Source organism: Myotis yumanensis, unplaced genomic scaffold, assembly GCF_028538775.1.
Source record: "Myotis yumanensis isolate MYYU_CA2020_CCGP unplaced genomic scaffold, mMyoYum1.0.hap1 SCAF_3, whole genome shotgun sequence".
NCBI lineage: Eukaryota > Metazoa > Chordata > Mammalia > Chiroptera > Vespertilionidae > Myotis > Myotis yumanensis.
The window spans coordinates 41,714,650-42,003,007 of NW_027223754.1; the positions used below are offsets into that span (position 1 = coordinate 41,714,650).

The 288,358-nt window shown below is 40.3% G+C and overlaps 1 protein-coding gene across 6 annotated transcripts; it reads right to left on the reverse strand.

The window, feature by feature from the left end:
* Positions 1-31,316: 31,316 nt before the first annotated feature.
* Positions 31,317-203,606, reverse strand: MBNL2 (muscleblind like splicing regulator 2). Of its 6 annotated transcripts, XM_070408721.1 has the most exons (10): positions 203,383-203,606; positions 143,304-144,080; positions 84,943-85,107; positions 76,777-76,977; positions 73,546-73,809; positions 68,707-68,760; positions 67,923-68,076; positions 58,896-58,931; positions 57,506-57,600; positions 33,978-34,086 (listed from the first exon to the last, which is right to left on the reverse strand). In XM_070408721.1, the coding sequence occupies exons 2-10, from the start codon at positions 143,475-143,477 to the stop codon at positions 34,072-34,074; spliced, it is 1,158 nt and encodes a 385-aa protein (XP_070264822.1). In that variant the 5' UTR covers positions 143,478-144,080; positions 203,383-203,606; the 3' UTR covers positions 33,978-34,071. The 6 variants fall into 6 exon arrangements, with proteins under 6 accessions (XP_070264821.1, XP_070264825.1, XP_070264823.1 ...); XM_070408720.1 differs by lacking the exon at positions 57,506-57,600 and having other exon boundaries at positions 31,317-34,086; XM_070408723.1 differs by lacking the exon at positions 58,896-58,931.
* Between the last annotated feature and the right edge of the window lie 84,752 nt (positions 203,607-288,358).

Consider the following 288,358-nt stretch of genomic DNA (forward strand, 5'->3'; position numbering starts at 1 on the left):
TGGCACCAAAGAAGAAGAATTAAATACTCATATCTTTTATGCCCCCTGCCCCATAACTCCTAGTTACCTGAAGAACTTTAATTTCCCAAATCACAAGGTGATAAGTAGATTTTAGAAAAGTGAAGAAAACTGTAGGTATAGAGTTCACTTTTTGAGGGATCTAGATATTTAATTAAGAAAGACTCTAGATAAGAACAGATCAAGAATCCTCGATGTGTACACCAGTTACAATTAGGTCGTGGTTAGTTAAAATGCATATATAGGACATCCTAAATTAAGAGTTAATGAAATTTGTCATTCATTTTTACTGCTGTAAAAGGGTAACCACATAACTCCATTCTTGGGTGTGTTCTCTTGGTTACTTACATGAATTATTTATCTTATGTCTGGAAATTTAATACATACCATAGAGCTGCAAATTACACAATCCATCTTGGGTTCTGTACTTTGCTGTCGCAATGGATAATCAATCTCAGCTATTAGTTTTATTTATTAAACCCAGCTTAAGAAGTAGAGGTTTGACCCCATTTTACATTATGTTAAAAACAGAGATATAGTTGGTCCAAGATGTTGGATGCAGTGAAAGCAAAAAAGAAAACCAATTTAAGTGAAAGGTAAATTAATAAATGCTGTGCCAATCCTACATGTCAGGACTGTGGGAAGAGATTAATGTATTGCCTCTGCCAAGGCAGAAATCAGAGCACACCGGCCAGTAGATAAAAACATTGAATGAAATAATGGCTTCAAATGTCATTCTGAATTAGTGAAACAAACTGAAAATTTCAAGAAGTGAACTTTCAGATGTGCATAACCCACCAACTTTCTCTTACCTGATAATTTTAAAAATTAATGTTAGTTTCTACCCCAGGATCCTCAAGCAAAATGTATGGGAATCTTATATTTGCTTAGTCAGTAAGTCCAATGACAGACTGCCCTGAAAAACAGATAATGAAATCCTGAGTTGGTTTTTGTACGACTGCCTTTTATTTGAAAGGAAAAGTGCAGAATAAAGTAAGGGAAGGCTTAGACTCTGAGCTCAGGGAGAGGGAGGAGGATGAACCTACAAATCAAACAAACGAAAACTGAATTCAAAATTTCAGGACACACTCAGGCATTCCCACCTTGTTTTCCCCTACTTCATATTATGACTTATTTTTATCACCCAACTTCTTAAAACTGGTCAACAATTTTAAGCTTACTAATCTTCTAAGTAATTAACTCTTATTAAATTGGACATTATGTAGAATTCCAAGAATTTGGCCACTAAAAAGTATTACAGATAGAGGTTGGTGTGTTGTAGTCACAATGATTGGCTTTTGAGGCTGTTTTTTCCTTAATGTTGATAAACCTCTTTTCTCAGGCAGCAAGGCCTTTGTGTGCTCTGTTTCGCTCTACCTAGACTATTCCTTCCTGCTGTTAGGTCTGATCAAATAATTGAATCAATGCCCCCTCCCCTGGGAACTGACCTTTAGACCACTTCACAACCGACATTCCACTTGCTAAGACCACATTCCACTTGCTAAGACCATTATCTTTGCCCCCGGGACTTGCCCAGGATTCCACATGCCCAGAGAGTTCCCCCGCTGAAAAAGCCCACCTAGAGGCCTTTAAAACCTCAGACTCCCCATCCTGGGTGCTGGTGCCATTTGGGGGCTCAGCCTATCAGATGACCTAATAAATTTATAACTCTTCATCACTTTTGGCCTCGTGCATTCCTCCTTCGGCAGCCCTAACACCTGCACCCTTCCTATTTAGCTCGTACTCAACCTTCAAATCTCAGTGTACAATCCTTTTCTAGGGAAACTTTGATAATTTGCCAGACTAAGTCGGGTTCTTTTGTTACACACTCCCATATACATTTCACAAGACCTTCTTTTCATAATAGTAAAATTTATATTTATCATGAAATTATTTTATTGGTCTCTGTCTCTATTAAGGGAAAGTAAGCTCTATCAGGTCAGGGGCCATGATTTGTCATCATTTTGCCTCTAGTTCTTAGCATAATTCTTAGCTTGGAGCATAGCAAGAACTCAATGAATATTTGTCAAACAAATGACTGAAAAGCAAGAGCAATTTTGCTTTTGAATTGGTGAGAAAAGGAACACAAAACATAACTCCTGTGCCTTTAAAACCATTATGGGATCCGTCCTCTTGTGAACAAAATGGAAGGACAAGTTCTTCATAATATTTTAGCTTAGGGATGACTGTGTAAATGAATGAACAGCAACTTCACAGTAAGACTATCTGGGTAATTTGGAAATAACAATGAAAGATACTTGGATGGTTGATACATTATTGTGCAACAAATACATAACTGGCTTAATTATTAATTATTCTTTTAAAATATATTTTTATTTTAGAGAGGAAGGAAGAGGGAAAGAGAAATGGAAACATCAATGATGAGAAGAGTCATTGATCGGCTGCCTCCTGCACGCGCCACACTGGGGATCGAGCCCACAACCAGGCATGCGCCCTGACTGGAATCAAACCATGACCTCCTGGTTCATGGTCAACCACTGAACCATGCTGGCCGAGCCATAACTGTCTTTAAAATTAACTATAATTTTTTGTCATTTGGTTAGAAGAAAAGAGGAGAAAATAGAAATGGACCCACTGGCTACTTATAAACATACCACTCATGCTCTTTCTATCATTGTAACATCTGCTGATATTCCAAGACATTTAATTGCTCTAATGCAACAGTAGAGATTAGCAATTTGACCAGCTTGTGGAGATTAGAAAATGGGATTTCCTTTTGTTGCATGACCCCAACCATGCCTCCCCCACCGTTTTCTGGCCTTTGTTTCCTCTTTCCTTTATCAGGGAAGGTGTCACGTATGGATATCCACTTCAAAACTGCAAAGGAAATTCAAGATTTAGTTCCTTTTCAGCTTGTTGCTTGGCTTAGTGACAAAACCCAGCTATTGTTTTAAAGATAAATAGAAAGTTGAGTAGTAAAAATGAGATCTGAGTGAGAAGCTCTCTCTCTCAGTGGTTCCCTTTCATCGCATCTTCAATTAATTCAATACATGTTTGTTGCACATCTTTGATAGAGAAGACACTATAATATGTGTTAGTATAAACAAGATTCACAGTCTAATGGAAAAAGTAGAGTTTTAGTTATCAATTTAAGGCAGACAGAGATAAGCATTAAAATGGAAGTACACGCTTCCAAGCTCATTCTATGAAGCCAGCATCACCCTAATACCAAAACCAGGTAAAGACATCACAATGAAAGAGAATTACAGGCCAATATCCCTCATGAACATAGATGCCAAAATCCTCAACAAAATCTTAGCAAATCGGATCCAGCAGTACATCAGAAGGATCATACACCATGACCAAGTAGGATTCATCCCAGAGATGCAAGGATGGTACAACATCCGTAAATCAATAAATGTGATACATCACATAAACAAATTGAAAGAAAAAAACCACATGGTCATATCAATTGATGCAGAAAAAGCATTCGACAAAATCCAACACCCATTTTTGATAAAAACTCTCAGAAAGGTGGGAATAGAAGGATCATACCTCAACATAATAAAAGCCATATATGACAGGCCCACTGCCAACATCATACTCAATGGACAAAAACTAACACCATTTCCCCTAAGAACAGGAACAAGACAGGGATGCCCACTCTCACCACTCCTGTTCAACATAGTACTGGAAGTATTAGCCATTGCAATTAGGCAAGAAGAAGGAATAAAAGGCATCCAAATTGGAAAAGAGGAAGTAAAACTGTCCTTATTTGCAGATGACATGATATTATACATACAAAACCCTAGAGACTCCATCAAAAAGCTACTAGACTTAATACATGAATTTGGCAATGTAGCAGGATACAAAATTAACCCCAAGAAATCTGAGGCATTTCTATACACCAACAGTGAACTTTCAGAAAGGGAGATCAGAAAAACAATCCCATTTACCATCGCACCAAAAAAATTAAGATACCTAGGAATAAACTTAACTAAAGAGGTTAAAGACCTCTACTCAGAAAACTACAGGACGTTGAAAAAAGAGATAGAGGAAGACATAAACAGATGGAAGAACATACCATGTTCTTGGATTGGTAGAATCAACATCATTAAAATGTCCATACTACCCAAAGCAATCTATACATTCAACGCACTTCCCATTAAAATACCAATGGCCTTCTTCAAAGATCTAGAACGAACTCTCCAAAAATTCATCTGGAATAAAAAAAGACCCCGAATAGCTGCAACGATCCTGAGAAAGAACAAAGTAGGTGGGATCTCAATGCCAGATATCAAGCTGTATTACAAAGCCACTGTTCTCAAAACTGCCTGGTACTGGCACAAGAACAGACATATAGATCAGTGGAATAGAATAGAGAGTCCAGAAATTAGCCCGAACCAATATGCTCAATTAATTTTTGACAAAGGAGGCATGAACATACAATGGAGCCAAGATAGTCTCTTCAATAAATGGTGTTGGGAAAATTGGACAGACATATGCAAGAAAATGAAACTAGACCACCAACTTACACCATACACAAGAATAAACTCAAAATGGATAAAGGACTTAAATGTACGACAGGAAACCATAAAAATTCTAGAAGAATACAAAGGCAACAAAATCTCAGACATATGCCAAAACAATTTCTTCACTGATACAGCTCCTAGGGCAGTTGAAACTAAAGAGAAACTGAACAAATGGGACTACATCAAAATAAAAAGCTTCTGCACAGCAAAAGAAACCATCAACAAAACAACAAGAAAACCCACCTCGTGGGAAAACATATTTGCCAACGTCATATCGGATAAGGGCTTAATCTCCAAAATTTATAGGGAACTCATACAACTTAACAAAAAGAAGATAAACAATCCAATCAAAAAATGGGCAAAGGATCTAAATAGACACCTTTCAAAAGAGGACATTCAGAAAGCCAAGAGACATATGAAAACATGCTCAAAGTCACTAATCATCCGAGAGATGCAAATCAAAACAACAATGAGGTACCATCTCACACCTGTCAGAATGGCCATCATCAACAAATCAACAAACGACAAGTGCTGGAGAGGATGTGGAGAAAAAGGAACACTTGTGCACTGCTGGTGGGAATGCAGACTGGTGCAGCCACTATGGAAGGCAGTATGGAGGTTCCTCAAAAAATTGGAAATGGAACTCCCATTTGACCCTGTGATCCCACTACTAGGAATATATCCCAAGAAACCAGAAACACCTATCAGAAAGGATATATGCACCCAGATGTTCATAGCAGCACAATTCACCATAGCTAAGATCTGGAAACAGCCTAAGTGCCCATCAGTAGATGAATGGATTAGAAAACTGTGGTACATCTACACGATGGAATACTATGCTGCTGTTAAAAAGAAGGAACTCCTACCATTTGCAACATCATGGATGGAACTGGAGAGCATTATGCTAAGTGAAACAAGCCAGTCAATGAAGGAAAAATACCACATGATCTCACTCATTCATGGATAATAAAGACCATTACAAACTTTTGAACAATAATAGATACAGAGGCAGAGCTGCCTCAAACTGATTGTCAAACTGCAGTGGGAAGGCCAGAGAGAGTTGGGGGGCAGGAGGGAGGGGAGTAAGAGATCAACCGAAGGACTTGTATGCATGCATATAAGCATAACTAATGGACATAAGACACTGGGGGGTAAGGGAGGGTAGTGGTTTGTCAAGGGCGGGGGGGGGAAAAAGGATACTTATGTAATACCCTTTGTAATACTTTAAGAGGAAAATAAAAAAAAAAAAAAAAAAAAAAAAAAAAAAAAAAAAAAAAAAAAAAATTAAAACCTACAATAATTTTAGTAAATTCGCTATCAAGTAACATACAAACAGCGATAAATATCTCTCATGACCTTAAAAAAAAAAAAAAAAAAAAAAAAAAAAAAAAAAAATGGAAGTACAAAGACAATGCTATGGGAGCACAGGGAGGAAGGGATTAATTCTAATCTAGGGATTTTGAAAGACTTTGTGAAGGATTTGGATCTTGAAGATGGATCTTTAATAATGGCAAAGGCTGCAGTGAGCTTAAAGGTGAAGATAAAGAAGAGGGTCTTTTAGGCAGAAGGAACAAGGGAAACCTAGACAAGAAGGTAGAAGAGCACATGAATGTTTTAGAAAAATATAATAATACTGTGAAGCTGGGGTTCCCAGTGTTTGGCAATATAATGAGAAATAAGATTATAACTGTAGTTGAATCTACAGATATGCCTTGAATGCAATACAAGACAATTGGGACTTATTTTGTAGATAGGATCTGTTCAGGAAAAGTTTTAGCAAGTTTAGTTGAATATGGTTTAGTAAATATAGATGGAATTCTATTCTCATGAGGTATTGAGAGCTATGCAGGAGAGCTAGCCCAGTTTCTAATGTCCGTTTAAAAAATTTTTTATTGATTGCAGAGACGAAGGGAGAGGGAGAGATAGAAACATCAATGATGAGAGAATCATTGATCAGCTGCTTCCTGAACGCCCCACACTGGGAATTGAGCGGGCAACCTGGGCATGTGCCCTGACTGGGAATCAAACTATGACCTCCTGGATATTTTGAGAGAGGAAGAGCATGCAGATTTGAAAAAAGTATACAAATATTTTAAGCAGTGAAAGACATTGTCATTAAAATAAAAATCAGGAACTAGATTAAACACAAGAGTGGATGCAGATGAAGAGAAAATTAGCGAATTATCAAATGTACCTAATGAAACCACATAGGGTGCAGAACAGAGAGATATAGAGAAGGGAAATATGAAAAAATAAATAAAGAGACATAAAGGGTAAAATGAGAAGCTTCAATATACAGCTAATAAAAGTTCCAGAAGGAAGAAGTAAAGAGCATGGTGAAGAAGCGATATTTAAAAAGAATTATTTAAAAATGTATTAGAGTTAGACAAAAAAGAATCTAAGTTTGAAAACACACCCAGACATCAAGCAAGATAAATACAACAAATCTGCATCTAGAAGCATATATGAAAATTATAGACCATCAAAGATAAAGAGGAAAAAATATAAAGCACAAGAGGTAAGACAGATAATGTAAAAAGGAACAAAATTTACAGTTGACTTCTCATGTATGATCTCTGTGATCACAGAAGGTAATGAAATATCTTCAAAATGCTTGGGGGCAATTACATTGTTCATCCACTTAAGTATCATTCAAGAAAAGGCAAATATTTTTATACATTTCTAAGGAAGATTACTACCCATCAACTCTTCTTTGTTGCTGTTAATCCTCACCTGAGGATATTTTCCATTGATTTTCAGAGAGAGTATAAGGGAGGGGGAGAGACAGAGAGAAACATTGATGTGAGAGAGACATATCGATTGGCTGCCTCCCACATGTGCCCTGACTGGGGCCAGAGATTAAGCCTGCAATCAAACCCAGGACCCTTCAGTCCATGGGCCGACACTCTACCCACTGAGCCAAACTGGCTAGGGCCCCACTAACTCTTCTAGCAGGAATTGCTAAGGAGTTTACTTCACTTACCCAGCAGGAAGGAGTAGGAAGTTCACACTTACATAGAAAATTGATTTATGTCTGAGTGAGTACTGCAGACCAATGGGAAAAAGATATACAACTCAATAAATGACGCTAGGGCATTCCATTCTTCTCAAGAGAAAAACAAAATGAAATTGGGCCTCTACTACACTGCATGTAGAAAAATCAATTCTCAGTGGAATAATTTGAAAGGCAAAATTATTATAGAAGGAAATGTAAGAAGGTATCTTTATGACTTTAGAGGAAGGAGGAATTTATTAAACCATAAAGAAAAGGCTTGATAAATTTGACTGTATTAAAAATGAAAGAAACTTCCCACACTCAAAACAAAGATTGGTATGTAGAACAATTTTCAGAAAACTCAAGTGTCCAGAAAGGGGGTTAACTCTAAGAAAGGGGCTTAACTGTACTAGTAATTGGAGAAATGCAATTAGAACACAATGTGATAGCAGACTGGCAAAACTGTAAAATGACAATATCAAAAGTAGAGGATTTGGCATAAAAAATGGAGACAACGAATGTTTATCTACAGTAGTGAATGGATATTTATATTGTTCACTAAATCAGGACATAAATTATTATTATTTAATATTTTTATTGATTTTTAACAGAGAGGAAGGGAAAGGGTGAGAGAGAGAGAAGCATCAATGTGAGCAGGAAACATTGATCGGCTGCCTCCTTCATGTCCCCTTACCAGGGACTGAGCCCACAGCGTGGGCATGTGCCTTGACCAGGAATCAAACTGGCAACTCTTTGGTGCACAGGACAACACCCAACCAGCTGAGCCATACCAGCCAGTGTAGGACATGAATTATAGTATATTTATACAGTAGAATGCTGTATAGCAGTGAAAATGAGTTAACATAAACAGTGTATATGTGCATACATACTTGTCATATCCTATATAATAAAATCCTAATATGCAATTCAACCGGACTGCAGAATGACTGGTCGCTATGATGTACACTGACCATTGGGGAACAGACGCTCAATGCAGGAGCTGCCCCTGATGGTCAGTGCGCTCCCACAGGAGGACTGCCACTCAGCCAGAAGCCGGGCTCACAGCTGGCGAGCGCAGTGGCAGTGGTGGGAGCCTCTCCTACTTCCGCAGCAGCACTAAGGAGCAGCGAGCTGAGCAGTAAGGAACAGTGAGCAGGCAGGTGGTAAGGAGCGAGGGGTCCCAGACTGCGAGTAGGATCCTGGACTGCAAGAGGGATGTCTGCCTGCCAGCTTAGGCCCGATTCCCCCGGGGGTCCCAGACTGTGAGAGGGTGCAGGCCCAGCCGAGGGACCCACCCCTCCTCCCCCCAGTGCACGAATTTCATGCACTGGGCTTCTAGTATAATGATGAATGAGTAAAGCAAGTTTCAGAAGAACACATACTCTATGACATCATTTGCATGAAGTTAAAAAAATCAAAAGAATGTTACATGTGGTTTAAGGATACATACCTGAGAAAATGGTGGAGATGTATGAGAATGGTATATAGTTTGAATTCAGGGGGGAGAGATATGTGATCTAGGAGGGTTCTTGGGGATTTAACCTGTGTTGTAAACATGTTATTCATTAGGCTGAGAGATAGGTACATGGTCATTGTTTTATTCTGTATACTTTTTTTTAATACCTTGAATATTCCATAATGCTTTTTTAAAATGAAAAGAGTAAGTCAGAGATAAGAATATGAAGATGGCAGTCAAGGACCACTCTTTCCACCCTTTTTTAATTGGGTAGGGAAGAAGTAAAGAGAATGTATTCTGTTGACACCAAATGATATGGAGGAATTCAAAAGTTTGTGCAATTTTGTAGGTAAACTGATATGTGAAACTGCAGAATTGTGAGCTCAAAATTCAATATATTCAACTTTGTGAAGTCATTTTTATTATTTGAATGGTATCAGGTACAGTGTCTAAATTATGATGTGCATAATTTGGAATTATGTTGAATTAAATAATTAGGAAGCAAAAAGCTTTAAATTATTTTTCTTTATATTCTTTCTTATTTTCTAATATAGCTTTTTGAAAAGAACCAATCATATATATGTACAACAATGATCAAAATGGAAAATATTGAATTATTGAAAATATTTAGGAAGAACATTCCTCCAAAGAAGCTGAAATTGGATGATATGAAAGTCTCTCATAACTTGTGGTCTAACCCGGCCGACGTGGCTCAGTGGTTGAGCATCAACCTATGAACCAGGAGGTCTCAGTTCAATTCCTGGTCAGGGCACAAGCCCGAGTTGTGGGCTAGATCCCCAGTGTGGGGCGTGCAGGAGGCAGCAGATCAATGATTCTCTCTCATCATTGATATTTCTTCTCTCTCTCTCTCTCTCTCTCTCTCTCTCTCTCTCTCCCTCTCCTGCTCTGAAATGAATAAAAATATATTTAAAACAAAAACAAAACCTGTGGTCCAAATGTAGATTGTTTGTGATTAAATTTCTTTGTTTATTGTTTTCAAATCCAGAGACTAAGCTAGGTATCTTTACATATTTATTTATGGTAGAGCTTTTAAAAATCAAGGAACTGACCAAAAACATCCATAGCTCTTTAGTGGTAGATATGGGTAGATAATTTTAAATGTGTGTTAAAAATTAGATGCTTTACAAAATAGAGAAAACCTCATAGATAAAGACCAGGCAGACAGCTCTGGCACAGAAGTTGGGAGAGTGGTGGAGTAAAAAAGAAAAAAGAAAAAAGAGAGAACTCATGGACATGGACAACAGTGTGGTGATTTCAGGGGTGGAGGGGGGTGGATGGAGATGGAAGAAAGCATAGAGGGGAAAAGTAGTGATGGGAAAAATAAAATTAAATCAAATTTAAAAAATTTGATGCTTTAATTGTCTCTCCCTAAAACCTAAATCAGTCATTTTCTGAGGAGGGTACAGTGTGTTCTGTACTAAAGGAAAATCCCTGCTTGGAACATAGGATTTGCCAGAGACCGTTATTTCAAAGGCAGAATTTCATTTCACAGAAAATGTGAATCTGAAAGTATTTTATTAGTAACTAGCTTTTAAAATAGCAGCAACTACATTTATGGTTAGAAACTGAACATGAAATTTGAGGGTCTTTTTTTTACTTAAATGAAATTATTAGGAAAATGCTATACTCTAGCTAAGAAACAAAGATATACCAAACATCACTTAAGACAGTACCGACAGAATAGTCTTGAGAAAACAGTAAACCCAGAAGATAAGTAGAAGCACAATTTACCATAGCTAAGATTTGGAAACAGCCTAAGTGCCCATCAGCAGATGAGTAGATTAGAAAACTGTGGTACATCTACACAATGGAATACTACCCTGCTATAAAAAGAAGGAACTTTTACCATTTGCAACAGCATGGATGGAACTGGAGAGCATTATACTAAGCGAAATAAGGCAGCTGGAGAAAGGTAAATATCACATGACCTCACTCATTTGTAGAATATAATGAACAACATAAACTGATGAACAAAAACAGATCCAGAGAAGCATCGACCAAACCGTCAAACCTCAGAGGGAAAGTAGGGGAGGGTGGGGGTGAGGGGAAGAGATCAACCAAAGGACTTGTATGCATGCATATAAGCCTAACCAATGGACACAGACACCAGGGGGATGAGGCCATGAGTGGGGGGTTGGGGGATAAGGTCACATATGTAATACCTTAATCAATAAAGAAAAAAAGAAAAACACAAAACAAAAACAAACAAACAAACAAAAAACCACTCTTAAGTATTCTCAGCAGGTGCTGCCCCAATCTGTGCCACTCCCCTCCCCTTACACTTTCATTCTCATCTCCAATGAAATTTTAAAAGAATTGGTAATTATAATAGCACTCACTAAATGTTCAGTCTTACTGTCCTCACTTAGAGATGGTAAAACTGAGACACAGAGAGGTTAAGGGTCTTGCAAAGGCCCACAATTAATAAGTAGCTAGAGGGAGCTTTAAACCCAGGCAGTCTGATCTCAAAGCAACTAACTTAATAGCCATGCTACAGCACTTGCTATGTTTGAAGACATTAAATCAAGGCATTGGTGTGAGTTACTGACATAGACAGATTTCATCAGTTATCACCCCTGGCTGCTGTTATCACTGGTACATCAGGGCTCAGATCCTCAATCCCAGCCTTTCCCCCATGCACATATTCTATTAGGTAAAGCCAAATAGTTTGCCATAATAATACCAATATAACTCCCAATAACATCATTTGAGATACCACTTATTCTATGTTAATTTTTTTTTTTTTTTTTTTGCTGTTGTGATAAGTGTGAAATTATATCTCGTGTTTTTAAATTACATTTCCCCAATTATTAATGTAGTGGATAGTTTTTCACATGTTTTGGGCCATTTGTATTTCCTTTTTTATGAAATGTCTGTTCCTGTGTTTTGCCCATTTTTATATTGGGTTATTTGTCTTTTTTTTTTTTTTTTTACTTTTTATAGATTTGTAGGAGTCCTTTACATATTTCAGATATTATTAATATTTTACCTCTTATATGTGTATCCAATATCTTCTCTTAGTTTCCACCTTCTTATTGATCCTCTCAATATATTAAATTCTTAATTTTAAAGGAGTTAAATTTATTGATATATTTTCTTTATGATTTTGAGCTTTTGTAATCTTGGTCTATCCTTAAGATGGTAAAGATATTCTTTATTTATTTATTGGATAGCCAAATGTCCAAGTATCATTTATTGCATGGTTTCCTTGCTCCTGGTGGTTTTCCATGTCCTTCTGTCACTCTGTTACACATCGTTTTCTTATAACTCAGACTGTTTCTGGCCTTTCCATTTCATTTCATTGGTCGACCTTGTTTAAGCCTACATCAGTTCCACACTGTCTTGCTATAGTTTCATTAGTTCCCACGTTGAGTGGAAAATCTTTTCCCATAGTTTCCTTCAGCTGTGTTGTGGCATTTTTAGTTCTTTGCATCCCCATATACATTTTGCAATCAGTTTGTCAGGTACCATAAACAACTTTGTTATTAATTGATTAAATTTCATGTAAGCTATAGATTAATGTGGGAAGAAGTGACAACTTATATTTTAGTTGCTAGTCATTGGTATCTTGTTTATTATTATTTTTTATTTTTTTAATTTTTATTTTTTAATATATATTTTATTGATTTTTTACAGAGAAGAAGGGAAAGGGATAGAGAGTTGGAAACATCGATCAGCTGCCTCCTGCACACCCACTACTGGGGATGTGCCCGCAACCAAGGTACATGCCCTTGACTGGAATCGAACCCAGGACCCTTCAGTCCGCAGGCCGTCGCCCTATCCACTGAGCCAAACTGGTCAGGGCTACTATTATTTTTTAACTAGGGGCCCAGTGCACGAATTCATGCACCTTGAAAGGAGCTGAGGGCCAGGAGGCTGTGGCGGGCACAGGGGTGGGTCTCGGCCCATCCTCTGTACCCCCGCCTGGCTCCTCCTGCTGTGGCCCGGGTGCCAGCAGGGGTTCAAATGATGGCTCCGGTGCTGGTAGTGGGTGCAAGTGGGGCTGGCACCTACAGCAGGTGCGAGTGCTGGACAGGACTGCAGTTTATGGGAGCAAAGAAGTTTTAGTAACCACCAGAGGCTTGCCCCGATGACAGCGACCGGCATCCCACCTTGGTCTGGTGCCCCCACTTACCAGCTCCACCATTCCACCATGGCTGACGCCTGCCATGTTCCGCACTCTGCCACCTGCTGCCAACACCCGCCATGTTCAGCACACACCCCCTGGAGGTCAGCGCACGTCATAATGACCAGTTGTTTGGTTGTTCAGTTGTTCAATTATTCTGCCATTTGGTCTATGCATATTAGGGTTTTATATATATAGATAGTTCCTTCTTTTTCTTAAAAAAGTACTTTTATTGATTTGAGAGGAGAGAGAGATAGAAGCATCAATGTGAGAGAGAATCACTGATCAGCTGCCTCCTGCACACCCCACACTGTGCCCTGACTAGGAATTGAACCGTGATCTCCTGGTTTATTGGTTGATGCTCAACCACTGAGCATGCTGGCCAGGCAGTATGTTGTTTAAAAACCACCTTTTAAACTGCTGTTGGGTAATTATACAATTTTTATTTGTCATGCGACAGAGACAAACCTGTTTTTCATTAAAGATGTTCCCCTTTCTTCCTGTACCTACATTTTCTTCTTGGTTTTCTTTCCAATTAGGTGTGGTCATGGGACTGACTTCTGACAAATGGAATGTGGGCCACTGTGATGTTCCCCATAAAAACCTCCTCTACAGCCACCCAAACCCATTCTCTGTAAGTTACTGGATGTTGATGCCAGGAAGACTTTGGAAGCCACATATTGAATAGGGTGCTTCTCAATCAGCTGTGTCCCCAAGTGACTGGGTGGAATGGAGCCCCATCTCTCACCTGCTCCCATTGAATTATCAGCAGCAGGAGGCCATCATCTTAGCACCGCATTCTCTTCCCCCGACATCTTCTGCACATTCTCTCTCCACCCAATAAAGTTAACACGGTTAGGAAGTGAAGTTTCTTTGGAAATTATAGGCACTAATGGGAAAAAGCTTCTTAGGACAGCAGGGTGCCCTTCAACAGCTGGCTTCAAACCCCTGTTCTCCTGTCTATGTGCTCATTCTCACATCTGAAGTTAAGCTGTTTGTTCAACAAGACAGTGGCTTTCTGTTCACATTAATGACACTGAAGGAAAAGAATCCTTGAATGCATTCTTCTAAAAATTATTATGCCATGTTCAAGAGTTTAATCAGGTGTGTACTTTTTGTTTTTTCATTTTTCAGAACAAAGCCTGGTAGACTTGCAATTGCCTTTTTGGGGGGTATTGGATTGGTGGGGGTTACATGGTGAGAAACAAGTTTTAATTTTGTTAATCCACTGAGATGTATCTATTACAACAAATAAGATTATCTTAATTAAAGCATATTAATTCTAATTGCAGCAACTAGATAAGCACATTTATTAATCTAAGTATTTACCTGTTGAAGTAGTGTTTTCTGCATAAAAATCACATTATTTGAAAATATATAGTCTTTGCTAGTCTTCTTCACCCCCCCCCCCCCTTTTTTTTTTTACAGATTTCACTTCTTTTTCTTGTACTACGGTAGTAACTAGGAAGTTAGGGCCTATTGTACAATGTTGAATAAAAGAGCTACAATGGTTTGCAAGTTGCCTTGCTCCTGATATTAAAGGGAGTTCTTTTAACATTGCACCATTAATTGCTGTGTCTGGTGTAATGTTGTATATGTCTTTTATCAGGATATTGAAATTTGTTTCTTATTATTAATTTTTCAATAGATTTAAAAAATCATAAATGGATATCTTATTTAGTGATGTATTTGCATCTTTGAGATCATATTGTTTTCTCCATTGAACTTATAATGTACTGAAATATCTATTTTCATGAGTGACATTCCCATAAGATGAGCTTTATTTTGCTGTCCTTTCCTGTAATGTCCATACCTTTAATATTAACATGAGATTGGGCATGCTTCTATTTTTTCTGTCACCTAAACGAATTTGTATGAAACTGGATTCTCTGTTTCTTGAACATTTGGTAAAAATTATTATAAAATTGGCTGTACTGTTTGTGTGTGTGTGTGTGTGTGTGTGTATGTGTGTTTGTACATGTGCATAAGTGATTAATTTAACCCTTGATTCAATTAGTTTGATTGATTAGTAGAATCTACTTTTGTTTTCTATTTCTTTTTTAAAAAGATTCATTTTTTCAATTACAGTTGACATTCAATATTTATTAGTTTTAGCTGTACAGCACAGTGATTAGACATTTATGTAACTTGCAAAGTGATTACCCCAATAAGTCTTGCACCCACCTGACACCATGTATAGTTATAACAATATTATTGACTATGTTCCCTAAGTTGGCCTTTACATCCCCATAATGACTTTGCATTTTTGGAGTAGTTTGGTAACTTGTACTTTCTTGAGATTGTGTTGACATGTATTGTGCATAATTTCCTTTTCTTATTTTTTTATTCTGTACTGCGTCTTTAGTTATGTCATTTTGCATCCATTGCATTCTTTATTTATGCCTTCTTTCTTTGTTTGCTTGATCAATCTTGTCAAAGGTTTGTCTGTTTGCATTACTTTTCTTCGGTAACACATTTCACTTTCTTGATTCTCTACATTATATGTTTTTCTAATTTATGGAAAAGTTCTCTTACATTCATTTTTCTCTTCTTTATACTTTTATTGGGACTTACACTGCTCTTTTTCTAACTTCTTAATTTGGATGTTGATTTATTAATTGTGAGCCTTTCTTTGCTATGTAAACATTTAAGGCTATATATACATTTTCCTTTATCATTTTATTTACATCTTTGAAATGATATATATAATTCATTATAGTTCAGTTCAATGTTTCTAATTTCCTTTATGCTTTCATTCAGGAGACTTAAAATTACTAAGCAGGTGGAGTTTATAGTTATTTTATCACTAACTTCTAAAATTTCCATTTTTTAACAGAAAAATGTGACTGGGCAGGCAGTGTTCGCAATTTGTTACTGAGGCCTGCATTAATGGCCTGGCACAGGGTGAATTTTTGTTAATGTTTCCTATGTGCAAGAAAATAATGCATATTTGAATTCTATGTTCATTAGGTCAAATTTGTTGTTGATTGTATTACATTTCCTGCTATGATGAGAATCTCTCACAGTTCTATCAATTTTGCTCATGTCTATTGCATTTATTATTATGTGCATACCAATACAGAGTTGACTTTCCTGGTGCATGGCTATTTGATCATAGACAGTGGCCTTTTAAAATGTCTTAGTATTGAATGCTCTTGGCTTTAACATTTTTATTTTATTTGATTCTAATATGGTTAGAGCAGCTTTCTTTTGGTTAGTTTTTCCTAGTTTCTCCTCTCTGACTTTTAAACTTTCTGTGTACTTATGTTTTAGATATGCTTGCTGTAAGATATCCATTTATGCTTTAAAAATCCAGTCTGGAAATAATATATTAGAGAGTTTAGTCTGTTTATATTTATTGTCATTAATGAGGTTTGGACTTCTTTCTACTACCTTATTTTTATGATTTCTGTGTATTTATTTATTTATTTATTTGTTTGTTTGTTTTCACTTTCTCTCTTTTTATTTCCCTTTCTCACCTTCTTTTTCCCTTTTTCCAAATGGAAGTTACATCCGCCATGTTTGTAGTGAACCTGGACCAGTGTCTTTCAGTGTGAGGCTTGTGAAATCAATCCTATGGCTATTGACCAGGATTTAAAAAATTTATATAGAAGAAAATAGTAAATAGAATAGTAAATGACTAATTAGGAAAAATATTTTGTAAATGTTAAACATATATGTATGGCTTAGAACAGGACTTATTATTACTGCCTCTCAGCTCACTGATTTTCATTTCAATCATTCAAACAGCCAGATTGCAGCCTCCCTCATGTAGAGCCATATTGGAACTTGAAGCAAAAGGAAAAAATGTGTGCATTTTTCAAAATATCCTCTCATATACAAAAATATATACACTTTTCAAAATATCCTCTTATATTATGATCAAGTAAAAAATGTTAATAAAAGCTTAACATTAAAAAACATCCTATATAATAAAAGAGAAACATGCAAATTAACTGTCCATCCGCTACGCTCAAGCCACATCTGCAAGCCATGCCCACCAGCCAATCAGGAGTGAGTATGCAAATTAACCCACTAAGTTGGTGGTGGCCATGGAACTGGAGCAAGCAGGAGGCTTGGGTTGCTCCCGCCGATGGGGGAAGCCAAGCTTCCCGCCTGCCTTGGCTGGCCCTGGGCTCCACTCAAGGCTACAAAGTTTCAATGATAGAAGATAAATAAATCCCTGAAAAAAAAAAAAAGAAGAAAAGGAGAGGCTGGGAGCTTGGGTCGCCAAGGGGCGTGGCTAGCCTAAAAATGGCCCTCAGCCTCTCACCCAGGCTGGCCAGGCACCCCAGTAGGGACCCCCACCCTGAAGGGGCTGTGGCCAGCCTGCAAACAGCCATCAGCCCCTCACCCAGGCTGGCCAGGCACTGCAGCGGGGACCTCCACCCTGAAGGGGGTGTGGCCAGCCTGAAAACGGCCCTCAGCCCCTCACCCAGGTTGGCCAGGCACACCAGCAGGACCCCCACCCTGATCCGGGACACCCTTCAGGGCAAACCAGCCAGCCCCCAACCATGCAACAGGCCTCTATCCTATATAATAAAAGGGTAATATGCAAATTGAACCTAACAGCAGAATGACTGGGAATGACTGCTCAATATGACCAGGGGGGTAGACGCTCAATGCAGGAGCTGACCCCTGGTGGTCAGTGTGCTCCCACAGGGGGAGTTCTGCTCAGCCACAAGCCAGGCTGATGGTTACCAGCACAGCGGTGGTGGCGGGAGCCTCTCCCGCCTCCTCAGCAGTGCTAAGGATGTCCGACTGCAGCTTAGGCCTGCTCCCTGCTGGAAAGTGGACATCCCCCGAGGGCTCCTGGGCTTCCAGAGGGATGTCTGACTGCCAGTTTAGGCCTATCCCCCCTGGAGCGGGCCTAAGCCAGCAGGTGGACAGCCCTCGAGGGGTCCAGACTGTGAGAGGGCACAGGCTGGGCTGAGGAACCCCGCCCCCTGAGTGCACAAATTTTTGTTCACTGGGCCTCTAGTAACTATGTATGAAGCCCTGTGTTGCCCAGTCTGTTGCCAGGCCAATGTCTACCCTCATCAGCCCACCCTGTAAGGGATGTGTGTGCCTATGGAAAGTTCTGGTGCTCAGTGACACAGAGTGGCAAGTCAAACACATGACAACAGCTGGTCTTTGCTCACAGTTTTGTTTCTTCTTAAATATTTTTTTTATTGATTTCAGAGAGGAAGAGAGAGAGAGAGAGAGAGAGAGAGAGAGAGACGTCAATGATGAGAGAGAATCATTGATCTGTTTCCTCATGCATGCCCCACACTAGAGATCGAGCCTGCAATCCAGGTATGTGCCCTGACTGGAATTGAACCATCATCTCCTGGTTCAAAGGTCGATGCTCAACCACTGAGCCACGCCAGCCAGGCTTTGTTCACAGTTTTGATACTTTGCTCATCATGGACTTTTTCCTATTAGTTTTGATTTAAAAAACATTGCATTAACAATATTCTTTATCTTGATTACTGGATTTTTTGGTGCCTGAGGCAGGTGAGTGAACACTAATCTGGCCCTGCTGACAATGGAGGCCTTTGTGGCTCCAGGCTCAGCCCACCTCTGCTAGTCTTGCTTTTGGTCTCTTGTGCCATGAGAGACTCCAATGTACTGGAGTCAAGCACAGGCCACCAGGCAAAGAGTAGATTTGGTGTTAGCTCATGTTAAAGTATTACCCCCCCCCTTTTTTTTCAGCCTCTCTACTTTCTTGATAGTTCCCCAGTGCATTTAAAGAGATGTTTTTAATATTTTATCCAGCTGTCTTTGTTATTTTCCTCCAGAGACTCATTCATTGCATCCACTCTATCATGCCCCCAGAAATGGCAATCTGGAGGGTTCATTACTGAGAGATCTAAAAAGATGAGTTATCTGCTGAGCTCAGACAGTGTCTGGTGACTGGCCCCGGGTTTACCTAATTCCACTGTGAGGCAACCAGACTATCCAGTTAACCTTGGAGAAATGAGACACATAAAGAAACTCCTTTCAGATGGCAAACATTTAAAGTTCAATTTGTCTTTCAAACATAGCCAACGTTTTTATGTTCCAGGCACAGTCCTAACAGTTTTGTGAATGTCAAGTCACTTAATTCTCACCACCTTATGTGGTAGGTACTGTTATCAGCTCATTTTCACAGGAAAGGAAAATAGGACTAGAAGTTCACCCACTTGCCTATGGCCACACGGAAAGTGGAGCGCCAGGATTCGAACACAGCTAGCTTGGCTACCCATGCCATGCTCTTAACCAGTATGCTATACTGTCTCTTAGTGTTGCAGAATGAAGTGTGTTAGTGTTAGCCGAGACCAATGATCAGCAAAGGGCTGCCATATTGACACAGTTTTCCATCTCCTGTGGGTAGAATATATGAAAGTTATAGTCTCTGTATCCTCAGTTTGTCATTAGTTCATGCACTAAATATGTTAATTGACCACTGTAAAGACTTTTTCCAGAGCAAAACCACCCAATATGTGGTTTTTATTCAAAACATATTGATGACTCTTGGAGGGGTTGGAATAATCTCAACATTGATTACTTGTATGCTTTCTTAATTACTCCTTGCTATTCTAATGGAGGCTTTTTACCAATAGTGCATATAAACTGCTTCAATTCCCAAGTGTGACTCACTTCAACTTGCAGGTACTATGAACGATATAGGAGAACCACTGCAGTTAGCTTCGAAAGGGCTTTGATGCATTGATAAGGCTACATTCTGGAGTTTGGAACTCTTTGTGCTCTGCAGCCAGGCTTGTCCCCAGGATTGTGTTTACCAAATGCAAACTTAATACACTTTGTTTTAACCTTATATAAAGATACCTGGTCTCCATGAGAATGAATATGATCATTTTTCTAGTTTCTTTTCAAAGAATTATTGACATAGGGCTCAGGAATATAAAAAGAGTAAGTAAAGATTTGAACAGAATGAAAAGTGACACACTAGTGCCTTTTAAAAATAAAAATTATATTTTCCCCTAAAGTATGTGAAAATTTGCCATTTTTGGAATCTATAGTAAAAAAGTACTTTATTTTAAAATCTTAATAAAATATATTTTTTTCCAGAGACAAAGAAGCATCAAGCCTCAGAGGGAAGGTAGGGGAGGGTGGGCGAGATCAACCAAAGGACTTGTATGCATGCATATAAGCCCAATCAATGAACACAGACACCAGGGGGTGAGGGCCTGAGTGGGAGGGTGAGGGGGCAATGGGGGGATAAGGTCACATATGTAATACCTTAATCAATAAAGAAAAATAAAAAAGTATTAAGTATTAAAATCTACACTAATAAAAGAGAAACATGGTAATTGGCGTACGACCGCTACCCTTCCCATTGGCTAATCAGCGTATCCTTATGCAAATTAACTGTCAGCCAAGATGGCGGCCGGCAGCCATGCACTGAAGCGAGCAGGGAGGCTTGCTTCCTCCAGGGACTGCAGACTCCAACGTTCCCCGCCTCACTTGCCGGCCTCTCAACTGCAACTCTAAGCAACTATTACTATGTTGCAAATAAGAAGCTAAACAAAACCGGCTTTCAGTAGCCCTGGACCGCAACATTGTATCCATGTTTTCAGCAGCAAGGCCTCAGAGCTAAAGCTGGCCCAGAATAAAAAAAAAAGAAAACAAGGAGCAGTTGGGAGCTTTTAGTCAACTGCCAGCGGGAAAACAGCCCTCAGCCCCTCAGCCAGCCTGGCCAGGCACCCCAGTGGGGACCCCCACCCTGATCCAGGACACCCTTCAGGGCAAACCAGCCGGCCCCGACCCATGCACCAGGCCTCTATTCTATATAGTAAAAGGGTAATATGCCTCCCAGCACCGGGATCAGCGGAGCAGCGAGGCTCCCGGCACCGGGATCAGAGTGACAGGGGGCAGCGCCCAAACCTCCTGATCAGCCCTGCTCTGTGCCTGATAGGGGGGGAAGTCCCCAATCCCCCGATTGCCCTGCAGCTCTGTGTGTGACAGGGTGCAGCGCACCAACCCCCTGATCGGCCCTGCTCTGTGTGTGACAGGGTAGAACCATAACCTCTCCATCGGCCCTGCCCTGAGTGTGACAGTGGTGGCGCCCCAACCCCCTGATCGGCCCTATTCTGTGGGTAATAGAGGGTGGCGCCCCAATCCCCCTCCACGGGCCTTGCTCTGTGGGTGACAGGGTAGAGCCATAACCTCCCCATTGGCCCTGCCCTGAGTGTGACAGGGTGCAGCGCCCCAACCCCCTGATCCGCCCTGCTCTGTGTGTGACAGGGGGCGGTGTCCCAGCTCCCCTATCGGCCCTATTCCGTGAGTGACAGCGGGGAGCTCCTCAACCCCCTGATGGGCCCTGCTCTGTGAGTGACAGGGGGCAGCGCCTCAACCCCCTGATCGGCCCTGCTCTGTGCCTGACAGGGGGTGGCGCTGCAACCTCCCCATTGACCCTGCCTTGAGTGTAACAGGGGGCGGTGCCCCAACCCCCCAATCAGTCTATCCTGAGTGTGACTGAGGGTGGCACTGCAACCTCCCGATCCGCCCTGCTCTGTGCATGATGGGGCGGCACCCCAACTCCCCAATCGGCCCTGCTCTGAGCCTGACCAGGGGCTGCACCTAGGGATTGGGCCTGCCCTCTGCCACCCGGGAGCAGGCCTAAGCCAGCAGGTCGTTATCTCCCGAGGGGTCCCAGACTGTGAGAGGGCACAGGCCGGGCTGGGGGACCCCCCCCCCCCCCCGAGTGCACAAATTTTTGTGCACCGGGCCTCTAGTATTTAATAATACTTATTATTAAATATTAAAATACTAGAGGCCTGTTGCACGAAGAGATTAGTGCAATAGGCCTTCCCTTCTCCTGGCTGCGGGCACTGGTTTTCCTCTGGCACCCGGGACCCAGGCCTTCGCTCTGGCTAGAGCCGCCTTCCGTCCTCCATCTTCGTGGCCCTGCAGAGCCGCCTTCAGTCTTCGCTGCTCTGGCTTGCCTTCAGTCTTTGCTCAGCCACTTGGAGCCTACGTATGCAAATTAACCGCCATCTTTGTTGGTGGTTCATTTGCATATCATGCTGATTAGCCAATGGGAGGCGTAGCGAAGGTATGGTCAATTGCCCTGTTTGTCTATTATTAGATAGGATTATTTTTAATGTTTTTTAAAATGGATTTCAGAGAGGTAGGGAGAGGGAGAGAGAGATAGAAACATCCTATCTAATAAAAGAGAAACATGGTAATTAGTGTACGACCGCTACCCTTCCCATTGGCTAATCAGGGCGATATGCAAATTAACTGCCAGCCAAGATGGTGGTTAACCGCCAACAAAGATGGCGGCTAATTTGCATATTGAAGGCAGGGTAGGACAGCGTAAGCCACCATCCAGGCCCCCCGTTTGCCGTGGGGGCTGCCAGGGGCTGGGGCCAAGGCAAGCGGTGCTAATCACTGCACCGGAGCCCTCCCCCACGCACCCCCGTGTGCGATCTGGGTCGGGTTGGGGCTGGGGCCAAGGCAAGTGGTGCCAATCGCTTAGCCCGCCTACCAGAGACAAGACACAACACCGGGCCGGTGGGGGCTGGGGCGAAGGCAAGCGGTGCTGATCGCCTAGCTGGAGCCCTGCCTGCCCACTGCAGACATGTCCCAATGCAATCCAGGGGGTGGGCAGGGGCTGGGGCAATGCAATCTGTGCAGGTGCCTCGCCCGAACCCTCGCCTGCCCACCGGAAACACATCCCAATGCTATCTGGGGGTGGGCGGGGGCTGGGGCAAGGCAAGCAGTGCCCATTGCCTCACCAGAGCCCTTGCCCGCCCACCAGAGACACGTGCCAATGCGCGTGGGCTGGGGCGAAGGCAAGCAGTGCGGATCGCCTCGCCGGAGCCCTCACCTGCCCACCGGAGTCATGTCCCAATGCGATCAGGGGGCGGGCGGGGCCTGGGGCAAATGCAAGCGGTGCAGATTGCCTCGCCGGAGCCCTCACCCACCCACCGGAGACATGAGGCCCACTCTGAGAGAGAGAGAGAGAGAGAGAGAGAGAGAGGCGGAATTTTGCATCCCGCATCCCTCCCTGATTGACCACTGTGATTCCAAGCCAGTAAGGGCTGCCTTCAGGCCGCAGCTCCACGTCCCTCACCCCCACCCCAGGCCTGAGAGCAGTGCTGGGCAGGGGCACCCAGGGGTTTGGGAATGCAGTACGAGGGGCTGGCACAAAGTGGGGGTGAGCTGTGTTTACACCGCCAAGTTCCCCACTCCTACCCTGGCCGGGCATGCCTCCTCCTTCCCCTCAGAGGCCCAGCTCCTGCCTACATGCTTGCTGGGCAGGCCCAACTGCACTGGGGAGTGAGCCATGGTGATCAGGATGGCCACTTCCTGGGATGGGACGGCCGGACCACGGTGATTCATGAAGGCGATGAGGCCCGTGGGGCATGTGCAGGGGTGGCCGGCCAATCCGAGACTGGCTTCAGTGGGGCCAGTGGGAGCCCACTGAGGCCACCCCAACCCCCACAGGTCTCAGGTGGATGGTGGCCCAGTGGAGAGCGGTTTCTCCATGCATGGTGCCCTGGGATGGCTGTGAGCTGCTGCAACCCCGCCCCACACTTCAGGGTCGGGGAGAAGGCTCGCAGCCACCAGCACCCTAGGCTGCACCTCCTGTGCCTCAGCCTGCCAGGTTGGCAGGGTCCAGAGCAGGTGAGCTGCTCCCTTCCCCCAGTGGTAGAACAGGGAGGAGAGCGCTGGGTGCAGGGAGGGGACCTCAACTGGGATCCTCCTGGTGTGGGAAAGGGGTCCAGCCTGGGCCCAGTGGGGAGCTTAGGAAGTCTGGCTAAGCAGGTGCTGGTTCATACGAACTCTTACTCTGCCATCTTCCTCCAGCTCTTCAAGCTAGCCCCCCTGCCCCACCTGTCTGGGGCAACAGGCTCTGGGTGACCTCCCAGAGCTCAGATTGTGGACCCAGGGACCTCAAGGAAGAGTGCAGGGGCCGGTGCAGAAGTACCAGGGCAGAGTTGCTTCGGTGTCTCGGTGAAGTTTGCAACTGACCCATGGTGGAAGCCCCAGAGGGGAAAGGCCAGGAGGCATGAATTTCCAGCACTTTAGCCACTTGAAAACAGCTCCACTTGGAATGTGAGGCAGTTATATGTTCAGCTGAGAAGTGAGAGGGCTGAACTCCACCATCGCTGGGCTCCTGTCAGTCCGAGGCCCAAGCGTCCACCATGACAAGGAAAGAACAGAGTGAGGCCTGGAGGAAGGGAGGACAATTGAAGAAATCCATGTCTAGACTTTCCCCAGCCCTCTCCTTCTTTCTGCTGCCTACAAGAGCCCCAGGCCCGGCCACAGTTCTGTCTCCACCTTTTAGTCCCCTATTCTCCAACCACAGAGGAAAGAAATAAGGAAGGAGTCTGTGCTGCCTTCAGAAAGTACCTATATACCTGATCGGCCAGTTGCCTTCCACAGAGGGAGGCCAGACTGTGGCTTAGGCCCACTCCCCACAGGGACATCAGTAGGACATCCTGTGAGGGCTCCCAGACTGTTAGAGGGGGCAGGCTGGGCTGAGGGATGCCCCCCGAGTGCACAAATTTTTGTGCACCGGGCCACTAGTTAATGATAAAAGAGAATCAATGATTGGCTGCCTCCTCATGCCTCACACTGGAAATCGAGCCCGCAACCCGGGCATGTGCCCTGACCAGGATCAAACCATGACCTCCAGGTTCATAGGTCGATGCTCAACCACTGAACAACATGGTCTGGGCTGTTTTGCTATTTATTTATTTGTTTGTTTGTTTGTTTGTTTATTTATTTATTTAATTTATTTTTAAAAAATGGTACAAATGGCCTTTATTGATTGCAATGGGAAATGGAAAAGGAGGGAATATGACAGTTCTGGATCCTGTGGTGGTTACAGACTCTGTGACCATCCTCAGAAAAGCTGTTTTGCTTTTTAAAACAGGGGACAGAGGTAGAAGCTAATAAACTTTACACTTTAGGACCTCTCACTTATGTGAGTCCTTCAAGGACCTGGGCAGCACCCTAGCAATGTGTTCACATGGTCATGGTTTTATAAAATTTGCAATTGTTTGAGAACACTAGTTCCACAGTAAACTTCCCTTCTATCACACTCCCTTTTGTGGGGTGGCTTCAGAGTGGCCATGGTTATTTGGAGATCTAGCTCTGAAAAAGTTGAGTGGGAATACTTTCATCTTGGGTTTTGTGAAAGATAATTATATGGCTTATACCCGTTTCTGTGTATGGTGATGTCATTGCTAACCATCTTGATATAGGTACCAGCTCAGATGGTATAACGACATGAAAGTGCAGGGGAAGAGATTTGCTTTACAGGGTGAGATGTCCTGCAACACCTAGCCTTGGAAGTAAGCAGGCGGTAGAAGAGAAAAAGAGATTTGAAGTATGTGTGGTGAAAGCTAGTTTGTAAAAAATTCTAAGGAAAGTATCTGGCCTTTATTGGTGCTTATCTGTCAGGATAATTGTAAATGCCCAATAATATTTCTTCTTTTTAGATTGGAATTATGAAAATAGAACTTATTAAAATTCTTATTAAAATTCTTATGTTTGTTGGGTACAAATCTGTAAGAGTACAATAAGCAGTGTGTGTGTGTATGTATGTTTACGCAGTTGCATATTAAATTGTCAATAAAATATATTGACACTAAAATTGTTTTAGCCAACTATGCAAGAAGATTGAATTACCTATATATATGTTTCCTATATAGAAAATGATATTACCAAAATGTTATCATATGAGGATGTAATCAAAGGGAATATAGTAAAACATTTAAACAAAACATATTATAGAAGTGTGTCAAATGGTTAATTCATAAAAATGACATGTTGTTTTCTGTATATTTATTTTCATACTAGAGGCCCAGTGCACGGATTCATGCACAGGTGGGGTCCCTTGGCCTGGCCTGTGGGAATTGGGTTGACACCGGCTCTCCAACACCCCCCAAGGGGTCCTGGGTTGCAAGAGGGTGGTTCTTGGGTGACGCACCCCAGAATCGGGCTCCCTCCTTTCTGGTTCCGGGTGCGTCACCCGAGAGAACTGCAGCTGCCAAGTCACTGCAGCTCAGCAGCTCCTGCATTGAGCATCTGCCCGCTGGGTGGTCAGTGCACATCATAGTTACCAGTCAGAGCATCTGCCCTCTGGTGGTCATTGGGCATCATAGCTACCGGTCGGGTGGTTGAATGGTTGGATAGTCGCTTAGGCTTTTATATATATACTAGAGGCCTGGTGCACAAAAATTTGTGCACTCAGTGGGGTCCCTCAGCCTGGCTTATGCCCTCTTGCAGTCTGGCACCCCTCGGAGGATGTCCACCTGCTGGATTAGGCCCTCTGTGAATGTGCCCTTATTTGGAAAAAGGGTCTTTGCAAATATAATCAAGTAAAGATGAGGTTATTAGGATGGGCCTTGATCCCATATAACTGGTGACCTTGCAAGAAGGTAGTGTGAAGGCAGGCACAAAGGGAGAAAGCCGTGTAATGATGGAGGCAGAAAGCAGAGTGAAACAGTTGTGGGCTGATGGGCACCAAGGACTGATGGCCACCTAGGAAGCCAGGAAGAGGCATGGCAGGGTCCTGCCAAGTTTCAGAGGGAGCATGGCCCTGATGGCACCTTGCTTTCATACTTCTGGCCTCCAGACTTGTGAGAGAACACATTTTTGATGTTGTAAGCCGCTGCATTTGTGGTGCTTTGTGATGGCAGCTCTAGGAAGCAAATACAGTACTCTTCATCATTTCTCCATTTTTCCCAGGTTTATGTTTCCTCTTCTGCCACGTAGAAAGCTGTTTGAGGGGAGGGACTGGACTTTACTCATGTTCACATCCCTTGAATAGCTTAGCAGTGCCTAGCCAGGACTCACAGAGCATTTGTTGAATTGAAGTAATTGCAGGCTTCCACAGAAATAATATAGCTTATTATTTGTTATTATAAATTCCCTATAATTTCTGTCAGCTATTGACATTAATTGTCATTGAGAAAATAGAAGTGGTGCCTCTTAGTTGCCAAGAAATTTTTGGACAGAATGTGGAAATAAATACTGATAGGGAAACTCAAGAGCTTATTTAAAATTTTTAAAAATAAATCTTTATTGTTGAAAGTATTACATATATCTTTTTAAAAATTTTATTTTAAGAACAGCAACTAATATTCACCAACAGCTCACTCAGTGTTGTACATGGTCAGTATATATTCTATCACTTAATCCTCATAATGTCATGATGAGGTAGACCTTATTTTTGGACCCGATTTACTGATGAACAAACATTGAAGTTTTGCCCTAGCTGGTTTGGCTCAGTGGCTAGAGCTTCGGCCCATGGGTTTGATTCCAATTAAGGGTACCTACCTAGGCTGCAGGCTCAATTCTGGCCCCCATTGGGGGCAGGGGCAGGAATCAACCAATCAATGTGTCTCTCACATGGATGTTTCTCTCTCTCTCTCTCTGTCTCTCCCCGTCCCTTCCACTATCTCTAAAAATCAATGGAAAAATATCCTCGATTGAGGAGTAACAACAATAACAACAACAAGAGCACAGAAAACATTGAAGTTTCGAAGCTGTGAAAAGCAGAGCTCAGAGTCACACTTGGGCAGTATGGCCGCTAGACTATTGTGAAATGCAAACACTGATCTTTCCTTTCCACGGAACTGAAAACTCCTTAACTTTTTGTTTATGGATGAGAATGTGCTTAGGTTACTTTCCATATACATATGTATGTGGGTGCTGAATATCTGTTCATTCTGTAGTATATTTGTTACTTCTGTGTATATCAAATCAATTTACCGAGGCATAGAGCTTACGAGCCAGGTTTTCCTAAGCTGTTGTGCTACTTTGAAATAGCTTTCTTCCTCTGTGAAGCCACAGGTTTTATATTTGAGTGAGGGGGTTTCCATCTCTGGGCTGCAGAGCTAACAAGAGGCGCATCTCAAGAATGGAGAGTCCCCTGCCACTAGAGCACTTGGCTACTGTTTTGCTTGTGTGCTTTTGTGGGATGACCTTTTGTTTGAAGGAAGGGTTCTCTAGTAAAAGAAAGGTTAGAGTCCCTGAATTTAGATCATTTTAGTTTATACATGAGGACAGATAAAAAAAAACAACAAAAAAACTTCTTCGTTTGTTTATATTAGGCAAAGTCCCAGAAAGATCCATAGCAAAGTTATTAGAAAAAAGAACAACGAACCAAATTTCTCAGACTCTGGACATAATTGGATTTTAGGGAGGCATGATCCATGTATGACCTTTATCCAGAAATTCATCTCTCTGCTATATGTGATATGTTACATCTTTTCAGGGATGCTTCATCATGGCTTAATGACATATCCTTATTGGGAAAATGCAATGGCTTTTGCTATTTTTTATTTCAATAGAACCCTATAGAAGCTTGATTAAAAGAAACAACAACACAAAAGACCTCTGTAACACTGGAAAGATGGTGCAATGTAACATTCCTGCCAGTTGCCTCTGGTCCTAATAAAGAATTAGGCTCTGTCCCAAATCTAGAAAAGCACTTTGTAGTCCATAGTTTCAAAATATTCCATCAATCATATATATTTTAGCAATAGGGAAGAAAACCTATTCATGTAACCTAGTAAAGGATTCTCATCCTAGCTTCATCTTAGTGCTTTCTAGATAGATGCTTTACTCTGAATTCTTAAATGAATTTTTGACCTGAAAGATGCCACAAATGAAGGTCATATTGACATGATTGTAGAGTTAAGATGAGCCAGGGCTCGAGAGTTATGCTGTTCTATGTGATCTTGAAAAGTTACTTGATTTTATGAGTCTTGATTTCTCATTTACACCATGGGTATAGTAGCTCTTTCATAATGTTAACGATTATGTAAAATGTATGTGAGCAAAACAAAGTTACTTTCTGGTTGTACACTATTTCATGAAAATAGCTATATGATTTTCATCTAATTTGGTGGGGTTGTCTGAAATAGTACGGTTAAAATATAGGCTCAGTAGCACAGAGGACATTTACATGGGGGCAGGGTAAAGGGACACCTCAAATGGGTAGGCTGTCATTTTTCAAAGTAGCTGAACCAGAGGGAGGAAGTGAGGCCACATGGCCGTTGGTCATGCACTTGAAGTCTCCCTAGGTGTTCAGCATCCCAAGGGCAGACACTGAAAGGCAGTGCTGATCTGGAATCAAGCTACTTCTCACAGAAGAATCTCTTACGTACCTTGAGTAAGAATTTGGGTAGCAGTTAGAATGTGCCTATTAGTTATGAGTAGTTCTCTTCAATGAAAGAATAGACTATTAGAAACCTATTTAGACAATTCAGCATAGAGCTTGGCATATAAGTAGATCCCTGGTGAACATTCTCAAGTCCACTCCATCTTTATTCCTGCCATCTTCCATCCCCACTGAGAGCGTGGAGAGAAGTCATTATTATGTTTCAATTGGTATGAATCATATTTATTCATAGTTACTAGTTATTTTTGTGGAGTTACAAGTAGCCCAACAGCAATGATGGCCTAGTATTTTAGAGACACTAGGATATTTGGGGCGGGGGGATGGGGGGGAGCGGAAATCATTCTTGAGCAAGCCAGTATTTTTCTCTCACAAATGTCAGAATAGTAAACTGCATGTTGGTTTACTGGCTGCTTCTAAAATTTTTTTAAGTGTTGCAAAAGAACTTTGGTTAATAGTAAAGAGCATATTTCTGGATTTGCAACATTGGTTTTAGTTTGGGCCTCCCAAAATTGAAATAACACTTTTCTATTGGAAGCTAATTATAGAACTATTGATACTTTATATTTAACTATTTTCTATGCTGAAGAGATAAACTAGTTTTGTTCTTGAAGGTTATGGTTTTGCTTTTGATTGTGAGGTAGCACCATAAAAAGTCAGTCTAGAGATAAAAGCTGCACTTCCTAAAACCAGGTGTGAAAAATTTTAAGTACTATTTGTCTTAGGTTTTTCACTTAACTTAGTCTCTGAAGTCAGCAGCTTCAACTTACTATTAACAGAGAATGTTTTCTTGTGAGGAGCAACTGATAGGATAGCAACTTTTCTTCTGCATTACAGTAGAAAATTGTTCACCTAAACATATAGCCAGTTTTTCAAATATGCACAAATGTGGGAAAGTACTTTTACCCTTGGAAATCCTGATGACATAGTTTAAAAATACAAGTTCCTTTATTTCTTTATTTATATATGCCTGATCTGTTGAATGTTTGTGTTTTCTACTCTCCTTAGGGATATCAAAACCACTCACAAGGCCTGAAGCTTTACACCTGCCTTGGAGAAAACCTTCTCCCCCCCCCCCCCCCCCCCCCCCCCAGGAGGCAAGTCCTGCCAACCCTTGCATGACAAGGCACGTTCCCACCCCAAACTAATACCACCTTCCTTGAGAAATACCAGAGCCCCAAGGGGCTGAGGAAGAAGAAGTCTGAGAAGGTGCATTCTCTTTGTTGAACACCTTCCTTCGGGTACGATGCTCAGCTCTTGTTCTCTCCTTGGTCCACCTGGCTAGGGTGCCTACACAGAACAGGACTCCCCATTCTGGCTCGTTCTGCAGCCTCAGGTCTAAGCTGTGTTGTCTGATCAGGCTCTTGTGGGAAGCCTGTCATCTGGATTATTGGGCACTTCCTTGTCTGTTAATGAAACTGATAGATATTTTTCCTTTTGGTTGAATTTATTGAACTGACACTGATTACGTTATATAGATTTTAGGTGCAAATTCTACAACACATCATCTGTACACTGTATTGTGTGTTCACCACCTCAAGTCAAGTCTCTGTCCATCACCGTTTATCCCCCACACCCTCCTCCACCTCTCTTCACTCCCTCCCCCCGCCCCCCGCCTCCCCCAGGCAATCACCACATCGCTGTCTGTGTCCATGAGTTTTTTCTCTTTTTTGCTCAATCCCTCTATACACCCCAACCCCCCACCCCCAAACCTGACAGCTGTCAGCCTGCTCTCTATCTATGAGTCTGTAACTGATATTTTGTTCCCCATTTGGTTATTGATGTTCACACGTCTTCATATTCAGGCAGAATCCTGTAGAAGAGGGCTGAGTGGTAGGATTTATTTTTACTTCTAATTTCAAAGAATACTAAATATACTTCTAAAACGACCCTTTTAAGTTGCTTTTCTTATTTGTAAAAAGCCAAAAGCAAAAGCGAAAACTATCAGTCTCCCATTTGATGACCAGAGCTTGCTCTCCTTTGAAGTTACCAATTGTTATCTCTGTGAATGTCAAAACCACTTCGTTTGGCTAATTATCCATCTGTCTCAACACAAAACGGAGGAAGATTAGAAATCCTTTTAAATGCTTCTTTTATTTCATTGGTTGTACATTGGGTGAGTGAACTGAATATTACAACCAAAACATAGAATTGATACAAATTAGACTCCTGTTTACACTGTAAGGTAATGAATGAGGAAATTCTTTAAGTGTTACAGAAAGGTTTAGTAGAAATGTTTACCAGTGGTATGGCTAAAAGAATATTTCGGTGAAGTGCTTTTATATCCTGAAAACCAAGAGTGAAATGTAGTTCCCATACAAGTGGTGAGTTCATCTCTTAACTACATTATTTGTTGAATTGCTATCTTCATGTCTTGGATATAGGTGATTTTGTTTTTGTAATTAAACAAAGCATTTAAGATTTATTCATCATATCAGACTTCTGAATATAAACAAACTTTTGGCAAATAATATTTATACAGAAAAATAGTTTTAGATCCTCTCAAATCCCAGAATTATTCTATAAAATTACATTATAAATAAATAAAAAGCAAAATCTGTTGTACATATATTTGTACATCTATGCATTTGCCTTGCCTCCTCCTTATCGTCAATGGCATATTTATGACTCTTTGCATATTATAATCACAATTCTGGAAAATGGATATCATAGTAAAAATACAGTCCTCTATATTTGCTTGGGGATACAGGTGATGTTGTTGATACTCATTAAAGGGCTGAAAATAGTTGTGTGCTAATGATTTTTAACATCAAAATCATGAAATAAAAGAAAAACAATAAAGACAATGTTACAACAATTAGTCTACAAAAATATTTCAGTGATTCACATAATTTACCTTTAGTAATGGATACTATGTATTCAATGAGTTTAAGTGAATTAACAAAGAAAAAAAGAAAAAAGAAGATAAGTTTGAATGTTTTAGGCAACTTGTAGCATAACTACATTGGTATAGTTGAGAAAATTACAAATATCAATAATACATAAAGATGAAACTACCAAAGAAATACAAGTTAGATACAATACTTTCCCACAAATTAAAACAAATGTAACAATACAAGCACTATGTAAGATTACACTTAGAATGTGATTTTTTTATAGGGTTATCAAATCTATAATATAAGATAGTCATTAGACTTTGATCAACATTAATTAAAATGGTGAATTTCTTTTTTTTTTTCTAAAAAAAATGATATGGTTGGTGCATACAGTTTTCAGAACAGGCTGTGAGGCCAAAATTTAAAATATTTTACATTCAATCTCAAAAGTCAAAATACTTCAATCACTAATATGTTCACAAAAAATGGATGTTTTAAACAATTACACATAATATTCATTTTAACAGCTGTTTCATTTTTTAAACAATAATTTAAAAACTACGTAGGTACTGTATAGCTATGTGCAACATATAAAATGTGAAATATGAAATATTTGGTACGATAGTGCTTAAAATAAACTTTAAAACAAACCTTCTGAACAAAATTTAATTATATCGCTATTACCTTGAAGAACAACCAAGTATTAAAAAAGTAAACAACATTAAAATATGTTTCATCCATATAGTATATATGTGTATGTGTATATATAATATGTATGTATGTACTTGTATTAAAGTTTTTATACTTTTGAGACATAAAATATGCTTTAAGGTGAAAGAATTAAAAGAACTATTTTTTTTCCATGCTGTAGTCATTTACAACCCTTTAATCCAACTTTTTGAAATGCAGAACAGTAATGGATTTTTTATAAAGTGAAACTACCTACTTTTTGTTTACATAGTAATTTAGATTAAAGTCACAGTCGAATTTTCAGTGACTAAACTCAAACTTACTTAAATTAGAATATTATACAGATCTCCTCACCTACAGCTTCCTTATTTGACTAGGTTTTTAGTTTAGAAGAGTTATTCTGTAACAGGCAAACGGATGGTGAGTTTGAAAGACTAATCCATTAGATTAGACTCTTGACATGGGCCTCTCATTCTTGTCAAGCTGGATGAAGTCTGGCAAAATCTAGGCACTTCTACAAAGTCTCTCTTATAAAACAACTTTAAAAATATACTTGTAAAATAATACCTTCAAGACTTTGTTTGGTGGGGTATGAAGCTCATACCGTGCAAAGTTTCTCTTGCAATCTAGTTAATGTTATTCTAGAATCACATGATTCAATACGGCATCTCCAGGCAAACAAAATACCACACTTTGATGTGTCCCCAGTACTTGTGCTTGAATTTCCATTCAAATTTTAGACCTGCAGGGCAGGTATCAGTTTTTTACTTCACTTCTCATCTTTGCTGCAGCATTTGTGTCAAGAAGTGAAACATACCCTTTAATCCAGTGGGAAAATGAAATGACAGTAATTGGAGTTGGAATTGAACCTGCCCTTGGAATAGGTTTTAAACTACTGCTATTTGTTTATTGCTAACTTCGAAATATTCTGAGTCGAAATGAGTAAATTGGTTGGACTTTCTGCATCAGCTATAGTTATGGAGATAAGACAATATTCCTAGGACAGAAACTATGTTTAGAAACCCTTTCAAAGTAAACTTGATCCTTTATGTCTTTAAACATCACAGCTGGTCTCAGGTAGTTAACTATCTTAGGTTGGAATATACTAAGCATACCATATTTAATACTCATATATGATATAGCAGCACTAGCTCCTTAGAGTTGTGGTCTGTCCAGAAGAACTAAATCTTTATTTAGCATGCAGTTTGTGGCAATTCTATTGAGGAGGAAACAGGATAGTATGTACAGTAACAATGTTTAGTTATTCTCAATGCAGATTCTTGGCATTCCATTCCATTTCTGCTGATTATTTCAGAATTATCTGTTAAAGAAAAAGATACATGCGATTTAGACATTCTTCTGTGAAGGAAAAGAATGAGTTTAAGTTCTACTCTTTGAAAATAGACATTTAAAAATAGGAATTTTCTTCAGCTTTTCATTGTTTTGATGCAATTATAGTTTTGCCCAGGCCCCACCCTTCATGGTGAAATTTTTATACTTAAGCACTTCTGCTGTGTGGCCACTGTACCAGTAAATGATGATTCAAATGCACAGTGTTTTCTGTAAAACTGTGACAACATGTATGTGGACATACAATGTGTTTAGATCCTAATTTCCTTTTTTTATTTTCATTTCATATCTTTTTATTGTATGCTCATATTATCCTTCAATTAATATTTGCTAAGATGATCAAGGAATTAGTCTGTACATAAAAAGTTGTTTAGTAAATTTTAAATATTTAAAAATGTATAATCAATTATGTACTATTTATTAACTTACATTTATAATTCAAAGATGTGTTCCCATAAAAAATAACTTTGTTCCCAAGATATAACAACAGCAAGTTTCAAATTCAGGGAATGTTCAAATGTCCCATATTAAAGAGAAAAAGAGATAATATTCCAATAAAGCTGTTATAACATTCTTAATAATCTAAAAGCACAAATACAACTAAACTATCAAATTCAAAAGATGGTCCGTAGAGTTTGATCCTTAAGTTCATTTCCAACTCCATACCCTTGCAAAGGACAGGGAGTTTGCCCTGTGTGACCCAGTCCATAAATGCCAAGCTTAGAAGCGAAACTTTTAACACATTCTAACAAAAACACTTATTCTTTGTGCAATGCCTTGACCAAATTTTGTGCAATGAATAAAGAAAATGTTTGTTTACTAAACAGTCAAGGGTCTTTGTTTAGGAAATAACCAGTAAAACTTAGTTATGGTCAAGGTCAGCTAATATTCCTGCACTCTGGGATCCACTTCTCAATACAAGCCTCATTTCTATAAGTATAATTTTGTGTACCCTCATGTTAGAATTCACACATGTGGATATTTTCACTTTTAGTGGCTGCTCCTTCAGGTTATATAAAAGTTTTAGTATAAACACTCAATTAGTTTCTCCCATGAAGTAAAAGCATCCTTTATTTTATTGGAATGTACAGATGTGCACAGAATTGATAAAAATAGAACTGATTTATATTAAACTAAACTAGAGGCCTGATGCACGAAGATTTGTGCAAGAATGGGCCTTCCTTCACCTGGCTGCCAGCACCACCTTTGCTCCGGCCCAGAGCCGCCTTTCCACCTTCCCACACTGCCCAGAGGCCTGGAGCTGCTGGGATGGTGCAGAAAGCCTGTGTTGTCGCCATGGCAATGGCGCAAGTGTCCTGCCCCGCCCCCGGCCACTTGGCGCCTGCATAAGCAAATTAACTTGCCATCTTTGTTGGGTTAATTTGTATACTAACACCTGACTGGCTGGTGGGCGTCCTGAAGATATGGTCAATTTGCATCTTTCTAGTGTAGATATTTATACTAAATGGAAACTCAGAACTTCAGAAATGATTATTCTTTGTTTTTCTTAAAAATTTCTAGAATTTAAAATTGATTGGGGAAAAATAGCATTCCTTGTCTCATATACTGATAGACAAAAATAATAAGATATGATTTATATATAAATATCAGTATTCTTGAATAGTCATTACAAATAGCTAATATTCAAATACTTCACTATTATATTTAGATTTGATGATTAAATAGGAATTATTCTATTTTATCCCGTCGCTTCAATGATGCCTGTAAGGTTCCCACATAAAAATGTGCCTCAGGATATCAAATCATGTCCTGTTCTTCTTTCTTCTTTCCTTTTACTTTAGCAAGAGTCTTTCTAAAATAGTGGGGAAAAAATCTTGTCAAGTCTTGAATGGATATGCAGTAATATATGTTTTAGAATATAGTCACATTAAGGCTTATTAACTGAAACTAAAATTCCATATAGAATGACATTTCTAACCATTTAGAACAAACAGTATTCACCAGAGCGTCCAGCAATGAACAAATGTATATTACAGATATTAGTGAGAACACTGCTTTGGACCTGTATCTGGCAAAGAGACATGTGCGGCCACCCACGTTTAATTGAACTGTAAATCAGCCTTGAAGTTAACTGAAAGCATCAACTGGACTTACCCAGACTGCTTTTCCCCTCTGCCCCAGGCTACACACGATCCATTATACAGATAAAGACATAAATAAAAATGACTGCTACTACTATTGAACTCTTAGCAGTTACTACTGCATCACGTCTTGACTAGAAAACTCTACCATACCCTGGTCTGTGTCTTTGGCTATCGGGTGGGTTCTATTTGTGATATTAAAAAAAATGAGTCATGCTCCTCACAGCTGTGAGCATCAAGAAATTCAAGAGCTTTGCTCTTAGAAGATAGGAAAGGTTTGAGTGTTTATTTTGGTGGTAGGATTTTTCTTGAAAATATAACTTGATTATTATTTTTTTTCTGAGAAATGTATGTAGCTTGTTCACACAGTCTGAGTTAAGTGTACCCTGGGGCGAATCACATTCTGGAAATATAGACAGAACAGGAATCCAGATGAGGAGCAGTTACCAACGAAGTGCCTCTGATATAACTATTGCATGTTTGATTTCTACTTCTGATGTTGGAAGACATGACAGGACAGGCACTGAGGCCCACTGGGAGGGCAGGACAATTCCCAGCTGGGAGGATACCTCTGGAAGAAAGACAAGCGCTAAGTGTGTATGCCGAGTGGAAGAGTGTGGAGAAGCCATTTTGAGGAAAAGAGAGATCTTCTGTATAGTTTTTAATACAGCTTTTCTTTAGTCAGATTATATTTTTAATTCGCACCAAAAACATATAATTTAAAATAAAATGAGCAGATCTATTTTGTGTGTTTCCTGTAGTTTCTCTTCAGATATTCCTCCATACTAGTTCTCTATGGACATATAAAACATGTTTTTTACATAAAAACTTCTTCAATTTCCATTGCAATGTTAATGGTCAAAAGGATCGAAAGCTTCAGAAGGTACCTGAGTATTTGAATGTAGATATAAGAGATAATTCCTAAAAGAACAGGTTTATAAATGGCCCAGGAACATGGGCTACGCGTCTGACTTTGACAAACTCAAATTCTGAGCTTGTCCATTTAAAAAAATAAAACATGTCCTTGATAGTGTGGCTGTCAGTGGTGTCTTTCCTGCCCTGTGCTTGGCAAAGCTGAGGCTGATAGTCAAAGTTCCTTCCTCAACCTCCAGGCACTGTGGCCCATGTTTTCCTGGAAGGGGCACTTGAAAGTTCTCCTGGGGTATGTACAAGTCAGAGAAATAGCCACCATGCGGGGTCCACTAAGAGTCCCCTCTCTGAAGCATCATTAATGTCTGTTTTAATTTTAATGGACTGCTTTTCCAGGGGCACTGAGAAATTTTTACCAGAGCCTTAGGAGCTAGGGAAGTGCTGCCAATCTTATTTTGCGGACATGGAAAAGACAGCACAAACAGTTTTAACTGGCTTCCACGATGTACCAAGTGCTTGTACAGGCCAGCATGAGTGTAGAGATGTTAGCTCACTCTGCTTGCTGGCGTGGGAGTCCCCTCCAGGGTGTAGTGACAGTCTGAGATGGGACTAGGGGAAACAGTGATTCCAAAGAGCATGTCTGTACCTCTTACAGTGCCAATGGAGGTGGGTGTTTAGACCTTCCCTGAGAGCTTGGGAATCAAGGAAAGGGTAGACAATAGTGTGGGGCCTAGAGCAAAGGGAGCCCGGAGCACTGATGGGACTGTCTGGAGGAACAAGAGGGAGAGAAATTGCTGAGGGACTTGTCGGGGCTGTTGGGCCACTCCACAGGGCATCCTTGCCTGGGTGGCCGGCCACATCCTCTCCCAGGCCTCCTCCAGATGAGTGCTGCAAACGTGTCTGCTCACAGCAGCAGAAGCTCCTACCCAAACATAGGGCTGCTGCTCATGTTAATTTCAATTTATCTCCCTGATGAACTAGACCCTCAAATAAGTATTATTTTGTATAACAGAACCACGACAAAGAAGGGAGTTGAAATATTAAATAGGACCGGCCAATCTAATGTGGTAAATCAAAATCTTGAACTGGAAGCATTATTTTCTACTAAAAGGAGGACACACAAAAATGGGAATAGCTGATGCCCACAAAATCGGCGATTCTATTTTTAAAACAAAGGCACATTTGATTTAAATTATGAGTGCTTTCGTAAATCTTCAGAGGACTATCTATTGTAACAAGAGTATCTGTGATGCAAATATGAGTTGGCTGCAATAGTGTCTACTTATCAACAAGCATCTCCTCCAGGTGGTTGGATTTAAGAATCTGATGATTCTGCTTAATTCACATCCATAAATTACTTCCATATGACCCAATGCACACTTAGTCTTATTTTTGTTTACTGAAGACAAAACATGGATGGCTCCAAAGAACATCAAATGGGTTGTTCTCCCATCAAATGTGTTATGAGCAACCATTTAATACTCCCTGCATCCTCAGTGAAGTTCCTACCATTGACTCATAGTGCAATGGCAGTCAAGCTTATTAAAAGAGGGCTGGGTTAGGTAATGCCTAAATCCTAAGCCTCTGGGACCAGGCAGGAAAGGGACATAAGTGAGTGGGTCAGGTAGGGAGTGTGGCAGATGGAAGGGCCTATGTTTAGAAGGAATGGAGTAGCATCTATGAAGCTCTAGCCAACTGCTACCTGCAGAAACCTGGGCTCTACATTGCTTGACCTTTCCATTTTACAACTAAAGCTGGAAATTCAGCAACTAATTCATATTATGGGAAACAAGTCTGTGTGGGTCAACTCTCTGGGCTGAATGCAGCTCTGAGCTGCTGGTTTGTGTTCTTTCTGAGCCTTACTTTCTTGGAGGAGTTTTCCACCAAGCCTGGATTACTAACTTCCTGAGCCAGGCAGCAGCCAAGGTGGTAGGCAACATACAGGGAGGCAGCAGTCACCACTGCTGGGCAGGATCAGGAGAGTAGGTATCATGGGAAGGTAATCCTGCAACTTTTCAGATATTGAATAGGTTACTTGACCGAGAGGCACCTTCTAGCTAAGAAGAAACTACTAGATATGAAATATGCATGTTGCCTTGTCTCTTCCAAGGTAATGATGCATTTAGGCAGAGCCATCCATATGCCCTGACCCTTGGTGGGCACTTGAAAAGACCCAACCAGAGTGGGAAATGCCCTTGGTTGGAAGCAAAGTAGTCTGCAGAGGCTGAAACACTGAACTTGAGCACATCAGCATTATAAACTTAACCGCTGAACTGACTACCTCACATGCAACAGGATGCAAAAGAAGACAAACCAATATAGAATTTCCTCAGTGCTCCTGAGGTACCAATGTTAATACTTTATGAATTTTCCTCCTTGTGGTTGATCTCCAGGAACTGAACATATGAGTACTTTTGAAATGTGGGAGCTTCTAGATGACTTCTAGAAATGTTCACACTTCTTATATAAACCTGTTCATTACCAAGATTCAGGGACATCAAATGAGTTATCTTTTAACATGTTAGCTAAGTATGAACTCCGGTAAGAACTCTTACTGCTTGGTGTAATTGATAGTAAAAACATTTCCGTGAAAAGACAAACTGTTCCTATGGATCCAAACAATGAGAGAAGAGGAATCATGGATGTTTTAGTTAAATCCTCCCATGAAAAGCCATCCACTAATGTCTCTGTAATGTTGAGTTTGAAGAGGTAAATAATATATACCTTGTGAAATGTTTGCGTGGCCTTGCTGGCATCTGAAGGAATCACAGTGGACCGGGATACCACTAGCATGGGAACTCAAATAGACACTTCCAAGCAGGGCTGCTGCATTAACTGGGTCCACAGCAAATCTGAATTTTGTAAGCACCGGGAAATGTCCCATTCATATTTTTATCCCTAGTGTCTAGGACAGGGCTGGGTATGTAGGAGGCACTTAGTAACTGCTGGTTTGCACAGAGGCTGAATCAGTATTTACCGAGCACACAACGCCACAATGTTGGCATCAACAGAAAACTAGTGGACCACTCACAAGTGAGATGTAGCCATGGAGGCAGGAGAAGAACCTTTTAGATAGTCTATACATAAAAATCCCTTCCCGTTCCTCCACTCTTGTTATATATAGATAAAAGGAAAAATATTCTAGGCTGGGGGCAGAGTCACTCACAGGGGGTAGAAACATGGCAGATAAACAAAAATGCCACCGGAAGAAAACTTCTGGTTGATTTCTTAGAAATATTTTCTCATGGCTACAAGGTCCCGTTCCCTCAGGAAATAATCAAAGAAAGGATGTTTCACTATTATATATATATATATATATATATATATATATATATTGATTTCAGAGAGGAAGGGAGAGGGAGAGAAAGATAGAAACATCAATGATGAGAGAGAATCATTGATCTGTTGCCTCCTGAACACCCCACACTGGGAATCGAGCCCGTAGTCGAGGCATATGCCCTTGATTCCACAGACTGATGCTCTATCCACTGAGCCAAACTGGCTAGGGCTCACTGTCTTTTTAAACAAAACTTACTACTGGTTTAAAAATAGAAAACTGAAAGGAATTCCTAAAATTATGGCCCAGCTAAGGAGGCTTGCCTGTTGCTCACCATCCCGATATCTTTTTATTTATTCAGTTTTCTTATTCTGTCACACATGTTCCTCTTCACTATGCTCCATTGGTATTCCTCCCTCCTGCAGTTTCTCCATGTTTAATGTTCTCTCTGTCTTTTCCCCAGGACTCCACACATCTTCTCCATGGCAGCCACCACTGTCTAAAATGCCCTGATTTTGTCTGAGAGGCAAAACTTGTGAAGTATTTTGTTTGAAGCAAATTGTACAAAGGCAGAGGGACATTTGTACCATTTTTGGCTGCAAAATAAATCTGTACTTAATCATAGTATCGGTTACTAAAGTCAAATGCAAGTATCTTTGATTGGTTGATGGACATAGTTATCAGAGCAATTCTAATGATATGTATTAATAAATGAACAATTTCAAGAACTTTGGCCAATTTCAAGGCTATTCGTAAACTTTAATTGTATAAAATGTTCAAAGATAATTAGTGGTACATAAAAGACACTTTGAAAAAATACTCATATTTATTACTTAGGGGGAATATTTTCCTGAGGCAGTATTTGACCTGTTTTCAAAAGGGATTTTTATTTATGTAGAAAAGGCAAAAACTGGGGTTGTGGGAGAAAATTCTTAAATATGACAATCAATGTCACTCTTGAGAAGATCAATCTAAAGTTGGTTGGAATGTCCACAATGTGTAGCAGACCTTAAAGATATATAATAACTTAATCAATAAAGAAATTTAAAAAAAGATTATGTAGTCAGGATTACTGTTTTGCCCTCTGTCATGAATAGAAGGTTTACATTCAAAGCTCTAATGCCTCTGTTTTAAATGACATATCATTCTGTGGATGACTCATTTCTATCTAATATTTCCCATTCTGTAATATTTGGACAGAAAGAATTTTCAGACATACTTTCTAATATATGAAAATTATCATTTAAAATATTAATAATTGAGTTTTTGCACAAAAGGCAATAACCTGACCTCAATGAAGATACTGACCAGGGTCCACATTGATAGTATCTGGATAAAATACATATACTTTACAAATTCTTGATTTAAGTAAGATCCTGTTCCTTGCATGAGTCCATGTCACATGTGGAAACATCTAGACTCTTGTGAGTATTTTAGTGAGGCCTTGATATGATTCTCTTCTCCACCCCAAACCCAGCCCCTCACAATCTCAACTCTCCTGAGAGAATTCTGAGGATCATTTCTGTTGCTTTCATGGTGAGATGGTGAGATGGGAATCTAGTCCTCAGATCATATGGATGGTATGTTATCCAAGGGCGATTTTCACCTATCCTATATAATAAAGCGTACTATGCTAAGTGTCTGACTGACCAGTTGATCTTTTGGTTGACTGGTCAACCAGTCACTATGATGCACACTGACCACTAGGGGGCAGACACTCCGACCGGTAGGTTAGCTTGCTGCTGAGGTCTGGCTAATCAGGATTGGGCAAGAGGGCCAGACACACTGTGGAGCCCTCCCGTGGTCCCTCCCCGGCCAGCTAGCCCTGATCGACCTCAACTGGGACTGTGTGAGAAGGTCCCGATTTCTCTGATTGCCAGCCAGGCCAAGGGACCCCACCTATGAACAAATTTGTGCACCGGGCTCTAGTAGGATATAAATGAGGAAGAAGGTAAAGCATATAAGAGGAGATTCATTTCTTGTACTTTCCCCTGATGCTATAGAAGTGTTTCAAACAAAAACACATTCAGGAGTCTTGTGTAATTGTTCAGGAAGAGAGTAACTACTGAGACCATGTTTGGACTACAGGGGCCAGAGGCCCAAACAAAACAAAACCCCAGACCGGAAGGGCCACATGACAGCCAGGGACAGAGAAGTAGGCAGATGAAGCCACAGCATCCAAGGACAACGAGAAAGAGGGTGGGGTGAGTGCATCTGATGGTCACCCAGAAACAGGTCCCAGCTTTTTTCTTCTTATTCATCACTTGACATTTTTGTTTTCACACTATACATTACAAACACATTCCTACTCCATAAACCTTCTCCAATGAACATTCCAATCACAGAATTCACCATATTATCATGGCTCTGATACCACCAGCAGATGGAGAAGGTAAAAGTCTTTCCTATCACACACCTGTCTGGGGGCTTGAGTTACGAATATGCTTTTGGCATCTTTCTTGAATCTTTCAGATAGAGCAACCTCTGTGAACATGGTTTTTGGTCAGCTTCATGCTGTTAGCACAGTATTATCCATGAGCAATGTCATGAGTTAAACTATTGCAGACCAGTATAGAGGCTTAATCATCAAGTCCGTCACTGTCACTATAGGAAAATTATTTAAGGTCTAAACCAGGTAATAAAGGAAATTTTGAACAAGCAAACTTTTTAAAAATTAGGGACTGTCTGCATATAAAAGAAGGCTACATTCCTCTACTAAATCAAGAAACAATATATACTATTGGGGCCACACTATTTAATACAATATTCTAAGCACTATAGAAAATATTATAAAACCTTTTTATAAAATATTATATTTAGACTATTTAGAGTGAGATGATTTACAGCAAGATTCATAGTGAGTGAAGCTACCTGGGATTAAAAAGGCTGCCCAGGTCTGAGACTATCTCACTGAAGGGGACCTCTGGACATGAAGGTAGAATCTAAGAAAACTTTTTTATACTGTTGAAAAACCGCTTGTATAGCAACTGAAAAGAAATTCCCAAAGTATTCATTTATACCTGCTTTTTTCAATATCGGTTTTGCTCCCGGTAATACATTGAAGATTCAGGCCAAGAAAAATCACAGAAAGAGGTCCTGTTGGATTCAACATAGAATCCTCAGTTCAGTTCAATGCCCTGCCTTTGTACCCACTACCATTATGTTAGACTTAAGATCCTGGGCACATTTTGGCTGTATTATTCATTTTAACATTGGAGCAGAATGTATAATTCAGCCTGCTAAGAATTGGCTTTTAAGACACTACAGGCAGAAAAGTAACCAAATTCTAAGATGCAGTAAAAGGAATGGTAAAATTAATGTTATGTACAAGATATGAAATATGTCTCTTAATCATCTTGCACATTTCTTGAACTGGTGGGATGACAGAGCCACCTAACAAAATTTCCAATGAAACTTGTTTTGTTTTTAGTTCTTTGCCTCTGTGTTTGCATATGAGAGTAGGTTAACAAAACCACTCAATTATGTGTAAAATCATGATGGGAAGGAAAAATCAAAAGGAATCCTGGGGTGGAATTTCAGGAGGTTTCTCTGTGCCACCGACCAGCTTTGTGACCCTTCTGAGCCGTAGTTTTGACTCTGCTTGTACCACATTGGCACCTCTGTCGCATGGTGGGGTAATTAAACCAGGTTACCATCTGTCCTCCCTAATAACTCCCCACGAAGTGCCAAAATATCCTAGTATAACAGGTAGCAAAATGGAAACCAAAGGAAGAAAATATATAAAGAATGAAAGCTCCCACATTCTTTTATTTCTTTTTTACTAATTGTCCTCCCTCAAAGCTCAGTGGGCTCTTAATAAACATCTACTCAGAAAAAAATGTGAAAATGTGTTGCCATCGAGTCAACAGTGGGCATCTGTATGGCATGACATCTTAGAAATATTTTTTAAATGTTATCTTTATTGTTGAAAGTATTATGCTAGTAGATGTCCCTCCCTTTTTCCCCATTAACCCCAGCCACACTCTGGTCTGTATGGCATGATATCTCAGTATAGTCCCAGCTTCTAACAGACATACTTCACTGAGGAAAAATTTGCATTTGCTCTCAGTTACCTGCTTTATGAAAACAGAACTCTTAAGGGGAAAACACGACAGCAATAAAGAATTTTTAACGTGAAAAGAGTAATTTTATATCATGGATTTAATAAAACAAAAACTCAAGTATAGTTAGACATCTTTCTTCCCAATCCTAACCTCTTCTTCTTTGGAGAAACATCTATTCAGATCTGTTGCCCAATGTAAAACCTTGTGGTAAAATAGGCATAACATAAAATTTGCAATTTTAACCATTTTTAAGTGCATAGTTCATGAAAGTGGCATTAGGTGCACTCACATTGTTGGGCAACCCTCACCACTCTCCATCTCCAGAAGTTTTCATCATTCCACACTGTAGCCTTGCAATTATTGAACAATAACTTTCTATTCCCTTTTCTTACCAATACTTAGTTCCTTCTCTACCCACTTCTCCTGCCCTTCTTTACATCCTTCTCATTTGTGGCTTCCAAATGGTTTACCTGGCTCTTCCTGTGTGCTCACCTGAATCCCTGGGCTTGCTCTCTAATCTAGCTCCATGGTTTTACTTAAACTAAATTAACCTTCCAGTGGCTCCTTTCACAGTTCCCTCCACCAGGCTGCCCAAAACATTCATTCTTAATGAGTGATGTTTCGTTAACCTGAGATTGGTAAGTAAGGCTCTGTGGAAATAGTGGGAAAAATAAAACCTCCATTTTTAAATTATTGTTGTTTAAGAAATGGAAGTCCTGGATGAGGGACTCCTCTTGGTAGACTCTTTCTAGCCAGAAATTACTTCCCAGTTTGCCACCCAGGAAGGGTGAGATGGCGCCTTGTCCATCTGCTTCTTCTACAGCTCTTGATTACTGGGCTGAAATGAGAATTTCCTTGTTGGTCTCATCAACCAACAATATTCTCCAAACACTTCTGAGACTTCACTTGGATATTAAAAAGTTCTACTAGAATGTTCTTCTTAAATTGTTAAAATTTTAAAAAGCAATAGTTAAAACTCAGTAGTTAGAAGATTTTAAGGGAATCATACAAAGAGATTAATCCCAATGTATACTGGCCCTAATAATCTGTACTCAAATTCAAATATGGTGGACACATAAGAGAACAGGATTTGGAGGCAGGCAAATCTTACTTCTAAGACTGTCCAGCCACTTCCTACTTCTTTAACCTTAAGTAAATTATTTCATTAAGATTTGCTCTCCTATGGAAAATGAATATGACACTTCACAGAGTCCTGTTGAGTATTAAATGAAACAATGCATATGAAATCTCTGAAGTGTAAGAGTGGCTTTTGATGAATGTTGGTTTCCTTTCTTTAGTCAATTTATTTTAAGATTCATAAACCTAAATAAAATTTGGTTTCAACTCTATTTAAATAGGCATTCAAATAATAATACTGCCTGATTTTACATTTAAATATTACATGATTTATATGGGCACTCTAATAAACTTGATTTTTAATGAGACAAAGATTTTTAAAAATGTCAAATACACTTACTTCCTGTTCTGTATATGTATATCCTGACCTGTCATTGACAACTTAATATAGGCTGAATTTCTCTATTTATTTATGAAAATCCCAACTGTCACTCATATTAATCATTTCAAACTAAAATCTTTTATTAAAAGACATTAAAAGCCAGCAGTGTTTGCTGATCAGAGTCAAGGAGTACAAAGTTAACATCTCATAAGAGGCAGGATCCCCATTCTTTAAAGTTAGTCCTGGTTCAAACCAGCTTCTAGGCCTAATAGATATGTTACCATGAGTAAATAACTCAACCTCTTTTATTCTTATTATTCCTCATACCTTTAATAGGAATTAAACAGTGTCCCTAACTCATGAGTTGTTGTGAAGATTAGATAACGTATTTAATGGGCGCCTGGTGGGAGTAAGCACATAATGCTACTGTTATCATATAGTAATATTTCACCTATTTTAAGTTCCTAGGCTAAGCCACAGAACATGGATATTTTGACAAGGTATAGCAATTACTAATAAATCTGAGGTCACTGTGCTTAGAGCAAACCACTATTTATGGACACTCTGCACACCTAGTCTTGTCTAATAAACATCTATACTTTAATTTTCAAGCCTTCACCTCTTCTCATACAGGTACCCCCTCCACAGCAGAACGAACAAGGGAACTTATAGGTTGATGTTTTTGTTTTTGTTTTAAAAAGCAACTCTAGAATACCCTTTTCCAAGGCAAAGGAATACAAAAGGATTTTCTTCTCATTCTCCATACACTCCTTAGATTTCCCTATTTTAACTCCTTTTCTTGTTCAAGGCCACCCTTGATGTTGCAGTTGTCAGAGAAGAGCAAAGAAAAGAAGATGAACAATAATAATTGATTTAAGCAATTCCTTTTCTCCTAAAAGTAAATCCTCATAACTAAAGTGGTTCTCTGGCCCTTTCAAATATTTCAGTGTAACAATGACAAATATTGAAAGAATGACTAATGGAAGGGCTATGACATTATTACTGGAAAAAGTATTTGAAGAACAAGAAGGAATCGAGTTTAACATCCCTGGGTATCTTTTTGATTTCTCAAAAACCTTTCTAAATTCTAAGGAGGAAGCAAAGCTATTGATTGTCAAAAAAACCCAAAAACGTTGAGCTGCATATTCGTGATGGATTGTGGTTTGACGGTGGGAGAGGACAAAGCATGTTGTTAGGAGATGACTTTTTAACTCTCGTGTAATTTTGAGTGAATCATTTAACCATTCTAATTCCTTCTTCTCATTGTAAAATGGAAGGCTAAAAGCTTGGGGAAAGTTCTAAATCTGGTTTTGCTACTTTAATAGATGATCTTAGGCAAGTGTTTCAGCTTCTTGAAATTGCAATTTCCTCATCTATATATTGGGGATAAGAGTAGACCCTTACAGAGTCATTGTGGGCTTTAATAAGATAATTCATATACTAGTAAAAGGCTTAGGACAATGTCTGGTATTTGGTGAGTGCTTAGTAAAGGAGAGCTGTTGAGGGATTAGTTAAAGGACATATATGCATACTTCCTGGACACAGACAATAGTCTGGTGAAGGCCAAGGGAGGGGGGTGGCACTGGTGGGAGAAGGTGGGCAAAGGGTGGGGAAAAGGGGGACACCTGCAATTATGTCAACATTAAAAAATTTTAATAAAGCCCAGCTGGCATGGTTTAGTGATTGAACCAGAAGATCATGGTTCGATTCCTGGTCAGGGCACATGCCTGAGTTGCAGGCTCAATCCTCAGTGTGTGGTGTGCAGGATGCAGCTGATTGATAATTTTCTTTCATCATTGATGTTTCTTTCTTTCTCTCTCTCTCTCCCCCTTCCTCTCTGAAATCAATAAAAAAATATAAAATTTTTAAAATAAATAAAAGAATAAAAAAGAGAGCTCTTGAGTTATCTTTGTGCTGTCTGTTTATGCATACAGAGTGAGGCAAAGTAGGTTTACAGTTGTTTGTATGAAAAATAATACAATAATTAATAAACAAACAATACTAAAATAAACTGTGTTTCGAGTACTCACCACTATAAACCTACTTTTGCCCCACCCTGTATGGTACTTTGGGGCTCTGTAAATGATCATTCAAAGCAGTTTCTCAGGAAGGCGCAGAAAGGGAAAGAGCACTACTCTAGGCGGATACAGATAAGTGGGTTCTAGTTCTGATTCTCTTACTGTTTATGTAACTTGGGTAGGCCACCTTGCTGATGTGAGCTCTTGTTCCAATTTATAATGTAACCTGCATCATCATTCTCCTTTTATGTGTTATTGTAGAAATAATGCCCGATTGTGGTAAGTTTGCTGTTAAAACTTACTGTCTTTCATTACTTTGTTGTAGTTGATACAGATCTTGGGTCACTCCTGCAAGGCCTGATGTCACTGGTACTGAGGGCAAATGGGTGACATTTTACAATGACTGACCAGTTTAATGATGCCACTTCTGGAAATGCATTGTGGTGAGTAGTGAAGAGTGTCTGAATTTGCTTACAGAAAGCTCAGCGACATCAACTCTGAGATCTTTGAAAACTCCAGAGCAAGGGGAGTGATGATAAGAATAATATAATTTGATTACCCAAAGCAAAACAGACCAAAAGCTCTAGTCTGTTACACCTAATGCTGAAGGGTGATGGATTCTAAATGCTAGAACAGCTATAGTTTTTCATAAACCAATGTCAGAAAATACCAGTCAACACATGTGTCCTTTATAGTGCAAATGAAAGTGGAGATGTGTCAACAAGAACTATTCTTTTTATCTAAGCCACAGGGACACTGTCTGTAGAGGGCAGGAGGAGAAGTCAGTGAAGTCCACACATGCGATGGACCTGGAGAAAAGCCACTGGGAGAGCAAAGGGTCAGAATGCCTCCTGAATTGTCCTGACTCTTGATTACTTATCAGCCTCATGTGCTGAATTTCAACAACATTCATCAATGAAGAGCTTCCTCACCAGTTAACCTGCACTCACCCTATCCCAGCTTATATTTACCCACTTATTTCCAGTAGACTAGTATTTCCAAGTCTTTCATTTAACATTTGTCCTGCTCTCATCCTGCCATTCCAGGCCCTCAGTAACCTAACTTATCCTCACCGACTCCACTGAATTTTCTAGCACTGCCCAAACTCACTGTCCCCTTTACTCTCCCACTCACTGCAGCATGGCCTGGAACACATCCTTTAGCCCAGATCTGATGTAGTAATAGCTGTTCCATCTGTCTCTGTTGTGGGACAAAGTCCTAGACCGCTTCTGAAACGACTGTCTGAACCTCATAGGCTATGGGGAACAATGTGGTTTAAGGGTGAGAGAGCATTGACTTCAGGGTCATATAGAATTGAGGTCAAATGCTGGCTGTACTATGGATTAGAGCTGTGGCCAAATCTGAGCCTCGATTTTGTCACATGCACCAGATGGAGAATGATTTGGTTAAATGTGAACACATGTTAAGCATAATGCTGGTACATTTATAATGCCAGTTCTCTTTTGCCCTTACCCCACCCCCACACTCGCCCCTTAACTTTCACACTACTCAGGAGCAACCTCACCTGTTCATTATCTGTCTAATTCCCTCACTTCCCTCAAGATCTATCTCCCCACTCTAGGGATAAAGCCCTACCATGGAGCTTCCTTCCCACGCAGTAGTATTTGAGTATATGACTATGTGACATTGTCTGATTGCTTCACAACTCTTTGCCTAGGCAATAAACTCCTAGGTATCTTTGGCACCTCCCTGCACTGGTAGCTTCTAGAATGATCAGCAGACTCAGATCTTGGAAACCAAGATCTGCTTAGAGGGAATGCAAGAAGGGGCTGGGAGGCCGGACCCAATTTGTCTTTGACACACAATGGTGTCATATCTGGTTAAGTGGAGCGACAGCCAGGTTAGCTTGCTGTTCTTATGGGGAAGCACTAAAGATCTCTCCTCTCCATTCACTGAAAGACTGGCAACTTCCCCAGACACACAGGCGCCAGTGCGAGAAGGCAGGCAGGAGTGGCAGAACTTGGGGAGGAAAATGCGCATGAACCAAAATTTCACTCTGTTTGCGCAACTCTGAAATGGGACCCCTTTCATCTTTCACCTCTTGGCAGTGGGTCTGAATTCCTGCATGGCAGCGAGTCTCTCTAGAGCTGGAAATAAACACACACATATACAATGAGCTATATATTCCTTCTGCTCAAAAGAGGAAACATCAAACTAGAAAACCTGAGCCTGATTTCACTACCATCAACAAAAGTCAAAATACTATAGGGAATACGACTTTTCAATCTCAAGATTCCCCCAAATTCCATCAAAATGCAAAAGAGGATGGGATTTGAAGTGCACTAAGTAGGACAATCCACTAGGCAGTGCAGCTCCACATAAGGACCCTTGACATTTTCTCTTCAGCTGCACGAAATTGGAACTGATATTGTCTTTAGGTGCTATATACAAAAGAATTCTACCCAAGTGTCTCACCAGGAGGTGTAAATTATTCATGGGAAATGAAAATGTACTAGATTACAACACTTATATAACTTAGCCTTCCCTTAGAGAATCTGCAAATACAGTTATTAATTTAACCTCATGGCAGACCTGCAAAGCAGCTGCTTCTGAGGCAGGAAAATAAAAGGTCTATTGTCTTCTTATTTTCTGCTTTCTTGAAGAGAAAAAGTAACCTGCCTCTATAGGGCTCTCATAGAGCCCAGTTCACCTAAGACGGAGTCCCCCTCCCACCTCTCCTCTAAAAAATTTTGAGCACATTAGCAAGTCTGTCTGGATTCCAGTGCCCTAGCCACACAGCACCATGGAATTTAGACTCAAATTGCCAAGAAGCTTGAACTAATAACTGAATGCAAATACTGTAATTTTTATAGTTTTCTTTTTACTTGAAGAGACACAGCAGGCTTCTCTCTCTCTCTCTCTCTCTCTCCTTCTACACACACACACACACACACACACACACACACACATGCACACACACACTCAATTCTACCTCTCTCCACAAAATATTTCATGTGGCAATTCTGCCTCATTTAAAGCAACCAGATCCATCACTGAAACAGAACCCCTTCTATAGTTGGAATATCAGCAAAATGTTACATTACAGGTGGCTAAACAGCTGTAGCAGTGGGATGCTGAGATAGCTGTCTCAGCTGAGGCCAATTCATAAGGGTTGGATCTGACACTTGCTGTCTGGGCCTTTTTGGAGTGTGACATACTTGGGGCCCAGCCACTTTCTATAATCTGTTTCCAGGAACCAGCAAACCAAGAAAGGAGTCTTCAGTTTGATCATCCACACACAGAGGCCAGCCACGTTACTGAGTATTTCAGGAGAGGTACCTGACAGGAGTCTACTCCTCCCACATGGGGGCTTTGCAGAACCATGATTTTTCTTGTGAAGAAACAGGCTCCAAATTGGTCAAATGGTGGGTATGGGAGTGTTTAATGCCTCCTACATTTGTCTGAATATAGTCCCGACAGATGGCTTTGAATAATGGATGTTTTATACAACTCTTTGAGATGAGAGTTTGGGTGAAACATGACCTTACCTTCTAGATTTCTTGGTTGGTATAGGCTAACTTACAACCCCAAGAATCTGTATACACAAATAGCTTTGAAGTTGTATTCACATTTATATGTGAGAAATAAGTAAAATCTCATGATTTGCTTTCCTCTTCCCTGTCTAGTTATTTGTAACAGGTGAGACAAAGCATGATATATGAATCTGGTTGCATGTAATTATTTCACATTTCTGATAAGATATTGTTGAAACGGATTATAGTGAATTTATATCAGGCATGTCTGGAAAATGGGATTTTCTGACTTGTCAAATATTCCAAGAAATAAAGGGTTGTGGGTATATGATATATTATTAACAAATTTTCACTAAGCTCTTCCTAAGGCCAACTTTCTGTTAAATGGATTTAATCTTTGGGGGAGGGTTCAGAAGATGTGACCTTCAGGTCATCATTTTAAAGAGGAATTGTCACTTTTTGAAGATGTGATTGTTGGTTAACATATTGCCAGAAATATAATTTGATCTCACCAGCTTTAAAGGTAGTGATGGAGTAATGCATAAAAAAAAATCCTAATATGCAATGTGTAAGAATTTTTCTTCGTAGCATGAACTCATGACCCAGAATGAATCAGATGGATAGTTGCCCCCGCTGTCCACATAGCTCTAACATGGGCAATATATATTTGCACCAAATCTGAAGGGACTCCTCCTTTTGCGCAAAGGCCTGGCGGTCTTTGAGCTTCTGGGGCTCTGAAGTCGCATTTAGGCAGGGGGATGGGAGCCACACGTTAGGGTAAGCACACTGGAGGCATTTGACCACTGAGTCCACCCAGCTGCTGTTTTTGAAGGCATTCAGTTCAGGTCCTTCCTGTGGTTAATCTTTCATGTCAGCCTACATTTCTTTTTCTGTCGTGTGACATTTGTTTGCACAGGTTTTAGCATAGTATGAAATAGTTTTTCTGTTTCTCTGTGGCTAAAAGTAACTCTCCCTATGTCATGGGCAAAGGCAAGACAAAGTAGGTCACCTTCCAGCTGCCCCAGTTCCAGTTTAGGCTCTTGTTAAAACCTCTCAATGGTCTCCGCAGACTCTCCCGCCTAGAAACCATCTTCTCATTCGTCCTAGAGTCCTATCCTGTTTGAAAACTCTTCAGGGGCCAAATAAGAGCCAAACCCTTTAACCTGACATTTAATCCTGCACACTCTGAATCAAACCTACATTGTAGGCATTCACTCCTGCAAACTGAAGCTCTGCCCAATCTATTGTTAGTTTGCTGGGGGCCAGCCCCAGCGGTCCAGGGGTTCTCAAAGGTGTGGACGGGAGTCAGCGAAGAATGTTTTACATGGAGACACTGTTCAGAACTCTCTAGCTTTCCTTAGTCTCCGTGGATCTTCCCTGTGCCTGGCTGAGGCCACAGAGAGAGATCCTGAGGCAAGCTGAGCCTTTATTTTTATAGTCAGAGATAAACAAGGTAGTGGTTACCAAAGTTACACTGTTCTTGTGAGTTTCACTTGTTTACACTGTTCTTGTGAGTTTCACTTGTTTTTGTTCTTGTTGCACTTCCCTCAGCCCATTAGCTTCCCAGGTAAGATCTAGGGAGCGTTATAAGGTCAAGCCTAATTATGCTAAGAGGACTGTGCCTTCTAGGCTGGGAATTGTTTGTGACTTTGCCCACAGGTCAGTCTGAGGCTTAACCCTGTATCAGCTTCCCACATTAGTTCTTCTCTGCTAAACTTTACACTTTCACACCTTTGTGCTGGTCATTATTTCTATCTAGTGATGATGCTTTAAGGATCATGCAGGCAAGGTCTTTGATTAATTCAGAGGAATTACATCTAGTACATTCAGGAAAAGTACATTTAGTTGCCGGGGTTCAGGGAAAGACCCAGAATATAAATTGTATTTTAATTGGGCATTCCAGGATGTGATTCAGTAAACGGAATAATCCTGTGTATAGATAAAGAAATTAAGACTTAACATATATTTATTTGGAAATTCATCTTTTGAAGTAAATTGTAGCTTTGAAATAAAAATAATAAAGCAATGACAGCATAGGGTACTATAATAATTCAAGTTCTAGGAATTCAAATCTATACTCTCATTTTATTAAATAAAATGTTTTAGAATATGAAAAACTAGGTAATCCAGTTGCTAAGCTGTTTATCTCTACCTCTTTTAGTGTATACTCTGAGATTAAATTTGTTTCAATATAGGCATCTATAGAGTTGTACATTCGGACCATCTGCTAGTAGCTTAAATTGGCCGATTTAAATGGTATTCTCATTTTCAGTTCTGATTTCCCTTGTTACCAAGCTATTTATGAGATGATTGGCAGAAACCAGGAGTAAAGTCTAGGACAATGATTCACAAAATATGCCTATGAACTTGGTTTCACTAAGACAAATGACTAATTTTTTTTTACTTTGTATTTTATTTTTTACTTATCTTATTTGTATAGAAATTATTTATAATTTCTAGTCTACTCACTGGTTCTAGTATTACACAGAATATTACTAAATGGCTATCTATTATAGTTAATATATATCTGCTATATGGTTTTTAAATATGACCTGGCTATTACATAACTATCTTGAAGCTATGCTCAAATTCAGTTCATCTCCTAGTTTAGGATTCATCTTTATTTGAGCTGCATTAGCAAGACTCCTTCCCTTTTCTCCTATAGCAACTGCTATTGGGTCTCATTCAAAAAATAGTTTTACTTGTGGGAGAAGTGACTTCTGTGTATTTAAAATTATAGAGAGAGGCAGCGGAGCATGGTGGTTAACAGCAAGCCCTCAGGAGACAAACTGCCTGGGACTAAATTCCAAGACCATTTATAAGCTGTTTATCTTTGTCTAAGGTAGTTAAACTTTGATTCAGTTTTACCACCTACAAAATGGGGATGATGATAACCATACTTATAAGACTGTTATAAGAATGGAGTGTATCTATAAATAAGTATCCTCTCTCATTTAATATGAAACATATGATATGACATATCATATATATGAAATGAGAGACCATTTAGAATATCTTTTACATAATAAGTAGTTTGTAAATAATAATAATAATACTGTTATTTTTATTATTGTTATTATTATTATTATTAGCTATAATTCGTATATGAAGGCCCAAAGACCTTAATTTACTAATAGGAAATAGCTGTTAGTAAATTTGTTTACTGTATTTTTGTTTACATACCTACTGGCAGGTAAATAACCAAAAAAATTACTTTATATTTCCCAAAAGTATTTGGATTTTGTCTTCATATCATTTCAAACTACAAGTCTAAGTTCAATTAAAACTTTCATCGCTGGCACTTTGATGAAGCCCTGAGGATAGAGTCTATAGATTTGTCGCTTGTTCCTCTTGACTCACCAGGGGTAACATGTAAAGAAACACTGAACTGGAGGATCTGCCATGGGATGTTTTGGTCTATCTTCTTTCTTCTGCGAACAACTTGTGTCTAATTACAAATACCTATGAGATTTGAACTATTTGAACTGACCGTCTAAATTGATCAAATGAATTGAAAAACTGTCAAAACCCTTCCACATTTTGTGTTAAAGACAGATCTCTCAATGAAGGAAAAGAAGGCAGAAGGCTTATCATCCACTGAACTCTGAGTCAGTACTACTTTCTGTTCTGGTTGTGTCTACCTTGATAATCTCCTACTTTGGGCCTAGCATGACAGCTAGGGAACCGTAGGTTTATTCAATCTTAGAGCTGGAAGGGGTTTCAAGGAGATCTAGTTCTAATCTTCTTTTCACAAATGAGGGAACTGAGATTCATTTCATTTAAATCACATATCATTCACATGGATATGATTCATTTAGAGTTTAAAGGGTGAAATATCAAGGAGATAAACTTGTCACTTCACTGTCATCAACAATCTCTGAATTCTGAATTCTTGGGCACTAAACAGAATTTTCAAGTTCTTTGGTAGCTGCTTGTTTCTTTGAAACTTGTTGAAAATACAAATAGAATATCATATCTGAAAGTTTATGTTTACTATGATTTCTTTTCTGTGGTTTCCATGTGCAAGCAGAACTTCATCAAGAGCTGCTACAGGATTTCCCATCATCACTGAAGTGCAATCCAGCAACTATTACATTCAACACTACAAAACACAGACTCTGAGATTTTTGAAGCTACTGTCAGGTACTCTTTGAATCATATTTCTTTTGATGTAATTGAAATTAAACTTGTTAGTTTCTTTCCCAATTACACTCTGCTGTGAAATGATATATTTTAGCTTCTGAATATTTCATACTTTTTACCCCATCTCCCTACACACATAAATAAACCTACATATATGTATATAATCACTCAATGGAGCCAAAGAAATTAATTGGCTGAAAAAATATTTATGATATATGATCAAGTATTTATCATAATAAAGTAATTTATCCTAAAACTCAAAATTATTTCTTTATCTTGACTTCCTTTCCATTCCTAAAAAAGATCTTTCTGTATTAGAGGTGCATAACTTACCATAAAGTGTAGGTAAAATTCCATACTACTCTGATAACCAATGATACTCTATTATACTTCAAACTTGTTTTCATAGGAAGGGACTTTGTAAAAAAAATTGTATACAAACTCACAAAAACATGATTCAAGAAGGCAGGGCTTACACATAAAAGAAACTGGTATCCAGCTCTCCTATTAAGAATGAGCAAGTGAAAAGAGATGCTCTGAACCTAATAATGAAAACTGCCTCTCCTGGCTCCTATCCTATCAACTTTAAAAAATCTTCCCAGCTAAGAAACTTATTTATTTCTCTTTGTTATATCTGTTTTGAAGCTGATTTAAAATTCTTTAGAGGTCAGTTGGCATTTTTGAGGCGGTGAGTAAAGAGATGAAGAACTGTCAATAGTTTCTATTAGCCTCCAAGTGCCCACATGGCCTCTACTCCCTCTCTCATTCTTTCCTGTTCTGTCGCAATGTGTAGGGCACAGTTAGAGCTGTCATGGGATTTTATTTTTATTCCTTCATTGAAGTGCATTCACACCTATCCTTTTAGTGATGAAACTTACAGCACTGGAATCGCTTATTCACTTGAACCCGGAAAGAGTGTGAATCAGCCCTTCCCACCTGCAGAATGCATTTTGAAATCTGCCATTTATGCCCTGACACTAGTTTTTCTCATTTGCTTGAACCTCCCCCGCAGCCTACTCCTAGATCTCTTTTCATTTTTTGTTACTACGTTGATTTTATCTTAAAAAAACCACAATAAACCAAAAAACAAAACAAAACTAAAACCAAAACCAAAATGCTCTTCTGTGAAGGGCGGACATGCAAAGTAAAGTGTTTTTTTAGGCCAGGTAAGAGTTTATGCTGACTCATCCTCATGTGCATCCCCAAACCGGGAGCACTTGTTTGCTGTGGTCAGGATTGCAGGCAACCTGTGACTAGGGAGTGGGAGGTAGCCAACTGGCCCTCACTGAAAAATACTACATCCATGTCTTATTGGCACATGCATTAAACCAACAGAGTTAAACGTCCCTAAACAGTTATATCCAGCCTTTGTGAACTCAGTGCCTCTGAGTCCTCTTCTTCCAATAGTTTGGCTCTTATGCTGGTATCTGAACAGATTGTAACGTGGGAACCAAGTAAGTTTGGAAGCACATATGGCCAAGGTGGAATGTTAACAAGAATCATTCAGACCTCAAATTTGAAAGTACAGAAAAAGGGGAGACTTTTCTAAGAGGAGAATTGTTTTCCTCCATAACAGACGGGTAGGGTCTGAATTGAACGGAATCAAAATTAGCCAGTTTTGAAGCACCTGTGGGAGAGCTTTTGTAATTTCTCTGTGGCGATTCACAAACCACTGGATACATAATGCTGTACTAAAAGGAATTTAAGCCTGTCAGGTTAATTACACAATATTAGGTACGAAAACAAACAGTGCAACACAAAACATAGCTACATCATTATTTGCAGTAAATGTTAACTCTAAATAAGTGCAACCTGTCCATAAATGCTTGCTATAAACTAATTAAAAAAATAAAATTTGATGGATAAACATGAAAAAAAAATTCTCACCGAGAATTTTTTTTTTAAATATCAGCACTCATTTAGAGTTTGGGATTTGTGAAAGAAAGCTTTAAAAGGAGCAAACCTGATTGGCTGTGGCTGTTGCTGCGAAGGGGACACTTGTTGCAGGAGTTGTTGCTGCAGAGACAGTGGCTGACGTAGCGCTGTGCATCATGGGTACTTTCAGGAGGGGAACCATGGGAGCAATGAACAGGAGGGTGTAGCATTATGGTAATAGAAGTGGTATTTTGGCATGGTGAATATCAGAGCAGCAAGCCATCATGGGTTAAACCAGCAGATGGCATGCAATCACAATGCAAAGCAAGGAAGCATGGGAGAGAAATAAAAAAGGGAAAATAGCTTATTACAAGTACAATTAAAGGAAGTTTTAAAACATAATCAGTGATTCCCAGAAAGGCCAAAGCAGATTACTTTGGTTGATGTATTTACAAACATTTTACTTCTAACAATAGATCATTCCCAATTCAGAGTCTATAGTGTTTGTAATAAAGGTTGCTTCTAAACACGTGAAATGTAATGTCCAATTAAGTAAGAGTATATGATAGTCATTGTTAATCATACTTCCAAAATATCAAAGATATAATATGTAGGCCTAATTTGGGATATGATATTCTTCAGAATTTGTGACTAAGTTGAAAAAAATTGTTTTTTGGTCAATTTGGGGCTACTTGTTTGAACTGAAATGACCAGGGATTGTGGTTTATATGAGTCAATAAACTATAGAGCAAACATCATGGCCTTGATGTAAATTTTAACACAGTTACTGCGAAATAGCCAGACAAGTTTTGCCAAGGCTTACTTTCCTTTACTCTAAATGGAACTGATTCATTATCCTAAAGACAGGCTTTTGCACCAAGGCGCTGGGATGTATGGGGATAACTATATACTATTAAGGTTAATATACCAAGGGGATGCTAATGTGCAAATATTCATTGCAAATAAATCAACACTTAAAATTAAAAAGAATAATAAGCAAGGAAGGCCAGATATTTGTTTTCAAAATACATCCACTTATAATTTTTGTAAAATAAATACTTCTGGGAAACTCTGATAATTCTAACACACAGCAAAGAGGAGATAAAGGCACACCACCATGAAACTTTAAAACATTGATGAAATCAGCCTGCCTCTCTGATTAAGCTTTTTTTTTCTTTTGCTAAACCATATAAGCTATAAAGAAAAACAAAATACAGATCATTTAAAAACAGACTCATACTTGTGGTTTTATGTTTTGTAGTGGTTGTCCTAGCACAGTGGTTGTTCTAATCACATCAAAACAGTCATTTTCTTAAATAGACAAGTACATTTAACAAACCTATACATTAACTCTAAAGCCAAATAAGCCTTCAGATCTACCATTTCCTAAAGCATTTCTGCCATCTCTGAAATAAATTTCAAGCAAGTGAAGTATTATACATAATATAAAAGACAAATAAAAAAAGGTTGAAACCTACCAATACTGGTAGCGGGTGTCATGCACAAAACTGACCCTGCATGGCATGCAATGGTAGGTGGAAAAAGTGAATAAAGGGAAAGAAACAGGTTAGCGGTTTAGAGTTAACATTCAAAGTGAGATTGAAGCACAACCAGAAATAAGTAGGGTTAGTTAACACAGTCTTTTAGCGTCATTCACATTTTCAGCACTGACACAACAATATCTGATTTATTTTAAGCCAATATTACTCAAAGCTCACTCCTTAGACTACTGTTCACACTTTCTATTTATATACATTGACATAATTCTAATAAGAATGACATGTGATAATGCTGCAGTGTCCTTCCTCAAAGACCTCAAAGTACTTTACAGATATCATCAAATTAATCCTCTAAGGTAGGAAGTAGATATTTTACAGATGAAAAATCTGAGGCATGGTAACTCCTCCAAGTCATGCATAGTGTGAGTCAAGGGTAAGGCTAGAAATAGAATCCTATTCCTGAATCCAGTTCAGGTTTTGTACTCACAGAGTTATGCTGACCTTGTTGCATTATAGTTTGCTGGTTTGGTCGCAAAGTGTTTTGTGTCAATAACAATATGATAATAAAAACAGTCAAAAATTAAAGACTCTGGATCCTCCAAATCAAAGGCTTGTAGGTAAGGTGAATTTTAGATTACTGCTCAAAAGCCATACAATGTAGGAAGAAGGTTCCTATGGCAGAATCACCTGGATATGTATGGGATCTATTTTCTGCTACCACATTCATTATGACAAAAGAGTGGTGCCTAGCAATAAATCTAAACACTGTAGAGGCAAAAGAATGCAGAATTGGGGCGGAGTAGAGCCAGGGTTAGGAATCTTTGTCATAGCTTGCTATTAGGTGATCCCTGATGGGGACTTTTGGCAAAATTCTTAGGAAATGTCAAGTTGATGTCTAAGTGGGTAAGTGGGAGGTGGGGAGGGAGGATTTTAGCCCTTCCTTGGGAATAATTGCCTTGGCTGTGGATGGTCTTATTAATGTTCTTCAATCAGAAAAATAGGACCACAAATACTAGTGTATACTGTGGAGGACTGAAAAAAACAACCCCAAAGTGTATTAAAATAACTGTGTCCTCTGGTTCAGTTCCTTAGGATGAAAATCAAAGTAATACAAGGATTTAGGTAACTGAAGATTGGGTATCATATGGGTGCCAAAGAATTAGTTTTTAATGAATGTAGGTGTACCCACTTAGGTTTAGAACTGCCTTCTGAGATACAGTGGGGCCTTGACTTACGAGTTTAATTCGTTTCGAGACCGAGCTCGTTAAGGAGCTTGTTAACTCAAATTACTCTATCAACTCAATGCAAAAAATCAGCGGAGAAACAGCTGGTATCTCAAAAAACTCGTTAGTTGGGACACTCGCAAGTCAAGGCCCCACTGTACTAGATGCAGAAGCTGAGATATTTAGGTCTTTATTCTCTCTGCTGAACTGTTTACACCTGAGGCAGACTTTTTGCCTGGTCTGCATTTTGATCAGGCTAATATTAACTGGTCAGGAAAAGAGGCTATTTAACTGGACTAGTACTGAATTCTTTAGCAAACATGCCAATATATCCAATTATAAATACACACATAGCTCAGCTGGCATGGCTCAGTAGTTGAACATCAACCTGTGAACCAGGAGGTCATGGTTCAATTCCCTATGAACCAGGAGGTCACAGTTTGATTCCTGGTCAGGGCAGGGTACATGCCGGGTTGCAGGCTTGATCCCCAGTGTGGGGCATGCAAGAGGCAGATGATCAATGACTCTCATCATTGATGTTTTTATCTCTCCCCCTCTCCATTCCTCTCTGAAATGAATAAAAATATATTTAAAAAAATAAAAATAACATACACACAGATGAAAAATCTGAGGCATGGTAACTCCTCCAAGGTCATTTTTCATCTGTAGATTACTGTAGGAAGACTGAGGTTCCTATGGCAGAATCACCTGGATGTGTATGGGATCTATTTTCTGCTACCACATTCATGATGACAAAGGAGTGGTGCCTAGCAATAAATCAACACCTCAAAATCCTGTTCCTGACATTTCTGATTTTTCTCCAGCCTTATCTTTCTAATCTTCTTTACAATCAAATTTTTCAAAAGTCACCTACACAAATTTTCACTTCATTGTCCCCAGTTATTCTTCCATCCTCTCCAATTTGGCTTTCATTTTGACCTCTCTATTCAAACTGCTAATGCCACCAAAGATTTCCGTATTTCAGCAACCAGTAAGAGCTCTTTCATCTTCACCTAACTTTCTGACCTCAGTAACATTTAGCACTTGGCCACTCCGTCCATAGAAAACTACTTTTTTCTTACATTTTCTAATCTCTCTCTCTCTCTCTCTCTCTCTCTCTCTCTATATATATATATATATATATACATACACACACACACACACACACTGAGTGGCCAGATTATTATAAACACCTGACGTTTGTAGGCAAATTAGCTATAATTTCGCTCTGAAGTTGCTAGAGGGCCAGACCATTATAAATAGGGAAACAGGTTGTTTACCACGACAGTAGAAGTGATTTTTTCTGAAAATATGGGTAAACAACACGATTTAACAGCCTTTGAACGTGGGATATATTTGAACGTGAGTGGCCAGATTATTATGGCCACCCCATCAGTACTTCATTGGGCCACCTTTTGCCTTCAATACTGTGGCAATTCCTCTTGGCATTGACTCCACGAGATGTTGAAAGGTGATGCAAGGAATCTGACACCATGCCTGATGAATAGCACTGTCCAGTTCTTTGAGATTTGATGGTTGTGGAACCAGCTGCCTGATGGCTCTTATAACTTTGTCCCACAAATGCTCAATTGGATTGAGATCTGGTGATTGTGGGGGCCACCTAAGCAAGGTAAAGTCTCCCTCATGTTTTTGAAAGCACTCCTGCACAATACGAGCACCGTGGCATGGTGCATTGTCTTGTTGGAAGAAGCTATCTCCATTGGGATACGCCATCACCATGATAGGATGAACTTGATCAGCAACTATACTTAGGTATGTTGTGCTTTCAGACGTTGTTCCACACGAATTAAAGGGCCCAAATCATGCCAGGAAAACGTGCCCCAAACCATAACACTGCCCCCACCAGCTTGAAGGGTTGTACTCATGCATGTGGGGTGCATGCTTTCATGCTGTTTCTGCCAAATTCTCACTCTGCCATCTGCATGATGCAACTGGAAACATGATTCATCGGACCACATGACTTTTTTCCAATGCTCAACTGTCCAATCCTTGTGTTCCTGTGCGAATTGGAGATGTTTTTATCTTGGTAACTGCAGACAGCAAAGGTGTTCGAACAGGCCTTCGGCTTCCATATTCCATATGATGCAGTGTATGGCTAATTTGCCTACAAATGTCAGGTGGTCATAATGATCTGGCCACTCAGTGTGTGTGTGTGTGTGTGTGTGTGTGTGTGTGTAGATATATATATCCCACATTTAAAGGCTGTTAAATTGTGTTGTTTACTCATATCTTCAGAAAAAAATCACTTCTACTGTCGTGGTAAACAACCTGTTTTCCTATTTATAATGGTCTGGCCCTCTAGCAACTTCAGCGCAAAATTATAGCTAACTTGCTACAAACGTCAGGTGGTCATAATAATCTGGCCACTCAATATATATATATACTCAGTTCTAGTTCTTTTTCATCTACTCTACTTTTCCCTGGTATATCATTCAATTCATAATATTATTCAATCCAGGATCTAAATACTATCTATGAGATCAAGCTACCAGATTTATCTATCCTTCCCAGTTCTTTCCTTTAAGCTCCAGGTCTTTTTATCTACCTGCTCACCAGGCCTTTCAACTTGGATGTCTGACAAGTGTCTTGAATTTCTCATGTCCAAACATTGATCTTTCCCACAGAATGTTTCTCCGCCTCAGGAAATGCTAGATGGACATCACCATCTATGTAGTAACTCTAGCTTAAAAGGAAAGCTATGCCTGATGCCACTTCCCCTTGTGAAACTTCCTGGTCCAACTCACCTTTAAGTCAAAGCTACCTTGCTTCTAAAATGTGCCTTGTATTTGTCTGTTTGTCCATCTCTACTGCCATTTCTCAAGTTTTGATCACCATTGGTTCTAGGCTCAGCTATGCAATAACAGCCTAAGTGGTCTTCCTGCTTCCCTCCTTGTCTTTGGCTTAGTCCATTCTCCACTCTGCTGGCAGAGTGAACCTTTCTGAATACAGCTCAGTTCACTTCTCTGCTGGAAACGACTCACTGCCTTCGCATTGCTTTTAGGATAAAGGCCACCTATGGTCCTGTCCTGACTGCCTCCCCAGTTTGTCCTATACCCTAGTCCCCCTAGAATCATGACCCAGACAGTTTAGCCTTTCATTTCTTTCTTTTTTCTTTTAGGGAACAGATTGAAGTTTATTGATTTTCGATTGATGAAACAGCCTTTCATTTCTTTGAACTAAACACAGCACGTCTTTGTCCTACTTTTGAGATTCCCGCAAGCTGTCCCTTCTGACTAGAATAATCTTTACCCCATTCTTTTCATCTTCCAGGTTTAATGGTACATGTCACTTCTTTAGAAAATCGTTCAATTGTTCTTTTACCTACCTCCATACGCCGTTTAAATCAGCTTTCTATTTTAAATCTTACTGAACTCTTTACTTTTTCATTCATAGTACTCATAACAATTTTTAATTATATATTCCTATGGGTATTTCTTGAATATCCATCTTGTCCTCTGGGAGAACAGGGTTTGTTTATGTCTGTCTAGGTGTATCTACACAGTAGATAGACAATTGGTTGAATGAATGTTCTCAGCCATTCGTGAAAGTGTGATGGGAGCAATTTTTATTTAAAGTACCTAGTTTGTGAATGACTTCATTTTAAATCAACCGTGGCTGGATTCAAAGTTATCCCTAAAAAATTCCATGTTATGCTTCTGCATTCTAATAAGGAGGGGCTTTCTTGGAGGGCTTTCCCGTGTCGTGCATGTGAATGTCATTGGTTTGCAAACCGTCAGCACCAGCTCCTGCCACCATACTGGGCTAGGATTGGACACATCACATTGGTTCCAGGTCAGGCTGTGGATGGAATGCTCAGCCACATTAATTTGATGAGCCGCGGTCTCCACGTGGCCTAAAAGTGATATGAATATTGGAAACACATCTGGTCCTGGTCTTGCTTCCTAGCCCCATCTCTGCCTTTTCATTCTACTCTGATCTCCCCACCCATCCACAGTCCCTTATGTACTTTACGTTGTAGCTACAGGGGACCACCTGCTATTCTCAATACATTCTGCCCAACCCATGCTGTACCCCCTATCAGGGATGCTCTTCCCTCATTAGTTAAATCTTCCTTATAAAGTGCTAAGCAAAGTTCTGCTATGGAAAGTCTTTCTTTCTCCTCATCCTTTGTCAACCAGTCACAGCACATGCCTTTTTCTCCTACACTCTCAAATAGCTTTGCTCACATCCCAATGAAGCCCATGCTTTGCCTTATATTTGTTTTTTTTTTCTAGTTCTGAACTCATTTGTATTCTCATTATTGGTTCTGGAACCCAGAGCACATTACATGTTCAATAACTGTTTCCCAACTTGAATAGGATATATAAATTTTGCTGTGGTTTTATATAGATATAGTTTCTGCTACACACTGACAAATCTTTCATGAAGATATGTGATAACCTTATGTAACATGGTTTCTGATCACTAGGCAACATTTGTGCTAGCACTGTTCCATGTTCTACTTATTCCATATTTCCAATTAATGAAATAAGTCAAGGAGGGGGTCAGTGGGTCATCTTTGTTCTCATTGGCTGAAGAATTTCGCAAAGGCACTAATTCTCACCAATAAAGCCTCAAATGTTTTCTGCTTCCATTGCACAAATATTTCAACTCTAGAATCTGTGAGTCAGAATTATCTGGATAATTACACTAATTATATATTACCCTTTGCAGCATAGACATAGCCTCAGTTTTTCCATCTGCAAAATGCAAATAATTATGCCTGGCACTGGCAGAACTATCTTGAAGAATAATGTGACAATGTCTATAAGAACACTTACAGTAACTGAGAATAAACCTGTCAGAGAAATGCCAAGAACTATTATGCTGCTATTTTTGTAAATGTGTGTGGTTTTTGCCACTTTCCTAACATAGCAAAGAAAAAGTATAACTACTAGGTTAAAATAATCTCTATCAAAAAAAGGAAAAAAAAAGCAAAAAATAAAGGAAAACTCCCACCCACTGAAAATGTGCTAGGGCATCAACCAGGGTGATAATTATATTAGCAGGGTTGGGAGAAGAATCCCATATTTTACATAACATTTTATGTTAATATCTCCAAAGACTGAAGGCAGAATTTCTGAAATCCAAATTCACATTGTGTCAATGGGAGAATTTTAGTAGCACATCAAAAACTTCACTTATGAATGACCTGTCAATAAAGGGCAACCTCCGGGAGAACATAAAATGCTTTTTGTTTCATATTTATGACAATTGTTAAAGTGTTTATTGAAAAATCAAAATGTGTCAGTTTAAAAATAATGGGCCTACCACCTACTAAGTCGCAAAAAAATACTTTTGAACACCATCACTTAATTTGCAGAGATTTCAAACTAATGATTAACAATGAAAATTATCATTATCATTTAAAAATTAGGCTGAAAATGTGATTTGTGAGGAAGAAAGCCTAAAATAAAAACTAGAGGCAAAGTAAACACTGACATGTATGCTATGGATTTAAGTGGGGGGGGGGGAGATTATGCTAATTCCTTTGTGATAAAATTATTTTATCTTTCATCGTTTAAGAGAAACATGTGAAAACTTCTTAGAAGTTGAAATGCCATTTCAGAAAATGAGATCTACATGTTTGTTCACTATGATATTAATATAGTGTTATAGTTGGAAACATGTATAATTCACAGAATTAAGTGAACTTGGCTTCCAAAAGTCCACTCAATTGAGGGTTGCTGGACACACTTGAACAGTTCTTAAAGAATCCAGCAGAGGGCAGAAGTGCACAACCATAGCAGCCAGTTCAGCCTATTGGTCCTCAATGCAACCCATTTCATCAATAATAATCAAGTCATTGCATAAGGGATGATATTCATTCTTGCTTTGGAAGTCTTTAAATGGTTTCCAGGTGAACCGTTTTAAAATGAGCATTCTTTCAGTGCTTTAGCAAATCAATCATTATTGGATTGAAGTGTTAAATATGAATTAGAGGGCTCCAGTCTTTTGCATGGCTTAGCTCCAGGATTTATATAGACATGCCCAGGAAATGGTAGTGGCATTATCATCCGGTCTTCAGAAACAGACTTGTCTTTTTATGTTTCCCCCCTCAGTATATTCTTCCTTATTTTTTTTCTCCTAAAATATCTAGTGATGGGGTCTATAAAATAAGACATTTGTAGAAATCACACAGGACCCTGAGGTAAGTTTTTATCTTCTACTAATTATTTTACAAACATGTCATATCCAATGGATTGCATGTACAGATACTGCTGTGCTATAACTGCACAGAAGTAGCACTAATTAAGATTGTAATAGAACAAAAGTGAAGTCCTAATAAGTAGTGACTTAGAGACTGACTCTACAGGTCTATGAACATTTTTTAAGAGTAGAGCAGAACTAAAATAAGGAAACTAAATACTAAGAACCATTTTACTTGTAATTTATATTTTTACTATAAAATATATTGTTATAACAGGTTGTAATTTATTTCAAAGTATAGACTTTATACAAAGAATACATAGAAATATTTATTCAACTCCCTCCTATGTTAACTATTGATATACTATGAGATTTAAGCGAATAGATAATAAACCTGAAAAGTCCAACCACCTGGATTAGGATCAACAGACTCTTTTTGATAAAATTGTTACTCATTTACATTTACCTTTAAGTTACTATCATGGAATGAAAATTTTGACTTTGAAACTAAGAACACAACAGACAGTCTTCTCACTAAGGCCTAAGTCACTCTCTGGTTTGTGTTTTTAGACACTCTAGAAAATATTATGAGACGATTATTCCTGCTTCTGATTCTAACACAGACTAAAGGTCAAAACCACAGTCAATTTATGGTGGCTCCTTGTGTTTGTGTATGGTGTATGTAAGTCTGTGGTCGGGGAGGTGGATAAGAAATGGAGGAGGGTTGACATGCATTGTACTTTTGTTCCTTCACTTATATTTGGTGGTTTATACCAAGTTTGAAAGGAGAACTCTGTGGTCTCCACACATGGAGACCCAGGGAATGTCTTGTCATGTAAATTGAACTGATCATAGGAAAACTAGGTTTTAGGTCTTTTTTTTTTCATTAGTTGTGCCATCTTGGCAAGTCACTTCACATTTGGGCAGGGGCCACCTCAGTTTTCTCATCTGTAAAACAATCAGCTGGATGAGGAGGTCACTAATAATCTTTTCACTTCAAGATTCTATGATTAAAATGATTCATCTTTTAGTGGAATGATAGAGTTAATGCATCTTAGTATCTAATATTATCAGGCATTGGCTCTCTATATTGTAAACTTGGTGGGAGTTGAGAAGAATGGTGAAAGAGATAGAATGGATGTAAAAATATGAGTGGAGGATTGCTTTAATTTGAATAGCCTCATTTTTTAGTGCTCTGAATAGGAGTAGAAAAGAAAAGGTTAGTATTTATAGGAATTGCTTTTTTTAAAAGTCATTCAGGGTTAATGACAAATTTCAATTGTCACACATAGAAGGTCTTATTTACATAAACAATTTTACACAACATGTGTAAATACAAGAAACCAAAAGGCTTAGGCTATTTGCTTCTTACGGGTTTAATCTGTCACTTGACTATATAAAATATTTGGCTTTAGAATCCTAACAGTCCATAGCTATCATTCCAAGCAAGGTAAATATATATAGATAGCTAGGACAATGATGAGTTTCAGGCTGTATTTATTGTACCTTTAAAAGCAAATTAGATGCCACCAAACAGCTTAAAGGAATGAGAAGAAAGCACATGACCAGAAGGGCACACAGACACAGGACTTGGAATGTTCAGGGCACATACCTGTCGGAATAAACGCCGTGTGTTGCTGCAACTGTGCACTGGTTAGAGCCTGCTGGTAGTGCAAGACGCTGGGATTAAAGACCGTGCTGGCACCGTTGCTTTTTTCAAGTGCTTGTCTCTTTGGTAAAGGATGAAGAGCACCAGGTGGAAAGGCCTATAAGTGAAGAATCGGATATGATATGTATAACTCAAAGTAAATACAACTTCAGTGTCCATAGAGATCATCAATTGCAACATTTTTTTAAAAAAATGACAGCTAAGGAGATGCCTGTGCCATGCACCTTAATTTAAACAGCGGCAATGTCGAATGAGTGAGAATTCGTTATTGAGAGCGAAAGCATGATTTCTGTAATCCAAAACAGTAGCATCTCAACTAAGGAAAAGAAAAACTATCAAGCAACAACAACAAAAAATGGCTCCAGCTTTTTAAATGAGTTAAACTATTCTAAGGAAGGAAAGAAGCATTTGTGTTATCATTAATTCTATTTTTTACTTTAACTAAATGATCATTTCTTGAATTTAAATGTTAATAAGAATTATAATAAGCATCTTCTGAGCCAAGTAATTTAAATTTGCTTTACTCTTTTGGAAAAGGTATTAACATTTGTTAGGATTAATTTATTTTACATATTACATATGAAAATGAGATGGCTAAACACCTTATTGAATTTTTCATTAATTAATAATAATGATTTTTTTGCAACCAATATTTTACAAGTAATACAAATCTCAGATGGTTCTCTGAAAGGCTACATGCAAAGCGAAAGGTGAAAGGTCAAAGTACCAGGTCTACAGATGCTTCGAGAGGTCGCTTCATTGCTTTGGCAGTCGACTGAGTCTTTTAATAACAGGCAGCGAGCACATGATGGCAGTGGGCCAATGGGATTCAAGCGAATTAACATACAGGTAAACAGCAAGCAGAGGTGCATCATGGGAACGGCATTGCATTGTGGATAGGTGAGAAGGAAAAAAATATTCTGAATGCAATATACAACGTACAAAACACTAGGCATGCACAACAACAAAAATGTTCTCTAAAGAAATGAATATTACACCTTAAATTAGTATTGAAGCAAAAATGCATCTACTATACCTTAGTTAAAAGCATATAAGAGAGTAAAATATAGATGTTTGAAATTCAGGAAAGTTAATCAAAACAGCAGCTTGCATACACACCATAAGCATTTTTTATATTGCTTCAGAAAAAAAAAAGCAAAACTTTTAAGGGTCATAGGATTGAAGAACTTCTGATAAGTTAGTTTTCAAATATGAAATAATCAATGTGCAAAATATATAGGACCCAAGTAAAAAAATATAATATCTTAAATTGCATAAAAATAATTTTTAATGAAGATCTAGCCTAACAAAATGAAGTGGCAAACTGAGACAAAAAAATTCAGGCAAAAAAATATTCAAACACAAGATTATTTAGGCAAAACTGTTTGGGTTTGGATCTTAATTTTTTGTCTGAATCATGTGGATAATTGTCTCAATTCTTCTCTTCACTCTGCTAGCATGGATTGGAATAAGGTTCCAAATTTAACAAATTTTGAATTTGAATAGTAAGTTTCTCAAATTTCTCTCTTTTATTCCATTGTACTGTTTCTAATGACTAACTTATCATCCATTCTAAGTTTTCTACTATATTTGAAATTAGAATTCAATTTATCTCAAACAACTTACCGGATTATACTAATAAAATACCTTTTAAAAAGGTATTTAGTGTTTTCAGGTATCAAAATAATTTATATTTAATAGTTCTACTTGTACAGTTAACTACAATTAGCGACCAACCCAGTTAATGAGATGTGGAACTCTAGAATAAATACAATAGCTAAAAATAACAAACAGCTAAAAATGGCAAAGTACTGCTTGAAATAATAGAAGTGAAATAGTATCTATAATCATACTTTTGGGCAGACAGTTTCATTTAAACAGTTGAAATAACAACAAATATTGATTGATTTAGACCACAATGAAAATTTTTTCTATTCCTTGGTAATTGTAAAAAATCTAAAAATTTGATGATGAAATTCTGTGAAAATAAACAAATTTAAAAGAATAACTCCAATGCAAATAAAAAATGAAGTACCCATTTTTAATGGTTAGCACAATAAGTAAATCCCTAAGGTTTGTATAACAAATATAAATGTTATGTTCTAAAGTTCTGAATTCGAACTATGACATTTGAAATAAGTTGAAATAGTACTAAACTCTCAAAGTAGGAAACAGTAAATGATATTTTCCTTGGAAAATAAAGGGTTGTTTATCATCATTTGATGATTCAGGATTAAAAGTATAGAAATGATAGGAAGTCATTTTATAGAAGAGGTATGGGGTGGGGAAAGAGCTAGAAATAAAGTGGAAAGGACTATAGGTTAGAAGAGGTTTAGAATGGCCAACGGAGAAAATGTTTTGGATGGCAGTCTCAATAGAGGCCATCAAATATTATGAAATCATTGTTCTAAAAGTAAAATTGTGAATGTTTTTATAAACCAATAAGCTCTATAATAAGAAAGCTTCTTTATACTGAATATTCTTTCCTCAAATGTAAATTCTCCATTATGTGGCTTCCATGACACCACTTTTATTTAAACTCTTTCATGCCTGTATAGTTTTATATTGCTAAATGATGCATTTTCTTTAGCTTAAATTAGTCTGTGCTAATTATATAAGGTTACATAGCCTGTTCCCCAAGTGCACTGAGAACATTAACTGGATGGTAAACTCAAGGTCATTTTGACCTCAATTCTTCCCTTCACTTTTTCATTCCTTCGGGAGTTACAGAACACACCCACTGTTGGGTTGATCTTTATGCTAACTAGATATGTTAACTAGAAGAATATTGATGAACAACATTTTGATATAAGAAAGAATCATTTAATGAAGTCTCTAAGTAGAAAAGGAAATATTAAATATTTCTCTGGGGAGGTACATGTTTTCTTTTTTTCTGATACATAATTTTCATAGAAATTATAATAATCTAGAAACGTAAAGAAACGCAGAACTCTAAACTGAGCTGGATAATGAGCATCTTCTTTTCTACCACTCCATATTGTAGGTTATCTTTGCTAGATGCAAGCAGCTTGTCTTCTGGGAGAATCAAGCATACATAGTAATATCTCACACAGCTCACACTTTGAGGCACATGAGTAGATTGCATTTAGAAATCTGTATGGATGAATAATCATGTTATAACACAGCATTATAGGACACAGATGTTCTGATGTAGAGGATATTATTTGACTGATATTATTTACTATTTTTGAAATATCTTTAGTATTAGAACAGACTTTAGAGATCACCAAACCCAATACATCTTGGGAGCTTCCTTAGTCACCTATGCAGAGAAAGGTTCTCTTTAATTGAGCTCCTACTATGTGCCAGACACGTGGCATTCATTCTTGCTGGCCTTACCATTTATATGCTCTGCCCCCTCTGGGCCTTCTCCAGCTTGTGCACATGCAGCCAGGTTTTACTTTGACTGGATCAAGAAACCATCCAACTATGGGTTGAGGCAAGCGAACTAAGGGCCCATGTCAGGCATCACAGGCCAGAAGCAGATCTGAGGAGTCAGGAAACCCTGACAACAATAATGAGAGCTGCCACTTTAACATGGAACAAAAGGAAGTGGACAAGCAGGGTGGAATTCAAAGTTCCGGTACATGTTTTACAAAACAGGTATCTCCCCGAGTAGCCCCATTTTTGTGTGTAAAGCAAGACTGCTTTCTTGAAGATCAGATACCCTTCGTGTTACCAAAGAAAAGCTCTGTCTGGCTTATCTTCACAGTTTGAAAGTTCTAGAGTAAGAATGCTTTGACTTTATCCAAGTGCACCTAGGCTGGTTTCTAATGAGTCTCTCACGTCACTAAAAAGATATGACAGATTCAGTCATTTCCATGTCATTATCAGAAAGAAGCTGGCTTTTGATCTAAAACTACATTCCTTTGGGTTGTCTTTGATGCTGCTGCAAGATTCCCTGAAATGATGGAATTCCAAATTTGGGCACAATGTAACAATCCAGGAAACTATGGTAACTAAACATACCGACATTCACTCCATTAACGTCTATGCGTCTTGATGAGTATGACAGGAGAATGCGCAGGAAGGCACAATAATACAGTCTTGATTTAAAGATAACAGGCTGAAGAATGACCTTTTTGTGTAAGTGGCCATTTCTTCTTTTATCCCCATTAACCCAGGTCATCTACCATTTATATATAGTAGGTACACTGTTCCTTCAGAGATGTAAGGTGTGCAAACCATGGTCAGCATTGTATAGAGAAACTGGTCTTAGAGAATGGAGCTGATATACCAAGAGAAGCATGTATTCAAGCAGACTTCTGAGCAGCCAGAGATCTCACATGAACACAGATTTATTAGAACCTTCTACAACTTTGTCCAGTGGTTCTTAAACTTTGCTGCACATCAGAATCAGTTATTAAAAAAGGCCACTGCCCAGGCCACGTCCAGACCAGTTAAATAACTTTGGTGGAAGCGACTGATGTTTGAACTTCTCAAGACTCCTCAGGTAATTTCAAAATATAGCCAAGTTTGAGAATCAGTGGTCTAGCCCATGGTCGGCAAACTGTGGCTCGTGAGCCACATGCGGCTCTTAGGCCCCTTGAGTGTGGCTCTTCCTAAGCCTTAGGAGTACCCTAATTAAGTTAATAACAATGTACTTACCTATATAGTTTAAGTTTAAAAAATTTGGCTCTCAAAAGAAATTTCAGTCGTTGTACTGTTGATATTTGGCTCTGTTGACTAATGAGTTTGCCGACCACTGGGACTCTAGACAGGTGTTCCTCAGATGTTAATGTGCATACAAAACACCTAACATTTGAATTTTAAAATCTGGGGTGGGGCCCAGGGGTCTAGGGCTGTGACAGGCCCCCAAGTGCTGATAATGAGGTGCCTGTTGGTCTCTAAGGGACAGGAAAGTGACTCAAGTTCTGGATGCTAGGTTACAGGCCTTTATTTATTTATGTATGTATGTATGTATTTATTTATTTTTATTTTATTTAATTACTCATTTATTTTTTTAAGAACCAGCCAGTACAGCTCCATTTTCATCTCTCTCATGACTTGGTGTTCTGTGTAAAATTTCACTTAGGGAGAGAAAGTTTGCAGCAAATCCCTTGGCGCCCGTGATGACTAAACGAAAAGAGGAAACCAATGGGAATAGGAAAGCGTCAGTCATTGACCGGTCACCTGTTGTTACTTCTCTGCTCCAGGGTCTGCTCTCCGAAGATGCGAAGATGCGGTCTATTTATTGCTCAGCTTCCCACTCTCTTAAGCGCCAGTGCCCACCGTCCTGTTCAGCAGGAGGCCCTGGAGCCCCTCTCCCAGGAAGAACCCCAGTCTGTGACCACAGAACTGGCCCCGGGGAGGGCGCTGGCACCTGCCCTTGGTTACCTGACCCTGAGGGATATACTTATTGTGCTGAAGAAGGGAGGGAGGGGGAAACAAAACAAAGAGGGAGAACAACAGAACTTAGGCAGCGGAGCAGCAGGAATAGCAGCCTTCCCTGTTCCCAGCGGGTGTGGAGAGCGGCAGGACCCAGGCGCCTGGAGCCCGCGGGCTCCTGGGGGGAGGAAGGTGCGCGGCGGGCGCACCCACTTACCATGACTGTGGCCGCGGCCGCAGCTGCCTGGGCGGCCACCGCGGCTTGGTTGGCTTGGTGCTGCGCGGCTTTGATTTTGGCCTGCAAGTGTGCAGGAGGGTGAAAATATTTGCATTTCTCCCTCATGCAACGCCCCTTTATGTAATCCATACAAACGGTTACGGTGTTGTCGTTTGTGTCGATCATCGTGCTGTCGGCGGGGTGTGCGAAGCGGCAGTCGGTCTCGCCCCGGGCACAGTTTCCTCGCTGGAACTCCCTGCAGACCTAGGACACAGGGGGCGAGAGCAGACAATGCAGCACGGGGCCTGGTCGCTGCCTCTGCACGTGCAGCCGTGTGTGTGTGTGTGTGTGTGTGTGTGTGTGTGTGTGTGTGTTTTAATTGAATTAATTCCTTTCGTTTCTCTGAAGGGTGGCTTTTGTGCCATTTACAATGCAAGTTTGATTATCAAGAACACAAGTAACCAGAATCCCTAATAAAAACGATTTTGAGTTTTGCTTTGCCTTCTTTTCTAGGTTGAGAGTGAGTGGATATTGAGAAAATAAGTCAAAATCTGCAGTTTGGGGAAAATAACAAAGAGAAATCAATAAGGCCTCCACTGCTTCTGGAATATATAAATATATATAATAATTTGGAGAATATATATATATATATATACATATACACACACACACACACAAATCTTCTCCTACTCTGAACAACTCTGGAATGCTATAGGTTTTTTGCATGGAGAGATAATTTCACCATAGTTTAAGCCACCAGGCCATAGCTGTACAACTCCAAAAAGAGTAGGGGGAAATGACAAACTCGTTCCTCCTCTCTGAGAATGGGAAATGGGCGGAGGGGGGGGGCGTGAATACTCCAGTTTCCCCCTAGGTCTCCCCTGCTCTACAAAGATAGCATGATAATAAATCTGAAGAATTATGATATCAAAGCCACCAAAAACTTTCATTTAAGGTCACCATATTACTATTTTTTTAAAAAATATATTTTATTGATTTTTTACAGAGAGAAAGGGAGAGGGATAGAGAGTTAGAAACATTGATGAGAGAGAAACATCGATCAGCTGCCTCCTGCACACCCCCCACTGGGTATGTGCCTGCAACCAAGGTACATGCCCTTGACTGGAATCGAACCTGGGACTTTTGCATCCACAGGCCAACGCTCCATCCACTGAGCCAAACTGGTCAGGGCGATATTACTATTTTTGACAGCACAGAAAAATGATAAACATATTTTAAAAGGACAAAAAAGAGAGAAATGTGGGAAGAGGTAAAGGGAGGGGAAGAAATGAAGGGAAGTAGAATAGAGTTTGAAATGTTGTGTGTTGTTTCTTTTTTATTCCTTAATCCTTAGTTACCCTGAAACCTCAAGTAACTAGAATGCTCCATGCTCTGAAAATTCTGGTGAATCAAGAGTTTACTGTATAAAGGTTTTTTTTTTGTTTGTTTTTTAGAATTTAAAGAGTATCCTTAATTCTGCCCTGAATATTAGAACATGAAATAACATAAATAACATATACATAATTCTTAGATTTATAAATATCATTAGCAGGGAAGAATTACTAGTAAAATGTTAAGTTATTTTTTTCTTTAGGCTCCAACCCCAAAGTGGGCATATTTAAGTGGTGGTTCACATCCGGATCATCAGTGATGTTATATGAAGGGTCAACTGATATGACGGTCAAGCCTTGTGACAGTCAAACGTACTGGGGAACTACAGTGTCACTCCCCAGTCACCAAGCAAGTTTGAAGAGTAAACAGATAAGTCACAAAATTGTCAACTGTTTCTTCCTACTTTGAATATTAGCCAACATTCCATCCTTAGTTCATGAAATGTGCACAATAAGAATTACTAAGATGTTCCCACAGATTCTGAGTAAGCCTTCCTCTGTAAATGGAATGATTCCAGTCTGAGACTGCATCAGAGGTATGGGCCAGCCAGTAAGCATTTACCAAGGGTCTCTGTGTGTGGCCAATTCATTCCTGGTTTGAAGTGGGAACTGAAAGCTGCTCTGATAAAGTCATGGTGAGTCATTTTTACACATATCTTTGCCCATCAGTACTGTTGGGAACGACAGTTTGTTCCCAACTCAGCTGATCTAATCTGTTTTCTAAAACCACACAGTCACGTACTGAACACTAAAGCTTCATGGGTCCAGCAGGTGGAGCCCAAAACACTTATCTAGTCCCATGAAAGGTCTGTTCAGCATTCACAGGGACAGGCTAGATCAAAACAGTAGTGATTAGAATTCGCAGTCTTTTCATGTGGAGATCCATATACTCTGGATTGAAACTGACGTTAGGCAGCAACATTTTGCCGCCCTCAAGATTTATTGGGTGGATATTTAAACAAATGTATGTTTGAAAGAACATTCTCGAAGGATCCAACATAAAGCTCAGGGTACATCCTAACCATACATATATCACCTAACAACTTTAATTGGTAGTGGAATTAAAGGAGCTCTTTGAAAAATCCATTAAAATCTTTACACACCCATATAAAATGCTCTATTAAATATCACAGGATACAGTAGTTAAGATAAATGGATGAATCCTCTAACTCTGATTAAAGAGAAATATTACCCAGTAAAGTACAGATGGGTTGGCTTGACTCACGACTTAAGAATTATGTTTTATAAATATATGTATTTGTTTTCTTGGCTTTTATAGAACACTTAAGTGTAAGTTGAAGAAACGGTCCCAATCAACAAATTTGCCCAGTTTGCAATTCCCCCTGTTTACCAACAACACACCGAGGGCTGATATCTTGGAACGTTGTAGTACAGCCATACTAGTTCCTAAAATAATGAGATATGATCATCCCAACTGGTCAACAGTAATAATCCGACTTATTCCCACCCTTGCCCCTGAGTGTCCCCCACTGCTCTGGCTTCTGGGCTCCTGACTTGCCCCCTGGAGACCAATCCAGAATCCAGCAAAGGTGAAAGCCTAGCCCAGCTGGAGGCCTTCAGGAGCCATCACTATGGCTGCCATAGTGATTGATTCAGTGTTCCACTGGTTGCTAATATTTTGCAGCTGACTTTTTGTGTGTTAAACATACTCTTTTCCCACAGACTAATTTCCTTTATACTTGGCTTCAAATTCAAACCAAAGAATCATGAATGCACGGCTTTTAGATGAATGTGTGTGCAATATCTTACAAGCGTTTACCTACATAGAAGTACACTTCTACCACAAATGCATTTCAAACCACAAATAAAATGGAAGTACCTCCAGCTTGTCAGTCCTGAGAAGTTTCTGAGTTGTAGTTGAGCCCGGGACAGTGACAGGTGGACTTCCGGGAACAATAACAGGTGTGGTGGGTAGAATTTCTGTTGGGACTAACCCAACTCCAGGGGTTACAGGTGCTAAGTAAGGAGCAAAGCTAATCGCCGTATTTGTCCCTATTGTGGGACCTACAGGAAAAGTGGGCTGTTAAAGAAAGATAACAGAGGATAAAGATATCTTTAGAATAAAACTTTAAAAAATCACCATCATGTCATTTGAGCAAAATTTATTCATCTTGTACAAGACTCTGTGTTAGTTGCATAAATCTATTCTGAACTATGTAAGTTCATTAAACTTCCCTGTTTGGTTTTGCTTAATAAAAATTAAATCCATATAGACCCTCTCTTCTCAAAACCATACAAAAACATTGGAGAACATCATAGGAACCTAATTACAGGGAACAGGTTAAACCTTTGCTTTTATTACAGGTTAAACTTTTATTTCTATGAAAGTGTCCTCAACAAAATATATTCACTCTAATTGCTCATCATTCCAAAGTATTAAATTTCCTAACACTGCAGTAGTAAAACCTATAGAATACTGATTCATAGTCTTTGATTCCTCCTACATGTCTCTCAAAGGGAGAGGAATAAAGAAAAAAAACCTTGATTATAGCCTGACCAAGTTTATACATTCTTAAAAAGTGGACATTACTAGGGATTTTATTTTTTCATACTTACCAGTATGTTTCCATATTCACTAGCATGAATATTTTTAAAATTCATCTGCAGTTTCAATATAGACCTACTATTTCCTCCTCTAGCTTAAGTATGTCTTGAACTAACCTTTCTTTCTTAAAAGAGTGAATGAAAAGCTTGAACTTTTCAAGTGGCCAATTTTTCAATTGACTGTTGAAAGTTGGTTTGGTTTCCTAGGCCACATAAATCAACGCAGCAGTGATAAAGGCATAAAGTACCTTATTAAACTTCCTTATCACTGTACTCCTTGTCCAGGGATAAGAAGAAATAGGTTGATGGGATGATTATTTTTTAAAGCTCCACCTACAAATATGCCTTTCAGAAAGGAAATAATATGCATTTAAGAGAACAAGAAACTTCACTTCACTTTTTAAAGAGCCAATGTTAAAAATTTAAGATGCTAGATAAAGATTTTTCTTAGACTAAATTTCACATTGAATTGGACCTGAATGGTTGTTGTTGGCTTGTCTGTTTTTCAGTTATTGGATGAGTTTTAATCTGTTTATTTTTAGGAGCAATTTTCAGATATTTGCAGTGACATGTTAATGCAGTGTTCTAATGCGGAACTGTGCTGTTGGCCATGTCATGGTACGTCTCTATTTATACATTGTGGGTAACATTCTTGTTGTCTATTTATGGCTCTGAATGAGCTGTTGAACATATGGGGAAAATAACAATCTATGTTTATTAAACAAATTTTTTTGTTGACAGCAATAACTGAAAAATATCTCTTACAAATGATCATGTTAGAAAACAGTAAATTAGTGATAGTTTGTGCAGGGAGTTCTTGGAGAGGCTGAAAGTCTTCGCTGAGTGGCTGGGGCTGGAAGAGGTGACTCGAAAGGTCTTAGAGGGCTGGGGCTACAGCACTCCCACGAGCGGTTCTCAGATCTTTATGGTTTAGACATAAAATTCACTTTGGAAGAATGTTGCAACATGAGGTCTCAACATGGGAAATAGCTGGAAGTTGGGATTTTTTTCTTCCTTGACTTTCTACAAAATTTCATATGTGTATGTTTTCCATTTTCAACCCGTTTGAGTCAGAATTATAGAAAGTTGTGGTTTTCAGGAACTATAACGTTTATAATTTAGTACTATTGAAACAAAGCCAAGTGATTAAAATGGTACAAGGGCTATCTAATGTTAGGATTTTAAAAAGTGAATCCTGAGAGGTCATAAATCATAACAGATCAGTGACACAAAGAACCAGCTATATCAGAAGTACCTGGGGGTGGGGGGCGGGGCGGTCATAAACAGAGACATCACAAATTCTGGCTCAACAGGTCTAGGCAGGGGCCTTGACATTTGCATTTAAAATGTTTGCTACAGGATCTGTTGTGTGGCCCAGTTTGGGGACCACTGTCATAGATGAGGAGGGAAAATAAGTATTAAAAAAGAAACTTGTACTAAATGTGTCATTTAGCCCAGAGACTATTTATCAAAATAAATATTTAGAGAAAAGAGCCCTCCCCCACACCTCCATTTTTGACTTTCTACAGAAGCAAATCCCCAACCCTCTCTCCATGGATTTTGTGAAGCCAGGGTCAGTGTGGTGACACAAACACAAGGGCACACCTTGACAGTCAGTAGGATATCAGAACCTCAAAACTCATCTCCCAAAACCTTTTTGGATATCAATAAATCTATTGTAATTAGCTAATGTTGCTTTCCAAAATATGTTACTTGTTCATCTAATTTAATAATCTTAAATGGATGTTTTAGTTTGTTTATTGCTAATAATTGTAACATGGTTCATAAAAAGTATTATTCAAAAGTAAAAACATTTGAGCATTTTTTCATATGTCTCCTGGCCATTTGTATGTCCTCTTTGGAGAAATGTCTATTCAGGTGTCCTGCCCATTTTTTAATTGGATTGTTTGTCTTAGTATACATTTGCTTTACTGTGTGGCTACTGTGCTGTTATGTTGGTAGCTTGTTTCTTTCTTCTTTTTTTAACTTATTTTTATTGCTTACCCTAATACATATGTCCCCATCCCCCCTCTTTGCTCATCTGCTCCCACCCCTTAGCACCTTTTTCCTCTGGCCTTCGGCACACTGTTGTCTGTGTCTATGGGTTATGCATATATGTTCTTTGGCTAATCCCTCCTTACACACATTGTCTTCTTTAATCTTGTCAGTATCCGTGAGAAGCAAGTGTGGTAGCGAGAACTGCAGTCTCATAGGTGAAAGCAATTTAGTGTAGAGACTAAAGGATTACCCAAGGTCATTGCTGCTGAGGCAGAGGCAGGACAAAATAGCCAGGACTCTTGGCTCCAAGACTGGGGCTATTTCCATTCTTCTGCACTCACTAGATTTTGTTGGTAATGTCTTAAAACCAAAGAAGAAAAAACACTAGCTGCTCTTATGTTTTTGGAGCGTAAAGAGAGTGAGTGTTGGCGGGGAACTGTGGCCCACATTCATCCAGGGCCTCCTACAGATGAGAGATGTAGGGCTGCTCTGAACAGCTGTGTGGGATGCTGCTGCCTTGGGAAATGGGTTCTCAGATTCCAAATTCAAATTAAACTTCCAGAGGCAGAGTCCAGGCTGACAACACATCATGGTGTCTCAATTCAGTTCTTAGCTGGCAGCTGGGAAAGGAGAAGGACAGCACCTCCAAATGATTCTGTTCCTGGAAGCGTACCAGCGAGAGCTTGGGCGAACTGGCTCATGGTTTCTGCAGAAGGGCTGTTGCCAGGCTGTCTGAGACGGGATCCATGTGGTCCTTGTCATCTCTCAGCACTAGCTGCAGCTGGAGAGGTCAGAGGACAAGAGCCACAGAAAGTCTTCTGGAAGAAAATAGTTTCTGCAATGCTGGTCTTGCTATTTTTTCCCTCGTTACTTCACTCCACATTTCCGGATTTCTCTCCCCAGAACTCTCCACTCTTCTTTCGCACAGTACGTTATATCAGTAGTTCCAGGTTCAAAGATTTAACGCACACACACACACATCCACATGTTCTTTGGTATTTTGTAGTGGCAAGGAAGGGCTGGTACTGAGGAGTAATAGCTGAGTGGCCTGGGATATTTATGGCTCTAAAATTTCATCAACTGACTTTAAAACAAGAGTGTGAGAGTTCATGCATTTAGAAAGCTTTGACTTCAAAGGGTACGTATTTGGCACTTAAACGGAAAGGCTTAATACATGGTGTCCCTTAAACCTCCTTCCTTTACTCCAGAAGCATCACTGAAGGGCAGAATTCTCAATGTCAGACCTTGTCCCCAAGGACTGTATTGTATAGGTTCTTAAATCTCTGTTCTACTAAAGGCTACCCACCTGCTTCTTCATCTTGAGTGAACATATGAAGACTGTGTGTGTGATGGGGTGAAAATGAAAAGAAGAATTACTGTTATATTCTATCAGAAATGGGGAGCGAAAGACTGCTAGAAGGAACAAAAGAGCAGGGAATTTTTAAATATAGTGAATTTGAGATAGAAGAATTATGATAGGAAGGAATGAATTGTATTTTCATTCACTTAATAAATACTTATTGGTATAGACACAGTGCCAAAATACTGTATGTACATTTATTAAACTTAAACTCTAATGGGCAAGAACAAGCAAAATTACAATTCATGTTTATGGGTAAGTAGAAATGAGGAGGCTTCATTGATCGTGATGGAGATGGGTGGTAAATCGCAGGGAATAGATTTAGAGTCCTTCTGAATGAGATGAAGTTAACACGTGAAGGATAATAGGATACTTCCAGCAAGAGCAGAGACCATGAGGCAAGCAAGAGCTTTGCGTGTTCACAGAATGTGTTCACAGAACTGAAGGTGTGGTTTGGTCTCAGTGGATTCAGGGTGAGGTAGTTAGCTGGGTGAGGACCAGATCACAGATAAGGCTATATGTTTAGGCTTTCTCCCTGTGAAATGGGAAAGCATTGAAATATTTTAAGCAAGGGAGTGATATGATTTCATTTATATGTTTAAAAAGTTCCTATGGTTGCTATATGCAGGATACATTGAAATAAAACAAACCGAGAGATTAGAAAGGAAATGCCCACAATGTATTTTGAAAAATAGGTTTATGGTAGCTCAACAAGGGTGCTGGGACTTGAAGGCAGATATATTAGGACTTACTGATGAAATAGACATGAAAAAGTATGCAAGAGAGAGTCTGCTTGGTTTCGGTTTGAAACTGCTGGTTGCATTTACTGAGATGGAAATGTAGTGGAATAAATAATTTGATCTTTAACATGTTGAGATTCTGTGAGAAATTTAAAAGTGAGTCCAATAGGAAGTTGGATACAGGAGCCTGAGGCTCAGACAAGTTTGGACTGGAAGCATACATTTGGGATTGTTCTTAGCCTGTAGATGATTTACAGTCATAGGAATGGATGAGACCAGGAAGGAGAGGGTAGATGAGAGAGATGTCCAGTGCTGGGAACCTCAATTAGTAATTTCAACACATAGAGAAATATGGTAGAGAAAGAGGAGGAAGGAGTGATTAGAGAGGAAGGAGTGCTCTACAAAGAAGAGATTGATTATACAAGCCGAATATTACTAAGAGGTCAAACAAATATAGTGAAGACAAAAGTGACCCTCAGTTTAGAAATATGAAGATCACTGGTAGAAGATTTAAGGGTGGATGGGAGCTAGAGGGAGTAGAAAAATATAGAGAAGTTTAACTTCAAAGAAATCTAAAAATGGAGTGGTACTTGTTTCTCTATTTTATCTTAAACAATTTCTGCATATTTCTTGTGGCTGATCAAACAAATTCCCACAAACTTGGTGGCTTAAAACAACACAATTTATCCTTTCATAGTCCTGGAATCATGAAATCAGTTTCACTGGGTCAAAATCAAGTTGTTGGCAAGACCGCACTCACTCTGGAGTCTCTAGGAAGGATTCCTTATCTCTTCCATCTTCTGGTGGCTGCTGGCATTCCTTGGTTTGTGACCACATCGCTCCATTTTTGACCTCTGTGGGCACATTGCCTTTATCCTCGTTGTCTGTGTCAACTCTCCCTTTGTATCTCTCTTATAAGGATAGTTGCAATTGCATTTATTTATTGATTTAGTAGGTAAATATTGGCTACTTTATTATGTATGCTGCCATCCAGGAGAATGGGTAACTAATGCTCAAAAGTCTGAACTTTCCAATGGCATGTAGATTACAGATTATATAGGGCAAAATCACAAGCCATCATAGGTTAGGGGTTCAGGGTCTTGCTGGAAGCTGATTGGTCAGAGGTGAGTAAGGATAATGAATCATTTCTGCAGGTCTCGAGGACAGCTCTGAGGCCTATTCTTGTGATCTTTTGCCCTGGTTTCATGGGAAAGTAGCCAGGGGGTGGTTGCACCTTAGAGCTCAGGAACTTACATATAACTTAGGTTAAGATATTATCTTTAGCCTGCCAGGGGTCCAGACACTGTGACCATTAGTCAGATCCCGGCTACTGTCTTCTGCTGCCTCTGGGGTTGCTGATTATCCAGAGAAAAAGCTAGGTCTTTGGGTGACATAGACAGAGAGAGAGGTGATTCCATTTCATCCTGGAGGATTTCCTCAGCTCAAGATACCCAGCTTAATCACATCTGCAAAGACCCTGTTTCCATTTAAGGTAACATTTACAGGTTCCAGGTACTTTTGAGAGTCACTATTTGGCCTACTACACTGTACTAGGTCACCGATTAATTCCTGAGACTCTGAAGTCATTTGCTTGTAGCGTTGATGAGTAAGGTTATCACACTTTATTCTAATACTTCTTGTAATTTAACAATCTCTATTAAAATATTTAAATGTACTATACCTTTTTCATAATCATGGTTATTAACATCTAACTAATATTTGAGATTATACATAATTTTCAAAAAAAGTTCAACTAATAGCAACAGGAATGGAGTTTTCTTATTGACATTGCCATTATTGAGTACCAGGGTCAATCCTTATTAATTATAAATAAATAAGAAGCGAATGATTAAAATGAGTGAGATATATACTACAGTGTTACCATGCTGACCTTGGTTGTTCTAAATCTATTCCCATAGACATTATTTAATGTCATTTAACTAAACTATTTTAGCATTTAGAGAATTTAAAAAATAACTTATATCCATGCATCAATAAAGAGGACCATAAATTATACATGTGTGTGGTTTTAAATAGGTCTACTTAAATGCCTATTTTTGGTGTTAAAGGTGTTTAGAACGCTACTTGTGTTTTCCTTACATCAAGGCTAACTTCTACTCATTCTTTAGGACGCACTTATTTGGGACCTCTTCCAAGCAACCTTTCCTGCCTATCCAAAGTCACAGTTCCCTGTGCCTGAACCTTACTTTGCCCTTTCCCTGAATCTGTCTATCCCCAAAAGACTATATCCTATTTATCTTGGAGCCACCTGTGCCTGGCACTTGTTTTTGTGTTTTTTCCTCTGGGTAGAGCTTGTTCCTGGCTACTTTGTGCCATCATTCTTGACCTTGAGATAAGCAGATTCTTGACCTTGAGATAAGCAGATTAGTCCCCCAGATTCCCCCCCCTCATCCCCACACCCACCCTCCCCATCTCATCTCACAGACACACAGTACAAAAATTCAACTCACTGGTAGCTATCCCTTTTAATTTAGCAGCTTTCAATAAGAATTTTCATACAATAAAGGCTGATTTTTAAACAATAGTCTTTTGTGTACGTACGTTTTTTTTCTTTTAAAAAAGGCAAATTTCGCTCACTTCACTGGCTTTGTTTTTTTAAAAAACAGTTAGATTGTTTTTGACAAATAATTCACAAATATAAATGAAATCTGCTGAAGCCAAATGCACTCCTTTCCTCCAGGACCTCATTTCTAAAACAATTTTCAGACCGCCAAGGAAGGCTTTGAAATGCCGTGAAATCAGAGAGAAAATATTAGACAACACAATACATTTAACCTTGTGGTCCTTGCCGAGGCTGCCACGCCCAGCCTTGGAGAGACAGGAGGTGTAGGTGACTAAGACATCATCCTTTTGGGCTGGTGTCAGGCTCCAGGTGGGGCAGACTGGTCAATTTAACACCTCTGGTTTCTCACTCCTCATTCTTAAAATGATGCCATTGAACTAAATTATCTGTCAACTATCTTGCTAAAAAAAAGTTTAGTCATCAAAACCTCTTTTTCACAGAGATCATCAATTCATACTCCAGATGAAAATGTAGAACTATTAGCATTCTAAGATGGTTCAAACACAGAGTTTACTGGTGAGAAAGAGCTGGAGTGGCATCCAGATATTGAGTTGAAATTGTCTTTGCCTACTGTTTCCACACACATGTTCCCATGTAAATAATTTTAAAAACTCTATTTTCAGCATCCCTTTAGCGTCAAAGCTTTTTGCTTTAATTGTAGCCAGAGACAAAGTAGAGGGAGGCCATCCGAGGTCAATGTGGCATCGCCCACACCAACACTTTAATCATCCAGCCCTTCATTAGATGCGATGTACTCACCACTGGATGAAGTGGGGTTCCTGGAAACATAAATTGCATCTGCTGGGCAAGCATTGCTGCTGCAGTTTTTTGCTGGATCAAATTGTTCCTCCCATTAATTTCTAGTTGAGTTTTTAAATGTGTTGGAGGGTGAAGATACTTGCAGTTCTCTCTTGAACAACGGCCCTGTAAAATGAACGTTTTGGTTTAGGACTGTTATTGGTAGCTTTCAACTCTATTGTCAACCATTTCACAATCACTCTGTATATACAAAGGTAAGGATCCCATGTGTGTATGTATGTTTGTGCATGCACGCATGTGTTGGAACATAGAACACAGTTGGAACATATAAGGGGTGATTCAGGCATTAGGCAATTATCAAACTTGCTCAAACCTGTTGAGTAGAGAAGCTGCCTGAGATCGATTGTTGTTTTTAATGGATTCTATCTCTGACAATAGACTCTAAAGAAATGTGACTGCTGAGAGTAAAGATACATGCTTCTCCTAGGCCAGTGATGGCGAACCTATGACACCCATGTCAGAGGTGACATGTGAACTCATTATTTTGGTTGATTTTTCTTTGTTAAATGGCATTTAAATATATAAAATAAATATCAAAAATGTAAGTCTTTGTTTTAATATGGTTGCAAATATCAAAAAATTTCTATATGTGACACGGCACCAGAGTTAAGTTAGGGTTTTTCAAAATGCTGACACACCGAGCTCAAAAGGTCCGCCATCACTGTCCTAGGCAGTATGGAGGGCCTATTTATTGTGACGTATCAAAAGGAGGCTTTGAACCTACTAGACATCGGTTTGTGCATGCTGGAGTGATGACAAAGTGGGAATAATAATAAGAACCTCTTGAAATGTGTATTTCAGATTGGCTGAAGACACCCCTCATTCAAATTATTGTAGTAGAGGCAATGGTAGTATGGTTGTGGACTCTTCTTAGTCACAGATGCATTGGTGAAATTTCCAGGCACAAATTCAGATAATCTCTTGCAACTGATTAGCTTGCTGCACAAAAGATGCTACCCCATGTCCCTGCCCCACTCCCATGACAGTTGTATCAAATTTAATGTCATGATATGACATAGTGAAGAATATTTGTGGCTAAAGTAACATTTGGACATGAAAGTTGGCACAGTGAAAAAAATGAATAAGGTGATACATGTGCATAAAACCAGTCTTAAAGAGTCTTTGAAAATGGTAGTGTTTATATTGAAGTCCCCAAACTACCAATTGAGAGAATCATGTTGATGTGAATTGTGCAATTTCTGGGGAAAGAATAGCAAGCTGTGTTAACCAGTATGAGTATTATCATTCCCTACAGAATTAGTCTATCTGCAACCGAGAAAAGAGAATATGGGTTTGTTTATCAGATACAAAAATAATTTTAAAAAGCAAGCTTGGTGGATCTGGGGATACAAATTTGTTTATAGTCATCCTAATTCTAAACATCTGGAGTTCTCACTCTGCTCCCCACTGATGTCAGCTGCACTTTTGGCAGCACAGGCTCTCTCCCTGCGCTCATCGCCAGTCTTGCCCTGAGGCCCCACTGTTAGCAGCACTGGAGATTGTGTCAGCCTCTACGGGAAGGACACAGAGGCGGCTACTGGGCACATCAGAAGGAACTGGTTATTTCTGCTAATAAAATTCTATAACAATGAGCAGTGTCAGTGTGTCTCCTTAGTCTCAAGTTTATATTGGGATGTTTCACTCCGCTTTCCATGGTCAAGAGTTAGAAGGTCTATTGTACAGTGGAACCATTATTTAAAAACAATTTAAATCAAAGAAGTCTAGGAATCTCTCTCTTTTCATATACTTTGCAAGTTTTGGGAGAAATTTTTATCCTAACTTCACTTTTCTCACTGTTTAGTGACATCCCAGAGTCCCTAGACCTACCAACTTGCTTGAGACATCTCTTATTTTATCTCCCTTTCTGCACTCCCTTGATAATGCTTTCGTCTCTCAGTTTGCAAAAACCAAATTGCAAGAAAGTATTATGATGGTGCTTGCTCCTACAGCATAGGTGTGTGACCAGTCTTTGGATTGGCTGCCTTAATGTCAGGTGTTCATATACATACATATGATTGGAGGTGGCCATGGGACACAAGACATAGCTACTGCCCATCAGCAAGGGTGGAGGAGAATTAAGCAGAGTGACATTTCTTATACAAGGCTAAACCGCCCAGGCTTCTCTTTGACAACCTCAATCCAAACTCTCTTTAGTCACAACCACTTCACTAAGAAACTGACACCAGAAAGGCTCAGGTATACAAGGTCCACACAAAGGTACAGGAGCGCTTAATGGGAAGATATGGGAAAGCAGAGTTCCATAGAATGGGATGCAATTTGTGAGACATCCACACCTCCATAGTCTGGCTGTTCAGTTTTGCTCATTCAGATAACTGTCAATTTGATCACTCCTCTTCTGTAATGCTTTGTAACTGAGCATGAAAATTTCGATTAGGCTACAAAAAATATGGTTTTCTTGTAAATGCTGTTGTCTCTTGATACAACTGGGACTCTTAAGGAACTGAATAAACTGTTTTCAGCCAATAGAACATAATTTACAATATCATGTTAGTAATTTATTGATGGAACCTTCTTTTTCATAAGAATTAATGTAATTTCCTAGTGTTCTTACTTACACACTTGGGGAAAGGTATATTATCGATCACCCATGAGCTAGACAATTTATATGTGATTATCTCATTTTCTCCTGAAAACAGCTGTAATGATCCCTATTTTACAAAACAGCAAGTGGGCTCAGAAAGATTAAGGAACTTTCCTAAGGTGAGATAATTGGTAAGTGGTAGAGCTGGATTCTAAATCCAGTTCTACTTGACTCACATCATTATGCCAAGCTGTTTATTAGCAACAGTTAAAATCCATGGAGGATAAAAAATCTAGCATTATCCTTCATAACATAATAGAAGGCATATAACAATTTAAAATATAATAAATTATATATGAGGATTTGGGAATGGAAAAGGATCATTTGCCTGGGTCCATGCATTGATACGAGGATGGAGGAGTGGTTAAACTCACAGCTCTGGAGGCAGATGCCTGGACACATAACTATGGCTCTGCCTTTTCTAGTTGTGTTACTTTGAATTTCTTGTGCATCCATTTGCTTTTCATCTGAACAATGAAAATAATTACTGTGTTCCCCTTTAAGGTCTATTGTGGGATTGCATCAATTAATATATGCACAAGGTTTAGAAAAATACTTGGCACATAGTAGACACAAAGTAAGTGTGGTTAATATTTCCAAAGAAATAAAAATATTTGTATATGACATTTTGTTTACAGTAAGTGCAAGATAACAGATTTAGTTGTATTTTGATTGGCTTTTTGTTCTTTTATAAAGTTTCATGTCAAAACATGATAAAAATTACTTAATTATACTTATTCAAGTATCTTATATTTAACATTACTTTCAATTCTACGGGGTATTTCTGTAAGTAACCATATTTTTTTAAAGAGACAGCCCTGAACCATAACTCAATCTAGTATTAACAGTTTTAAGTGTGTTGTACCCCAGGAATGCTAATTCAAACTCTGGGAAACTCCAGGCAGCAGAATTTTACTAAGGGATCTTATGGATTCTAAAATCCTAAAGGAAAAGCTACTGTCAAATATAACAAGCTATTTGACACAGTAAACAATTTGTAAGGAGGTTTTTGTTAAGGCGTAAGATTTGTCAGGATACACATCATCACACAAAAACTGTTGATTATCAAAGCAAGTTGTCATAGCCGAATGGGAGAGGGTAGTGCGCAGAAATGTGAAGCATCTTTGTATATCACTGTGAAACAAAACAGAAGTGTCAAAAATAGTGTCTCCCGATTTTAGTCCAAGACATGAAGATAAAAATGTCTTGGAAACGTCTTCTTGTGGTTGCTAGGATTGTTTTTTTGGTTTTATTTTAACGCTTCCTCCCTTTCAGTTTTTGGTTAAATGCTGTTTCCAGAGAGGTAAGAGTGGTGGGGTCCAGACGTAGAGAAGGGGCCTGGCACAGCTTCTGTGGGATGGAGATGGGAGGGTGCCATTCTAGAGTCCTTGTGGCAAGTTGTGTGGGACCGGAAACAGGAGCCCGGGTGAAGGGCCAGGAGATGGGCTCACACCAGGTACTAATATGGAGACTGCAGCTCCTGAGTCATGTGGGCCCTCTCAGGGTCTTAGCTCACTCCAGGTGGGACACACCAGGTATGGAAATAGCAACTGGTTTGGATCACACTCAGCATTGTTCTTGGTATACTTCCAGGGTCTTCTTCATTTGTTCATTCAAGAAATATTGATTGAAGTCCTACTGTGTGCCAGGTATTGTGCTAAGTACTGGTTAACCGAAGGTGAGCAAACACAAGATATACTGCCTCCCTTCCTGAAGCCTACAGTCTAGTGGTGAAGATGGATACTAGCCAAATAATGACACAGATAAATGTATGATTACACAACTGACACACGAGTTCTGGAGGAGGATGCTGAGAGAATGGTGGGAGAGGGTCAGAATTGAGACTAGTGGGTCAGGGAAGGGCTCTGGAGAAGTGACATTTAAATTCAGACCTGAAGGATGAGAATGAATTTGACAAAGTAGTGAGTGGTAGCAGAAGTGTGTGTGTGTGTGTGTGTGTGTGTGTGTGTTGAGGGGCAGAATACAAAATGAGAACAAGAGGGAGAGAATATACCATCTGGGGACTTTCAGAAAGTACCTCAAGGATAAAATACAGCGGGGTGTGGGTTGGTGGTGGAGGGGGGGGCCGGGGGGGGGGGGGAGATTGATAAAAGATGAAGCAGGAAGTAGTCTACTGAAGCTAGATAACAACTTTGAAAGTGAAGTTAAAAGATATGAATTTCATTGCCATGGAGAATTTTTAAGCAGGAGACTATCAAGACCAGAGTTACATTTTATGCCTCATGTAAAACTTACCCTAATTATTATATTTTATACTTCTAATTTTATTATAGTTTACATTGTTTAGAGAACACTTATTTTTTTAAAAAAACAAACAACATAATTCTGAGTTTATGTAAGATTTGTGTGCAGTTTATTCTACCTCCCAAAATAATCTCTACTCCAGGAATATTTAGATTAGGGAGGATAGTTAGAAACAGGTAAGAGTTTGCAGCTGAATTACATTTATTAAAATAAGCAAGCATGGAAAAGTCTAATACCAAGTACCAATGTTGATTCTCAACACGATGAAGAAAGATGCTGAATAATTGTAATAGGTACTTGGCAGAACACCAGATGGGAGCTATCAGAATTACATGGCCGTTACATGGCGTGGGATAGAATACATGCCGCTTCGGCTAAGAAAAGATTTCAAGAATCAGGTCGGTGTGAGGAAGAGAAAGCCTAATTGGAACATGAGATTTTCTAATTGCTTATTTTAAAACAAGCAATTTTTAGAATCTTTTCCTAGTATGCTCCTAATTGAAAAAGTCAATTAAAATATGGAAGGAAAAGAGAAAACATTAATTAGGAGATTGTTAAAGGAATTAACAATAGGAGTTTTTGCCCACAGGAATAGCTAATAGACAACTATATCCCAATCGTTTTCCATGGGAAGAGCAATGGATTTTTGTATGACCTATTATTCAAACAGTTAATAGGCCTCTGCTGGATGCATTGGTTGGGAATGATTTGAACTGTGTCTTGGTGTGGGCTACGTCATTGGTCAGCAGACTCTAGGAAGGGCCCTTGGGGATATAAGAATTCCAGCTGAGGGCCAGGGTCACAGCCAGAACTACTGAGTTCCTCCTCTTTCAGTTGGGACTGGGCCACTCACTATTTTCAGCACGTGACTGGTGGTTTCAAGAGAGCAGGCCAGGCTGTGAAATGGAGAATGCTGACTCCCACAATTGAGGGCAGACAGTCTGCTCTGAAAGTGGCCTGCAGGGACATGGGGCATCCAGGAGCCTGCTGGGGACCCCAGAGCTGGCCACGGGAGGGCCGTGGAAGAACCCCCTCAGACTTCCTGCATTCCACACGTGTGAAATCAACTTAGTGAAACCCCGATATCAGGACAGATGCTTTTGCCCTGTAGTTACATTCCTGAAACCCATCTGTCATGGAACCTCTCCCAGAGGATCGGCTTAAACTCGTGGCAAAGGGAGCAATCTCTGGGACTGGACAGCTTGGGCTCCAACCCAGCTCTGTTCTGGGTACTTGTGGCCTCCAGCTGCCATATTTGTAAAATGAAGATAATAATAGTTCCTACCGCACAGGTTTTTGGTAAGGATTAAGAGTTAACACATATAAAGTATTTGAACAGTTCTGGGCATATAATAAGCCCCCTATAAGTATTATCATCATCATCATCATCACCATCCTCATTATTATGACTGCTAACACCTTCTCTGCATAGTAGATAAAAGTACATGATATTTAAAACAACCTTCCTAATACTAGCTCAGTTTCTCCATCATTGTGCTTCTCTCTGGCCTGTCTACCAAGCGCTTTACCCCTTTTTTATTCTTGTTCTCATAATCAATGCCAACACTGGCATTTATTTTTCAGAAGAGCCTCAGATCTGTTTTTCTTTGATATTTTTCCTGCTGAAACTTGCCATGACTGATTAACATGGCATGACTAATCTAGAGTTTAAAGCAGCAATGGATTATAGTGGGATGATCCTGGAATTCTGGTTGTGGCTTCATTCCAAAATGGTCATATGAACGTTTACAACTAATTTATAATAGCCTGCACCTCAATTTTCTCATCTGTCAAATGGAGGTGATTATATTCCCTCACCTCAACTCCTAATGGTTGTGAGAGCTCAAGAGAAAGCAAAAGTTGCTCTGAAAAAAACAAACAAACCCCAATCATAATTTGCTATACCCCTGTTTTCCCTTATATGTTCCTAATCTAGCAAAGAAGAAAGCCACATACATTGATAGTTAGAGTGAAACGTGACAGCAGGGATACATATTGGCCACAGTCCGGATACGCTGGACAATTGTGAGAAGACTGCGTGAGGCATATCAGCACAAGTGGCAAGCTGAGTCAAAGTTGATTAAGCCTAGGAGGATTTATTAACTACCTACAGTGTACACAGTTTGAAAGTGAAAAAATCCAATCAAACAGACCACTGTTTTGGTGCTGGTGACACATAAGTTGATTAGCAGACTTTTCTAAGTGACTATCAGACACTCACAGTCTCAGTTTCTCTAGTTTCAAAATTTCTCAAGGCACTTTTGAAAGTGGGGGGAAAAATTAAGGCCTTGATTTGAGTAAGTGAGCAGATTTCTATTGAGTGGTCATTTTTATGGGTCCAAGTCAGGTAGCGAAGGCTGAGTTTAACATTTGGCCAGCACATTTCTGGAAGGATATGGACAAGTGAAAGTGTAGGAAAATGGAATGGTTCTTTACATTGGGGGCTTAATTTAAAACGTTAATATGGAACTGACATAGCCCTACGCTAAGGCAAGTGGCAGATTAGACTTTTAGACTTCTTTTGAATTTAAATAAACTGATTAAATCAGATGAGCTCTTTGTATTATTAGTTCCAACCACAGCAAATAAAATTTAGCCCCATCCGAGCACCAGAATTAGAGGAAACTAGTCACTACAAGCAAATGATTACCAGAAGGTCCATAAAAATGAACAATTGCCCAATCATCAATATTTTGCATTAACTTATAACTCTTTCTGTTTATTAGTAATTCAGTTTTTATTACAAATCATCTTTTATAGTCTATATATGCAATACACTTGTTAAAAGCATAAAATGTACTTATTGAAGATATAAAAAGGTAATATTTATGGTCTCTTTTCTGGGGCGTGTTTCCTTTCCTCTGTTGCTTCCATGGTACAGAGGAAATGTGTAGGAAGACATGAAGGAGATCAGAGAAGTCGCTGGATGTGTAAACTAGGGAAAAGCACGAAGGCCGATGGGCAGTTACCAATGCCTCCAATGTTACCCACCACCAAATTGCGCACAACTATGAGTGTAGGGAGGCTAAGAAAAGGTGTGCATCAAGTTGTGCAGGTGGATGGCCTAAATGGTAATGAACACTGTAGTTTAGTTGGCATTTCTTTCCCAGAAAACCATATGAATAGGCATAAGAGATCATTCCACTGCCACTCCTGATGGTGGGGGTGATGCCCGATGCTAGTGCTTTTCATTTCCTTAGAGGGAGCTGCATCCCTCTAAGATAGTCTTCCCATCTCTAGATTTGCATTTAGGGCAGCCTATCATCACCAGAAAGGCTGGGAAAACCTTGGGGCCATTGCCAGTGCTGTGTGAAGAGCTCTGTGACTCATGCATTACTATGCCAATATAACTGCCTTATTCCTTCAAGTACTGTTGGCCTATCCCATTAAGACCTAATTTTGTAACCATTTAAAACAGGTGAAACATAAAATGAATAAATGGGAGGAGAAGCAAAGAGGGTCAAATTGTTCGAAGTTGGCCATTTCAAAGCATGTTTAGATATTTTGTTGAATTTTAATGGATTTTGTTGCTTGGACAGTTTTGGTTTCTCAGACTACATGTGTGTTATGTTTGGAAAAAGCTGTTTGTCAGTTTAAGGGGCTAAGCCCTGTCTATACTAATAAGGATTATCTATCCTGTTTATATGTTAACAGAAAATGTGTCAGTTAAGAAAAATCAGTGAGACCAAAAATAGTCCCTCCAATCTCCAGAGATTTAAGGAAACTAATTTCTGGGCATCAGATGCTTCATTTGAAAATTATTTTATTTAACCAGAAGATAAATGTCTTCTGAGTCACAGAAGTACATTGGTTAGTGTGCATCCTGATGATATAGCAACCTAACACAAAACCTATCCAGTGGCTATTTGACTTCATAGTGTCTAGCTTTCCTAACATCACATTCACAAATGTGAGCATCACCGTAGCCATGGGTGAAACAGAAGCTCTATGAAATATTAATATCACAGCAGTAGAAATTTTCCTGTGGGGAGAGCAGGCCTTTGTGGTCTATGTCTTATACTTCTCAAAGCCCACAGTACAGGGACCCTTTCATGGTGGTCACTCAATGCATGTTAGAAAATGTTTGTCCTCCTTCCTTTCCTTTGGCAAATCTTATTGAGCCCCTTTTCTGTGTCAAATCCTGTGAGATATAAATATCACCAGAGGATATTTTCTCCCATTGCTTTTCAGACAGAGTGAGCGTTAGCAGTTTGGAAAATTAAGACAAGCCAGACTAATTCACAACCACTCGGTGGGGGTTAAATTTCGCCTTATAGACCTTCAGACACAGCACCTGGAACAATGTCCTGGATAAATGCTGAGTAAATATTGGCTGCTCTTTTTATTATCATCAGTTGTTAGCAATCCCAGAAGCTGGTCTTTTTCTAAATAAGTGAAGTCTATCCAAAGACACAAAACTTTATTATACATCTTCTGTTATTGTCTAGTCTTTTTCAGTCTGATTTGAAAACCATGTGGTGAATCACCTACCCTCACAGAGGGCTTCCTGGAATTCAGACACATGTAGGCAATCAATCTTAAAGTCTGACATTGAGTGGTTATGCTCCCTGTGCTGTTTATCAAAATAATGGAAATACTTCTGTCCCAGTTATAAAATAGCCACTGTCCCAAGCCTGTCAAGTCTCAGGTGTTTTCCCTTCTTCTCTGATCACTGCAACCCCTTACCCCAAATCCGGCCACTTCCCCCTCCTGGATCCCAGGAATCAAAGAGTTAAATCTGGCACAGCAGGGGGCCTCCCTGACCTGGCTCTGGTGCATTCCCATTGATTGGTTGCTGCTCACCTGGTATTTATATTAAAATATTTTGCATATCACACCTGATTGTTGTTGTCTGGTTGTTGGTGTCAAGTTGGGAAGGCTTCCAGGAGAAGGTGGGAGAGGAGTTGGTGATGTATAGATTGGAGCATGGGGAAGGGGTGGGCAGGAGCGGGAGGAAGATTGGGGAAAAGATCAGGAAACAAGGACTACTGGGTGAAGAAGCAAATGGAAGAAGATGGAAAGCTAGGGTATCTTTTAAAGAGCACATTCATTTTCAGTAATATAAGAAAAGAACATTCCTTTCAGGCTGGTTTGGACTACCTGGTGGCTTGGGACTGACCTGCAAACTGAACTGCAGCAGGGGGCAGCTGCTCTTTGTTCCAGAAAAAACAGCCTGGGAAGGTGGAGGGTACCTTGCACCACAGCACGAGTGTTTATGCACACTGCTGGGGGGAGGGGTGGGTGTTGAGCAGCATTACACAGAGGAGGTGTGGGGCTCAGCTTGTCTGTCTCCTGGGGGCAGAAGCTGCATGTCTCCATTTCTTTAATCAGCAGACATTTTGGGAGCATCTGCTGTATGCTAGAAACTGGGATGTATCGCATGTAGGGTACTAAGATGTGGTCCCCCTCAATGAAACTAGCTAAGACATATAATAGTGCACCTCACATGAACTAGGCAGTTTCTAAGTGCTTTTCATAGATCATACTCTAATCTTCAATACAAGATCTTAACAGAGGTGCTGTAAATATTCCCATTTTATGGGATAAAAAGAGAGACATAGAGAGGGACAGTAACTTCCCAGAGTTGTCACAGGTATGAAGTGGCAGGGCTGGACATCCAACCCAGGCCGAATGGCTGCAGGGTCTGTGCTGTGGTCCCCCTGCAGAGCCGTTACTAAGAAACTTGAAATGCAATGGAACTTTCGTATCACACCTTAAAAAGCATTTTACACACAGTATCCCGATATAGCTTCACAGCATTCTTATAACATGTCACCCCAATTTAAAGGTAAGGAAAATGAAGCTCTGAAGGATTTGAAGGTCCTTGCCAAGGTCATTGTTGTTGAAGTCAACCAGGGCTAAACTATGGTCTGCCATCACTGGGAAAGGAGCTCTCTCACTGCCCCTTGTGGCCAGTAGGAGAAGCTATGGGAAGCAGAGTGTTGGCTCTGCAAGGGAAAGATTTGTTTAGAACAGGTGAATACCCTTGTGTGATAATGAATGTCAGGAAGGTGACACTGGATGGTCAGTGTTATGAGTGGGATTGTGTCTCCCTGGAAAGATGTGTTGCTGTCTTAAGCCCCAGTTCCTTGGAATGTGACCTTATTTGGAGATAGGGTTTTCACAGAGGCAAGTAGGTTCCCAGGACCAGTCCTGAACTGATGCTGGGTCTTTGCTCCTGGCTGATACCAGGGTGGGTGCTAATGCTGGTGTCCTTGTGAAAAGGAGAAATTCAGACACAGGGACAGACATGCACAGAGGGAAGGATAATGTCCAGAGACAGAGAGAAGATGGCCATCTTGTAGCCAAGGAACATCGGAGGTTGCCAGAAGCCTGAACAGATCCTTCCCCAGACCTTGCGAGGGAACAGGACCCTGCTGACACCTCAATTTCAGACTTCTAGCTTCCAAAACCATGAGAGAATTAATTTCTGTTGTTCTAAGTCACCTGGTCTGTGGTACTTGTAATAGCAGCCTTAGGAAACTAATATAGTCACCTACAAGAAATGCTAGAGAATGTATTTTCTTTTTTTTTCATGAGAGAGGAGGCTACACCAGCAAAACACCATGCTATCTTCTAAGACAAAGATTTGGTTCTGTGAATGTGTGCTCTAATTTTTTTTTTTTTTCACGAACTCAGCTAATAAGATCCCTCTGTCTGATCAAAAATACACTGTAACAGCTCCCAAATCCTTAACAAGTACAATGATTTTCTACAAATGAAACTAGTCAGCTTAAATGCTATCTGATTTTTCATATGGAAGATTTAATAGGAGAGATTTATTTTAGTAAAAGACAGAATGTTTCACTAAAGAACTCATTAGTGATGCATAAAGGCCTACTGAGTCTCTGAAGATCCATTTTCAAAGAGAAATGTTGGGATCATTTTTATATCCTGATTACAGAGAAAGACTTGATAAAATTTGTACTTGATATTAAAATTGCATGGGGGTGGGGGTGGGGATCATTCATTCAAGCAAGAGAGAAGTCAAAGAAAATGTGTGAATTCTGCCAGCATTTAGAAGTTGCTTTTACAAAGGTCGATAAGTGTTTCTGTGGCTCACTCGTGAGGCCACCTCCGCAGGCATTTGACTCATCAAGGAAAATGGTAGAGAGGAAGATACAGAGAAGAGGCCTGCTGTCCAGGTCTCCCATAATCCCACCCTCCCAACCACCTCACCTGTTCCTTCTTTCCCCAGTTCCTAGGACAAATCCTGAACTGAGGCTGGGTCTTTGCCCCTGGCTGATACCAGCTCAGCACCTACGGTTTTGATGGCTAGGTGGCTGCTCTGACCCACGTTCCCAATTTCTGCCTTCCTCTTGACCTTGTTCACCCACTGGGAGTCTCAGTTATTATGTTTGAGGCTACCACAGGGTTTGTTGCTTCACCTCCAAGTTCAAGGTCTGAGAACGTGCCTCCCTCCAGGCTCCTTCCCAGATGAGAGCTCTGCGTGGCCTGTGCATCTGGGGGAAAGCCCTCCCACAAGGCTCTGTGGCCCACTGGGGACAGCTGCTGCCCATCCACAGACCCAGCAAGGATCACCTGGATTTGCCCTCACTGTCACCCACTCTCAGTAGACACCCTGCAAATTTCTCAGACTTCCTGTGGCTGAACATTTCTCCAAAATGCACCGAGGAGGGAGGGAGAGACTTGGAGACAGCACTCTTGGGCTCACAACCGCCATCTCTTCGGCTGAGTTTGCAGATTTGACTCTAGATTCTGGGGTCCCTTCCTGTCTGATCCAGCCAAACACTGAAACATGACATTACTTCCTCTGCCTCTTAAGACCTCCCCATAAAATGTAGAAGAAGTATTTTCCCTCAGCAAACCCAAATGCTCCCCATTTGTTGCCACTGGTTGGATACTTAAGCCCCTGATAGTCCAAAAACTGCTGATCAAATTTTTTTTAATCTTTAATTTCTTTATTGGTTAAGGTATTACAAGTGTGTCCTCATCCCTCCCGTTAGTCCCCAACCTCCCCCCCCACCCCGCCCCACTCATGCTTTCATCCCCCTGTTGTCCGTGTCCATTGGTTTGGCTTATATGCACGCATACAAGTCCTTTGGTTGATCTCTTCCCCTTACTCCCTCCCTCCCCTACTTTCCTTCTGGGGATTGAGAGTCTGATCGCTGTTTCTCTGTCTTTGGATCTGTCCCTGTTCATCAGTCTATGTTGTTCTCTATATTCCACAAATGAGTGAGATCATGTGGTATTTATCTTTCTCTGACTGGTTTATTTCACTTAGCATAATGCTCTCCAATTCCATCCATGCTGTTGCAAATGGCAAGAGTTCCTTCTTTTTTACCGCAGCGTAGTATTCCATTGTGTAGATGTACCATAGTTTTTTAATCTACTCATCTGCTGATGGGCACTTAGGCTGTTTCCAAATCTTAGCTATGGTGAATTGTGCTGCTATGAACATAGGGTGCATATATCCTTTCTGATTGGTGTTTCTGGTTTCTTGGGATATATTCCTAGAAGTGGGATCATTGGGTCAAATGGGAGTTCCATTTTTAAATGTTGATCAAATTTATTTGTAAATTGAATCAATCCATTATTAGTCCAATTTTTTAAAGAGAATTACATGTATGGTAATAATACTTGGTATTGTTTATTGAGTACAAATAAATTCCATTATTATTATTATTGACTACTTATTATCCTATATAATAAAAGGCTAATATGCAAATTGTCCCCTCGACTGGGAGTTCAACCAGGGGGTGGGGCTGGCCTGCCAACCACCTGTGGCCCCTCCCCACAGCCACCCCCGCCCCCTATCAGCACAGGGCAGCATGACCCCTAATACACCAAATTCGTGCACTGGGCCTCTCTCTCTCTCTCTCTCTCTTTCTCTATATATATATATATATATGCACTGCACTAAGTGTTTCACATGCATTGTCTCAGAGAAAGGGAGGCAATACTAATATCTTCAATGAATAGATGTGAGAACTGGTACATCTGTAGAATAACAATCTTGTCCCAGGTCATACAAGTAGCAAAAGGTAGAACCAGGATGTCAATCCAGGCAAAGTGACCCCTGAGCCACTGCTTTTAATCACTGTGCTTCTTTCACATGTTCATGTAATTATAAAAATGTCATTTATTAAATGCGTGCGATGTGCCAAGCCTGATGCCAAGTACTTTCTAAGAATGATTGTGTTTTTGTTTATTATAAGCCTCTGGGGTAGGTCTTATTTTTATCCCCATTTTGCCAATATGGAACCAAGGCTCAGACGGGTTAAGTAACTTGCCCAAGGTCACACAGCTTATAAAGAGAAGGTTCAAGATTTGAACGTACTCAACCTGGTTCAGTCAAAACTGCCACATGCTGAGAATATAAATTATTGATTGCTGCCATATGTCTGGTACTATCCTAAGCCCAAGTGGATACAAAGATGAAAAATAAATTGTTCCTATCTTTGAGAAACTCTAGATACATAGACCTGCAATGCATATACACATGGCTATAAGGGAAGAAACCATCATTTTAAGTCATATTTAAGTCTAATATTAGCCAGAGGAATCCATGTAATGTTTCATAAATCATACACTCTTACAAATCCAATTAAAGTGATTGAGTACATTTTATAAATACAGTTAAATTTTATTTAATATATCAAACTAATAATTGATGGGAACAACTAAAGTAGGTCATTCTCAGCACATCTCCAGGTTTGAGAGCAGAAGGAGCCGCCAATCACAGCCGTAGGGACGATCCTGTCATGGGGAGATCACAAGCCTTTCACATCTGTAGGCGCGGCACCTGATCTCAGAGATAAATGGATTTTACATATTCAAATATAGTTTGAGAATTATGCCTGTATGTTTTAGGTATATCTCTACGCTTTGCTTATTGAAAAGGCTTCAAGTTTCTGCTGAGGGCAGTTTCCCAGGAGGGCAGGGTGGAGTAGGGAACTCGCTTCCTCCTTTAGATGACCCCAACGTGAAACCCCTGCCTGTCCTGGGCATGTCAGACGCCGACCCTTCGTGGGACTCAGTGAGAGGGCATGCAGTTTTGAGCTGTTTTTGCAGGGCCAGTATTTTGTTAATTCTTATCGACTCAATTTCACCTGGTTGCATCTGTGATCAATAAGGACAGCGGGGCAGGGTCAAGCGTACAGTCTCTACCTCCGGAGCACAGCGTATCTTACAGTTCTGACCGGGATTGACCCTGTGACTGGTGCTTCATCTATCACAAAGCCTCATGTCTCTCGCATGAAGTTATCTGGTCCTGGATACATAGCCACTCTATCTCTTGAATCATCCCTTGCTTTTCATTCCAATTGCCCCTGCGAGGCCAGTGCAAGCCATCGATGTGCCTGATGCTGACAACAGACCCCTCATCGGTGCTCCTTTAAGCAGCAGTCTGACCTTCATTCACTCAACACATATTTGTTGCATATCTAGTATGTGCCAGGAAATGTTCTAGGAGCAGGGACTATATCAGTAACAAAATTCACAATTACCCTGTCCTCATGGAACTTAGCTTCTAGCTAGGGCAGGCAGGCAATAAGTGTAATAATAAGTGAAAGAGTAGAATGTGCCAAGTTCTACAGGGGAAAAAAGGTGAGATAAGTAGAATGGGGAGTGCTGTAGGGGGTTGGCTTGCCCTTTTGAATTTGATAGGCAGGGTCCACCTTACTAAGAAGGTAATTTTGGAGAGTAGAGATTGAAAGTAGGTGGAGAGGTAGGCATGGCCTGTATCTGGAGGAAAAACACTCCAGCTGGAGAGAACAACTAGTACAAATATACCAAGAAGGAAGCATGCCTGGCATATCTAAGGCCAGTGAACCTGAAGGTGAACCAGGAGGCCTGTGAACCTGGACACCGTGAGCCAGGGCAGAGTTGAAAAGAAGGTCTGAGGGCTTCAAGTGGAGGTGGGGAGGGGTAGGTTCTGGTGATATTTTGAAGGTAGACCCAACAGATTCTGACACACAGGATGTGAAGTGTTCTAGTAAAAGATATCAGTCAAGGAGGATGGTGACGTTTTGGGCTTAAGCCACTGGAAAGGTGGAATTGGCATCAATTGAGATGCAGAAGGCTTGGTTCAAGTATGTTTTGGAGAAATAGCAGGAGTTGTGTTTTGAACATATTGAGTTTGAGCTGCTTATATCATTAAGGTAGAGGTGTCAAATAGGCAATTGGATATGGATATCTCATGTTCAAAAAAGAGGTGTGGACTGGAGATGTCCATGTGGAAGGTATTGACAGCCATGAAGAAACCTCTTCAGTTGTGGCTGTGGGTGCATCACTCTCCTCTCAGAATATCCGTTCCTTCCTGAATTGTGTCCAGATGTTCTTATCTATGAGCAAGGCCCCCCATGGAGTCAGACAATGAGCTTCCTTCCTTCCTAGTCTCACCACACTGTTCTCTTTTCATGCAACTAGATTCAAGTCCAATTGGAGGTGGGAAACCTGAAGCCTGATGCCTCCCAGCCTCCTCTGTGACTTTGCTCAAGCCGTTCCACTCCTCTGTCTTCTACCCCAATTCAAATTGTCCAAATTTCTCTTCCAAGGCCTAGTTTAACAGACCTTCCGACACATGAATCATTCTCCAACCTCTCCCCATGCACCCCTGAAAAAGCATTTTACCATCCCTGTAATTCTCTAGCGATCTGCACCTCTCCGGCAATGTGTAAAACCTAATGCCTGCTCTTATCATTAGGGCTGTTGGAATTCAGTCTCAGGGTTTTACTGTAAATTGCTCCTGAGTAGAAGCTCTCTCATTTGCCTCAGAATAGCCAATAATGTAGAGCATAGTGCTGCATAGAGGTGTATACTATCAATGTGTGCTAACAAATGAATCTTTGGAAGACACATTTTTAAAGGCAAGACTCTGTCAACCTTGCAGTATAAAATTTAGGGGATGAACAAATATAACTTGAAAATGATTTTCCCTGCTTTAGAGGCAATTTCTTCCCATTTAATGATCCCTAAATAGTGTAAACACATACTGGAATCTAATAAAAGTATATGTAGTAGGCGTTTTTTCCCTATAAGGACAAAAAAAAATTACAAGGAAATTGAAAGAAATTTTAAAATAGTCTCTATGTGTTCTTTAAAATCAAAATGCCAACAAGTATGTGAATTCTTATTTTTACCAATAATGCAAACAACTACAATTTAATACAAATGATATACATATTAGAAAATAGTTTTTATTTTTATGAAGGCTTGCTATACATCAGATGTTTTACATACATGGACCCTGATTCTTACAACACCCTGGAATTTGGTATCATCTTTCCTTTATATATTGAGTAAATTGAGAGAAGTAACTCACCTATGTTGACTAGCTTGTCAATGGTCACAGAGTTAGTAGGTGATAGAGTCAGGATTCTAACTTAGCTCTTTGGAAAGTCAAGGGCAAAATTTCTTGCATCCTGTCATCTGGCCTCCCCACCTCCACTTGAAGCCCTCAGACCTAAGGCTGTTGATCTCAGTGTTCAAGCTGCTGATTATCTCAGTGGAGGAAATATACCATGACAAGATGCTTTCAATAGTCATGTCCTTGGATAGAATTCACTACCATTTTCAGTCATTTATTCACTCAATGAATATTTTTAAAAATATTTTTTACTGATTTTTAGAGAGAAGGGAGGAGAGAGAGATAGAAACATCAATCAGCTACCTACAGCAAGCCCCCTACTAGGGATCAAGCCCATAACCCAAGCATGTGCCATGACAGGGAATTGAACCGTGACCTCCTGGTTCATGGGCCAAAGCTCAACCACTGAGCCATGCCTGGCAGGCTCAATGCATATTTAATGAGCGCCTCCTCTGTGGCAGGCACTGCCATTAGCATGGAAATAGACAAATGAGCAAAACAGGCAAAAGTCCCTTCCTTTTGGGAGCTTACATTTTAATGGGGGAAGACAGACTCTAAACAAGATCAATAACTAACATATACAATGGGTATGATGTGAAAAGTGCTAGGGAGAACAATCAATATAAGGGCAATAAGAAGTGTGTGGGTGGGGGACTTTGCAATATTTGTTAGGGTGACCTAAGAAGGTCTTGGTGAGAAGATGGCAGCTGAGACCTGGAGGAGGCAGGGGAACAAGCCTGGTAAGAGGAGACACAAAGCGCAACGGTCCTGAGGCAGGAGTGCCTGGAGTGTTCTAGAACAGCAACCAGGCTGTGTAGCTGGAGCAGAGTGAGCCAAGGTGAGAGTAGTAACTAAAGGGGAGAGGTGAGGAGAGTGAGGTGACCAAAGGGTAGAGAATCAATCTTCCGGGTCATCAGAAGGACTTGGGCTTTTACTCTGATTGAGATGCGAAATCAATGGAGGGTTAATGCACTGAACGATTGTACCCAGAGGCTTCCATGTTCTTCACATATTTTTGAAATGTATTAGCAACTTTAATAAATTATGAGCAAGTGCATTATGTCAGACTCTCAATCACTAAATATTGCTGATCTCATACACATCTCCATTTAGCACTGCCATTGTGATCAGGGAGCAGGCCAGAGGCTGGGAGAGCAAGAAGGGCATAAATTCAAGAGGCCCAGATTAGGGGGTGGGGGAGGGCGCTACCATATCTGTAGCATGCCATCCCCCAGACCTTTCCTGCTCTCCTTTTGAAATAAGATGGGTGGCTATCCCCACAGCCTCCAGCTCAGCCTTAAAATCTGAACAGCTGGGAAAGGATTGGGCTGTCTCTGTTACCACCTCTTTGAGCTGCAATGTGGGTATAAAGCCATCCATCAAAGGCTGGTTAAGCAACAAGCTGCAGATGCTCCTCAGTGAATGGCAAGGGGAGAAGAAAAACTTTTTATGACAGAAAAGTCCTGGTCTAACTCCTGCCAACCCAATTTACACCTTACAGTATCAAGTAAATCTCATTTCCCCCAATTTCCTCCTTCTGTTTAATAAGATTTTTTTTAATCTGATGAGCATTCCACTGAGAACACTGGCCAATGAGAATGTGAGTTTCTCTTGCTCTACCCTCTGTGAAGGGGTGGGACTTAATTTTGCGTGGTGAGAGGGCTGGCATGCAGCTAGATGTGTGGCAAAGGAGGAAAGCAGGGAAAAGCACGGAAAATTTGCCTCAGACTAACCAAATTTACATCTCAGTTTCTATTTTCAGGATTTAGAGTGAAGAGCTTGGACCTACCGTTAGCCTGGCAAAGGTTAGAGTGCTAAGAGCTACTGGACTTTTAGAACATAGGCTGTACCACTAGAGCCTCCATTTTTAAGTTCATGGGCTTAAGACACTGGGGCATTTAGTTATTTTTGGCATATATACATGAAATGCCTTCTAGGAATTTTCTGGAACTTATTTTACTCAGAAATGATCAATGTTTCCCTCTGCAGAGCATTGCTGCTCCAGTGAAGGGGCGTTTTTGCCAGGGGAACACGGATGTGTGTGCCACCAAACACTGCTTATAGACTGAATACATAATGACTTGCAAATATATGCATTACCGTCTTCAAAGTTATAAAATTGCTGTAGTCAGGAGTAAAATGCAGATTCAAGCACATAAGAGTTCATTGAACTCACAGTAACTTTTGTAAGGTGTGTTCTTAATCAACAGGTAATAAAAACGTAATTGGTAGCATGGGGCTCAGGGAAATTTTTTCATGTGAAAAAGGTTTTAATTTCTCAAAAACTTTTAAGTAGGAAGTGATGAATGATACATGAATGTTTAAGTCAGGGGCTACTAGCATTTCTATCTTAAACTCAATGGCTGTTGTTAGAGCAGACTATGAGTCAGCAAGACCTTTGAGAAGAAGCAGCATTCCTAGGATTCCCTGGTCTCTGAGCCCCATCATTATAGACTCATTTTTTGGAGATATTTCCTATTCTTTCTGGTCCTGGCTTTTTTACAATGAAAATAACCCTGAAATCATTAAATCTTCAGTATGGAGTAATTTGTTCATCATTTTGCTCAGGTCAAAGAAAACAGTAGAAAGAAAATAATAAATGTGAAATGAGGAAAAAACTAGGAAAGAAAGGCAAAGTGGGAGAAGTGCTGCAAGCAGAAGAGGTTGTTGGATTTTATCAAATGCTTTTTCTGCACTACTTGAAATGGTGTGTTTTTCCGCCTGCATTCTATCAATGTGGTGCACCACACTGATTGATTTTTGTATGTCTGGAAGTGCTTGCTAAAGGCTGGACCAGCTTGTAACATGTGCACCTATATTTTTCAAAGTTATTGCCTAGTCTGGCTCATTTCTAGATTGTTCTCCCATGCCATGGAGATTTAAAATTTAAAAAAAAAATGTTCAATGTACCAACTGAACACTAGGGATTCATTTTTGGTCATAATTAGTTTCATTTGAATTCATACTAGGGGTAGGTAGAGCTCTTTTCCTTCAAAGAAATAACAAGATTGAGAATGGCACAGAGAAGAATTGTCTGTAATGAACAATGGGGCAGGTTATGCAAAAGGAGGAATATTGGTGCCTTAGAGTTGAATAGAAGAGATTTATCCAAGGTGTGGAGGCCTAGGGAGGTGCCATGGGCAGAGTACTTATGGGCCCTAACCCATCACTGGTCCCTTGACAGCATTTCAGCACATTTTTTAATTAGCCAGCTTCAGTATCCCAGAAGCAAACAAGGGCAGAGGGGTAAGTGGGGGGTGGGGGGACTTCTGCATGACCACCATCTACCCGTTAACAATTTTTCTAAAAAGCAAAAACTACTTTGAGAAATTAACGGTTTTTCCCCCAAGTAATTCAATTTCAGTTTGCTATTTTAGCATTCCTGAAATCATTTTATTTCCTTTTAGCTAAAAAATGTAATCCTATAAAACATAGCTAGAAAGTAAAACTTAAGTATGTGAGTTGGCTTGTTCTTTTAAATTTAATTGTAAACAATTGAACAATTTGGGAATATATGTGTGTGGGGGGTCACTCTTAAGAGCACCACCTAGTATAGTTATTGCTATGTTTGAGGACTCCCTTTGATATTTTCCATATTTTATACAGTTCAAATCTTGGTGAACAAATAATATAATGGCCTGATTATTTTCACTGAGCCTGTCATCAATGTGTTCCTCTCAGCAGCGGGGGAGTTTTATTTCTGATGCCTGCATTATCCTTCCCTGAATGAATGCACTACAATTAAATTAACGAGTTCTCCCATTATGGTTCTCTACAGTTTTGCACTTTCATAAAAAAAATTTGTGCTAAGCATTTTCACAACATAGCCCCCCTCCTATTTTTACTTCATCAGTTTAAGTGGAATTATTGGATTAAAGAGTATGGATTTTTGCATGGCTCTTAAGGTATCTTAAATCAGCATATTCTTAAATGTAATCTTATCTGAGCACTCAGCATATCTAGATGTTTTTCTCAAGAACTAATCATATTACACTGATTTTTATCAGACAACGAGCACATGTATTTCTTTTTGTCTTAACTGCCAGGAAACTTAGAGCTACAGTTCAAATCCAATAATGAGTTCATCTCAGGTGACCTGTAATATGTTTCTTGTTTCCTTTGGATCGATTTTCCACGTTGTTCTTTTTCAAAACCATGATGTTGAATTTTGTAAGTTCCCTCAAATTTCTTGTAGAAACAGGTGGATTAATAAAATAAAGATCACTCCAATGCACACACAAGCACATGTACAAATGTGTTATTTATTACATCTAACATAAAACTTCATCTAATTAGCATCATAAAATCAAAATTCGGATTCCTACAGCCAGTCGGCCTGGTGGTCAAATCCCTCTAGTGTTAACTACAACAATTAAGGCTTGGCTAGAACAAGACTGCGCACAGAGACTACAAGGGGGTGCACCAAGAAAGCATAAAAGATGCGGAGACAAAAAAACATGACAGAAATGGAGGATATGGAGCTAAGAATCACAATTTTGAGGGCTTGCCATAAATTTGTGCAGAGCCTCACGAAAACTAATGAGACCCTCGATGCTACGATAAAGAAATTAGAAAGTAAGCATACACGGACTGAAATAAAGAATATTATACCCAATAGCAGACCAGAGGAGCACAAGAATCAAACCAAAGATTCGACAAAAAACACCCAATTGGAAAAGCAAAATGAAAAAAGAATCCGAAAGTGTGAAAATAGTGTAAGGAGCCTCTGGGACAGCTTTAAGCGGACTAATATCAGAATTATTGGAGTGCCAGAAGATGAGAGACAGCAAGATATTGAAAACCTATTTCAAGAAATAATGGCAGAAAACTTCCCCCATCTGGAGAAAGAAATGGACTTACAGGTCCAAGAAGCGCAGAGAACCCCAAACAAAAGGAATCCAAAGAGGACCACACCAAGACACATCATCATTAAAATGCCAAGAGCAAAAGACAAAGAGAAAATCTTAAAAGCAGCAAGAGAAAGAGGCTCAATTACCTACAAGGGAATACCCATACGACTGTCAGCTGATTTCTCAACAGAAACTTTGCAGGCCAGAAGGGAATGGCAAGAAATATTCAAAGTGCTGAATACCACGAACCTACAACCAAGATTACTTTATCCAGCAAAGCTATCATTCAGAATTGAAGGTCAGATAAAGAGCTTCACAGATAAGGAAAAGCTAAAGGAGTTCATCACCACCAAACCAGTATTATATGAAATGCTGAAAGGTATCCTTTAAGAAGAGGAAGAAGAAGAAAAAGGTAAACATACAAATTCTGAACAACAAACATGCATCTATCAACAAATGAATCTAAGAATCAAGTGAATAAATAACCTGATGTACAGAATGAACTGGTGATTATAATAGAATCAGGGACATAGAAAGGGAATAGACTGACTATTCTTGGGGGGAAAAGGGGTGTGGGAGATGCGGGAAGTGACTGGACAAAAATCATGCACCTATGGATGAACACAGTGGGTGGGGAGTGAGGGAGGAGGGTGGGGTGGGAGCTGGAAGGAGGGGAGTTATGGGGGGAAAAAAGAGGAACAAATGTAATAATCTGAACAATAAAGATTAAAAAAAATAATAATAAAATAAAATCAAAATTCTTAGATCTGGACTCTATAAAATGATGGAGGGCAATCCTCTCCTTTTGCAATAGAGACAATGGCCTAGAGAGAGAAATGGGACTTGTGATCACAGAACTATTTGGAGTTAGAGCAGGGCTAACTAGAACCCAGGCTTTTTCATGCCCAATCAGAACCCTGACCAAAGCAGGAGGAAGGGATTACTTGCTGTACTTGATGCCTTGACATTGCTGCCAGGGACTCAACCATCATGCATCTCTCTTTCATCTCTTTCTCATCCTTTGATTTCCTGTTGCCACCATCCGCTGCAAGACATGTGTTATTTCATTCCTAGAGTACAGATTCTGTGCACTCTATTCTGTCTCACACACTACTGTTCTATTAGTTTGCTCAGGCTGCCTTAACAAAGTACCACAGACGGAGAGACTTAAACAATGGAAATGCATCAGCTTGAAGTTCTGGAAGCTAAAAATCTAAAATCAAGGTGTTGGTGAAGCCACACCCCCTCTGAAGGCTCTAGGGGAGAACCTATTCCAGGCCTCTCTCCTTGGTTTGAACATGGCCATCTTCTCCCTATGTCTCTTTGCATTGCCTTCCTTCTAAGTGCACCACTGCATCCACATTTCCCCTTTTAATAAGTGTACGAGTCTCAGGGATTAGGGCCCACCCTAATGACCTTGGTTTAATTTGATCATCCTTGTGGGGACTCTATCTCCAAATAAGCTACACTTTGGTTTCAACATAAGAATTTTGGGGAATGTAAATTCAACCTCTAATAGTTGCAAAGTTCATTTTTCCAAGTTTTTATCTCCCTGCTCAAATCTTTCATTGTCTTGAGTTACCAAATGAAATCCAAATTCCTCACTTTGGTGTTCAAGCTCTCCCACAACCCTGCTATAATGTATCCTTGTTCTTCCATCACCCTGCATGCCCCATATTCCTCTACACTGCAATCCAACTGCATTACTCTCAGATTCCAAACATCCCACACTTTCCTGCCTCCAAGCCCATGTTCATGCGGCTCTTTCTGCCTAGAATACCCTCTTCCTCCACCTCAATGGCCCATCTCAGAGGTCCTCTCCTCCACTATGCCTTCCTAGTCCCACTCAGACATGTCTCCTCCACAGGGCTTTGTTTTGGTACCTTGCTGGCAGTTAAGGATAATGATCATTGTACTACAATCACTTTGTGTTCCCTCCTACTAGCCTGCATCCTTCATAAGAGGCAGTGCTTGCCCATCCTTGTAGATCTCTCAGTTCCTTTTCTTTTCCAACTTCCCTCAAAGTGGTTGCTGGTACATTATATGGACAGATAGAAGCTAAAGGAGATATTCTGCTATGGGGATCAAGAACACATCAGGGTCATCTAAGATAGGTCTTGTCATAACATCATGCCAACTAAGCATGATGTATGTTAATAGTGGAATAAGTAAAATAAAGGTTGGATGTAACATTTAATATTATTGGTGCGTGGGCATGGCCATTGTTGAATGGGAGATAATTATTTTTACTAGGAAATTCCCTTTGTTCTCAACATTTTCCCCTCCCAACAGAAAATTCCATGAAGTTCTCTTCTAAAGAAAAGTAAATATCCAGATGGCCAGAGGAATGACCTTTCTCTAACAGAGGGGATGAATTTGTTATCCAGCCAAATGTTTGAAATTCTTCCACCAGCATGCATAATTGAGAAAGATGTGTTAATTACCCTTAAGTGACAGCTGGTAGGACTTCTTAGAAGACTCTGAGAGGAGTATTGATCTTAAATCATTGTTAGTGACTGTACTGTGGTGATAAAAAGGTAAGGCTCTGGAAACAATATTTGAATGGGCAGGTCACGTGCAGGTTCTGTATAAACTGGGGCCTGCGGGCATTGTGGCAGCTTGCCAATGCTTGTCAGGCAACAAAAGCACCAGTGTAGCTCTTTGCATGACATTTTAATGAGTGACACAGAGAAAATCCCAAAGATGTAATCCCTAGTCTTATAATAGTTCCATGGCTCAAAATGGGTCATCAATAAAGAGAAAGACAAGTCCAGAAAGTGAAGTTGAGCTTTTCTTTTTACCTGCTTCACCTGTGAATGAGCAGTGTCCACATCATCGATTGTTATTTAAGGGAATCTCATGAGTGATCAGCTCTTGACTCAGAACTGTGGACATTTTGAAGAGGAAGCAGAAAATATGATCCTTGCCCTAAAAGAGTCACTGCCTTGGCATTAGTTGGAAAATATTTTAATTCTCTAAAGTCTTTCCAGATACAAGATTCTGGGATTCCTTGATCAAAAAAGAGAACTATTTTATCTTTGAACAGTAGAAATGTTGTGAATATTCTTTTGTCTAAAAAGTGATTTGGAATCCCTGACCAATATAATTTGCCATATTGCTCCTACATTAAATTGTTCAGGTTTTATAACACAAATCTGCACAAGAGAGCTTTTGGATTTATTTTTCCCTTTCCTGTTGCTGACTAAGTATTTTTTACTTTGACCTGGAGTCATGTGAATTCAGGATTACTTGACATCTCTGAAATCTAATATAATGGCATGTCAACTTCCAAAGTAACCACCTGGTTGTTCATTCGTACATTTCTGGAAAGACTATCTGGTGTTGGTTTAGTCTAGGGAAAATATGTTCAAGTCTTTTTTCCTTAAAATGTGTAGAAGGTAAGACTTGGAGAAAGTGGTATTATTACCTGGTGAGAAAGTGAGAGTGCCCAATATTGTCAAATATTGCTGACAGGTCTAGTAAAATTAAGAACTGGGGGGAAAAAAGAACTGCAGAAGTTATCACTGAATATGGCATGTAAGTAGTTATTGGTGATTGCATCAAGGCCAGTTTGGTGGATTGTTGGGAGCAAAAGTCAGATTGCAATGCAGTGAACAAGGGCTGGGAAGTGGTTTTAGAAAATTTACCTATCCCTCCACCTTCCTCTGTGTAGTAGATAAAGGGAATATGTGCAGACCAGCAGTAGAAGCTGCTTAGTCAGGATACTAACAATGTCAGCGTGCCTCCATGCTTGGGGCAGAGAAAGTCCCATTGGAATTCTGTTTTGTTTTCCTTCAACGTGTGTGTGTGTGTGTGTGTGTGTGTGTGTGTGCACGCATTTGGCCCATTCCTTCCTATTTCCTATCCCTTCTTCCACCTCCTCTCTTGTTCAGTTCCTCTTAGAAATGTTACCAATTGGTTGGCTAACTCTGTCAAATGTCTTAAGCTTTTCGTGAAAAACTTACCATAAGAATCTGACAAAAATATAGAAAGCCTGCAAATATACGATTTGAGATTTTGAAGTAATGATTTAGGCTTTTAAGCCATTAACCTAAAATTATATCGACTCAATATTAGCAGAGGATTAGGGACTGGTCGGTTTTCTGACTTGATTATTTTGCCTGATACATGTACGAGTCCAAAATTTCACTCTTATTTCCAAGTAGTAGATTGCAATTAGTTAAGAAGAAATTCTATTATAGTAATTTCTTAATTATGCATAAGGATAGCAGATACAAAATTTGAGAATAATAGTAATTCATCTAAAAACACATATTAACAATTAGTTTTAAACTCGATGGAAGAATTTAACCAGAACTCCCCATAAGAAGTCAAGGAAGGGAGCAAACTGGAATTCTAGCCTTTAAAAATGTCTCTGAAGGTGATAATGAGCAGTTACTTGCTTAAGGGTGGGTTGGCAATTAAAGAAGAAAGAATTTGGGCAGAAAGCCCAAGAGAATACAGACAGTGATTTTTCAACCTCCCCCTTTTTTAGAGCATCAGACTTCCAATGAAACTGCATGTAGAAAACCAATATATAAATCAGATGTAAGACAGAAAAGTATAAAGGAGCTTCTCTAAGCAGAACTGAAATCCCTTCTGCTTTTATTCTCTTTGGGGACTGTCCTGGAGGTCACAACATAGAGCTTATTATTTTCGTTCCATACAAATGTAATGTGCTTATTTGTAAGCATTTAATAGTTTGCAAAGCACTATCACCTTCATCATATCATTTGGTGTTCATAAAAATTCTGTGAGCTAAGCAGGCTAGATATTAGCATTTTTATTGTTACTTTCAAAGAACTTGCTTAAGTTCAGCTAGCTTATCAATATGATAGATCTGGGATCCCAAATCAGGTTTTCAGAGATCTTTTATTTTGATTTACTGTAAAATCCTTCACCTTTCAGACCATTACACTCCTGGCCCAGGTCAAATATATTAGAGAATTTGGACAATAGCAAATATCATGAAATAAAAAAGTAAAAATATGCCTGTTTTTAATCATCATTTTGACCTATCTTTCACTCATAGTTGGCAGAGGCAATGATCAAATAAACACCTCTCTACTTAACCCCACTAGGTCAATCTTGACAACATTTAGGTGGATAAAATATGTGACAAAGCTTTCCCCCTGAAATTATATACACAGTGTTTTCTAAATATGATTTTCCGACAGAGCTCATGAGAGAATGCTTTAAAAATGCAAATCCCTGCCCCCTCAATGGCAAATATAAACCTATACATCTGGGTTGGAGCCATTCTTCAGATGTGGGATTAGGTGTGTAAAACACATACAAGCCACACAATGGACTCAGCCTCCCCAGTGACTTCCCGAGAGTGGGCTGGAAGTTTTGGGAGAGAACTTTTCGGGCCACAACAGTATCATTTATTTAATTATAGCATTAAATTATATCCCAGTGACCTAAAAGAATTGGTGCATATCCAATTATGTCTAATTTATACCCTGGGACATGCTGGTTCTTGGCACAATGTAAAATTCTGGTGCAGTCGCAATTTAACAAGCTTGACAGGACGTCAAAATTGCTATGTTGTTTCCAAACCTCATTAAATGGAAGTCTACCCTTTCCTATAATGTTCAGAGGGAGTATACACTATTATTTTTCTGTTTGTTTATGTAAGGCAAATGTTCAGCAAATATTTCATTGGGAAATGGTAACCAGTTAGAAGGAGCTGCTATGTAAACAGGGAAGTTTGCCACCCAAAGCAGTGGTTCCTGAAAAAGTAAACACTTCATTGTCCTTTGTGGCTACAGAATTTAATGGAACCTAATATAGTGTTAATAAATTTGACATGATTCAAAACACCATGGCAGCAGCCTGGACAGGTTAGAGAAAACTGACAGCTGGCTAGCTGAGACACACTTGGATTTTGAACTTTTTGAACTTTCTCTCCATGTGCGCCATATTGCGTCTCTAATCCTGGCTCCCTCATGTCCCCTCTAGTGCTTTTCCACTTCTTTTGCTGGTGTCTAAGGTTTCTCCTGGCCCCATTTGTGGGCATCCCCCCCCTTGCCTTGGCCAGTGCCCTCTTCTTCTGACTCTACTTGATTTTCCCTAAGGGGCTGCAGCCTCATAACTTCTGCAACCCGAATTGGCATTGCCAACTCCAGTCTCCAGATATTCAAGAGATTCCTACCAGAATAGACTTCTGACACCTCACCCCCACAAACGTATTGTGCCCATGTCTGCTTACATTTTTCTCCCCAATAACTTCCTTCTTCTGGGATGAGATTGCGATTCCTTCCCATGCCTAGGCTCAAGCCTGAAGCCATGTTGCAAGCATTGCAATGAGGTGCAGAAGACACCAGATTGGGAGTCACACAGGGCCCGGTTTGAACACCTGCTCTGCCTGCCACTTGGGAGCTGAAGATTGATTTCAAAACTCCGAGTCTGTCTCTGCAACCACACAATGGGCAGAAGAAGATCTTTTCACAAAGTTATTGTGGAGATTGATGGCATAACCACTGACAGCTGCCTGGGGTGCAGGGCATCTACTGAGTGTCCTCTACCCTCTCTTCTTCACTTCCCTTTTTACTCTCAGTCTGCCAGCCTGTCCTGTGAATGCCATCTTCCTTCCTTTCTGTTCTATTCCTGGAACAAACAGAGTCCAGACACTTACAGACTCCACAGCAGCCTCTGGGACTTGCTCTGTCTTCACTCTAGTGACATATCTGCACCTGTTATATTTGGATTGAGATGATCAGGATCAGATTCTACTCTGCCACATCCCAGCCATAGGAAAAACAAAACTCTCTAAGCTTCAGTTGCCACATCCACACAATGGGCCCAACCTCGTAGGGTTGGCTGTGAGGATGAAATGAAATAATGCCTTTAAATAGCTGGGCATAGCACTCTATAATGGTAGGAGACAGTCTATATCTTACTTGAAACTAGTCTACATGATATTACCAGATTACTCATTGCTTGAGGAACTCCAAGGCTTTCCCCACCTGATCATATTGCTTCAGGAAAAAGTATGAACTACTCCATGGGGCATTCAGATGCTCCAGAATACAGGCTACTCCTGCCCTGTCTTTTTGATTGATTGATATTCCTTTCCTCCCATTTGACTGATCAGAATGAGGCACTTCTAGAAGAAAGCTCTTTGAAGAGCATTTGGCAATTGTCTATGGCTTGGGTCAGAGAATGAAAGAAGAAGATTCAAGTCTCTGATTCTGTCTCTGCAACCACACAATGGGCAAAAAGAATATATTTTCATAAAGTTATTGTGGAGATTGTTAGAGAACTTTTGCTTCAGATCAAGATGAGAGGGGCTTCATGAAGAAGGAGCAAGTGAGGAGGGCTCCAGTACCAGGGAGGAACAGCTGAGCAATATCCAAGGCTGTGGATGTGCTAAAGAACTGCTAAAGAAATATGGAGAGGTTTTAAAGGGCACAGTCTCTAAGAAAACACTGCAATATAGTCCCCTCATAAAGAACTGAGGAAGGGTCCAACCAGAAGAAATCTGAGCAGAGTAGGTAGAGCTTACTGCTGTCTAACCCACATAGGTCTGGGGCAGGAAGTCCCACCTACCTTTATTTCTAGTTACTACAAATTACCTGGAGCCATGCACGACTCATCACCATTTGCTATTGATGAACTAATATAGGCTGGGGGGATTTCCTGCTAATAAACCCCTTTTCTAAACTGGTTAAATTGTTAAATTAGGCCAGTGGAGCTAGATTGACTCATAGAACTCCCCCCCTCCCCAAGAGGCTGAGGGAAAACTCAATGCCAAGTGAAGCATGATACAGCACTTCCTACAAGTAACTCAATCCTCTCGTACCGGAGCACTCAGACACCAGGGTGACCTCAACCCAAAGCATATGTAATGACATCCTGCCACTCAGGCTGCTCTCCTCCCTGCACCTCAACAGAACAGACTCATCTTCATTCCATTCCATTGCCTCTGCTTTTCCTCCTGCCTGAAATCCTCTGAGACACAGTGAGGTAACTAGAAACCAGATACTTCTAGATCTATCCAGAAACTAAATAGGTCTGGACACAAATCCCACCTCTTCTGCTTACTAACTCTGGGATCTGGAATTAGCAATATCAGCCCTTTGCCTCAGTTTCCTTATCTGTAAAATAATGCTGTTGCAAGGATACATGGAATTATGAATGAAAAACGCCTGGCAAAGTACACAGTGTCTAGCAGGCAACAGGTAAGTGTTCACTTCCTCCTCCCAGTGCATGTTAATGTTCTTATGTCTAGACAAATATCACACATACCCGGGAGCCCAGTTTCAGTCCTATTTCATTGAGGGATCTTCATTGAAACCTCCTTTCCCATTGATCATTTACCATTCCGAAGTTCTTATTTCACTGGCTTTGCCACTAACTTGGGCACATCGACTGCCACTGATACTCACGTATTCAGACTCTGATGTCTTCAGGCATTTAGAAAATTCTGTCTCATCCCTTCAAGTTCCTACTGTATGTAGCGTTGTTATAATACTACATTTATTTGTGAGTTAAAGAGTGAATCAGAAAAACCCAGTACAATGATAAAGGCTGATGGCAACCTGTCTTTTTAGTAAAATCCAGTAGGTGTTGAGCACCTAAATTTTTGAAGCATTTCAATGGTGGTTGGCATGGAGGGATAGCGGGGTAAAGATACCAAAGGTGAAGAGTAACGTGAAAAGAAAGGTAGAATTACAAGAGTTACGAGAGGTCAGTTGGAAGGTCAAATGGGCTACATGGATCTATCACCCACTCAGATTTAGACAGGAGATTAGGCCTCATTACTAGCCATCATAATCTCTCCCGCTCACATTAAAAAACTTGAAGAACACCGATAAAGTAAATATTTCCTTTGATATGCTCACTTTAGAGCAAAACTATATGTTCCCCTCTGTTTTCTGTGTTTACTAGGTGTACCGGTTAGTAATGTGGAATTTTTAATCAAAGAAAACACGATAATTTCAAGAGAAACATCAAAAGTGCTTTATTCAAAGTAATGTCCATTGCTTGCTACACATTTCCCCCATCTTTCCGGTAATTTGTGGATACTGTCCCAATAGAACTTTTCTTGTTTTGAGGCAAACCATTCAGAGACCCAATTTTCCACTTCTTTGTATGTTTTGAAGTGCTGCTCAGAAAGTGCATGTGCCATCAATCAGAACAAGTGGTAATCTGAAGGAGCAAGATGTGGTGAATAGAGCAGGTAGGTTAATACTTCCCAGGCGAGATCTTTTAACATGTCTTTAACTGGTTTTGAAGTGTGTGATGGTGCGTCATCATGAAGCAAAAATACTTTGCCTTGCCTTCAGGCACATTCTGGCCGTTTCACGATCAATGCGTGGTTCAAATTGATTATTTGTTGTCGGTAGTGAACAGTATTAATGGTTTCACCTGGTTTTAGAAGCTCATAATACACCACACCTTCCTGATCCCACCAAACGCAGAGCATTGTCTTCTTTCTGAAGTGATTTGGCCTTGCAGTCGATGTTGATGGTTGACCTGGATCAACCCATGATTTTGTGCATTTGGGATTCTCAAAATAAATCCACTTTTTATTGCCAGTCACAATTCGATGCAAAAAAAAAAAAAAAAAAAAAAAAAAAGACTTTCGTGCTGTTGAAGCAACATTTTACTGATGACTTTTTGGTTTCCCATTTGTTTTTCATTCAGTTGATGTGGCACCCATTTTTCTTCCTTTAAAATCTTTCCTATTGCTTGTAAATGATTGGAAATTGTTTGCTGAGCAACTTTAATTTTCCTGCAAGTTGTTTTTGAGTTTGACGCATCTTCATCCAATAATGCTTGTAATTGTTGGTCTTCAAACTTTTTCGTTTGACCTGGACATTCTTTGTCTTTCACATTGAAATCATTACTTTTAAAGCGTTTAAACCATCGTTCACAAGTATCTTGAGATGGAGCATGTTCACCATAAGCTTCCAGAAGTATTCAGCAGCACTTTTCTTCAAAATAAAGTAATGAATTAAAACTTCCCGCAAATGCTCTTTTTTTTGGCACGAAATTCGACATTTTTAAGTGTAAAAATATCTATGATGTTAACACCTTCAGCAAATTTGACATATGAAGTTTTGAAGCTTGTTGTTAATACAACAAAATAGCATACATATCAAATTGCATACATATCAAATAAAGATACTAGTATGTGTAAATTCATCTATTGGAAAAAAATCCACATTATTAACTGGTACACCTAATAAATTCTGTTTCTTTGTTATGGGGTGGGGCCACAACATTAGTAACAAAGAAACAATTTCTGGAGGATGAGGCCCAGAAATCAAGATTTTAAAAAGATTCCCAGGTGATTCTAATGTGTAGCCAAGGTTGAGAACCACTGCCTAAGGCTTAAAGAATTGTAGCGCCATGATATAGATAGAATTCCAGCCTCTATCTATAGCATTTATATATATATATATATATATATATATATATATACATATACACATTATATACAGATTATATACACATTATATACAGATTATGAAATATATTATATTCAAATATTATATACTAAAGGCTCCATGCACATAATTCGTGAAAGAGTAGGCCTTCCTTTCCCTGGCTGCTGGCACAGGCTTCTCTCTGGCACCAGGGACCTGGGCTTCCCTTGCAGCCCCAGCTTCATCCAGAAGGTTGTCTGGTCTAATTAGCATATTATGCTTTTATTATTATAGATTATGACATGATATAATGGCATGTGATATCATAATACAATATATAATACATATATAATAGGTACTATATATATATTATATATACAGGGTATCCCCCCAAAAATGTATACACACTGTAACAGCTGATAGCTCAATTTTTAAAATGAAATGTATTTTAATAAACATGTCTTTATGATGATCCAAAGTGTGCATATATATTTTTGGGGATAACTTATATATCCCTTGGAATGTATTTTAAATACAAACATATAATAGTATATAATATATTGAAACTAACTTTTTTCCCTAGTAAAAAATATATATGTTTTAGAGATTTTCCCAAGTCAGATATATATGCATTTGATATAGATGATGGACAGATAGAGTAATTCTAACTTATTTTTGAAATGTCACAGAGTATCAATGATCCATAGTCTACTTAACCAACTCTCTCCACCCAACTCCCAGAGTACCTTATTGATTAGTTTTGTAATTGTTTTTGCTTTTAACCATTAGTAATACTACTGACACGAACACCCTTATACATGCTGTTTTGTTCACATTCAGTATTTCTGTAGTATAAATAGCTAACAATGGAATTGCTTAGTTAACTACTATGAACATTTAAGAATATAATTTATATTTTTAAATTGTCCTCCAAAAAGTCTCAGCCAATTTGTACTTCCATAGCATATATGAGAATGCATAAGTCCCTATCATACTATCAATATTAACAATCTTTAATTTGTCCCAGTTAATGGAAAAATAGAGAAAAGAGATTATTACAGAAAGACTCAAAAATCTAGAACCAGAAAGATGCAGGTAGCTGGAATCTAGTATAATAAGCTACCAAACCCATCAATAATCACACTTTGAAATTCTGAGTCAATTGGACTATTCCGAAGATCATAGCAATTGTCAGTCCCAATCCTGTAATTCCTAACACCCCATTGCTTTCCTCTTTCCTTCCTCCCAAATCAGCCAGGTTCACTACAAGTTACATGCTTCACTACATTCTTATACTATGAGATCCTCACATGGTAGGTTATCATAATGGCTTTATAATTATGAGAATGAGCCTCAATGCATCAATGACTTTGTCTTTACTTTTTAGTAATGTAACTAAGTTCTGATGAGGCCACTCAGATGCATTGTCTCAATAGCTGAAGCTCCACAGCCGCTGTGGGGGACAGGCAATCCATTCTGCCGCTGTGTTCCTCCAGGACTTTCGCAGCAGGAGGAAGAACTTTCCCACCCCTCTCTCTGCCCCACCCCTCACATTCATTTTCAGGAAATCTGATAACCACTACTATAATAAGTATGTGCTAAATGCAGTTGACCCTTGAACAACATGAGTTTGAACTGTGCAGGTCCACTTATATATGGATTTTTTCCCCTCGAAAAAATGGACTATAAATGTTTTTCTTTTCTTATTATTTCCTTAATAACATTTTCTTTCTTCTAGCTTACTTTATTGTAAAAATACAGTATATAATACATATAACATACAAAATATGGGTTAAGCAACTGTTATCAGTAAGGCTTCCAGTCAATAGTAGGTTATTAGTAGTTAAGTTTTGGGGAAGTCAAAAAAGTTATACATAGACTTTCAACTGTGTGGAGGGTTGGCACCTGTAATGCCCACAATGTTCAAGAGCCAACTGTATTTACCAATACATGCTATTGTGCTAAATTCTTTAAACAAGACTATATTGGTGAATTATAGACAGAAGAGGATCTCTGGAATATGATACTTATCTCTGACTCCCCTCCTTCACAAACTATTGGCAACTTGAAGGCAGGTATGAGGTCTTCACTGCTGTACCTTCTATGCCAAAGAGAGATCTTGGAGTATATTGGGTCTCAATAAATACATTTGATGAATGAATTAAGACAGGGATAGAGAAGGGGTAGAGGCCTAGAGGTGAGGGACAGATACAAAATGAATCTCCAGAAGGAGTGCAAAGCAACTTTGACCTTCAAATAGTAACTCTCATTCAACAGTGTTAGACAGAAAGGCCAAAAAGAAACTCAGAGAAAGTCAGGGTCACAGAGAAGACTGTGTAGTGGGATGCCCTTTCCCATCAGAGAAAATGAAATTGGACTCTTGCCCTCTGAAGACCACTTATTTGTCTCTTCATCTAGTTTATGTTTAACCATTAAAATGAACCTATTATTTAAATGGCAATGAGTCAGGTCTACCATGCCTATCTATAAAGCATTTTCAGCTCCATAAGTCAGACCTGATGCTTGGGGCCAAAGATCTAGAAAACTTGCGTGGGCCTAGCCTTCTTCATTTTCTAGTATAGATATTTATACTAATAAAAGGGTAATATGCTAATTAGATTGGACATCTCCTGCACATCTTTCCGGACGTCCTTCCAGACAAAGCCATGGTGGCAGGGGACAAGGCAGACGTTGTTAGGGGTGACCAGGCTGGCAGGGGAGGGCAGTTAGGGGCGACCAGGCAGGCAGGCAGAGTGGTTAGGAGCCAGCGGTTCCAGATTATGAGAGGGATGTCCTAGAATGGAGAGGGTGCAGGCTGAACTGAGGGACCCCCCCCCCCCCCCGCATGAATTTCGTGCACCGGGTCTCTAGTATTAAAATATTCAAGTAGAATATTTGAATATATCATAGCCATCTCAAGTAATAACAGTTGTTTTCTTTTCAATAACTTTTGTAACTAACTACAAATTTAAATGATAAAGAAAAATTGATGTCATCATCTTTATTATCTTATTAAACCATACTTCTATTAATGATGATTCACTGAAGTGCCCAAAATAGATATATTGAAAACTTCTATAGCATATTAATGTGTTAAGTATCATACCACAATTAGCTCCTGATATAATTTTGAGTTTCCTCTGGGGGGTGGGAGGGAAATAGTGCCTCTGGATTCTTTTTATAAGCTTTCAGATACTCAAAGATATAAATCTTGCTCCATTCTCTTGTGTATATCTGATTTAAAGGTTAATAAGTAATTAGGAAGAACACTCATCCAAAAATTACCAATTAATATACCATCATTTTCATTAAAAATGCTATTAATTATATGGTGGAACAAATGTCCTGGACTGGCTAATAAAAAGTTACCTAGAGTAATTCTAAATATTTCAGGGAGAAAGAGAAATTAATCAAAACCAATCACTTTTAAAAATTATGATTTGGGTTTGAAAGATCAAACAAAGGAGGGGAAATGAGTGCCTCAGCTATTCAGTGTGGATAAAATCTGACAGGATTCCATGGTTTGTGTTATGTACTGAGTCATTATTGTTAGAAAAACCTAACAAAATATCTTGGCAGATGTTTCATGTGGAAGTTTGACAAATAACAGTTATTTGTTCTTATAATGTAAAGCAGCTCTTTATAAATGAGATCAAACTTTTAAACTATCCAGATATATTTTGTCAGTTTCCTAGGAGACTGGGAATAGAAAGTTATGATTACAATGTGTTATATCTTTGAACTTTTTTCTATTCTTAAATGCTGTTATTAGTCACTTGTTAAAAGTCCACAGAATTCTCAAGTTGAAGAGTTCGTGACTAAACTTGTACCTTCACTCTAAGAAATCTACTAGGTTTAACTTTATTTAACAGTTTTATAGATCCCCAAATTATTCTGTTCTCACCCTCTTATCCTGTTACCTCCTGCATAGACCAAGCATCTATTTCTAATGTGTGCATTATGGCTAATTCTACTGTGCAGCTGGCTAGTGTTTGATAAAAATCAGATCTGTGCAAGTTGCAGCTCAACACCATCTTGATTTATAACAAACTATAATGGAAATACTTATTATCATTAATGAAATGAACCAAGTGTAGTGTTTGGAATTGTACAATCAACTCAAACAACGAACTGATTTTCCATTGCATCATAGATATTTACTGGTTGCTAGGCAACTAAATATTCCAACACTGACACAAGGGAAAATTTCTCTTGCTAAGCTAAGATTGGCCATTTTAATAATTAGTTCTTCATGAGACTGTCTCTTAGTATCTTTGGCATAGAAAGAACCTTTTAAAGGACATAATTCAAATTATTTGCATTATTTGAGCAGTTCCTGAGATGGGAACTCTTACCCTTCCAGACATGTTTATATATTTTTCCTCATATTGAACAAATACCTGTCTATAGACCTCATACATTGGCTCCATTCTTTGCATAGAGCAAGTTTACTTCCTCTTCAACATGCTAATTCTGAATATTTGGAGAGGGTTATCATGTCTCCTCGAATCTTTTTTTTTCTCCAGAATAAACATATTCAGTTCATTTACATTCCCATTATTTCATATCCTGGTTGCTCTCCCCTCCCAATGGCACCATAATATTTTAAACTGGCAATAACTTGGATTGATGGTTATTTTATGGTTTATAGTTAAGGCTAATGACTTCTAGGTTGTTGTGTTGTTAGATATGCAATTAAAATTGGCATAGGAATAAGAAGTCAAATGGTGTGGGACAGGTGTGTACTCTTTTTTTATCCTGACTTACAAAATGCTACCTGTGAAATTACATAGTTTTTGTGTCTTATTGGAACATTGGGAGACAAATGGAAACTTTAATAATACCTTCAGGGATGCTTAATAGATGTTATGAAGCATAAGAACAAACTTTCAGAGTGTATGATGAAATCGTTTAAGGTAATATTTTCTTTATTTAAAAAAATTTATTTGAAAGAGAGAAAGGAATGGAAAGAGAGAGAGAGAGAAAGAGAGAGAGAGAGAGAGAGATTGTTATTGCACTTATTTATTAATTCATTGGTTGATTTTTTTTATGTACCCTGACCAGGGATCAAATCTGCAACCTTGACATATTGGGACCATGCTCTAACCAACTGAGCTACCCGGCTAGGCTAAACTAATATTTTTCTAAATTTGGCCATGCATATGAATTACTAGAGAGCTTCTAAAAATACAGATTCCTGGAATCCATACCCAGACTTACTGAACAGGTGTTCAGAAGTCCCCAAGGGAAAAGCATTGAGGAGCCATGGAGATAGGTTATAAAACATGAAGATCAGTCATTCCTTTGAGCTCAATTCTACCTAGCCTATAAAGCTCCCTTATATTGCAGCCAATTATTCTCTCTGTTAATACAATCTCTTCCACTAATAATTAGTACCAAATAGTTTAGTACATAATCATTAATTTTGCATGACTTTTTGTCTCTCACTTATTTTTAAAAACCCTCAGAGCAAGACTGAGTCTTACATTTCTATGCCTCTCCCAAGGAATATGGCAGAATATTGAACAGAGCCATTAAATGATTAATGAGGGGGTTTGGGAGAAGTTAGAGCCAAAGGGAAATAGACATGGGAGTCTAGCTGGGAAAGTTTAAGATTGGGGAGATTAAAGAAGTCTTTTCCTTTTAAAAGAAATTTCTGCATTGAGCATGTAGTCTGCTACCAGGTATAAGTGATAGAGTTCACAGTGGATGCTTCATCTCTCCTCTCCCATCAAATCTGATCTTTATAAATATGGCCAGCAGGTCTATTATTTCCTGTGTTTCTAGTACTTCTGGAACACCAGAGGTTAATAACTTCTATCTCTTTCGGTGCAATTCCATCATCTGATAACATCTTTAGTGAGGTTTCTGTAGGTCCCTGATCAAAGTTCCAAAATAAGAATGATAGATAGAACTGTTTAGTTTCAAAGACATAGACTATTTTAAAATTAATTTAAATAAAATTCAAAGAAATGATGTTTACATGAGTGCTAGGGTCCAACCCCAGCAGGTCCAGGGGTCCCCAAAGGTGAGGACGGAGTCGGCGAAGAATGAATGACATGGAAACTGGTTTCAGTTCATCAGCATAGCGAGGTTCTCCCTCCAGGATCTAGCCCGGATCTGTTGCCATGTTCTGTCGCCAGGTTCTTTAGCAAGGTTCTCCTGCCATGTTCTATCTAGGTTCTCCAGTGAAGTTCTGTAGCCAGGTTCTGTCCAGGATCTTTTGCCATGTTCTCTGGCTAGGTTCTGGTTAGGATCTGAAGAGGATCTGATGAGGATCTACTGTTTAATGTCTTGTTACATCCGTATTTATACCAGCCGATTTTAATCCTGTCAATTTCTATTACAAAGGTTAGGGCGTTTCTTATCTCCATTCCAGGGAGTAAAGATTATGTAGCTTAACTACCTGCCTGGCACTTAAGGGGTTGTATCCCCTCCCTAACCTCAGGGAAAAATCCCCACCTGGGGAAACAACCTTTCTCGGAGAGGTGACCTTGGTTAAAACACATGGCACTAAGGAGAGCAAACATATTAAGAACAATATGCTATATATGCCAGGTCCTTTGAAACATATGCTGTGCAGATGTTTCTTTCCTGCAGCGACTGTGTCAAGCAGCAAGGATGGACCGGCTTCCAGCACATGAGATTTAAAAATATGTAGCTACTAGTTGGACAGTCGGAAGCCTAAGTGTCCTTCCAATCGTAAGACCAGTAGCTATGACATGCACTGACCACCAGGGGACAGACACTCAATGCAGGAGCTGCCATAACAAGCACTGGCCATTTTTAAAAAATGGCACTGTCGGCCTGGCACCCACAAACCAATACTTAGCTTCCCTCAAGTGGGACACAGGCCCTGCCACCACCAAATCACAACCAACACTGCCAAGACCCCATGGTGCAAAATGCAGCCCACAGCCCAGCCCAGCTAGGAAACAGTGGCTGTGGGCGCTGGGTAATGATGCCATGTAGTAATGCCCAGCTTCCTCTCCCTAGCAACTAGCCTCCTTGCAGTTTCTTCAGCCCAGGAACACAACTTGCTTTATAGCCAGGTGGAAACATTTTACACTTTAACCAAATGTCTGTGAAGTGTTTTCACATGCCTCATCTCATTTGATCCTCACAGAAGTCCTGGAGTAGGTAGATAGGAAACTTGGTAGAATCCTATTTTCTTTTCATTAGCCAGAAAATGGAGATTTAGAAAGTTTAGGAACTTGACCCGATTGAAAAGAAGTAAGACCTTGAAAATGACTTCAGGTTTTCTCACTGTGCAGAATATAGTCAAACACTGCTACAGTTAAATATTTCACCCTTTGTTCTCCCTATGTAATCTACAATAATAATCTGCTTCATGTTGATATTTACTGCTGTGTTGCTGACAATTACCTGAAAGAGAAGTTGAAGTGCTTCCCTGGGCTGGAAAAAGTTTAGCTAAATCAGAAAGCAGGTCTAATTCAGCAAGATTATTCTATATCTGTAAAAGGTAAGCTAACTCGCGCATGCGTGATACATATATAATAGCTCTTGCTGGCGCCAATCGCACACATGTGTTTTCATCTGTCATTGGCGATCATGAATTTGGTTGACACTTCTATTATAGAGAAAGGGCAAATAGCGATATTAAAATATTTCTTCTAATTCATTTCCTTTCAATGTGCATGGATCCGTATAATATATAATACAGTATAATATATAATACAGTTGAAAATAAAAGAAATGATTCAATTTAGGATTGAAATGGAAATAAAAAATAGCCCTAGTATAATATATAATACAGTTGAAAATAAAAGAATAATAGCCCTGTCCAGCTAGCTCAATTGGTTAGAGCCGTGGTTGGCAACCCGTGGCTCGCGAGCCACATGCGGCTCTTTGACCCCTTGAGTGTGGCTCTTCCACAAAATACCACTTGTGGGCGCATGTACAGTGCGATTGAAACTTCATGGCCCATACTCAGAAGTCGGTATTTTGTGGAAGAGCCACATTCAAGGGGGCAAAAAGCCACATGTGGCTCGCGAGCCGCGGTTTGCCGAGCCACAGTTTGCCGACCACTGGTTAGAGCATTGTCCCAATATGCTGAGGTTGTGGGTTCAGTCTTCAGTCAGGGCACATACAAGAATCAACTGATGAATGTACAAATAAGTGGAACAACAAATCGATGTTTCTCTCTCTCTTTTCCTCTCTCCCTCTTCCTCTCTCTCTAAAACCAATTTAAAAATAAAAGAATAAGAGAAGATATATGTGTAAAGCATGAAGAAAAAAGCAGTGGTGGTACAATTATAATAAAAAATAATAGCCTTGGACAAAAGCTTAATTGCATATTGGTACAAGGTATAACAATGAAAAAGCCATCAAAGTCATGAAACACTAAGCGCAAAGAACAGCATCATCGTGTGAAAAGCACAAATTGTTAGACATTCAAGGAATTTAATGAGTAGTATTCAAATTTCATGCATTACTAAAACTGTCTGGTAGGTCAAGGAGACAAAAGTAAATAATTAAGGACATAAAATACATGAATTATTCAATGTTTGAATAAATATCTATGCATTGACATAACTTTGCACTTAAGAACAGGAAATGCATTTTCTCAAGCATCATGTACCATTTACATCATGTACCAAGCGCTGATCATATAATGGACCACAAAATATTTCAATGCACTTCTAAAGTAAAAATTACACAATTTTATTATCTTAATAATAAAAGATTACTGGAAATTAATATTGAAACTTTAAAGAAAAAAAATCCCAAATTACTTGGTTATTTAGAAATAGTCACATAAATAATAACTGAGTTAAGAAAATAGCAAATGTGAGAACATTATTGAACAGAAAATATGAGATACAGCCAAAGCTGTTTTATGTAGTAGATTCACAGCCCTAAGTGCTTTTGAAAGAAAAGAATTACAGAAAAAGAACTAAACATTATATATAGGAACTTAGATTAAATAACAAAAGAAATTAAGGAAAGCTGTAAAGAAAGAAAATAATAAAGACAAAATAAAAGAAACATAATAAGAAAAAATAAATCTATCTTTTGTAGAACTGATAGCTAAGACAAAAAAAATGTTCTTAAAATAAAACACAAATCTCTGGCAAATGTGGCAAATTTAACCCAAGGAAAAATTAGAAGAGAAATAAATTATAAAGTATAAATAATTAATACATTTATTAAAATTAGCAAGAAGATCTAGACTTAGGGTAAAATAAATTATTATTTTAAAATAAATTATTAAATGTATAAATGATTAATACATTTATTAAAATTAGAAAGAATATTGAGACAGGGTAAAATAAATTACTTTGGGTGATTAAATTGAAAACTCTAGTGAAAGAGATAATTATCTCAGAAAAATGTAAGTCAATGTGAACTTCATCAGAAGAAAACCTATAAACAAATAAAAAAGAAATTATACCATTTATCAAGAAGTTATTTTTACTTCAATTAGAGATTTTAGAAATTCAGGGGACATACACCTCTCTGAAAGATGTGGATCCTGGCAACATTTTCTACAGTGTAATGAATGCAGTAGGTAAGAATAATCTAGGTTTTAAAATTTAGGATTGAAATGGAAATAAAAAATAATTCTGAGAAACAAATTATCCAATAGAACTTTCTGTTTAAAACATCTAAGAAAAAGTTCATGAGATTTAAGCCAGTCTCAAGACTTGGCCAAGGGAAAAAAAAATTGATAGAAGCTTCAATTACACAAGACATGTTTAGAAAGATTTCTATATTAGCAGTCTGATCTTACATTGCTGTATGTCTGCTCAGGTAATAAACCAAGTTCTCTCTGGAGCTTTGTTTTACACACAGCTTCTGAGTGACCACAGAGAAAATAACCTTTGAGAACATTAAGAATAAAATAACCAACAGCACACGAGGGCCTGGAGAAAGTACTCTCACTAGTAAGAGGAATTATGTTTCCCCATTCAAACAATCAGTTCTAGGTACCATAAAGGTAAGGAAGAACTGAGGCTAGGATGCATAGTAATCGTTTTTTTTTTACTACCCTGTCATGATGCACCTTTCCTAATAATTCTACCTCCAAAATATAATTTAAGTCTACACACTCCCTTCTAGTTCTGCTAACCCACCCCAGCCAGGTGGCATTAGCAGTAATTTGGACCATGTAAATACTCTGAAATTGAGCTGCTGTCCGGGTCTCCTCCTGCAACTCCTCCAGGCACAGTGGCCTTCTCACAAGGCAATTGGAGTATGTCATCCTCTTGCTTAAACCTACTAGTGAGCATAGAATTCAAACAGCTACACAGTTTCGTCTTATTCATTGTCTCCGGCCCTTTTCCCCCTAACTGATTGATCATGCTCTAGTCACCCTGGCTTCTTGTTTCCAGAAATTGGCCAAGTGCCTTTATCTCAAGGCTTTAGCACTCTCTTTTCCTGGGGAAGCTCTTCTCTCTTCACACTGCTGGGCTGTCTTCTTTTCATCCCTTGGGTCGCTGCTCAGGAAGCAACTCCTTGGAGAAAGGATCCCAGGCCACCCTTTCTGTTTAAATTCTTCCCCAATCGCATTGTTTTCTACCCAAGTACTTTGTTTATGTCCCTCTTAGCACCTCTCACAGCTTGGAAATAACTAATTTTTTAGTGTGTGTGTGGATGCTGTTTCTACCCATTTGTTTGCTGTCACTCTCATTAGAATGAAAATCCCATGGTCAAGAAAACTGTCTGCTTTTATAACATGCCATATTGCCAGGGCCTGGGCCAATGCCTGTGAATGAATAACAATCCTGATAAATAGTGATTATTTGATTAGTTTGTTTTCTTGTTGTTTCCTTCCCCTCTAAGTTCCATGGGCATAAGGTTCCTGTGTCTTGTTTAAGCACTTAGTAGTGACTCGACGACTATTTGTAGAATAAATAAATGAATAAAGATATGGAAGTTCTCTAGGAAATGAAATTTCTTCCTCCTCAGTTTTATATACCGCTCAGAACATCTGGATCTACTAGAATTCTTTGTTAAGATGTCTGCTATCCCAATATTTTCCAGATATAACAGTTTCTGTTAACAACTGAGTGCCCAACGGGAATGCAAGGGAAGCGGGAAGCGATCTGAATTAAAACTTCTCAAATGAGGCTGCTGCCGATTAATTTTAGATCCTCGGCATCTGGGTCAGTGCTTAGTTTCATGACAGGTGTGGAAATGATATCTTTAGTGTCATTATTAACGATTTTACTAAGGGCTGGGAGCACTTGAAATACTCTTCCGAATGAGATTTGAGTAGTGGATCAGATGGGCATTTTTAAAAAGCTTATATGTACTGTATTCTGCTTTTCAACAGATAGGTTTTTAGATTAATATTGATTACTAATGTACCTTAGTATTCATATCATTTATTCAGTCAAAAATTATAAGCAATACTTTTTTAAGACTATGAAATGCTCCAGTAAGATGAAATATAAACATGCCTAAAGTTGAATCTAGTCATTTTGTTTGGTTTTAACTCGGTTAAAACATCTGAGTCAAACCTCAGAGGGAAAGTAGGGGAGGGTGGGGGTAAGGGGGAGAGATCAACCAAAGGACTTGTATGCATGCATATAAGCCCAACCAATGGACACAGACAACAGGGTGGCGAGGGCATGAGTGGGGGGGGGGTTATGGGGGGAATGAGGTCACATATGTAATACCTTAATCAATAAAGAAATTAAAGATTGAAAACAAAACAAAAAAACATCTGAGTCATTTTCCTTTCCTCTATCTCCTGGTGATATCTTCTCAGGGCTTAAGATTCATTGTGGATAAGACCTCAGTCATAAGAAAATAGTCTCACCAGTCATATTCCCAAAATGCTGGTTGGTTCAGCAAGATTGTGAGGTAAGGTTTACCACAAATAAATATGTCAACATCCACTCACTTCCTGAAATCCAAAGGTGGGTGCTCACGGGGAGGATTTACCCTTCAACTATCAGTTTTATTCTTCTTGGTCACAACACTGCCGAGAAAGTAATGCACACTACACTACAATCTCTGAGCCAGAGGAAATTGAACCAAACCATGTGGAAAGAATATGCTATTTAGTTTTAACAGGTCAATCCGTTCGAAAATTGTAACATTTGTTGTCATTGGTAAAGCTACCCAGAACAACCCGGTCTTCCCAGCCAGGGTGAGCCCCCTGCTGTGGTTTGGGGACTTGCTCCTGGACACTGGAGCTAACGTGTGAGGTCTCCTTCCCCATCCACCAAAAGGAAAATTAGCTCAGTCCAGCGATTTTCAACCTTTTTCACCTCATACACTAATTACTAAAATTCTGAGTTACACCAAAAAATCTATTTTTTTGTGCCAATCTGACAAAAAATAGGTATAATTTTGATTCACTCACACCCAATGGCTGTTGTTGTGTTGGCTACTGTCATTTTTTAATTTGTCAACCTAAGGGAAAAGAGGCCAGTGCCTCTGACTAAACAGTCAGGTATTGCATGTTTTAAAACTTCTTGCATTATACCAGTGTGCCTGCCGCAGGCATGGGTTGAAAATCGCTGGCTTAGTCAATGGATCAAGCTGTCATCGTTGCTAAAAGAAAAAGGCTTGAAGAACTTCTAGGGTCCTCTCAGGTAACATGTTGACTCAACCGTGACTTTCTAATGAGAAAGCTTTTCCTGTGTGTGTGACTCAAAGGAGTATGTCTGATGGTGGAGATTTCAGGCTAAATAGTTAGGATAGGTAGGGCCCTCTCTTTGAAATTTATGGAGCAGCAATATTTCTAAGAGGAATGGGAAACTGACATAGAGTTGCCCACTTTTTTCTTTTTTTGCTGAGTAAGAACATGAAGGAAAAAAGAACAATAAAACTCATCTACTAAGACAATCCTTTTAGAAAAGAAATATTATGATAATCAGAAAAAATAAGAAGGAGTCTTGGAATAAAGAAAAAACATTTAAATTTGAAGAATTTACCTTCATGAAAAATAAGCATTTCATGCAGTCTCAGTTATGCAAGATGAATACCTTCTGTTCTACAACATAGCCCCTATAGTTAACAATACCGCATTGTGCACTTAGAAGTTTGTTAAGAGGGTAGATCTCATGTGAAATGTTCTTACCACAATAAAAAACAAAACACAAAAATACGAAGGTATTTCAGTGTCCTTATTTTATAGAAGATTAGTGAAAATATTGTCCAGCACCAGAATCCATCTATGGTCAGGCTGTTGGGAACTGCCGAGTTGCTCATGGTGGCCCAACAGCCATTACATGAATTTTAATAGCTCTTAGCTGATACTTGTCGGTGAGTCTCCACGTGACCTGCTTATCATGGCATCCAAAAATATGAAATGACCCAGAAACACCTTTGGGGTTGGAAACCAAAGAGCTTATTTGTATAAAGCCTTTAACTGATTATATATATATATATATATACATATATATATATATATATATATATATATATATATATATATATACTGTTTCTGCCTATAGATTAATGGAAAAAAAAATTGAACAGTAGGTAACCAGAATAGTGATTTGAATTTTGTTGGAGCAGTGATATTTAAAAGTGTAGGATTTAAAGATATATTTATACACTTACAAATATGATTGAGCACCCAATAGCTGCCAGGTGCCTAGATAGAGCAATGAGATCCCTACCTTATAGCCTTAGCTTCTAGAGGTGGAGACAGACCAGGAAGACACGTGCAGATAGATAATATCCTTTAAGGATACGTTCCAAGGGTGCTTTAGTGGATAGATGGGTGACATTTAAGTGAAATCCTGACTAAAGTAAAAAATTGAGTCTTCCAGTTATCTGAGGGAAGAACATGCCAGGTGGAGGGAACAGCCCTTGCAAAGGCCCCAAGGGGCAAAGAGGCCAATGTGATGGGAGAACCATGGTGAGGGGAAGCGTGGTCAACTTTTGGGGCTAGAAATTCAGCATATCACATGGGGCCTTAAATGAACATCTATTGGAAGATTTTGAGCAAGAGAATTACATGACATTTATGAGTCACTCTGTCTTCTGGGGTAGGGAGTAGCAAAAGTGAGAGCTACTGTAGGCTATTATCATAGTCCATATGAGACATGATAGTGGTTTGGGGCAGGGTAGTCATGAATATAGTGCTGAAAGTGCTTAGATTTGGATATATTTTGAAGATAGATAGAATTAGACTTGCTGATGGATTGGATATGGTGGTAATAGTAAGAAATTTAAGTTGGGTTCCAAAATGTTTTATATGATCAACCGAGTGCATGGTACCATCTATAGAGAATAGGTACAATGGGAAAACTAGGTTAAAGGAGTAATCAAGAACTTATAAGTGGACATATTAAATTTGAGATGTTACTTAAATGTCCAGAGAGAGGTGTCAGGTAGGCAATTGAATACACGAGTCTAGAATTCAGGGGAGAAATCAGGAAAAGACATAGAAATTAAGAAATATTCAGCATATAGAAAATGTTTACAGCCACTGGATTGGATAAGGTCATTCAATTAGGAAGTCCAGCTTTCTGGCAGATGGGTCAGAAAGTACAAAGGCTCTGAGGCAAGAACATGTTTTATGAGTTATAAGAAGAGTGAGGCATCCACTGAGGGTCTGAGGCAACATAGAGAAGATGTTCAAGGACCAAGCCTGGAGAGTCACCAGCATTTAGAGATCAAGAGGAGGAAGGAGATTCCGGGAGGGGGAGAGAGAAGCAGTTGCCAATGAGGTAAGAGGAAAACTAGAGAGTGAATCACCAAAGCAATGTAAATGAAGTCTTTCATGGATGATTAAGAGCAGAGTAAATCCACTCTGCTATTAATTATCTCTTCTGATGGAAGATGTATATGCTGTTCTATTCCCAGTGTTTAGCGACAGCTATTGCATGGTCAATATTTGTGTATTTCAGAGGTTAAATGTGGCAGTCTACAGGCTGAATCCATCCTATAGATAAGTTTTGTTTGAACTTCAGGTTTTAAAAATATTTTAATTTGTTGCCAAAATTTCAAAATTGGACACTTCAAAACCACAATGAGATATCATGTCACACCTGTTAGAATGACTATTTAAAAAAAGATAAGAAATAACATGTGTTGGAAATGATATGGAGAAAATGGAACCCTCATACATGGTTGATGGGAATGTAAATTGGTATAGTCATGACGAAAAACAGTATGGAGGTTCCTTAAAAAGTTAAGAATTGCCCTGGCTGGTTTGGCTCAGTGGATGGAATCTTGGCCTGTGGACTGAAGGGTCCTGGGCTCAATTCTGGTCAAGGGCACATGCCCGAGTTGTGGGCTTGGTCCCCAGTTGGAGGCATGCAGAGGCAGCTGATTGGTGGTTCTCTCTCATCATTGATGTTTCTATCCCTCTCCCTCTCCCTTCCTCTCTGAAATCAATGAAAATATATATATATATTTCTAAAAAGTTAAGAATAGAACTATCATATGTTTCAGTTATTCTGCTTCTGGGAATTTATCTAAAGAATATGAAAAAAACACTAATTAGAAAAGTTACCTGCATTCCTATTTCATTATAGCACTATTTACAATAGTTAAGATAAGGAAACAACCTAAATGTCCATCAACAGATGAATAGATAAAAAAAATGTGGTGCATGTATACAGTGGAATATTACTCAGCTATAAAAACAGTGAAATATTGCTATTTGCAACAACATGGGTGGACCTTGAGGGTATTATGCTAAGACAAGTGAAATAAGTAAGACAGAAAAGAACAAAAACTATATGATATCACTCATATGTGGAAGGAATATAAAACAAAAAAGAAACAAACAAATAAGACAAAACAAAACAAACTCATAGATACAGACAAAAAATGGTGGCTATCTGAGGGGAAGGGGAGTGAGGGGAGGGAGAAATGGGTAAAAGAGGTCAAAAGTATGATGGTGGGTAAAGTTGAAGGATCGGTGGTACATATGCTATAGTTCATACAGATATCAAATTATAATGTTGTACACCTTAAACTTACATAAGGTTGCCAAGGCCGGTTTGGCTCAGTGGATAGAGCGTCGGCCTGCGGACTGGGAGGTCCCAGGTTCGATTCCGGTCGAGGGCATGTGCCTGGGTTGTGGGCGCATCCCCGTTGGGAGATGTGCAGGAGGCAGCTGATAGATGTTTCTCTCTCATTGATGTTTCTGGCTCTCTATCTCTCTCCCTTCCTCTCTGTGGGAAATCAATAAAATATATTAAAAAAACAAAAAAACTTACATAAGGTTAGTGACTAACGTTACCTCAAAACAATTAATTAAACATTTAAAATTAAATTAAAAATTTAAAAGAAATTAAATAAACTGAGAAGCTTCACATCAAAATTTGTATCTGTGTTTTTTTTAACCCCAAGATTTTCACAAGGCAGGCAACAGCTGTTTGTTGCTGGGTGGCAGCTGCCATCTTAGAAGGGTTATGTGCCCTTCAGTTAATTTTCTGCAGTCTCCAGTGGTTGGTCCTGTATCTTGCCAACAGTAAGTGCTGAGTCACTCATTCATATTACTTGCTGATTCCTGCAGGTTTTGAGTTTGTACCTCTTGTTTGCTAAAGAGGGAATGAATGAATGAATGAATGAACAAATGATTGAATGACTATTTACTGATGAGCCACTTGGAGCCCATAAAGATGAAATTATATAATATTATATTCAGGAAAGCCAGGGATCAAATATACATTTTTCAGGCCAGGGCTTTTACTTTAAATCGTTGCTTCCTAGTTTGTCATTATATTAAAAACATCCTAAAATAACCCCCCCCCCCCAACACACACACAATTTGAATGAAAAAAGGATACTGACAAATGCTATTTCCATTTCAGAACAAATAGAATAGTAAACAAATTCTTTAATATGATAAATGTGTCTTTCTCCCTGTGCTTTGGTGAGAAATGGTTTCCTAAGAACTACTACACGGACTAACCAAAGCTAGCATCATCACCCAAGGCAAAGTGAATAATAAACAAATGTAACTATTAAAGACTGTAATTAAGGTTAAATTTAATATTTCACTCCATAGTTTTTTGGGGGAAATAAGTTTTGCCATTTTTTTCTGTGAGTTATTTTTTCTTACATACTTTAACCACAGAATATTATAATCATAGAAATGACAGTTTATCATCATTCCTTCTTCTACTTATACCAAAGACTGGAGTTTTTCGTTGTTGTTTTGTTTTTAATCCTCACCTAAGGACATGTTTTTACTGATTTTATAGAGAGAGGGAGGGAGGAGAGAGAGATAGAAACATGGATGTGAGTGAGAAACATTGATTGGTTGCCTCCCATATGTGCCCCAACTGGGAATCAAACCTGCACCCTGGGTGTGTGTCCTGACTGGGAATCAAAGCCATAACCTTTTGGTGCACAGAACGACACTCCAACCAACTGAGGCACCTGCCAGCGCAAGACTGGATTTCTTTAAGCCTCCTCTCTTGCCAGCTCCAATGATGGCTAGTAGCTATTCAGGGCAGTGTGTAGAGATAGATTCTGAAATCCAATTTGGGCTCATTCAATTAGTCTACAGTGTTTAGATATTATTGTTATGGGTTGAATTATAGCTCCCATCCCCGCCCCCCCCCCCCCCCCCAAAAAAAGATATGTTGAAGTCTTAACCTCCTGGCCCTCAGAATCTGACTTGATTAGGAAAGATGTGGTGTTAATCTTGGCTGTAGGCAAATTTGAGAAATAACCAAAAAGTATCTTTCATGACCCTCTGTTCTTCTTGTGCCCACTTTAATGTGTCAGATTTCTCTTGCCGTCCATAGATAGCTTTTAGATACCAACATGAAACCCTTGAGATCTCAAGACTGCAGACTAGTCTGTCAGTATGGCCACTTTTCTGGGTAAAGATTCCATAGTTTCTATTAGTTCTTAAAGATGTTATACTCCCCTACAACCAGAGACAGAAGAAAAAACAACAACAAAAAACAAACGAAGAGTCCTTGGCATGGTGAACAGGATCACATTAAGGTTTTGTGTCTGGGGAACAAGGCATAGGGTTGAAGTGGGGTGATGGCTTGGGGTGGGGACAGGATGAAGAGTTTGGAGTTAGATGTGCTGAGCTGCAGGGGACAATAGGCCATTCATACCGAGTCGTCAAGGAAAGGGCACACAGCAGAAATGGGGCTGATCGGCACCGATGTGGGAACTGAATACGTGCGTGCAGACACACTTTTAGAACTGATCACTGAACCCGATCTAGGAAAAATCCAACACAGTCTTGGAGAGACTCCATGTTAGGGAGCAAGGGGAGGAAGAGGTGGCATTAGAGGTAAAATAGGAAGGAAGGTTGAAGTGGCAAAAGAGCCAGGAGCAGGGAGGGAAAAGCGGGGAAGAGCAGGAGAGAATTCTAAGGAGAGGCTGACCGGGCTTACAAAACAAAATGGAGATGTGCGAGGGAATGGTGAACGGTGATGCAGAAAAGATTTGGGTCTGAGGCTCACTGATGATCATCAATAAGTCCATTTTGAAAAGTTGTGGGGATGCATCCTTCAGATGGTTATTACTGCATTTCCGCCAGGTGCCAGAGCCATGCTAGGTGCTGGGGCACAAAGATGAAGGGGACACAATCCTGTCTTTGGGACGCTTACAGGCTTGCACTGGGACACTCACTTAGAGGAGAAAACTGGTGCATGGAAGCCTGCATAGTGTTGAGGGAGGGCATGAAGGAGTTGTGGTTGATTGACGGGGAGGGTACAAGTCAGATGATAGGGAAGTGGACCTCTTATGCAGGAAGTAATAATTGGTGGATCCAAGAATCCTTAAACTATGAAGCTGTCCTGCATTTTATGACATCATAACATGACATCACATATGATTTCAGATTCACATGGGAAAACACACACACACACACACACCAGCACAGACACACATCTTGGACAAAAGCACTTAAGTTACTGAGGCCTCGTCAGTGATGGTGTAATATTTGTATACAGATACAAACAGAAATAAATACATATGCCTTGCTTTCTCTTACAGTTTCTATTTTAAATATTTAATATTTAATTTTCTGAACAGGTTTATTCCTGGGGGCTTCTAATTTACAAGGTTTCTTTAAAAAATATTCTAATATGCTAAAGTTGTTAAAGTGAATATAATTAAGTTATGAGGAGTTTTAGAATTATTTACACCAAGGATTTATTCTGTCAGAGGGGTTGGGAGGGGGGAAATGATGGCGCCAGATCTGAAGTCACAGTCCTCAGACCAGCTCCCTTCTCCATCATTTATGAGTTACATGAGAGTTCCCTACATTTTTGAACCTCTAGAATGGCTGGTTATATAATAGTTACCTTACATAAATTTTGGAATAAATAGATAATACATGAAAAGTTCCTGGCAGGTTGTAGCATTGTATTACTACAGTGATTTCTACTGATAATAAAATAATTGTCCGAGATTATATTTTTTGAATCAGGCCAAAATTAGGCATATAATTTAGAAAATACTCAAGTAATTTTTACAAAGAATTAACCTCTATTTAAGAGCTCAGGAACACAAATTAAGGTCAAGGACATATTCTGATATCTTTTTTGATATGTTATTAAGGACCGTCCAAAATGGTCACATACCTACCACTTTTAATTTTCAAATTTTCATCCATAAATAAGAAGACTAAAATTTTATTTGCCATCAGCCAACTGACAGCCAGCATCCCTTAGGTAAATGAGCAGGATATACCTTTTTACACTTGAAATTTAGAAAGAATTGGAGAATTAAAAAACGTAGTTACTGTATCACATGTAGCTTCAGAAAAATGAAATCATTTACTTGTCAACTTTCCAATGTTGCATTATACTTCCTGAGTCACCCGTATCTCCAATCCCTGCATAGAGCTCCCTGGTTTTTAAAATCTATTGGGATACGGATGCATAGGTGTTGCATTGCACAACTCCAGGGGTGCCAATCACATAGGCTACGATGAGAAATGCATCGCTACTATGCAGTGCACCCCTGTACAGCCATAGGCAGCAGCTCTATTTGCAAGGCTTGAATACTTTCCTGATGAACATGCCCTACGACACAACAAACGCTGACTGAGCATCTGCTATGTACAAGATGCTGTCCTAGGCTCTGGGGATACCACAGTGATAAAAAAAAAAAAAAGGTTATGATCCCCATCTACATGGAGTTTTTATTCTGGCAGAGTGGAGAAGGGAGACCAATAGAGAACAAAACCCAAATGTGTGAGTAGGAGAACAGGAAAGCAAGGCGATGAGGAAATGGGATCCCAGCAATGAGAGAATTGCTGCTGGAAATAAGGCTGGCAGAAAGCCCTCGCTGTTGGCATTTTTGATCAGAAGGGAATGCGAGGACAGCTTTCATATCACGGAGGCAAGAATATACCCGACAGAGCAAAGAGCAAGTGCACACACCCAAGGTCAGCGGCCTACTCAGTACATCTGGGGACAGGGAAGAAGTGGCAGGACTGGAGCGGCTGGATGAGGGTACAGTGGTAGGTCTGAAGCCGGTGACTGAGGGTGGGAAGCAGATCTCCTGGACCCTAGATAGCTTTTGTAAGGATTGAAAGATCTTTACTCAGGGCAAGTTGGGATTCCATTGGAGGCCTTGAATAGAGGAGTGACATCATCTGACTTAGGCATGAAAAGAATCACACTGTCTTTGTACTGGTTTTTATCCTGAAAGATAATGTAAGGTCTAAACAATTTTCTCAAAGACTCCAGGAGTGTTTTGTTTTTGCAAAAATTAGCGACATACTTTTTAAAATGGTTCTTTTGAAGCTGAATTCAAATTCAGATGTTGGAGCAAATATATTAAATGCCGATGAAAGCGATTAAATGCCAAAACTTTCATCTCAGTGTGTTAAAGCTGCTTCACTTATTCCTCTCTGAAGGTTTCAATTTGCAAAGAAATTCACATGAGTTTCTATCATTTACAGGAGGAAGAACCTGAAAAGAAAAATCTTAAACTGAGAGGGCAACTGTTTTATGGACATAAACGAGTAGAGATGGTGGTCAAGGCCTCTGCTACGGAGATGTTTGTTGTTTTGAAGCAATTTGTATTTTGTTAAGTTAACCTTACTGTGGAATACAATGTTCCAGGATGTTCTGGCCTTCCAGAAAAGATATAAGCTATTCCATTGTTCATAATAATACTGTACCAACAACAAAATCACAAATTCTTGCATGCTCAGTAGTTTCACATGAAACGCAATAAGGTAAGCATTGTGAATAAAATACAAATGCCACTGCAACAGCTCTGCTATATTTTCTGAAACATCTTTTATAAAAGCATTTATATATGTAAAACTCTCTTTTCCAAGAGTTCAGCAAATCTCTTTTCCAAACATCCACACATTTGTTTAGTATGCATTTATGGAAGTGTACTCCTGTATACAAATAACTTGTCACAAAAACAAAACAAAACAAAACAAAAAGGAATATCTCAGCCTCACAACTGATTTGTCTCTATATTGATAGGTCAACACCGATTCCTTGTACCTATTTTTAGGAATAAAAATACCTCCCAGTGTTTGCAGAAAATAGCATTTTAATAACAATAAAAATGATGCCTGCCTCAAACATTATTGCTTTTAATATCATGACTAATTTGTATCACTGAGGTATTAGCACTCACACAGTAGTTTTTTGAGTTTGGACACATGAAGAGTTGGATGCTTTAAGAATTGGACATTTTAAGACTCTTGCCTGTATAGCCCGTCATCAAATCAGTACCTGTACTGTGATACTTTAGTAAGAAGGGAAAGAAACGAACATTGCCAGTCCCCACCATGTCCGGCCCTGTGCTGGGCATCTGGCATATCTTAGGCCAGTTAGCCTTTGAAGTAATCTCATGAAGTAGGAATTATTATATCAATTTTAAATAGGAGGAAGCTGAAGTCAAGGAGGTAAAATAATGTGTCCCAGCCAGGGTTTCTTCAAGCCTGGCCTGTCTGACTTCAATGCCCCTGCCCTTTTCTCTATTGCAGGCTGCTGCTAACATTTCGATGAAATAAAATCAAATAGCTCAATTATTATCAGCATCGTCACTCTTTTTTTAGCTACTGATTCCTGAGTGAGTGTTTTATTTACCAGTCTCAGGCATAAGGACTTGCAATCCTTATGACCACCTTGCAAAGTGAATACGCTTGCACCGTGCTGGACACTGTGCGCACTTCAGTCAGTTTCACAGGCGATTATCCTCTTTTACTGATGAGACAACAAAGATAAGACGTGATAAATGACACACCCACGGCTGGGAAGTGGGTGAGCAGGCATTTAGATTCTGGCCCTACTCCTGTGCCTGTGGGCTCTTTTCACATTCTTTATAGTTTGACAACTTAAAAATATATAACACACACTCAAATTAAATAAGCTGAACATTTACAATTCTAAAAGGGAACCGATGACTTGAGGCAATATGTAGCTAGGCGTCAACACTGGAAAACGGTTCTATTAGACACTTCTGAAAATGATTTTTTTTTAAAAAGATCCAATTTAGTATTTGTTTTATTTATTTATTTTGAAATCTTCATTGTTGAAAGTATTACAGATGTCCCCTGTTTTCGCCATTGACCCCTTCTAGCCTAGTCCCTTGCCCCACCCCAGGCCTTCACCACACTATTGTCTGTGTCCATGGGTTATGCATATATGCGTACAAGTTTTCGGTTGATCTCTCCCCTCCCACCAACCCATCCCTGGCTTCCCTCTGAGATTAGGTAGTCTGTTCCATGCTTCTATGTCTCTGGATCTATTTTGTTCAACAGTTTATTTTGTTCATTAGATTCCACATATAAGTGAGATCATGTGATACTTGTCTTTCTCTGACTGGCTTATTTCACTTAGCATAGTACTCTTCAGATCCCTCCATGCTGTTTCAAAGGGTAAAGTTCCTTTTCATTTGAACAGTGCTCAACATTCTCATGGCTTGGTTTATGTTTTTTTTTTTTTAAATATATTTTATTGATTTTTTACAGAGAGGAAGGGAGAGAGATAGAGAGTTAGAAACATCGATGAGAGAGAAACATCGATCAGCTGCTTCCTGCACATCTCCCACTGGGGATGTGCCTGCAACCCAGGTACGTGCCCTTGACCAGAATCGAACCCGGGACCTTTCAGTCCGCAGTCCGATGCTCTATCCACTGAGCCAAACCGGTTTCGGCTGGTTTATGTTTTTACAGTAAAGATAACTGTTCTTGGTTACTTTCTCTATGGGTTGGAATCCTTAAAAAATTATGGCCTTGGAGAATCCATAGTGAGGTAATGAATTGTAAAGATCTGTTGTCTTATTGATACTCAAGAAACATGTACCTTAGTAGGTCAGGAATTTTTCCCTAATTAGTTTAAAAAATCAAAAGTTTTAAGAAACTAGCTAAAATGTTAGATTAATAGTTAATATCGGAGAAGGCTTGGATAAACAAAATGAAGGAATTAGGGATAACCTGGAAAATGAATTTCTTTTCTTTTTTTAAAATAAACTTTTACTGATTTCAGAGAGGAAGGGAGAGGGAGATAGAGATAGAAACATAAACAATGAGAATCATTGATTGGCTGCCTCCTGCATGCCCCCCACTGGGGGTTAAGCCCACAACCTGGGTATGTGCCCTGATCGAACCGTGACCTGCTGGCTGCCCATTGAACCATGCTGGCTGGGCTGGAAAATGAATTTCTCGTTGCTGACCTCTTTGGTATGTGGAAGTTCTTGTTATCTAGTTTTTAATCTACACTGCCTTTTATAGTGACTGCTTCTACTGGTGATGATCACAGAAGCAAATGCATACTTAGTTTTCTTTTTTGACTATAAAAGCAAAATAAAAACTAACATAAGAATTGCTTATACTGTTATAGTTTATATGAATTATAATTTGTGCATCTATTCATTTATGTGTAGACAAAATGATTCATAATTTTAAAGTCCAATCTAATATTTTTTAAAAATATATTCCATTGATATTTTTACAGAGAGGAAAGGAGAGGGATAGAGAGTTAGAAACATCGATGAGAGAGAAACATCGATCAGCTGCCTCCTGCACACTCCCTAGTGGGTATGTGCCCGCAACCAAGGTATATGCCCCTGACTGGAATCGAACCTGGGACCCCTGAGTCCGCAGGTCGACGCTCTATCCACTGAGCCAAACCGGCTAGGGCGCAATCTAATATTTTTTAATGATTAAAGATTAATAAAATAGGGGTAGTTAGTGAGGTAAATAGTATATCTATTTTTAAATATTTTAACCCTTTAAAGACTTCTTTTGGGATATCAATGTAGTCTTCTGTTTTTAGTGTATAGATAAATTTTCCCTTTAATGCATACTTAAATAAATGATTTAAAAATCTTTTATTTTAATTTTGACTTAAAAGTTTTATAAAACACTTTTTTTTTACTTTAAGATGAAAATTTCCCCAAATAACTTATCCAGTCCCTTCAAACCCAAGAATAGGCTAAGAACACTACTTTGTAAACTCATACACAGTAATTTCCCAAGTCATTTATCAAGAGCATGAATCAACACTTTTTTAACTGCTTGGTAAGTTTATTTAAATAAAGTTGTGCAGAGATGTAAATATTAAGCTATTTTTTTAGCTATAGATCTTACTTATTTCCATTGTAAACAAGATCTGATAATGTTAGGACTGTCACAGACAATCTGAGCTTCATAGAATCCACAATTTCAGGGCAAAATAAACCTTAAAGAATTATGGGCTAAATCTCCCCAATTCCTTCTATTAGATTTATTATTATTATTTTCCCATTTCTTTAAGTCCAAACTCTACCCAACTCAGTATACAACTCAGGTGCACAGCCTTCAAAAACATTTCTTGAAACAATCAGCTGGAAGCCAGCTCTCTCCTCTATAGACCCCCACAGAAGGTGTCTCTCTATTCTCCCTTTAAGGCATGTGCCCCTTTCTGTCTTGAGTTATAGCTGTTTGCTGATGTGCTTGCTGCATTTTCCCTACCAGTGAACTCATCAAGGAAGCCATCTTGAATCACATTAGTTTCTTCTGTGATGTGTTATGTGTTAACTTTCACATAGTAGGTTCTCAAGGAGTATTGAGGGTGTACTCAACAATTTGTTAGGCATGTCAAATTGTCAAAGAGAATGAAAATCATATTCAGAAGTATTTTAGGAAGTTCTTGGTCAAGAAAGAAAGCCCCAAGTGCCCATCAGCAGATGAGTGGATTAAAAAACTGTGGTACATCTACACAATAGAATACTATGCTGCGGTAAAAAAGAAGGAATTCTTACCATTTGCAACAGCATGGAGAGTGTTATGCTAAGTAAAATAAGCCAGACAGAGAAAGATAAGTATCACATGATCTCACTCATTTATGGATTATAATGAACAACAAAAACTGATCCAGAGACAGAGAAGCATTGATCAGACCGTCAAACCTCAGAGGGAAGGTAGGGGAGGCTGGGGGTTTGGGGGAGAGATCAACCAAAGGACTTGTATGCATGCATATAAGCCTAACCAATAGACAGAGACAACAAGGGGGTGAGAGCATTAGTGGGGGGGTGAGGGGGAATGGGACGATAAAGACACATATGTAATACCTTAATCAATAAAGAAAAAAAAAAGAAAGCCACAGGAGTAGAACATTATTCAAGAGGTGAATCAGATAACTGGCACACATAAGTGACACATTCAATTTCTTCACCTGTATATAACCTCCAGAAGATCAAACATTAATAAAATATTTATCTTTAGTTGTCACAAGTCAGACTTTGATTTAAAACTCGGGTACATGAATGTCATGCCATACCAAAAACATAGCATCATGTATTTTTAAATTAAACATGGATCTGTAAAAAATTTATCTATGCCTGATATGAAAAAAATGAATGAAAATCTCCCAATAGTCACCACAAATAAGAAAACAGAATCTAAAAACAATTGTTCAACTTCTGTAAAAGTACAATGAAAAACATTTCATTTGAAAGTTCAGTGTGGCATTGCTATGACATTCAATGCACTGTCTTACCTTTAGGGAATCAAAGCAGGCGATTACTCTTCCATTTTCAACCTGGCAACTTTTGGGGGGGTGAGCAAATTTGCACTCCTCGTCGGAGCGTGAGCAGGTTCCTCGCTGGAACTGTCTGCAGACTTCTAGCGTCAGCCATTTAGTGTCTCTGACTGGGGCAACATTCAAAGCCATGGCAATCAAGTAATTTGGATTCTGTTCCTTTCTGTTAAGCGATTAAATCAACCCAAGTTCCAATGATGCAAAACTATTGTGAAAAACCCCACATGTAAGTCTGAAGGTTAAGTGATAAATTGCTTAATGAAGTCCAATCCAAGGAACAGAGTGAGAAGAGCACGTATTGGCAAGCAGTCACTCATCAATCAATGTGCCCCACCTGAAGACTGCAGGCCGAAACAAAAGCATGCTCAGTGTCATCGCTGGCTGTCAGTGTCCCAGTCTCCTGATTGTGTTGCAGACACACTGTTTTTAATGAGGAACTTCAATGTCACAGCACTCCTTGGGAGAATATATCCAGTTCGAAGCTCACGGCTATCGGTGGTGCTGGAGAAGAAGCCACTTAGATGTTCAGCTCTTAGCAGGATTTCTGTTTCCTCCCACCTTTATAAACTTGGAAAACAAGTAGTCGGTAAAGTCAGACAACTGAGGTATCTTCATCCACTTGTAAGGTCGACGTAACGTGTATTGGACAGGAAAACAAGACTTGAAAACACAGGAGCTCCCTGGCTGCAGTTTCCAGCCAAAGTGACTTCCCACAGGCACTTTTAAATCATGAACCTGAAAAACACCAATAAAATGTCAACTGTCACCCAAACTCGACGGAATCGACACTTGAACAAACTCTTTAGCTCTTATCTAGAATTTGCAAAAATGCAACTGAGCGCTTTGAGCTTATACTCAACTGCAACCGTATTGCAGAGACGATCCAGGCAGCAGTCCAAAAGTTAGGAATGACTCGAAGAGATGAGTGTGGCAGACACAATAATTAGGCCTTCAGAAACAATTCAATCTAATGGGCTTAATCGCTAAAACAGTGCAATAGAATTGTGGCTTCCAATTAATTTCACATTTGGGCCATTGATTTTATTATTGAAAATGTTACAAACAACTATCTGGGATGTGTCTCTCCTTATATAATAAGGATATTGTCATTTTGGATGAAATGTGGGCCCCTCCTTTATATCCTTTCTAGTTTATGGAGACTTGAACTTAGAGCTGAATAGGTAGAAGTTTCCTGATATTTATTCTCATAGCTCTTATGCTTTTCTGTCTACTGTTATTACTTCCTTAAGGTTAGTATCCCACTCTGTGCTAAGAGCACTTGAGAATAAGGAATGTTTATAGTTTTCAATTCTGTATCCTAGAGCCTTAGTTCATGGCTATTAGGTTCTCAAAAAATATTTATTTTGATGCCTGGCTAGCATTGCGCAGTGGTGAGCATCGACCTACGAACCAGGAGGTCATGGTTTGATTCCTGGTCAGGGCACATGCTTGGGTTGCGGGCTTGATCCCCAGTGTGGGGCGTGCAGGAGGCAGCTGATCAACGATTCTCTCTCATCATTGATGTTTCTATTTCTCCCTCTCCCTTCCTCTCTGAAATCAATAAAAATATTATTTTTTAAAGTAATTATTGATGATTTCAGTGCTGATTGACTCACTGACTGAAGGCATGCAAGTTAATTTCAGGTTAGCTCAGTTTAGACTTCAGTAGACTCGAAATCTCAAATGGCTCTGTTAGTGCGGAATCTCAGAGAGAGAGTGGGTGGGTGGGAGGTAATCAATCAAAGACCTTGTATGCATATATGCATAACCCATAGACACAGACAATAGGGTTCTAAAGGCCTGGGTGGGGGGGTGGGGGTGGGGTGGGCTCAAAGGGGTCAATGGGGGAACAAGGGGATATATGTAATACTTTCAACAATAAAGAATTATTAAAAAATAAAAATAAAAATGGCTCTGTTCTGTGGAATGCTGGAATTAAACATCTTCAACAGAAATATAATTAGTAAATTCCAATTTCTAAAATCAGCCTAGTTCATTTCTTTTACTATTTTCAAGGATTGTGAAATTATTAAAACATTGACACTTTAACATTATTGGGGTCAAGTATGAATAAAGGGCTAAATATCAGAAGTTGATCATTTTCACAAATTATATATGTCACAAGCAACCTTAAATACTTGCCTAGCCTTGATGTTCTTCCAAAAATTGTACAACTAAAAACTTAATGGAGACTAGAAGCATATTATTTAAAATCAGCATGTTCCAAATAAGTTCAGAGAACAATAATCCGTCAGTGGTTTGTAAGTGTTCCCTAAAAAAGTAGGCCCCACAATCAGTTAAGTTTAGTTAACTCCAGGTAAACCAACCTGAACAGGCTTCCATGCAATAGGGCTTTTATTCTCCTGGCCTTGAATGATTCTCTAATAGGGAAGAGAAGCAATGGTGTCTCTCAAATGTATCTGATCATGGGAACATTTATTTAGCCGGACATCTTTTGGGATGAGTGGAAAGGGCTACTTCATCCCAAGACTTCTTTTACTTATTAGTAGAAGTGTTTGAATGAGTTTTAATTGGATGTGCATTTAAGGAAATTGGCAACCTTGAAAGCTATGAGACATACCTCGCTCTAATTGTAAAATATTTGAGGGGACAGGCAGGCTCCTGCTTGTCTGATTGGCAGCATTGTGTTCCCAGCAGCTAACATCAAATAGCTTAACTTAGGGCATTTAAGAAGATGAGTTTAATAACCAAATTTACTCTGGGTCAGGTTTCACAGACCAGCCTGGACCTGCACCCTCATTACCTCAACCCCCACCTCTTACCCCCTTGGAGAACAAAGGATGAGGGGAGCGAGGGAAAAGGAACCCTTTCTGTGTGTGTATTCAGTGGAGCTGAGGCACTAATAATAAGGAGATGTAAAGTGATGGCTTGGACACCTCTAATTTATATTTTCAAAATATTTATGGAGCCCATGAATCCTATGGACCAAGGTCCAATGGAGTTACAGGACAACAAAGACACAGGAACGCTCATTCTCAAAGGCAGCAGCATAGTCTCCACCAAGGCTTCCCTTGTAGGAAAGGAAACAGGCAAACATGTATTTATGCAGCGATGGCGAACAAAAAATTACTCAAAGTATTTTGTTAATTTTTAGTATGTTTTTTTAAAACTGATTTTAGAGAGAGAGAGAGAGAGAGGAAGAGGGAGAGAGGGAGAAAGAGAGAGAGAGAGAGAGAGAGAGAGAGAGAGAGAGAGAGAGAAACATCGGTGAGAGAGAAACATCTATCGGCTATCTCCCACATTCCCCCACTGGGGATAAAGCCTGCAACCCAGGCATGTGCTCTGACCAGGACTTGAACTTGAACTGGGGATGATGTTCAATCCACTTGAGTATTCAGCCACACTGGCCTGGCATACTCAAGTATTCTTCAAACAGGAACAACGCCCTCAACCCAGCCCCATGAATGGGGTACACTTTTTCTTAGATAACAAGACAATTTTTTTTTTCTGGGAGACAGTTGACCATTTCTACTTACTTGGAAAGTCCAACCAGAATTTAGATGGCCAGACTCTATCAAGACGAACTTGCTTTTAAAAGCAGAGGAGCCACGCTTTCTGATGGCCAGAGTCCTGTGTATGTCAAAGATGTTCCAGAAGGAAAGGGAGGGGCGTCATATTGCACCTAAATATATTGCTATCCTAACCTTCCGTAAATCCACTCTTTCTCCCAGATTGTTCTCTGTTTCTAGCCTAAAGGCTATAGAGGTGCTTTTATCAAAGATACCACCTCTCTTGGGCCGCCACAACCTCCATCTTCTGAAGGGTATAGGCAGGCAGCTGTGGGAACGAGGAAGAGAGAGCAGATCTGAATTAGGTTAGAGGAGGCCACTAAAGGAGATGGGTACTGATGGGTAAGGATGGAGACCAACTTTTAACATGGCCACCAAAGGACAAGATTAAACTATACGAACACATCAACCAAAATACAGACTGCAAGTTCCTGGGAGGAAGGGTGGCATGTCAGGGTTTTACTCTCTAAAATAGAAGCCACTAGCCACATGTGGCCATTGAACACATGAAATGTGACCAAGTGCCACAGAGGAACTAAATTTAAACATTTTAAGTATTCGTAATTATTGTAAATTTAACTTAAAACTGATCCTCAATGTAGTTATTAGAAAAGTTTTAAGTGTTCTTGGACTGACTTGAGTACATGAATCTACTTTTCTGTTGTACAATTTATGAAGTCTAAATACAGATCCACTATTTCCAATCAAAATTCAGTATCCAAGTTGAGATGTGTATAAAATCAGTGTGTATTTTAAAATACACAGTAATTTTAACTCAGTGTGAAACGAAAGAACGTGAAAACATCTAATTAATATTATTTAACAGTTATTACAGGGTGAACTGATAATATTTTAACAAATTGCAATAAATATTATTATTAAAATTAAACTCACTTGCTTCTTTTTAGTGCCTTAAAATTCACAATTATCTGTGTAGCTCACATTATATTTCTCTTGCTGGCACTGTCTTAGGGCAGTGATGGCGAACCTTTTGAGCTTGGCGTGTCAGCATTTCGAAAAACCCTAACTTAACTCTGGTGCCGTGTCACATATAGAAAGTTTTTGATATTTGCAACCATAGTAAAACAAAGATTTATATTTTTGATATTTATTTTATATATTTAAATGCCATTTAACAAAGAAAAATTAACCAAAAAAATGAGTTCTCGTGTCAGAGGTTCACCATCACTGTCTTAGGGGCTTTCGCATTTCTTCTATCAGCCAACATAGAATTCTCTGGACTGGTGGAAAGTACCCCGTCCTAACAGCCAGCATTTCTAGCTCTCCTTTTGCCAAGGATCCTTCACATGACCTTGGGTAAGTCAATTTCTCTGCGATCCAGTTTCTTCATCTGTAAAATGTTTATAATAGTTCCTGTCTACATTACAAGGTTGCTGCCATGAAGGACAGATTATAGAGGAAACATAAAAGACTTTGTAAACAGTAAAGTGCTACCCACATGCAAGGTGATGAAAGGAGGAGTTGCTCTATAAATATTTATTGAATAAATCCACTTCCAGGCTTCCTCCCTCGTCAGTAGTTCTACTAGTATGTCGATGACCAGGTGGATCAGCTCCAGCCATAGATTCTAAAAGCAGGACAGTGCCTCAGAGATCAAAGAGCTGACTGCGAGGTCCGCTCGGGGCCACTTATCTGGAGCATCCCTCATTTCTCAGACCATCTTATTTTGCAGCCAAAAGGAACCCACAGAGAAATTTCTCCAAGTACAAAACCCACAGTGTCACTACAAAGGCCTGAAGCCTGCTTTCTTTCTCCAGCTTCTACTAACCCAGAAATGAATGAAATATTTTTACGGCCCAAGAAATCACTCTGGGAGTGATGTATAGCCTGAATACACAGGTAGCATCGACCGAGAGCCTTCTTAGTTTGAATACATTCCTCAGTGCCCTGCGTGAGTGGGGAAGAGCAGGCAGCATTTTCTGGTTCATCTGCCCTGAGAAATGTATAAATACAGATACATTTCTAATGCTCACAAAGTTCTCAAATGTGCCAGCACTGGCCCTGATTACATGCAAGGCACCGTCTGTCTTTCCTAGAAGTTTCTGGACTGAACTGGGAAGCAGGGTCTCCTGCTCACATTATTTTCTACTTTTTTTCTTTCGTTTTCTCACTTCTTTTTGACATGTGCTTCAGTGTTACTGCCAACATCCCAGTCAATCCCACTCCTTCTAGTGTGGAACCTAGAATTTCGAAGTGATTGTTCCCAGTTGTTCCTCTGGCCTTGTTTCTTTGTTGGCATTCCCTTTCCTCGTCCTCCTTGGGCATTCAGCAACTTCCTGCTGTCTCCCCCTCCTGTCTTTCTAAGCCCCTCACAGAGGAGGAGAAGGTCTTTCCCTTGAAGGATCAGCTGAGTCACCAGGCTGCCAAGGCCTTACCAACCTGCACCCTGAAGTGATGCTTCTGCCTGACTCCCTTCGTTTTCTATTGATGATCACCCTGTGGGCCATCTTTCCACACTGTCTGATAATCATTTTTTAAATATATTTTTATTGATTTCAGAGAGGAAGGGAGAGGGAGAGAGAGAGAGAAACATCAATGATGACAGAGAATCATTGATCAACTGCCTCCTGCACACCCCCTACTGTGTGGATCAACCCCACAACCCAGGCATGTGCCCTGGACAGGGAATCAAACCATGACCTCCTGGTTCATAGGTCAACACTCAACCATGAGCCACACCAGCTGGGCTGTCTGATAATTATTTTTAAGTAGATATCTTTATTCTCTAATTCATAAGAACTGTAAATATTGATTTTCAAATCTCCAGAGTTCAGTTTAGAGACTGGTATGTAGAATATGCTCAACAAATGTTTGTCATATGAACTCCTGATTCTCCTCCAATGAGCATTTGCATTTTCATACGGACCAGAGTCTAATTTAAAGGAATAAGGCTACAAATAGGGGATTTCAGTATTATCCAGTAGGAAAATTCCAGCAGGTGTGATTGGCTTTTACCCTGTTGCTGCCAAGTAGGTTGGGGGTAAGGAGTTTCCCAGGGATAAATTATTCGAACTTCAAAACCCAGAATCCTCAGCTCAGCGATTCTCAAACAGCAGCAGCAGCCACCGGGGGAGCCTGTTAGAAGTGCAGGTTCTCAGGTTCCTGCTCAGAGGTCCTGAGTCAGAACCTGGGGGTGGAGCCCAGCAATCTGTTTTAACAAGCTCTGCAGGGTGTGTCTCTGAAGCAAGCTCAAGTCTGAGAACCACTGGAGCAAGCATTTCTTGCCGCCCTCCTGTGGGCCAGGCATCCTGCTGGTTGCTCAGGGAACAAAGATGTCTGTCCTGAGTTAATCACAGGGTCTTGGGTTCACTGATTCTCACAGAAACAATTACAGGAAGGCAGGCTGGGGGCATCCCCCCCATGGCTATGTTTCTAATCAATAAAAACAAACAAAACACAGCTAGACTAAACAGAAAACACCTGAGAGATATGTCCCAGATAAGACCTCATTCTATGAGAATGAAAAACCAGACCAACTCCTGGCCTGCAGACTTGGTTCAGGCGGTTGGTGGGGGTGCATGGGGTTTTGTTTATAGGACTTTGTCTGAGGGAGGACTGTCTTAGGGGCCTGGTGGTCCCTGCTGACCAGCTGCCGCATTTCCAGGCCCTTTTGCTAGAAGTCTTTACAGAGGGGCTGCTTTGTAGCACCCACACTCCCAGACAGCTAGCTAGAACAAACACCAAGGTTAGCTGTGGGGCTCATCTTCAAAGCAAAGGCAAGACTGAAGTTCAAGGATAAAGAAACAAGGCTCTTGTGTTTCCTGAAATGCCAAAGGCCTCGCCATTCAACTTCACAAAATAATCAATCCCAAGCTATTTTTAGGGTCTTTACTTACACGACACTTCATTTTTCAAAAATATATTAAGAAACTGGCCTAGGTGTTAGATTTTCCGACATCTGTGACATTTGACTGTAGAAAGGAATGTTGTTGCTCGCGTTCTTTCACAGCTGCTCCGGGATGCAGCCTGGAGAGCTTGGAAAGCAGGGCCTTTCATTCTGCAACCGAGGAGGCCACCTCCCTTCAATCTACACCTCGCAGACAAGCCCGGGCTGTGGGCTCCAGGTGTCCTTGCCTTGCCAATGCTCTGTAGCTAGTTTGTACATTTCTGAGGGGCGGGGGGGAGGGGGGGCCATCAATCATGTCCGATCTTGAGACTGAGATTGTTCAAAATTTAAGACTGCCTCAAGGAAAATAGTTCTGCAGCACACGGCTCCTCCGGTTCACTCCCGGGCATCTATGGTATTTTAACTGTCTGCCAGACAGAGGCCTCCTAGGAGCTGATTAAAGGGTCTTTGCAAAACAAACTGATTTCTGAGTCAGACAGTCAAGGACTCATTATCCATTAAGTAACTTATGAGATGCCTTTAATTGTATTTTGCATAAATCAAATTAAAATAAAGAAGCGATGTCTCCTTGGGTTTCCTATTTCTAATTTTGAGAATGGTTGTGTTTCCTATCTTTGATTTTAAAATTCTTAAAATGTGCTTCTTTAAAAAGGATTTTTTTTCCTTCCTGTGAGTGGTTTCATGTTTGAGCATCCCACCTCTATTTCTGGAGCTTATATGAAAATAGCTCTCAACGTGCTCTTTCCCTTGATCAATGAACGACTGGGCCGCATCCTGCGCCTATCAGATGCAGACGCCTAGGCTGGAGAGGGACCCAGAGGAGCCACGGCTAGAGTACGTACTGCGCTGAGAGCCACTTGACCTCCAAGAGTGGGTGTAATCCTGCCCTGTAATCACAGCCACTGAGCAGAGGTTCCTCACAGGGTCTTATCCCTGGGAAGCTCTATGGACCAATAAAAGCACAGAAATGAGAAAGGTCCCTCTTGAGAAAGAAATAAAGAACCTAACTGACTTTACCAAGAATAGGAGTGAAGGGAGCAGCAAAAGTGATTGTCTTTAAAAATATTTTTCTTCCTAAACCCTTTAAATGGGTTTCTTTTTACATTTATTGAATATAAATGTAGTAGTGCTTTGAAACTTCTGCAGGGGTGAGGGGTAAGAACCAGTTTTTCTGCCCTGATTCTAGTCACTCCTCTCCCCTGAATAGCTGTGTAATGTCACGTAAACTCTCTCAGCTTCAGTTTCCCTGTTTGAAATTGAGGGGATTAAGACATACCTAAGCCATTATATGCACTGCAACCAAAATACATTTGGTCATATGAGTCCTCTCTGTATGGTATCTAAGCCTTATCAGCCTTAGATAAGGCATGTACACACACACACACACACACACACACACACACACACACAGCAGGTGGAAATAACTGAAAGTATACATTTCTGTAAAGTGAATCAAGTGTACGTGAAAGAAAGTAGAAGGGTCCTTTTGGTGAAATGCTTCCTAGACTGTTAGACAAACCTTTGATATTTGCTCTTGTAAGACTATTTGCAAATCTAAATTCATCCAAAGCCAGGAAAGAACCAAGGCTAACAATGATATCTCTACTTTGCGTGGCACCTGACCAAACTCTCAAATGCATTTCCATAGGGGAAACTAACCCAGATACCCAAGGTCACGTGGTGAGTCAGAGAGGCCAATGTTTATGACAACAGTAATAAAAAGAGGAATTCCCAACTAAAAATTTCTCCTTGTATCTTGTAACTTAAAGCACAAGTGAAAAATTCATAAAATCAGGGGCTCATGTGAACACATGACCTTTTCCAGTCCATTTTCATGGCAGTTTCCAGGAATCGGTAGAGAAAGAAATCCCATCTTCGGTTAGAAGAGGAGAAATGTCTAAATATACTCCTGAAACAACCAGATATAATCTATTCAACACGTATTTGTATTCAAATTATGTTTCCCCCTGCATCTGTGTTTTCTATGCAAACATTTATAATGCAGTTAGGGGCCGCTCTTATTAGCATCAAAGCAATCGTATTAGTTGCCATTTAAGACTGACAGCACTTACCGGTTTCCTGGATGCGTAGGGCCCAGGGGCTGCAGCCGGAGAGCACGGGTATCGAGCTGCAGGCTGCAGTCTAGCCCTGAATTCCCAGAGAAGTCTTTGTCAGAACTTCCACTTCCTTCCCAGGCCGCAGGCTCTGGTGGACAGGCATGCTTTGCCACTGACCTTTTCCCTTTTCTCTCTCTTCCATTACCACCAGCGGAATAGCTACTTCATCTGCCTGTACATCAACAACTCGAATACCCTCTTTTTGGATAAGATTTTTGTAATGTAACTGCTATGACCATGAAATGAAAATACCAAATAATGTAAACATGTACACATTTTTAAAAATTCAATATATTGCCATAACTGAACTATAACTATGATATCAAAGGAAGTAACTTTTTATAAAATAAATAATGTGTATTTTAGAATTGTAATATTCAGTAATAAAGTATATTATGAGACAGAATGAAGTGGTCAGATATGCACGCCTGCATATATGTAGCTTATTTGGAATAGGAAAGATACAAATGCAGACCAACATAGGTATGATAAGTGGTATGGCTTTGCAAAATGCCAAACAATTTCTGTTAAGGTTCCTAACAAGGTGAAGAATAATGTTGCCTCAATTTACACAGTTGTGGCATTCTTGAAAAATTGAGTTATATTAAGACTGTCCAAAAATGAAAAATAAATTTAAAAAACACTTGGTGCAAATATATAAAACAGTTAAGACCTTGACCCAGATCACTATGAACAGGATTTTTATCTATGTGAATGTCTAGCAGAACATGCAACATGAGATACAACTTGGTTCCTAACTCTGAGGAAGTCACACCCATTGCAAGATATCAAAATCATTCGACTCCTGCCTGTCACATTCCAGACATGCTCTCTAGTCATTTGGACAATGGGGGGGGGGGGGGTGCTTCTTTGAATTTCCAAAGTTCTCTTTAGGGGGTGATATTGTCCCCATTGATAATAGTGCTGTAGGGTCTTAGGCTACCTAAGTCCAACTTAAGTAGATGGGTATAAAATGTGAGGATCACTAGTACAGTAGATGTTGGGGAGCACCAGAGAGACACAGACAAGACCTCACCTGGAGAAACTTCTCTTTGGTGGCACCACTAGGGGTTCACTAGCATTAGAAGAACTCACAGGTGGTGAAATCGGTCAGCAAGTATAGCAATGGTCCAGACATTAAAGAATAATCCAGGCTGAAAATTATGTTGCAATGGTGGGAAGGAAAAGGCAATTCAGACCATGGCTGGGATAAATTCATTAAAAATGAATAATCTTTTCAGACTGGGAATGTGGAGAGCAGGGAAGAGATTAGTCAAAGAGGACTTCAAAATTTGGACCCTGTGCGGGCAGAAAGATACTAATGCTCTGCCTGGGAGGAAGGATATTAGCAAGTGGAAGCCCATTAGAAATGGGGACATAGAGGTCATGGTCATGGATACACAGCTAAAACCACAGAACAGCTAAAGTGAGTGTGAGAGAAAGAGACATATTAAGATTTTATATCTAAATCTACATTAATGTATGTATCTGGAAGAACAAAGAGAAAGCCTTGAACAGGGCCAAGGACAGTTTATTACTTACTTAGAGCTGACAGAAAAGAGAGGAGCAAGCGAAAACACAGGAAGAGAATGAGAGACAAAAGATCCTCTGAATATTGCAATGTTAAGGGTGCCAGGAGAGTTTAGAGTTCCAAGATGGAGGGAGTAGCCACAAACGCCCACTGCCACAGACCAGTGACATGTCGATGATTGACAATTGGTAGTGGCTAGAGGTCATAACCAGGCCATACTGCTGACCTTCCCAGGAGAGGAGGAGGGCGTGGGGAGCACCGGGAGCTCTCGGGGGCATTTGGTGCTGCGAGAACACCAAGCAGCAGCAAGGACAGTTCTGAACTCCTCGTGTTTTGTGTTCAGATGGGCACCGATGACCTGTGCATTCCTGGAGAAGTGACCCTCTGGAACTTGAGGCCTGCTCACAGAGCGGGAAGGATGTGCTGTGTGAAGCACCCAGGAGAGTGCATGCTTCTCCCACCACTTCCTGCCTGTCCTTTCTTCTCTGAATGGAAGGAGAGAAACACAATAGAGGCCTGGGGAAGTGGCAGGATGGCAGGGTGGGCCAGAGAGCTGGAATGGACCGGTCGAGGCATCTGGGGAACAGGGACAAGACTCCTGACTTCCTTTCTCCTTGTTCCCTCGGCCTTTGCAAGAAATAAAATGCCATTTTCAGATATAAGGCCGAGAGAAGGTGGGAAGTGAGGGAGGCAGCCCAATTTCCAGCTGGAGAGCAGGACATGGGATGGGGCAGCTTTTGACTAGTGGCCCCTACAGTGTCAGTCAGGTAGAGGTTCCACCTGCTGGGACAGGCACAGGGAGTCCGGGATGTACAGAGAGCTCCCGAAGTTGAGGTTGGCCCCTCTTGGCAGTTGAATAAGAGCCTGAGACAGAAAGCCAGGGAATGACAAGTGGCCCAGGAGGCACCATCTCAATGAAATTTCATGATCTTGTTCCGAATTGAGCAACTACAGTTTCCTTGCTTTCTCCATCTACCCTTCTCGAGCTGAGAACAGGGGCAGAGGAAAAAATGCTGCCAATTTCAAAGATCAAGGCCTTAGGGATGAGACAATTTAAAATAAGAGAGGCCTGAGTTATAACAAGAGTACAGGCAACGGAGATTGGAGGTGAGGAGGTGAGGGAAAGCGCTATTCTTCTCTCCTTGTGGAAATGGTATCTGTTATCATATAATTGCTTCTAAGTGTATCATAAAGTACCTTAATGTGTGCATGTGGCAGGTGTAGCATGATCTCAGAAGTGGGCATGGCTAGTATCCCCGGCCAAGAGGGCTCAGCACATAATAATCACATGTGCTTTGCAAATGAGTGAAGAGCCAGCGGTTTCCCTTAGGTTAGAATGAGCAGCTGCATAGAAGGTGCCTTAGGAAGTGCACACATCTCAGTGAGAGGGAAAAGCCGGTGCTGGAGGAAGCGCATGTGTAGAGCTGTCTGATAGATTCCTGGGATGTCAGGCTAACCTGGGGTTAGCATCTCTAATGGCAAGAGAAGCCCCAGGTACTAGCTTAGAACAAATATTTAGTGAGAACCATGGACATAATGTTTTTGAGGTGAAAGGTAATAAAGATGAGAGCGATCAGAGTTGCTGCCAGGTGGCCAGTGTTAATTAGAGGAGGAGGCAGCCAGCATATCTGTGGATGGTGAATGCGGAGCAGAGAGGGGAGGGTGAGAACACAAATCCACCTGGCTGCTGGCTCACCATTCTCTCCTCCAGTTTTATGGCTTTAAACCCACCAGAAAGTGAGGATTCCCAAGTTGGAATCCTTTTTCGGTCTCTGTCACCTCTTCTCCCTCCATCTCTCTCTTTGGTAGCCTACATCTGATCCATTCGGAAATTCCATTGGCTCTACCTTTCAATGAAATTTAAACTGCTGCCACCTGAATTTAAACCATCATTATCTCACCTGGGTTAATTCAATGACCCCCTAAACCCATCTCTCCTGCTTCTGCCCTTGCCCCCTACAGTCCTGTCTCAACACATTCTACTGACAGATCCTTTGGAGATGTAATCAGATCATGCCACTTCCTGCCCAGGTACTTCCAATGGCTCCCGACTCCTGAGTGTGAAAGCCAACAGCCTTACCATCGCTCATACTGGCCTCCATGACTAGCCCCATACCTTTCCCAACCTCCTTTCTCTTGTTCACTCCCCTTCAGGCATCCTTGCCTTGGGCTGGTTCTTGAGCAGCCACAAATGTGCTTGCCTCAGGGCTCTGACCTTACTGTTCTCTCTGCTAAGAGTGTGCCTCTCCCAGATAGTCACAGGCTCAGATGACAGTCCACAGGGAGGCCTTTCCTGATGCAATATTGCATCAGTCCTACTTCCTCACTCTGGCTCCCTCCCCCGCCCCCTGCTTTATTTCCCTACAAATTCCTTATCATTATTTGACACTCACATATTTATTTATCTTATCATTTTCTCCTCTAAAGGTGATGGCAGGGTCTGTATTCCTGACACCCAATGCAAAACCAAAACTTTAGGACAGTAATGGCAAACCCATGACAGGCGTGTCAGAGGTGACACGCGAACTCATTTTTTTGGTTGATTTTTCTTTGTTAAATGGCATTTAAATATATAAAATAAATATCAAAAATATAAGTCTTTGTTTTACTGTGGTTTCAAATATCAAAAAATTTCTATATGTGACACGGCACCAGAGTTAAGTTAGCGTTTTTCAAAATGCTGACACGCCGAGCTCAAAAGGTTCACCATCACTGCTTTAGGACATGGTAAGCATGCAATAAATATTTGCTGAGTGATGAATGGATGAATGAACAAATAAATGAATGAATATACTACACAGCTCATAGTTTCTGCCTGAATTTATGATTTGCTTTGTTCCATCTTCATGATGTGATTTGAAATATTTCTTAACCATTGTTATTCTTGCTATAATTTCAGTACTTGAGGACTTTGACTTCTTAGATTTAGACTAGAGGGGGTGCAACAGTTTCTAAGGCCATTTTAGCCCTTAAATGTCTGTGATTGTACAGTGATTGGCAAGGCTGACTTAAGAAGAAAATGTATTTTTAGGAACTCTTCTGGAAATCTTATCAGCTCGACTGGGTTTGGCCTAGATTTGTTAGCAGGCCGTTTGAGTTGTGGGATCAAACAGGAGCATCTGTTTTGGGGTAAAGTGGGTCTTTGTGTTCCTGTTCCGGAGTCTAGAACTGAAGGGGCATCCAGGTGGGGTGGAGAGGGGGTGGAGTTCTGCACTCAGCATCCAGGAAGGAGCCAGCGTTGGATGCCTAAGTCCCAGGCTGTAACAAGGACCCAGATCTAGGGTCTTGGTACTCAGAGGACTAATTCATCTTCTTGACATTTTCTCTGCTACTAGAACAGCACACAGCATGCTGTTGTGCACCAAGAGCTCACCAACACCCCCTACGCCCGTCTTCGTGGTGAGGTGGTGGGAGTGACTATGGTTTCAGGGTCTCAAACTTTCTGAATGCACGCCAGCAATCCTGGCTCCCAAAGGATGTCAGCAGAAAGGCTTGCTGAGAGTGGATGTGAGCATTGTCCTTCATAAGCATGGGCTCCAAAGAGGCCCCATCCCTGGCCCTGGTATTCTCTATCAATGGAAGGCCCAGTTTTTGAGCCACACAGACCTTCAACACAGCTTACCTCGTGAGGTTAACATGAGAGAGAGAGAGAGAGAGAGAGAGAGAGGAAGGAGCAGGTCTTCTGCCTGGTCCCTGGAGGCAGAGGCTATAGCTAGGTTCCTTCTTAAGATTTGTAATCCAGCTGTTGACTACACCCCAGAGAGGTTCTGCTGGGGAGAACCTCACCCCACTCGCTATGCAGAACACATTACGCTGGCATGGAACCAGATATGGGGCATGTGGATTGCATGTTCCAAGGGTTCAGAAGACCCCAGAAGGATACAGAATGCTGCTTGTTTGTTTGAACACAGTAGGAAAGACACCAACAGGGTCAGACATGTAGGCGATAGTATTTCATTAATACTTAACATAAAAAATTCCCTGTAGGGCACCATTAGGCTTCAGCAGAAAAAGTAGAACCCAGGGATTCAGTATCAGGGAGAGATCAATCGATTAAATCAGGATATTTATTTTGTTGTCATTTCAGTCACCCTAGAAATTTTTAAAAAATCAATTTCCTGCCACACTTTTATAATCGCCATTGACAAGGAACGACTCAAGCCCTGAGTATAAAGCAGGCTACTGAAATGAGTCTGAGTCAACAATTCCTCTTATCTTTCAGGAAATTGAGTTAACAGCTAGAATGGAAATCAACAACAAGTATTTATTGCACTTAAAACCTGGAGCTCTAAGTAATAAAAAAGGATAAACCTGGCAAGAAAGTGTATATTCTATCAAAACGTAAGGCACTGATACCCGGGATATTAGTGCCATGAGTGCTAATTGCTGGATGCAGGTAGCATCCTTGCTCGACTTACTAAATCAAGCTCACCCTCCCTTCCTTCCTCATGCCCAGCACAGCTTCTTTTGTTGCCTCTCTGCCCAGGCAGGGCTCTCCTCAGAGGCTAATCACCACTCGGCCCTGCTTCCCTGCTGCCACCAGTTGTCATTATTTCTAGGCAACATTACCCTGAGCTGTGTCACCATGGCAACAGTGGGTCACCACTTGGAGGCATGCAACAGGGAAACTGGGGGAAAGGGAAAGGAACAGTCACGGTCTGAACCATTCCTGGTCACAAGCAACTTCTGAGGTGGCTTCTTCCCATTTTATGGAAGGGGAAACTGAGGAACAGACCAAAATGTGAAACCTGACAACCACACCGGGCACACGGGGCTGTGCCCCCTGTGGATAGGAAGCGGACTGAGCCATTCATTTCAACAAGTGTCCAGGGTGAGGTAAACAAACAAGCAAGCAAATACACAACAGAGAGGGTGGGGGCTTTGGTATGATGTCGATGAGCCAAGAAATCTTTAGACATCTGCTTTAATGTACTAAACGCTGCTCGCTTAACTACGTTTTGCATATTTTTCAACTCTACAATTCTTCCTTAAATGTAAGTAGTTTTGCTTTCCCAGCTCCATTGGCCTGTGAACTTCACTCAGTTCCTTAATTCTCCCCTCCCAACTGCATTTCTTTCAAAAACATATCCATTTTCCTTTAAGTGTTTTGTAAGAGGCATACTGCTGACTCGGAAAATTAATAACCTGGCATAACCTGCGATACCACCCTCACAACAGGCTCTCAAGTTACTTGTTCATTATTTTCCAAAATGATTTTATCACCTGCGTTCCCATGTGCATACTTCAATTGCTCTTCTAATGCTGCTATTCCTCAAACTGGTCTGACCTCCTTCTCTCAGAGAACCAATAGCTTTGAATCAAATCAAATCTGACAAGATCAAATGAGAGAGGAAGAAAGGTAGAGTCTGAACATTACCTTCTCTGGTATGCAGATCATCCCAGGGCTACCTACTTAGACTTTGCATGTTCCAGTAACCTGCCCCCGCCCCCAAATTTTTGTCATTAACACTTTGTCTGAAAAAGCAACTTGACCATGTGGTAACTTTTTTACATCTACAACATTATTTTGCTAATGTAGTCGCTTTTTAACTAGGGATGGAATGCAAAATAATTTTGGTTATTATAATAACACTCTATGTTCAGATGTCAATGAAGTTTTGCTTATTGAGATGGGTCTTCTTGGTAGTAATCAAGGACTTCCTTAGGACTTTTCAATGAGGAATGGATGGCTTCCTTAAACCCACACTGGGCAGTTAAGAGCCACAGCTCATACAACCATGTGCCCTTGATCAAGCCATATAACTGGAAACTTCCATTATCCCACCTACACTAGGTTGTTGCCAAGGCTACTGACACACTGTCAGTGGAAGAACTGGGAAGACTTAAGGAAGAACACTAGGACAGGGCATTTCATTTCTGGGGTCCTCACTGTGCCATTGGGAGAGGATTGCAATATCGATGGTGGAAATTTTGGTGAAGGCCACTCTGATGACCTCTGCAGCACTTGGCAGACATGATCCTGTCTGCATCACTTTTTCCAGTAAGAATGACTCAGCAGCAGCAAATATTTATTAAGCCTGGCTGCGAGTTCTTCACTGTTCTAGCTGCTATAACCAATTCCCCGTCAACTCTGCTGACAGACGTTCTGAGGCTTCCTCTAGCTGCTCAAGTAGCAGTTACAATATTTCCACAGAAAACTGATAATAAAGATCCATGACCCCGAGCCAATACTTTAAAGTCTTATCTGTCTTAGGCAATGCATTAGACTTCCCCAGTGGTTTCCTTCCGAAAGAGAGGCGCTTTGGTTTGAAGAGTCAGAAAGAAACGGGTTGCTTGCACATGTAAGTCCAGTGGTCCATTATGGATGCTGCCTAGGTAATTGGTTTAGCTCTTCTCATCCTCCATCAAAAACATATTTAGCTCATTAGGGTCACAGGCAGTTTCTTAAAGAAAGGGCATTTCGTTTTTAAAGCGTGAAAGCAAACGAAGTAAGGCCCTCTGAAATACACTTGACTGCTCTTCGGGAGCAGCCTAATTGTCAGCGAACGGGTTGGGCTGAGACATAGAAGAGCGGAGTGTTAGTTTCTGTAGTCACATGCTAGCCAGGAGATTTGGGGTAAGCCACAATCCCTCTCTTGCCCTCAGTTTATCCAACCAGAAAAAGAATCTGCTGTCTGCCCTGGCCAGTGTGGATCAGTGGTTAGAGTGTCAGTCTGTGCGCCAAAGGGTCACGGGTTCAATTCCCGGTCAAGGGCATGTATCTAGATTGGTTGGAAGATGGCGGCGATATAGGCAGACGCGTCCCAGGTCTTGTCCCGGAGCAAACGGAGTAAGCAGCTGAAACTAATAACACCCACCCCGAATTGGCAAATTTACTCAGCTGGTGAGACGGCTTGCAGCCTGGAAGGGCAGACCTCCCCTGGAAAGGTTAAAAACCAGGGATCTGGGCAGGAAAGTCTGCCAGACCTGAGCCCAGAGGGTCGGAGGGAGACCGCATGGCAGACAGCCGCGTCTCTTGGGACAGACACAGACCCTGACCAGGGTAAGGAGTTCCGCGGGTTTGCTGGCGCCAGGAGATTTGAGATTTGGATTTTGTGACTGCGGAGAACTGAGACTAAAGGGGGCATCCTGAGGAACTGATCAGACCATGCAGTGCCCATAAGAGAGGAGCGTTTCCCAGACCGCAGATCCAAGCAACAGCAGCCCCCTGAGCACCGCAGCCTCCTGATCACCACAGCCTCCTGATCACCACACCCTCTGTCTGTGGAACAGCAACTGTACTTGAAGCCTCCCCCTACCAGCCAGAAGAGCCAACACAGCTGTGAACAACACCCACCAGAGGAGCTGCTGCCAACTGGAAAGCAGCTGCTACCGCAACCATCTGAGCAGCAACCACAACCCAAGGAGCCCCTGCCACCCAGGGAGCAGCCACTGAACATCTCAACATCTACATATGTCAGCGAGATCAAACATGGGTAGGCAAAGAAACCCCCAAAGGAAAGAAAAGGAGGACTCCCCAGAAAAGCAGCTAAGTGAGACAGAGATATGCAACATGACGGAAAAAGAATTCAGAATAAGGTTCCTAGAGTACATGCACCACATGTTCAAGAAGCAAGAAGAAACAGATGAAAAACTCAACTACTTATGCAAGAAGCTAGAAGAAACAGATGAAAAAATCAACAACTTAAGTAAGTCCCAAGAAGAAATGAAGAGTGACATAGCTTCAATAAAAAACTCCATTGAAAGTATCAACAGTAGACTGGGAGAAGCGGAGGACCGAATTAGTGAATTAGAAGACAAGGAAGCAAAACACACTCAAACTGTACGGCAAATGGAGAAAAAAATTAAAAGACAGGAGGAGAGCCTAAGGGAGCTTTGGGACAACATGAAACGAAACAACATACGAATAATAGGGGTGCCAGAACAACAGAAAGACGAACATGGATTAGAAAACCTATTCGAAGAAATAATATCAGAAAACTTCCCTGAGGTGGGGAAGAAAAAAGTCACACAAGCCCAGAGAGTTCCAAACAAGGTGAACCCGAAAAGACCCACACCAAGACACATCATAATTACCATGGCAAATGTTCAGGATAAAGAGAGAATCTTACAGGCTGCAAGAGAGAGACGGAAAGTAACATACAAGGGATCTCCCATTAGATTATCAAATGATTTCTCAACAGAAACACATCAGGCCAGAAAAGAATGGACGGAAATCTACAAAGTGATGCAAAGCAAAGGACTGAATCCAAGAATACTCTATCCAGCAAGGCTATCATTCAAAATTGAAGGGGAAATAAGAAGCTTCACAGACAAAAAAGGGCTAAGGGAGTTTATCACCACCAAGCCAGCCATGCAAGAAATGCTAAAGGGACTGGTGTAAAAAGAAGAAATATCAAGCTCAGAAAGAAAACAGCCACATACACACACACAAAAAAGAAATGGCTACAAACAAATACCTTTCAATAATAACTTTAAATGTAAATGGACTAAATGCTCCAACCAAAAGACATCGAGTGGCTGAATGGATAAAAAAACATGACCCATACATCTGCTGTCTACAAGAGACCCACCTCATTAGAAGGGACTCACACAGACTGAAAGTGAAGGGATGGAAAAATATCTTTCACGCAAATGGAAAGGAAAAGAAAGCTGGGGTAGCAATACTTATATCTGACAAAATACATCTCAAAGTGAAGGCCATAACCAGAGATAAGGAAGGCCACTTCATAATACTAAAGGGATCAATACAACAAGAAGATATAACCCTGGTAAACATATATGCACCCAATGCAGGAGCACCCACATACATAAGAAAACTTCTGGAAGATATCAGGGGAGAGATCGACAACAATACAATCATAGTAGGGGACTTTAATACACCACTGACATCACTGGATAAATCCACTAGACAAAAACTCAGCAAAGAAACAGCAATCCTAAATGACTCACTAGATCAGATGGACTTAATTGACATCTTCAGAACACTTCACCCCACAGCTGCGGAATATACATTCCTCTCAGGTGCTCATGGGACATATTCAAAAATAGACCACATATTGGGTCACAAGCAAAGTCTCCACAAATTCAAGAAGATTGAAATCATAAAAAGCTTCTTCTCAGACCACGATGGCATAATGTTAGAAATAAACTACAATAAAACCAACCCAAAATACTCAAACACTTGGAAGCTGAATAGCATGTTATTAAATATTGATTGGGTTACCGATGACATCAAAGAAGAAATTAAAAACATCCTGGACACTAATGACAATGAAAACACAACAATCCAAAACCTCTGGGACACAATGAAAGCAGTCCTGAGAGGAAAGTTTATAGCTCTACAGGCCTATCTCAAAAAACAAGAAAAAATGGTAGTCAATCATCTAACTCTACAACTCAAAGAATTAGAAAGAGAGCAACAAGAAAACCCCAGAGTGAGCAGAAGGAAGGAGATAATAAAGATTAGAGCAGAAATCAATGAAATAGAGACCAAAAAAACAATACAGAAAATCAATGAAACCAAGAGCTGGTTCTTTGAAAGGATAAACAAGATTGACAAACCCCTAGCCAGGCTCACCAAGAAGCAAAGAGAGAGGTCCCAAATAAACCAAATCAGAAATGATAGAGGCGAAATAACAACAGACCCCACAGAAATACAAATGATTGTTAAACAATACTACGAGCAACTCTACTCCAACAAACTGGACAACCTGGAGGAAATGGACAAATTCCTAGAAAAATACAACATTCCAAAACTCAATCAGGAAGAATCTAAAAACCTCAATAGGCCAATAACTATGGAAGAAATTGAAGCAGTCATCAGAAAGCTTCCAGCAAACAAAAGCCCAGGGCCAGACGGCTTCACAGGGGAGTTCTACCAAACATTCAAGGAAGAACTAAAACCTACCCTCCTCAGACTACTACAAAAAATTCAAGAGGAAGGAACGCTTCCAAGCTCATTCTATGAAGCCAGCATCACCCTAATACCAAAACCAGGTAAAGACATCACAATGAAAGAGAATTACAGGCCAATATCCCTCATGAACATAGATGCCAAAATCCTCAACAAAATCTTAGCAAATCGGATCCAGCAGTACATCAGAAGGATCATACACCATGACCAAGTAGGATTCATCCCAGAGATGCAAGGATGGTACAACATCCGTAAATCAATAAATGTGATACATCACATAAACAAATTGAAAGAAAAAAACCACATGGTCATATCAATTGATGCAGAAAAAGCATTCGACAAAATCCAACACCCATTTTTGATAAAAACTCTCAGCAAGGTGGGAATAGAAGGATCATACCTCAACATAATAAAAGCCATATATGACAGGCCCACAGCCAACATCATACTCAATGGACAAAAACTAACACCATTTCCCCTAAGAACAGGAACAAGACAGGGATGCCCACTCTCACCACTCCTGTTCAACATAGTACTGGAAGTATTAGCCATTGCAATTCGGCAAGAAGAAGGAATAAAAGGCATCCAAATTGGAAAAGAGGAAGTAAAACTGTCCTTATTTGCAGATGACATGATATTATACATACAAAACCCTAGAGACTCCATCAAAAAGCTACTAGACTTAATTCATGAATTTGGCAATGTAGCAGGATACAAAATTAACCCCAAGAAATCTGAGGCATTTCTATACACCAATAGTGAACTTTCAGAAAGGGAGATCAGAAAAACAATCCCATTTACCATCGCACCAAAAAAATTAAGATACCTAGGAATAAACTTAACTAAAGAGGTTAAAAACCTCTACTCAGAAAACTACAGGACGTTGAAAAAAGAGATAGAGGAAGACATAAACAGATGGAAGAACATACCATGTTCTTGGATTGGTAGAATCAACATCATTAAAATGTCCATACTACCCAAAGCAATCTATACATTCAACGCACTTCCCATTAAAATACCAATGGCCTTCTTCACAGATCTAGAACGAACTCTCCAAAAATTCATCTGGAATAAAAAAAGACCCAGAATAGCTGCAACGATCCTGAGAAAGAACAAAGTAGGTGGGATCTCAATGCCAGATATCAAGCTGTATTACAAAGCCACTGTTCTCAAAACTGCCTGGTACTGGCACAAGAACAGGCATATAGATCAGTGGAATAGAATAGAGAGTCCAGAAATTAGCCCGAACCAATATGCTCAATTAATTTTTGACAAAGGAGGCATGAACATACAATGGAGCCAAGATAGTCTCTTCAATAAATGGTGTTGGGAAAATTGGACAGACATATGCAAGAAAATGAAACTAGACCACCAACTTACACCATACACAAGAATAAACTCAAAATGGATAAAGGACTTAAATGTACGACAGGAAACCATAAAAATTCTAGAAGAATACAAAGGCAGCAAAATCTCAGACATATGCCAAAACAATTTCTTCACTGATACAGCTCCTAGGGCAGTTGAAACTAAAGAGAAACTGAACAAATGGGACTACATCAAAATAAAAAGCTTCTGCACAGCAAAAGAAACCATCAACAAAACAACAAGAAAACCCACCTCGTGGGAAAACATATTTGCCAACGTCATATCTGATAAGGGCTTAATCTCCAAAATTTATAGGGAACTCATACAACTTAACAAAAAGAAGATTAACAATCCAATCAAAAAATGGGCAAAGGATCTAAATAGACACCTTTCAAAAGAGGACATTCAGAAAGCCAAGAGACATATGAAAACATGCTCAAAGTCACTAATCATCCGAGAGATGCAAATCAAAACAACAATGAGGTACCATCTCACACCTGTCAGAATGGCCATCATCAACAAATCAACAAACGACAAGTGCTGGAGAGGATGTGGAGAAAAAGGAACACTTGTGCACTGCTGGTGGGAATGCAGACTGGTGCAGCCACTATGGAAGGCAGTATGGAGGTTCCTCAAAAAATTGGAAATGGAACTCCCATTTGACCCTGTGATCCCACTCCTAGGAATATATCCCAAGAAACCAGAAACACCAATCAGAAAGGATATATGCACCCAGATGTTCATAGCAGCACAATTCACCATAGCTAAGATCTGGAAACAGCCTAAGTGCCCATCAGTAGATGAATGGATTAGAAAGCTGTGGTACATCTACACGATGGAATACTATGCTGCTGTTAAAAAGAAGGAACTCCTACCATTTGCAACATCATGGATGGAACTGGAGAGCATTATGCTAAGTGAAACAAGCCAGTCAATGAAGGAAAAATACCACATGATCTCACTCATTCATGGATAATAAAGACCATTACAAACTTTTGAACAATAATAGATACAGAGGCAGAGCTGCCTCAAACTGATTGTCAAACTGCAGTGGGAAGGCCAGAGAGAGTTGGGGGACAGGAGGGAGGGGAGTAAGAGATCAACCGAAGGACTTGTATGCATGCATATAAGCATAACTAATGGACATAAGACACTGGGGGGTAAGGGAGGGTAGGGGTTTGTCAAGGGGGGGGGGGGGAAAGGATACTTATGTAATACCCTTTGTAATACTTTAAGAGAAAAATTAAAAAAAAAAAAAAAAAAAAAAAAAAAAAAAAAAAAAAAAAAAAAAAAAAAAAAGGGCATGTATCTATCTGGGTGGCAGGTTCGATCTCTGGCCCTGGTCAGTCAGGACACATGCGGGAGGCAACCAATCGGTGTGTCTCTTTCACATCGATGTCTGTCTGTCTCTCTTGCTGCCCCACACCCCTGCTCTCCTTCCCTTCCGCTCTCTCAAAAAGTCAATGGAAAAATAATATCCTCAGGTGAGGATTAACAAAACAAAACAAAACAAAACAAAACAAAACAAAAAAAGATGCTGGACCAAGCAGTGGTTGTTGAACACAGGTGTGAGCTACATGGCCAAACATAGTGTAGCCTGAGGAAGAACCAATTTTACTTAAAAAGTGGTTGAGGTAAAAGAGAAAGTCAAATCACTGCTGGTGCAAGTAATTTTAATTTTTTTTTTATATATTAAAGCAAATCTACATAATGGAGTAGAAGGCAGGAGTTAAAAGACTTTAAATAAATAAAGATACTTCTGTCAGTTCTTCTAAGCCTCAGGAGACCAACTCCTCTCTCCTCTGCTATTAGGATCCTCAGTGGAGAGAAAAACGTGAGAAATACTGAGCAACAGAGTCTCCAGGGCCACTGCTGCCTTGGACATGGGAGGAACCATGTTTCTTGCCTAGCAGTGAGAGGGGTCTCTGGGGAGACACCTGTGACCCAGTGGGGTTCGGTTTGTTACCCTGCAGCAGAAACACACAGTTCATTAAAACTAAAGATTTTTCGCCGAAACCGGGTTGGCTCAGTGGATAGAGCGTCGGCCTGCGGACTGAAAGGTCCCGGGTTCGATTCCGGTCAAGGGCATGTACCTGGGTTGCGGGCACATCCCCAGTGGGGGATGTGCAGGAGGCAGCTGATCAATGTTTCTCTCTCATCGATGTTTCTAACTCTCTATCCCTCTCCCTTCCTCTCTGTAAAAAAATCAATAAAATATATTTAAAAAACAAACAAACAAAAAACTAAAGATTTCATCTGAACCACTAATCTTCCTTGGAGAAGAAAATGGTGCTTTTCCAGACCGTGGGGATGCCTAAAATAATCATGGAGGCATACTCTGGATTTAGTGTCATCATCGGGACTGGAAAATCTAATATACCGATCTATTTACTACAATATCAGGAGCAGCCAAGAGCACCCGGACTGTTCATGCCACTGAGAAGTAGCATCCGTTGGGATTTAGCTGTGTTTGCTCACATTTGACAAGAGTCAAACTTGCTTTATGAAATCTATCAAATTCCTTATATTTTTAAGGAATCTATACTATGACTGAGGATAAGGCAGTAACTAAAAAGCAGGTTTGGAATGGTAGATCATCTTATATCCCTGCAACTGTAAGATGCAAATGTAAAAGTAGGGGAAACTGGGTTTAAGATTCCAAGAAGTCAAAACGCAAGTTCAAGTCAAATGTTTAGACTAAAAAAATATTTTTAAAAGAGGCAAATGCTTTTCAGAGGGCATTTTAAAGGTAAGTTAGAGTAAGAGCGGTAGAATAAGTTAATAACATTCTTTTTTGTTTTAATTTAAACTTTTACAACAAAAATTTTTATGATGCTCTGGCCAGTGTGACTCAGTTGGGTGAGCATGGTCTCTGTACACCAAAAGTTTGCCGGGTTTATTCCCAGTCAGGGCACATGCCCAATAGGCTTGATCCCCAGTAGGGGAAATGCAGGAGGCAGCTGATCAATGTTTCTCTGACATTGATGTTTCTCTCTCTCTCTCTCTCTCTCTTTCTCTCAAAATCAATAAAAATATTTTTTAAAATGTTCATGCGGTACTCCTAAAATATTGTTAAATGCTTTCCTTTTCATCATAATGTAACAAAATCCTCCATCATGTTTCAAGTGTACATTTTCTACAATGTGCACTTCCAAAGAACACTATACGGTAATTCCTATAATAAGTATTATAACTATGGTGTTACTGTAAAAAGAAAACGTTGTGTAACACTATTTTATTAAGGGAGGATTAGCTAATGACATTTTTAATGAGTGAAAACTAGTAAACTTGAAACAAGTTTAACTTCTCTGCATTTATCAAAACAGCTCCAAACTTTCTTTAACTGAGAAATCTTGATAAGGATACAAGAAACTGGAGAGGTGGGGAGGGAGGGCCTCTGGTAATAAATGAACAGAATGTACATGTGGTATTTGTTTTTATTCATGTTTCTATTTCAGAGGATCAAGTTTTGACTCATAAGCATATAATTAGAATATAATAAGAACTTAATAAATATATAACTTTTCACTTGACATCACTTAATCAAGCTGTGAACATCTTTGGGTACAATTATGTGAACAGAACTATGCATCTCTAATAAGTCTGAGCTGAGATTCTATAGGGCTGGGACTAGACTTTTTCATTTCTTTGTTTTAAGCACAGGGTTCAATAATATTTGTTGAGTAGATATGGATGGATGGATGGATGAGACAGCAAAAAAAATAGATATTTCTTTTTATTTTAAATTTAATATGTCAAAGTTATACTTTCTATGAAGCAGGAAACTTATGTACAATCCATCTAAATTTTGTTTTTAATATTATACAACTAATATTTATGAGATACTTAAGTGTCTTAAATTTCAGTTAGCGAGATGAAAAATCTACTGCTGGTTGCTATGATTAGTTTTAACACATTCATGGCAGGATATAAATAAAATATAGAATAATCATTTATTTTTGAGAATTTTGAAAAGATCAGTTGTTCAAAATTTTCCAAAAGTCATGAAATGGCGCAACCAACACATTAATATGTAAGAGAAATATATAGCATAACTATTAGAAAAGAGGAGAAAATGTTATCATTATCATCAGATGATATGATTATATTCCCAGAAAATTCAACAGAATTAAATTTATTTCTCACAAGAAAAAAGTGAGTTCTGTTAAGCTGTCAGAAATAAGGTAACTAAATGAAGTTAAATGGAACCAATAGTTTTCTTGTTCTCTAGCAATAATCAGAGAGAATGTGTAATAGAAAAATATATCATTCATAATAGCTACATAAAACAATTGGGAATAATGCTGACTGAAAATGTATTCAGACAGACAAAAAAATTAACAAACTTTACCTAGAGGTATACACTAATATTGGAATAAAGATGAGAGATATTTCTAGATTAGCATTCTTATCATTTAAAAACATTATGTCTTACTATATTATCTTTTACTAAATTAATTTATAGATTTAACACAACTTTAATAAAAGCTCAAAGGATTTTTTTCGTTGTTGTAGGAGGTTGTTATTAGTATGGGAAACAACTTAAAGAAATAGACGAGGACAGAACATAAATTTCTGAAAAAGAATTACAACATATGGAATTGGCCTTAGTAGATGGATACATATACTATTAATTTAAAACAATTAAAACAGTTTGTTTCTGCTAAAGGAATAGAGAGATAAATCAATGGAATTGACTGTAAGTATTTTGAGAGAGGTCCCAGAATATCTAAGAACTTAAGATCCAAGATAGTAAGTACTACAATGGAGAAAGGATGCCTTTTTTCAATCTGTATTATTTAGAATAATTAGAAAAATAAAGAATAAATTAATTTCTAAACTCAATTTTCACTATTCCCTCAAATAAATTCCATACTGATTTGATTAAAAAGATAAACCACAAAGGACAAAAAATATATACTAGTAGATGAATCTTTCATTGATAATAGGCATGCAAGTTTTACTAAGAATAAAAAACAATGCAAACAAAGAACAAAATGGTAAATTATTATTATACGAGAGGCCCGGTGCATGAATTCATGCACGGGTGGGATCCGGCAGGCCCGCCCCGATGTGGGTGCTGGGGGCCAATCAGGGGCTGGGCCGGCCAGGGGGAGGGGTGATAGGGGCCAGATCGGGCTGGTTGGCTGCTGCAGTGTGTGTCATAGCCACCAGTAGTTCTGGTCATTCTAGTTGTTCTGCCATTCCAGTCGCTGGGCTTTTATATATATAGATTTAATCCTCACCTGAGGATATGTTTTTATTGATGTTAGAAAGAGAGGAAGGGAGGGAGAGAGAGAAACATCAATGTGAGGTAGAAACATTAATCGGTTGCTCCTGCACATGCCCCAACTAGGGATTGAACCAGCAACCTTGGTATGTGCCCTGATCGGGAATCGAACCCCCAACCTTTTCAGTGAATGAGATGATGCTCTAATGGTTGAGCCACACGGCCAGGGCAAAATGTCAATTGTGTTTAATGGCTTCAATATGTGTTAACTACAAACTTCTGAATTTTTCCTAAGATGCCAACTTGAACACAAGCAGCTAACTTCCCCCACCAATTCCCCTGTGATATAACTGAGGACTGATAAAAAATACGAGAAGAGAAAGCTTTAAGCAGTGTTAGAAACAAGGGAAATGTGTCGGTCACATGTGTTTAAAGTCTCTGTGCTACTACTGGTTATACTGAAAAACCCCAAATTTTGTCTAGTAGCTACATTAAACTGTAAACCAATAGTTCAATGGTTTGTCTCCCTTGTGTCCCGGAAATAGCAACAGCAAGGAGGCTTAGGTGAGTTGTATACTTGGCTTCCAGGCTAAGCAAAGGGAAAGTTTGGTAGAGAGAAGTAACCTCTAGGACAAGAAACTGAGTAGAGATGACATATCCCTGCTGGGTACCCATAGCCAGAACTCACTCTACACCACACTGAAGCTGCTGCACCACTGAACTCAATCAAATTTACACCAAAGAATCTTCTACTTACTATTTGAGGGGAAGATTCTACCCATAAGCAGCAAGTGAGGAGCTATGAAAAGATTTCTCTGCCCTGCCTTGGATAAAAAGAACCAAGCCTGGGCAGACCTCTGCATTCATGATGAATGAATGAATGAATGAATGAATGAAAACCTAACAACAAATGAAAAGCTAGATATGTGACAAAGATCCCATATGAGAGCAATGGAAAGACCCTGCACACTAAAGAGGGTCAAGATGGAGGGCTCAAGGTTCATCACTTAAAAAGTGAAGAAATATTAAGACCACATCTTGCTCTGTGTTTTCAGTGAAGTGCAGGAAAGCTCATCCTCTCTCCAAGAGCTCATGAAATCGGAAAGGAGAGATGATAAGAAAACACAAAAGACTAAATTGCAAAGGGACTGAGAGAACGAGCCAGAAATAGGAAAGGTGGCCATGGTTGATGCAAGAAAGGAGTGTGAAGAAATTAACATTTCAATAGAATTAGAATCTGAACCTTAATGCAGTAGAGCACTGTCAGTGTACCAAATGGAATCAATGAGGTGAAGAAAACACTTGAGACATATTTACGCAATAGAGAGAAAAAGGGAAAAGAGATGAAAATGAGTAGAGGACTATTGAGAGATACGAAGGTCATAAAACCAAGATCCAACCTAAGAATTATTAATGCCCCTGGAGAGGATAAATAAATAAAAGCACAAATGAAATAGAAACAAGAGTTAAAAGATGGAGGTAAGGAAATCTTGGGAGGTTCAAAAAGGAGCTGAGAAAAAAGGTCCAAAGACACTTCAGTGGCTGAGGCAGCCAAAGAAAAGCTCTGAGAACCACCATCCTAGAAATCGTTAAGCCAAAGGAAGATTTCTGAAATTGTTTAGCTCCTCTGCCCAAAAAAGAGTTAACTGTAAATGCATTGATTGGCTTCTGACTTGACTTTTGCACTATAAAACTCTAAATGACAATAAAACAATGTCTATAGGATTTTGAGGGAAAAACTTATTACTCTAAGTAATATACTCAATCATAATATATTTCCAACATGAAAATGAAAAATATTCTCAAATATGCACAGGATCTGAAAATATAACAGTTCCCAGGAACCCTACTTTGAGAAATACATAGTAAAGGAAAAAAAACAGACTTAATATTAAATATTTATGTATCTCAAGGATGTTAATCATAGTATAATTTATGAAGATAAACAATTAGAACCAGTGCAACCAAAAATGCTAAATTAAATTATGGCATTTTCATAATATTGGGCATTAAGCAGCTCTTTAAAACCATGTTGGCCTGGCTGGTTTTGCTCAGTGGTTAGAATGTGAATGTTGGCCTGCTCCCTAAAGGGTTGTGGGTTCGATTCCCAGTCAAGGGCATGTATCTGGGTTGTAGGTTTGATCCCCAGCCCCAGTTTTGATCCCCAGCCCCAGTCAGGGCACAACCAATGTGTCTCTCTCACATCGATGTTTCTCTTTCTCTCTTCCCCCCTCCCTCCCTCCCTTCCACTCTTCCACTCTCTCTGAAAATTCAATGGAAAAAAATATCCTTGGGTGAGGAATACAAAAAACAAAACAAAACAAAAAAACCCAACCAAAAAACAAACAAAAAACAAACACCATGGTTTATAACAATGTAGTATGGCAGGTCCAAATGCTTACCACGTGGTATTAAATATTTTTTATTTTTTATTCAGGAAGCAAATATTTTATCATCAGGAAATAAAATTAAAAAAATATTCTGAGACAAAAATTCAAAAAATTCCCCCTGGGGTTTCATGCTTGTAAACCATGTTATTTCCTCATTTAAAATTGAACAATAGGTCAAATGTTATAAAGATCTAGGGACAATTGTTTATAAAATGTGGGTACACGTTCCAGACTGAACATCCTGAAGTGCAAGAAAGTAGCAGGATTGGAAAACATCACATTATTTTGCTAAGTCTGGACACATTTTCGTTATTGTAAACATTGCCTAGCTTATTGCATACCATAGCCTATTGTCCAAGTTGCTCAACAGAAATTATAACAATAAAGTATTGCTGAAAAATAAGTCACAAGGTACAATGCAGTTTGTTATTTAAACAACTTGATGTTGATTTGAATAATTCAAACTCACAGTGAGTAGGCAGTGGTAGGGGAGCTGGATAACTTTTTGAAAGAGAGATTAAAGAAAATAATGAACAGAGTGACAATGGCTTGCAAATTGTAGCTTCCCACTAGTAGTAAAATTTGCATAATGCTTTTCATAGCACAGCATAAAAATGTTAAATTATAACTTTTTATTATTACTTCTAATAATAAAAGACGAGTTATATAAAATTAACCACTAAGGCTCCGGATGAGACAGTTTTAACATTGCATGTTAGGATATGGCTCCACCTTGTCTTCACCTCCTTTGATTTTATAGGATTTTAGAATAAAGGGGAGATCCTAAGGGGGGAAAAGGTTTCAAGATGTTCTCATTCTTAATAGCAATAATGTGCGTAGAATTGCTTTTTGCATTTTAAATGGCTAAAAGATATTATGCTATGGGGTGGTCCCTTTGGGAACTCACCACAGATATTTTTAGAAGGGTTGGCTAAGGTTCAGGATGAAGCACGGATCCGTGGTATCAGAAACCCATAATCACTGTTTCATGCTTAATCAACTAAGCTAGACAACCACATACAAGAGCTTCAACCATGACTGTGAAATATTATGAAAAGTAAATTGTTATGCAAAGAGTAAATAATTACATGTTAAATCCAGGAGTCGTAAATATGGGAAGGAATATTTGCCAGGAAGCACCGTTTCTAGTGCAACATAAAAACGCTAAACCAGAAAGATTGATGATAATTATTTTAAGTTTAGAAAATGTGATGAAGGTGCCATACATGCTTTGATTCAGATTACATGCTTCCTAGATTTGGATCCACCTGTGTCTTAGGGCAAAAATTGCAGGTAGATCATTTGGTCTCAGATTCAAATATGAACTGCTTATAAAGTGAACTATTCAAGATAAAAAACAATGCCACTGAAACAAAATGGGCTTAAAATACAGAGTAGGTGCCACTGCTAATTAACCAACCATTCTGCTGTCTGTCTGTCTGTTTCAGTGATCTGACTAATGAATGAACTAACAAACAGCTAGGCACCCTGGCCAGTGCGGCTCAGTTGGCTGAGTGCCCCAAAGGGTCACCAGTTCGGTTCCCGGTCAGGGCACATACCCATGGCAGGTTCAAGGCTCATATGGGAGGTAGATGGTCAATGTTTCTCTCTCACATGGATGATTCTCTCTCTCTCTCTCTCCACATCTTCCTTTCTCTCTTTCTCTCTCTCTCTCTCTCTCTCTCTCTCTCTCTCTCTCTCAAATCAATACAAACAAAATAAAAAGAAAACATCTAGGGTTCCAAACAGTTTTCAATATGCAACACAACTACCTCAATAGCCATGAAACTTTACATTTGAATTCACATAGCCATGTCCCAGATTGTATCAATTTCATCCACTAAACAAGAGAAACAGGGGTGAGAGAAATGGCACCTTCCTGAGCGCTCTGGAAGAGCCATAGTTATGTTCTTCTAGAACCAAAAGCTAGTCGCTTCCTGTCCCAGACCTTAGAATACATCTCCACTCCTGCTCCTCCTTCAAAGGGAATCAAAAGACAACTCAGAATTTAAAAAAATGAGAGTAGCAGACCACTTAAAAAACATATCAGCTTGTCCTCTGTGGGCCTTTATACTGTTAACCTAGAGCCAGGATTCAGGTGCCTGTTCCTCCAAATAGTCTTGCACATAAAGAAACAAATAAAGCCTGCTGCAGTTTTTAATGAATCATTTTTTTTCTTTAATATGTTTTTATTTATTTTTAGAGAGAGAGGAAGGGAGAGGGATAAAGAGATAGAAACATTGATGAGAGAGAAACATCATCGATTGGCTGCCTCCTGCATACTCCCTTCTGGGGATCAAGCCCACAACCCAGGCATGTGCCCTGATCAGGAATCCAACCGGTGACCTCTTGGTTCATAGGTCGATGCTCCACCAATGAACAACACCAGCTGGGCTGATGAATCATCTTTTTAAATAAACATGGCAGATAATCTTAGAGCTCTCTTTCTGCCTTACTTAAAAATTTTAATACAATTATTATCATTAATATCATCAGCCACATTTGCAAAGAATTTTATACAGTGAATAAAGTGCTCCCAGCATGCACTGTCTCATTACGTTTCAGAGGTAGACAACAGGTACTCAAAGGGTTGGCTTGGAGCCGTCAGCCTGCACAATAAGAAAGAATTCTAATGACTAATTTCATCATTTAGGCTACTCAACATTTTCTTCCCAAGATTACCAGTATCGTTCTCATTTTGGCCCCATAAGTGATTCAGATTCATGATTGCCCCCACGCTATTTACAAAACAGCAATAAGTATATTAAGGAAATCTACTGGCTTTGCGATAAAGCTGGATCCAGCTCATAAAGCTGATATCTGTGTCCTTCAGCAGGAAGGAAACACCCCGTCTGGAGGAGCCTGTCCTATTCTATGGTTTGGTACAATAGCTCTCTTTTTCTTTACAGGGTCAAAAATTCAGCAAAAGAAATTAATAAAAAGCCTTCTCATAGGGAAAAAAAAGCCCCTCTCTACTGCCAACCCCACTGCCCCCTCCCACCCAAAGACAGAGAGGGAGAATTTTAGAAACAGGACTTATTCACAGTGCTTAACTAAAAGCAGACTTCTCTGGATTAGAACTGCAATATACGTACTGTATAAAATGGCAGGACAGTATTCTGGTTTCTTACACACACTGCTGATTTCATTGTATACTTTACAGTCTTTATCCTCCTATAAAAAATTCCCTGTTCTAGGTTTAGAACATAAAGACTAGGCATTCACATTTCTTTTTGAAATAAAAAGGCAAAGTGGTTTGCAATAAACATTTGAAGTTCAATAACCATATATATATATATATATATATATATATATATATATATGAAGGGGATAAGGAGGAGAGGGGATGAGAGAGAGAAATAACAGTACCCAATATTTACTGAGGGATCTCAAAATGTTAAAGTTCTAGAATTCTTTTTAGTCAATATACAAAATATCCATGCAAAAGTCCTGTTTGAAAGCTAGGATGAGTGGCACATGTTTAAATTCTGAACTCCGAACAGAAATTTTGGCCTGCTTAAGAGGCTCCATATTGAACTAACAGTCTGACCTTTCAAAACCTCACTTTTCTTATCTATAAAATGGGACAATATTATATATCTTTCAGGACAGTTGGGAGCATTAAATTTGAAAAAAAAATTTAAACACTTTGAAAGTAATTGTCAAGGTGCCTAGAATATAGTGGATGCTTTAAAAGTGTTCCTTATCCTATTCATTATCTGTTATTTAACTTAGAAATGAAAGAAAATTGTGCTGCTAGAGGGACCTTGCCCTGAATTTCAGATGTATTGTATTTTTTGGTGGGAATAAATAAGTCCTTGTTCATTTTCTTTCAAAAACCACAATAATAATGACTACAAATCAAATTAAACAAAAGGTCAAGATATTATTTCAAAGGGCTCCTTCCAGTGTAATAGGCCCCCATTCTGACCCCTAATATTACATTCAGAATAAAGAAGAGTTATGCTTCTTCCTCAAACTTAGTGCAAATGAACATGCATTTTCCATAGCCACATTAAGTAAATTGAACTTAATTTTCTTTTCTTTTTTAAATATTTTTTTTATTGATTTCAAAGAAGAAGGGAGAGGGAGAGAGAGATAGAAACATCAACAATGAGAGCGAATCATTGATCAGCTGCCTCCTGCACACCCCACACTGGGGAATGGAGCCCATGACTTGGGTATGTGCCCCGACTAGGAATCAAACCCTGACCTCCTGGTTCATAGTTCCACGTTCAGCCACTGAGCCCACCAGCTGGGCTGAACTTAATTTTCTTACTTAGGGGTTTAAGTGGATTAAGATAGTCCAGTGATTACCACCTTTTCAGAAAGAACCTTCAACTGCTGGATTTTGGAGATAGCTAGAAACTGTGTTACCAGCATTGCAGAAGTTACTATCATTTTCAGTCATTTCCAGAGAGTACTTTTGTGAGAATTCCAACTTTGTAACACTTCAGAAAGTCCTATGCCAAGAACAGCAAGTCGATGTCACTAAGGTCCCCCTTTCTCACCTTGCCCATCCACGACAGGCATGACTAATTGGCCCCAGTACTGTTTCCCTGTGAATTTAGACGTGGCACTCAAAATTTTCTCAAAACAGGCAGGCAGCCACCACCAGCTGACCAGCGTTCCCTTATGAACTGAAACCACCCCCAGTCTAGGCTAAAGGTTACCTTTGAACTACTTATGAAAAAAGGGGGCAGAAGGGCCATGCTTGCTGAATAAATTAAGTCTTAACATCATTCTAAAGGGAATATTTACCCTACTTATGAGACCAAACTTCTCAGGCATTTCATTACCATTCATTTAGACATAAATACCTGTAATACTACTCATAAATCATTCTTATCTCTTCATTAATAAGAACTTCTGAAGAGCCATTATGAGATAAAATACTCTTGGCTAGTTCAAATTGCTGTATGTCGTTATAATTAATGAAAGTGTACATCTTTATGAATAGCCTATAATTCAGGGTCTTCAGTTATTAGATTGAAATGAAGTTTTATTATATTTCAATTTCATATTCTATAGTAGTGGACAAGTGTAAGTCCACCCCAGCACAGACCTGGGGTATCTTTCGCCCAGATAAGCCTCTGTTTTTAGGGGCAGTAGAAAGATGTACCCAGAACTGATTTCTTCAAAACAAGTATCGTGAAACAAACGTCTGATTCTTCGGCCAGCGCGCATCAGCGGAAAGACAAACAGGCCATTATATTTGTGGCAAAGAATGAGATTGCAAAGTCAATGAGGAACAAGGCACATTATCAGCTGGTCTGCATGGTAAAACAAAGGCACAAAAGCTCTGTTAATACATGAAAAGCCAACGTTGCATGGTTCCCAGTGAACTTCAGTGGTTTGTGGAATCATCCTGAACGTAAGTTGACTTGTCTCTGTTAGTCTCCATATCTTTCTTAGCAGACGACACGTTTCCCTGGGCTGCCCTGGCCACGATCTATGTAGCAGTATTATTGGGCACTGGCCTCCTTTCTCTGTATCCCTCAAATGGTCGCTTTCAAAATTACCGACTGTATTTATGCAGGACAGCCAATAAAAAACAACAACAAAAAAAAACCCTCATGATGTTTGAAATGCAAGCAAACTTAAATTCCTTGCAGATGCCTTCATGCGAGGGCTTTTCCTTGGGGCAAGTGGTGGTAATATTTGAAATAAACTAAACAGGACTAAAGGATCATCGGAGTTTTACAAGCATTTCTATGACCTAATACTGTAAATTAGCCTTTAAACTGTGAGGAATTTTGAAACCACCATTACCCAGGGTCATGTGAGATGAATTGTTTGGGGATTTTGTCATTTTTAGCCAGCGGGGAGGGCCAGATACAGCCCACACTGAGGCCTGGGAAGAAAGGTGCTGTTCTTCCTCTTGCTTTTGTTTGTTTGTTTGTTGTCTTTTCGTTTTTCATGCTGTGGGAAACAGAGGTGGAGGGAGAACACGCAGGAGTCTGCGGAGAAGGTTTACTCTGCCCTTTCTCCTGCCGCTTCTGACGATTGGTAACAAAACAATATCTACGTCAGTGGATAAAAATCTCCCTAAAATATCCAGCCTTAGGCACGCTGAATAAAGTAGTCATCTTATTTCTGTGCATCCACATTTTTGCTGGAAAGTGATTACTTTTTATTTATTTTAATTTTAATTGATTAATTTTTAAGTGTTTCTTTTTATTTATTTATTTATTTATTTTTTAATATATTTTATTGATTTTTTACAGAGAGGAAGGGAGAGAGACAGAGAGTTAGAAACATCAATGAGAGAGAAACATCGATCAGCTGCCTTCTGCACATCTCCTGTTGGGGATGTGCCCGCAACCCAGGTACATGCCCTTGACCGGAATCGAACCTGGGACCTTTCAGTCTGCAGGCCGACGCTCTATCCACTGAGCCAAACCGGTCTCGGCTGTGTTTCTTTTTAAAATATTTATTTTCCATCACCATTTATCCCGACTATACCCTCTCACCTCCAGCGAACCCTTCCCCGCAATCACCATACTGTTGTCTGCGTCCGTGAGTTCTTTCTTTTTTTTCTTTTTTGCTCAATCTCTCTACCACCCCACAACAAACCTCACCTCACCAGAGCTGTCTGCCTGCTCTCTCTCTGAGTCTGTCTCTATTTTGCTGTCAGTTCAGTTTGTTCATTAAATTCCACATATAAGTGAAATTATATGGTACTTGTCTTTCTATGACGGGCTTATTTCACTTAGCATAATGTTCTCCAGGTCCATCCATGCTGTCGAAAAGGGTAAAATTTTATTCCTTTTTATGGCTGAATAGTATTCCATTATGTAAATGTACCATAGCTGTTTTATCCCCTCATCTACTGATGGACTATTGGGCTGCTTCCAAATCTTGGCTATTGTAAATAATGCTGCATTGAACATAGGGGTGCATACATTCTTTCAAATTAGTGTTTTGGGTTTCTTCGTATAAATTCCCAGAAGTGGTATTGCTGGGTCATGAGACAGTTCCACTTTTAGGCAAATTAACTCTTAATTCATACGTTTTTTCCGTAGAAGGGTGGGGAAGAAAGAAGCAAATATATATATATATATCTCACTGCCTGTTTTAGTTTATATGTGAGAGGATAAACCTCAAAAGGAGCATATTAATTAGGAGATTGTGACACCCCTTGGTTTGCTCACTGTCATTTGGTGCATCCTCCAAGGCACAGTTCAAATGTCTCTTCTTGGAAAATCCTTGCCAACTCTGTCTCCCACCCCCAGTGCCCCAAGGAAGCCACTGTTACCCTCCCTGACCACTATGCCCCCTTGTACTTAGTCTTTAGTCTTTTGTCCTTGAAGTTGACCTTGTTGCTGTTGTATCTGGCTAGAACATGAACCAACTGAGCCAACTGAGCTCAGGGTAACGCATCGTTCCAGCTCAGCACCCATAACAGCATCTGGGTACTCACCTAGGGTCTGCTGACTGACTGGATAATAAATAAATAAACGATCCAGGAGCAGTCCTTGAGAACACTTAAAACCTGGATTTTTCATCCTCCCGAGTAAATTGACAATCCATCTACCAAAGTGCAGTGGAATTTGATGTGCTCAAGGAGTGCTATCTTTTGAGCAACTTTCTCTCCTCCATCCACTGCCCACGCCTGCCACTGGCCCTGCTGGGCAAGGATGGAGGAGAGGAGGCTGTGGTGGTAACATCTGAACTTGTGCCAAACCTCTGGTGTCCAGGCAGAGGCAGAGAGCAAGACAGGGACTCCTGCCCAGGAGCCTGTCCACTCAGCCAGGAAGGGGCGGGGCCTGTGCTGTGAGCAGCTCACTTAGCCTTCTTTCACTTCTTCTCCCACCAGCACCACTTTCATAGGATGACCTCAGTGGAAAATGACTCCACAATACATGCCATTTAACTGTACTCAAACTGTCAATCAAGCAACACAAAGGAGAAACAAAATAACAAGTCCTGCCCCTTCCCTGCTTCTTTAACAACCTTAGGTGCCCCCACCCCCACTCCAGGGGCTCCAGGAAATTCCTGTTTCTTATGTTTCCTGGAATGAATGATTCTCTCCTAGACTCCAGAATCTTTGGGGACTAGGACGTCATGCATGTTTCTTTGTTTCCCATGGGGCCCAGGACAAGCACCAGGCAGGCACCAGCCTGTACCCTGCAAAATCAAAAGATAGTATTCAGGATTACATTTTGGATAGAAGATGGCAGGTAGTGAGATTGCAGACGATGCTACTATTGTCTGGCTGAGGAGCCTGGGTGTAAATACCTCTGGGCTGATCACAGGGCCTAATCCCAGAAAGTCACCCCAGGGAGCTGGGGAAGGCCCTGTAGAGAGGTGGCCCTGCTGGGCAAAGGTTGTCTCTCAGGTGCCTGATGGACCCTGAAGAATGAATGAGCTTTACCCATAAAAAAGACCAAATTATTTGAACCAAGTGCCTGTTCTCTACTTTTTCCTAGATTCAAACACTCTAAAGCAGTGGTTCTCAACCTTCCTAATGCCACAACCCTTTAATACATTTCCTCATGTTGTGGTGACCCCCAACCATAAAATTATTTTTGTTGCTACTTCATAACTGTAATTTTGCTACTGTTAAGAATCGTAATGTAAATATCTGATATGCAGGACGTATTTTCATTGTTACAAATTGAACATAATTAAAACATAGTGATTAATCACAAAAACAATATGCAATTATATATGTGTTTTCTGATGGTCTTGGGCGACCCCTGTGAAAGGGTCATTCGACCCCCAAAGGGGTTGCGACCCACAGGTTGAGAACCGAGGCTCTAAAGCATAAGGAAGAACATACGGAATTGCCTTTTGGGTTTCCAAGGACACATTTTGCAATCAAAATTCCTGGAAGTCTGGGAACGTGGGCGGTTTTGCTAAAATCCTACCTGTTACCCTGTAGCCAACCCAGGGTGGAAAAAGACACCTCCAGGTTATGGGAACACAGCCTTGCCTTGCAGCTTCAGGAGGCATCGGAAGTGTCCTGACTCAGGCAATTTCCTTTCTGTGGAACCCCATGTGTGCACACAATAAGGGCTCATTTCCTCCTATTGGTTTTTGTTTGAATGGTTTCCTTTGATAGGGGCTGTCTTCCGCTCTCATTTGCAGTTATCTAAATCCAGGCAGCCTTCTCAACTCAGAATTCACTCTACTGGAGTCAGGCCCAACTCTGATGGCCTCACCCTCTCTCCTGCCTTAGATCAAACATTAAGTATCTGGGGTTCCCAATCCAAGCAGGGCTAGTGTCAGGGTTCTCCATTGGCATTTGCAGTGTGCACCTGTATTTCTGTGTGTGTGTGTGTGTGTGTGTGTGTGTGTGTGTGTGTGTCTGTGAGAGAGATGTGCATGCATTGTGCATCTTAGCACCTCAGTGCAGTTGTGGGCTACCAAACATCTTTGTTTTGCTTGCTTTAAATAGCATCAGTGTACTAGGCACACAATTGGATACTCTCTGAATGGAGGGGATGAGGCTTTTGAAAATGGTTCACTATGGATTCAGATTTACAAATATACTTCGCTTTGGAAATATTTGGGAACCTGCCTCAGTTGAAAGTCGACACTAAGATTTCTCTATCCCAGAGTATCATACATTTTTTTGCACTCTTTCTATTTTTAATTTTTTTTTCAGTTTTCTGTTTTTATTTCTCCTTGTGTGCTGATCAAAGGGGCTCCACACCACACTTCTTTCCTCTTGCTGTGTGTGACCCAAATCTCCTGGCCTGGGGCACCGGCAAGCACCTAATTTGTGAAAACATCTCTGCTGTTGATGGGCTCTCACTGAGAAATAAAGGACAAAAGGACATGCGATACCGAGTCTTCTGACACAGGCAACTGGGTCACTACATCCAGGAAGGAAGGAACACGTGGTTGCAGGAAACACCTTGGCGCAATCCTTGCTTATTTATTCTCTAAGCAACAAAGGGCCAACCGTGCTTCAGGGGCTAGAGGGCCCGGACAGACTGGCAGATGTCAGGAGTGTTTTGGCCCCGGGGGAAATTCATTCATTCACTCATGCCTTCACTCACTCATTCATTCATTTGTAAAGTTTAAGTTCAGGAGTTTGGTCCCAATGTGAGCCAGTTACCATGTGCATAAATGACCTAAAAATGGCCTGAGTGGTAACAGAATCAATTTTATCTGTGCCAAAACAGCTCAAGCCATGATGGAGCTGGGTCAAGTGCTCCATTTTCACACGTGCACCGTATGAAACTTTCCAAATACAGCCCAGTCCTCCTGTTTTCAAAAGCACCTGCATTCAGTTTGGGTAACATGCTCCAGTGTCTTATAATTCCTACCATGAAATTATTTTGTAGAATAGAAAACGTTTTTGCATTTTATTGCAAAAACAGTAATGTTTTGGTGAATGATAACAAAACTTTAAAAAATTGCAGAAATAGTCATACTGAAGTCTATATTCTTTTTAGAATTGCTCAGAGCAGTGGTTCGCAACCTTCTGGCCCTTTAAATACAGTTCCTCATGTTGTGACCCAACCATAAAATTATTTTCGTTGCTACTTCATCACTGTAATGTTGCTACTGTTATGAATCATAATGTAAATATCTGATATGCAGGATGGTCTTAGGCGACCCCTGTGAAAGGGTCGTTCGACCGCCAAAGGGGTCACGACCCACAGGTTGAGAACCGCTGGCTTAGGGGGTTCATAGCATTTATTTGGGATTATTCCCCAATAACCTCATGTTCACCAAGAGAAATATATCCAAATATAATGTATGGAGTGTTTATTCTGTGCCAGATAGGTGGTCTCATTTAATACTACTCAGCATCCAGAGAAGTGGGCATTAATACTCTCATTTACAGATGAGAGAACTGAGATTCACATGCATTTTAAAATTTTCCTGAGCCGAGACGGCATAGTTGAGCATCAACCCATGAACCAAGAGGTCACGGTTTGATTCCAGTCAGGGCACATGCTCGGGGGCTTGATCCCAGGTAGGGGGCATGCAGGAGGCAGCCAATCAATGATGTTTCTCTCTCATTGATGTTTCTATCTCTCTATCTCTCCCTTCCTCCCTCTCTAAAAATCAATAAAAACATATTTTATAATTTGCCTGAAGTTGTGCATCTACTCTGTGGCAGAGCCAGAATTTGAACGCAGGGATTGAATTGTCTCTTAATCCTTGTGCCAGGAGATCTGTTAATTATTCATGCTTAAATCACTCTGTGTTTTTGTAATAAATGTAGATTCCTGGGACCAGCTCCAGACATCCCAAGTTAGAATCTCGGGGTCTGAGGCCTAGGAATCTGTCATTTGTCTTTTTAACAAGCTACCCAAGAGTTTGTGCAGCCAACAACACCAGTGTTGGTAGTAACTAGTAAGGGCTTTTGAAATGGGCTTGGGAAGAAAACACAACTTCTTTTTTCTCCTGGGATTGGATTGGGTGGGGGAGCAAAGGTAACACAGGAATATGACCTTGTCCCAATGGCTATAAGAGCTCATTCTGGCCTTGACTGTGAGCAGGCTTGTTTTTTTACTTAGTTTTCAAGTGGCCCTCAAAGGCAAATAAATAGGTCAACCCATTTTGTGAGATGTGCAGTACATTTTGTGCAGCTGAACACAACCAGAATTCTCTCTCCTACAGCAATTAAGCAATGAAAACTTATTTTAAAGGTTAGGACATTCCAGATAACTCCCCAGCTTATGCATTTTGCCCTTAGTTCCTCTCTGCCCATTGCTTTTATCAGCCCAACTTCTTCTCTAAAGTTTATGTGCAAAAAAGAGCCCCGACTGAAGGGTTTGGGGCTTAGCTAGCCTCTCTGCAGAACAATGTACAATTTCACAGATGTGTGTACAATCTCTGGGCGCGGAGGATCCTATCTGTCTTCATATGTAATAGAAACTTCTGGGTATATTTGGGTGGATGATGAACTATGGATTTTCATAAATATGAGTCATAGCTAATAATCATCTATAGAAATGCCTGTTTGGATAAGACATGTCAATCACCGGATTGCATTCCACAAACAGTTATTGAGCACCTATTACTTACCAGACATTGGCTCAAGTTTAAAATGCATGGGGGTGATTACGATAGGAGACCAAGAATATCCCACAGGCGACATCTGTTTTGGCAGATTTTGTGACTTAGGAGAAGGGGCTAGGCCCACGAGTTATCCTTTTGCTGAACCCTGAACCCAGTGAGATTAAGGAAAAAGTGAAGGGAAATGATAAAGTAACAAAAGAACAACTATTAGCATTGGTAAAGCACATTAGAAACAGCAGTCCTTGTATTTAGTAAAGCAGGAAATGATGCAATGCTCATCTTTAATAATTGGGATTTTTTGCAATAAACTGGTCTCCTCTCTCTACAGTTATTTTGCATAAAACAGGATTTGTTTCAAGACAAGGGCCTGTGGGAGTCTCCCTGAAGAAGCATTTAAACCTCAACTTACACCTTCCTTCAACTTATCTAACGTTTTTCACCTTTCCTGTTATAGCAGAATCAGGGCTATTTCTACAAATTCTCAAAAACCATTTCTCCCTGGTCCTCTCCGCCCATCCATCCCCTGCAGCCTCCTCAGGCTTAAAGCTGTACCAGGTGCCATCTGCCAGTCCAGTCCACCTTCCCTCACACCTACACAGTCTTATCTCAACCCTGCTTCCTCTCTGCTGGTCTCCATCTCTCCTTTGATTGCTCTAAATAGGCCACACTCCCTAATGTTTTCACTTTCCAATCTCCTGGTACTTTGACATTCAGCCTCCCAGTCACCGTTCCCTAAAAGTGTCTCCCAAAGGTCAGGGATGCTGTCTTAGCTTCCATATGTCATGGTAATAGGCTCAGTCCTCACCTTCACTGGGCTTTCTTTAGAATCTGGCTTTTATTTCCCATTATCGTCCGATTTTAGGAAACCCTAATGCATGTCCATATTGTAACACTGATCAGCTTTATTTCTAGGATATAGTGAATAGCATGATTCCTTCTTGCAGATCCAAAGGCATGGAGATCTGTCCCCAGGAATGCTTCTCCTCTCTGAAATGCTCTTCACTTTGGGGGTGTGCCTAGGAAATCCCCTCCAACATAAGCAGTCCCGCAGGCGGTGCCATCCCCCATTTTCTAGATCGCTTCCTTCTTTAGCTCTCTCAACTCTTTTATGATTTCAGTACCACTTGCCTATGGATGAATCCCAAATAAACAACTAGCTCTATACTCTATAGAAGTCTAGACCTATAGTTTCATGAAGACAGTCCAACTTCACTTCAAACTTCTCATGGCCATGACCAATCTCATTGTCTTCCCCTCCCTCCTGTGTGTTTCTCTTACCTAAGTTCATGGTCTCCAGGCATTTTAGACTCCCTCCTTTGCCCTTGGCTCCAACAGTCCTGTCCACACTCTTAGGAAGTAGCTCCTACACCAGCGCACGGTCTTCTGCCAGGCTCTCAATGCCACTATTCCAACTCAACATGCCCATGACTTGGCGCCTGCAGTTCTCAGCTTTAAACTGTGCTCACAGAATTATCTCCCTAAAGCAATGTCTCACCCCATCCATCACCTGCTCACCAACATGGGGTGATTCTCTGCAGCACTGGCACAAAGTTGGAAACCCGTAGTTTGGCATTCAGGGTCCTCCACCATTTTAGCTGTGCCCCCAAAAGTACTTCCTCGACTCCGCCCCATTCTCCAGAGAAAACTGCATGGGCACTTCTCAAGTGCATGCATCGCAGTCTCACCCTTCCTTCCAAGGCCATCTTAGAGGCGGTCTCCTCCAGGGAGCCTTCTCTGCTTTACCTGGACTGCAGTAATCTATTGCCAGGGAACCTTATAACTCTCTTGTGGCAGGAATCACCTTCCCCATGGTGATTTATTTATACATCTATCTGTTTTACTAAAGCAAACATTCCATGAAAGAAAATGAAGAAAATTTAAGACAATTCACACAGTATATCTTTTTTCTGCATTTTTTTTTTTTTTTTTTTTTTGTCACCAAGAAAACTTCACTAAGTAGAACGCACAGAGAGAGATTAAATTAACAATGATCAGGCCCTTCCCATTGACATGGGGCTCTTGCCGGGTGCGGGACACTTCCAGTACATTGTTTCACCAAATCTTCACAAAAATCCTGGGACCTACCATCTTGATTTGTGCCAACCAGAAGATCAAAGTTCCAGGTGATTTGGTAACTTTCATTCATCTTAAGTAGGGGAGCTCAGGATTCAGATCCGTATTGATGACCTGCAAGCTTTGGATTCTTGTTACCCTAACCTGCCCTCATTGATCTTTTGAGACCTGCACTCCCTTGACCTACACAGATGCCACAATCTAGGGCTACCCAGCAAGAAAGGGCAAAGAGCATTGTCATCTGCGGTCCCCAGATTGTTCCTTCCTTTTGCTAGTCCTGATTGCCAAATTGGATTTAACAAACACACACACACACAAAAACCCCATACCCTTTAAGCAAAACTTTCATGTGTTTGTAAAACATAAAAACGCCCCGGTGAGGTTGAAACAGCCCCCGTGAGGTAGGGACGACCCCAGTCAGGTCGAAACGGCCCCGGTGTGGTAGGGACGACCCCGGTGAGGTTGAAACGGCCCCCGTGAGGTAGGGACGACCCTGGTCAGGTCGAAACGGCCCCGGTGTGGTAGGGACAACCCCGGCCAGGTTGAAACGGCCCCCGTGAGGTAGGGACGACCCCGGTGAGGTTGAAACAGCCCCCGTGAGGTAGGGACAACCCCGGTGAGGTTGAAACGGCCCCCGTGAGGTAGGGACGACCCCAGTCAGGTCGAAACGGCCCCAGTGTGGTAGGGACGACCCCGGTGAGGTTGAAACGGCCCCCGTGAGGTAGGGACGACCCTGGTCAGGTCAAAACGGCCCCGGTGAGGTTGAAACAGCCCCCGTGAGGTAGGGACGACCCCAGTCAGGTCGAAATGGCCCCGGTGTGGTAGGGACGACCCCGGTGAGGTTGAAACGGCCCCCGTGAGGTAGGGATGACCCTGGTCAGGTCGAAACGGCCCCGGTGTGGTAGGGACGACCCCGGTGAGGTTGAAACAGCCCCCGTGAGGTAGGGATGACCCCAGTCAGGTCGAAACGGCCCCGGTGTGGTAGGGACGACCCCGGTGAGGTTGAAACGGCCCCCGTGAGGTAGGGACGACCCCAGTCAGGTCGAAACGGCCCCGGTGTGGTAGGGACGACCCCGGTGAGGTTGAAACAGCCCCCGTGAGGTAGGGACGACCCCAGTCAGGTCGAAACGGCCCCGGTGTGGTAGGGACAACCCCGGTCAGGTTGAAACGGCCCGGGGTGGTAGGGACAACCCCGGTCAGGTTGAAACAGCCCCCGTGAGGTAGGGACGACCCCGGTGAGGTTGAAACGGCCCTGGTGAGGCTCAGACGGCCCTGGTGAGGTTGAGACTACTCCAGTGAGGTTGGGACAAATAAAGGGGACCAGTATGGACTGATGAACAGGGGTAGATACAGAAGCAGAGCAACATTGAACAGAATGTTAAACTACAGTGGGAAGCCTGGGGAGGGTTGGGGGGGGGGATTAAGAGACCAACTGAAGGACTTATATGCATGCATATAAGATTAACCAATGGACACAAGACACGGGGCGGGGGGGGGGGGGGGGGGCGGGGGGTAGGGGCCGGGGGAATGTCAAGGGGGGGAAAAAAAGGAGACATATGTAATACTCTTTGTAATACTTTAAGAAATAAAAATTATTAAAATAAAAAAAAAATAAATAAAAAAATAAAAAAAAAAAAACAAAAACATAAAAACGTGGAGAGTATAGGAGATGTGCTGTACACAATGGCAAAGTAGCATTGCTACTATTATAATCATTATCATCATTATTTAACCGTGCCGATTTCCTTTCTTCTCAAGTTTGGATTTGAAGCATTGACTTCCCATTGGCCCAGGAGTCGGATGTCACGGTGTTTCATTGTTCTCCTTATTAGTGGGACTGCAGCCTCACCCAGGACCCAGAGGTTAGGAGAGGAACAGAGAAGGGTGGGGAAGGCATGAATGAGAATTGGAGGAGGATCTGGGAGAACCTTTCAACTAGCTTTTCTGTTATCGTAAAATAGACGGTGCTAGATAGTCAGCTATGTTTTAAAAACTTTATTAAAGACAGAAAAGCAAATGGATCCGAAGTGTCCAGCTCACTGGATTTTTACAAAGTGAACTCATCTGTGCAACCCACACCCAGACTGAGACATAACCTATTACCAGGACCCTGGAAGCCGCCTCGAGTTCCATTTCAGTCTTTCCCTCCCTTCCCCAAAGAGTGGCCCCTCTCCCAAACTAGCTACTATGGCTAACTAGCTGGCTACCTTTTAAACTAACCCGTCGGCTGTTCTGCCCAGGAAAGCACGTGTTCTTCGAGAAGCCTTTTCTGGCAGCAATTGCCATTTCAAAGAAGAAGGAAAAAAGTGAGTGTGAGGGAGTAATTTTGTGTGTAGGAGAAAAGTGTTTCTAATTTCCAATCCTGAAAATGTGCAGGGAAGAAGGAAGATGTGAAGGAGGGAAATAAGTCAGTAAATGCAGCCTCGCTCTGCTTCCCCCATTAGGCGCTGGCAGGCGGCCAGCACATGCCATTTTGAGAAGGGGAGTGAACAGAACAGAACCGCCTTCTCTACCTGCCTCAGCTTCAGCCAGAGCAGGTCAGCTCCGATTCCCCGAGCCCTCAACCATGTGGAGAGGTTGGTGGTTATTCTTTAATAGCACAGCATTCACTAGAAGCCTGATATTGTATTGAACATATGGTTTTGATTTTTTTTTTTCCTGTTTTTAAGCAGCGAGCAAGATGGAGAGTGTCACAAACCTAACTCCAGGATTTGCTGGGTTCTGCCAAACTGTAACTGGAAACTAACTCCCATGCCGCGGCCCCTCCTGCTTTAGCAGCTTCGGGGGGCTCAGGGGGGACCGCTGAGGGACAGGGACTAAAACGCAACTGCATTGAAGCTCTAAGAGAGGGACTCCGTACTGCTGGCCTGACAAAGCTCACAGGCCTTGCTGCTTTTCCGTGACTTTCTGCGCTAATTATCAAGCTGGAAGGAAGAGATCCGAACATCAAATAACAACTCACAGATGCAGAACAATGAACTCCAGACACAACTTGTATCTGGATGAAGGGACTCACAGTAACTCGGGTGCCCACAGTGTTTTAGACGGCAGTGTTCTCCAGCTTCACGTCTTGGGCTATTGGCCATCAGTGCTTCCAAAAGTTACCATTCCTCTCAGTTCCTTTTCCTGATCAATTATTTAGTGTGGTCTGGGTTATATAACATAAATTTTACCCCGAGCAAGAAAAAAAATGCATGCTTCCTAGTGGCCAGCTAGAAAATGTGTAGTTTTAATTGGAAAAGCAAATTTTCAGCATGTCAAGGAATGCTGGCTGGGGTTTGTAGGACATTAGTAAAACTAGCAGGAAAGGGAGGAGGGGGAGGCAGCGTTGGTGATACAGTCGGTCAGGGCTTGGGGATCTTTGAGTTAAATATCCACCTGGGAATTTTCCTAAGAAAAACTGGAGGGCTTGTCTCAGCTCAGGTTTGCAAAGCCTTAGAATAGGCTTTCTGCGGCTGTCTGGAAATGAAAACCTGGCCAGCTGGTCGGGAAATGGTTTCCCAGCCCTTCCGCGCCCTTCCTTTGTTTGCTCAGGGTGTCCCTGAGTGGGCCTGGGAGGAACCCGCGGAGAAATCCTTCCTGGTTTGTTCCTCTCTGAGGAAGGAGGGCAGGTTAGTGCAGCCTGCTGCTGACCAGAGCTGGGATTAATTAGTTCCTTCGGTGACCCTGGCATCTCCTGATGGCTGAGTGCGCTCTAAGAGGTTGAGGACTGTGCTGGGAGCCACAGAGAAACTCAGGAGGACTCAGAGCCACTACTGAAATACCACCATTTGTTGAGCCAAAAACCAAAACCAAAACAAAAGAAAACCAAAAACATGTAATTTACTTCTCAAAATTGTTTTAGTGTGGCATTCTACTTGTGTGAAGATTATCGACTTACCTATCATTTACCTACCTAACTACCTATCTATATCTGTATACATGCTAATCTATATCTATAGTTATCTACCTGTGTAGATATATGTCTAAATTTCTACCTCTATCTGTATATATAAATATTAATCTATATCTATAACCATCTATATCTACATCTAAATCCATGTGTCTATCTACACTGTATTAATCTATATCTATTATTGTGTGTGTGTGTGTGTGTGTGTGTGCTATATATATCTATCAATCAGCCTATGGGTAGCTTTGCAAATCATTGCCCACCATCTTGCCAAAGATTTCCAGAGGTGCCTCAAGCCTATTGTTGGGAGTGAAGATAATTTTAAAGCATCCTATACAGTTGTCTGTCTCCCCACCTTACCACCATCAATCAGCTTTCCCCTGCCCCTCCCCGCCCCCCCCCCCACACACACACATACGGTGCTCAGAGCTGAGGGAAAAGGAAGAGCCCACCCCTTTCTCTAATACAGCTAGTTCAAGACCCAAGTATAATAGTGATATGGGTCAACAATGTGACAACACTGCCAGAAAAACTCAGTGTCGTATGTTGCTTAATAGAAGCACTATATCCCGAATAAGGAAGGTGCCAGCTGCTCCTATAAGAGGCTTGGTTGGGGTCATTAGAGATATGAGGGGTTCACCTGCTAGAGAGGTATTGGACTTGGTAAGAGTCACCTCACAGGCCTGAACAAGGGCTGAGTAGTGCAGGTCATGGGGACTCACATTTGATTTCATCACAAGGAAAAACTTTATAGCAAAATGTTATGTTTATAAGTGTTCTCGTTAGTGATTGTCCAGTCAATAGAGGTGGTCAAGTAGCAATTAGAAACCACTTGTCGCCCAGCCGGTGTAGCCCAGTGATTGAATGTTGACCTATGAACCAGGAGGTCATGGTTCGATTCCCGGTCAGGGCACATGCCTGGGTTGCAGGCTCCACACCCAGTATGGGGCGTGCAGAAGGCAGCCAATCAATGATTCTCTCTCATCATTGATGTTTTTATCTCTCTCTCCCTCTCCCTTCCTCTCTGACATCATAAAAATATATTTTTAAAAAAGAAAAGAAATTGCTTGTCATGGCTACAGTAGAGGGTAAACATGAATAAGGTTAGACAAGTGCTCCGCTCCTTCCAACTTGGGATTCCCTTCTGATTTTCATTTTATGTCTGTGGGTGTTTTTGGCTTTATTGTTATTGTTGACACTATTACAGATGCCCCCATTTCCCCCTTTGCCCACCTCCACCCAGCCCCGCCCTCCTTCCTCTGGCCATCACCACACTGTTGTATTTGTGGGTTTTGTTGGTTGGGGGATCTCAGAAGGAAGGGGCTATCAGAATCCCTTGTGGTGTGAAAAGTTCCTCTGCTGGCTCTGCTGTGTGCCCCACAGCTCCCGGGATCTGACACCCACAGAGCGCCCAGAGGAACAAAGACGCCCTGGGCGCAGCAGGTCACGGGAAGGAAAGAGTTAAAGAGACCTGTCTCTGCAGGTCCCAGCAGCCCCAGAGGCAGGCAGCCCCTTTGATCCTGCCTCTTAATTGCAGCCTGGCTGCAACAGGGAACTTTAAAGAAAAGAAACAGGGCAACTCTAGAGATAGGGCTTGTTTTGTTTCCTGAGGGGATGGTCTTTGTGGTGGCTGCCAGGAAGCTGATACTTTAGGGTTCAAATGATGGGCTTCCTAAGGGGGCAAATAAATAATCCTTTCTATCAGCCAAGAGGCAGGTGTGAATACAACCCAGAAACGCCTGGTATCTATGTGTGCCATTTAGTAGGGATGCCAGGTAGGCCTTGGCCAGAGAACAGAACCTGGGGGAGGAGACCCAAGGTGAGTGTAGGAGCCAGCAGAGTGAGGGAAAGAGAGGCTGTGGAGAGGGTCTCTGTAGATGTAGATGCAAGTGAGGGAACAACGACATGCCCTTGTGAGAATGGGTGACCCCGGGGGAGAGAACACAGCCCTGCACCTGACGAGGGGAGTTGATGGAGAAGACAAGGGATTCCTAAGAATTCTCATAGAGGGTAGCAGAGCCACGTCAACACAACCCATCTCACTCTTGTGCAGGACTCGCCCTTGAAAATGAGCTTTGGCATACGCTCTCTATCTGAGGTGTCCATAAGATACCAAGGTCTTCAAGCCTCTTCCAGCGCGCACACAGGAAGGGGATTCAAGAGTAAGGAGAAGGCCAACCAGTCATAATGGGGATGATGCTGTAGCCAACCCTGGCCATTTACCAACTCCTGTTGTGAGCAGGACTCCTAGTTAAAACTGAACTCATGCCTGTGCTGTAGGCCAGTAATTGCTTGTTTGTGTTCTATTTAACTATTTAGTGAGTTCTGCTAACAGTGCGGACAAAGGCAGGAGAAGGCTTCCTAAAGCAAACCCCTTTGGTGCTGCCACCCCCAAGTACAGGTCTGGAAGTTTGGAGACCACCGACTGGGGTTTCACCCTGGCTCTGTCGCTTGTTCATGTGTGACCTTGGCCAGTAACTCAGCCTCCTTGGACTTTATTTTCTTTGTAAAATGGTTTAACTCCGTTTCTGTACATAAAGCTCTCAGCAGAGGGCTTGGCACCTAGTAGGCACTCAATAAACCCAATAAACACTTGCTCCCTTTCATTCCTAAAAGGTTATTTGTAAAATCAAAATGCATAAAAATATTGACCATTTGTGTGTGGCCTAAGTGGGCATCTGGGCAGTGAAGACTTCCTTTGAATCAGTTTAGCTGGACTCCTGGCTCTGGGGAAGAGGGGGCCTCCTGGGGGACATAGAGGGAAATGAAGGACTCGGGGGGGAGAGGGGTGGGGGGGGGGGGGGAAGACAGGTGGACACAAAGCAAGAGGCAAGACTTCTCATTGTCTTTACATTGCAAGACTTTAAAACTGGAATGTTTATACTAATGCAATTTAATTGCATACAACACTTGCTCTTACTCTTCATATTTGGAGATAATGAGGGGAGAATTGTATTATCTATATTTTAAGGGAAACATGAGTTTGTTTGACTTCCCTGAACTCACCCATGGAGGGTGTGGACTGAAATAGGCGCATCAGACTCGCAGGCTCCAGTTCTGACCACTGTCTACAGAAAAAAAAAAAAAATCTAAAGCTGATTTTGAACATATGTATTTCATAGGGGGGAAATAAATCTCTGGTACAGACATGTAAAGAAACATACTAGCTTTCTCTGGAGGCAGTAAGCAAATCCCCTGAGCAATTGGTTTAGAGTATGTGTCCACAGAGAAGACCGCCATCGCAGGCATGGAGAGACATCCACAGACCGGCTGTCTGCAGCCACAGACAGCTTGGAACTGCTAAATCCCTCCCTTCACGCCCTGGACTACAGAAGCTTTGTTGCAAGGCTCCTGGGATCAGTGACGTCAAGCTTAGCTCCACTCCCAGCCTGAGCAGCTTGAATAGGCCTCCAGTGTTGAGGAGGTAGGTCCTGGCCCCCAGCCTTAGGGAGCACTCCTTTGAAACCATCTCAAACCCAGGGGGCTGCAGCCATCTACATTTATACTAGCAGAGCCACCGTTGTGTTCTAGCCTCTCGATGAGCGACACCTCCATCATCGGGGAGCTTGCTCGAAATGCAGAATCTTGGCCCCACTCCAGATCTACTAAATCGGAATCAACATTTTTAATTAGATCCCCAAGTGATTTGCTGGGCACCTGAGTCTGAGAAGTGCTGCTCTGGTTTAGTCACAGTATGTGGTATGAGGTCTTCAACCATGTGCACACTGAGGACTTTCTCATTTTCTTCAGAGCAGTCCTTATGGCTGCGTTCAACTGAGACGTAAGAGGCCCAGGAATAAATGAAGCCTTAGGTCTTTGAGAATAAGATGACTAGTGTCCAGTTATATCTCCAGTCACTCTGGAATCACACCCCCAAAATTCATATTTTGAAGCACAGTTGCAGAAGTCTTGATAACCATTGTTTTTAAATGCTTTCTTTTGGTTAATAGTGAAGATTTACTATGTAAAATGTCAACTATCTATAAGAAAGATACAGTTACCAAGTTCTCCTTATGCAGCTAACATTCTGTGTCTCTAACCAATATATGGCACTTAACAGTCTTGCTTGCTCACTTTTTGACTGACAGTTTGGCTCTTGTGTGGGCATTTGTTTTCCTGATCCTTTGCCAGCTCATATTCTCTTCTAGGCCCCAGCAGTCTTCCCCAAGGCTCATCCTTGGTTATCAGCCTGTCTCCTTTCATGTCATCTTCTAATGGGAGGTAGTGAGTACCCATGTCCTCAACAATGACTTCAACACAGATGTGTCTCTGTTTACATTTGCAGCCTGGTGTCTAAGCTGTTCTCCATTCCCACATGGACAAGTGTCTATGGGCTATCCCACTTGGATGACCATATCATTAGGTAAAGACACCATTACCAGAACTCAGAACTCATCTTCACCCTCCCTTCCCTGACCCCATTTCCTCTGATTGGTCCCCTTTTCTATCTACCTCCCATTTTTTGGTCAATATTTCTCCTGCTAGAAACTCCAATGTTGTTTAGACTCTTCTAAGCTCTTATAGCTTCTATTATTTTTCCTTCAGGACAGATTTGCCATCCTCATATAACCACTTGAATCCAACTCCTTCCCGCATCATGCCTGGAATATTTCTAAAGGTTTCTGGCTAGAGGCATCTCTTGTTACAAATCTTCTAACCTCGAACCTTATCTTAGAAGTCTTATCTTACTCCTTATAAGGCATTAGATGTGATGTTGCCTGTAATGAATTTAAACTCCTCCATGTGGCTCTCCACGTCTTCCACATTCTGACTTCCCTGATTCTATCCAACCTTATTTCTTACTACTGACCAACATTTAATCCCTACTCTCCAAAGTCAAGATCCTCATTGGCCCCTACATCATATCATGCTGTTCTTCCTTCTCAAGGTGACCTTCATTTCTGATTTTGACTCCTGTACTCTCCAAACCATTTTTGATCAAATCCCCCCTAATTAGAAAAACTACTTTTGAGCAAGAACAATCTTATCAGGCTACTTACTTATTTACAAATGTTATTATTGCATAACAATACTAATACTTTACATACATCATCAAACATACAAGAAAGTTGACATTTTAAAAGAATGAGCTAAGTCACATATAAGACATAAGTTCAACTATTTCTTTTCATTGCCTAGAGAATGATCTTGCCCTAGGCTTGGGGTGTAGGTATCCCATTTTAGAAAACCTGATTTCTAGACAAAATAGACCCATTCAGAGGTAGAGGAAGTAGCTCTCCCTCCATGAAGTCTTATCTGCTTCTCCATTCTGCCCAGAGTTCTACTTTCCTGAACTCCCAGAGCATTTAAAATTACAAGTAGTTAACCGCTGATATAATGTAATACTTTTTAGTTGATTAATTGAAGCATACATCTAGGATGCCAGAGATTTAAAGATTGAAAAAATAATCCAATATCTTAATTAAAAAACACTACTGTCTTCCCAAAATCGCTCGGTTTGGGCTCCACTCCAGTCTGCAACATCCATTACAAGAAAACTCCAAGTCAGACTGCAGTGTCATTTCACTTAGAGGCAGTTTTGAGGACTGACTTTTCTACTTTTTAGCGAGTGAGATTTTTCACACATACATTTAACCTCACTAAAATTCCACTTTTATTTAATTTATAAAATGGGGGCCAGAAGGGCATCGTGTGACCATTAAAAGAGACAAGTATAAAACTAAAATGATATGTGATAAAAAACAACCATTATTGTTATTATTACACCAGGTATGTATGTATTAGAATGTAAACTATATAAAGTACATCTGGAATTTCTAAAGTCATTGACCTCCTACTTCCACTTCCAGCTTTTATTTCCTCCTGCAAGTGAATTATTTTTATTTTCTCAATTTTATTTGCTCAGCTGATAACAGAGTGTCACCTAACTCAGAGGTATGACTGGACCCGAGTTTAAATCCTGGTTCTGCCAAGTCTTAGCCGTGGGATCATGGGTGCGTTACAGAATCTTTCCCAATTCTCTTCTCCTATTGGCCTACATTAACTTTGTGGGGATAGTGATAACTTCATGGGGTTCACCTAGGGTTCAAATTACATGAGCGATGTGTATAAAGCATCTAGTTTATAATGCATGCCACTAAAATATTAATTGCCCCCTGTACCCTCACCCCTTTAGCAGGCTTAAGAGAACTCAATGAGCCAAACCGGTTTGGCTCAGTGGATAGAGCGTCGGCCTGCGAACTGAAAGGTCCCAGGTTCCATACCAGTCAAGGGCATGTACCTTGGTTGCGGACACATCCCCAGTAGGAGGTGTGCAGGAGGCAGCTGGTCGATGTTTCTCTCTCATCGATGTTTCTGACTCTCTATCCCTCTCCCTTCCTCTCTGTAAAAAAATCAATAAAATATATTTTTTTAAAAAAGAGAGAACTCAATGAGATTCTCTCATGAGCAAATGGAATACTTTGAATTTTGGTGCCATTGTTGAGTGATTTTTCCCCACCCTGCAGGCCATTTGACAACCATTAATGAATTTTACATTCTAGAAACACCTCCCTGCCATCCGCAGCCAAACTCACCTTGCTGCTGTGTGGCTGGGATGGGGTGTGAAGCCAGGATAGGTTTTGTCCCCTGATGCCGCCTGGGCGGTCAGAGCTCAGGAAGTGAAGCCAATCAACCTCTCCCCTTGCTCCGCCTCGGCATCTAGGCTGCCTACTGTACTAGTTATAAATGGACTTGTTGTCCAAGAAAGCATTTGGGGACAGGAAATAGTGACACGCACACATGCACCAGGGACATTTCTAAGTTTTTTTTTGTTCTTCAAGTTTAAAGGTAATTCAGCACTAAAAAAAAAAAAAAAAAAAGTGAATAAAAAGTTTTAAAATCCAGTTTATAACTCCTCTCCTCCAGGAGTTTTGTCTAGTGCAGAGAGGGCTCTAATGTTAGGCCCCTGGTTTCTTACTCCTCTGTTTGAACTGTTAATTGAGATCATGTCTGTGAAAGCCCTTTGTAAAGAGTAAGGAGCTACGCATATGTTAATTACTCTTCTGGAGACACTGGTGTGCTGACCTATTCTTATCTTGTTTGTAAGTATCTTGTTCCCCAGTGATTTTGGATTGCAAACTATTTAGGACCAGGGACCTGGGGTACTTCCCTTGTTTCCTGCCTCCTCCCTCTGTCTTCTGAGGTGGCTTGCCACCCCCAAAGCTCTTCTACAGCAACCAGCTTGCTGTAAATGCTCACAAATCATAGAAGCTGCCCATCTGTCGGCCAAGACCCAGAGATGAAAAGAGTTCTTCAAGCTTGTTAGTTACATCAGGTCTCTTCTAGCTCTCCCCCAAACTGGGTCCCTTACCTTGCAGCTTACCCATACCTAAAGAATGCATACTAATTTTGATGTTAGGGTAAAAAATAGGGGGGGGGGGGGGTTAGTTAAGAGGAAAATAGATTTTTTTTACTTGTAATGATTTTTTTCCTTTATTGATTAAGGTATTACATATGTGTCCTTATCCCCTCATTGCTCCCCCAGCCCCCCACTCATGCCCTCACCTCCCTGGTGTCTGTGTCCATTGGTTAGGCTTATATGCATTTAAGCGGGGGGGGGGGGGGGGGGGGGGAGGGGGGTGGTGGTGGAAAATTAATCCTCCAGGGTCAGGAGTCAGATTTCCTTACTGGGATTGGAGGGGTGAGATAATTGCATTAGGGTCTTCCCAGGCACCCCAGGCTCAGAAGTGTGGGAGAGGGTCTAGGATTTCCTTTTGTTGACTGGTGGTTACGGCTTTTTAGTTGATGTGCTCATGCTCCCCAGTCACTTTGGGGCTAAATATCAACTTGCTAAGACTGGGTGATTGCTCTCAGCAGCCTTATATATTGGATTTTTAGGGAGACATCATTCTCACATGTCTACTGCTCATCTTACATCTTTCTATGTTATCTAAACAGCCTTTATGCTGAGAAATATAATGGAAGTGAAGAAAGTACATATAGATATTTAAAACTCAAAATTCCTTCTCTTATTCTCCTCCAAACACCAAAATTATCTCAAGCATACAATTAGTGCCTGATTGTTATCAATGTTAAATTAACATTAGTCAGCAAAGTTATTATTAAAGTCTTTGAAACTTACAATTTGTCATCATTTCTTTCTTGTCCTTTATTTTTCACACACACACACAATCAGGTATTGGGTGATTGACTTGTTCTAACCAAGCAGCAAAAGCCAGACAACCCAAGAGGTGTTTAATAAACACTTGTTGACTGATTGATAGAATATACCGACAGAGGAGCTCCCGGACAATGCACTCTTTGTCAGAGCATGAAGGTAAATCAGTGGATCCACTTTTATTACCAAGAGTTCTTGCCATATTGAGGAGAGCAGGGCAGCTGGAAACTCGTCCATCAACCCTGTGACTCAGGCTCACAAAAGAAACCCTAGGGCCTTACCTATCACAGGTATTTTCACTCTCAGCAGCAGAGATGGGACTAACTGGGCTAAACAATGCTGAGCAGCTGGAGGCAGACCCAGCCATGACACCACCCAGGACTCCTTCCTATGAATATCACCAGAGCCGCAACTAACAGTTGGCACACATTAAAAAAACAAACCCTGAGCTGAGTAAAAGGCAGCAAAACAGTGTTGTAAGTCATCTGCAAAGCCCACCTGAGTCTTCCTGTCTTATTCTTTTTTTAAATATATATTTTATTGATTTTTTTTACAGAGAGGAAGGGAGAGGGATAGAGAGTTAGAAACATCGATGGGAGAGAAACATCGATCAGCTGCCTCCTGCACACCCCCTACTGGGGATGTGCCTGCAACCAAGGTACATGCCCCTGACTGGAATCGAACCTGGGACCTTTCAGTCCCCAGGCCTATGCTCTATCCACTGAGCCAAACCAGTTAGGGCAAGCCTTATTCTTCAGAGAGAAACCAAAGCATGAAATAGCAAGTTTTGGGCTCCACACATCAGGGAGCAACTATGGCCATCAGGTTCAGCCAACCATTCCAGAAAGCATGCCGGGGCACGTGACACCTCTCCTTCTCCTTACAGCCACTTCTTGCTTTCCTTGCTGGGCCTTTGGGTTGGACCTCCCGCAGATTTTGTGAAATGAGCTGAGTGACCTTTCCTCTGCTCTGCTCTGCTCTGCCCCTGGGGTCCATGCCCTCCAGGCCTGACTTTGGATCCATAGCTTTCCCTAGACTTTGCTACTGACCTTGCCAGCTGTCTGGTACCATTGTGCCTGGGAATCTGAAAGGTCCCCAAACTATGTTTTCAACAATCAACATGCCAGCAGTTACACCAACCTTCCCATTAATCAGAATCCTTTGCCCCTTGCAGTGTTACCAACCCACTTCTCTGCTCATAATATATTTTGTCCTTTTGAGAAATGAAAAATGTAAACAAATCAATATGCCTTCCTTCCAGAAGAGAAAACGCATGCAAGATTGAGCCTCATCAGTCTACCATAAAGAATTCTCCTAAGCTCCATATCCAAATCCTCTTCTCCCAATTCTTGCTTGGGATCTTGAGTACCTGATCTTGAATTTCTGTGGCGCTCCCTGAGCACGGGACTGGCTGGTAGCCATGTGATATTGATTTGTTTTCACCATAGCAACAGCAAATTACAACAACTAGCAGAGAGAAGGCAGGCTGTTAACCGGTAAAGCTGCATAACCAGTATAGTTTGCAAGCATATTTTCCTCCTTTCCTCTTATTTGCTCTCTTCTTCATTCCACTTTTACAAATTTAATGCAAAAGTCAAAGCAAAAAAATAGCACTAAATGCTGTGAGGCACTACAAAGCCTAAGTCTGAAATAGTCTGGTGCACACAGCTCCTGGTATATTACATTAGATCGATGGAGAAAATGCAAGCAGCCAAGCTCTGATTTCCTTGCAAATTTTATGTTAGTCTAAGAATAAATATTCCCTAGAAAATGTGTATGAGCACAAAGTAGAGGGAAGGGTTTTGTATATATGTCAATATATTGTAATACCCTAAGACATTTACCAATAATGTTTATCCCTTTGTACTTGAAATAGCTCATTGTGCCAAGAGACAAACAACTTTTTTTTTGTTGATACAAAGTCAAGGCCTCTCAAAATGCTAGAATTCTGAGGTGAAGCGTAGAAAGTATTACTCAATTGTGTTAAGAGAGAAGAAACAGTGAGGTGGGCGCTTGCTCAAGGCTACATAAGCAGTGCAGTTCGAAAGAGGATGCAAACTAGAACGGGGAACTCCGAGAACTGCAATCTGTTCTAATGGAAATCCTTTCTTCAAGGGCCCCTATTAGAAACAAGCCACCCCCTGATGTCTGCCACCAACAATGCCACCTGTGACCCTGGATTAACACTTGCAGTATTGGACTGCCCTTCCTTTGGTCCTCTCTGCACCACGACCTTCTGCTCTTTAAATAAAAACAGCAATTCCCACCATCACAACCGGCTGTGAGCTTGGTGGCATAACCTGGGTCCTGAATAGTGGCTGGGGGGGGGGGGGGGAGTGGGAACCGGGCCATAGGGACTGTGGCAGTGCTGGGCTGCACCAAAGGGCCGTTGGGCCGCTTTCCGCTACCCACTGCCTCTTGCCAGTGCAGCCAGAACCCTGCAGAGAACCTGCTCTCACGCACCCGGTCCAAGGCAGGTAGGAGAAGATGTCCTGTTTATGCGGGAGATCGGTTCAGGGTTTAGAAAGGACGGGCTAAAATATGAAGACATAACTCAAGACCTGCCAAGGGAGAGTTAGAATGTTCCTGGCCAGGACATAAAGAAACAGTCCCCTCCACCAGCCTGAATAAAAGAACACACAGCAGAAATAGTTGGGAGATGACGTCAGAAGTTCTGGGCTAGTGTCCTGCACTTCTCCTTGAAAGTAAAAACAGTGGGTCTAGAAGAATCTATCTACGTGGCATTGCCCTTAATGAAACGAGTGCTTCCACGGGTTCTCGTAAAACACTCAGGAAAACTGGAGAAACTTCATCTTATCTAAAGATTATAAGCACGTCCTCCTTTTTTTTGTTGTTGTTACTTTATTATCTCCCCAAATGCACCTATGACTCAATTAGCAAATTGCTTTCCACTGAACCTTTGTCTTTTAAAAGGATAGCAACGCTTCTGGAAGAGCTCTCAGGGTGGTGGTGGTGGTGGGCAGGCAAGTCGGATTTTTTTCTTCGCTCCAGTGCTTGCTAACTATTCTAAAAATGTTACACATTTATTGTAAACACATGCTTCTGAGGCCTAACAAAAAGGCACAGTTTCCTCATGCCTGGCAGAGATTGAAAACGGAAAAGGGCAGAAAGAATCCTTTAACAAATATATCCTCCCCTTGTCTTGGGCCAAGCGTGTTATAAATAAATCTTCTCCATTATTTCTCGGTGCTGTTTCTCGGCAAGAAAGTTGATATGGTTCGGCAGAGTGAAAACACAGCTTTAAAAGCTAGCTGCCCTCATTAAATTATTCTGCTGGCTGTGTGTTCTCATTAAAAATGCATAAAGATCAGATAATTGCAGTAAGCATTATTAACCCAGCTTTACTTTTGAATATAATGTTCCACTTTTAAGCTGGAAACAAAGGCTCCGACATGCCAGGAAAAGAAGTGTAAACATTGAACTACAGTATCCAAAACTTGTCAGAAAGCTACCTCTTGCTAGCTTGTTAAAAATGTGCCTTTGAAACCAAATGAAAGCTGTGGCATTAGCGAGCTAGGTGGATCCCTAATTTCTAACAAATAAATATATTTGGGGGCTAAACATTCAACCAATGATTATTTAGATGAAGTGTTCCCCCTCCCCCCTTAATTACAAGTCTATTTTCACATCATAGGATCCGTGTAAACTTTATTTATTCGGGAGCTAACTATGGCAGTATGAAATTTCCTATAACAACAATAAAAAAAGAATGCTCTCAAGAATTCATTTGTGTGTGTGTGTGTCGAACAACAAATGGATCTAGTCTTTGAATAAAAACTCGTTTTATGCCACACTGCCAAACAGGCGGCATAGATTCAAGCTTTGCCATTTCTTTTTCTCAAATCAAAATGTTACGTAAAACTCCAGGGTCCCCTGCAAGTATTACATTCGAATCAGTGGAATCCAGTTCCCCTGGCTCCCCGAAGCCACACACACGGAATGCAGCATACTGCAGCAAACTCTTTAAACATTCCAAAAAAAAAAGAAGAAGAAGGAGAAGAAGAAGAGGTGGTGTGGGGGGTGATTCTCCTACCTTGTTTAGCTCTGTCTCTCCTTCCCTTTTACAGTAATCCCAGGAACATCTGGCAGAATCCAGCAGCCCAGGCTTCTCCCCGGCATCCTGAGGAAGAAATTTCCATGTAAATAGTTCCCCTTCTCTGTTTATTGTACTCTGAGCGCCGTCTGCCTTCGCTGGAAAATTTTGCCTTCAGATGATGAAGCAAAGACAGTCTAAACTCTGTTGCTGTAAGCTGCAGCCCTCCCTTCCCACAAATCCCTCCCAGCTGTAGGCAGCCAATCCCCAGCCAGTTCGTCAGCCCTACTCGTCTGAAACTGGCCCTAATAGGATGACTGACACAGCAACACAGCACTTGCAGTGTGTGAAAACAGTGCATCCATACTGATGAAAGAGGAATTTCCCTCTCAGAAGAAAGCAATCATAGCACCCAGACAAAGTGGCACATAATTGGCAGAGCAGAGAGAGGGGTAGCTCGAGAAAACACCCTTGAAGACAGCCAGCCCAAAGCGTGTGGCTGCCCTGGGAATACTTTGAAAAGACAAAACTCCGCAGATCCCAAAGAAATCCAGGTTGCACATGAAACTGAAGTCATGATCCCATTTGACAAAGCCTATGTTTTTAAAAGGAAAAAACAATTCGATGTCTGCCATGGAAAATTAGTACCTTACACAACATTTACACATGATTTCCATTAGCGAGGGAGAATGTGTTAGCCCAAGTGCACATTCAAAGTCAAAACATGCGTATACCCTCACACACAGTTTTCCTGTACAACATCTGTTATTGCAGTGGTTAATTACTGTAGCCCATATATCTTTCATCTAAGTTTTCAGACCACTGGAGACTTTAAATAGGGAATTCTGAACAATGAAATTGATATCTACACACTACCCTTTTGTGTTCCTGGCAGGCACCCCTGAGATGATTGCGTGTGCCTTAACCGAACCCTAAGGTTTTGTATTAAGAGAGAGGAAACATTGAGTGGGCGCTTGCTCAAGGCTATATAAGCAGTTCAGGTCGATGCCTTAGGTATCACTTGATAAATTCTTTGCATTGGCTCATATCGTCATTAATGAAGCCGTAACTGCACAAAGGTGTTTACTGCTGAACACTCATGGCAAATGAGGCACCATTAGGTGCCACTCCACAAAGGACATTCTAGAAGTGCTGAAGTTCCCTGAGATGAAGCTGGAAAAGAGAAATGGAAAGATTAGTAAGGGTTATTTATTCCACCCCCCCCCCCGCCCCGCCCCCTGCCCTCCAGTCAACAGTACTCCTCATGCTTTGAAGAAGAAAACATATGGCAGTTGGAAAGCATAAAAAGCATACATGTTCCTTCCACTAAACACAACATTTTGAATTTGAAAAAATTGTGTCATGATTACATGATTAGACCAAGGCAGGAACAAAGCCCCATTCATCGGAAAGTTTGAACCTAATGCACTATTGTTTATGAGCAAGTGTTGGGTGCATCTGTAATGAAGTTATACTTGGGGTGAAATGTAACGGTTTCTTTTGATTTTGCCAATTCTATTTTACAAACACAAGGTTTCAGATGATTTTAGGCTATTTTCCACTCAATGCTTTATTCCACTCGAGCCTTATAATCTTTGTTACCCCAATGTAAATCTATCATATATCACAACTTGCAGGCCTCTGTCTGCTATCATTTTCCTGGAAATTTCAATGATCTCTGTGGATCACACATCATACTACATGTAAGTGAATGATCACAGGTTTATGAATCTCTTCTTCCTGACCTCTCTGATTCTGACTTTGAAACTAACAGTCTCTTCATTTTACTCCTGAAATTTTAGTCATTTTTTATTCATTCTCCTATTTTCGTCCAATGAAAGGAAGTTTCGTTGCGTTTTCTTTAGCTAGTCCAGAACTCTGACATATTACTTGGATGACACCAACACTAATAAGTTGGCTTCTGGGACTCAAGCCTCCCCATGTTCAAGTTCCCTTGTTGCCAGACAGGTTTACCTGTCATGTATAGTCATGTTCCTCCCATATTCAAACTCTTCTCTCTATAAAATCTGAATTACAGACTTTCAAGATCCTTCATAATCCTGCCCCTCCCTTTCTACTCAACTTCTTCCACACTGTTTTCCTAGGTGAGCTTTCTAATGGAGTCATACAAGTTTCTCCAGGACCTGGCTCTGACATTCCATCCCCAGACCTGACTCCCAAGAGCTTCACTTAACAAAATCTTACCCAACCTTTAGATCTCAACATGCCTCCTTTTTCTTCTGTTGCGGCTTTCCTGTTCATAGTGTCTTCCCTGATGTTCTTCTCCTTTGAAAGCATTCTGAACTGTTCATCTTACCAGACTATTTTACCCTTAATGATGAGTTGATCTTCCCATCTCAAAAGGCTAGGTTTGTGTAGCACATTAAGATAATGTATGTAAAACATCTACACAGTGGCTGCCTATGATAAATGCTCATTAAATGATGGCTATTGTTCATTTCATTTAGCAAAGTGCCATGCACAAACTTGTTGATTTCATGATTCTTATCTCAAGAATTGGTATCATATAAATTCAATTGCACAAGTCAAAAACTTGGCAGTCATTCTTGACCCTCCTCCTGAAACCATCATAGAAAAATCCATTATCAAAGCCATATTTAGCACCTAAATATTTAAAAAGGTTTTACTTTGCTCCATTTCTACCAATGCACCTTTACCTAAGCTATCAGGGTCTTTCACCATGAATACTGAAACAACCTCTTTGTAAGTCTCCTGTATATATCCTTGACCCCTTCAATCCTTTTTCTATATTTCAGCCAGGATAAATATTGCAAAACAGAATTCTGATTATTCCAAACTCCTCTGCTTGAAACCTTTACTATGTACTGAACTGTGTCCCTTAAAAATTCATATGTCAAAGCCCCTAAATCCCAATGTGATGGTATTTGGAGATGGGGCCTTGAGGAGGTAATTAGGTCATGAGGATGGGACCCTCATGAGGGGGTTAGTGCCCTTATAAGAAAATACATCAGGCAGAGAGATCATTTCTCTCTCTTTTAGTCAGGCAGGGGCACAGCAAGAAGGCAGTCATCTACAAACCAGGAAGAGAGGCTCCTCCTTTGCATAGTTCATCATCTTCTTGACACTTGAAATCATCAGGACAGAACCAGAACATGCTGGCCTGCTGATTTCAGACTTCCAGCCTCCAGAACTATATGCAAATAAATTTCTGCTATTTAAGCCCCTATTTATTATGGCGGCTTGAGCTGACTAAACTAAACATTAAATATCATTGAGTTGCTCTTTTAGGAAAGAGATAAAAGTTTTCAGCATGGCCTAGAAGGTCCTTTCTATACAGCCTCTGCTTAATCAGAGGCCATTTCTTCAGGGAACTCTTTCCTGACCCCCAAGATGAGTTCAGAGGAAATCTGATGTGTTCTCTCACAGCCCTTGGCACTCTAGAGCAGTGCTTCTCAAATTTAATGTACATGCAAATCCCCCAGAGATCTTGTTATAATGCACATTCTGTCTCACTAGTTATTGGGTGATACTGAGATTCTGCTTTGCTAACAAGCTCCCTGGTGATGCTGATGCTGCTGGTCCATAGACTACTCTTTGAGTAGCAAGATTTTGTAAATGTTGGCCACTTTATAGAACTTTTACAGGACATGACAATACATTTCTTTGGTTAATTACTTAAGATCTACCTTCTCAACCACATTGTCAGCATCAGAAGTCACCACTGTCTCTCCAGCATTTAATCTGGTATGCGCCTGGCACATGAGAGGAGATTCTCAACAATAAATATGTGTTGAATTCATTAATTGATCAATACAACATACTGTAGATCCAAGCTGGGCTTTTTCCCCTCTTCTTCCTCATCTTCTTCTTCCTCCTTCTTCTCTTCCCTCTTCCTTCCTTCTCCTTCTACTTCTTTTTCTCCTTCTTTCTGTATCTTAACATTGAAAGCCTTGAAACTCTGGAAAGAAAATAGAACTACCTTTTTTGACCCTTTAATAAACTTTAAATCATTTTTAAATCAAAATGCAACAAGGTCATGACCCTCTATTCTTTCATTATCTTCTGCCCAAAGGGGGCTTTATTGTGATGGCTAAATGTTTAAAACTACATGAAAGGTGTCAGCTGAGGCCAAGAGGAGATGTGTGTGAGAAAATACGGGAGCCAGAATTTAAGTGTTTACTGAGATCATAATATACTAAATAGGAAGGAGAATGGTTGAGAAACCAAACACAGAACAAGTGTCAAGAAGATGATGAACTATGTAAAGGAGGTGGCTAGAAGAATTAAAAGACAACAACTTTGGTTTTGTCCAATAGAAGTTGTCAATTACCTTCTACAGGTTGATGAACTCAAGATCTATAACTTCATCCCTTTCTCTTGATCTCTAGGCCCAATTCTTCATAAAATGTACCAGAGATAAATAATTTTCACCATGCCCCAAACTAAAATCATTTTTATTGTATTGAATTACTTTTATCTTATGTTTCCCATTTCCATAAATGGAAACTACCATCTTTATTGTCTATTGCTCTCTCACCACCAACATTCAAATACTCCCAAGTTTTACAAATTCCTACATCTCAAATCCATCTAATTTTCTCCAGGCTCACTGTTGTGTCCCCAATTCAAGTTCCCACCACCTTTTATCTCTTCTTCACTTCTCTGCCTCCATCCAATCTTGCCCCTAACTTTTCACTCTATCCACTACACTGCAGCCAAACTGATATTTTAAAAATACAAATCTTATAATGCCATTATCTGCATAAAATGACTCCCCATTATTTTCAGAATAAATCCCTAGATTAATTCTCAAGTATATTTTCTCACCACTCCTATTGAATTCACTTCCAGCCTACTTCACACCCAGCATTAAAATTAATTTTAATCATTAGAATGTGTTATGTTCCTTCTGCATGAAATATATTTTATTACTTTCATACCCATCTAACCTCTTTCCATCAGGCAGTACTCAATGCACACACTATGTCTTGCAGGAAGCTTTCCATGAGCACCATGACTTCCCTGGCACCTTAACATTTTATGCATCATAGCAATTGTCACAGTCTATATTGTAAATATGTTATATTTGCTTATGTACCTCACTAATCTCTGTGAGGGAAATTACCAGGTATTTCTTGCACATCAGTTTATCGCCAGCACCTAAAGCATCCAGTGATATAATAACAGATGCTTATGAAATAGCTGTTGAATGGTTAAATAGATAAACTTGAAAATAGAACTAGTAATGAAGTGGTAAAAACAAATTCATGGCTCAATAAAAAAACAACAACTGATAGTTAAGCCATAGAGACAATGCATCTTTATAGACACACACACAGGCGCACGTGCGCGCACACACACACACACACACACACACACACACACACTACAAAAGGGAAAGAAGAAATAATATAAAAGCCAAAAGGCACAATGCAGTTATGAGATCATCTCCTTTATTGGCTATACCAAAGTTGGCAACCTTATAGACAAGAGGAAAATTAATATCTGGTGATGTTTAAAATGGAGGTGATTTACATAGAAACAGTTTTCTCTCAAGTGGAAAATGATAGGTGTCCCAGAATAGATGGAAGGTTGCCCATACAGAAGAGATGGCTAGAAAGTAAGAGAAGGTTGTTTACAGCAAGAGAGAAATGAGACAGGAAGGCAAGTTACAGGTGGCCTTGGCCTCCAACAATTTAGTCTTAGGGTGCATTTTTCTCTCTCAATGTAATATGTCTATCTTATACTTACTGACTTAGTCCTTTAGTATATACTGTTTTTTATTTTCCCCTAGTTGTTTTATGTATAAACCCTATTGGAAGTCCCTTGAAGGCAGATACCACGCATTAAAGTCTTATTGTAGCCTCCACAGCACCTAGCATGGAGCAGTGCTGAATTAAATTTGGTTGATGGGTTTTCATTTAGGATTCTGGAGAAAATTTGCATCCTGTAAAAGAGACTGGTAATTTATTTTTAATGTGTGGTTATTGAAAATGCAGTAGGGAATAGAAATTGGTTTTATAATTGTCAGGAAAAACAGTTACAGTGTTTTCAATTGAATTAATCACAAGAAAGGTCAACTGTTTTTTACATTTTTCTCTGTAGGTCCAGGGGCAGAATACTCTGGGAAAAATTAGGACCAACATTTCTGGGTTAAGGAAAATGGAATTAAATAAATTGCATAAAGCATGTACATGAAATAATGTTTCAGGAATACTTCACATAGAACATGGCACATAAATGCTCAATATATGTTAGCTGTTACTATGAATACTAGTGTTATTTCCATCATCATTCTTAGGTTCTAGAATTCTAATGAGATTTCACTGAAGAGTGATTACTACTATGTCAAAACAGTGATAATGGACTAAAGTAGAGATTTCCACACTCTCTTGGTTTGTGGCCCTCTTGATGTTTAGTATTTGTTTTTTTCACAATGCTTTTAGACCCAAAGAAATAACTATTCTATTTATTAAATAATTAGATTCTAACAACTTAGTGTTTATATTTTAACAACTTAGTAGCTGTTTGAAAAGTTAATATGAAATGTTTGAAAGAAAAACAATATTTTTATTTCATTCTAAATAACTCTAATTAGTTATTAATGGATTGTGAATGCCTATCAGGGTCTGCATATAATTCTCAAAGCTTGAAATCAGAGTGGAACCACTACTCTCGTTTCCTGCTCCACATTGATTTTTGTGTAGTACTTGCTTTCATCTTAGCAACTGCTGAAAGTCCAACTTTGCAGAGATATATGATATTATTGAAAGGAATGTAGTGTGATTCTAATTCTGAAAGTGAATTACTTTGAATTAGTAGTTTGTAAGTGTCCGGCAAATGTTGAACATTGCTGTGTTTCCCCTGGAAATATAAAATGTCCAGTGGAACCCCTGTGAATTCACTGTAGTTTCCCAGGGTGACTCATGGCACAGTTTGGGAACCATAACCCTAAGGCAAGGGTCCCAACATGTTGGTCAATCTCAACTGTCACATTGTTCTTTCTGGAGTAATAGTTGCCTTTCAGGCCTCCTGTCCTGAGGCCCAAGGGCATTTGAAATTGCAGAGAGATCAGGTCAGAGGTTCGTGGACATGTCCAGCCCTGAAACTGAGATCAGTTGAAGAGAAGATTCTGAGATATGAGTGAAGTTTATGGAAGCTTAAGAATTTCAGATGTTTGTGGGCCAAAGAGAGAAGAACATGAAGAGACAAAGAAGATTCTTATGCTGCCCGCTGTTCATGGGAGGGGAACTTGCCAGTGACCATTTGCCTTTCAAAATGGTGGATTTTGAAAATAAGTGCAAAGAAGAAGGAAGGAGTCTTTTTCTGATTATTCTCCTCATTAAGACCACACATATCTTTGCAGCTCACTGTTCTCGTAGCCTAGTTTGGAGATGATCATGCTCTCCTCATTATTTACTCTTGTGTTCACTATAATTTGACCCTCCAACTACAATAAAGAATGAGTATCCTTAGATTCTGTCTCCATCTCCTTATATTAAAGTAGTGTTTCTGACAGAGAAGTGACTCCTCCAAACCTGAAATGTTGGGGAAGTTGGCATGCTCTGCCTTCTGTTGGATTATTTGAAGGACTTTTCCATCTGTTATCACCTGCCCATTTTCTGAATGAGGGGCCAAGCTGGCAGGGGTCCGGTAGTAATTGGATGGAAGGAGATTCATTCACTTGCTCTACTTTTCCTTTCTATTCCATAATACACACCACCTGATGTATAATCCACCTGACGAATAATTTTTGTTGTCTGTTTCCTCCTCTAGAATGCAAGCACCCCAATGGTCAGGAAGTTTTTTTTGTTTTGTTCATATTCCAAGTGCCTATTGCAGTACCTGGCACATGGGACTAATGATAAATATTTGTTAAATCAGTGAGCAAAATGTGGGAAGACTGGAATATGGTACTGGATGCGTAGAAAATTGTGTTTGAGGCATAAGGGCAAGCATCAAAGCTGGAGTGGCGCCTCCTCAGGGGCTTCCAAGGGTCATCAGAACCATGTGTGTGCAAACCAGGAGAGAGTAAAAAACACTCATTGAGAATGCAACTTTGGTGCCAGCTGACAGTATGTCAATGAGCAGCCCAGATCCCTGGCAAGGGTCTTCAATGGAATGGGAATAACCTCTTTTTCAAAAGGTTCTGAAGTGGGTAGGTTTGGAAAAAAAGATGATCTTGGTGAGATCATGGGTGAGCCTCGGTAATAGTGGGAGTATGTGAGCTCACGGACTAGGAAAGACACTGTCATCTCAAGCGAACGTATGAACTAGATGTGGGAAATAAAGTATGGCATGTGTGTATGGTAAATGCAGCTCTGATTACAAACTTGCATTTAAACAGTAAACGCAACTGGTTTTGATTTACTACAGTGGAAGCTTCCTTGGTATGCTCTTTTCAATACTCTCATTCCCATCTCCATCTCTTTTTGTTTCTCCCAGGATTGCCATTCTACCTAGATCCACTTTATTACTGATCTGACTAGGAGTTATCAAATACTGGCTATATATTGGTCCCAGCCCAGACATGGAAAGTATGAAGATGGGTAAGACACAGACCTGACCCGGAGGAGCTTGAAGAATTACACAGTGATCCCAAAGGCGAGATCTATGGACATTAGTCTCAAAGTGTTCCTGAGGAAAAGGAACCACAGAAAACTGAGGTTGGAATAACCAATCAAACACGTGCTTTTACCAAAGGACTTTTCAGAGCTTTTATTCTGAGAATGCACTTTGTGAATCTCCAGAGTTTGTCGTGTTTAAAGGATTAATGTTAACCCTAGACCTTTTTATTTAAAAAACACCTAACTAGTATGTTGTTCTGGGGGATGCATTTTGGGAAACACTGTCCCAGATAAATCTTTTTTGTTATTCTTTCTTGTTCTTTGGACCATGTCCATATATGCTTACCTCATATAACTTGTATCTGATGCCATATCTTCCTACTTTATCAAGGTCCTCAAGATTGACAAACTTTTGAGTCATCTACCATTGACCGCTTCAATTCTACTTTATATTCACTTATTGGGACCACAGTTACCTGAAGTCCTTGTGGCTCCAGGGTATCTTTGCTGTACCAGGCCTTCAATGCCTTCCTACTCAGTCAAACCTGGGAGACCATTTTCCTAGGTTTTTCTGGACAGCAGAGGGTCCCTGGTGGCTGTACAGTGACCTATGGGCATAACTACCCTTCCATAACTTAACCCTTTCTAAATTCTATATTTCAACAAAAACATCAATTTCTGAAAAAAAAAAAAAAGTGTCACTCATCTCTTTCCCAAACCACATGTCACTCTTGATAACTGCTTTTTGGAAGTTCCCATAGTCCTGGGGGTGAAGCGGGGGAGGAGACTATTTATTATTAAACATTTCCATAGCAATTATTATGTGTCAAGTACAACACTGTGAAAAACATGCTCTTATTATCCCAACCTTACAGATGGGAAAAGTTCCCTGAGTGCTTAAGTAACCTTTCTGGGGCTCACGTTAGCCAGTGGTGGAGCCCATTTGCCCTGGCAGGCTGGCTTCTGAGTCCATTTTCCTTACCACTATACCACATTGGCTCTAAAATACAAATTATTTAATAAATTAGAAGGTGTTACTTGTTCAGGAAAAAAGAAGAAAAGGGGAAAGTAGGGCACAGTAATGGGGATCAGACGATCTGAGATGGAGTGGGAGGAGGTACAGTCGTGTAGGCAGGACAGGGCTCCTTGAGAAGGAAAGCTTAGAGCAGAGCTTTGCAGAGGTGAGGAAGCTCACCATGGGATCACTGGAGAAGCATGTTACAAGCAGAGATGCAAACCCCAGGGAGAACTCTGGCAGATGCTCATGTGGGAGGGACTTCTGTGTCCAACGGCACTGGCCTCTAATTTCTCACTGAGTTCCACCCCTTGTTTGTTTAATAGTGTTTCTTGACTATGCCCTATTCTCTCATTTAATGGCATCATCCATGATCCAGTCAACAACCATAAAGTGACTACTTCTAGCTTCAAACCCAGGGCTCCCCTTGCTACCTTCCCTCTATCAATAATCATAAGGTGACAGAATTTTATTTTCATTTCTAGATGTTTCCCTACCTCCCTTTACACTAAATTCAAAATACTCCTCTTTTCAGGTTGACTCATCAAACTATCTCATTCTGACCTCCAATTAGATCTCAGTATATATTCTTCATACATTAAATTTTTAAACTTACATAAAACGTTCTGAATTTTCCTCCTATAACATGTGCTAGGTTTTATAATAAAATTTTAATCTTTATTTTAAAAATAATTTGTGCAAAGAGAAAGCATCTGGCTTTGTTATATCTGCTGCAGAAAAGGGATCATGTCATAGATACATTCCTTACCAGAAATGGGCAATTATTTAGCCTTCCATCTGGATTGGAGAGAAAAGCAGATTCACCTTAGCAACAGCATTCTGATGCTGATGTCATCACCTTAACATCATTTTGGTCTCATGTCACTGTGTTCTTTCTCTAAAATCTCAAAGCTTTATACATTTCTGCATTTAAAAAGCTTAAAAAAGGAAAGAACGAACTATATTTAAATATTCATTGAGTCATCATAATCTTGAACTTTGTTAAGAGGTCTCTCTTTTACAGCAAAACAAAATGAGAAGTGTTTTCCCATGCACTCCAATTTTTGCTAGAGCTTTGCCTGTACACTTACATCTCCCAGGTTGTTGTCCACAAGCTCCCTCTCTGTGCCCTGAACCCATCGGGTCCCCAGCCTCCCCAACAAGCCTGATCACTGACACGTGCAATTATTTTGGTCTGCAAAGCAGTCCAGACCTGGGGCGATTATGGCGAGATTACGATCATGGACCCTAGGGCTTGAAGAAGTCTTCATCTAGATTCTACTCCCTTTTTTAAAGGTGCAGAAACAGACAGAAGCACGATGCTTGCCTTTCATTAAAGACAGGAAAGAGTTTAACCCTCTGGGAGTTTGTGGTTCCTCAAAATATCAGTGAGGATTTTCACACAGGGCCAGATCGTGTGTCAGCTGTTCTATCCCCTCCCAACTCCTGTCTCCTTCCCACCCTCCCACCCCCATGATCTCTTCCATATACAAACATTCCATCCACCAAGTTGCCGAACCATAGCAGCCAGAAATCCCTCCTGCCCCAGAAAGTAGACCAAGACGCCTCCACTTACAAGTTTAAATACTGGCTTTGGTCTCAAATAACATTTAAAAATTCACAGTGGCATAGAATCATTTAACTTGTATTTATTTACAGTAATAAACATTTATATATATTTACAGGAAAAATTCACTATCAATGAAAAGATATATAAAATGACACTGGCAAAATTGGATTCTCAGCTTTCAAAACTCCAAGCTATGCCACAAAGACAAAGACTTCCTTCATAAGTTTCCAGTACATATGAACTGTCGTGTTCTAAAAGTAATTCCAAAAGTTCTCAAATTGCCAGAACCCTGACTAAGAAGCACAAATGATATTTTTAATAATCTTAAAGTTATTTTTAACATAATTAAGCATTTATAATTCTGCCTTATATATACTTTGAGTTATATAACATCACTGAGCTAATAATTTAGACCACACTTTAAAAAATTTTCTAGTCTCAAGATTTCACATTTGACTAATGAGGAAATTGCCTTTTGGTTAGAAATCAATATCTTCCTTTTAAAGGATTTTTTTAATATTGAAAATAGCAAAATAAAAGATTTCCAAACTTCTAGGAAAATATAAATATTATCAAATGGACAATTAGGACACATTTTTTTCATACCGAATTAGCTAATAAGTACTTATTGCCCCAATTGGACTGATACTCAAATATGAATTCTATCATTGTTCTCAGAGGAGACAAAATGGTTGCCTAATTTATCTTTATGTCTTCAATATTGGAAAGATTATTATTGAACATTTATTGCACACTCTCTTTTGAAAAGCACTTTACAATAATTTATCACTTCATACACATATTCAATCTGGAAGATAAATTTCTTTTCTTTTTACAAGTAGAAGCACAGAAGGTTGAAGACTTCATCCTGGGTCTCTAAAGAACCTAATGGCCGAGGTGAGTAATGGATCCAGATTCTGTGTAAAATTTAGGTTCCTCAGTGCACACAAATATTCAGACACAGTCTAATCATGAAACCTGGGCAAAGATTCATACTCAATTGACATGTTTTAGCAGGGAGTTGGCAAGTGAAATTTGTGTGGGTTTTCCTGTTCACAAAGAAGAAAATAACAAGGGAAGAGATTGTCTTGGAAACATGGAAGTATAGAAAACTTCCTGAAATGGTCTAAAGGAAATATAGAGGTTTAATTTAAAAATTCATAATTACCCACATTGGTGTTTTTGAACTCATATCTTGAGAGTTTTTAGCTGTTTGGGTGGCCTGTTTGATTTTTTTTTTTTTTGCCTCTGCATTTAAGAGCTTTGCTTAATGGACAAACCATCTACAGCCTGACAGACCAAAATAATACTTTGTCAGAACACATTTTCAGTGAGTTTACTCAGTGCTTAAGGTTAATGACCAGGTAGGTTGTGGTGGCAAATCTGCAGGACTTTATTCCAGTTGTAAACCATAATCTACAGTCACTGTTCATATATACACTGAGTGGCCAGATTATTATGACTGGCCAGATTATTATGACTACCCCATCAGTACAATGAAGTGAATTAGTTATGCAAAGAATAATAATAATAATAAAACCTTGAGAGTATTTGCTTAGGAAGTTTTCAATATTCAGTATTTTTGGAAGTGTCAATGAAGTACTGTTGGGGTGGTCATAATAATCTGGCCACTCAATGTATATATAAAATTTTATTTCAGAGAAGAAGGGAGAGGGAGAGAGAGATAGAAATATCAATGATGAGAGAGAAGCATTAATTGGCTGGCCCTGCATGCCCCCTACTGAGGATCAAGACCACTACCTGGGCATGTGCCCTTGACCAGAATTGAACCTGGGTCCTTTTAGTCCACAGGCCAACGCTCTATCCACTGAGCAAACTGGCTAGGGCTACAGTCACCATTCTTGAAATATGTGCATCCCTGGAGTTGTGCGGTACCCACCTCCTCAACAACACAGGTCTCCCCAGTTAACACCTTCAGGTTAAGATTGGGGTGGGTATAACCAAATAGGGGCTAGTCACAGGTCTACCACTTTTAAATCATCTTTGTTTCTCTTCTGTCTCTTTTCTAGTCTTCTGTAAATCTTGACATCGTTCCCTTAAATTGTTCTCAAGTCCCTGACCCATACCCTACAACTGAGACTTCTCTACAGTGCCTCTAACAGCCTGAGGACTAGTACGTGAGGTTTCTACATCCCAGGAGATTGATAAGATAAAGCCATGAATCAGCTGTTATTTTAGAGTTCTAGGAACAATCTAGTTCTGTTGCACAATCTGGGCCAGGCTACAGCTTCCTCAAAAGGCTCCAGTTCGGGCTCTACAAAGGAATCAGAGGCATGTGGCTAGTCTCATTGTCCCACTCCCTATGTCACAGAAACAGTTCTGAGCATTGAGTCCTACTGGTGCCGAAAACTTTCCCCAATTTTTTCCTACTAAATTACTGGTCCTTCAAGGTGACCTGGGGAAATAAAGAAGGGTTCCCTCCTTTTAGACATGTTTGGGAAACACTTCACTTGTAGACTCACAGAGTGTATTATAAAAGTTCTGCAAAAATAAATCTGTTTAATTTTATCCCCCAAATTATTTTTCTTTTCTTCCCCAAACTAATTTGTTTATTTTTGGTAACTCCTATTAACATCAAGCATGCACTTTAGGAAACGCAAATCCACAGAAAAACAAGTTCTATAAACAATGCTTCTCTACATGATTTAGGGCTCTTCCTCGATCTCGCCCTCATTGGTTAGCTAGTTTGTAGCATCCATAATATCAAGCACAGCCGTGACCATTTACAGGTTTTCCCGAGCATGTCACAGGTTTTCACTATGTAATGAATTGAGGTTCTCAATGGCCTGCTTGCAGGAGAGAAAAGGGGCACAGGGGCTAGGGAGCAGAGGGAACGGAGCCACAGATGGATGACAAAGGGAACTCAGGAAGGTAAGCCTGTCATCTGGCCTTGCTTTATGAAATCTATCTTACATTTTGAGAAACTGAGTCTTAGATAAGTTAAATAACTTGCTCTAGTTCACACTACTAGTTTGGTGCACAGATTTAACCTGAACCCATATTGTTAACTCCAATCCATGCTCTCATTTCATTACTTTTGGCATAATAGCAGTATTATTGACGTTGCTGCTATCGAAAGGCATCATGGTATAGTGGTTGAGTGCAGGCTCCAACAAGTTCTCAAGTTCAAGTCCCATCTCTCCCACTGATCAGCAGGTATGCCGCTTTGCCTGCAGTCCCCTGTGCCTAGGACTCTTCATCTCTCCAATCGGGACTAGTAATCCTCATAGAACTGCTTAAAGGATCAAAGGAACTGGTGTTCAGGAAATATTTTGAATGCTCCCTGTCAACATTCAAATAAATACTCAATAGATATTGCTAGTTGTTTTTATTTTTACTACTCATAGCTTAATTCTCACATTTTACAACTTTCACAGCCAAGGCCAAGTTATTAACTGTCAGAAACAAATGAAATCAAACTATAATATAACCTCCTTCCCTCCCTCTCCTATAAAGCTCAAGGAGGACTAAGAGATCTTAATATGTGAGCAATCACATACTTATCAAGTGGACCGTGTGATATCCTCAGCCCCTGTGTGGTGAATGAGGACTAAACGAACTGAGCATGGAAGTGCTCCAAGGCTCAGAATTGTATGAATCACAATTCAGAGATAGGGCTGAGTTTTGCTGGGTCAAATGATTTCTTGCTGATTCATTACTGTGAAGATAGCTGATAGAGACAGGGGATGTTTACTGAGAGCTAAAGCCCTGTTCTAACTCATTGGCTTTTATTTTGATTGATCTAATAGCCTTGGTCTATAATTTCAAAAATAACTCAGTGTTGTGTGTGTGTGTGTGTGTGCGTGTGTGTGTGTGTGTGTGTGGTTTTTTTTCCATAAACAGCAGAAAGGATGTGGATACTTTCCTGATGAGGTAGACTTTGTTTCTTTACATGGGTTAGAAACAAAGGAAAATAAATGGAAACTACTTTCTAATATCTCTTCTCCCTTTGTGTTGTCTTTTGTCTTAAGACATTTGATTAAACTTAGAATTAAAATTTAACATTGTAGTGCATTTAATACATCAATATGTTTTGATGACATATTACTGCAGCAGAGAGATAAATTTTGTATTCTGTTCGGGTCAGCTATGTAAATCAACCACATTAATGAGCTTTATTAAATCATCTTAGTAAAAGCTCCACTGTCTTAACTATTTACTTAAATCCACATCCAACAAAAAACAGCTGTCACTTCCTGACAAATCTTATTCTGAGTGAGAATTTTCTTCTTACAAGAGGAAAATTGATATGTTATAATCCAACAGAAATGTCATATTTAGAGTCTTTTAAAAGGATACTCTATTATAAAATGTGAGACTTATAGATCCTAACTTACTGGTAAGAAAGAACTCTGGTGAAGGAAAGAGTTCAAGGGGACCACTGTTTCTGTTGTTTATATGCCGAACATTATTCTGTGGATACCACAGAACTGTTTTATGTACAACTGTGTTGACTTGGGGACTCAACATCTAGAAGTTTTGAGGAAACAGGCTGAAGGCTGTTGAGCTCCAACTCCCTTCCTACTCCTTCAGAAGAAAAGATTTCCTAAACAAGCTGATAAATCACTGAACTGCTACATAATTTTTTTAAATTGTTCAACCTTCTTTAGGAACTATATATAGTTTTGCTTCCTTAAGCAGTAAATGTAAGCAGTGTATGTAAATAAATGCTTCCACAATAAATGAGCTTTATGTGTTCAAGGAAACAAAGCTAAGATTTCCTCTTATTGATAATACTAGAGGCCTGGTGCACAAAAATTTGTGCACTCGTGGGGGAAGGGGGGGGTCCCTCAGCCCGGCCTGTGCCCTCTCGCAGTCTGGTACCCTCAGGGGATGACTACCTGCTGGCTTAGGCCTGCTCCTGGGTGGCAGAGGGCAGGCCCAATCCCTAGGTGCAGCCCCTGGTCGGGCTCAGAGCAGGGGTGATTGGGGAGTTGGGGCGCCGCCCCCTGTCATGCACAGAGCAGGGCGGATTGGGAGGTTGTGATGCCACCCTCAGTCACGCTCAGGGTAGGTCTGATTGGGGGTTGGGGCACCGCCCCCTATCACACTCAAGGCAGGGTCAATGGGGAGGTTGCGGCACCACCTCCTGTGATGCACAGAGCAGGGCCAATCAGGGGGTTGGGGCACTGCCCCCCCGCCCCCCGTCATGCACAGAGCAGGGCCCATCAGGGGGTTGGGGAGCTCCCACGTCACGCACAGAGTAGGGCCGATAGGGGAGTTAGAGCACCACCCTCTGTCACACACAGAGCAGGGCGGATCAGGGGGTTTGGATGCCACACCCTGTCACACACAGAGCCGCAGGGCGATCAGGGGGTTTGGGCGCTGCCCCCTGTCATGCTGATCTGGTGCCAGGAGACCTCTCGGCTCTGCTGATCCCGGTGCTGGGAGGCATATTACCCTTTTACTATATAGGATAGAGGCCTGGGGGCCGGCTGGTTTGCCCTGAAGGGTGTCCTGGATCAGGGTGGGGGTCCCCACTGGGGTGCCTGGCCAGCCTGGATGAGGGGATGAGGGCTGTTTGCAGCTGGTCACACACCCTTCAGGGTGGGGGTCCCCACTGGGGTGCCTGGCCAGTCTGGGTGAGGGGCTGAGGGCTGCCTTCAGGCTGGCGGTTTTGACTGAAGCTCCCAACCACTCCTTTTTTTCTTTTTTTTTTTTTTCTTCTGGGCCAGCTTTAGCTCTGGCTCTAGCTCTGAGGCTTCCGCTGCTGGTTTGTTTGCCGTTCTGTAATCGAAACAATGTATAACTTCAGCTCTGAGATCCCAGCTGGCTATATTTGTTACAAAGTTTCAAACTGCCAGCTCAGAGGCCTGCAAGGCAGGCAGGGAACATTGGAGTCTGCAGTCACTGGAGCAAGCAAGCCTCATGTTCGCTTCCAGCTGCCTGGCTGCCGGCCGCCATCTTGGCTGACAGTTAATTTGCATAAGGATATGCTGATTAGCCAATGGGAAGGGTAGCGGTCGTACGCTAATTACCATGTTTCTCTTTTATTAGTGTAGAAGATTTTAACACCTTGAATTGTTTCTAAGTACTTTTCAAAAGTACATAGAACTTAACAAAATTGTCTTCTTTTGAATATTTTTTTTAAATATTAAAAACGAATGTTTTATTACTTCAGATAACCTTTTTCTAATACATTTAATAACTAGCCAAGACATTAAATTCAAGCACAGACCTTAAAACTCTCTACAGACAAGCTCTGGGACCCCATAACCAACTGCAGCCCTCACCCCGTCTGTGTGTCATCCTTGTGAAAGTAGGGCTTACTGAATTGAGAAGATGATCTCATGTTGTGAGCTGTAGAGGAAGCCACATGGCAATTATCCCAGAAAGGGGACATTCGTCACTGCTCTGAATGTCTGGGGCAAGTCAGATCCTGAGACAGATAGCTGGACTCAGAAGACAGATCCTACAGGTAGGCAGGAGAGGAAACTGGCCTTTGCCAGTAAAAAATGAATGAGCAACACTTTGCAATGACAAGTTCTATATTTCTTTCAGTGCTTATTTTCCTTGTTGACTCACTATCATTTAGTCACATAAACAGATAATTATTTAATACTGACTATGCCAGGCTGTATTCTGGGCATTAGAAATCTATTAAAGAAGAAAATAAATAAAAATACATGTATTTTTTAAATTAAAAAATACATAATTTAAAAAATTTACATCGTGTGTTAAACGGCGATAAATGCTATGTGGAATAGTAAAACAGAGAAATAGGATAAGGAATGAAGGTTCAGGCAGTGGTTTACAGTATTAATTGGCTATCAGGGGAGACCACACCAAGAAGGTTGGATCTGGTCAAGCACTAAGGAAGCAAACCATAGAGACACCTGAGAGATCCATTTTTGAGGTGGAGGAAAAACAAGCACATAGACCTTAAAATAATGATGTGCTTACCTGGGACACATTGGGGTGGATATAGAAGTGGCAGGAGAAGATGTTAGATTAGTCACAGATTAGTTGGGGGTAGAGGGTGACAGTCAGTGGTACTCCAGACAGTATGTAAACTTATATAATATTCTAAAGACTTTGGCCTCTCTTCATAGGGTTACTGATATGCTTTGCATTTATCAAAGTATATATGAATTAACAATACCAGGTTTTTGTTTCCATATCCACACACTTAACAGTGTTTACAATGGGCACTAGCAAAATACTGACGACCTCCAAAAGTCTTCTGCCAAACAATGGGTTTTAACCATTTTATTGAAAGTGGTCTATGAAATACATGCTGATTTCTTAATTCTGGTTAAAGGCATCCATCAGCTTGTTCAACTTTAGCACGTGTCTCATCCTCAGTAGCTTTTTCATTACTGCTCAATTCAAACTTGGGTTTCCTCAGCACATTTTACTGTTCTAATAATGATGTCATGGAGCAGATAGATTGCAAGCCTTTTCTATGTCTTTTCCAATGCTGTCTGGAATCAATTGATTGCCCACTTCTTTCAAGTCATTTGTCTTCACCTCTCAGGTCATGATTTCCTTCTTCTTTTGTATTTGGTGGATCTGTTGATGCTGAGCATAAGAGGTCTTCCGAATCTGATTGTTGTGCTTTTAGTAAAACCAGCACAGAATAGACTACCAGTAAGCAATAGCCATTGGTAGTCTTGAGATCAACATGAGCTTCAGTCATGGTCTGCCATTTGTGGACTGTGGAGCACATTTTGTCACTGGTAAGATCCACGTCATGGAAATTAGGCAGTTTTTGCCCTGAACATCCTCAGTAATTAGCATGAATTTCCTAAATGCAACTTCATCATCCTGCAGATCAGTTAGGCTCACTTCAAAAACACAATCCTTGAGACCATCCAATGTGATCTGGTTGCTTGAGTTCTCATGACTAGTGTTTCACCAACATTTCTTATATTGACCAGAGCTGGTGCTTTCACATCATACCAATATTTCTTAGAAAATGGATCAACCACTTTCTTCTTGGCTCCCTTTTTGCTGCCTCTCATAGGTGCCCATTCTTGCCCACTGCCATGGCACTGCTCAGAGAGCCAAAAGGTGTCATCTGAAAACTTTAGTGTGCACTCTTTCTATCTAAAAACCTAAAATAATAGTATTTATGTCTTTTATTTAACATTTATTTTTTTTTACCATTACAATAGTTGTGAAGGCAAACAGAAAGCCATGAAGATAAGACATCATTTCAAACAATGACAGAAAAAAGTAATGACAACAGTAATAATACATTAGATATCATTTGAGTAATTAAAAATGTGCTAGGAGTGGCTGTTTTAAGGGTTTCAGATGTATTGTCTCATTTAATTTTACAACTCTATGAGGAAGCTACTTTACACCCATTCAATAGATGGAGAGCGAGTAAGTGACAAATCTGGAATGGAAACTTCCCTCATTTTTTACTCCAGAGCCTATACGCATTATCTCAACTCTCCACTGGCAGTGTTTTGTTTTTTAAGTTAGCCTTTTTTTATGAAAAATTCAAGCATTAACAGAAGTGGAGGGAATACTATATAATAAATAGGTAATATGCAAATTGACCATCTCCCCAACACACAAGATGGCCGCCCCCATGTGGCCACAAGATGGTCTGCAGGGGAGGGCAGTTGTGGGTGATCAGGCCAGCAGGGGAGGGCAGTTAGGGGTGACCAGGTCTGCAGGGAAGGAAGAGAAGTTGGGGACAACTGGGCCTGCAGGGGAGGGCAGTTGGGGGTGACCAGGCCTGCAGGGGAGGGCAGTTAGGGGCAACTGAGCCTGCAGGAGAGGGAGGGCAGATGAGGGGGACCAGGCCTGCAGGAGAGGGCAGTTGGGGGTGATCGGGCTGGCAGGGGAGCAGTTAGGCATTGATCAGTCTGGCAGGGAAGTGGTTAGGGGATGATCAGGCTGGCAGGCAGAAGCGGTTAGGGGCAATCAGGCAGGCAGGCCAGTGAGTGGTTGGGAGCCAGCAGTCCTGGATTGTGAGAGGGATGTCCGACTGCCCGTTTAGGATCGGGCCTAAACGGGCAGTTGGACATCCCTTGAGGGGTTCCAGATTGGAGAGGGTTCAGGCTGAGCTGAGGGACACTGCCCCCCTGCAGTGCCTGAATTTCATGCACCGGTCCTCTAGTGATATAATAAGCACCTATGTATGCATCACCTAGTTTCAATAATTACCAAATAGGACTAGTCTTATTTTATCTATTTCTCCCAAAACTATTTTGTTTTGAAAAAATCCAAGACATTACATCATTTTATCTGTAAAAATCACAGTATGTAGTTCTAAAAGAGGACTTTAAAAATATAACCATAACACCCCTTTCACATCTAAAAGTATTAACAATAATTCATCAAAAAAATCAAATATCCAGTCTCAAGCTGTGATTTAACGACAAGACCATAACGTTATAGGTGTAATATGATTTGGTACAGATGAAGAAATAAATCCACCGACCCACTAATCATATCATTTGTATTCCAGCATTAACACTTAAATGGGGGTTGATCAAGTGAGACTGTTTTACATGCAAGTTGCTTAGGCCATATATTTCTCCTAGTGGCATAGTAGAAGGTAATATGATTTAGAATATCTAGGTTCAATTTTTGGCTTCTATGCTTAAGTTTGTTACTGATACTCTTAGGGCCTCTGTTTCCTATATATAAAACGAGGGGCTTGAACTATCAGTGACTTATAATTCAGAATTCTCAAATTCTAGAATGTTCTGACAGTTATAATTTCAATATAAATATGGATAGAACCCCAAAGGATTTTATTTTATAAATATGATTTCCTTAGTGAACAAATCCCTCTAAATTTGAAAAGTGGAATCATTCGTATTAAAAAATACTAATAGGTAAATGACTTCAAATAGCCTCTTTTTCTCTGATACTCAGTATATTTACCTATCTGTCCTTACCCATCCACCAATACATTTATCTATTTATCATTCTATGTGCCTACCAATATATCAAGCAAGACATAATGTAAAAGTAGTTTTTGTATAATATGTGAAAAGAAACTCATTTTTCACAGAATACAAAACATAGTCAAGCATGTGAACTATAACATTGTAAGTCTGATTGCTTTGTTATGCAATATGGGAAAAAATAATTGCAAACTCCGATGAGAATCAGACAGGAGGGCTTATGTGTTTCTAAAGATAAAATGGTCCTTAGGTTTGATTTTCCTACTTAAGGGCAGATGACTGACACCCGGCCTCATTTTACAAAGAAGAAAGTAATAGATCACTAAAAGCTCATTGCTCAAGGGCTTTAAGGAAGAAGTGGCTTTCAAAGAACTTGTGTTTTTTCTCTTTCTAGGCTACCAGTTTGATGAGCAAGAGAGAGAAAATAATCTCAGAGAGAGAGGGGAGTCTGAGGTCAAAATAGGGGAAAAGTAGAAAGATGAATGATAATGATCTTTCAGAAACAAAGGTAGAATTTAAAAGGTAATAGTGAGAGCATAGTACTACTGCAGGACCTAGGGCAGATGTCAGGCAGCCTAGACTTTCTAAGGAACCATTTAGCCCACCTCCCTAAAGTATATACAACTTGTCCCCAGGAATAGAGAGCATAGTGCTTCCTTAGCATACAGCAACTCAATAAGTCTAGTTAGTTTAAAATGCCTCACAATTGCTTCATTCATATTAGTGCTATTGTAGGTGCTAGAATATTAAATAAGCTATTCAAATACTAATGATATTTGAGGAATTAAGTAAATTGCAAATTTTAAAGCGATATGGACCAAATTAAAAAACAAAAAACAATTGCAGTTAAAATCATGAAAACTGTAATCCAAAAAAGGTTTTTGTTGTCCAATGTCTATAACTTATAAAATGCAAATATTATGAGTAGAAATTCTTACAACTGTGGTGTATCAACTTAGCTAAACGGGAACTATGTTTTCCCTTTCCTTATACGGTTCTGGATTAGTGCTGGTCACAAGAAACATTTGATGTGCGATGTGGAAGTTAAACAATAGCCATATTTCCTTCCAGAGTTGAAGGTCGTTGCAAGGCTGCAGTCATTGTGGCATATTGTGCACCTCCTGGCTGATCTACTAGTGGCCTCATTGGTGTGGTGCAACACCTCAACTCATCCAGTCTCCAGGTCCCGTAAGACCTGTCCCTGCAGCTGTTCCAGGGCACAAAGCAGGACCATGTTCACCTTTTTAAAAAAAATTAAATCTTTATTGTTCAAATTATTACAGTTGTTACTCTTTTTTCCCCCCATAGCTCCCCTCCACCCTGTTCCCACCCCACCCTCTGCCCTTACCCCCCACCACTGTCCTCATCCATAGGTGTACGATTTTTGTCGAGACTCTTCCCACACCCCCCACACCCGTTTCCCCCCAAGAATTGTCAGTCCACTCCCTTTCTATGCCCCTGATTCTATTATATTCACCAGTTTATTCTGTTCATCATATTTTTTATTCACTTGATTTTTAGATTCACTTGTTGATAGATATGTACTTGTTTATAATTTTTATTTTTACCATTTTTTTCTCTTTCTCTTCTTAAAGAATATCTTTCAGCATTTCATATAATACTGGTTTGGTGGTGATGAACTCTTTTAGCTTTTTCTTATCTGTGAAGCTCTTTACCTGACCTTCAATTCTGAATGATAGCTTTGCTGGGTAAAGTAATCTTGGTTGTAGGTTCTTGCTATTCATCACTTTGAATATTTCTTGCCACTTCCTTCTGGCCTGCATAGCTTCTTTTGAGAAATCAGCTGACAATCTTATGGGTACTCCCTTGTAGGTAACTAACTGTTTTTCTCTTCCTGCTTTTAAGATTCTCTCTTTGTCTTTTGCTCTTGGCATTTTAATTATGATGTGTCTTGGTGTGGTCCTCTTTGGATTCCTTTTGTTTGGGTTTCTCTGCGCTTCCTGGACTTGTAAGTCTATTACTTTCACCAGGTAGGGGAAGTTTTCTGTCATTATTTCTTCAAATAGGTTTTCAATATCTTGCTCTCTCTCTTCTTCTGGCACCCTTATAATTTGGATGTTGGTTGGCTTGAAGTTGTCCCAGAGGCTCCTTACACTATCTTCATATTTTTAGATTCTTTTTTCTTTTTGCTTTTCTGGTTGGATGTTTTTTACTTCTTTGTATTTCAAATCTTTGACTTGATTCTTGTGATCCTCTTGTCTGCTGTTGGATCTCTGTATAATATTCTTTATTTCAGTCAGTGTATGCTTAATTTCTAGTTGGTCCTTTTTCATATCCTTGAGGGTCTCACTAGATTTATTGATGGTCTCACTAAATTTATCGGTGGTTTCTAGAAAATTCTTGAAAAACCTTATAACTGTGGTTTTGAACTCTATATCCAGTAGTTTGCTTTCCTCCATTTCTGTCATTTGTGACCTGTTTCTTTGTCTCCGCATTTTGGCTGCTTCCCTGTGTTGATAGGGTGGCTTTCTGTGCTAGGTGTCCTATAGGGCCCAGTAGCTCAGCCTCCCCAATTACCTGAGGTGGACACTCTTTTTTTTTTTTTTAATTAATAAATCTTTATTGTTCAGATTATTACAGATGTTCTTCTTTTTTTTTTGAGGTAGACACTCTTGGTGCACCCCTTTGTGGGCTGTGTGCACAGTCTTGTTGTAGTTAACCCTTGATTGTAGTTGGTATCACTGGGCACTGGGAGGAATTGACTTCCAGGCCAATTGGCTGCGAGAATCAGCTGTGTCTATGGTGGGATAACTTCTGTGCTGAAGACACCCTTATGGGGCAAGACTTGCTTCAGTGGGGCTTTGGTGCTCACTGAGTCTGTCCCCTGAGTGTGTCCCTTATGGATCTGAGGAGTTGTAATCTGGAGGGTCCCACTCTGACCACTGGGTACACTGGCACTGGATCTCTAAGGAGGTGCTAATTTAGCCTCTGCCTGAGGCTACCCAGCAGAAGCTATGGAGAGATCTGCAGATTCCTCTTCTTTGTTTGGGATTTGGAGGTGCCCAGATGAGGCCCAGCTGTGAAGCAATGCAAGCTGCTCTGGGGCCTAGGGCTTTCTTTTGGATGTTCTGGGTCTCTCTGATCCAGCTGCAGTTTGTTAGGTAATTGTAGATTGCAAAGGGCTAGGTCATTCATATGAAAAAGCCTCTGTGCACAGCTTGGGTGGGGCGGGGTCTCAGGGAATCAACAGGGCGGAGCAAACAGCTATGGCTGATCCTCAGTCCTGCCCTAATAGGCCCCGGGTCTCAGTGTCCCATGGTAATCACTGCAAGCACCTCTGAGGGAAAGCTGCCCTCAAGTTCTGCCTGCTGCCAGATAGTCCAGTTTCTCCCCATATGAGTCTGGGTCCCCAGAGACTCGCCCGGAAGTGGAGTTCAGAGCAGTCCGGAGCTTGAGACTCCCTCCCAATTGAAAAAGACAACCGTGTCTTCAGTTGCCAGCCCTTTCCACGTGTGCCTCCGTACCTCTGCACTTTACTTCCGCACCATCTCTGAGTCTCAGTGTGCTTTTATCTTTCCTTCTAGTTGTAGAATTTCCACTCAGACAGCCTTCCTGTGGTTCTGGATGATGTCCGTTTTGTCTTTTAGTTGTATTTTTGAAGTGGTTGTTCGAGGCAGCAAACTCCGGTGTTGACCTATGCCGCCATCTTGGTTTCTCCCCATGTGCACCTTTGTGATGAAGACACCAGCTTTTCCACACACCCCTGCCCCCCCCCCCCCCCCCCGCATCATGGTATTGGTATTGGAGGTGGTGAAAGACAGATGCAAGCTCCAATTTGTCTCACAGGTCCCAGTTGGCCTCTTGGGGCTCCAGTTTATCAGTGTAGGCTCCCATTTGTCCTTGCTCTCAAACACATCCAGCTTCCCTTTCCATTTGCCTGTGTGCCTGATCCCAAAGCTCCACACTTCAGGCTCAGGGTTTGGGGAAGAGCCAACACCCTGCAGAAACTGAGCCACCAGCTCCTATATCCGCATACAGGTCTAACCCCTAGAGTGGATCTCTTATATTTTAACGTACATAGCAATTCTGCTTCTCGATCAAACCTTGACTGATACAACAACCTTATGAGGTAGGAAAACTATTCAGAAACTAAAGTTCATTTAGAGCTTGAAGGAAAAAATACCCTCCAAAATTTATGTAAAGTCCCCCAAATTGGCAAATGATTTGAATATTGACTATAAAATTGTATATGACCTTTCTTGATGTAACAAGATATTTATTAATCAATATTATGTTCACTATGACTAAAAGAACAAAAATCAAATAATTCCAAATAATTAAATAATCTTAATAATTATTATTTAATAATTAAATAATTTAATGAAAATATTAGTTCTAAAATTAAATTGAAATTTTAGATTAAATTAAATAGTTTAAACAAGCATTAAATAATTCTAATTTAAAATTAAATAATTCATTTAATAGTTATCAACTGATTTGAACACTAAATAAAATTATTTAATTTTTTAATTAAACAATTATTTGACTATTAGAGAGCTTACAGGAAGATAAATCTGTCACTTAATAAAATCAAACACCATAGATTTTTTTTAGCATTGTGTATTTTTACTTTATCAACTACAAATAAATTCTCAAAATTAATAAAGCAAAATCAAGAAGGTCCGAAAACTACATATTAAGAGTTCAGCAAACAATTTCATGCTCTTGTATTGCTTCAGAGATCTCTACTTTTAAATAACGATTTCCAAAATGCAATTCTAAACCCCAAATCCATATCCAGCTGTCTGCTAGATGTATTCTACTGAATATTCCATTGGATCTCAACCCCAAATTCAACTTTTCAACATTTCCTCCCCCAGGGCAAATATGTGCTTTCTCATAACTTTAATTTCTCTTAAGAGTAAAAATTGATATTCATCATGGTTTGTGGCCTCTAAGCATTAAAAAATTCATTTCTTTCCTGGCCTTCCTTGAAGCTCTGGCAAAGGTGTCTGCCACAGGCTTCCCGCACCAGTAGTAGCCAGGCATGGCTTCTACATCAGTGAGACGAATGGAATAGAAGAGGTACTATTTCGAGTTTACTTTCTGGCAATGGTGGCAGGTGGATACTTTTGGCTTTCCAGGACAGCAAGCTTTGAAGTTCTGGCTTCCTTGCCGACTTCAGAGGTGGGAATTGTGGTGTCTGCTCCCCAACGTAACAGTAAGGTCTTCACAATATGCTTTGTGCACTGTTCCTGTTAAATAGTCCCCAACCCTGATTCCAGGAACATTCTGAAGATTTCATGAGCTAGGCAGGTAGGATTAAATGCTTAATTTAATTTAGGGCAGATTTGCTTATGTACTTGCAATTAAGAACCCTGGTTGATGCAGAAACATAAAAGCAAAACATCAGAATTCTCTTCAATTTTAAGCATTTTCAAGATCTGAGTCCTTTTGCATCTACCTGCAAAATATCGTTAGAACTTGTCTTTTTCGTTGTTTCCCAATCTCACTATGGAATAAGGCTCTGAAAGTAGCTAACAGGGTGCTTTCCATATAACAGAACAACTTAAGCTTTTTATATGTATTAACTCATTTCATTTTCATATAAACTCTGCTGATGTAAGCACCATTACTGCCTCCAGGTAGCTGATGAGGAGACTGAGGGATTTCTAAGAAGAGGGATTAAATAACTGGCTAGAATGTTGCAGAGCTCAAAGCCTGTCTCATTCTAAATCCCACGCTACGGTATTAACTTGAACATGGATACTTCAAGCCTTCCTTCCCACCGAATAGGATCAGTTTATTCCAACCATGTCATTCTAGCCATGACCTGATGCAATGCCTTCAATGACTTCCTGGTGCCTCTGGTTAAAGTTCACACTTGTGGCTGCCATCCAAGGTCCTCAATGGTCTGACCACAGCCATCTCCTCTTCCTCTTTATCTCCTGCTGTCTGTGTGTGCTCCCCGTGTTCAGAAAGATGAGACCATTCAGCTTTTCATAGGCTACATCCTATGCTTCCCTGATTCTTATGTCTGTTTTCCCTGTTCTCTGCATCCATGATACCTCCTCTAATTCTTGTTTGTCTAATGAGAGCGGCCATGTATTAAGGCACGCTTCTTGCACCAGGCCCAGCCAGCATCACATATATTAACTCCTTCAGTCTCATTAACTCTAGAAAACAGGCATTACTCACATTTACATTTAAGAAAATGGAGGATGGCCAGGCTGGCATGGCTCAGTGGTTGGGTGTCAACCTGTGAACCAGGAGGTCATAGTTTGATTCCTGGTCAGGGCACATGCCCAGGTTTCGGGCTCGGTCCCCTTTGTGGGGCGTGCAGGAGGCAGCCAATCAATGATTCTTTCTCATCACTGATATTTCTATCTCTCTCTCCCTCTCCCTTCTTCTCAATAAAAATATATATATTAAAAAATAAAATAAAAACGTAGTTTAAAAAAAAAGAAAAGAAAATGGAGGGTAGCCCTGGCCAGGTAGCTCAGTGCTCAGTTGGTTAGAGCATCATCCTAATACACCAAGGTTGCGCGTTCAATCTCTGGTCAGGGCACATACAAGAATTAACCAATGAATGCATCAATAAGTGGAACAACAACAACAACAACTCTCTCTCTCTCTCTTTCTCTCTTCCTTCCCTCTAAAATCAATAAATAAAATAAATAAAAAAGAAAGTGAAGGGTTAGAAAGATGAAGTGCCAAAGGTCACCTAACTTGTAAGTGGCAAGGTTCAGATTTGAATTTTGAATCCAGGTATGTCTGGCAGGAAGCCTTAGCTTTCAACCACTGTGCTGTCAGCCTTTCATTATATTGAAAAAGATCAGAGGTTCCTGGGGCATGAACTGTCCTGGGTCCTCTAGCCTGAAGTAATCATTCATCTCCACATGCACACCCCTTGTATCATAAGTCTGTATAGCAATTGTACATTTCATAAGTCTAAATTATTAATTTAAGTCTAAATTAGCACAATTGTACAAATGCTTCAACAATTTTCATCTAGGCACATGTTTACTCATTCATTCAACAAATATTTATAAAGAACCGATTTGGTTCCTCATGCTAAGGATACAATAGGGAGCATAATAGGTAAACCGGTCCCCATGGAGCTTACATTTTAGTGCAGAGACATCAATTGAAAGAGTGCACATATAATATGTGAGGTGGTGATAGTTGCTATACAGAAAAAATAAGACTGATAGTAATCTCAAGAGGAGAGTTGCTCTCTTAATAGTATGGGAAAGGAAGGGTTTTCTTATAAGGCGATACTTGAGTAAAGATGTGAAAGAAGAAGGGAGCCAGCTATCAGAGCTCTGGAAGACAAGTATTGTAGGAAGAGATAACAGCTCATGCAAAAGTCTGAAGGGAAAGAGGCTCAGCATGTTCTAGGAACAGCAAGGAAACTAGTATGACTGGCACATGTGAGCAAGGTGAAGGTTGACAGTGGATAAGCCTGGAGAGGTAGCAAGAGCAAATCATGTTGGACATTGTGCAAGCAATCTGTAAGATCTGTTGCTTTTACTCTGAGTTATATGGGAAGCCACTGGCGGGTTTTGAGCAGAGGAGTGACACATATTTAGGATAGATAATGGGGACCAATGGTGGGAACAGTGAGGTCAATTAGGAAGCTATTAGTTATTGAAGTAGACAAGAGACAACGGTGGCTTGGATCATGTTGGAGAGTAGTAGAGGAAAGTCAAGGGTTTGGCTAGACGTATGCTCAGTCAGACTCAAGAGAGTGCAGTTGAATGTGAGTCTAAGGTTCAGTGTAGAGGACTGGGCAGGAGATATAGCTTTGGAAGTCTTATTTTTACTAAAAATCTTCCTGATAGCAAGATCTGTGCTGGTTAACATTTGTATCCAGCATAGAAGTAGGGCTTGATACATAATCACAGTGGGGAGAAAAACAACTAAGGATAAAAATCAAGCAAGTGTTTAAGGAGTTAACAACCTTAACTAGTTTAATTGGATCAAAATATAACCCATATACCCATTAATATTATTCTTTAGAGAAACATTACATTACAGAAATAAAAATTAGGGAAATAGGACTTCAAATAAAATAATAGTGCACTTGTAGATCAAAAAACACAAATATATTGTTCCTGTGATTTTTTTTCAAGAGTTAAATATGAGAAAGAAAGCATAGAGAATGAGCACAACCAGATGAAGAAAAAAAGCTAATAAAAAAAATTCCTGAACATTTGAAATACTATCACTAGGGCAAATTAAAAGAAAACCGACTGTAGCAGAAAATGTTGGAGAGATTATCAATATTATTCCAGGAAAATGAATAAACGTAAAGCTGAATTTGACACACTAATGGAATAAATTTAGAAACTCAATAACTAGGAATACAGAAAGTCCTAATCTTAACCAGGGATGGGTAATGGATAATTTCACTTACAAAAATATGAATCTATTGCATAGATTATTAAATATTCTTCAGTTTCTCCCAATTTGGTAAACGTGTAGGATATAAGGCAGAATAATTGTGCATGCAAAGAACAGTAAATTTTTACTAAAAGTAGAAGCACAATATCAAAATAATTTATCTACATGTGAAATAAAGTGCATTTGTTTCTCAGGCTAGAGAAAAACCTTCGCTAAGTTTACAGATAAGAGAGTTACTCTGGGAGGTATCTGACCTCCCCAGTCAAGTAGCAAGCTGGATAATCAATGTCTTTTGAGGTTCTGTGACTCTGCTTTTTAATTTGCAGTATCACTGAAAGCAATTTCCTGGCATTCCACAATCTAGCTCTAGGGGCAAAGTAATTGGTGACCCTTGGTCTATGTAAACAATCTGAATAACAAAGATCACAAAAGGGGCATTAGAGGAACATTCAATTTAAATTGCATGTTTCTAGGTTGCTGGTTTTCAATGACCAAGCTTCAGAAACATATGGCAGCAAAGACTGTCTTGAAAATTGGGATGGTTCAGAAGAAAGCGTGTGTGTGTGTGTGTGTGTGTGTGTGTGTGTGTGTGTGTGTGTGTGTGTGTAATCATAATTAGATTTGTGGAATTTAACTGGTTATTATTCTCCTTTTGTCATTTCCTCATCCTCACCTTTTTGTATCCTGGCATTGATTCTCCTTGGACTGAATCACCTGGACACCCAGGAGAACAAATTTTTCTTTCTAGGTTGGTTTTAAGTGGCATTTCTAGAAGGGACTGCAACCCTACAGAGCTCCAGCTACTGGCCCTAGCAACACTTTTCCTCTTCTCTCCCCTTCAGACCTAAAGGTGTTAATGGCTTCCCACTGTTGCTAATCTCTGGGTATCTGGACATCTCCTTTCACCATTGTGGATAGATCCTTGTTTGGTTTTTCCAACCATTTAAATTGGATCCTGCTTCCCTGAATGACACAAGATTGCTAAATAATTCTTAAGTGGCAACAAAAAATTGAAGGGTAGGCAATGTATACTCTTATACTTCCCAAAACACCTTTCATGGTACTTCAAATGAAGTGCAATTTTAATATTTCTGTGCTGAAATTGGTGCATTATAGGCTCAATGAAAAGCTATTTGCTTCCTATATCAATTGGATCCACCTCTCCTGCAACACAGACATTTCTCAGTCTTTAGGGTTTTCTATCCTGCCCAGAGGATGCTGGAGGCCAGAGCATCAACCTCGAAGGCACAGAAAGATGGTTTATATTTGTATTGTTTCATAGAATTGACATAGGACACAGCCAGGGAAAGATTGAGGTCAAAATTATTTGAAAACTAATGTTCTCTAGGCGGAAACAAATACAGCCACTTGTACACATTTGTCTTGCTCAGACCATGGATGTCTTCAGAGATTACCCTCCACTTACCTTTGACTGATGCTGTCCAGTGTAGTAACTGTATAAAATAACATCTGCTGTCCCGTCAGAGAGAAAAGCGTGCTGCCAAATACGGGGCTTTCACAACGGAAATGGATCATCACCAAGTTACATGTCAACTGGCAATATTACAAATGCCCAAGAGTACCAAGAATCAACCATTAGTGAAAATGCACCTAAAACCTTTTGCATTCAATTACGTCTAATTATCTGATACCAGGTATAATTATGCTATTACATATAACTGTCGTACTATGGCTTACATCAAGCTAATTTACTCTACATTGCCATTGAATTTCTAGTCTAAAATTATCAACATATTGACTTCAGCAAGACCAATAAACAAGTAGTCGAATATAGTTATTCCAAGAACCATCCGGAGAGGAATATTGATTTATTTATTTGTTTGTTTATTTGATAAATTTTTCTTAGTTCCCATTACGTGCTATGTGAGGTGTTACATTCTGGTGATATAGCAACAAATAACATGTCCTTGAGGCACACACCGTTTAAAGGAGAGCAGGACTGGGGAGAGACAAATCATTCCCAATAGGAGCCATTCATAGTGGAGTAAATATGAGCGGTTATGAGGGGGTAAGCTGAGTCTTTGAGGTGGGATGGGGGCTGGTTGAAATCATAGAGGAGATAATGCCCAAGTTCTCTAGGAGAACAAGGAAATAGGCAAAATAGTCCAGATAGAAGTACTATCCTGAGGAAGGCTATTTCATTTAGAAGATGCCTAAGGATTGCTATGGCTGCAGGACTGAGGTAATAGAGAGAGATGTTAGGAGAAGGGCCTGGATGGGTGGCTAGGTCTCTTGTGTGCAGTGTAATCTCTGGAGACCATAGACATCTGTAATCTATTTAACTCATCTGATCATTTAACACGTATTTAAGGAGCCTACCTATGAGTGGGGTACTATGCTAGGTATTGGGGATATAAGAGAAAAGGTCCCCATCTTTATGGAACTTAGATCTAAAGGAGGTGTGGTGGGGTAGATATTGAAAGAAACACAATTTTATTGAGTAAAATAAGTACAAATTATTAATAGTACAAAGGAAATAAAATGCTGGCATTGAGAATCATGGGTCAGCGGAATGGATTTTGGGTGGGATGTTCAGAGAAGATCTCTCTAAGGAGTTACCATTGAAGAAAAGTTTTGAAAGCTGAGAAAGACTCGGACATACTCAGATCAGGGTGAAGAATGTTCCAGGCAGAAGAATGTTTCAGAAGGATGTTGCATGTGAGTTATGCCGTGAGGTTGGCAAGGAGCTAGAAATTAAAAGCCCAGTGAGGCTGCAGCAGAGCAAGAGAGAGGGGAGTGAACCACGATGACGATGGTGAGGTTGTCAGGAGTCAGATTATGGGAGGCCATGACTCCCAAGGCAAATGTTTTGAAGTCCATTGAAGATGTTCTAGAGTCTAGGAGGTACTTAAAGGCAGTGAGAAGTGAGGTGACATGACATGACCTTGACTTCTAGGTAGAGAATGGATTGCAGGTGGGCGAGAATGGAAACAGGAAGACAAGCATGCAGCAGTTGTCCAGGAAGGAAGTCATGGTGGTCGGGACCTGTGTGGTTGCGGGAGAGATGGCAAGAGGTGAGTATCCTTTGGAGGCAGCACTGTTCTGTCTTCTTACAACATTGCTCTCAAATACAGGGGAAAGCATTTTGTCACAGATGATTTCTAGCTCTATGGTCTGAACAACCATGTCAGTGATGAAGCCATTTATTGAAATGTGGACAACTGTGGGTAGGGAGGGACAGAAAACATAATGAATTTATACTTTGGAAATAAAATGTTACTGGTGATTAGGTGGATTGACTAAGCTTTGTTGGGCATATGGGAAGTGAGGACAGGCAAGGATACTTTCAGATACTGGAAGATTTTACATTCTGAGGTTCAAAAGGCTGCCAGAACACACTGGGGAAATGACTGCAATGTGGCACACACTGGTGAGAAGTGAGGAATGCCTGGCGAAAACAATGGAAGGGTGGTACGGATGAGGAATAGCTCCACAACAGTGAGAAGGTATGATTTGCTCATGAAATGGAGAAACAGGCAAACCTGGTAGAATAGCCAGCAAGGAGGGAGGGTTGCCCAAGAGGAGTGAGTGGACGAGAGCCAGTGGTGGCAAAGAGCCCTAGATGCAACCTTCTGAGAGGTGCCTATAGATCTGCGATTGCAACATCAGGGACCCTGACAAGAGCAGCAGAAGAGGGATGAGCAGAGTGAACGGTTGGTGAGGAAATTACAGGATATAGATGACTCTTTCAAGCAGCTTCATTTTTAAAGCAAGTTTGGGTTGAGTATTAAATTATGCAGCAATGAGCCAGTGGTTGGGGAGCACTTGGAAAGAAGGAGGGTTGATTGATAGAGAAAGGCCTGAAAAGACAACTTAATATAACAACATCCATCATAGATAGTATCAGCCTAGTAATTTCCAGTCACTTTACCTTGATTATCACATCTAATCCCTGCAAGAACCCAAGAGGTAGAAACTATAATTATCTACATTTTACTGATAGGTATTTTGCCCAAGTTTCTCAAGCCAACAAGCAGTAACACAAAGGATGCAAACTCAGTTCAGCTGCAGACCTGTCTCCTGTCCCCTATGCTACCCTTCCTTCCCACTCTGGCAGCTTTTATCCCAGTAGAATCCAGCAAGTTCATGTGTCCCCACTATGAAACATAGCTGTCAGTGTCCTGCTTGCCACATCTTGCCCTCAGCCATCCTGGCAGAACCAAATTCCAGCTGGTTGAGTGCATCTTTCCCCAGGGAAGTGTTGCTGCTCTTACCATCTCACCTGATGGGCTTCCTTTCCTTCTGAACTCTTCCAGACAATCTACATCTGCTCCAGTTCTCTACACCAGGTTCCTACCTGCAACCTTCTCTCAAAGTTGATTCTGTCCTCTATGTAACCACCCAGTTGAAAACCTGCCAGGGCTCTTTATACTTGGGTGGGAAATGGGCATCAGCTTGGGGCAGAGTTATCACATCAAAACATCTACCAAGACCCGTTTGATTGAATTGTCTTGGGACAAAAGCCCAGAATAGTTCTCGTTTTCATTCTTCATCTGCTGGCTTTATTGGCCTGTTTCAGCCATCATGTGAAGCTACTGATTGATGCCCTGCATCTGCACCCGCTTTGACTTCACCTCCTTTTTATCTTAACTTACTCCCTTATTGGTGTCACAGCTGACCAACTTGTTGGGGGTGAAATTTAATACTATCCCCTAATACCTTTTTTTGTTTGTTTGTTTGTTTCCCCAAAGTGTGGCCCACAGGTTCCTGGACGCGATATAAATTGATGGAATCAGAATTTCTGTAGGTGGAGTAATTCTAATCCCCGGGTAATTTCTGCCTCTGGTATATAGAGGCTCTTCCTGGCCTCTTCTCAGGATCCTGGTTTCCTGATTGCCAAACCATGGACAGTAAATAGGGCAGCTCACCCGGGCACATATGAGCCTGTTCAGATTCGACAACTCTAGGGCATCCTTATTTAGATTGAGGGACTCAGTTCCCTCTGCTTTCCAAATGGCCTAACTCTTGGAGCATTAATTATTTTATTAAACTCTGATATTATTAGCTCAACCTTCAATTCCAAATTATTTTGTCTCACTTCTGATTCTGATTGGTTGTACTTCACACCTGCCAGATGGACCATGTCTGATCTTCTCTAGTGATAGTTCAGGTCCAGTCCAAGGTCATATCCATCCTAAGAGCAAAAATAACACTGGGAACATAGGGGTGAGGTAAGATTAAAGCTAAGTTAAGTAACTGTTACATTTTTGTGAAAGCATGAACAATGAAGATTTTTGTCTTTTTTTTCTGGGTAAATATCCTTTAATGTCATGTCTGCCTCAATTTCTGAAGATGTCAGTCTCTCGTACTGTTTACTTCCATTTGAGGATTTGAATGTTAAGCTTGAAAAGGCCAACCAAGCTGCCATAGTAACAAGGCTGACCACCCTGGGGCCAGGTTATTTCTGTGTTTTAAATCTTTTAAAGACTGCCTGTCTTATATGTCTGTGGCAGGGAATAAAATGAGGAAATGCATCATAGTCACTCCCTGACCTATAAACACCTAAATTATGAATGTCCTATATATAGGGATGTTCAGTACTGAGCCCCAAAGCGTGGGTGGAACATTTTCTTCCTTTCCTTTAATGTCATGAGGAGGCCACCGCAGATTCAGGGTGGAAGATCCTTCGCATCCTGTGCCAAGTACCTAGCGCAGCTGCAGAGTGAGGCCCTTCCTGGGGAGTCTTCTCATTGGTGGGGGAGGGAGTGTCTTCCCCAACTATTTTGAAAATGGGAGTGTGTACTTGAAGTATCCTGAGTTACCATTCGTGAGTACATTTTTCCCTAAGAACGGTGAATAGATAACCATGCTAATCCACATAATTCCTTTTCATTTAAAATACAGCAGAATTATTACTCCTACATCTTGCCCACTCTGTGATTAAATAGGCACGGATGGGCTGGCCTGACATGGGTAACATATTTTCCTGTGTGACTTGAGTTATAAATTTTAAACAACTAACTTCTGAGTGAACTTTTGGAACACAACCCATGTAAATTGAAAAAGGCTCATATGGAGGGTTCAGGTGACAACTCCTTTTTCAGAGGTAGTCATTCCATTGTTTGTTTCTACGCAATAGCATGACTTCAATACAGGCACTGATTTTCTTTTTTAATTTCAATTGATTTTTTTTTTCTTTAGAGGGAGGAAGGGGAAAAAGAGATGGGGGAGAGATAAACATTGATATTAGAGAGAAACATTAATCGGCTGCCTCCTGCACAAGCCTGAACAGGGGATCAAACCTGAAACCTGGGCATGTGCCCTGCCTGGGAATCAACCTGCAACCTTTTGATATATGGGACAATGCTCCAACCAAATGAGCCACACCAGCCAGGGCCAGACACTGATTTCAAAGTAAATAATTTTTTTTTCAATTTCGTTTGACTTATTTTTAATGAAAGTGCCCATCTCTCATTAAAGTTTTAAGTGTTATTAACCATAATCAAAGAAACAGGAGCTATTTTAGCTGACAAGTAAGTTACAATAAAAAATTAAACCAGCCTGGGACTAATGAATGTGTAACCTGTTCTCTTTTGCATAGGGGTTCTAGGAGCTGATGTGTTCCAGCGATGCCATAATTCAGCCTCAGGCTTTCAACTCTGTCAGACTGGCCTCTGAGAACAGCAGTCAGAGCAGATGAAAACCATTCACCATGGTGGCAGGCAGCCCTTAGAGGAGTTAGCACTTTATAGCTCACCATATTCTTTCATACACACCATCTCTTGGGACATGCAGAAGGCAGATGTTTCCTTTATAGTGATGAGAATATCAGTTCCAGAGAAAGCAAATGACTTGCCCAAGTCCTATAGGTATCTGTGGACAAACTTCAAACTATTTTACCTCTAAGCCCAGTGCTATTCGATTCTATTACAGTTTTGTCTGGGAATAAGTATCTGATCCAAAATAAACATGACTTTTCAAGGCTTAGCTTGAATAATTTTGGGAAATTGATTTTACCTCCCTAGTCTTATTTTTTTTTTCATTAAAAAACACATACACCTTCTGTCTTCCTTGCTCTGTTGTTATAGAGAGCAAGCAAAATGATGTATGCGAAACACTGAACAAACTGTGGACTGCTATCCAAAGGAAAAGATGTCTAAATATGCTGCTCTTCTTCAAGTGCTTTTATACCACGCTGATGATGGCTTGTTTTATAGCATTTGTTTACACAGGACAAGGGAACTGGGAAATTTATCAGAGCACTGTCGGCAGCAGCGAGGCCACGGATAGGTTTCAGGCAGGGCTGAGCTTCAGCTCCTGTCACCTACTGTGGACAGTTGGGTCTGCTTTCTGTCATGCTATCAGAGCACATGGAAACCACACAAGGGATCTGCTACAGCAGGTGCCGGAGCCCCATGCAATCTTATATACTGCTGACATGCTTGGTTTGCGCTCCTTTGCCCAAACACAGACTAAGTGATAAAATACATATCAGGTTGGACTAGCTGGTATTTTTCTCCCTCGTCTTTGTAATCAGACATGATTGAAGGAGTGCTAGGTAGCAGGTGGCTCACACAGCGTCACCAGCTGCCCATGCTGTGCATGTGGTTTCAAAAGTAAACATCAATAACCATTTGCTGAAAATTGGTTAAAAGTCCTTATCTTTCCCTTTAAGTTGTGATCATATTAATTTCATTTTCGTGTGCTGTAATAGATATGCTGCTGGGTGATCCAGAAGACTAGTCAGTATGTATGCAGTCTTGCATGCATGCATGTATATGTATATGCACATGCACACATGTAGACAGACACAATATATATATTTATGCATATGTATGCACATATATCTGTGTACATAAGTACATACATATACATATATGTAGGATACCCATTTATATGTGTGTGTTGTATGTCCTTTCTCACAGAAACAAGGAGCTATTTGGGTTCTTTTAGCAAAATATTCAGTTTCATCTTAACAATGCCAAAATTCAGTTTCCACTTTGAACTAACTTCCTTCTTTCCATCCTTCCTTCTTCTTTTTAATAGGCATTTGCTGAGCTCCACCATGTACCAAGTACCTGTACAACAAGATAGAAAGCAAGTCCCCTACTCTAACACAAGTCTAATAGTGAGAGACTCAGGCAACTAAATTGACCCCTAAAAGTCAACGGATGTTGTTCTTTTTATTGATTTTAGAGAGAGAAGAAAAGAGAGAGAGAGAGAGAGAGAGAGAGAGAGAGAGAGAGAGAGAAACATCGATTTGTTATTCCACTATTTCTGACTGGGTATTGACACCACAACCTTGGCTTATCAGAATGATACTCTAGCCAAGTGAGCTACCCAGCCAGATAGGTTTTGATGGGGTAAGTACAAGGAGCATGGAGCACATCGTTCACCTTGGGGTGATGGATATGGCTTCCTAGGTCAAGGAGTGCAACAGGCTGTTCAAAGGAAAAGATGGTATTAGCAGATGGAGGAGATGGATATATGTGGACAATGGCGTAGAGGCCCAAGAAGCCATGGCTCTTTCAGGATTCTAGGTAATGTTAGCTTAATGTAAAGAGGTCTGGGTTGGGGCAAGTGGGATGAAATTTGGACTGTGAAAAATAAGCCAGAAGAGATTGACAGGAATCGAGTAATGGAGAACATTGGATATCACGATAAGGAGATTAGAATGCATGCTCAAGGAAACCCTGGCCCAGGCCCAAAGGGTATAAAAAGGCTTCAAAGATATGTATCATCTTTGGCTCTCTTTTCCTTTTCTTTTGGCTTGGTTTTCATGTGTATCGGTGTTCTGGGGAAATTATATGTGCATCAGCCGCTTACAGATGCGTGGTTCCCTCAGCCAATAGATTCAGAAAGCTCTAAGAACCAGTGGGTCAGGTGGAGGAAAAGGCATTATATATTTCATTATGTGTGTGAGAGATGTGGATCTGAGAGCTACACAGAAGAGCAGGAGGAGCGGCAGGTGTGTGTCCCCCAGTAACATTCACCACCCCGAGATGATGGGTATGATTACGGCCCAGGAGTGGTGATCATTCCTGATATTTGTGCACGACCGTAGTCATCTTGGAGCGCCCTTACAGACACTTACAGGATGTTATTTGGGGAAGCCTCCTGAGAGCTGTCTTGAACATGGGTTTCCAGCCCCACTACGCAGAGGAAAGAGCCGGGGTCAGGAGATGTGATGGAATTACCCTGTTTCTCTGATAATGGCTGCAGTGGAGCCATTTGTCGGTGCAAGTGCTTCCTAAGGATCTCCTCACCTTTTGTAGCTTCATTTTAAGGACAATTACTCTGTGGGTGAATTTAGGGAAAATATTCCCTCTGCAACCTAAAGCAGCCTTGCTCTAAGCATGAATCTGTCAGTGATGGTGATAAGAAACAAAATTTTTCCCCAGCAGATTTTTCTAGTAAATCAAGAGCTACATCAATTCTCCATGGGTTAGGGACTAATATTTCAGTCTGCAATACATTTAAGGAAAGATATTGTATCAATTTCTTTTTTTTTAGCTTTTAGCTGCATACTGCATAGTTTGAGGGTTCCCAGTGGCAGAAGGAAAGATAGGTTTGGCTTCCTAATTACATTAGGGAGTATTATGCGTGGCACTGGGCTCTGGTTCCTTGTGTTTGCTGCCACAGCACAAATGGAGATTACTTCTCCTATTTTTGAACCTTTTAGCTTCTCTGTTTCACTTTTTTTTCCCCCTCTGGCACTGACAAAAGCCTTTGAGTTACTTGCTACTTAAACAAATCCTGGAAGAGTATGATTCAAACATAAACAGTGATTAAATCTCAGTGATTGATTTAAGACAATATTTATTTTATATCTCTTAGTTTATACTTATCTTCATTTATTTGTAGTGAGAATATATATCTTTTATAAACAGAAAAGCCAATAAGGCTGGATCCCATTTGGAAAGATAAAAATTACATACTCTCTAATCTACATTCCAAAAAGCACATGGTTTGTTCATCGCCATATCGCCGGCACTAAGTTCTAAGCAGTATTCTGTTAGTAAAAATTAGATAGGATCTTTATTAATCTTATCCTCAGTAGGGAAAAAATGCACAAGACATGAAATCCTTTGAAGGCAAACTTCTTACTATTTTAATAGAGGCTGAAATAAGGCAATGGAACTCAATCAGTCCCTGAAAAAGAAGTCATTAAGTGATTACTTTGGGAGTCCCTGGGACCCAGTTTCAATATATCTATATCATCTATACCCAGGAACACTTTTTGAGCACTGGAGGTGAAAAGTGTGGAATGCCATCCCCACCTTTTCTGTGTATGATCAAAATTTCAATGCCTGTATCATGATTTACAGTGATCGTTTTTTAAAAAGTATATATTTTGATTGATTTCAGAGAGGAAGGGAGAGGGAGAGAGAGATAGAAACATCAATGATGAGAGAGAATCATTGATTGGCTGCCTCATGCACACTCTCTACTGGGGATTGAGCCTGCAAGCCCGGCATGTGCCCTTGACCGGAATTGAACCCAGGACCCTTCAGTCCTCAGGCCAATGCTCTACCCACTGAGCCAAACCAGCTAGGGCGACAGTGATCATTTTAAATGCTATCACCAGAGTAACCTGAAAACAAGAATAATCCTTTCTATAATACTAAATACTAAAATGAGGATTTGCTGTGACCTCCTGAAGAATTTGAAAGTACTCACAGTTGGAGAGGAAAGAGCCTGTTATTAGACTGGCAAAGGCCTGGTGCAAGTTTCTAGTTAATAAGGGGAACAGCACTGTGTGTCAAGGAACTCATGCATTGAGTATGGTTAGATAGTCATTCTGGCCTGTTTTATTAATTGACAAACCAAGTTAAATATTATATTTATTTATATATCAATATCTGTAATTTTTATTAAAGATAATGATAGCTAAGTGTTACTAAAATAATATTAACGTCTACTATAATCATGGTTCCTGATGAATGGGTAAATTATAAATAGCCCAAAAACTGGGCATGGGAATGGTATACATTCTATAAGAAGACGGAGGGAATCTAAAACACCTCTGAGGTTTGAAAGGGAGATGACTGGGCATTGCCAATAACCAGGATTGAGAATATAGGATAAGGGAGAGGATTTGGAGAAATTGTGCATTCTGTTTAGATACCTTGGGTTTATGTGTCTATGGGCCCACCCAGGTAGACACGCCCAATAAGTTATTGCACATATAGGTCTAGAATTCAGGAAAGTTCTGGGGTGATGCTAAAGTGCCCATTTCTTATGGACATGAAAATCCTGTCTAATCTTCTCTTTTGGACAAGTGCTGAGCTCAGAGTACTGTTCCTGGCCTAGGATTCCAAACACTGAGGCCAGACATTAATGAGACAAAAGCGAAGTTGTCAGGAGAGACCATCCAGCTAAAAGTGACATGCTATGTGTCATATGTGTCTGACTCAGAGAAGAGATAAAGGAATAAGTCATTAATGCCCAGTGCAGAAAGGAGGTAAAAGGATGGAAATGGAGGAGTTATAGAATTTGGGAGTAAGATGGTCACTGGTGATGGGTATTGAAGGAACAGTTTCAGGGGTGAGGCAGGAATGCAGGCAAGACAACAAGGAATTATGTTGGCGACTACAGGGAGAGCAGGTGGAGATCACTGGTTAGGGAGGGAAAGATGAGAGCAAAACAGCATGGAGTCTGAGAGCTGGAAAGAAAGTAAGTGGGGTTTCTTGTGTGTATGTTTGTTTTAAGAGAAGAGAGATGATTCTCAATTCCTACCAAAGCATCAGGCAGAGCTATGTAATAAGAACTAGGCTATATTGAATATGCATTTTATATTTTCCCAGATGATACTCCTTATATCTCGCAGAAAAGAGAAGCAGTACCTGGCAGTGGTATGAATGTGAGAATAGTCTTTTCTCTCCTTAACCGTGGGAAAGATACTTCCAATTGAGGAGCCTGAGTTTCCTCATTTTTAACATGTGTGCTTGGATCAGATGGTCTCTAATGATCATTTAAGCAGCAATGTTTTATATCCATCTCTAAATCTCTAGCTCCATGTAAAAAGTCTTAGTTTCATCCTCTCATCAGCATGATTAGCCCAAACACAGTGGTGAAGAAAATAGACTGGGGATTTGGTTTCTTGTCCAATTGTCTGATTCCTATGCAGACCAAATAATTAGCTCACTCGACTAGAAACTCTTTTATGCAAGTAATTCAACAATTGGAAAAAAATGGGTAATTCCAGAGGAGGTAGGACAATATATTCTGCCTCGTACTGTCATCAGAAGGTAAGTAAACACCATTCACCTAGGCAAGGATCAGAAATTACCATTAAGATACCAATCTATTTCTTTTTCATGTCCTTAAAAAATAGAAATCAGCAGTAAGAGGAAAATTGAAGGGGAAACATGAAGGCATGCACTGAAGGATGCATATTTTATCTTCCAGTCAAAGTAGACCAAGGTGCTTTCTGAGGTGTTCCTGAATTGAGGGCATGAAATTGTCAAACAGCAGGTGTCTGCTACTATGTATTCAGGAGAAACACAAATGGGTATGTGGGCATAGAGGGCATCCCATTGGGTGTTTGGCAGAGTATGATGGCAGATTGGGGAGGGGTCTGAAAAAGGTAGAGGGAGAGATCAGTGGGGGTGGGGGGATGAAAAGGCATTCGCCAAAATGCATCTTCCAAATTGAAAAATCCTAGTTTCATACCGTAAATAAAAGGAAAGAATTTTATGGGTGCACTGGAAACAGAAGAGATCTTAAGTTTTGTATAATCAAGAACAGAGGTATCTAGAGTACAAGAAACATAGCTGCTGAATTTTGAGTAATTACTCAGAGAATTTGCTGTAATTTCTGTTAAATATTATAATGGAAGGAAGGAATGGTTGGGAGAAACAGACACCCAGAGAAATCATTGGTCCTGAAAAATCAAAGTGGAAGAGAAAACCAAATTGGAGATGTATCCTATATCCACATCTACATTAAACTGTTTTCAGTTCTTGTTGAACAGAGATAAGAGAGCCCTACTCCGTAACATTTGTTTTTGATATACCTGCATTCATGCTTGACTGAACTGCATAGTAACTGTATAGTAAACTGTATATACTTTCATTCTATAGTGGTGAAAAAGTCAGACATATATACTGACATTATGAAAATCTTGAACTTAATTGTTCACTGAATATGAAAATACACATATCTATGTTTGGTGGAACTTGCAATGGATGTTTGTCCTTTTTTATTTGTTTTGTTTTTGGCTGCCAGCATGCATTTCCTTTCCCATGATCAACCAATTTCCTTGTCAAGATGAGTTGCACAATGGAGGGGAATAATTTCCCAGAAGAATATACATGCCTAATCTCTTTACCACATCTTTCTACCCATTTTGACAGTTCAAAAAAATGCCCCAAGCTGACTAACATAAGTTAACTCTCCTGACATATCAAAAGTGCACTAAATTCCTCTCTCAAACAGAAGATAATCCAAAGTCTTGCCAGTTACCCCCATGCATTTCCAGGCCTAGAAGTTCTGAGAGATGCCCACTCCTCCTCTTGTTTAATTGTGTTCCATTGTTTTCACCAATAGTCTTCTAGTATGAGCTAAATGGCATATATATATATATATATATATATATATATCACTAACAAGTACTTTATAAGGTAATGGGAATAAGAAGGGGAAAGAGAAGAGAACTTAGGTATAATATTCCATTTATGCATAGCATAGCAAAGGAGGAAAAATTAGGAATAGTTGCAATTATTATTTCAGTAACTTGTCACTGGGTGGCAATTGATTATTCATGACTTCCTTTTCCACCCTGTAGTTCAATTTACCTCTGACTGGAGTCCCTTGTCATGCATATATTTCTAGCCCTACTGGGTGGATCTCTTTGTTTAAATTGATGAGTCATTCAATGGATTATAAGGGATTTTACAGGCAGAATCTATGGGATTCCCTGGTTCCATTTATACATCTTTCCACCTTTGTGTGCCAGCACCCTATTGTTTCTTTTTAAATATATATATATATATATATATATATATATATATATATATATATATATTTCAGAGAGGAAGGAAGAGGAAGAGAGAGCTAGAAACCCCAATAATGAGAGATAATCATTGATTGGCTGCCTCCTGCATTTCCCCCACTGGGGATTGAGCCTGCAACACAGGCATTTGCCCTGACCGGGAATCTAACTATGACCTCTTGGTTCATAGGTTGACCCTCAACCACTGAGCCACGCTGGTCAGACCTATTGTTTCTTGATAGTCTGGATGAAATACACCAGCCTAAATGTTAACCCTTCTTCTGTTTGTTTATCTAGTGACATGATGAAATAGCCAGGTTCTGAAGAAGTTGCTACTCTTTTGGAGCCATGCTGTGTCTCCTGATGAAAGTATAACACCCTTGGGTACTAAAACTCTCAACCACCACATCTCAGAGGAGAGGAAACAAACCTTTTGTGAGTATCTTATTGGATATAACCATGGGATATGTCACCTTCATGGTGGCTGTGTACTCTGTGTATTGAGGTCATTTCAAAGAAAGTCAAAATACTAGTACCTAGAGTGAGAAGACAAGGAAAATCAGTCCCCTTATGGAATAGTATCTTAACAGAACTTGATATGCCACATATTACAACTCACCAAAATCATGGTTAGAATGCCTCCATAAAAAAAGATGAACAAATTCTCAAGATGCCAGGCTTCAGGAATAATTTATCTTTCCTATAAATGTTCAAAAAGAACAATTTCTTTAGGGACAAAAATAACTATAACTTTTGGGGTAAAAACAACTTGAATTTGAATAGTACTATAAACTCCATTATTTCTCTTGATTCCTCCACTATCTTTCTGAATTTGTTTCTCTCAAATTAGAAGAAAACAACATCTTCTTTAAAATATCTCATTCATTTTTAAAAAATCACCAATTCAGTCGACATTTACAGTGTTGTAGTCTTTATACTGTGATAGACAGCATAATGGTCCTCCAGAGATGTCCATATCCTAATACAGGAAACTGGTAATGTTACCTTCAAGACAAAAGGGATTTTGCAGATATGATTAAGTTAAGAATCTTGCAATGAGTTGATTAGCCTGGATTATCTGGATGAGTTATAAGTGGGAGGCTGGAGGGTAGGTCATAGAAGGAGACATGACAATAGAAGTAGCGGTCAGAGGGGAAGAGAGGGGTTGGGAGAGAGAGAGAAACAGAGACAGGGGCAGGAACAGAGACAGACAGACAGACAGACAGACAGACAGTCACACACACACACACACACACACACACACACACACACACACACACAAGTGAAGGTGCTACACTGCCTTAAAATAAAATTTTGAAGGAGGTGCCACAAACCAAGGAATGCAGAATGTGGGCAGCCTCTGAGAGTTGGAAAGGTGAAGGAACAGATTCTCCCTAAGAGCCAACATCTTGATCTTAGTCAACACCTTGATTTTATCCAAGTGAAACTCATTTTGAATGTCTGACCTCCATTTTGGACTTCTGACCTCTAGAACTATAATGTAATGGATCTTTGTTGTTTTAAGCTACTAGCAGATTGTGACAATCTGTTATAGTAATGATAGAAAACTGGTACACCTATGACTACACCATTTTTATCTGCCAACTTAGACAATTATTTTATAGTTCAGAACTGTATATCCAGCTAATTTCTTAAAAATCTTCTCTTAGCTGTCTCAAAATTTATAATTTTCTCCTTCAAACTTGATCCTCCTCCAGTCTTTTCTATCTTTGATTGCTACCATTAGCTACTCAAATGTCCAAGCCAGAAACCTGGAGGTCATCTTTGATGTCTTCCCCTCATCACCCCTAGCCAAGTCATAATGGAGTCTTGTTAATTTTACTTCCTAAATGTCTTTCTGTTTCAATTATATCTCTTCATCTCCATCATCATCACCCTAATCCAATTACCATTGTCTTTCATCTGCACCATTCTTTACTGATTTTCTCTCATCCACTTCATCCAAACTCATCTTTTATGGAAATCTGAACTTCATCCAAACTCATATTTTATGGAAATCTGATCACCTCTATTCCATGCTCCAAAAAAGTCCATGGTTTTCTACTGGCATTAAAGACAAAAATCCTCAGGCTGCATCATGTAGCCCCAGCACACCACGCCAGCTTTCTCTTTAGTCACTATTTTCCTTGATCTCTCTTCTCTAGCCACTCTGGACTTATTTTTCTGTCCCTCTGATATGCCATGTTCCTTCCTTCATTAAAGCGGATACACACGTGTTTTGCCCAGATGAGCAGGAACTGGATTCTGTGGCCCAGACAGCAGTGTCAGGAGATGGGGTGGGAAGAAGAGTGAGCAAAAGGCCCAGAGATTCAGGGCATAGTTTAAGGCAGTGGTTCTCAACCTTTCCAATGCCGCGACCCTTTAATACAGTTCCTCATGTTGTGGTGACCCCCAACCATAAAATTATTTTCCTTGCTACTTCATAACTGTAATTTTGCTACTGTTATGAATCGTAATGTAAATATCTGATATGCAGGATGTATTTTCATTGTTAAAAATTGAACATAATGAAAGCATAGTGATTAATCACAAAAACAATATATAATTATATATGTGTTTTCCGATGGTCTTAGGCGACCCCTGTGAAAGGGTCGTTCGACCCCCAAAGGGGTCGCGACCCACAGGTTGAGAACCGCTGGTTTAAGGGAACCAGAGAGCAGGTGAGGAAGCAAGAAAGTCTGGAATTTAAGTCCAAGGAAGCAGGAAGGAGAAGACCCTCTGCTGAAGGGTCAGCCCCAGAACCCTGTCGAGAGGGGAGCCTGAGAAATAATCTGGCTGAGAGGGCTTTTCTGAGCATATTTGCATGTCAAATAAAAAAAGCAGAGGTTTTGGAGGGGTGAGGAGATGAGGCGTCACCAGAGGGGCACAGAGAGCAGGATAAATAGTGGTAGGTCAGCCCAAAGAGTGACCTGCTAACATTGTCAAATAGAGAAAGAATTTGGTGGGATTGAAAAACAAAAGAGATCAGAAAAATGGCAGGTGGATATGTAAGTGGAGACAGTGAGGATAATCACCTCTGAAGAAGCTGGCCAGTGAAGAGAAAGAAAAGGGGCAGCAGGTTGAAGAAGCCAAAATGTCTAGGGAAGTTTATGGGGTTATTTGTTTTAAGATGGGAGGCACAGGGTTAAATGTTCGTGAATTACTCATTGATCTTCTTATTGTGGATGTGATTAGGTCTTTAATTATTTATGTATATCTTTAACAAAGCAATACATGTACAGTTTTAAAAAATCAAATTACTCAAAAGTGAATAAAAGCAAATGAAATCTCCCTGTCTCAAGCTTCCATCTCCAAGATTTGCTTACTGGAAACACAGTCAATGTTCTTAGCTGTTTATTTTTATATTTGCCATTGTATTTCTAAGTGGTGTTCATTTGGACTTGTCTATTGGCTCCCTACTATGGAAGCTGAGATGGAAGCTCTCTTAAGAAAATCATATGTACCTACACGCATATTTCTTTTCCTCTAGTTTCCCTAAATAGTTACATAACAGTTTTATTTAAATAAATATTCAGTGTTGAATATATAATTACTAGTGGCCTGGTGCACAAAATTCAGGCACATTAAAAGGGAATTAATTAGAAGAAATATTTTAATATTGCTATTTGCCCTTTCTCCATAATAGAAGTGTCAGAGATGAAAGAAAATTAGTAAAATGTATATGAAAATCTCCCTCCTGTCAGAGTCTTGAGCATGCTGCAGGAGCCAGAGTCAAGTCCCCGCCCACCCGTGTGCACCTCGAAATCGCGTGAGACACAGACCCGGCCAGCCCCACTCCTGTCAAGCCCTGCAGGGCAGGGGGTTCAGCCTCAGGTCCCCCGGCCCCAGCGCCGGGGTGGGAGGCAAACCCTCAGGTTCTCCAGCTTGGCCTCAGGTCCCCCAGCCATGGCGTGAGGGCACGAGGGCACGAGGGCATGATGACCATTTGTATATTAGCTCTTTATTATATATGATTGTTCATGTTGAGCCACAAAGTACACTACTGATGCTTTTTCTTTTTTGTACAGTTTGTTTTTTCATTAAATTTCTCTGTACTGACCATTAATCCTTTCTCAACCTCTCCTACAGACTTGTATATTCCTCTCAGTACACACACGTACAATTCAGAGGTGGGGAACATATGGCCTGAGGGCTGTATAAGGCCCAGGAAATCATTTGGTCTGGGCCTGCCAAGGCATTAGGGATGAGGTAATTAAATGTTTGACCAAATACAACAGGCTAATTTTTAAGTTGGTAATTTGGTATGGCTTGAGAATGATGTTATAAATATCCAAATGGCCCTTGGCAGAAAAAAGGTTCTCCATCCCTGACATAAATAAATCAGCCTCATTTTCATAGTTGTTATTGTCACTGAAGACTTTGTCCCTTCCATTCTCTATCCTTCTGCTCAGTCCCCCGGCTTCTCTCCTCATGCCAAAGGGCTATCACGCTGGCCTTTTCTTTGACAGAATCCTATGGATTTGTTCCCACAGCCTCTTCCTCTATCAGAGCCCCTGTGTCCTAGATTCCATGTCTTTTTCTTTCTTGGTTTACAGTCACTTTTGTAGTGCAACTTCTCCAGTGGCTTTCTAAAAACACATACAGAGGAAGTAAATCTTTGAGATTTCAAATGTCTGGAAGTTGAACTAATCTATCCTCACAATTAATTGGTAGTTTATCCCTAGCTCTCAGTATTGTAACTGGGAATTCCGATGCCATTCTAATTCTTGATCTTTATATGTAACACATATTACCTTTATGGAGGTTTTTGAGATTATATTTTTTCCCTTAGTATTCTAAAGTTTAATGATAATGTGTTTTGCTTATATTTGCAATGATTGTGTCTTTCAGCCGTTTTGAAAACCACATTTATTTTAATCTTGGAAAAATATTCCCATTTCTCTGATAATTTTCTTTTCCCCTTTTTCTTTATCTCTTATTTCTCAAACATTGGATCGAATGAGTTGTTTTCCCTATTTCCTTATTACTGCTATTTGACTTTTCTTTTTCACCTTTTTGTTCTACTTTATCCTGAACTTTATCTTCCAAAACTTCTATTGATTTGCACCACAGCAATTTCTAAAGTTCAAAAGCTTGTAGTTATTCTTCAGGCATTCCATTCAGATGGTACCCTTCATTCTTTCATGGATGCAATGCTTCTCTTATTTCTCTGATAAGGATAGCCATGTGCTTTTATTCTTTGCCCTTTACTTCATGTCCATTTCTCACAGATTTCTTTTTTTCAATTGTTTGTTTTGTTAGTGATTTTTTTTCAATTATATGTGGAGCCTTAACTATTGTTTCATATTCATTATTTATTGACTATTGATTTGTATTCATTATTTATTGACTGTGGATTCATATTCATTATTTAATGGTTCATATTCATATTTAGGCACTAAAAATGCTATTTGGAGGATGTCCACTCCTGTAGTGGCAAAGCAGCTTGTTGCAGACTAATCCTCCACAAAGTAACACTGAAAGAATATGATAATATACATAAAACATCTTCTAGGAGGTATCACAAGGCTTCTAAGACATCCAGGACTTGAGGGACCATGTTCCCTGAGAGAAGAGAAATAATTTAAGGTGAGCCTTCACATGCTGCACTTTTTTTTAAGGGTGAAGTGGGGAGAGAAAAACATCAATGTGAGAGCAGAACTTTGATCACTGCCTCCTATACAACCCCTCCTGGGGACGGAACCCACAACCTGGGCATGTGCCCTAGCCTGGAATCAAACTGGCAACCTTTTGGTGCACAGGACGATGCCCAACCAACTGAGACATACAGGTCAGGGCACAAGCTGCACTTCTTAATAATGCTTTTGATCCCCTTGCCAATACATTCCTGATGACCTAGGTGACTGTTGTATCTTCTCAGCCTTATACAGAATAATCCTCAAGAGCGACTTCAGGCCTCAAGTAGTATATCTACTTCAGGAGACACATTTCTTAGCCTTTCAGGCCTTCCTCTACCATCTGCCAGGGAAATCCAGGCATTTCCACTTTACTCAGTCTGGGCCAGCAATGTTCAGGCTTGTCTAACAGTGGGTTTGCTCCAGACTCTGGGATCCTGGCCACAGTATTTAATCCTGTGTTTAATCTCAGTGTTTAGGGGTGTCTATAGTGCCATAATCTTTGGGACATCCACCCAGATATCCGTATCCCACATTTCAGGGTTCCAGATGTTCCTAACAAGAGCCCTAATCTCAGCATAACTAACCTACCGTGGCTATCATTCAAGCATTTCTGGGGGTCTTCAACTCTCTCAGGTGCTGCGTCTGCTCTTTAGCTGTGTCCACCTCAATTGTAGCAAAATAAGGGCCTCTTTATAAGCTACCAGAGAGTTTGTCTCACTCTTAGCCTTAACACTCTGTTTATCATCATCCCTCCACAGAGTGTCAATACCAATTAGTAATTGCCAGCCAACTCTCCTGTGGTTGTGGGCATTGTGCCCCTCTTAGCTGTTAAATACCTGATTATCTGGAATCATTGCTCCAGCAAATGTCAGGGGCTAACTGTGCTCCACATTCTAGTTAGAGCTGGATCCTTCTTGCCAACCAGGTGGTGAATGAGCTAGTCTCCAAACTTCAACTTAGCTCCTTTCTCAAACCACTCTTAGTACCGCTTTGTCAGTTCAGATCCTCTGAGAGGAAGACCCCAAGACAGGATTAGATGTGTAAGAGATTGATTGGGGGAGATGCCTATGAAGAAGAAAGGAGGAGAGGGCAGGAATGAGTAAGAAGAGTCTTTGGCCTGGACCTGTGAGAGGAGACAAGGGTGGAAAGAGTGGTTAGGGAGAGCCCAAGATTGTGGTGAGTTTTGAGAATGTGTTGGCCAGGCTATCAGAAGACTCTGAGCAAAGATTGGCCATTAGAAATGTCTCCTATTGGGCCTGTAGCCCTGAAATGTTGTCATTGGCATCATGGAGCCCAGGGATGTGTAGCCTCAGTGTGACTATGTTCCCCACAGGACATTCTCTGGAAGGAAATTGGAGGTGCATTTCCATAGCTTCCATAGGTTATTTTCTCAACAGAAATTCTATAGTCTTCTCTTTAGGGATTCAAGTCTGGTTGCAAGTAATCTGTGAGTGGAGTAGGAGAAGGGACTGAGGATATCATTGTAGTTTGTGGACTTTCACCGAATCCTCTTGTTTTCAGGAGAATTGACTCACTACCTCTTTCCACAGGTTTTAGCATTTCTGAGCCTGAAAATTATTTGTTTCAATTTGTCCAGTAACAAACCTAATGTTGAACTAAGGGAGGGGGTTAATTGTCTGCAAAGTGTGAGGGTGAGATTTAGGACTGATCCTATATAACCAGTTCTGTTTTCAACCATACTTTATAAGCGTGCCTTCGAGTGTACAAAATGCCTCCTATTTCTCAATTTGTGCTGAGGTTTGCAGCACAAATCAATATGCTTCTTGTTAGCATTTCCCTATGTAGACACATAGCTTTCAGCTATTTTTCTTTTGCTAAGTCAATGGCCATTTATCCATCCTATTTACATTTTCCAAACTTGGTTGACATTTCTGCTCCACTGTAGATTTCTGCCTTGTTTTTCTTTGTCCTGGTGGGTATGTACCATTTATGTTCTGTTAGTCTTTATTTATTATTATTATTTTCTTTTTTCTTTATTGATTAAGGTATTACATATGTGTCCTTATCTCCCTATTGCCCCACCCACCCACCACACATGCCTTCACCCCCCTGCTGTCTGTGTCCATTGGTTAGGCTTATATGCATGCATACCAGTCCTTTGGTTGATCACTCCCCCTTACCCCCACCCTCCCCTACCTTCCCTCTGAGGTTTGATGGTCTGATCAATGCTTCTCTGTCTCTGGATCTGTTTTTGTTCATCAGTTTATGTTGTTCATTATATTCCACAAATGAGTGAGAGCATGTGGTATTTATCTTTCTCTGACTGGCTAATTTCACTTAGCATAATGCTCTCCAGTTCCATCCATGCTGTTGCAAATGGTAAGAATTCCTTCTTTTTTACAGCAGCATAGTATTCCATTGTGTAGATGTACCACAGTTTTTAATCCACTCATCTGCTGATGGGCACTTAGGCTGTTCCCAAATCTTAGCTATTGTAAATTGTGCTGCTATGAACGTAGGGGTGCATATATCCTTTCTGATTCGTGTTTCTAGTTTCTTGGGATATATTCCTAGAAGTGGGATCACTGGGTCAAATGAGAGTTCCATTTTTAGTTTTTTGCGGAAACTCCATACTGTTCTTCACAGTGGGTGCACCAGTCTGCATTCCCACCAGCAGTGCACGAGGGTTTTCTTTTCTCTGCCTCCTCGTCAGCACTTGTCATTTGTTGATTTGTTGATGATAGCCATTTTGACAGGTGTGAGATGGTACCACATTGTCGTTTTGATTTGCATCTCTCCGATGATTAGTGACTTTGAGCATGTTTTCATGTCTCTTAGCCTTCCTTCTGTCCTCTTTCAAAAAGTATCTATTTAGGTCCATTGCCCATTTTTTGGTTGGGTTGTTTTGTTCCGTTAGTCTTATGGGTTTAGAGGAGGAAGTGGAGGTAAAGAATGTACACAACCTGGCTTTCCTAACTAGAAGCTCCAAGGTTGGAGCACATTTAAATTGTGATGGGAAGCCTCAATTAGTTGAGAATACAGAAGGTAAATAAGGGAAATAATGGAATGAGGACCCTTTGGAAGAAAGAGAGAATGGGATCTAGAAATGAAGTAATAAACCTTAGTTAAGCGAAGGGCCGACTCTTCCATGTGACCAGAAGAAAGGTGAAAAGAATTAGGTACACAGAGCAATAAACCAGTGGCTGTGGAGTTGGGGTTTGAAGCCATTCCTTCCTGAATGCCCTCCTATTTGTTTGCTTTTGTAATCACATATTCTCTGTCCATTCGCCAATATCATTCCTGAAGCAGCTCATATTAATGATGACAATTCCACTCTGCCTGATAGAAATCTCTTTTTTGTATGTGTTTTATATAGAACTAGAAGCCTATTGCACGAAGATTTGTGCAATAGTCCTTCCTTCCCCTGGCTGCCAGCACCAGTTTTCCTCCAGCACCCGGGACCCAGGCCTTTGGTCTGGCCACAGCGAGGCTTGGCTTCTCCGCTGCAGCCGCCAGCCTCTTCAGTCTTCATCTTCTTCAGTCTTCAGTCTTCAGTCTTCAGTCCGGCTGGAGCCTTCAGGCTTTGCTCTGCGCCTGCGTATGCAAATTAACCGCCATCTTTGTTGGGTTAATTTGCATACTCATCCGATTGGCTGGTGGTTGTAGTGGAGTGACACCAATTTGCATGTTTCTCTTTTATTAGTGTAGATAGAGAAAAGGAAAATTTTAAAAATAATTGATTATAGGCATTGCATACAAAGTCCTATGTAGCAGTTGGCCTTTGTCTTTAAAGTATTTAAAACTAGCGAGGTAGATGTATAAAAAGACTATTTTAATGTAATGCAATACATTTTGATAGCAGAGGAATCTAGAGAGTGCTGTGGAAATATAGAGGAAGACCCCCAATCAACCGGGGATCAGGCAAGAGTCCTGGAGGAGTGGGGGTCTCAGTTAGTGCTGGATGATTCCACGTTATCCAGGCAAAGGTAGGAAGGCAGACATTTCAGAAATAGGTGACCGAAGAACTCTTGTGTTGTGGTGAGAAATGTCCGGCTGCATGTGATGAACGGTACAACAGGTGACACAAGTGGGAGGCTGCAAAGTGCAAGGTCTAGGTAGCAGAGTCCTTTGGTGCTTCTTCAAGGAATTAAAGAAGATTGGTGTGGTCTGATTTGGATGTTAGAAACATCAATCAGGCCACAAGCCCTACAGAGAGGGCAAGGCTGACTGGTAGGTGGCAGTGAGGGCTTGAACCAGGTGGGTGAGAGTGGGAATTGAGGGGAATAAAGGGCAGCAACTATACCCAAAGACTAAGCTGGACTCATTACTCCATCAATCATTTGTGTGTTACAGCATTCAGACTCTCTCCTGCAGAGCAGATCTATATTCTCCACTCAGTGGCCATTCTGCATATTAGAGAAGACAGTCACCCAAAGAGTCTAGCACAGTGCTTGCCACAGCTGCAGTTTTGTCCCTTTCCTCACTCTATGTCTTTAAGTAACTTCCAGTTTTCCCTACTGTCTTGCCTTTGGTGGTTATTTTAGGACAATTGAAAGGACAGGTAAACATGCTCAATGGATCTTCTTTATATTATTATCTACCACAGCCCATCCACCCATTGTTACATTATTTTTATAGACAAATGTACATACATACACACAAACACACACAAAACACAACACACACACAACATACATCCCTTTCCTCCCTCACTTTGCTACCACATTCTCCATCTCTCATTGTTCTCATCCTTCATTTGCTGGGCCAAGAACCCCAAAGGGTTTTGGGGATACCTAGAAATTCAGAATGCATCAAAGTTTGCCCTCCTAGAGCTTTGGAAGAGCTGGGAGAGTTGGAAGGCCTCTTGTTACACACTGACCTTCTCAATCATTTGGAGGCAACATCCAGGGCTCTTAACTGATGGCAACGAGGTAACGAAAAGGTATGAGATGTGTTGTTTTATTACACCAATGGAATGGTATGATGATTTCTCATAGTATTACTCTAGCGTCAATTGACAACAAACTCTCACTTAACCATGTTGCCTGATACCTAAAGGGCATGAGCTCTTGAGCCAAGTCTAATGGAAAATTTGCTCTCTGTTCTAGGATTAGAGGCACATTCAAGAATCCGTCTTCCTGCAGTGGGACACGACTTGTCACAAATAGCTTGGATTTATAGGTGCTCTTCGGCAGCAGAAACCATTTCACCTTTTGAGGTAACCTTTACAGAATCATAAAATCAATCAGTTTTATTTGACATCCAAATCAGAGCTCTGTCCCAAATAGATTGTTAGCACTTTTCATGGAGAACAAAGCAGAGGGTAGGCATGTCCCCAGGGCTAGGTGGAGGACACTGGGGCAAGCAGGGCCATTTGGAGTTCACACGGTTGACTACGTGTCTGGCAGTGCCCTGAGTGCTCTGAGCCCGAGATCCCTGTCCGTGACCCTGGGTGCCACAAAAATAAGCTTTCCGCCCTCATCTTGGAATGGACCAATGAAAACAAAGTGGCAGGCTAACAATGAATTGCAGACAGTTTGATTCTCCTTTCTATTCTGTTTGGTTTGGTGTCCACAAGTATCTGTGTAGACTTGTCTGTAGGGGCATAGGGGGCATTTATAGATGTATTCTATGTAGAGAGATGGGATATATTGGCTTCATAAGTTGCAGACTCTAAATAATTCATATGGTGATGACTTCAAGAAAGGGCTGTGAAGCATGTAAATTGTGCTTTGTGTCTGTGTTTGTGTGTATAGTATGTGTAGTGCAGTGTGTTGTTTGTATGCATGAATACATTTAGTTAATTTCAAAGAAAATTTTATAGTTCTAGTGATTTTTCAAAATTATATTTAAAGGTATTGGTTAAGCTGAGAAGGCAGCATAACATAGCAGTTATCAGCAAGGCTTCTGTCAATAGATTGTCTGATTTCACATTCTAACTCTATACCTTAAAAGCTGTATAACTTTTTAGAAAATCCTTAATGACTCTACACTTCAGTTTCCTCAATTATAATAATGGAATCTTCATTATTTGTGAATATTAAATGAGATAATACATAAGCATGAATGGTGCCTGGCTCATGATGAGTGCTAATTGTTATGTATGAACTAGCATTACAATTAAGTGGGCATAGTTGAACTCTGGAGAAAATCATTCCAGCACCTCTGCTGTGCAAACTTAGGCGAGTTACTTACTCATTCTGGGAATAATTAGGCCCTATAATTATTACTAAGAGTTTTAATGAGATAGCACATGTAAAGCATAATGGCCAATTCATACTTGGTACTCAATAAATGGGAGTGATAATTAGTATATCACACACACATGCTTTCAATATTATCACAAACCTGTGTGTAACTCTTAACTGTCTTCTAGCACTTAGAATTCAGGATGAACTCAGGCAAATAAGGAAATTGACATCCTAATCACGGATTGGTATCCCAAATGAAAGAGGTCAGGATAACCCTATGATGTGTAGTGTCAGAATGACCAGAACAGCTACTGTTAAAATTATGAGAAATTCAGCTTTGGAGTGCTAATGATTTAGACAATTGTTAGAATGTGGAAGCAACACAAGTAAAGAATGACCAGGTATGCCCTGACCAGTGTGACTCAGTGGGCAGAGCATCGGCCCATGCACAGAATGGCAGCAGGTTTGATTTCTGGTCAAGGACATGCACCTGGGTTGCAGGTTTGATGCCTGGCCCCGGTCAGGGTGAGTGCAGGAGGCAACCAATAGATGTGTCACTCTCACATCTCTCTCTCTCTCTCTCTCTCTCTCTCTCTCTCTCTCTCCCCCCCTCCCTCCCTCCCTCCTTCCCTCCCTCCTTCTCCCTTCCCATAATCACTCTCTAAAATTCAATGAGGAAAAAAAGTTACCAGATACTTCTTTATTAGCAATTGAATTTCTCTCCAAAATGTGCTAAATTGAAGCCATCTCATTAGAATTAAAGTAGTAAAATTATATATACCATGTGAGTCCCCTGTTGAATGTCTACAATGTGGCAGCATTGTTGAGCAATAACCTCCCAGAACAACACTCAGTCCCCATCCTAGTAAAATGGAGCTCTTTGTAAGCAAGTATTAGACGAAGTTTGCAAAAAGGTGGTTGGTACCAGTTACCTATGGAGGGCAAGCTGCAGGAGTAGTGTGAAGGAAGACTGTTGGTCTTGTTAGATTTTCTTTTTTTTATTGATCTTTTCACATATAAACAAACCATAAACCTCAGGAAAGATGGAGAATTTTAAATGCAAAAAAGACAATTACATGGTCATTTTGCATTCGTGATGCCATTTAGGGACAGAAAAAAGCTTTCAAAATACAGTAAAACATTTGGTATTAGCCAGGTTGAGTTTTCTCAGAAAATTATGAGAGCAGAGAAATCTTATTTTTGCAAAATGTCCAACCTAATTTATTTCTAGTTGAGGACATTTGCAAAAACTGATAGGCAGAAATGAAACCATCATATTGTGTGTGTGTGTGTGTGTGTGTGTGTGTGTGTGTGTGTTAAGACTATTTTTGAGAGCAGTATTAGGTACACAGCAAAACTGAAGGGAAGGGCCCAGACAGTGTGGTTGAGTGTTGGCCCATGAACCAGGAGGTCACAGTTTGATCCCCAGTCAGGGCACATGTCTGGGTTGCAGGCTCAATCCCCAGTAGGGAGTGTGCAGGAGGCAGCCTATCAATGTTTCTCTTTCATCAATGTTTCTCTCTCATCAATATTTCTATCTCTCTACCCTTCTCCCTTCCTTTCTCTAAAATTAATTAAAAATATTTTTAAAAATTGAAGGGCAGGTACAGAAATTTCCTATATACTCCCTACCCACACACCTATACAGCCTCCCCCATTATCAACATTCTCTACTAGAGTGTACATTTGTTACAATTGATGAGCTTTCATGACACATCATTATCCCCCTAAGTACATAGTTATACAATTTACTAGAGGCCCGATGCATGAAAATTCGTGCAAGAGTAGGCTTTCCTTCCCTGGCTGCCAGCACCGGCTTTCCTCTAGCACCCGGGACCCGGGCTGTTTCCCTCCTCCAGCTGCCGACAGGCAGCCCAGGACCCAGCTGGCTTCCCTCCGTCCCCAGCTTCATCAGGAAGGACATCCGGAATGATGTCCGGATGTCTGGTCTAATTAGCATATTACCCTTTTATTATTATAGATGGGTTTGCACAAATGTGTAATGACATGTATCCACCGTAATAGTATCATAGTTTCACTACTTTAAAAAATCCTTTGTGTTCTACTTATTTATCCCTCCCCCATCTCCATCAACCTCTTGCAACTACTGATCTTTTTACTGTCTCCATAGTTTTGCCTTTTCCAGAATGTCAACTTCACATATCTGGAGTCAGATTGGCTTCTTTCACTTAATAAATTAATTTGAGGTTCCTCTCCAAGTTTTTTTCATGGCATTTTTTTAAAGTAATGAATGATATTTTGATATTTTGTTGTCTGGATGTACCACAGTTTATCTATTCACTGCTTGAAGGATATTTGGTTGCTTCCACACTCTGGCAATCATGAATAAAGCTGCTGTAAACACCCCTGTGTAGATTTTTGTGTGGATGTAAATTTCCAATGCCTTTGGGTAAGTATCAAGAAGAGTGGTTGCTGGATTATATGGTAAGAATATGCTTGGTTTTGTAAGGCACTACCAACTGGCATCCAAAGTGGCTGTGCCATGTTGCATTCCCACAAGTGATGTGTGAGAGTTCCTGTTGCTCCATATTCTCATCAGCATTTGTCAGTGTGCTGAATTTTGGCCATTCTAATAAGTGTCTAGTTGTATCTCATTATTGTTTTAATTGACATTTAATTCAATTGATTTTTTGTATGCTTATTTCCCATCTCTATATCTTCTTTGGTAAGATGTCCATTAAAACTTTTAGCCCATTTTTTAATTGGGTTTTTCGCTTTCTTATTTTTGAGTTTTATGCATTTCTTTGTATATTTTGGGTGATAGTCCTCTATCAGATAAGCCTTTTGCAAATATTTTCTCCCAGTCTGTGGCTTGTCTTCTCATTCCCTTGACACTGTCTTTCTCAGAGCAGTTTTTAGTATTATTGAAGCCCAGTTATTAATTATTTCTTTAATGGATATGTATATTGACTTTGGGGTTGTATCTAAAAAGGCATCACCATACTCAGATAATCTAGTTTTTCTCCTATGTTATCTTCTAGGCGTTTTATAGTTTTGCATTTTACATTTAGGGCTGTGATCCATTTTGAGTTAATTTTTAAGGAGGGTAAAAAGTCTGTGTCTCTATTCAGTTTTTTGCATGTGGATTTCCAGTTGATCTAGCATCATTTGCTCCATTATACTGCCTCTCCTTTGTCAAGATTAGTTGACTGCATTTATGGGGAGATATTTCTGGGGTCTCTCTCTCTCTCTCTCTCTCTCTATATATATATATATATTTGCCAATATCATTCTGTCTTGATCACTGTAGCTTTATAGTAAGTTTGAAATCATGTAGTGTTAGTCCTCCAACTTTGTCATTCAGTATTGCCTTGGCTGCTTTTGTTTCTTTGTCTTTCCATATAAACTTTAGAATCAGTTTGTCAATATTCACAAGATAATTTGCTGAGATTTTTTATGGGATTGCCTTGAATCTATAGATCAAGTTCAAGAGAACCAACATCTTGACAATATTGAGTCTTCCTACCTATAAACCTGGATTATCTCATTATTTACTTCTTTGATTTTATTTATTGAGTTTTATAGTTTCCTTCATATAGATAACATACATATTTTGTTAGGTTTATACCTAAGCACTTCATTTTGGGAAGTGCTAATTTAAATCATGTTGTATTTTTTAGTTCAAATTTCTCTTGTTCATTACTGGTATATAGGAAAGCGATTGGCTTTTGTATATTGACTTTGTATCCTGCAACTTTGCTGTACTTGCTTGTTGGGTCCAAGAGTTTGTTTTTTTTATCAATTCTTTCAGATTTTTTGCATAGATAATCATGTCACCTGTGAACAGACACAGTTTCATTTCTTCATTCCAAGTTGGTATACCTTCTATTTCCTTTTCTTGTGTTATTGATTTAGGTAGAACTACATGTACAATGTCAAACAGGAGAGGTGAGAGGGCACATGGCTGCCTTGTAACTTATCTTAGTGGGAAAGCTTCAAATTTCTCATCTTAAGTACCATGTTAGCTGTAGGTTTCTTTGTAAATATTCTTTCTCAAGTTGAGAAAGGTTTCCCTTCATTCCTAGTTTACTGGGAGATTTTTTTTTTCTATCATAGAAATCATTTTTTAAAGCATTTCTTGTTTACTACTATAGCTCACTGTTACATTACTTTGTTTTTGATAAACTGTTTGGGGATATTAATGAAAGGAAATAAAACCACCTGAGAAAATTATATTATTAACTCATTTCACCAGAGTTATTTCATTTGATAAAGTAGTGTCCAATGAGAACTACAGAAACATGGTTGTTAAGTAGGAGTTGAAGTTATTAGGTATTCAACAGTCTGACCTAGATACATTTATGGTAAAAAGCCATAGGTCACTGAAATGGCCATTTATAGGCATGCTGCACAGAGGGCATCTTGGGTGCAGCTCCCACAAGCCTCAGGGGAATCTGGAAATCACGTGGCTCAGGGGAGAGTAAATAAACTTTGCCCTGAAAGGACCACAGCTTCCCTAGCCGGTTTGGCTTAGTGGATAGAGCACTGGCCTGCAGACTAAAAGGTCCTGGGCTCTATTCCGGTCAAGGGCACATGCCTGGGGTTGCAGGCTGCATCAATGATTCTCTCTCACCATTGATGTTTCTATCTCTCTGTCCCTCTCCCTTCCTCTCTGAAATCAATAAAAATATATTTAAAAAAATGAAAGGGCACAGCTTCACATCTGGGCTCCAGCATTTTCGGTCTTTGGTGTTTGGGGACAAATACTTTAATCTGTCTGAGATTCAATAACCTCCTTTGTGTCAAAGTGAGAACAGAAAAAAGCTCCTTAAAAGGCTGCTGGGAGATCAAATGAGACAATGCATCAAAAAGCACTTTATAAATTGCTTAAGTACCACAGAAATGTTAGTTTATTGTTTCTGTAAAGCATGACTTAGTACTCCTTGAGAGAACACTCTACAATATTCTGTTCCAAATAAACGCTGATAAAGAATTTGTTGTATGTTTGCATGATATCTGAGGTCCTTCATTAGGCTTATTCAATTCATCAAATACTTATAATGTGCCTACTATGTGCCAGGCACTGTTTAAGCACCAAGTAGGCATCAGAAAATAAAACATAAAAATATCCATGCCCTCATGGAACTTAACTTTCTAGCAGGGGCAAAGGATGATAAAGTTAAAAATTATATCAAACATTAGAAGATGGTACGTTCAATGGGGAAAAGTAAAGTAGGAAAAGGAGGTATAGGAATGAGGAGTGCAATATTTATATAATATTTCTAGCTTAGCTTTGCCCTGGCTAGTGTGCTCAGTGGTTAGAGCATCAGCCTGAACACCTAAGGATTTCTGGTTTGATTCCCAGTCAAGGGCATATACCTAGGTTGTGGGTTTGATCCCTGGCCCCAGTTGGGGCACCTGTGGGAGGCAACCCATCAATGTGCCTCTTTCACACTGATGTTTTTCCCTCTCTCCCTCTCCCTTCCTCCCTCCACTCTCTCTAAAAATCAATGGAAAAAATATTACTAGGGGAGGATGAACAAAACAAAACAAATAATAATTCTAGCTTCTTTGTTTACATAACATCTGTTCTTTTTTTCATTGCTTTTCATTTGTTGACAATTCTGGGCAACCACAAGGGAAATGAAGTTAATTTGGGAATTGTGTTTGATGAGTTTTGAAGTTGATTTTTTAAACTTCTGGAACACTTTTGATTTTATTTATTAAAGCACACACCAACAAAAGTTTTGGAGCTTCTCTCCTTTCCCCCCTGCCACAATGTATGCGAATGTGGCAAGAAATTAGTCAATTTAAAATTTGACAAGTATATAGGTTAAGTGACAAATAATACACTTTCTGAGACATCGTAGAGTGCACTGCTTCTTCAACCCTCATTTTCTATTTTCAAAAGATCTCTATCCATTGGGACAAAAAAAACTCTGGAAGGATAGGAAAAACATTACTTCTAAGACCATGTCTATGATCCATATAAGAATGAAGCCTTTTGGTTGAATACCCAGCTTTAAGATTAAATATAAATTTAGCTGTAACCTGTCTAAATATGTTAAAGAAGCTGGCTTATAAAAATATAAAATATAATGCAGGTGTCCAGTTCCAGGTTAATTTTACTTTTTTGAAAACAATGAAATACAGACTTTTAGAAACTAAAAGTAATTTATTCCCGATAGTATTGTTTTTTGTTTGTTTGTTTTCTTTTTAGTGTAGTTTTTGTTGTTGTTTTGTGGGGTTTTTTTATGCTTCCTTTATTATGCTTTTTTACTTTTTAGGTTTTCCTCTAAGAATTTCTACTTTCTGGTTCTCAGAATCACCTCTTTTTTTAAAAAAAAAATAACTGACAAAAATGGGAACATTAGGGAGCATGTAGGTGAATGGTACAGTTAAGAGGCAATTCTGACAAGGATTTGACTTACTTGCCTTTTTAAACAAAAAGTATTCTCATGCCCTGACTGGTTTGGCTCAGTGGATAGAGCGTCAGCCTGTGGACTGAAGGGTCCCAGGTTCGATTCTGGTCAAGGGCATGTACCTTGGTTGTGGGCACATCCCCAGTGGGGGGTGTGCAGGAGGTAGCTAATCGATGTCTCTCTCTCTCTCATCGGTGTTTCTAAGTCTCTATCCCTCTCCCTTCCTCTCTGTAAAAAAAAAAAAAAATCAATAAAATTTTTTTTAAAAAAGTATTCTCATGCATAGGTTCTCTTTGATTCATTTTGTTATTTTGATTATTGGCTATAATTTCTGAGATTTCAAAATGAATGATTCTTTGCTATTTTATCCTATTAATATAGGGAGATTTTAATATTAATATATTTTGACATATTTAATACTATTAAAATATATTAATAATATTTTAATATTAATTTATTCATTAATTCAACAAATATTAGGCACTTGCTTTGTGTTGGGTAACATTTAAGGCATTCTCTTATCTTAATTTTGTAACTGGTAGCACATCCTTTGGCTTGTTGGGGGTCCCCTATCACTGCCTGCATGCTGCAGTCAGAATTACCCAGGAGAGGAAAAAATTGACACAACATGTGGCTGTCTTACTACCTGTTTGGTCCACACCTGCAAATAAGGTGGAGATGAAAGGCATCCACTACTATAAGAGTATGAACATGTTAATAGACTCTCTAAAAGGATTTTTTAAAAATTCATATGACTCATGTGCTGCCTGATAATTTATTTAATACGGGAGGGGACATCCTAAACAATATGTCTCTTAAGTTAAAAAATCACCCTGTCTGCCCTTTATATTGTCTTTAACCAACATGGAATACTATTTTCTTACTCCAAAGAGACTTAAGCAATATTTTTCCATTCTTGTTGGATGTGTAACAGACTGTTACTTTGTGTTTACATAGCAGTTATCCCCTATATTAGAAAGGGTTTCTAGATGTCTGAAAACACTGATAAACAGTAGCCATGTGGGGAGGGGCAAGTACAATTGCAGTGATGGAGCAAGTCTACTCAAAGTAGTAAGGTTGCAGTTCTCCGGTTTGGGGATAGATTTCAAGGTTCTTGATACCCAAAGGTGGGCTTTATATATTATGATCAGTATGAATTATGTAAAGAGAAAATAATATTAAACATGTGGTATATTTTATTTTTTTAATATATATTTTATTGATTTTTTTTACAGAGAGGAAGGGAGAGGGATAGAGAGTTAGAAGCATCGATGAGAGAGAAACATCGACCAGCTGCCTCCTGCTCACCTCCTACTGGGGATGTGCCCACAACCAAGGTACATGCCCTTGACTGGAATCGAACCCGGGACCCTTCAGTCCGCAGGCCGACGCTCTATCCACTGAGCCAAACCGATCAGGGCAGACAAGTGGTATATTTTACAGCATACACCTCTTTTCCTTAAGCATAAATACATATATTACACTTTGTTTAAGTTCAAGATTCCGATAAACAGCATCCCTCCTGGGGAAATGTCCCAGTGCTGGTGACTTGTTGGTACTCGTATCTATCTTTTGTGTGTCTCTATCAGTAGGGAGTTGTCACTCTTTGATTTTCAAAATTTGTATTATTAAAACGTTTTTAAGTTTTTTTTTCTAGGATAAATCTATGTTGCATTTTAAATATGCTTTTCAAACTACTCATGCTCCCAAACCTTCCAACTGAAATTCTGATTCACTTTCTCTTCTTCTGAATAATTAATTCAGAACCAAAGGACTCACAGAAGACATTAGAAAAAATGATGTCAGGGAGATTTCTTTCTTTTCTCCCTTCCTCTCCTTTTCCCTTTTTTCTTTCTTTTTTTTTTTTTTTTTTTTTTTTTTGAGAAAAAGTAGCTCATTTTGGGTCAGTGCTTTGGATAATAAGATTTAACTGTGTCAGAGATAGAGAAGAAATGTAATAGCAAAGCCCCAATTAAATTAAGGTGACATTTATCCTTTTTAAGGGATTATGATAAAAACACTCATTTCTCATTTCCCTCAGGCTATGTTTTTGCAGAGCCCCTTTGAGTGTGTGTTGGAAATGGAGCTTGTTTTCTTTCCCTAAGTGAGGGAAGTAATGAGAAGTGCCTGATTCTGTCCCAGGAGGCCCACACCAGTCCAAGGAGCCCTGGTCACTGAAGGCATCCTGCCGGGGGTGAAATTAGAATTGGGGTTCCCTGGAACTAAGAAGCATTCTTCCCCTTGGCATTATTTAGAAACAGAGGAAATTAATGACCTGCTTTTTAATTGTAAAGGTTGCCTAAACTTGGCTCTCTGTAAAAGAGGGAGCATCTAAAAATTAACGCAATACTGTAAAAAAGTTCCTAGTAGGCTACAGCACAGTAGGGATATTTGCGGTGCTACATTCACCTCTCTCTTTGTACTGGGGCTGCTGCCTTGCCCAAACTTATAATTAAGTATATAGTTATTTCTCTCTTGCATAAACTTTCTCAATTGCTCATTCATCTGCTCCTTTTGCATTTCTGAAGGACCTCTGTGTGTAGGCACTGTGCTAGGAGTGCTAATTTGTATGGCAGGGTAGCAGCACCTGAGGAATCACAAGTCAGTTTCCTGTGCAGACAGGCATGTAAATCCAAACTCTCCCATTGGGATTAATGCCTTAGTAAAGTGCTAAATCCAAGCTGGGGGAGCACCCACAAACTGCTTGGACATTTTGAGAATGGTCACAGTATGCGTTTCCTAGGGTTGCCATAACAACCGCAAACTGGGTGGCTTAAAACAATGCAATCTGTTCTCTCACTGTTCTGTAGGCTAGGAGTCCGAGATCAAGGCATAGGACCATGCTCTCTCTGAAGGCTCTAGGAGAGAATCTGTTCCATGCCTTTCTCTCAGCTCCTGATGCCATCAGTAGTCCATGGCGTTCCTTGGGTCGTACATGCATCTCTGATCTCCACCTCCATGGCCACCTGTATCTTCACAAGAATCCTCTTTCTGTATATGTTTGTGTCTTCCCTGCCTACGTGGATGCCAGTCATATTGAATTAGATGCCCACTCTACTCAGGTATGACCTCATCTTAGCTAACTACATCTGCAATGATCCTGTTTCCAAATAAGGTCACATTCTGAGATACTAGAAGTTAGGGCTTCGATAGTTAGCTAATTTCTTTATGGAGAGGGTAAAAACTGGTCTGGGTCCTGATGGGTGGGTAGGAATTTCGAAGAAGGCAGAAATGGTGTGTGGTGTGTGTACATGAAAGTGTGTGTGTGTGTGTGTGTGTGTGCGCGTGTGTGTGTGATGATGATGATGATGATGATGAAGAAGCACTCCAGGCAAAGGCGACACCATTAGCAGAAATAATTTGTTGTTGGCAATGACATCCGGTGAGTCTAGAGTGCCACCTTTAACCTGCGTGAGGATGATGTAGCACTGGGTCTCACACTTCAAAACCCGGAACCCTGCAACACAAAGCATTTTTCCCCTCAATCTACTAGTAAAAGCAGGTTGTCTTATTGTTGTTTTGCAAATTGTTGACCAATTGAGCAAATATGAATTACCTGAGGATGCAGGAAGCAAACTGGGCCCTCAGGCCAGAGAATGGCATGGCTGCTGATTGAGAGAGAGAGAGAGAGAGAGAGAGAGAGAGGAAGGGAAGGAGACAATCATAGCTACTGCCTGTGGAGTGAAAGTGGGTGCTTCTGTTTAAAGTTGGCCACATAAATCACCCAGGTGACTTTTTAAGCAAAGTGGATTCCTCTTATAACTGCAGTACTTACCCACCTTCCACCCCTGCCCAAGAGGTAAAGTTCTGAGAGGTTTTTAGAGCTGCTTGATTTGGAATCCTGAGCTGGAAACATGAGGTGTGGAGAAGGGCCACCTACCTGGGCTGGCACCCCAAAGTTTATTAGTCCTCCACCACTGAGGAGTCCTGTGCTATGCCTGGACCAGCACCCCCCCTGCCCCACCCCAGCACACGTGTTCCATGTCCCTCTCATGCTCTCACATGGCAAGGCTGCCTCGGGGAAGACATGGCTCCCTTAGCCACCCTGGCTGCATTTTGTAATGTGCACATTTAAGTGCCTGGTATCTGGCCCTCCGTTTGTTCTCTTGCCTCAGCTCACAAATGTGATGTCCTGGAGGTGAAAAAGGGAAGGTAGGTCCAGGTCATGGAAGGTGTAGACTGGCACTTGTCCTTGTGTGATGCTCTTTCTGCTCATGGCTTTGCTCCCGGCTCAGACCTGTAAGCACAGAGAGCGTTCTTTGTTGTGGTTTGTTGTCATTTTGGTAGTTGGTGGTGGAAGTTGGCAAATCTGATCAGTCTGCAGCTGACGGTGGGCTTGTACGCAGGTTGGCAATGGAAATGATCTTCTGTGGTGTCCCTTCCTCTCCCCTTGAACCTGCAAATCCCCGACCTAAGAAACCATGCTTCTCAAGATCTTTGTTTCTTGCCATCTTTCCCCAAATTCCCTGACTCTGCTGTCTCGCCCATCCAGTCTAAAGTCTTCTCTGGCCACCCAGATCTCAACTAAGTATTAAAAATAAATGTGTTTTATGTTAGTCATTAAAAATAAATGACTTACTTTGCACAGGTTTACAGTCCTGCAAACAATATGCAAAGACGAGTATATTCACTCCAACCAGTCTGAGCCAGTGAGAAGAGGCTGGGCTGCACAATGTCCATTTCCCTCCTTAATGACTGTCCTGATTTTCTCCTGAAGATGGTGAAAGAACAGTGAGGAGCACAAGCTATTCATTTGTTGCAGAGCGTTAGGACCTGTACTTGACAGTTTCATAATTCCCTGAAGCCATAAGCAGCAGAAACTGTAGTTCTAAGACAAAGAAACCTACATATATGGATACACATATTAAAAGTAACAGATGTTAAACAGAAAATATACTCATCTTCCACATCAGAGAATTTCCTTCGCAAGAATTCACACAGGAGTCACTGCTTATGTACTGAACATTTCCATTTATCCCAGGTTGCAGCCCAGTAAACAGTCCATGTCCTGTTCTCCCACCCTACTTTTTATTCTGAGATTTGGTTTGATGTAGATCTCAGCTATACTTACACCTCAGTCCCTGTGTCCCTGTGTGAAAATATAGAGCTTGTATGTTTTTTAAAACATTACTCATTGTATTAAAAAATTGATCCCAAATACCATGCAAATGTGTCTACCAATTTCAACTAATTTTCACAACTTGGGGCAACTGAAGACATGGAAAGCACTCATTTGTCAATGCTATCAAAAATGTTTATAGTCTATCAGTATAATGAAGGTATTGATGGTCATATAGAGTATGCCATTCTATATAAATGCACTAGAGGCCCAGTGCATGAAATTCATTCATGGGGGGCGGGAAGGGGGGCGGGGAATGGAACCTCAGCCTGGTTTGTGTCCTCTTGCAATCCGGGACTCCTTGGGGGATGTTGTGTCTAAACCGGCAGTCAGACATCCCTCTCGCAATCCAGGACACCGCATGCACCAGTGACCATATTTTCATACAGATGAAAAGCATCTTGCTGTTGTATGGGCAGCTACATTTTTTTGCCCTGATTATAAAAAGTAGTACATAACCTGATCCTTCTGAGGCAGTAGTACCATTTTCCCCCATTTTATGGGTGGAAAAACTGAAGCAGAGAGAAGTTAAGTAATTGGCGTTGTCACACAGTTATAACGGTCAGAATCAGGGCTGACCACAAAATGTGCAAGCCAGAGTCCATGCATGGCATCACTGCATCATCCTATTTTTTCAGTGTTAGAGTAGCCTTTTCAGGTTTTAAATTTTAAATCTAAGAGATTGTTCCCAATATATAGGGTAGGGTTCTTAGGCCTGGCCGGCAATCAGGGCCATCTGTGGGACAACCGGCAGGCAGAGCGATGGGGGGGAGGGCCCGTTGGCACCTGCCTTGGCTGGCAGCCTGGCATTGCCCGCTGGCCAGCTCTGTCCACCACTGTCACATTGCCTCCCTCTGCGGGATGACCTGCAGGCAGGGTGATCAGGGTAGGGCCCCCACTAGAACCCGCCTTGGCTGGAGGCCTGGTGCTGCCCGCTGGTCAGCCTTACCCGCACCCCCCCCCCCCCCCAATTGCCGCCAGTCGCCTCCCTCTTGGGTGGTAGACGCTCAATGCAGGAGCTGCCCCCTGGTGGTGAGTGCATGTCATAGTGACCAGTCATTCTGCTGTTTGGTTAATTTGCATATTAGGGTTTTATTATATAAGACTAGAGGCCTCATGCACAAAAATTTGTGCACTCGGGGGGGCCCCTCAGCCCGGCCTGTGCCCTCTCGCAGTCTGGGAGCCCTCCGGGAATGACCACCTGCTGGCTTAGGCCTGCTCCCTGGGGAATTGGTCCTAAGCTGGCAGTCAGACATCCCTCTGGCAGCCCAGGAGCCCTCGGGGGATGTCCACTTGCCAGCGGGGAGCAGGCCTAACCTGCAGTCGGACATCCTTAGTGCTGCTGAGGAGGCGGGAGAGGCTCCCACCACCACCGCTGCACTGGCAGCTGTCAGCCTGGCTTGTGGCTGAGCAGAGCTCCCCTTGTGGGAGCATACTGACCACCAGAGGGCAGCTCCTGCATTGAACGTCTGCCCCCTGGTGGTCAGTGTGTGTCATAGTGACCAGTCATTCCCAGTCTTTCTGCTGTTAGGGTCAGTTTATATATTACCCTTTTATTATATAGGATAGAAGCCTGGTGCATGGGTGGGGGCCGGCTGGTTTGCCCTGAAGGATGTCCCGGATAAGGGTGGGGGTGCCACTGGGGTGCCTGGCCAGCCTGGGTGAGGGGCTGATGGCTGTTTGCAGGTTGGCCATGGCCCCCAGCCACCCAAGCTCCCAGTGGAGGCTGGCTGGAAGCAGGTATCTGGGATTTATTTATCTTCTATAATTGAAACTTTGTTGCCTTGAGCGGAGTTCCACAGCCAGCCAGGACGGGCAGGAAGCTTGGCTTCCTCCATCACCAGAGCAACCAAGCCTCCTGCTTTCTCCAGCTCCTTGGCTGCCGGCCGCCATCTTGGTTGGGTTAATTTGCATATAGTCGCTCTGATTGGCTGGTGGGCATGGCTTGGGGCGTAGCGAAGGTACGGTCAATTAGCATCTTTGTCTTTTATTAGTGTAGATGTTTAGACACTTTCAAAGTGATGCTTAAACTTACTTGTTCATTCATGAAAATGATTACATTTATAATGTTAATTGTAACAGAACCCATAATTATTTGTACAATTTTCACCATAAACTATTGGAGTCCAGGATATTACTTAAGTAAAAGTAGTAAAAGTCACTATAATTGCTGAAAGTTCCAACATGGTCTAGGAATTTCTGACTTTAAAATGTAACACTGTCATGGAACCCACCCAAAGACCATCTTCTTCCTCTATGGTGAGATACAGTTTAGCTGTAAAAGGAGTTGAGATGATGATTATAAGGAACAAGAAAAAGTCTCCAGAGTTGGATGGGCAAAGGAAGATGCTAGGCTCTTAAACACCAAAGACTATGAAGTCCAACTGGATTTTTTTTTTCAATGTCAGTGCCATTGGAATTAACCTACCTTTGGCTTCAGTGAAAGACAACATCCTAACTAGTGCTTCTCAAACTTTACTGTGCATATGAGTCACCTTGAGATTTTGTTAAAAAGAAGATGAAAGGCTTAAGATTACCTACTTCTAAAGCCTCCCAGGTGATGCCGATGCTTTTGTTCATAGACCATAATTTAAGTAGCAAAGACCAACAAATGTTTTCCAACAAACCACAGATAATTCTATCTCCAATCTCAAAGAAAACTTTGCATGACATTTTTCATCTCCATTGAAAAGTTAGTAAAAGACGAAAGATTTATGCGATCTGAAGAGAAACCAGAGTATCCATTGAAAAGTTAGGTGTGAATTGTCTCTTTTCACTTTTTCCTGAACTATGATGACAGAAAAAAAAGGATTTAAATAAATAAATAATTGTTGAACAGAATCTAATAAATCCCTCTTCACAGGCTGTGAGGCCAATTGCTAGCTGCACTCATGTTAATAAGAGCAAATTTGGAAAGCAGACTCTTGATTCTCATTCCAAGGGTATCGAAAGCTAAAGCCAATAGATATGGTGAGCTCAGCGCTAATGAGGCAGAGGCGCGGCCACCCAGGCTGTGGAGAGAGCATGGGTTCAGGAGGCAGATGGATGCTGGCCAGCCAGGGCAGCACAGCTTACCAACACCCATCTGATGGGTGCCCTCAGAACAAGTGGGAAGGCACATCCACACTCTGAGGATAAATGGGGCTGAGAACCGGCTTAAATGAATTGTTATTGCCTCATAAATTATATTCCATAAATACAACGGTGCAAATGCTGTCTTGGGTTACTCACCTACAAAGCCAAGAGAGTTAAGTGCAGGAATCTAAAACAGAATTGATGGATCCAATATTTTTCATTTGCAAAAGATGCCTTTATATTGGCCATATCCCTTGGAAGCATTTTTATGGGCTCACCTGCCAACTTTTGTCTGTCTCTGTGTGTGTTTAGGTGCCTCATAATCAAGCTACTGAAGTTAGTGCTACTTCATTCTCCACACTGATTTCAGAGAGTTGTTAAGTGCAAACTAAATGTAAAGAGAAACAAAGAAATGTCTGCTCTGTATGTTTAGTAAGCAGCAGTCATCCTGTTTTGGAGGGCCTACATTTATTCTTACCTTGAGGGCGTACATTTATTCTTTCCTTTCAGTGAAAGCAATCTGAGATTTACCGGAGGAGGGGTTCTTCTTGCCTTTCGCAGTGAGTGTGGAAGCAGCCAGCTCAGCAAGGTGAGCTAAATGCAGTTTGGAAGTTCCTTACAATTCAGCTTAAATCACACAACTGACTTTAGAGACAACTGTTTAATTCCAGAGGGCTCTTTCATTCTAGAGTTAATGTTATAACAGAGATCTGTCCCCTAACAGCTATTCTGTCTTTTAAACAAAGAAAAATAACATCCTTCCAAGCAAATATAATGAGTTTAGATTTAGATAAGAGTGAGAATGAATGGAACAGAACTTGATTTTGGACAGAAAGTTTCTTATAATCTGGAACACACACACACACACACACACACACACACACACACACACACACACACGGTAAAGAGAACAACCTGGAATGAGAACAGAAAATGTGTTTCTAAACTCAAATAAAAATAACTAAACTGTCCTGATGTCTACATGTGTAATTAGTCCCATGGTTCCCTGAAATCTAAACCAAGGAAACAAGGAGCTCTAAAAATAAGCCCTTTTTTAAAAGTGTGCCCCCTGGGAGTCTAGGCTCATCTCAAAAATGTATTTATGGAACCTGAGGGGCTGACATAACCATGATTGTATAGAAGCTGTAGGAAAAAACGTGTCCAAAGGTTTAAAATGTCTACTCTGTATGTGTCCAAAGATTTTTTAAATCAACACAACCTAATTACACAGTCTCCAATATATGGTCCCTCTGCTCTTAGAACAAACTTATTAATAAGCCAAGGTGAATTCAGATGAATCAGCTCATCCATCCATCTGCCCATCATCTATCCATCCATCATCATCCATCCACCTTTCCACCATTTATTCATTCAATAAACATTTACATAGTACCAATCATGTGCCAAGTACTCTGTTAGAAATTAGGGATAAAAGAAGAACAAGCCACCCTTATGTTGTATGTTGCTTTTCTTGCTACTCTGGACAAATTTAATCACTCCCTTTTCAGCACTGCTAGTGCCAATCTGTATGCTTAAAAACTCAACTGGGTGAAAAACAGGGTTACTACCCTCTTGTGAAAACTGAAAGCCTTACCCAAGATTCTTATGAGAATTAGAAGGTCCATCTACAATCTAATTTTTTTTACACTTTTAATTCCTTTCATGACTGTGGGCTCCAGGAGGAAGAAACTCTGCCTCTTTCACTACCAAGTTTCCCCAGTTTCTAGACATATTAGACACAAATATTGAAGGAAGGCGGGAAGGCATGCCTTTGATTCCCGAGCATACTGCACAGTCTGGCACACAGTATTTGTCCTCCAAGAATATTTATTTGTGAAACTGAATTCACAGAGTCAACATCTAGTGAATGAGGCAGACACAGAAATTAATCATTAGAGTTTGATTAAGTCCCTTTCACATAGAAGTATGTCAAACATAGCCATAACTTATAGGTTAATTTTATAGGCAAAATTTATCTGGAGGCCAGCACAATGACAAGTTTTCTAAATATTAGGAAAACTCCTGGTAAGGTGGTTATGGTCAAACTGTTGGCCACTTTGTTGCCACTCCATTACATATGGCACCAGATGTCTGGGGTTGGGTATAATCCTTTATGGTGTGCTTCTACCAGGTATATATACCATCCTCTGTTCCAATCAGAGAATATTCAGGTATTCACAAATAGTTCTAGTTTTGTTAAAGGTTTTCTGTTTTCTCTAACTATAATAATTTTCTTTATTGTTTTATATTTACTTTTTAATCAAAATTATGTGTTCATAGCATTAAAATAAATTTTTTCTACATGATTCATTTAAAAATCCCTGTAGCCTCTTTTCACTGGCCTCCCAAGGACTTTAACTTTTAACTATTTCTATTGATTATTATTTTTTGCTTATACTTATCTAAATAATTTTATCTAAATGATTTGCTCATATTGTTTCAGTTACTTTATTCCCTTCTCTGTAGAAGACAAGAATTAACATTTTTCAGTCCTTCCCCTCACAGCATAGCACAAGTGCACACACACATTCCCCTCCCCATAGTCTTTCTATACAATGATGTTATAATGTTGGTTTTGGATCAATATATGGTCTTGTACATTGCTGTGCAGTTAGAGAACAGTATTCATAGATGAGCCATGTAGTGAACTATTATTAAATTTCCTTTCCTGTACTAACATCACCAGTGTTAGCTTCCTTTTCTTTCCACCTCGATGGATAGCATTGCTTAGTTTTCTATGTACTTAATACTAATTAATCCCCAAACTCTTTACCATAAATATAAAACTCCTCTTAAGGGACGCACACATTCAGTACACTATTGATCCTTCTTTTTTGAGACATCCAGAGCTCTCTGCCTTTCTATTCTAATTTGGTGTTAATGTTCTCTAGATTTACTGCCAAGATGCCTTCCTGGGATCTCTCTGCACCATCATCCTTTGCAATTCCCTTGTCTACTCTTTGTGTTTGAGTACTTGTTTTCTGGATCCAATGTTTTCTTTACTGATATACTCCCTTGTTTTAGAGCAGGGGTAGGGAACCTTTTTTCTGCCCCGGGACATTTGGATATTTATAACATCATTCTCGAGTCATACAAAATTATCTACTTAAAAATTAGCCTGCTACATTTTGTTGAATATTTAACTCACCCCTATTGCCTTGCAGGGCCAGACTAAATGATTTTTTGGGGGCCAGACATTCCCCACCCCTATTTTAGAGGATTTTCTCCTCCAGTGGCTTCCTGAAAAAAAGGGTTCAAGAAAAGAAGATTTTTTGGACCTTGAATGTCTGACAATGCCCTTACTTTATCCTCTCACTTAATTGATGGTATGTCTGGGTATAGAATATTAGCTTGGAAATCATATCCCCCTCAGATTTTGAAGGCATGCATTGATCATTTATCTCCACTTTTAGTATAATATAGAGAAGTTCAATGCTATGTTGAGTCTTGATCATTGGTTTTTACTTTCTGAAAGCTTTATGAATTTTTTTTTTCATCTCTAGTGTTCTAAAATTTAACAATGATGTGCATGCATAGGCTTGGGCCTTTTTTATCCATTTTGCTCACTCTTGGTAATCCCTTCAATGTGGAAGGAAACTCATGTATTACTTTATTCTGAAAATTTTATTTGTAGCATTTCTTGGATAATTTCTCCTGTTTCTTTTCTCTTTCTTTATGAAATTCCTGTTATTTGGTTTTGGATCTCTTGAATTAGTAATCTACTTAAAAATATTTTTCTCACATTGTGCATTTATTTGCCTTTGCTCCTTTCTAGGTTTCCTGAATTTTACCTTTCACCTCATCTATTGAGATTTTCTGCTCTTCTATCATACTTTTTTTAATTTTTAAGATTCCTTTCTGCTTTCTGAATGTTTATTTTAAAAGCTTCCCTTTCTTAGTTCATGAATGTAATAGTTCATCTCAATTTTTTTGAAGTGTTCTTCTCTCTACATTGTCATTTTCTTAAATCCCAAATCCATTTTTCTCTGTTTATGTGTGTGTGTTTTTTTTGCCTTTGACTTTCAAGTTGGCATATTTCCTAAAATAACTGGTCCTCTTTGGATATGTGCTTACATATGTGTTGTTCTATAAAGTGCCTTTGGAAGCTCTTTGTAAGAGGGCTTGTTGTCAGATGAAATTCATTGTATAGCAATCTGGTTGGTAGTTTCATGGGGGGCACTGATGATAAAAGAATTTCCAGGTACCTCTTAACTCTTACTAACCAGTCAGATTCTCCAAGGGAAAAACAAAACTTTCCAACCCACTGCCTACAAAGTATTATCCTGGCTGTTTGCATGTGGGCACCAAACAGAAAGGGGGATGAAAGTAGAGATTGTGTATGTAATATTCCACTCCATTTCTCTATCTTTAGCATTTTCGGTGACCCTGAAGCCAGCTTACCCCTGTTCACAGAAAGCTGACTCTGTACCTCTCTTCCCAACTCCATGATGAGAGTTAGGTTGTTAGCTTGAAATTATCTTGAGTGGGAGTATGTATACCTCTGAAGTTGGCAATGACTACAAATGGTCTCCCCTCCCCCAGCCCAAGCTGATTATTAATATAACCAGTGCTCCAAGGAGCATGCTAAGCTGCCTCTAGCTGTGTCTGGTCTTTCCCCATGCCAGAACTCCTCTGGTTTACCCCTCTGAAAATGCACTTTTAGTTTCCTGCCAGGCCTGGGGGAAGGGAACATGCTTAAGGAGTTGTACAGGATGGGAGATGGAGAGGGAATCTAGTATCTATCTACCTCTTAGAGTTTCAAACCACACCCCTGTTTTCAGCCCTCTCTTCACCCCCACTTTGAAAAGCTCCTGGCACCATTACTCCTGGTTTCTGAAGCACAATCGGGTTGCTTCTTGTCTTTACCTTCTGCTGGCTTATGTTTCAGCTTTCTGGGATCTGCCAAGTCCGTGGCCATTCATCCATCTGTTTTTTCCTATGTGCAAAATTAGGCTTCTGTTGTCTCCTCTTTGTTGAGGGCTTATATCTGGGTGTGGTTTTTTGTTAACCCTTTACAGTCCTTTTAGAGGTTTGAGGGAGGAGCAAAGTAAATATGAACTCAACTTACTGTTTTCTTTAGCTGAAAGTTGAACTGAAGGGTTCATGGTGTGTTAAGGGCAGGCCATGAGTCTGAGTGGTTCAGAAACAGCCTTCCTACCCTGGGCCCACCCAGAACTCTCTCTCTGGGCCTGGGCAGCCCCACAACCAAGGTGGCCTTTCTTGGGCTACAGTTAATAATATGCTGGTCAGGATTGCCCCTGGGGGCAGGGTCAGAACCACATTAAATGAGAACGAAGTTACCAATATTTGCTAAGTATTTAATGCTACCCAGGGCTTGGTCAACTGAGAGAAACTTGGTAACTCTGACTTCCCTAAAGCTCCCTCTTATTGCTTTTGTGAAGCACATACGTATTTTCTCTTGGAAAAGTTTCTAAGTACCAGGGCAACCTGAAGAGATCCTGTGGATTTGAGCCATTATCTGCTGGTCTATAAATTTGTTAAAATGTTGTTAGCAATTGAGAAATAACTAATCTTGCTCCTGTTGCATGCAGCCTTAAGAGTCACACCATTCATCTTGCTAAATTCAGTTTTTTAGCTCCAAGAGGTAAGGAGGCATCTCAGCATGAATAACTCTGAAGAATAAATGGCATTTCTGGGCAAATCACTTAACAAAAATGTCTCCTGGGCAAGGAAAAGGCCTTGCTGATTCCTTTCATTCTGTGCCCAGTGGACCTACCAGTGGTGAGTGTAGGATGGCTGATTAGTGTGGATTAGAAAACTTTTCCACTTTTGGTTACAAAATTGGCAACAATTTCCAAGACAAAAAGCACTCCTGTCACCACAGGCAACCATGCAGTGCCAAAGTGCAACTGCAAAACATGCTGTAGATTGTTGGCCCAGACTCGCCGGAGACCTTGTTCACAGTGAGCTGGTGTGTGAAATGGTGGGGCACTTCAGGCTAGTCGTTTCAATGAACTTACTGAGTTCACTTTGGAAAAATAACTCCCTGCTGAATTAAGAGGGAAAGGCATCTATCCCCTTAAGATTATCTTTTAAGTGTGGGAATGAAGTTGGTCAGTGATTCTGTGAACCCTGAGGGGGAAAAAACACCTACTAAGAGGGGCTCCAATTTTAAAAACAGAGGCTAGCAGCCATTTCTGCACAGGGACTTCTCACGCAAACTGCACTTCACAGAGAAGCCTGCACTGAACTCTCTGCCGCTCTGTTGAACTACCTGCCTCTTCCCTGAACTGCCTGCCTGGACTGTCTCTGCTGTCTGAGCCAGCCCTTAACAGGGAGTTCCTGGAATCTTATTTCAACCAATAGGACTGAAGCTTTCCCCATCCAATTGGAGATATGCAGCTCCAGCCAAATAGAACTGCTCTAGTCTGACCAATCAGAACCGTGCCTTTGGACCAATCAAACTGTGAGGATTTGGAGTACTCATTTGTGAGGACTGACCAATCAGGGACCAGGGGTGGGGACTCCAGTCCGGATAAGCCAGCTCCCCTCTGGCTTGGAGAGCACACTTTCCATTTCCACAGTTGGGCCTCGGTGGCCCAGTTGGAACAGGAAGATGTCTCACCAGAGCAGAGCGGATCAGTGCAGTACAAAGCAGACTGGCATGGAGTGGAGGAGAGTAGACTATTGAGGAGCAGAGCAGAGCTATCTAGCCATGCTGTTTTCACAGCCGTGCTGTATCATAAATGAGCTATTTTGCACTGAATAAAGTTTCTTTCTTCACTGCACCCCAAATTGAGGATCCCTGTTGGCATTGAATTGGCACCAACAATCATCAGTTGATAATTCCATCCAGAAAAAGGGATGCCATATAGGGATAGAAGAGTAAGCTGTCCACCATATTAACACACTAGTTTCTAGCCATTTCTCTAAACTTCTTCTGTAAAATCTCTCTATATAAAAGCCTAATATGCTAAGTGTCTGACCGTTCGACCAGTCACTATGATATGCACTGACCACCAGGGGGCAGATGCTCTGACCGGTAAGTTAGCTTACTGCTGAGGTCCGGCCAATCAGGACTGGTCGAGACGGGCCAGACATGCCCTGGAGCCTTCTGTGGTCCCTCCCCAGCCCTGATCATGCACCAGTGGGTTTCCTTCAGCCTGGCCTGTGCCCTCTTGCAATCCCGGACCCCTCGGGAGATGTCAGAGAGCCGGTTTTGGCCCGATCCCTGCAGGCCAGGCCGAGGGACCCACCAGTGCACAAATACATGCATCAGGCCTCTAGTCTATATTATAAAAGGCCTGTGGCTGTAACACTGTAATGCCGTAATGATCAACGACCAGATGGGAAACCATGAGGAACCAGGTGGGTGGCGGTGGTGGCTGGAGCAAAGCAGCCCGGGTCACCAGGAGGTGCATGGAGCACCTCTCAGTCCCTCCCTCCAGCCCATGAGCCACTAGCGGGGGCAGGGCAGGGATCGAGGCTCACACAGCATGGCCCACAGGCTCTGACCCCAGCAAGGCTGGCGGAAAGTGGGCGGGAGGGGCAGTGGGCGGGTAGGCGGGGCTGCGACTATGGCAGGGCAGCGGGCGGGAGGGCCCTCAGGTGGCCGGGGCTGCGCAATTTCACAAGCTGGGCTTCTTGTAAAGTAATAATAAGAACTACTGGGGAAACTGCTGGGAGGAGTGGGTGAAAAAGCAGATAGTCCACAGCCTGGCTCATACCATCGCTAAGTGTGTTATTATGGGCTGTTACTATGGCTAGCATGTCATCCCCCAGTCATCTCAGAGTCATACCAAGGTAGCTACTTTTGAAAGTATCGATCAAGGAACAGTGTCTGTTCTCTAGGGTTTCACCCTGAGAAAGTAGGAATGACTTAGGGAACCTGAGGAGGATGCAGTGTTGACATTAAATATTTACTAAGCATCAGAGCATACACAAAAGCAGATGGATTTATCTCCAGGAACATTTCACTCAAGTTAAGGCATTGGACACCCATCTGAATGAACATGTCCTAATTTAATCACCAATGAAAAGGCGCCTTAGGAAGAATAACGTTACATTCCCTCAATGCCTGCCAGGGCTGCATCTTGCTATCACTTTTCTCCTCTCTGTTTTACACCCACGCAGTTCACTGGCAAAGTCCTGAATCTCCAAGATAAACAGCCGCAGTGACAGTGTTTCTTGGCGTGAGCACAGGCATGTTTCATCAAATCCATGCACAAAACAAACATATTGGGTGGAAACTTCCCAAGTTCAAAGCTGGGTTTGAGCCTTTGCTTCTCTCAAGGCATTTTTAATTTGTTCTGAACAGTGAAACTGCTTGTGCATGTGTGTACAAGCATGTGTGTGCTAGTGCACACATGACTGCATATGGATTCACACTAAGAATGGACCTAATTAGCCCAATTTTACTTTTAATAATAGCAATTATTATTACAGAAAATCACTTTGGATTCCATCATGTTCTATAGAAATATCAGGTATTAGGCATATATCTTTTCATTAAAATCTTGAAATTTTCCCTGGAAGAAAGTATGCAATAAAGTAACATTGATCCATATCTTATATGATGCAGCCTCTTTGTATTATCATAGATTATTTTTTTATTCTTTATTTTCTTAAATATAGATTTTACTTTAGAGCTGTTTTAGGTTCACAGCAAAATTGAGCCAAAGGTACAGAGATTTCTCTCATACCCCTGCCTGCCTCCACACAAGCATAGCCTCCCCCATTATCAACATTCATGATCAGGTTATAATTGATGAACCTACAATGACACATTATTATCACCCAAAATCTATAGCTTACTCTTGGTGGTGTGCATTCCATAGGTTTGGACAAATGTATAATATGTGTCCTCGAGTTATTTTAGTAGTTCTTTGCGCCTTACTGAATTGAAATAGCAGGACACCAGTACAGAGATTTTCCTTTCCAGGTTCCATGGGCAGAATTGCCTCAGCTAAGAAACACAGAGCCACCTCTCGTCACATTTTCTAATGATGTAACAAGGCTCCAACTTTAAAAAAAAAAATTCTCCACAGAAGTCTCAAAAGAACATTGTCAATACATGAATATGTTTTCAGGGACTGAGCCTGCATTGTTATTATTTTCCCTGTAACCAGTTGTTCAGCAATCTCATTTCTCAACCATGCCCAATCCAAGGTCAAGTTCACACATTGGCCATTTAGGCTGAATGGATCCTTGACCCATGCCCACTTGCAGTCATTTCTTCCTTTTATTTTAGTTCCCTGCTACCATTGCCAGAAACAGGGTGTCCCTGGTGTTCCTTGTCCCCTTCCCCTCTTCTCCCCTCACTGTGTGTCTCTGATTACTGGCCCTCAACTCTGGGTCTGCTCAGTCACCTCCTCCCTCACTCTCAGACTCTTCTCTCATCTGCAAACTATGAATTTCTTTGTTGTTTGGTGTGTGTTTTTTTCTCCTCATGAAAAAAACATGCCCTGAAGATCAGATGAAGCAATATCTGCTATCTTTCCTTGGGTACCCAAATGGTTGCTGATTTTAATGTTATTTCTCTCCTCTCTAGATATTAGGGGGAGAGAAAGCTCTAGTTTTCATTGACTCCATTATATTTTTACAGTGCCAAACATCTAAACTATAACCTATGTGAGAAATGAACTATTTCATCTGCAAGCTGAAGAACCAGGTACATATGACCATTTCTTTTTTTAGTTAGTGAGGAAAAAATCATCCTAGGTTGTCCATGTGGAACCATTCCTAGCTGCTGGTGGGCTATTGCTTTACACGCAGCCAAAGTTACAGTGCTGGGCAGAGAGGCATGATTATGGAAATAGAGTTAGGGACAACTGCCAACATGAACGTGTATTATATAAACACAGCTCAAATTACCTTCATACATTTCAAATTTAGAAATCTCACCAGTCCACAGATGAAAAACATTCCTGCAAGAATCTAAGTCTGGGATAATATAAAGTGAACAGATAGTGTATTCAGAAGTACTGTTATGCATTGCTAATGCTTCATGCGACTTACCTACTTCACAAGCAACCAAAGGAGCAAGAGAACCAACCCTAGCAGTTCATTTAACCCTTCAAATTTCCAGATGTTATTTTTGTGTCTGCTCCTGTTTGTACACCTGCAGTATGTTCCCTATGTTTAGTGTCTGACACTCTTCTCACGATGTCGCTGCCCTCTACCTCATTCCTACCAAGTTATCCAAAGTGAACAGGGGTCTACTGTGGTCCACAGTACAAAAGGACTGCCCCCCTCCCAGTCCTGCTACAAACCCAGGAGTTTCCTTCTGAACTGAGAGATAAACAGTGTAGCTTTCCATAAGAAAAAGATATCCAAACCAGAGCTAGCCTGTAAGACTTTGTTTTGGCCTCACCGACCTCATCCCCAGAAGTCAATAACCACTATGATTGACTCCATTATATTTTTACAGTGCCAAACAGAGGGTGACTGGCTATGGTCTCCTGGGAACAAAATATATCCTGGGCATCCTTTTTAAAATATATTTTTGTTGATTTCAGAGAGGAAGGGAGAGGGAGAGAGAGACAGAAACCTCCATGATGAGAGAGAATCATTGATTGGATGCTTCCTGAATGCCCCCAACTGGGGGTGGAGCCCACAATCCAGGCATATGCCCTGATGGGGAATTGAACCATGACATCTTGGTTCATAGGTCAATGCTCAACCTCTGAGCCACACCAGCCGAACTGTTCTGGGCATCATTGGCAGGTGTTCCTGGCTTTGGTTTGGAGGGGGAATCACCATGCATTCTAATGAAAATGCTAGAATGTGGCTTTGGATTCTAAACAGGGGATAGGCTTTCTGTAAAGTCAGAGATTCTGGCAATTTCCTGCTTTGGTCATCTTCAAAACATAAAGGGTTTTCCCTCCATAAGACCATCTCTGTAGGTCTTTCATTCTCCATTGTCCATTCTGAAGGCCCCCTGATCAAGTGAGATCCTTGGTCAATAACAATCTTCCATTAATAAGTCCTGTTTTAAAGCTGCAAACCTCATTTCATCCAGAATGAAGAGTTAATTTCATACATGATGCTTGGATGGACTATTAGAGAAGTGTGTGATAGCTTGTCCATGAAGGACTGGATCTGTGGTTAGAAGATTTTTTTTCTTTTAAAAAGAGAACACTTTCTTCAAATAAAATAGTGCTTGGACGCCTGCTAATCACACCACATGAAAGTGCAACTGCTCTGGTAGAAACAAGAGAGAGCAATTGCTTGGTCTACCTTGCCTTGTGTCAGGGAGCAGCGCCTCAGAGAGCCATGTGGGAGCCTTAGAGCATCTCTGGGCACGGTATGAAGGACTCAGAAGTTGATGATCTGTCAGGCTGTCTTCTGCCACAAAGTATTATTTCATAATAAAGCTGAACTGTTCAGTTGCAAACACCATCCCTGTGCTTTAGTTTGTTTTTGCTGGTTTCAATAAACAGATTGAAGCATAACTAAGAAGACATTGGTTAATAACTATTTATGAAATAAAGGAAAATACACAGTTAATATCAAGACCCATACACTTACTTTACATGGCAAGTTATCACTCCAAATACTTTGGGCAACCACGGCCTTGATTACCTTCTTTTTCTTTTGTCATTTTTCTCTTTCTCTTTCTTCTCACCTTTCTCTGTTCTTTCTCTTCTCTCTTATAGTCCCTTTTGCTCCCTCCCTTTCTCCATATCTTATTTGATCTATTTTTTCTTCATCTTTAATTCTTCACTCTCTTTCTTAATATATTTGCGTTTGGCATTTTCTCAGCCTCTATCTGCTTCTTCAGTGTCCGTCGGACTAACCAGGTTATACTGCAATAACAAACACTCCCAAATCTCAGATACTTAAAGCAACATAGTTTATTTCTCAATCATGCCCAATGCCCATCACAGTTTAACAGGGGCTCTGTTCATTGTAGTGACCAGGAATGTAGGTTGATGGAACAGCCATTTTCTTAAATGTTGTAGAGCAAAGAGAGAATGTGGGGCAGAATACAGTGTGGCTAGAAACTTCCACCTAAACATGAAATACAGATCACCTCCCTCATATTTCATTGCTATATTTCAAGTCACACAGGCATACTTCAAGTTGGTGGAAAAAGTGGACTTCTGTCATGTGCCTGTGAGGTTAGAGAGTCCAACAATATGGAATGCCCCTGGTGAGTACCACTGTCATTATGAGAATCCTCCCAAATCCTCTGCTTCTAATTTTCTTCCCCACCAGCCCTCTCCCCTGTTCTCCTTCTTTGTCCTTGTTTGAGATCCTTCTTAACTTTTTCCTCATCCTCAGCCCATCATGTGGGGGCAGCACCAATGATAGTCACAGGGTTATCACTTGGAGGCAGGAAGGGGAGTGTATTGGTTTTTAATGCATAACTTCAATGTAACATGATGACAGTCCGCTAAGCTGGAGGGAAGGCTGTATCAGGATGGGCCCTCGTTCAGGCCCCTCTGTCACTGAAAGATGCAGTCCTGGAAACACTGGTCTTTCCCAGGGGTTGGTGCTACAGCTGTGCTGCTTGGGGCTCACCTGGAGCACATGCTCCCTTTCCCCATTCTACCTGGCTCCATAGTAATAATCGCTGAAACTCTCTTCCTCCATAACCATCATTTAGCTGCCCCAAAATAAGTCAGGGCAAAACCATCCTCACCATACTTTATAAATATATTAATAAAGAAACAAAGTAAAAATATAAGGGTGGGTCACTTATTATCGGAGTAAGAATGAATCCTATGAAATAGCTGCATTGTAAAATTACAAGTAAATATCCAGGGAAAAGCCAAATCTTAGCTATCAATAAAACATTACCTAGAAGTCAAAGAAAGGAAAGAACGTTCTATTTGAGTACAGATGTTATTCATTTCATCCGCTTAGTCAGATAGCACTGGGGACCAGTAAACCAGAAGCCAATATGTCTACCAGAGTAGCCTCCTGTTCCCCGACCTGCTGAAGATTCATGTGAAGTTTTGCACTTTAAGCTTCCTTCCTGAGTAACACCGAATGGTTTAGGGCCACTGAGGAATCTGTGAGGTGCTGATGGCAGGAAAATCCTTCAACAAATTCTATTGTATTACCTGGAGTGCCCTGACTCAAATCAGCTAAAGGTTCTGTGGGAAGATCATCACAACACAAACTGATCTAACATTGGGAGTGTTTACTTGCAAATAGAATCTTTCATGAGATGATAAAGGACACAAGAAAAGCTTCTCAAATGTCTCCCTCAATGCTCACTATGTTGGTGCAACCTTACAAGTAGAAAATTATTTTGGGGGGAACTAAGTTTTTATTAGTTTTCAGAAGAGCCAATAAGAAGACAATGAATGAGGAGGTAGAATGCTCATTTTTAAAGCATCATTGACTAACACCAATTGCAGAGTTAATTGACATTAATGATAAATCTGCACCAGGTAGCTACATGGGAAGTGATGAGTCCTCAGTGCTTCTTGGGAAACCAGAAGGACCTAGGGCAAAATTGACCACCTTCTCTTTTTTTTCTGAGAAACAGCTCTTATTTTTCTTAAGGAAATTGTCTATGGTACAGAAACAATTCGAAGCTGCATGTTAGTTCTATTCTTTGGGCCACTAGACATATCCCAGATTTCCCCTTGGTCAATGTGTTATAATTTGCTGGGGAGTTATCCTTCAAGTGTTTGGCTCCAATATGAAGAGGAGGAAGCTGAAATGGAGGTCAGGCTGGAAGGAGATGCTCACTGGAAGTCTCAGGGCACAGAGTAATGCAGGTATGGGTTCCTGCATGACCCATGCCAAGCCAGGCACTGACTATTTCAAGTCCATGGGGATGTGGAGGGAGCCGTGTTCTGGATCTGTCAACTCTGGGTTTTGAGTAACTGAGACCTGAGAACTGTTGATTTTATAAAAGTTCCAAACACTTTCAAATACTTAACTGGGGTGGGAATTTTTTAAAAGGGCTAAAGACAGACACTTGCATTTAGCATTTGATAATTCTATTTACAATTGAGAAATCAGAGGTGAATAAGACAGGAAAAGCACCATTCTTTGGAGGAAATGTCATAAATACTATTGATAAATAAATTTTTTAAAATGCAGAATTAGTAGTACATAACATCTAACAAACTTTCCCATTAATTCCACCACTTCCTAATGTTTTGTATACAATAAATAGTAGAATAATAAAGTACATTAATTCTCATTTAATAAGAAAGCTAATAAGCTAATATCCCTTGGGCTTTTACCTTTTTTGTTTTGCTTTCTTTCCCCCAACCTCGCATTAAGGTTCTACCTAGAGGTGTTACTTAATTTTTTTCTTTCATGTTTGGTACTTTTTTCTGGCTCAGTTCCTTAGGTGAAAAATATTGGCAGTGCTTTTTAGGGGGAACTGAATACTCTGATATAAAACCCAAGGAGAAAATGGGACCAGGCTCTGGGGTTGCCTCTGTTGGGGGAATGTTCATGGCTCCTCAGTCCCAGCTCTCCAGCCTCTGCGGAAGTCCGCTTCCCATCTGCCTCCAGAACAAACAGCCAGCGGCCATGTAGTAGCTAACATCTCAGGTCTTGCATGGGAGTGACTCATGTCATAGAGACTGTGAGTCATTCTGTACTCCCAGGGAGTTTACACTAACGGCTTAGCATAATCATTGCTTTCCCTGTCTCCCCGACTCCCCCAAAGCTTTGAGGACTTTGAACTATATTCAGTGATCTATAAAATGCAAGGGAGGAGTGATACGGTATGTGTAAATTGCAGTGGGCACAGATGTTTCAAACGAATTGTAGGCATAATATATTTACATTTCAAGACAAGAGGAAAAAATATGTGTGCTACTTTTGAACAAAGAATATTCAGCATAGAAAATAATTGAAAGGATTCTAACATGTATTACTGCCTCTAAATAAATACTACTGCCTCTAAATAAATACTACTGCGTCAAAAGAACTTACACAATTGGGTTTGGGGACATTTTCCTACTCTTATGAAGATGGTTTAAAGTTGATTTGCATTTCAGATTTTTTTTTTTTTAAAAAATCACTGAACACACATCATATCACCAGATCCATCCTATTAAATGCCATCTTAGGAGCAAGCTCAGGGGACTGCAGCTAGAGCTGCATCTAAATGTCAGATGTAGGACAGGTATAAAGGACAATGCTGATCACAACTCAGGGTCACAATGATTACCTTTGGGTTCTTTCTTATTATAGTTTTCTTCAGAGAGCTTAAGCTATATCTGCTTGCTCTAAGTAAAGCATGTTATTTTTCAGAAGAGAAAAAACTGAGTTTTTATGATCTAACGATGGTAAAGTATAACCAATATATATTATTA

Bases quoted from the DNA above. Each gene is read 5' to 3' on its own strand.
- MBNL2 (XM_070408720.1), bottom strand. From the start codon at position 143,477: ATGGCTTTGAATGTTGCCCCAGTCAGAGACACTAAATGGCTGACGCTA. The intron at 85,108-143,303 runs GTAAGACAGTGC...TTCATTTTACAG, and splicing joins CCTGCTTTGATTCCCTAAAG to GGCCGTTGTTCAAGAGAGAA. The intron at 58,932-67,922 runs GTATGTGCCCTG...CATGCCATGCAG, and splicing joins CACGGCGTTTATTCCGACAG to GGTCAGTTTTGTGCATGACA.